The 268,668-nt window shown below is 33.6% G+C and overlaps 2 protein-coding genes across 2 annotated transcripts in view; both read left to right on the top strand.

Moving 5' to 3' along the window:
• The first annotated feature begins 130,171 nt into the window (after positions 1 to 130,171).
• LOC106670675 (clavesin-2-like) lies at positions 130,172 to 257,598 on the top strand. Its single transcript, XM_024226034.1, has 8 exons — positions 130,172 to 130,340; positions 196,412 to 196,585; positions 216,448 to 216,539; positions 228,873 to 229,023; positions 245,368 to 245,564; positions 246,007 to 246,117; positions 249,364 to 249,508; positions 257,300 to 257,598. Exons 1-8 carry the CDS (start codon positions 130,295 to 130,297, stop codon positions 257,326 to 257,328), a joined length of 945 nt encoding a protein of 314 aa, XP_024081802.1. The 5' UTR covers positions 130,172 to 130,294; the 3' UTR covers positions 257,329 to 257,598.
• Positions 257,599 to 265,671: 8,073 nt separating this feature from the next.
• LOC106670607 (clavesin-1-like) overlaps positions 265,672 to 268,668 on the top strand; it is a 25,856-nt gene continuing 22,859 nt past the window's right edge. Inside the window, exon 1 of the mRNA XM_014401096.2 lies at positions 265,672 to 265,723. Coding sequence (XP_014256582.1) covers positions 265,694 to 265,723 — 30 coding nt within the window. The 5' untranslated portion in view covers positions 265,672 to 265,693. The remainder of the gene's footprint in view (positions 265,724 to 268,668) is intronic.

Raw genomic sequence — 268,668 nt, 5'->3', positions numbered from 1 at the left:
TTTTCTTTATCGTGCCAACGTTTCGATCTTTTATTGAGATCATCTTCAGGGCTCAATAAAAGATCGAAACGTTGGCACGATAAAGAAAATGTTTTTCTGATACCTACATCACACCCGACCGCATCTCACGATATCTGAATAACTGTAGAAATAATTACAGAACACAGCCAGAAAGGTGGCCTGACTTCCTACAGAAAAGCTAAGTTCAAAAAAATAAATAAATAAAATATATAAATAAATAAAAATAAATACATTTTTAAAACGTGAGGTGGAATAAACGCGAGATGCCGGCAATAGCCCAGGCAGCTAGCCGGCCGGGAAAAGGGAAAAAAACGTCCAGGAGCGAAGTCAAACATCCGCTGTGGTATACCACCAAGCAATCCAATATCCAAAAAGAGCATTCTAATCAAAAGCCACAAAAAATTCTGAAAGCTTCTTACTAGGTCTCTCTCTTTACTACCCATAATGGGCAACGTTCTTTATTTTTTACGTAATTTTAAATTTAATAAATTTTTTTTTATATTTATATAGCAAAATGTAAGTATTTGTAATCTCCAATATCTTCACGATACATTTTTTTAATCGATTTTTTAATAAATTCTTAAAGAATTAATGTTAAATGTGTAGGTGAAACAGAAATATAATTGAAATTTAAATATAGCTGGTATTATTTGTGATTACTCAATATTTAATTGTACATATGCTGAATATTCAAAAATAATTTCACATCATCTGTTTAATCGCGTAGATTTGAGGTTTACACAAAAGCAGGTTGATCCATGGGTTTCACTTTGATCAAAAACAAAACAGTCCTGTATACAGTTGCTATTCAAATTCATCCCACGGATAAATGCACAATTTTTTTTTTATTATTACTATTTTTTTTTTTTTTTAAATGAATCGTTGAAATATTTTCATGCGACACCAAGAGAAGAAAGGGCGAAGGGTCGGCGGAAAAGAGGAACGACCTACTTTAATAATTCGTTTTACAAGTCAATTTACATTTTTATAGAGTTTTACGGCATAATTACAGTAATGCTACATCACAGAAGGGGAAAGTGGCGGGAAACGTCTTGTAATGTATTATTTATTTCCACCTTTCAAGAAGGAGCATTAGAGAAAAAATTAATCTACAGGAATGATTTTTAAATCTCGTGTCTCTGTCGCCCCTAGCCAAAAAGATTTTACATAAAGTAAGAACTTGGAGGTGCTTTTTTTATCTTTCAGTTTTTTCATTGCATATTGAAAATCCTGAAATATTTTTTATATAGCGGAATTGGCCTTTCCCGATGAAAAATTAAAAGTATAAAATACCAAAATAAATATAATTAATAATTAAAGTAATTACAATTATTTTATATAATAATTAAAACCATTTCTGTAATTACTTTCATGATAATTGATTGTTTATAAAATATAAAATTTATATTAAATAGTAACACTTGAATTATTGAAAATTTTCCTTAACTTTGCGCTGATTAATGATGTTTTATAAGAAAATTGCCCAGGGAGAAATGAAAGTGTGTTATTTGTCATTACCTGTTTCAATTAGTTTTAATTAAGTTTCTATTTTACTAATAAATTAAAAGACATTAAGGAAGAACTCCAAAAGGGCTTGCTCAACATTGCTGTTAATTTCACATGGTGCAAAGTGCCGTGAGGAACATATCTTGCCAATTTGATTCATCATCTGACAAAAGGCAATTAACAATATTAAATTTCTTACTGCGTTGAAATGTAATTTCAAAAACACCCTTGGTGAATTTATTAACAGCGTAAATACATTAACGAAATTATATTTGTTAAACAATTTTGATTTATGACAATTTATCCTTACTTATATATTTAAAAGAAATTTGCACTAATATTGTAGGAATTGACAGTACAATCCAATTTTTTTTTTTTTTTTTTTGTATGGTATCAATTTTGATTTAAGAATATCATTTTTATATACCGCAGTTAGAAAAAATGACTCATTCTACTTTTTTTTTTCAAATCCACCCCTATGATTTTTGTTGCATGTTCTAAAAGTACGTCCTGTTTTAAGAGAAATGATATTTGTAATTGAAATCAAGGATCAACGATTCTCGAGGTACATTTTTTAAAAAATTCTACAAGGGTTCTACCGTTTTGATTTTTACCCTTCTTGCTGAACAATATTTCTTTCTACAAAAATCTTCCCTGTCACCTTTTTTGTGTTGTGTGAACAACCGACGAGGCCCCCAAACGTGTAAAGCAACTGCAAGATGTTAATATTTTGTTGATTTTTCAAAACAAACAAGTTTTTAATTTTCAAATTGTGGCAATGTTATTATTCTTCGATGCAAGTAATCAACGAAAATTTGAAGATAATTGTAAAAATAATAATAGGATTTTTACGCCTTCTCTTATAACTGAACATTTGTGTAAATTTTTAGCATCGCCATAGGTGTTCCAATTATTTTGTATTTGGTTTTAGAAATTTTGTTCTCAGTATCATTTTTTAACTCCGTTTTTCGATTGACTGCTATAAAACGAGGATTAAAGCCAAAAGATCAATACCCCAATTCAAAAACATTGTCTCCCGGGAAATTCTTGACATCCTTGAAAAAATGATAAACAAACGACATATTTTAAGAAAGCAAAAATCAGATCGTTACATTTAAAGTCTCAAAAAAGTCCTTCTTTTTATCCGCAATAGAATAAAAAGGTTTTGAAATAAAAACAAATACTTTCCACAAAAAAAAATTAACGGGTTACAATTTAAATATCTTGCTTTGTTGGATACGCAGTGTACAGACGTGTATACCAAAAAACTTGTTTTGTCCATTTCACTTCTCTAACTTAGGAATTAAATTCTTCAGCTGGCTGAAAAAACAAATATGAAAGAAAATTAAAAATACAACTTTTTGGTACAATACACTGCAGCATTTAACATTTTAAAATACAAAATGAGTTTCTAACTGAACGTTTTTGTCGATGTTAACATAAAGTAACCCAAATCTCAGACATACTCGCCGAAGTATTTTTACAAAATTTGAAATGAAATACTTCGTAGAAGTTATAGGAAAACTCAACATCATAAACATACATAGATATGTTGGTGACGTTTTCACAATAGTAGACGTCCACATAAACTAGAAATTTATAAACCTGAAAGTCTTAAATAAAACAATATACATTTGTGTGGTGGTTAGAGACCGTTAACCGATAATTATTCAAAAATCGTGAGATGCGGTCTGGTGTGATGTGGTTTTCAGAAAAACATTTTCATTATCGTGCCAACGTTTCAACAAAGATCGAAACGTTGGCACCATAAAGAAAATGTTTTTCTGAAACCTACATCACACCAGACCGCATCTCTCGATCTCCAAATAATTATATTTTCATATTACTTCATTATCAACTGGTCTTTAACCGAAAAAAGTTTAAAAAAATCACTACATTTTAAGATAATTTTAAAGTTAGAAGAAATTCTTGTTGAGATTCTTCTTTTGTTAGATGAGGTTTTTTCTAATTTCAAATCGTGTGGATAATATAATATTAATTTAATAATAAGTTAAACCAAATGTTTTTAACCAAATACACTTTTGAGTTGGTTTTGGGATAACTATTTCTAAAATACTTGACATATTTGCTTGCGAGTGGAGGATGTGTTCATACAGGTCTGGTCAAAATTTATTTGTCTAATTTCAAATTGATTGGTATTTCTCGTCTAACGCATTTATTAAATCTAACCTATTGTTTGATGATAATTTTGGATTTCCCTAAGTAAAAAAAAATCTAACCGTAAAAGTGATTAGAATTAAATTAAGCTGGAAATGTAATACGAATTAAGTCAAAAGTACATTCGTTCGACAAAATATTCAACCTGACATGTCGTTTTAGACCATGCCTAGTCTGTGGACATATCAATTTGTTCAAACTTTATAAATTTAATCTGTTACTTTACATTCATTTGAATAATGACAATTTACATTTATCTTGAATTAGATTTGCAAGTCCTTAGAATTCATTTGTCTTTCTTTTTTTTATTAATTAGCTTGAAGATAATTAGTAATTCTTGGATATTTTTCAACGTCTTCTTCCAACTTTATAACTGTTTTAAATTCTGAATGGTAATAAATGAAACGTATTTTTTATTATTGGTTATTACTTCGTATGAATCTTGTTAAAAGTTTTAATTTACAATAGTGTGCCACATCCATTTGCTACCATCAGTGGTCTAATTTCTTGAAAAAAGTATCCTGAAAATAATTATCTTTAAGTGCTCTAATGCCATTCTATCAACAAAGATCGGGTTATCATACAATCAGATAATCAGATCTAAATCTCTCTTTAATACATTAGCACAGTAGACACCATTGCATTCTGCATTGTGTGGATGAAATGTCGCTCAAGTTCTTTACTGGACACAAGGAAGCCTGTCGGGTGTGGCACCCCGAGCTTGACAGTACTTATTGTCATCATTTCGTTATCGAACTCAGATAACGACAAAACAAATGTATTCATAAAATGTTAATTTATTTATATAATTAGTGACACAATATAAAATCTTAAGCTTAAGTAAAAAACATACGTAAAATTAATCGATTTTTATCTTCGCTCGTTCACTATTTAATATTCTTAACTCTTATACTCTTTCCTACAATGTTCGTACTACAAAACACAATAATTTACAATTGGAAAAACACAATTAAAATTAAAAATTAAAATTAAGTACAATAAAATAAAATAGAAAAATAGTCTACAATTACAATTACTATGGGGCGTCGGTGGCCGCAACGGTTTAGGTGTTGAAACGGCGCTCATATCTGTAAAGGTAAAGGTCCCGGGTTCGAATCCAGCGGCCCTGCATTCGAATCCGACATACTTACAAATGGACGTTTTTTCAAAAACACCGGCACTCTGAGGGTTTATACGACCTCTGCTGTTGCGAACCCCCCCTCGTAAAAAAAATATTTATATCAGAAATATTCATAAAAAATATTAATATTATTACATATATACCTAAACTTTTAAAAATCTTCGCTGCTATTTTTTCACAACTTCCTGCATCCTTCTGGATTTCACAACTTGATAGATATTTCAGGATTTTTGAGGAACCTTCCCTACTGTCTCGGTCACCACGAGTTTTTTGAAGCCCGTCTTTCCCCTACTTTCATGATAATTCACCAATATTTTTCTTAATTATTTGTAACGATATATTATCGTTGATGTACTTTAGTCGTTCCCTCCCCACGATATAGGATACGCGGCCAGTTGAATCGCGCGTAGTTTACACGTAGCCATCATGACCACTGGACGGCGTAACACAATATTACACTACCATTGAAGTAATCTCTTCGGTAAGTACTTTTATGCCTGAATCGGCATATCTTTCACGCTCATTTACTATGCCGAAGAGGGTGTTCCGGAAGGCAACTTCCTCGTTACCATTATTTTTATTCAGTATACACTGCAGCATATAACATTTCCATATAACACGATACAGTAATTCTCAAATGGACAGACAATATCACCATTGTTTCAGTAAACCCAGACTTAGTGCCCTCCGAGGCCATCTCGTTTGCAAAGTTCAAAAATGGAGGACCAGCAATGCCACCAAATAATCTTCTCCCTTGAATTGCCGCTCGATACTATGTTACGCCTCACAAGTCTGGGGCTATGAAAAATTTGAACAGCTTGAAAAAACTCAACGTTTTTTCATTAGAAAGTTATTTGCCCTTCCCAAAACTACCCCGAATTTTATGATTTATTTAGAGACTAAAGTTTACCCGTTATTTTTATATACCTTCAAACTTCATTTTAATTACATCTTTAAACTCTTGAAACATCCTGATTACCGTCTTTTCAAAATAGTATCCCTGGAAGTCGTTAGTCGTGGTGCATTGTGGTTTGAACGTTGGAATAGCATGTGTAGGGGTCTATCATGTGACTCATCATTTTCTATAAATAACTTGAATGAGTGGCCTTTGCAGTTTAAGGAAATTATAACAAAACTGCGTGTCAATTTCAGGGAAGAATTTCGTAAACAAGTCAGATCAACCTCGCGCTTTTTATTCCATAAGGAACTTTACCAAGATGATTTTAATATGTTTAACCTATCTAAGGACTGGTCTAAAGGTTTGTCATTGGTCGAGTTAAGGTTGTTATTCAAAATCAGAGGGGACCTCCTTTATCTCAATGGTGCACCTTTTCGGGCTAGAGAAAATCTAATCTGTTCATTATGCAATGACCAGGTTAAAGAAGATATAGTGCATTTTATTGCAAAATGCACTATCCTATCGGAGATTCGGCTTGTGCATCTAAATTTTGCTAAATTGAATGTGACACAGGTTATTGACTTACTGCTTAATGATTACAAAAATTTAATCAAATATGCTCGCCACGCCTGGCACTATCGCCAAGAGTTAATATTAGAATTTAATTTTTGAATATTTTAAAGCCTTGTCATTCTAAATTGCTGGCCCAAATAATTTATATATCTATACTTATTGTAAAATAAACAAAGAATAAAAATTACTGTTTATTATGTATGTTAGTAATTAATGTAATTATTAAAAATTAAATTATCAATTGTAATATTTATTTAAGGATCAATGTGTAGAGATTATTGACCGTTAATCGATAGTTATTCAGATATCGTGAGATGCGGTCGGGTGTGATGTAGGTTTCAGAAAAACGTTTTCTTTATTGTGCCAACGTTTCGATCTTTTATTGAGATCATCTTCAGGGCTCAAAGTGTTTGTCTTCTGTGTAATTGTGCCATCCTTGCGTGTCGTCGGGCACTCTCAACACGACACACAATTACACAGAAAACAAACACTTTGAGCCCTGAAGATGATCAAAATAAAGACCGAAACGTTGCATGATAAAGAAAATGTTTTTCTGAAACCTACATCACACCCGACCGCATCTCACTATAGCTGAATAATTAAGGATCATTTTTTTTTCTTTTTTTCTTTTGTACTTTTTTCTCTGTGTCGACCAAAAATTTAAGTCAAATGAAAATCGATCTCCGGCAGACGGACCCTCCATATATTATTATTATTACTCTTCGCCCTTGATCGTACCACCTCTCCTACAATTTTCCCCTAACACTATTTCTCTTCCATCATACAATGTCTTCCTTTCCATTGGACTTTACATCATCAATCTTTATATCATCAAAAGATTTACTTGTAACTATCCACACTCGACTCAAAATAATAGACCTGAACAGCCGATATAAACTACTCACAAGGCTACTTGACAACATGTCAAAAACCAAGCAACATCCAAAGAATCCACCGACTCCAGTTAAATATTATTCGAACCATTGCTCCTAGTTCCTCACAATTCTGCGTAGTAATTTGCGTGCAATAATAATTTGCAGAATACTGCACATATTCCCACTAAACCTACCACCCTACTTGCATCCTTCGTTGATGATACAGGTGGCCTCTCCTCCAATTCCGATCCTGCGGTTGCTTCGGAAGATCTGCAGGAACATATCTCATGTATAGCAGATTGGTGTAGACAATAGAAAATGAAGATAAACGAAAGCAAGAGCGTCCATGTCACATTTACACTCTGGAGCAAACCTCCTCTCACGATATACTACAACAACGTTCCTATCCCCAAATCCGACTGCGTTTGCTACCTTGGGTTTCACCTAGACTCACGACTAACGTGGAGTCAACATACAAGACTGACACGACAAAACCTAAACAGAGGGTATGGTCTACTGCACAGGACGAAAGTCTAAACTATCGACAAAAACAAACTTACAATTTACAAAACACTACTACAACCGATTTAGACATACGGAATAGAACTGTGGGGAACCGCTAAACCTTCCAATATCCAACTTCTCCAATCCTTTCAATCCAAAGTCCTCAGATCCAGACGTTGGACTCCAGAACTCCACAACGACTTCAAATTCTTTATATCCAAAAATTTATTCCCCAAAAATTTACAAAGTTCCACAAAAAACTATCCCACCATCCAAATAGTCTTGCCCACGCCCTGTCCGATAGAACCCATCCCTACAACCCCATAGGGTGTCTTAAGAGGAAATGGCCCCGCGACCTCCTTTCTGAGTAAACTGTCAAACAACATAAACAAGTGAAGAGGGAGGATAATATGGATTATTTGCTCTCCTCAATGTAAATAATTGTATATAAGTTCATGTATCCGCAAATTACATATTGTCAATAACAATTACAGATTGTAATAAAAAAAATTATTTACAGATAATTACAATATTTGCAATATATATACAATATTAAACCACAAGGAGTCGATACCGATGTCTCAGTAAACCCTGGATTCTCATCCAAATCCCTTAGTATAATTTTTCTTCTCATTTCAATTGACTAAACTGCCAACTGCTTTGCGATTTCTTCCCGAGTAAGGAAAGAGAGTATTAATTTTACTAAATTCACTAATTTCGTGGTCCGCTTGACCAATTAATACATTACAATTAATTAAGGTTTTTAGTTCAGATGAAAAAAGTTAATGGCACGAGCGGGATTCGAACCCACGATCTTCGGCTAGATACGCCGCTGCTCTACCACTTGAGCTATCGTGACCTCGATCCATTCGGACTTCAACTTCCTCAAGGTCACGATAGCTCAAGTGGTAGAGCAGCGGCCAATTTAGCCGGCCATTGACTTTTTTATCTTAACCAAAAACCTTAATTAATTGTAATTAATTTTACTATATAAAACACAATATAAAATTCATAGCAAACAACTAAGTTGTTTTTAACACTCTAGCATTGTTNGAGGCGGCGTATCTAGCCGAAGATCGTGGGTTCGAATCCCGCTCGTGCCATTAACTTTTTTCATCTCAACTAAAACCTTAATTAATTGTAATTAATTTTACTATATAAAACACAATATAAAATTCATAGCAAACAACTAAGTTGTTTTTAACACTCTAGCATTGTTGTAATAGTATAAAACAAAATATATAAATTACTGATAATAATGTAATATAATCATAATAACAGTATATTGTGACAGGGTGGAAGTGTCACTGGGAAATTTTATTTATGATTCAGACAGTTTTAAAAATAACTTGGTGACCCTTGAAAATTTTCCTTATCAAGTTTGCCACGAAAATCCGTAGGATACTCAGGATACACTTCATCTTGGTTTGCTTACACAATTAAGAGAGGAGAGTCGTGTTATCAACGCGATATATAAGATGTTGTTCATTAGCTCATTTGTGAAAGTTTCGGGCACAGCGCTAAAACGGCCAATTAGCACCAGCAACGAGAAGTTAATAATTCCAGCTAGCCCGTTATCCGTTATCATTTTCATATTCGGGACACCAACAGCACACTTTATGAGCAATTTTCATTATTCATGAGTAAATCATAAATGTAAAATACTACGGTCTGTTTAAGATTAATTGCAACTTAACAAGAGATGCAAACAAAATAAGATAAATATTAAAACGCATCGGGTGAAAAAATAATATATTTCTATACGAACTGCCGTTACTTAAAATAAAACAGAATTTGAAGAAATTTCATACCCATTTTCAATACTTGAAGCGACAAGAAGGATCCAAGCCGCTCTTTTACAAGGGTGCATTTTAGGTTTCATCTTAAATACCTTTTACACTGCTGACCTGCGGTCCCAATTAACAAATTTAATTAAGACAAATTACATTAACAACAAGAAGACAACGATGTCAACACATTTTATGCTATTAATACTAGCCCTGCTCGTGTTCTCTTTGTGTGTTTTGTGTAGAATGAATGTATTTATTGGCGCGAAAGTGAGTGTTTTTGGGTGAGTTGTGCAGGAATATCGAGTACTCTACAGACCAACCGATTTAGGTTAGTATGAGGGTATAATATCTTTTAGAGTGAATGGCGGAGGCACTGTTGTAATATTAAATGCGCCAGTGGTTCCGCATTTTTTTATTTGAACATATACAATGATCGGTTACTGTTTGAGTGAATGTATTTATTAGTGCGATAGTAGTGTATGCATGGGTGGGTCTATGGTGGAATATCACTCCACCATCAACCCACCAACCTAGGTTATTATCTTAGATTAATTGTACATAATGTATGGATGTATTTATTAGCGTGAACGAGGGCGGGTCTTCAGAGGAATATCGAGTACTCTGAAACCCGCATATAGGCTAGGCTAGGATTGAATGTTAGTGAATGAGATAGTTTCAGAGCCTTTTCACCACGTGTGGGAGGGCTAAAAATGTAGAAATAATTTTGTGTAGAGATTAGTGACCGTTAATCGATAGTTATTCAGATATCATGAGATGCGGTCGGGTGTGATATAGGTATCAGAAAAACATTTTCTTTATCGTGCCAACGTTTCGATCTTTTATTGAGATCATCTTCAGGGCTCAATAAAAGATCGAAACGTTGGCACGATAAAGAAAATGTTTTTCTGATACCTACATCACACCCGACCGCATCTCACGATATCTGAATAACTGTAGAAATAATTACAGAACACAGCCAGAAAGGTGGCCTGACTTCCTACAGAAAAGCTAAGTTCAAAAAAATAAATAAATAAAATATATAAATAAATAAAAATAAATACATTTTTAAAACGTGAGGTGGAATAAACGCGAGATGCCGGCAATAGCCCAGGCAGCTAGCCGGCCGGGAAAAGGGAAAAAAACGTCCAGGAGCGAAGTCAAACATCCGCTGTGGTATACCACCAAGCAATCCAATATCCAAAAAGAGCATTCTAATCAAAAGCCACAAAAAATTCTGAAAGCTTCTTACTAGGTCTCTCTCTTTACTACCCATAATGGGCAACGTTCTTTATTTTTTACGTAATTTTAAATTTAATAAATTTTTTTTTATATTTATATAGCAAAATGTAAGTATTTGTAATCTCCAATATCTTCACGATACATTTTTTTAATCGATTTTTTAATAAATTCTTAAAGAATTAATGTTAAATGTGTAGGTGAAACAGAAATATAATTGAAATTTAAATATAGCTGGTATTATTTGTGATTACTCAATATTTAATTGTACATATGCTGAATATTCAAAAATAATTTCACATCATCTGTTTAATCGCGTAGATTTGAGGTTTACACAAAAGCAGGTTGATCCATGGGTTTCACTTTGATCAAAAACAAAACAGTCCTGTATACAGTTGCTATTCAAATTCATCCCACGGATAAATGCACAATTTTTTTTTTATTATTACTATTTTTTTTTTTTTTTAAATGAATCGTTGAAATATTTTCATGCGACACCAAGAGAAGAAAGGGCGAAGGGTCGGCGGAAAAGAGGAACGACCTACTTTAATAATTCGTTTTACAAGTCAATTTACATTTTTATAGAGTTTTACGGCATAATTACAGTAATGCTACATCACAGAAGGGGAAAGTGGCGGGAAACGTCTTGTAATGTATTATTTATTTCCACCTTTCAAGAAGGAGCATTAGAGAAAAAATTAATCTACAGGAATGATTTTTAAATCTCGTGTCTCTGTCGCCCCTAGCCAAAAAGATTTTACATAAAGTAAGAACTTGGAGGTGCTTTTTTTATCTTTCAGTTTTTTCATTGCATATTGAAAATCCTGAAATATTTTTTATATAGCGGAATTGGCCTTTCCCGATGAAAAATTAAAAGTATAAAATACCAAAATAAATATAATTAATAATTAAAGTAATTACAATTATTTTATATAATAATTAAAACCATTTCTGTAATTACTTTCATGATAATTGATTGTTTATAAAATATAAAATTTATATTAAATAGTAACACTTGAATTATTGAAAATTTTCCTTAACTTTGCGCTGATTAATGATGTTTTATAAGAAAATTGCCCAGGGAGAAATGAAAGTGTGTTATTTGTCATTACCTGTTTCAATTAGTTTTAATTAAGTTTCTATTTTACTAATAAATTAAAAGACATTAAGGAAGAACTCCAAAAGGGCTTGCTCAACATTGCTGTTAATTTCACATGGTGCAAAGTGCCGTGAGGAACATATCTTGCCAATTTGATTCATCATCTGACAAAAGGCAATTAACAATATTAAATTTCTTACTGCGTTGAAATGTAATTTCAAAAACACCCTTGGTGAATTTATTAACAGCGTAAATACATTAACGAAATTATATTTGTTAAACAATTTTGATTTATGACAATTTATCCTTACTTATATATTTAAAAGAAATTTGCACTAATATTGTAGGAATTGACAGTACAATCCAATTTTTTTTTTTTTTTTTTTGTATGGTATCAATTTTGATTTAAGAATATCATTTTTATATACCGCAGTTAGAAAAAATGACTCATTCTACTTTTTTTTTTCAAATCCACCCCTATGATTTTTGTTGCATGTTCTAAAAGTACGTCCTGTTTTAAGAGAAATGATATTTGTAATTGAAATCAAGGATCAACGATTCTCGAGGTACATTTTTTAAAAAATTCTACAAGGGTTCTACCGTTTTGATTTTTACCCTTCTTGCTGAACAATATTTCTTTCTACAAAAATCTTCCCTGTCACCTTTTTTGTGTTGTGTGAACAACCGACGAGGCCCCCAAACGTGTAAAGCAACTGCAAGATGTTAATATTTTGTTGATTTTTCAAAACAAACAAGTTTTTAATTTTCAAATTGTGGCAATGTTATTATTCTTCGATGCAAGTAATCAACGAAAATTTGAAGATAATTGTAAAAATAATAATAGGATTTTTACGCCTTCTCTTATAACTGAACATTTGTGTAAATTTTTAGCATCGCCATAGGTGTTCCAATTATTTTGTATTTGGTTTTAGAAATTTTGTTCTCAGTATCATTTTTTAACTCCGTTTTTCGATTGACTGCTATAAAACGAGGATTAAAGCCAAAAGATCAATACCCCAATTCAAAAACATTGTCTCCCGGGAAATTCTTGACATCCTTGAAAAAATGATAAACAAACGACATATTTTAAGAAAGCAAAAATCAGATCGTTACATTTAAAGTCTCAAAAAAGTCCTTCTTTTTATCCGCAATAGAATAAAAAGGTTTTGAAATAAAAACAAATACTTTCCACAAAAAAAAATTAACGGGTTACAATTTAAATATCTTGCTTTGTTGGATACGCAGTGTACAGACGTGTATACCAAAAAACTTGTTTTGTCCATTTCACTTCTCTAACTTAGGAATTAAATTCTTCAGCTGGCTGAAAAAACAAATATGAAAGAAAATTAAAAATACAACTTTTTGGTACAATACACTGCAGCATTTAACATTTTAAAATACAAAATGAGTTTCTAACTGAACGTTTTTGTCGATGTTAACATAAAGTAACCCAAATCTCAGACATACTCGCCGAAGTATTTTTACAAAATTTGAAATGAAATACTTCGTAGAAGTTATAGGAAAACTCAACATCATAAACATACATAGATATGTTGGTGACGTTTTCACAATAGTAGACGTCCACATAAACTAGAAATTTATAAACCTGAAAGTCTTAAATAAAACAATATACATTTGTGTGGTGGTTAGAGACCGTTAACCGATAATTATTCAAAAATCGTGAGATGCGGTCTGGTGTGATGTGGTTTTCAGAAAAACATTTTCATTATCGTGCCAACGTTTCAACAAAGATCGAAACGTTGGCACCATAAAGAAAATGTTTTTCTGAAACCTACATCACACCAGACCGCATCTCACGATTTCTGAATAATTATCGACTAACAATCACCAATCTCCACACAAAGTTTTCATATAGAAAATCAAGTTTTTTTCCACGTTATGTAAATTACTATTAATTCTTAACTTTTAGGTTTTTCTTTCTGTTCTTTATTTTTTATATTACTTGTAATATAAACAAATATTTTATCTGCTATTTGATTACATACCCAGTGTAACATTAGCTGTTAGGTCTGCTCTAACGGCTGACAATTCAACACTTCCGCAACACTCACAAGTCTTGCGGGTTTAGTAGGCCGAAATGTTATATTATCTTCCTGTTTCAGTTTAATCTTTGCAGTGACTATTTCCAGCTACTTTTTTTTGGACGATTGTTTTTTTGTTATTATAAATTCGAATTGAATAAACAATAAAATTTATAATACTTTTTCTCTGTAGTGTTGCAACTATAGTACTTTTATTATAGATTTTGTAGCAATTGCTCTGTAATATAAGGATGCTGTATTGATTGTTAAAAAAGGAATTTACCCTGCTGCTGCGAAACCGGGATGAAACAACAGTCTTGAGCACAAGATACTTCCGCTGGTTGGAAATTTATCTGAGAAGCTGAAGCAATAGAATTCCGTGCGATCTGTGCGATGTGAAGTGAGGTCCATATTAGCCATGGAAAACTATATTGAGATATTACGGTGCAAAATCAAAAGTCGCACGTCTATATCAATTATTGTGTTCATAGAATAAATGCAAAAGGTTTGGCAGATATCGACTCAGGATGGAAGTATATAAGTTTTTTAGAAAAAAAATACATGTAGGATGTCGAAAAAAGTGAATTTACACAATGAAAAAAATATATTCATTATATTCAATCAAAGTATTTCTACTCACTGAATGTGTTTGTCTTCTGTGTAATTGTGCCATTCTTGCGTGTCGTGTTGAGAGTGCCAGTGATATATTGCTGTTTTGTGTTTATATATGTTGGATTTTGAAGGGGTGGGGAAGGAAATCGGTATAGAAAAAGACATTTTTGTATAAGGCGTCGGCTTCTTTAAGGTGAAAAGACACTTTGTGTGAGTAGAAATACTTTGACTGAATATAAAAAATATATTTTGCGTTATATAAATTCACTTTTTTCCACATCCTACGTGTATTTGTTAAATGTAAACAATGTTTGTAAATCCCAGGCCCTGAAGATGAACTCAATAAAGATCGAAACGTTGGCACGATAATGGAAATGTTTTTCTGAAACCCACATCACACCAGACCGCATCTCACGATTTCTGAATAAATAATATACATTTGTTTAGACCAACCGATCAAATTCATTAAAAATCACCGTTCGAAATATTCATACAACAAACAGTGTCTGACATTATACAATCCAAATACCCCATCCTAGAAAATGACAGTATAGTCACAAGATAGACTAACAACAGTACCACGGATAAAAGTGAAAATAGAAAAACTAACTGAAAATAAGAAAAACCAATGCACCCGTAATCTATACAAAACAAACTTGAAAAAATAAACCAAATGCACAGAAAAAAAAAACAACATAATACTTCAGCCAAAACATGTGAATGAGGAATCCAATTCATTGAACAGATAGGGAGTAAAATAAAATAAAAGTTGAAAAAAATAATATATAAGTCCTATTCGGGACAATAACGGAAAATCAAAGTACGCAACTCAACTCACAGAAAAAAGTCACAAACCCTCAAAAATGGAGACAAGCAAATATTACTAGCCATACACAAAAGATAAAAAAATGAATATACTAGAAAAGTATATAAACATAAAAACAATAAATTTACTACTTACAACAAAAATTGTTAATCGCACAAATTAATAACAATTTACATAAATCTTTTACATCATGCAATGTATTCCATTGGCACAGTGAAATTAAAAAGAAAAAGGCCAGGCTACGGCAAAGAATCCCCAGCAAAAAAATCAAATAAACAGACTTAATCCATCAAAAGTACCTAAAAACAAAGAGAACATCACCCCCACGGCCTTACAAGAGATATTTAACAACATCACACTGACACATTGAAGATAGGGCATCGTCTGACAAACGACTCCAGTGGTAATGATCAAATGACAAATTCAGAAGGAAATCTCAAGATAAAGACATTACAGGTAAGATGTTGTTAACTACGTTTAAGTATATGTAAACAAATGACGGTCATTTTAGAAATATAGGGAATTAGATTAATTTTAAACTAAGAAAATATACCCGATTTGTAATCTTATATCAAAATCTCAGCCCGTATTTCCCATGTATAGATCCAAAATTAGTCTCTCCGTCTTTTTTTTTTTTTTTATCAAAGGGCATGAGTTGTGCTTACTCACCATACATGGTGTACATCTATATAATCATTGATGGGTGTTCAAGAGGAGATGTGAAGTCCACCCCTAATGCGGTGGTCTGGGGGCAGTACAACGATAGATTGTGCTATTTATATAATTACCGCAGTCTGGAAGATGTATTCCATTTTATGGCAAGACTATCTTTGGGGAGGTACGGTTTTTGGATTTAAGATCTTTTTGACTGGTGAGATTGTGTTGGATGTTTTCCAAATGAGTACAAATGTCAAAACAGTTTGAAATATAAAAACTGTTCTATCGTACATTGATAAAATTATTATTTTTTCTTGAATAGGTTGCTTTTACTATTTCTATTTTTTTCTTAATCGTAAGTTTCCAGTTTGAATTTCGTACTCAAAAGTTTATTTTTTAAATTGCAAGAATTTTCTAAGAATACATGTCTTTGTATACTTGTATATACTTATTTATACATCCCATGATCTATCCAGCGGGTTTGAATCACAACCGTAAATCTATAACGGACAATCGATTTATCCGATAGCAATGTTTAAGTCAATCTTCTTTCATGCTTTAATTGCAAACTCCTTCAATTTCAATTGTTCAAGCTAACAAGTTATTGAAATTTATGATAATTCGACAAGTTTACAGTATGGTATTCCTGCAGTAGATTCATGATTTAGGAAATTTATTCGCCTTTGCATAAACATCCTTATGGTTTTTAAAATGAAACGCCAAAGGGAACGTGGAAATAGAATAGGGAAATTCCATTTTACTTTTAGCAAGGCCCAGATAAGCTGATTAATATTTGATAGAAGAAACATTTAATTAAGATTAATATTTTATTGTGCAATTGAAATTTTATAATTCTATAATCCATTTCATACTTATTTTTATGATTATTATTTATTATTATTATAATATAATTAATGAATTCTAGTTCCCAAAAAATAAAGAGTAGTTACTGGCAGTGAATTAAAATAATAGTTAAACGGCAAAATAGATTCAGGAATAGCTTTGAATTAATATTTGAAAACTGTTTCTGCATTTTTTTTTAAAGAAGTGAGTTTCTTTCCGATTATTATTCATCGTACTTTAAAGAAGAAAGGAATATCATTATGCACAATAAGGAAAGAAAATCAAGTTTGGAATATTATGAACTAAAAAAAAGAGCTTCCTCGCAAAAGCGTCAAATTTCGTTCCGCGGAGCTTTTCGAGGGCGAGAATCTTGGACGTTAAACGCTCTCGATAAGGAGAGACGTTGTTAGCCTTCAATCAGATTTCAGTAATAACTCAGCCTTAGATAAATCACATTGCTCTGGGCGCCCTTCCCCCCGTTATTTTTCGGAGATGATGTCGAAGGCGGGAGGCTGAGGAGGAAATTAGATTTTGTCCAAAGCGGTGGATCCACGAAGGGTGGCCCTTGTGGGAAAATGTGCGAGAGCATCCTGAGGGAATTGGTGACGTCGTCCGTCACCGAGATTGCAGGAGAAAGCAGGCTGGTAAATTATATTATATTTTTGTCAGCCAGTAATAATATCTTTATTAAAATGTCAAGATGAAAGAAGAAAACCCACAAAATGATGTACATGTAGCTTAAACAAGCAGTACCTTCGTAAACTGTGAAATTCGTAGGTTATTTTATAATAGTGCGGTTTGCGGGGTGGTTGTTAGTTGTTATTTACAGTCATACTGGTCCGTCTTTTCTTTTTTTTTTTGTTGGGGGTTTTGTTAGAAGGTTCAGCAATAAGATTATTTGGAGATCGTGATATGCCGTCTGGTGTGACGTATGTTTTAGAAAAACATTTTATTTTTAGAAATCTTGAGATCGATATTTATTGAGATCATCTTCAGGGCTCAGAGTGTTTGTTTCCTGTGTAGATGTGTCATTCTTCTGACACACGACCACATTTACACATAATGACACATCTATCAGGTTTAGCAATATGATTATTTAGAGATCGTGAGATGCGGTCTGGTGTGACGTATGTTTTAGAAAAACAGTTTCTTTATCCTGCCAACGTTTCGATCTTTATTGAGATCATCTTCAGGGCTCAAAGTGTTTGTTTTCCGTGTAGATGTGTCATTGTTATGTGTGAGTGCCTAGTGGGTTCAGCAATATGTTTACGGTTTTCATCAAGTTTTCTAATTATAATTTTGACCTGCGCAGTTTTTTTTTCTTCTTTTTTTCTTGGGTACCAGGGACTGGAGGAGTTCCCTCCTGAGCACTGCATATGAGCTGTACAGCTTATTGTACTTTATCCATGACTCCAAATTTGGGGGAGGGTTCGCAACACAAATGTGAACCTGAGCCCCCGTTGTACCGGTGTTCTTCCATCGAAGAAACTCATTTTTGAAGGGGGTTGGGACCAAATTCAGGGTCGCTCAGATCCGATTCTTGATTGATGAGTGCCGTGTCAATTTCTTTCAATTGCGGCCACCGGTCCGCTTAGGCGTCAGAAAAAGTCCAGAGGCGACGGTGGGGATCGAACCCACGACCGCGGGATCTACTAGCCGAGAGCCTGACGCCTTAACAACTCGGCAACCGCGGCCCCCCGACCTGCGCACTTACCAACTATGGCATAGAAAAAAAGAATAACAGTACTTCGTTATTAAAATTGCCCTACGTGGAGAAACAAGTAAATATATTAAGACAAGTTAACACACACAACAGAGGAAGTGACTGCCTAGTGCTCCTTCTGTTAATATATCACAAATAATAAAAGAACATACAGAAAATTTAATCAAACAAAACCTTAGTATATGTCATATAGCATAAGTCATCGTGTATTTTACATCTTTGAGATTTGCTGGAATTGATTAGTTCACTATCACCTAGGTCCACCATTTCTCGCTTGTTTGATCTGACAGAAGTGGCATTATTTGCTGTTTTCAGGGACTTTTTTTCCGGTGTCGCGATCATTTTATCCATTCGTGCAATTATCCAAGTGTATTATTTCGCTGATGTTGATGTATTTGAATGGTTCATTTTTTAAATGATGTTTCGTTTTTGTCTGTCCTTAATGGGATATGTTGGGTTATTGTGGGTATATTGAAGCCTTTGTGAGCGATGTTTTCAATTACATATTGCATTTATGTAAATTTCATATTAAAATTCTGATTTATGACAAATCTACAAAAAAAGTAATTTTTTTCCAGCTTTTTGAGATATTATTCTCTTTACAAAATCTTTGATGCTATTATTAATAATTTACAAGGCTATGAAAAAGGACATCTATTTTCAACGTTCAAACCTTTGTGTTTAAGTATAAGAAAATTAAAAACTGAAGTTTCTCTTCAAATTTGCTAAAGCAATAGCTTGTTAAGGAAAAAGTTTTCATTCAATTTTACGTTTTCCCAGATATTTATCGTTAAAGCTGATGTTAATTTATCAGAAAATGTTTTTTTTTCTTTTATGTTTTTTTTTTAAATTAATTGTTTGGGGCGTCGGTGGCCGCAACGGTTAATTTGTTGACATGGTGTACATCACTAATGTAAAGATGTGTGATGATTAGTGGCCGTTAATCGATAATTATTCAGAAATCGTGAGATGCGGTCTGGACGGTGGTACCAGACCGCATCTCACGTTTTCTGAATAATTACTAATGTAAAGGTTTTGTGTTTGAATCCAGCAACCTTGAACTCGAAACCGACATGCTTAAAAAATATTGTTTACTTCTCTTCCATTATGAAAAGAAATTCTGAGCATCAAAATATATTTAATTTCATATCATGTTACGTAATTACCTTAATTAATTAACCATATCTTTGTTATTATACATAGTTATGTTATTTTGTTATGATGAAAATTAGAAATGTTATAAATAAATATCGATAGGTTTAATAACATATTAAGTTTAATGGTTAGAAAACCTAATGAACAACTAATATGTAATTGTTAAATTTTTTTTACCTCATTTATTTATATCTACAACTGTACATGTATTATATACAACCAGCAGATTGGATTTCAGATTATGTGTTTGGCATTATGGGCGTTATTGAGAAAGCTACCCATTGGCAGCCGCTCTGGATGAATGAAATGATATTAATCATTTAAGAGGTCTCTTATCCATATTCTTTTCAGACGTTTACGTGGTAATTGTGGGGAATGGAGTAATCGTATTTGTGTGTTGGTGTGATTTTGTAATTTACTATGAAAACGTCTGTAATATGTTTTGATGGATGAAAAAACTGTTAGGATTTGAAGATCTCTGTGAAGTGTATTATTCTTTACATAAAAAGGGGCAGAAACGATTAGTCTTAAAATTTCGGATTGAAAACTTTGTAATCTTTGAATATTGGAATACTTCGCCGATCCATATACGATTCAATTGTTGATATGTGGGTTTGTAACACATGAGTGAAGCTTGTGTAGAAGAGAGATGGCTTGTTAATATGGCGGTGTCATCTGCGTATGTGGCGGTGAGTGTATTCTCATTTGTGGGCATACCAGAAGTAAAAATTGTGTACAACACCGGAGCGAGTATTGACCCTTGTGGCACATCTGCAAGCACTTCTTCCATCCCAGAAGTTTCCGTATCCTGGTTTACTGCGAAGAATCTCTCTTTAAGGTATGATTGTATAATCAGATAATAGGCCTGGGGTAAAAATAATTTTAATTTGTATAATAATCCCTCATTCCATACTTTGTCGAAAGTCTGAGACACATCTAAAAACACTCCAGTCACGTACAGTTTCTGCTCGAGACAAGAAGTCATGCAATCAGTCACTCTGGGAAGTTGATGAGTGGTGGAATGATGGGTTCGAAAGCCAAATTGATGGTCTGGTAAGATGTTGTTCGAAGTAGCAATAGAGATAATTCTTTTGTAAATTAATTTTTCAAATAATTTAGAAGGAACGGGTAACAAACTAATAGGACAATAAGATGATGAAGAACTTAAATTTTTATGGGGCTTTGGGATCATTTTAATGTAAGAAAGTTTCCATTGTAAGGGGAAGTGTGTAGTCCTCAAAATTGCGTTAAATAAAGAAGTCAAAAAGACGACTGCTTTTTTGGGAAGTTCTTGAAGAACTTCAGCTGTTATCAAATCATGACCAGGTGATTTTTTTGTAGGAAGCTGTCCTATTTCTTGTGATACTTGTTTTGGAGTTATTGGTTTAGGTGGCAGATCTAGGGGCATAGGTGTCTCAAGTGAATCTGATATAATTTTATCGTGTTCAGTATTCATTATCTTATGAGGTTTGAATACCTCGGAGAGATGTTCCGCAAATGTTTTGGACTTTTCTTTATCGGAAACGATCCAAGTTTTATCATTGTTCCTGAGAGGGGTTGAGACAACGCTATGACGCAGGATACGTTTAGTACTACGCCAGAGGCTCCCATCCTCTGTTCCCAAGCTTTTTAAATGTGTTTCGTATGATTGTTGTTTAAATTGTTTTATTTCTTTGTTCAATGTATTCAAAAATATGTTGTAAACTTGTTTGTCAATGACTATCGACCAACTAGAGGATAAATTTCCAAAAAATAAGATCACATTTCTGGAATGTAAACTCCGTAAACGTTAAAGTATAAACGTTGAGAGATTAAGGTTGGTCACAAAGTACAATAAAGCCAGACCGCGGACATGAAAATAGTGAAAATTTGAGATATAGGTGTACAAGCAGCATAAAAAATTCGCTAACGCATGTATGAATGGTGGCAAACAACGGGCAAACACAACGTCCGACCAAAACAACTACGTACATAACCTTTAACTCAACTTTATAGTTCAACTAGTTCCCTGCGAAAACATATAACCGGATGTTGGGTTTTTTATGAACAAAAACAACATTTCGTAGATTTTACATTAAACGTATTTTCGATTCCTAACCTCGTAAAAAATAAAATAAATTTCCAATTATAATATTGTTTTTCATTAATTTGTAACAATGTTGTCTTTTAAGTTTTACATTATTTTATAGTTTCAACGTTTTTAATGTTCTAATTACGGTATATTTAATAATCAATAAAACCTTTATTTAAATGATTTATTTTATACTTTAAATAACTAATTTACCCTGACTCAAGCAGGAAAGTATATTTTAGTCGTAAATAATCTTAGTAAAACTTTCTACATGGATATTTATGCTCGTTTGTATGTTGTCTGTTACTGTCACACAAAAAATTACACCCCCCCTTTATACCCGTACACACAATTATTGACTACCATTAGTGGTAGAGAAAACAAACTATCTTAAATTTACCAATAAATGACCGAAAAATGTCACGACTCAAAAAAGAGCAACTTTTAGGTGTTTTACAGCTGGATTTTTAAACTTTTATGTTTTCGCTTGTGTCTTGGAGAATATCCATCGATCATGATAGTTTTTAATTCTAACAATCGTAATGGCGTGTACTTATCACTTAAGTAAAAAAAAGTAAACTTGTATTCTCTCTCCTAAAAATTATCTTTTGTTGAGTTGTTCCACTTTTCTTGTGGGTATGCAATATATATTTGTCTTTACCAAAACCAAACTGAAAATAAAATGTAATAAAAGGTAAAAGGCAAACGCCACAAAAACTGCCCACAAAATCTAGGTTTTGCTAAACAAATGTGTAAATAATCCAAATAATTTAAAAGCTAATCAATTTATTAGGATTTTTAATTAAAAGTTGTTTGACATTGTAAGGATCAAGTTAAGTGATGGATTGATAGTTCACTCAAATTTGAGAAAAATATATATTTTAATAATTTACTATTAAAATTTATGTGACAGCATCCGAGGTTGATATTTACACCAAATAACCTACACACTAAAAAACTTTTTGCTAGAATAAAATCTAACCGTAATAAATTTATTCAGCATCTACCCTACCATTATAGTCATACATATGTGATGTTGCTAAATTTCACAAGTTTTTAATATTTGCTGAAACATTAGGCCAAATTCATACGGAAGCACACTTGGCTCTATTGGCAAAGTCATCAAGAAGCTTTGTATTGAAGCTGGTAATGAGTCAGATCATGAAAACTCAGCAATAAATCGATTAATAGTTAATAGCACTTAGTTAACTTTAGAATAGTTAATAATTAATAGAACTTTCGTTTGCATTTTTTAATCTTTTATTTGTAACGAGTTCAGTTGATTCATTTTTTTTATCCAAATGGAAGGAATATTTAAGTAAAGAAAAAGTTATTATCAAAATATAGCCACGCACATCAGTAAAAAATGAAATAACTGTTTCATCACAACTTTTATTTATTAACAATCTTAATACGTAATACATTCAAAATAGTCATCTGATAAATCTGAAACGCTCAAATATTAATCGTAACATCATACGACGTATAATATCATTTTTTGTAAAAAAATTATAAACAATTATTTAATTTCTATTCCTAAATTTACACAATTATTATTTATTCTATCTGAAGAAATTAGCTTCCAAAAATACAAACATATATATTAGTAAATTACAACTTTCATTTTGATATTAATTAGAAGCTCTAAACATTATACACTTAACGGCAATAGAATAATAATAATAGAATATAAAGGGAAAGCTATCAATATCGTATAATCTTTTAAATTACATGGCCATTTCCTCTCAATAAAAAATTATCTCCTTTAGTTTTGAAGGAAAAACTTGTCTTACTTAGTATTCCGTATTTATATATAATCGATTGTGTAACTAAATATGTACGGTATTGTATTTTTATTTTTATTTCGAAGCTGCTAGAATGTTATTAATATAATTTGTAATTATAGTAAATCCAATAAAGACGCTTTATTGATATTTAAAAAAACAGCCGATGACAACGTATTCTGTTTGGTTAGTTGATTTTCTTGATGTTTTGCTCTCTTTTTGATTATTTACTTTTTAATTCAAGGAAAAACATTGTTCTCTTCTTTCCACAATTGTGTTTTTGTAAACATTAAGCTGTTCTAAATGCTCGTGAATTACTTAACCCGTTATAGAACTATACAATTAGTAATTAAAGACTTTTCAAGTCACACTGTTCGATATAAATCGTTAATTCGGTACGGTAACAAGGATGGTTATTCTCCTGCATGGAATCCATTTTACATGCGGTCGGGGAAACTTTTCGGGATGGGGGTTCCGATCCACTTGACTGATGAAGATCTGAACTCTTGAACTTGAAAACAGATAGCCCAACTTGCCCGGCAAATTTTTCTTCGAAATCTAGAATATCAATACAATAAGGAAAAACAAACACGTACTTTTCAGCTTTACTTATAAATCTCAAAAACGTTAAAAATTACTATAAAATAATCAGCGATAAATATGAATATTCTACTACATGTAGTTTTCGCTTAACGAAACAGGAAATTGTATTTTTTAATATAGTAATGGATGAACATTAATCATTTTATGACTTAGGACTTAAATATATCTAAGATACTGGATTGGGAGATGGCATTGAATAGAGGGCTTCCTAAAAAAATTGTATAATCATCTAAAAGCCCTTACATTATAATTTTGACATAGATTCACGTGGTTCTACTATGGTATTCGCAGGTAATTTAAATTTGATAAAAATGTGGGAATCTAATAGATAAGTGAGGAGATTGAATTTTGCTCGTGTGTCAGAAAACCGTTTTACTGATTAAGTGTTTTGACATTGGTTAAAATACAATCTGCACAAAAAATTTTTAATTAGCCGCATTCTTCTAGTAGTCATCTGGTAACGCTACAGTCATTATTAAATATGCCTATAGTTGTTACTATATGTACTTCATTATTAATGTTAAATAGAGTAATAGTGAAGTAATTATATTTGTACATTATTATTATTAGTGTACAAATATAATTTGTTAAATGTAAATTAGTTAAACTTCCGCCCTGCCGATGACGTAATATACGTTGAAAGCGTGGCAAGGATAAAGTATCATTATTAGTTGATCTTCTTTACTTTTGAACTTTTAAAATGATATTGAATATTATGTGGGCTATTAACAGATACATGTTAGCTTCTTATTCAGCTACAAGAAATAAAAAATGTTATTTATTCAAAATCTGAGCAAATGGAAACTGTTGTCCATCAAAGCTGGATTTGGTTCATTTTGCAGCATGGTTACAAACGGATTTGAATGAAGTACCACTTATTAATGTTTCAGAGTGTCTTTTCAAGAGCCCTTCATAACTATTTTCATTATTGTTTGTTACGAAGTATTGATGAAAAACAATAGAGCGATAATTCTTTTCAGCAGTACAAGGAAAACACAATTGCAAAAATAGCTGTATGTAATGTATGTAAATGTAGCTGACCTGTTATTTACATACATACATGAAGAAAAAATAATTACTAAAATAAATAATTAATAAAATTGTACAACATAATAAAAATAAAATATGGTAACATTATTAATAAAGAAAAAAAATTGTTTATAAAACATGTTATTTTTTCCATAACTTCTACTAGTACTTGCAAATACAAAACCCCACCGTTAGACAGAATTTACAGACGTAGAAAATAGTGTACGTATTGAGCATTTTTAAAGTATATTGTTTTTTTATAATAACAGTTTTCCTGATAACTCTCAATTTACTTAGTAAAAAATCTCTACATTATTTACGATGAATTGTACCACCGACTCTTCACATCTTCGATTTTTGTACTTCCGGTTCACAAAAAATTAAAAGAAAATCGTAGTTTTAACTATAGGGGTCCGAAAAATTCCAATGTTTTATTGTATCTAACGTGTCGCGGACCGTTGCCCTTTGACCTAGGAGAAAGTGACAGAAGTCGTGCAGTAGAGTTGGACGCGTGGATAGGGAGCTGAGGCAGCGAAGAACACGGCGGTCTGTGTTTTTTTAAAGCAATATAAAGAGTTCTTTTTTTCTTTTTTCTTTTTTCGCCTAATTGTAATACTGATTTCCCTAGAACCCTTCCTTCCCAAATGAGCGTCAGCAAGAAATTTATAAAAAAATATCTTAAAAATCATATTTTTTTGCGATTGTATCTCAAACGTTCACATACACGGTAATTCAGAGGGACATTTAGGATATCACTGAAACAATTTTCATACATTATTCATAAATCGTGAGATGCGGTCTGGTGTGATGTAGGTTTCAGAAAAAAAAATTTCTTTATCGTCCCAACGTTTCGATCTTTGTTGAGATCTTCAGGGCCTGAGCTGCTGTTTGATTACGCAGAAAACAAAAACTTTCAGTGAGTAGAAATACTTTGTTTGAATATTTAAAAAAAATTTTTTTCATTGTATAAATTCACTTTTTTCCACATCCTACATGTATTCGTTAAATTTAAACAATGTTTCTCAATCACAGGCCCTGAAGATAATCTCAATAAAGATCGAAACGTGGGCACGATAAAGAAAATGTTTTTCTGAACCTACATCACACCAGACCGCATCTCACGATTTCTGAATAATTATCGACTAACAATCACTAATCTCCACACAAAGTTTTCATATAGAAAATCCATTTTTTTTTTCACGTTATGTAAATTACTATTAATTCTTAACTTTTAGGTTTTTCTTTCTGTTCTTTATTTTTTATATTACGTTTAATATAAACAAATATTTTATCTGGTATTTGATTACATAACCAGTGTAACATTAGCTGTTAGGTCTGCTCTAACGGCTGACAATTCAACACTTCCGCAACACTCACAAGTCTTGCGGGTTTAGTATGCCGAGATGTTATCTTCCTGTTTCAGTTTAATCTTTGCAGTGACGAAAAGTGTTTCCAGCTTACTTTTTTTGACGATTGTTGTTTTATTATTATAAATTCGAATTGAATAAACTATAAATCTTATAATATTTTTTCTCCATAGTGTTGCAACTACAGTACTTTTATTATAGATTTTGTAGCTATTGCTCTGAAGTATAAGGATAATGAAATGATCGATGCTGTATTGATTGTGGAAAAAGGAATTTACCTTGCTGCTGCGAAATCACGATGAAACAACAGTCTTGAGCACGAGATACTTCCGCTGGTTGGAAATTTATCTGAGAACGTGAAGCAATAGAATTGCGTGCGATCTGTGCGATGTGACGTGAGGTCCATATTATTCATGGAAAACTATATTGAAATATTGCGGTCCAAAATAAAAAGTCGCACGTCTATACCAAGCATTGTGTTCAGAGAATAAATGCAAAAGGTTTGGCAGATATCGACTCAGGATGGAAGTATATTAGTTTTTAGAAAAAAAAACTTTATCTAGCAATGATACTACTTTTAATAGTGATGGATCGTTAAATGTCCTCAAATTTTGGGATAAGGTTGCTCATCTACATCAGTCGGTAAATGTGTACAGTGGATTTTTTAACGATCATATCAATCGGTGATAACTTTTTCGAGAAAACATATTACAAATAGCCAGTTTATGCACAACATATTAGGGAATATACCCATGTAGAAATTATAATTACAGAAAGAAAATCCCCTTTTTTACGGCATATGTTACAATCTTTATGGCAGACAACTGTCATTTTTATAAAATAGAAGAAAAACTAAAAAAATGTACCTGGGTTTTGCATTTTTGGTCTGAAAATAGTTAGGAATTTTTAATAGAGCGGTCACATGATAAATGTACACTGAAGAACGTGAAATAGTAATACTCCAAGGAACACAATTCGCTGATAATTTCTAACTTTTATTTTATTATATGTTTTTATACCAAAATTTGAAATAACAGTTAATTTATAGAGCTTATTGTTCATGATTTTTACAGAATATAAATTTTATATAATACATTCAATGTCACTCAATGTTTGATCTCAAAGTAATGTGTTTTTTTCTTTTTAAGAAATTGTGTACTAATAAAATATTTTTAAATCAACATAGTGTTAATAAGATTTATTATGATTAATATCAAGTCACTTTTAATCTATTGTCGCTTTTGGCAGGATCGATGAAACTAATGATGTGACAAGTACGAAGTCATATTTGCAAGATGTATGGCAAACATGTATGGGACCGTGCGTGTCAGATTTGATTTGACAAGTTTGTAGACAGCATTTTATTATCCGGTTAACAACAAACGGCAAAGATGTCAAGGAGATAAACTTAAACCTTACATGAAAACAAATTACCAAATGTTGAAATATAACTAAGCACGTGTATGTTTATCTTCGAGAGTTTCCACTAATTGACAAAAAACACAGTACAGAACAGTACAGTACAGTTTTGTTTTTTATTTACTTTAGAAAAATATTTCATAATTTGTTGGCAATGGCTTTCTTGACACAAAATCTTGCCCGTGAATTTTTGCAATACTCTGAAATTAAATTCTAATCTAACGTTAATTAATTAACAAGAACGATTTTAAAAAATTGTTAAAATCCACTCTCGGCTTAGTTGTTAACGAAAAAAGTAGGATTGTACAATATATGCTATTAAATACAGAACACCAGAAAAAAATAAATATACAATCTAGCTTACATGCCATTTTACTTTAACTCATGGGAGTTCAATTCCATGCCATTAAATTGTTTAAAAGTGTTGGGCTATGAAAGAATTATTTTGAGGAATTTATCACATATAAACATACGAGTTTGTCACCTCTTTGCCGAGTTTACATGTCAACAGTTTCTGAGGGACAACTACAAAAGGGAAAGATAACAATTTCACAAATTCACGACACAATTATTCACCGGCCGGCCGTCCAATAAATAAAACCGCTGACTTGTTCGTTGATATACACACAGTCAAATCCTGCTCAAACTTGTAATATCTGTTAGTACAATTCGTTTTTGTTTTTTTAATTATTATTTCTCGTATTAAAATATGGGAAATCACTAAACATTTGTTGCGTTGGCTTTTTTGGTTAATTTTTAATGCAATAATTTTAAAATTTGTTTCTAAGAAAATATATTATAATATTGCATATAATAATTTATTTGGTTATTAATAATTAATTATTTAGACAATAAAAGCACAGTTTTTTCAATAAAATTTTCTGAGCATTTAAAAAAATGCAATTAGTTCATAGTATATGTTGTAAGTTTGAAAATAAAAGCAGACAAATTTTGGACGTATGGAATTACAAATCATTGTTTTTAATTATTATTATGTTAAAATATGAAACACAACAACCACTCTAAAACAGTAATAAGTGATTATTGTTTTCTTTAAATTTAAAAAACAGAAACAAAAATTTCAAGTAATTCTAAGTAAAATATTTGAATTATGTGACCCTTGTTGTTGTTTCAAATTCTGTAATGTAATCAGGAAGGAATTAATCTTAAATCTGAGGACCCGTTTTATGCCGCTCGTCATCAAAGCTTGCCTTCATCAATCTGGCAACTGTTCAAAATTGCCTTCCATCACACGCATTTGTGGCAAGCCAGCCGGAAAGTTTTCGATGGGGTTTAAATCAGGTAGAGCCAGGCCGTTGCAAACCGGTTCACTCTGCTATTCTCGAACTGAAACGTGTATTGTCAAGGTGGAAAATCTATTTTGGCTCAGTTAAATTTGCCGTTTATACAGAAACCTTTTCAAAATGTTTATATAGATTTCGCTCTAGCCAACCTGAATGTTTTTTCTATTTTAAAATATCGGTTTTTATGAACCCTTTTTTTGTAGACAATTTTCTAAATGGGGAAAAATATATTATTGTCAGTCACGCATAAACATGAATATCCATGTGTCTTTCTCTTCATACATTTTTTACCTTTTAATACTTATGAATCTATGTCTCTGCATTTTGATTTAGCCACTTAAAAGTGTAAGACTGTTGCATTTATATTGCCTATAATTGACAATCTCTTCTGAAAGACAGACAATCAGGCTGAAAATATTTGAAGTTCTTGGTTAATAAGAACTGTATATTCGCGGATCATTTTCGAAAATTTATTTGATGTTTACTAAATGTTTCTCTAATGACAGAATGGACTAGTAACTCAATTAGATTTCTAGAACTTTTGGTAATCTTGAATACCTCAATTTCTTGGTCAATTGAAATTTGACTTGCTGTTCATAACCCCGTAAATCCACCTTAGCGTTTGACATTAACAAATTCTTATTTTTACGGTATGTAGGCAGGTCCAAACTAGATTTGAATTGATATAGTTGATGAACTGTTAGAGCTGCGTGACTATCTATTCTTATTATTATTGTTGCACACTTTATATGTTTGTTTTTATTTCATGTGCACATTTTTCTATGGCTGGGAATTCAGCTTTAAGGATGGTTTTGGTAGAACCAATGGCATCATATTTAAAATGTGCAACTTTCCATCTGTGAGGCAAATTTTCTGTACAGCCTAGACGAACTCCCATTGTTTATTCTTTTGTTATACATTTCCACTTTGCATTCATCTCAATGTATTATGTTGAATGGTTTTTTTCAAACTTTAGCATTTACTTAAATTCACTAATTTCGTGGTCCGCTTGACCAATTAATATATTACAATTAATTAAGGTTTTTAGTTGAGGTAAAAAAGTCAATGGCACGAGCGGGATTCGAACCCACGATCTTCGGCTTGATACGCCGCTGCTCTACCACTTGAGCTATCGTGACCTCGATCTACTCGGACACCAACTTCCCAGATTGGATTCCGAGTGGTTCGAGGTTACGATAGCTCAAGTGGTAGAGCGTATCAAGCCGAAGATCGTGGGTTCGAATCCCGCTCGTGCCATTGACTTTTTTATCTCGACTAAAAACCTTAATTAATTTTAGCATTTAGTCTGTGTTGCATTTAATTCGCGATAATTTTAGCCTTGCAAGTTTTTAATTTCTGTGGACAATTTTTTAATGAATATTCTTTATGGTTTTATGGGTGAAGAATTGCAAATTGTCGATAATTCTATTGCCGCTTTGAGTCATATTTGATCATGGGTCTGAATAGAGAAAGGTATAACATAGTGTTTGCCATATTCATTGTACGTTTAGTATTTTATTGTGGTTTATTTTGCGGTTTATAGTCTAAATTTAGTCAAGAACTATTTCTAAGTTGGCGACTTCTCTGCATTGTTTTTATCCCCAGAGGAAATAAGGACTGTCTTTTACAAACTAAAGGACTACACATCCTGAGTTTCCAGAGTGCCAAAGATTTTGGGAAATATCCCTGCAGTGCAAGTCGCCGCATGATGTATGTGAATAAGGCAGGGAAGCGCACTTAAAACAATCCGGATGCTCTGACCCACCGACATGTGTGAACTGCAGCGGCATTCATATGAATCGATCGATAGGTACAACGTCGGCTAGTTCGTCACGCAGTAACTGGGTCATGCACTTAGAAGATTTGTCAGGGTCCGCACTCCTTGTTGCGCCAAAGGGGAGGATTAGATTCGCCGATGGGCCAATTTTCCCGTTTCGGCGGATATTCATCATCCTCACTTCAATGGTTGTTCTTTAAGACGTTGACATTGCTGTGAAGAAGGTCGCGGCACATTACTACCCCACAGGAGGTATTCAACAGGTTGTTACCGGAGGCAGTGCTAGGCACCACAACATTATGCGCGAGGGGATAGAACAGCATCCACGGTTGCTATCGGAATTCGGGTTCTGTACTATCTTACGGGTACCTAGTGTGTCGTAGTTTTGCCCGTACTGAGGAGTTATTTTCAGTACTGGAGACTTTAATGTCGCCTCAAGTACATTCCTGAGGCCGGTGCACACAACATTAGTGTGCTTATGTGTGTTAGTATGACGCGATTTTTTCCTCGAGCTCGGCGCTTTTTTCTTTTATTAATCAATGTACGAGTTCGTACTAGCCAAAGTAGCCATATAAGATGTCGTTTTCTATAGGAATCCCACATAATCTTAGTCTTTCAAAAAAATTTAATATTTGTAATTAACTTTCACATCTTTCTAAATTTTTCCTTTGAGTTCACTAAACATAGAATGATGTTTTGTAATGTATGTAAAATTGTTTATTTTCTTACATTCTACAAAAAAAGTTAGGTGGTAAACCTTTGTGGTTCGAAAACCTTAATTTTTTAAAATAATATTGATATCAGTATGTTTATAGCTTTCATTTATATTGTTATTATTTATAATACGTGGATTAATGAGTTGGTTCTTCTCTCTCTCTTTTTCTCTCTATATCGCGCTCTCATTAAATATCATTTCCGATCTCTTCGTTTTTCAACCTACCAAATTACATCTATATAATTTCTGTTTTCTCTCTCAATTTTCCATAAATACTTTTTTACAAGATATTATGTCATATCACCGAACGTTTTCTCATTCATGCAACGCATGCAAGTCTGGAAAATCCACATTCAATTAATAACGATTTTTTGGCCATAACAAAAAGTTAAAGCAATTATTTTTTAATAAGTCACTCATTCATTTTTCTTGAGAAACACTTTCTGATAATTATACCGCGTCAATGAAAGTAACATGAACTAAATTAAAGTTAATAAATTATCTGGGTTTAATAACGATACAAAACAAAATTGACTTCTCTGAACTAATGGAAAATCAAATTTTCTTTCATCCAACCTTCCTAATGTAATAAAAAATGTTACTTACTACAATATTGTTTATTAAAGTTTTTATTCGGTTTTATAAATTTATGTAAAACAAAATTAATTTTAAAAGTTTAGATTTGAAAATGTAAAAATGTGTAGAATTTGTTTTTAATTAAAACATAAAATCGAGTTTATTTCATTAACAAATCAGATTTTTTAGTTTTAAGCTAACTGCTTTAATATTCCGCCAATAAAGATATTTTTATTTCAATATTTCAACCAATTATAAGTCAATATTTCCGAGAAATGTAGGTGATTTATATAATAGGGAATTCTCTGTGCCGGCATTTTCACTTTTATTGCGTTTTATTTAGGTCAAAACTTTAATCATGTATTTCTACATACTGAATAAACTCTTGATACAGGAAAATAAACATATTTTTTCCTGGGTAGCATTTTAAATCACAAAGTCCCATCAGGTTACTGCCAATTCTTGGTAAATTACTTGAAAATTCTACAAAAACATCATTTAATATAATCCCCGACCATCGATTTGAATGTAGGCGTCAATATTCCATTGCTCAATTGTGCCATCGCGTTGTGAACATCATCGCGCCTCCCTTTGAGAAGAAAGAATGCTGCTCGGGAGAGGTTCTCATGTTGAAGAGGCTATTCATCGTGTCTTGAACTCGAGTTTACACTGGAAACTCATGGGCATCCACCCTCTACACACTATTTAAATCGTACCGCCGACAGGTACTTTAGAATATAGACCGGATCCTCAGGGCTCTCCTTTTAACAGCAAGGATTCTGAAATCACTCAGGACAACGTCCTCAGCCTACAACCGTACTCAGTATATTACTGACATCAATTGCCATCCCCACACCACTACCCTAACATGACCTATGACACTGCCATTTTTTATCTTATATTTCCCATTTTGTCATAGCTCAACGAACCTTGGTCACAAGTAATTCCATTGAACAATAGTTCAAAAAATGGCTTATCAAACTAAACACCATACAGACCCAAGACATAACCTTCACCCTCGGTCGCATCGCTATTCCTCCAATTTATTATACCCGCACCCCCTTTCTCAACAAAAACACCAACCTCCACCTACAGCTGAATCTAGACAACTACTTACCTCGAAACCCCGACTCATTAGGATGAGCTGAATCGACGATACTGATTACTTAAAAGACGACTAGACAACAAGTCTATGCACTCTGTTGACAAAAAAAAATACGGCATAGAATTATGGGTATCCAATCTCTGAAAAAATCCAGACGTTACAATCAATAATCCTTAGATCCATCGTCAATGTTCCCTTTCTGTTTCTAACCTCACCAACCATAAAGATCTAAATGTTCCCTTTTTAAATTAAGTTGTAAAATCCAGCCGTAAAAAACTCCACACTCACCTCCAATCCTGCCCTAATCCCTATGTACAAATATTTTCCTTTCGCTCTCTTCCCAGCAATCCTACTCGACGTATAAAAAGGCAGTCGCCCCCAGATCTGCCCTCAGTGTGGATAATTAAATGATGATTTTTAATTTAGGAGTCCTATCACTGGACAGCTTCTCCATTCGATGTCTTTTCGTTTATGTTTTTATTATAATTTGAATTATCTCGTTATATATGTAACTTATTGCGCTTTGAACAAATTATGACTCCATTGCTCAATATAAAAATTCACAACAAAATCACGAAATTTTGTACGATTCGAAAACAACTTTAACGACTGATTACCTCCAACAATCATTTATACTATACTATTCCTTTTAGTAGGTGCTTGAAAAAATTCATTTCCAGTGTGTGAAGAGAAGTAGTTACATATATCACTATAATATATAGACAAATTAAATTTACCTTCGTTCTCTTTATTTCTGTTTTTTTCATTTCCCCCTCCCTTATTTTCTCTCACTCTCTCTCTCTCTTTCTCTCTGTCTGTCTGTCTCTCTCTCTCTCTCTCTCTCTCTCTCTCTCTCTCTCTCTCTCTCTCTCTCTCTCTCTGTCAGTCTGTCTGTCTCTCTCTCTCTCTCTGCCTGTCTGTCTCTCTCTCTCTCTCTCTCTCTCTCTGTCTGTCTGTCTGTCTGTCTGTCTCTCTCCCTCCCTCTCTCTCTCTCTCTCTCTCTCTCTCTCTCTGTCTCTCTCTCTCTCTTTCTCTCTCTCTCTCTCTCTCTCTCTCTCTGTCTCTGTCTGTCTGTCTGTCTGTCTCTCTCTCTCTCTCTCTCTCTGTCTCTCTGTCTCTGTCTCTCTGTCTCTCTCTCTCTTAAAAATTTCCCCGTTCAGTTTAACCATTCTTTTTTAAAACATTTTTATAAGTTTCTCATTTTTACCTATTTAATATTTTTTGCTACTTTCTGTTGGAGTTTGTACTACTTTCCCTCTTTACCTCATCTCTATATATATGATTCGATTCCCTAATTCGATTATTTTTTCACATAATAACTTATTTCAATAATGCAACCAAAACGACCTTTCCATTTGTGTTAATGCTGTCAATAAAAGCATTTACTATGAATGAAATTTTGTAGCCTCACCAATGAATTTCTGACTATTTGACGTAATAGTTCTGGAAAACGAGATCGTAACAAAGCCTAAATTCGCGAAAACAACCTAAACAGTAAAACGGGAGGAAAGCATAGCCATAAGAGTTTTATTTCCTTTTATCCGAATGGATTTTATTGTATGAGGATCAGGAAAGTACGGCCACGGGGGATGTAACGCTGATATGGCTTTTGCAGGAGGGTGCGGTTTAGGGGTTGTAATCACATCAATTAAAAATGTTTGAAGGAGGATTGTCTTTGCATCCCATGGAACGTTTTAATGTCCAATTATGCTGATACATTAACCAATAAAATCTACTTTTGATGGTAATTTATTAAAAAAATACTAGACTATAATGTGACGATATGTTTCCCACTTAACTCAAGTTACACTCTTTACAAATTAATTTGTAAATTAATTATAAAGAAAAGCCAACATTTATTTTTACCTTGAAATAGTAAATAAATTCAGGTATTCATATAAGTAATATTCGGAAAGATTAATATTTAAATCAACATTCTTTGTAAAAACTTTGAATCCACCATAACGACAATATTTTTTTCACATCAAGTTCATAAAACTTACACCTTCTAGAGGGTAGGGTAAGATATTTAAAATTTACTTTTTAAAGCTAAATTTTACTCTCCATTTTACTCTCTAAAATTTACTCTTCAGCAGTTAAATTCATGTTAGTTTGAGAATAAGTTTATATTTCTACACTTCTTGCATATAATTTTGATATGTCAATAGAATCAAAATTTTCTAATTTTAATATGTTTTTGATAAAAGTTAATAAATATTATATTTAGTTTTTATATTTCTTCACAAGAACGTCGGAAAGTCTACCGTCGAGATGAAATTACGGTGTTAATTTTCGCCATGTCAACAGGTCGAAAACACGAGAAGTTTCACGTTCAAATAGTTTCCGCTGGGATAAGAAAATACAGGAAACTTCAATAAAGCCCTGGCGACTTTCCGTTGTTCTATACTTCACCGGCGAGACGAGTGGTGTTCTTTTCAAAATTCAGCACGACGAACTTTATGCCAGTTTGAAAATTAAGTTAATAAAGTTTTGGTGTTTATTCTCGTATAGTTCCAAAACTCTGAAGATAGTTGAAGTGTTATTTTCTTATTTTCAACTCTACTTATAACTGAGATGTAGGTATATTATTGATTTACTATTTACAAATCATTTTTTTCGGGCATTTTTGAATAACCTACGAGATTGCTAAAAAATATTTTGCACTTATTCACAAAACGTACGATTGCCGATATATAGTCTAGCTGAAGGTCCCAACTTTTTGCGATTAAAATGTACAATAGAAACCCATTAAAAATATTCTACAATTGAATTATATATTAAATTTTTGAGCTTGCGAACAATTATTTTTACGCTGCAGTAATGCTTATTTGTGTGTGAACTACATTTTTCAAACCGAGCTTTTTCTTAATTTTTATAATTTTTAGATATTTGTGCAATAAAACATAATTTATTGCAATTTTATGAGATAGCTGTGTTCAACTGTTGTGAGCTATTTAATACTTTTAGAGGAACTTCATTCTTTATATTATCACGATTGCAATAAATTTATTTAGCATTTTTTTGCTTTAGTTGCACAGAAAATGTTTAATAATCAAACGTTAGGAGGCTTAATTTCACTTTAACTATCTTTATGTTTGTGGGTAAAATTATTGTTGAAGCCGATAGTTAATGAAAAAAAAATAGCAAAGTTGGACATATATACATTTGGACATCCTGTATGCAGAATGTGTCTTCTCACATATATCTTTAAGTGCATATCAGTCGTATCCAGACTATCGTAAATTTATCTATTGACATATTTTATATTTTCAATAGAAAAATATTTTTAAAAAAAATTTAAAAAGCCAATGGTCGTTTTCTTCACTGGTTGTTGTCAAAATTCCTCATCAGTTAAGTTTTTTATTTATAAATGGCAGAAGTTTGTTTTTTGGGTACCCGTACTAATTTTTTATGCCTTCAGCAGACCCCTTTGAGTTGGTTATTTATTAATATAATTTGTTCAAGCATAGAAAGACGGAAAATAAGCATTTTTACATCAAGTGTCCCAAAATAATAGAAATACTTTTTGTCATCGTTAATTACATGAATTAAATAATTTAACAATTTTCACCTTTGATCAAGTTTTGACAGTAATAATTAATTTTTTCTGCAAACAGTTATTAAATAAAAATACTTTTTTTAATCTTAGGCGCGTGCTGAAATTTTCATAAATGTTATTTTTTTATTTATTTTTTCTTGTAATGTTATAAATGATACATAATAATGTTATAAATTTGTTAACGTAATGTTAAAACGAGGTAACAAAATTTTGCCTTCTTAATCGAGACAGTTTCAGAAATTGCTCACTGACCTGTTATCTTTTCTCGTTTTCATGGACTTTCCTTTTTCCAACTTTTTTATTTTCTTCTTTTTTCAGTTTGATTACATCTCGACGATTTTATTTTTGGCTTTGCTGGTCTACTTTCAGCCATTACCCTTCTGTAAAATACCAGCATGCTCGGTGGATGCGGCGGTACCTTTTTGACTTTTATTATTCTTTTCACTTCCAGAAGCGTGAAAAGTTGCCGTCAATTAGTAACGTAATTTTTATTTATTATGTTATATGTGATTTTTTTTTTGCAGTGAAAAATTCAAGAAGTTTTTCAGCCTTTCTGAACAGCACAGCAAAATCGTAAAAAGTATTATTTTGTTTTTCCCCTGGTAAATTTATCGATTATATTTATTTAGTTATGTGCAATAATCTATGATTTTATATAGTGAGTAGGAGAAAAAATAGTTACGCTAACAAACCGCCTTGCAGCTCACGGAATTTGTAGAATTATAGGTTATTTTATGCCTGTTGAACATTGCTCTACGCTTTTGAACATTAACTATTATTAAATCCATTATATTTAGTAGTCTGATTGTCCAAAAGTCTTCTTTCAATTAATTAATATTTGTATGTAATTTGGTTGAAATGAAAAAGCCGGAGGTCGTGGGTTCGAATCCCGCTTTTGACACAAGCTTTTTCATTTCAACCAAAAACCTTACGTAAAAAGATTAGTTAATTGAAATAATTAAATATTATTATAACAACGTTTTTCTTAAAAAAAAAAAAAATGGGGTAAGTTTGTTCAGTTTAATTTTGACGCATCTCGCCTGTAAGAAAGGGAACTTTTATTTGCCCGTGACTCGCCCGTAAGTTTGTTCAGATAATCCTTGATTTAAGAACGAAGAAGGGGGATTTTTTTTTATAATTTATCCCTGATTTTGCTTGGAAAACTGGGAATTTTCAAAATTACACTTTTTACAATGGCAAAGACAACGGTTTGTCTTGTTCAGTTGGTGCTAATTGGTAAATATTTATAAAACGGTAAAAGTATTCCTTAACGATTTGTCAATACAAAGAGATGAAAATTATGATTTTTCCGCTTCAAGGACATTTGAGTTTTCTCACAATTTTCTTAAAACAAACTAATTGAAAATTGAAACGGTTTTGTATTTACAATTATTTCACGATATTTACATTACTATAAATAATGCTATGTTCCTGTTAGTTTCAGTATGTATCTATTTACATATTTATAAAACGATTTAAAAAATTAACTACCAATTTCATCTTATTTCAATAGTACTTTGCGTATTTTTCTAACATAATATGATTATGTTTTTTAATTTCAATATTTTAAACTCAAAAGAAAAAAATTGTGCCTTCAATTTTTCCCCACTTGTGTATGTAGTTTTTCCTCCTGAAGATATATCTGGTACTTACCACACAAGTACAGCTTGCTGGGTGCGAAAAAGTTTTTATTTTTCCCGGTCGGCACAAAAAAAAAACACTTTAAATGGTTCAACCAGAGCTCATTCCTCTTCTTGAGCCTAAACTTAATGGTAAAACGAGATAATAAAAACATGTTCAAGAGACGTCTGAGATATGTGTTTCTTTAAATCAAATACAATTGACTTATTCATAATGTAATATAATTTATTAGTTGGATGTGGTGAGATGCGGTCTGGTGTGACGAAGGTTTTAAAAAAACATTTTTTTTATCCTGACAACGTTTTGATCTTTATTGAGATCATTTTCAGGGTTTAAAGTGTTTTTTTTTCTGTGTAGATGTGATCATGTGTCACAAGAATGACACATCTACATAGAAAACAAGCACTTTGAGCCCTGAAGATGATCTCAATAACAATCGATCTCAATATTTCTAAAAAGAAAACGTTTTTCTAAAACCTAATTCACACCAGACCACATCTCACGATCTCCAAATAATCATTAACTAACGGTCACTAAACACCACACATAATTTAATATATTCGAATTTTTTAAAAAGCTCCCACCAAAAATCCCTTGCTCTTACACCAGCTTGGGCTTACGCCATTTTCAATTAAACGTAAAAAATACTGTAAAGTACTGTTAATTATTACCAAAATGAAGCCGCTAAATATTGGCAAAAACCTGTCCAAACGTTTTAGGAAATAGACTATGGGCCCAAAGAAAAAATATTCTAATTAATTTAAGTACATTTTTTTAGAATTCGGTTTTCTGACTTCGTTCTGCATGAATTTCGAGATTATCAAGTCAGTAAATTTGTCCTTTTACGTCAAACCATAAATAAATATGCCGGATTTTATTAAGTGAAGTTGGATATATCAAAATTGCTAAAACCTAACCACACTTGAAGTAAAGTAGGTAAATTGTTTTTGACAAAAAAGCAAAAAACAATGTGAATTCATTTTAAGCATATTGTAAAACCATTAAATACGAATTTTCGTCGCAATAAAAAATCAACCATTTTTGGGCTAATTTTGAAGTAATTTTTTGTCTTTTTGATGACAAGTGTGAGAATGTATAACTCCTCTGGATCTTATGAATTTAACCCAAATTCAAAACGTTTACAAGTTTCGGAAAGCGGGACCCCCAATATATTATTTAATTAATTAAGTTTAATTTATTCAATCATAAATTAGAAAAAAGAATAAAATGGAAGAAACATCTCAAACGTTTCATTATTATTTTCGGTTCTTATTTATATACGGAGCATTGGTTTGTTCAATAATGTATAAGTAAGTACCGTGTAGAGTATCATGAAATTCAAGTGATAATCGTACATGATCAAAGAAGGCATTTTACAGTTACCACTATTTTTTGGCATTTTCGAGAAAACTTAGCGAGAATATGAAAAATTTAAAGATTTTTTTTCTTCAGAACTTGTATTCATGGGTTTTTGTGGGTAGAACAACGAATATTTTCTTGGTCTGTCGATGAAAGAAATGTTTCAACCTAGTTTACTACGTCGTATTGCTCAATCAAAAATTATAAACCGTATTCTGTTTTCGCAGATAGTTAAAAGTTTTTTTTTTTTTTTTCAGCAAGTTGTAACAAAAAAATATATCGATTATTTGGAGATCGGGAGATGCAGTCTTGTGTGATGTAGATTTAGAAAAACATTTTCTTTATTGTGCCAACGTTTCGATATTTATTGAGATCACCTTCAGGAGCTGGGATTTACAAACATTGTTTACATTATACAAATACATGTAAGATGTGAAAATGAATTTATACAATGATTTACACAAAGTAGAAATTTTAGGTTTAATCGAACTATTTGTATTTGTACATATATATTCTTGGCATAACTTGAAGAAATTCATGTACAATGTATTCAAGAAGTAAATTACTTAAAATACTTTTTTCTCCATTTCTTGAGGTCATTGGCGACAACGCTTAGACAGAGCTCTAATATTTTTTGTAGCCCTCCCTTATAAGTGTAATACCTTTTTGATTCCAGGCTGCATTTATTCATAAAAATGTTCTTATTCAAAAAATAATTAAATACCAAGTGATTTTTTTTTTTCAGGAGGACTTATGCTCGGCGGAAACCGATGGATATGCGACTGCGGCCTCGTCTGGGTCGGACATTGGCTGCGTCGATGGCTTCGCGAATCCCTGGAACTTCACACGTCCGCAGCAGAGCCCAGTGTCCACGCGGTCGTCCGCGAAGCGGTCTGCACGGACCCGAAGACTCAGAAGGTGCGGCCGCTGATCGAGCTCCACCCGGAGACGCTGAGCTGCCACGCCAGTGCGCTGAGCAGAGGCGGAGGAGTGAATCTGGCCGCACTCAGTACGCTCACAGCGGGACTCGTCCTCCTTCCATTGCTCACTGTCTAACATTTTGTCAATGTTTTGCGGTTCGGGGTTTCTTTAAATTGAATCATTTGCTTTTTACCAACAACACATTCCGAAAATTTTTCCCTTATCCAACTTTCTTTTACAACCCCGCATTTTGTATATAAGCATAAATCCTTAGTTTAATTATTATTAATTAATTAATATTGACGGTCTGTAACAATTTTGTGCCAAAATTGAGAAGATAAGACTTTTACAATTAACCTTTCTAAAAGTAAATAACGGAAAATCAAATTCCCTGGGTAAAATTATTTATCGGGAAATGAAAAATTAATTTAACACACTTTTGACATTACAGGGTAAAACACAAATACACTTTTGTTATATAATTTAATAAACTTTTGCTATATGGAATCACTGTTTGGTAAAAATATTGTGAAACGAAGGGTTTTATTTTCAAATGTTTTTGTCAAAATTATTAACATGCTAATTAGAAAATGTAGTAACTTAATAAAATATATTAACAATTAAAATCTAATTTCTAAAATCTATTAAATTACAATAGAATTTTTTTCAATAGTCAAGTAGAATACAAATTTGATGTATTTAATTTACGAAACATACCATGTCGTGGTCACGTCATTGTCCCGCATACCCTTCTCAAGCATGGCGGGTAAATTGGAACTAAAAAATCTACTCCATTGTTTTATGAAAAACCGATTTGATTCCACTGAGTACATAGATTTTTAAGGTCATATTCCTTTAATAACTGGTTTTGTGTGAAAATAGCAAGCTGCAAATCATGTTCTGTCCTTAATACTATCTAATGTTCCGCAAAGGGAAGCTTATTATACCTGGATCTACCTGGTCCTAGGAATATTCCTGGAGTTTTAAGTTGATTCTGTCAAACATCGTCTCTGTAGTTATTAAAAAGAGCTTGTGATAAATTACATATTTGTCGGACACCTCGACTAGTTTGTATCGTTCCAATTAATTTCTTTCCTGCATTAATGAGAAATTCCGTCTCCTCATATAAGTTTTTTCACATTATTATGAACTGCTCCATGATGGTTCATTAAAGACTTTGATCTCCTATATTTTTATCGTAATCAATAAAAGCAATACAGGTTTGAAAGTTAAACATACGTCACTTTTCAATCTGCTATTCCAAAATTATGTCTAAAAAATGATCACTTTATAAACGTAGATTGTTTTTCAACCAAAAAGTACAATCAAGGTAGTTGTTTATTAAAAGATCATACAGTTTATAAGATGTGTTCAGAAAACATTTACCACGATAATTTTTTTAATTTCTTGCCCCTTTCTTACACAAATAAATTACTTACCTCCATTCTCGTCTAATTTTCCGGGATCCTCTCCATTTTCCAAAATAAAGAGAAAAAATAAGAAGAAGAAATTCTTTAAGAAGAAGAAAAATAACTTTATTCTGGGACTGGTGTCCCCTAAGAAGAATTTACATGAAATAAATAAAGGAAGTTACTTCTATGAAGGTAAAAATAATAAAAGATAGAAATCCTGGCAAAATGTATACCAGTAAGGCAAGCCAGAAGAGAAAATTATAAGAATATTAAACAAAAATAACAAATGTTAACGTGAGGTCTCTGCTTGGAGGGAGAGGAGGTGATTATACAGATGGGATTGAAAGGAGGAAAAGGGGGCAGCGTGACGAATAGAAAGGGGAATGGAGTTCCAGAGTTTAGGGTCTGAGGCTGAGGGAGGCGATGGAATGGCGGGAAATTTGGGAAATGTGAGAATGCCAGGAAATGTTTTGGTCAAAGACTAAGTTTTTAACCGAGGAGCAGAAGGGAATGGGATGGTTATTAACACGAGAGGTAGGATGCTGGGGAGGGAACTGAGGAGTTGCCTGGACCCGATAATTATGGCGGTGGATTTGGACGGATTGAGGACTAGGGAATTTTTATTTGCCCATTCGTTCATGGAGTTTAGGTCTTTTTGGATCTTGAGAATGGCCGAGTGAAGATCGGAATGGTGGAAGGATATGTATATTTGGGACTCATCGGCATATAGGTGATAGTTAAAAATGTTTTATGTATATTTGTTACACAACGTGCAGTGTGCTTTTGCATGTGACACTTGATTATCCACCAAGCGACATTTGACATCTTGATTATGACGTATCAGACCTAGAGCGTGACAAAACGTTCAGCTGATTTCTGATCAAACAAAACGCTATAGAAAAAGAATTTTGATATCAATATGCCGTAAACACTAAAACAGGAGGGATCCAGTTCGGCAGTTGATTGGGGTGAAAGGTATTGAAAAAGTAATTAAGAGAACCAAGCGGAATGGACAGGGCAGCTAGTCAGAACAACGGACAACAAAGCCCGTCACCATATCGACCCAGATCTTGGAAACCTGAAAAATAGACCAAGAGTAAAGATTGGAAAGACGAATATTATTTTCGGATATTGCTGGAGATAAAAAAAAAAGAGAGAGGGAAATATTGAAAAAGGCAGAGGCTTCCGTTCAATAATTGGTTTCCAAACAAATGAAACTGATAAAATAAAATCCAATTATAAAACTTGAGTTATGAAAACGAAATTATAAACAATTGACTTGACAGTTGTTTATTATGTACATTGCAGTATTAAGTAAAGTACAAAAAACTTTAAAGTTTAGGGAAATAACAATATTTAGCAAAAGATGACTATAAAGATGTCAGAGTGAGCATAAACTTTTAAAAAACACGCTGTATCGATTATAATTTCAAAGAAAAAAACATGAAAATAAATACTTTTTATTTTTAAAATAGACAGGTTTATTGTAACAGACAGAAATGAGAAAAGCATAAACTTTTGTTAGTGGATCAGGTTCGCATAAAAAATTCAGATACTAGGATGAAATCGTAAACAAAATACTCATGTAAAATATTATTCAACTATACAGTTGTTTTTGTTTGCCAGCTTGAATTCGTAGAAAAAATTTAAATTTTATTTGAACGATATAAACTTCATAATTAACATAATTGAAGTCATTGATCAACAATAAAAAAAATATTAAAATTTTATTCCATATGTTTGAACAACCCACACATTATTCAAACATAATTTGTATTAATACTACTTGGATTTTAGCCTTACTAATTAAATTTTTTTGATAATGCCGAATGAAAAGTCATGTTTATTTATAACTGTTTTAATTAAATAGTGGTTAATGTTGTAATTATTCTATTGAATTTTTGATAAGGCATATATTTTTAATTATCTTTTTCTTTTTTTATTCATTTAATATATTAAGTAAAGACAAATAAACAAAACTTGAAATTTTGAAAAATAAAGTCTCTTGTCATGATGAATGGTGTACACCCAGAACTAAAGAATTATTACAGCTAAATAGTACAATATTTCTATTGAAATTATTTTATTCTAGTTGGTTTAAAAAAATCCAACGACTTTTTATTTATATTCTGATTTGTTGGTAGTGCATTTATTTTGTTCTGAAACGAAGGGTAGGTCTTACGGAAGGGTACTCAAATAGAGAAATTGCTCGTAGAATCCATTATGTTTCCTGGCGACCCTTCTGTTCGAAAAAAGAGGTCGTCAAAATGGAGAAAGAAGTCTTCCGGATGGTTAGTTCACTCAATCTAAACGAGAAAAGTCATACATTGACGCTCCCTTTTGCATCCAATTCGTTCAGAGGGCCCAATCAAATTGTGCGGAAAAGCATGCAGCGAAGATATTTGCAAGATCAGCCCTTTTGTAGGTAGTGAGGTAGATTGGGGTGTGTCTCTTTCGGCCAAAACATCTATTGTTATCGCCCCCTGTGGAAAAAAAAGAATCTTTAACACATCAGTAAAACGTCAGTTGTAAAACGTGTATATTTCGCGTGTCTTATTATTATTTTTATGCTTAAGGTTTCAAATGTGTCATTTCAATTCTACTTTGTAACTCCTTACAAATTTTTTTCAGCCTTTTTAAATTCTTATTAACTGAACGAAATGTTCGTTTTTCAAATATTTATTAACATTAGCCATTTTTATTTGCCTTCAAACATTTACAATGTAAACATACAGTTACATTATGTTACTTACCGTTTAAAGCCATAAATTTAAATCGTATAGTGTTCAGATTTTTGTTTACGATGTAAAATTTATTTTTACAATACTTTTCAATCTGCCATCCGTCTACCTATTGCTGCTTCTTTTTAACTTTAGTAGGATTTATATTTCATTATATTTAGTGGTCTATTGACCAAATTACTTTATCTGTTTACGTAAAGTTTTGGGTGAAATGAAAAAGTTGGTGTCACGAGCGGGATTCGAACCCACGACCTGCAAACTCTCAATACGCCGCTGCTCTACCACCGTGCCACAAACCTCCCGTTGTGTTATGGGCGATCGAAGTCACGGTAGCCCAAGTGAGCCGAAGGTTCGAATCCCGATCGTAACACTAACTTTTTCATTTCACCCAAAGCCTTACATAAAAAGATTAGTTAATAGTTTATAATATTTAACAGTACTGCAGAATATTTCTGTTTGTATTTTTTCATTTCTTTCTGCTTATATTCCTCCTCGGCTGTTGTAACTTTTTTCGATCATCTTCTTTTAGACAAGTCTTCTCATCAATAACATTTAATCATTTTTTCCTTGGTTTTAAACAGAACCATGTATTTTCTATTTTACTTTCAATCCTGCAACCTGAACATTAGTTTTGGGTAGTAGTAGTAGTAGTAGTACGCGACGATAGCCGTGAATCTGTTACCGTAGCAGCTTCGGTTACTGTTTTGTGCAGTGACTACAAAATAATTGAAGAAAAAAGTAGTAAGAAAAAGAGATGGTGGATGGTGTCACTAAACCATCGACACCTGCCTTGCTTTTGATGCTGTCCTTAATTTTTTAAGACAGATTCTAAAGATTTTTTTCTTTTTTAAAAATCAGTCATAGAGTACTGATGCCCCATCTTTCCTTCGTGCGTGGTAATGAATCAAGCCTCGTTCCGATTTGTATGATTTGTAAGAGAAACTTTCCAATTATTGGTTCTGTTTCATAAACATAGAGAAACTCAAAAACTGTTGCGTTGGGCCAATCCATTTCTAATCAAAATACAATGTTATGTTGTTATTGAGCAAATTAATTCATCTACTCTAATTAGAAAACGTTTATTAATGAAAAATAAATAGATTTAAATAGAACACGTGTTGATTGTGGTAACAGTTGACAGTTGGTTGAAGGTATGTACTGTTACAGTAGATTCCCGAATGTGTGGATGCTCTGAGAGCGATTACTTCATGAATATTCATGCACTTTGAAGCGGACGAGAAAACCGACAATAAGCCGAGCACGGCGAGCAGCGGATGTTGTTACTCGGCGAATAACTTTTGCTTGGAATTCGGCGAATCCCGCGTATCTGTAGTCACCTTTAAATTTAAAAAATGCATTTCATCTGTGCGATAAATTTAACAACCTTGTCTTTCTCTTATCAAAGCTGATGTCTTTCCTCGACATTGGTTTATTTAAAATCTAAACATAGGTACTTCATGTACAGTCTATGCTAAACGGTAACCTTAAATATTTCAATAGTCATAAGGGAAATGGTTTTGTTCCATTTTGCTTTTAATATCTATACTTTAGGTGGCGCCGGTGGCAGCAACGGTTTAGGTGTTGGGACGGCACTCATTACTGTCCCGGTTTTAAATGCAGGGCCGCTGAAAATACTTAAAAATGGACTTTTTCTCGATTCCCCAAGGGTTGATATGACTTCTGATGTGGCGAACCATCATTAAAAAATAGCTATACTTTCTTCGCTCAAGGCTTATTAACATTATTTTAATACGCAGAAGTAGTTGTAAACGAAATTTACTAAGTTGTGAAATTATTTATATACTCATTTCTACACTAGGATTTCTAAATTAAAGGTATTAAAGCCTTTTACAAACTTTGAAAATATATTTTGTCTTGAAAGTTGAAAATGTCTTTTACTTTGGAGGTAGTGAAAACATGTTTTGCTTGGAATTGATTAGTTATACGTTAATATGGCAGCACAGCGTTACAGGTTTAACATGTAAATAAATCTCATAGTTTTTTTTTATCATAACTGCGTTAAAAAAATTTTAAGACATTTATTTAGAAATAGTGAGATGCGATCTGGTGTGATGTAGGTTTCAGAAAAACATTTTCTTTATCTTGCCAACGTTTCGATCTTTATTGAGATCATCTTCAGGGCTCAAACTGTTTGTCATCAGTGTAATTGTGCCATTCTTGCGTGTCGTGTCGAGAGTGCCCAAGACACGCAAGAATGGCACAATTACACAGAAGACAAACACTTTGAGCCCTGAAGATGATCACAATAAAGATCGAAACGTTGGCACGATAAAGAAAATGTTTTTCTGAAACCTGCATCACACCAGACCGCACCTCACGATTTCTAAATAAATATCGACTAACTGTCACTAATCACCACACATTTTTAAAATCTTTTAAACAGTGACTTGGATAATATTTATACTTGTAATTTAGGTATTGCAATAAGCCGATTTTTTTAAAGTTTCATTACATATTTCTTTAAATTTGAGGTAAAAAGAGTTCATTTTTGAATTAGAGATTGTAAAATATTTTCGTTGTTTACTTTATTACTTCTTACAAAATTGTATTCCTGTTGATATTTAAGTTCGTATATATTGATTTTCAATGTATGAGCAAAATAATTCTTCTTATACTGGAAATGATCACATTTTGGATTATCCTCGTCGTGTTTAACCAGTTGCTTGTTAACATATTTACACGCAGCTTCTTGTGTTAGAATACTTACATGTGGTCCATTTGAAAATAGATTTTCCTAGCGTAATAATTTTGCCTTTTATTTCCAATTTGCGGGGCAATTTCCATCTCGTTTTATGCTTTCTAGCCAGACAGGAAGTATATACGAAGATCATTAGTCAATATTGCTTTATTTCCTTGTTAGAAACTTTTGCTTCCAGTTCATTAGTAGCAGACACTTACGTCATCTGTGCTCGTTGCAATAAACTTCAGCCACTATAAAAAATTAATGAATCATTTGCAATCCATATTCACCGTTTTGGAACGTCTTCGAACATTTTTTACCAAGTTCCGGACATACGGAAACTTAAGTTATTTTAGCCAAGCAATACTATCGTATGAATAATTTATTATTTATTTATTTATAATAAATTTTATTTATTTTAAAATATAAGTTTAGATGAGGTATATTTAAGGTCGGTTCAGAATATCATAGTGCTGGACATACTTGCAATTAGCCAGCGAATATTTTCCTTTACACACCCTTATCTTATTTCCAAAGGCCAGCTGAATTTTTTAATTTTTTTTTTGCCTGACGTTTTCATGTATATTTAAATATTTGGACAAGGGTGGTTGTTTTATTCTATTTTTTGCGACTTGTCCCATTGCTAACAGAAAGAATATAAAATTTAGTAATATAACATTGGTTGATTTGAAATGTACCGAATACGGTATTAATAAACATTATATTCTTTTTCGTATAAGTAAAGTAAACAACCAATGTCGATCTTCGCTTTTTTTGGAATTCCGTGTTTACTCGAGGTACTTTAGACATTTCTAATTCCCTTTGAGTAGAACGTGCAGTGGTTGCGGTCAAAATCCGTTGCTAACCATAAAATGAGTACAAAAAACATGTTTGGAGGAATGCTTCACTATATTCAATCAAGACAAAAAAAATCAAGCTTGTAATGAACATTAATTATTGGTTTTCTCTTCTCGGTTGATGAAATGTCAAAGGATGAGACGAGAAACAGACTGTAAATTAACCGTTGTTTGCTGAATTGCAGGCAACAACCGATCGACCCGCTGATTAGTTATCTGAAAAGGCTGCTGAAATGTAATTTTGGAAACAAGTAGGGTATATCTCATTAGTGTCGTGTCGTCACAAAGATGATATTCTAGCGGAATGAAAAGGATTGGAACAATCTGGAGTTTATATTAGGGAAAACGATATAGGAACGGATCTCTGCCGTGCCATAAGCCCTGCACGAGAAATGAACATTTTAATCAGTCCTGTTTTCCTCGTGTCCTTTCTTATTTCAACAAAATATATAAAACAAAAACCTTGTTGTTTAGACCTTGTTGCTCGTTTTTAGAGTGGGTTTTGAATTAGTTAATTTGACTGAAGTTGAAATTCCTTTTGGATTAATCAACACCGGATGGATTAAGTCCGTGCGAATATTAAATTCGACAAAATAGACAGTATTTTAAACAAATATTATATTCATAAAATTATTACTTTTTGTTTTTACTTATAAATGATGATAATACGCTGTTTTTTGTCGTTCTTAACATATTTGCAAGTGAAATTTTATGTACATTAAATTTCCAAGTTTATAGTACGGTACCTTTACTTTGAAATATGTTTTTAATTTTATCGTGTGTATACCTACAACTATCGCATAATAAAGTTTGTTTTACAAATAATATTTTTGAAAGCAAAAAATACTGCTATGTGCCATCTACAAATATTTATGATTGTCTTCTACAAAACACAAGACAAAACGAAAATATGATACAATTCTTATATAATTTAATATTCATTATAATATTAGTTATTACTACAATTTTTGATATTATAATAGTATATAAGACAAGTTCAAGTCATCAATGGCTCCTCTCTATATATCACGATATCACAAGGAAGTGTCTTAGGACCCATCCTATACAAAGTATATACCGACGAAATTCCTACTACTCCTGAAAAGATATTAACCCTTTTCCGAATGATATCACCAACCTTTATTCTCATAAAGATACTGTCATTTCAACCAGTAACCTCCAAGCCCATGTCACATCCTTTGAGCAGTGGTTCAAACTGTGGGAGATGACAATAAACGTACAAAAATGTAAACATGTAACTTTCACCCTTCGGAAAATAATCTCTGCTCCCCTCAACCATTCCGCTTCCACCAGCTAATGCAGTCCGATACCTTGGGCTACAGATTACCAAACGAGTTACATGGAATCCTCACACGAAACTCAAAAGACAAGTGCTAAACTGACGTTTCAGTCTGCTTAAAAGTTTATTTGACAAATGATCAAAACTGGCTGTTTCTACAAAATAAACGGCTCATTCACTACGACGTATATAAATAATAACTTTTAAATTAATTTTATCAGCTTATTCTTAATTTTAAAATTACTCAATTAATTATACATAATTTTTTTCGAAATGAAAAATTTGTTTAGCAGGCGGACTCGAACCCACAACTTTCGGCTAAATACGCCGCTGCTCTACCACTTGAGCTACCGTGTCTTCGATCGCCCATGCCAAACGGGGTTCGAGTCCCGCCTGTGACACAAATTTTTCATTTCGAAAAAATTATGTATAATTAATTGAGCAATTATAAATAATAACATATAGATATAATAATATACTTCGAAATAAGTTTTGTTGAAATTAATATAGCGATAAAAATACACATTGTTTGAAATTAAAAAGAAAATACGTCGGGTGTCCGGTTTTTTTGTTATATTTGAGTGGTAATTGTATGGTGTTGTTAATATTAATATAAATAATTACCAATTTTTGGAATAAACAAAAAATGAGTGTCTTTCTATGGTCTTTTAATGTATTTGCAAAATTCCACTAACTCTAGTTTATGTTTTGAAAATTTTTTTCTTCTTCCGTTTTTAGAGATATTCATTTATGATAAATTTTCTTAATGATTTTATGTTTTTCAGTCTAGCCGGAGTATGTATCACGGATTTTTTTTTCATTATTCTTATATAATAATATATGTTATAATATATATTATTATTATTATTATTTTTTTTTTTTTTNTGACATACTCATACGCTCTCATCGTTCGAGGGGCGATGATGATGTTATATTTCACTTTCCCCCCTCGCCATTCATTCTAATAAATACATGCACTCAGACAAACATATAGACACACAACACATGAGACATACTATATACAATAAAAAACCCCAATTCCCCGTAAAAATCGGAACAGGGAATTTCAGGGAACCCTGAAACCCGCTGCAGTGCTCGAATATAATATTATTATATTATAATATATAATATTCTATTATTCGTTCCATTATTTTTAAATTCAATCTTATTTTTTTATAGTTATTATTCTTGCCGGCCTTATACCGATTTTGTCTATGGCTTTAAAATTTAATTTTAAATGTCTATATATCCATATCTTATCGTACCCGAAAGTGATAATTTTGTTTTTTTGGCATTTTGGATGATAGTTTTCAGTGTGTTTAGAAGGTTTTACAAGTTGCTAACGTAACAAAACCCAAAATATTGTTTTTTGCGTGCGTATATCTTCTCTTATCTCGTAAATTTGTCGCATTCAAAATGCCAATTGAACCCTGTTAACAATTTCAGGACTAATTCAATTACGCAGTGAGCAGCAGGCCATTGTTTTCGTTCGGTTCACCAACGAATAAAAAGTTTAATTGAATTTGATATCGAGCTCTTGTTTTGTTTGCTTTGAAAGCGGGGCCGCTGCCGTTTGTGTGTGGGGTTCGGTTTTGCCCCTGCATGCAGTCGTCGACCCCTTTGGCCTGCCCGTTATAAAAACATGGATAGGGCTATTAACGTCATAGTTGTCCGTGTAATTAAACGACTCACTTCACACCCGGCCATGCATCAACCCCGGGAGAATTTGACAAAAACATTCCACGCCGGATACCACACGAAACCGCAAAACTTTGTACATACCGCATGTATATATGTATATATTATGGAAGGGGGAGAGCCTGTAGGGACTCGGGGATGCTGTCTTTTTCTAAATAAATGAAATGTAAATACTAGGCAAAATGACATCTTCTTCAACCAAAAAAAACGACGTTATAGATTTAAATATTATTATATAATACAAGTGTGATTAATGTTAAAGTAAACGTTCCAATTGTGTTGTTGAAAACTTGTTAAGGTTACATTACATTATATTATTTATCGGGTAAACAGTACAATTTTACTATTGCAGGAAATAAGTTTACTAAAAAAAATACACAATATAAAACAATTTAATTTCACTATCAAACTTCACTTTTTTGATAAAAAAATATACAAAATATGATATTCCATAAATATTGTGTATCCCCATAACCCGTGATTTATTGTTTTGTACAAATTTTTTATCACACAGTATGCATGTTTATGTAAACCATTTAAAAATTGAACACACAATTGTAGAAACAAACACGCAAGAAAGAATATAAATTAAGGTTCCAATAGAAGAAAATCAATCTGGAAAATTTATGTAGCTACTATAATTTAGTACAATTTGTCGAGAACAGTGTACAAAAAAATTCCCTCCTTGTATACAATTATTGTATTTCAACTCTTTTTGTCACCTTTGTCGAATGTTTCTTTAAAAATTAAATTGATAAAAAATTGTAATTGACGAAACTATTGTACTATTTTTTAAACTGTGTTAACAAAATAAATATTAGCTTTTAAATTTATACTTTTACGCCTCTGAATAGACACGATTTTAAAACAGTAAACAATTGATACTGGGAATATTTTGTTCCTGAGCGTTAAGGAGTGTGATTCTAATTAAAACAATTGGTATGCCCAGATGGCGAATGCACGGCTATTCCACGGCCTAATGCGACTTCAACCATGAGGCTAATCCGACGTTAAATAAAGGATAACGACGAGATAAAAACTGGTATGTAAAAGAAAATTTATTTTCGAGATAGACCTAGTGTAGAGGAGGAACCAAAGAATACTTGAATCGGTCCGAGTGTACTATAACGGCCGAGGGTGTTTCTTATCTGAATGTATTAGTCATACTTTATTAAAACTTTTAAGTGAGTTTTCATAATAAAGATTCTAAATGTCATAAAGCTATATGGTTAAGTATATAGTTTCTCTTCACATATTAAGTTTTTTTAGCGATTTTTAACTAAAGATATTCGAATTTATTTTTATTATACTGAAAATGTTTATTGAACTCATGTCACCGAAATAAGAAAATTAATATCACAGTAGATGTATGATCATTACTTAGCAGAACACTAACGTTAAACCGACGTTAAAGACTGTCGAATTAATTTTACTTGATTTACTTCTTTTATAATTTGTTGTCCGAACTTATTCTACATTTTTACATTTAAAATAAACCAAATGTATGTGTGTGAAAAGGTTTAGGATAGCGTAGATGAGTAGCCTGTGATTGAATTTATATATGTGATAGATATCAAATTCCACTTTTTGATGTATATAATAAATGTAAATATTGTTGTAAAAATTCGAATTGGAAATAAAAATATTGTAACTTATTGTGAAGAGTTCTTGCCTGATTAATACATTCCCAATCCTGATTATTAAAAATTGTTGTCAGTAAAATACAATACAATTAATTAAGGTTTTTAGTTGAGATGAAAAAAAGGTTAATGGCACGAGAGGGATTCGAACCCACGACCTTCGGCTAGATACGCCGCTGCTCTACCAACTGAGGTATCGTGACTTCGATCCACTCGGACATCAACTCCCCATCTCAACCACACCTTATGAGTTTTCCCTCCTTTTGCCATTTTTCATCTCAACTAAAAACCTTAATTAAGTGAAAAGTATTAATTGGTCAAGGGACCACGAAATTAGTGAACTTAGTAAAATACAATGTTCTGAGTAATTTCTAAGAAGTGAAAATGCCAGAAGAATCAAATTTACTAAATGAAACATAGGGAGGAGACACAGGCAGCTGTCATATTAGTCACGACAATCGATGTCACAACTAATGCGAAAGTCAGCGACACCAATGACCTGACACCTAGTGGTAATGAAAAGATTGACATTTTGGCCAAAGCCAGGATGAACTGTTTAGGTCCCCAACCCAACAGTGGCCTAGCAACAAAAAATCCTTAATGAGTTCAACGTTTGGTGGAATACTACCTCAAGCATGAGACACGCGAAAAGATTCATAGAAAGGCCATCCGCAAAACTTAGAAAAGAATTGCTGCAGCATGATTCTGGTTGGGCTTCTGACAGTACAGTACATTCCCGTTTACTCGGTCGTTCTAAGAAGGAAAATGAGGATCTTTAACGTCCGCACCTAGCCTATTCGGCCTTATCGGATGTTTTGATTCTCAAGATGAGAGCTGACGCACCTCCAAATACGAGCGGATGGTGTTACTGCCTCAGCATTGGTTTAGAGGCAGCTCAGCCCCAAAGGGCCAACACAACCTCGCTCCCCGCTTGACCATTCCGAGTGGTCGCGTCTGCATTGAACATCAGACCGTATGCCGCGGGCATAGGGCTACCTAAGCCGAAATACATCAGACCATAGTACAAATGGTTATGCACCCTCCCCCGTCTATGCAGACAGGTTCTGGTACCCTAACCCTCGTGTTCCTCTGATAAGACCCGTGGCCGACACGAGTACAACGTGTGCTTTAGAGAGGTTGCCACGCACTCTGGGCTACACCTTTATTTTGCGCCCGGACACCCCCTCTTGTAACCAAGGGTTGGAAGGGGGTCGCAGGATAGAATGAAGGAACCTGGATTGAGAAGGGGGTGTGGATGAGGACACGAGGTGGTCCGTTCGGGGTCACGAGCCTCAATCACACTATAACACCCGTCGTCGCCGTAGTGGCTCCTGACAGGGCACTGCCACCTAAGAAGGCACATGCACCAGACAGGAGTATATCCAAAAAAACACTGCAGATAATCCCAGAACGAGGATACCATAGAACACATTTTAAGCTTTTGTGAAGGTCTAAGTAGGTGTGGATTTTTTCCAACGGGAGAGTAAAAACCACAAGCAAGATCCTACACTAACGAGCCGCTCGCAAGGCTTTGGAGATGAAGCAAACAACCTGAAGATGGCCATTTGTAAAAACCAGATGAGCACAATAGAAATGAGGAAGGCAGTGGGGGCGCTTTTTTCGTCTCAACTTTGAGAAAAAAGCCTTCCGCTCATATAATAACTAAGTTCTAGCGACTTCCATTCAAGTCAATTCGTGAGGACTATGCCAAGACTGACGAAGAGTCCTAAACCTAAGTAAAACCAACTTAATGGAAGAGTTGAACTATGAAGACTTGCAAAAATATGTTTTGACCATCAAAACTCAACAAAATCTATACGAGGCATTAGTCTAACAGTTCGTACATTCGGAATAGAACTTAGGATTTCCGCCAAACCAACCAATATCCATTACAAACCTCAGGAAAATTGTAGAAGGCCCTTACTAGTCGAGCAGCTTTAATTCATAAAGACCTCAAAATTCCTTCCATGAAAAAGCAAATCTTTTTCTTTCAAAAGTTTCACACGAAGATACTTGACTCTACTGTCACCTATAATTTCCTATCCCGAAAACCCTACACCTGATCTTAAACGACTCGAGTCTTCCTTAAGCCTTAATTATTACGTGATTTGAAGGTGAGTGTTATGTTCATTATTATTTTTATTTTTTATCTACTCGTTTGATACAGTTCACTGCAAATAGTTAATTAAATTATAACTGTAGTTGGTGACGGTGGTTAAGGAGTGGACAGTGGCCACTGGAATTTTATTTTTTTGTTTGGAATTTTTGCGCCCCCCTTCGTACAAAACTTATTTATCATGAACTATCACGAACATAGTCAGTCTAATGTAAGTCATTAAGCCTTAAAAGAAATCAGCGGTTTGTTAGTTCGAAAGACTGATAATATCAAATCTATCCAATAATTATTTGGAGATAGTGAAATGCGATCTTGTGTGATGTAAGTGTGATCTATCCAATAATATTAATATGATGAGAAAATGAAAAATTGAAATGAAAAGTATCACGACCACCATTAACAGCCAATTTTACCAGTTGTTCAAAATTTTGAAAACGGTAGTTTCAAGTATGAATTTAAAAAATAGTATTATAATAATACAGATCAAACATGGCCATGACATTCTGTAATATAACACAATAACTACAATGATACAAACTAAAACGTAAATACTGTTAAGTGATTATAAATGAGAGTTTTCTTTTTAATTAGCTTCACCTTTGATAATCTGGTAATACAAAGTTATAATGTCTAAGCCTGATCGCTAATTACATTGGAGATGATTTTAATTTATAAGACTTCAGTATAAAAAATCTACTAAACAGGATACAAAATTAAAATTAACAACCTTTGAAAACATCAACAAGTTTGCTTTTTCTGTTACAGCCAAAGTTTTCAGTCAATTTAACTCTGTGATTTCTTGTAATACTGGGAGAATTATCGTTTTTTCAGTTCTACGTAAAAAATACAATTTTCTAAATATAAAATTCCACCTCCGGAACACGCATTTACCGCTTTTACTGGTATTTACACAGAGTGGATTTTATCTATAATTTCTGTAGATTATGTTGGATTCATGTGATGATATGCCTAAATAAATTTTTCATCGTTTGCAACTTTTCAATTGCATTTATTTACTCAAAATCATGGTCTGAGTGTCTACCACACGGCTTTAAATTAACACGATTAAAACATGCAATATTATATAATTTAATCACTGTTTATATAAATGAGTAAAAATAACTTGTCTCGACTCAATTCCCGCTATCTAGCATAAAGAAAATTTAAAAAATATCAAACGCATAGCGAAGCAATCGACCATGAAGATAGTTAAAACAGCGACAGAATAAAATTAAACAGTCCGTGGATTTGCCATGCCCTGATATCCTATGGGCAATTCCTTATCTGAAAAACAAAAGCCAGACATAACCAGTGTAAGGAGAAATTCACCACAAAGCACATGCTATCCGAATGGGAAGAATTGTAAGACTACTGAATAAAGCACAACATATCCACCGACTAAAGAAAAATATTAAATCATAATTCTTAAAATAATTCGATAATCATTGTTCTTTAGGTTCTAATTGAACAAACAGCTTTCTAAACGGGAAATACCACCTTGGAAGAATTATTTACTGTTTCTATTGGCATTTACACTGAGTGGAGTTTACATATTTATAGACTATGTTAGATCTATGTTTAATTTAAAAATAATAACGGTTAAAAAGAAATTATAAAAGATAAAAATAATTATCTAAAATTATATCAATTTTATATGTGTAAAATGTAAGTAAAATTTCAAGTATAAAAAGAAATATTCAAGTCATAAAAATATGACATATTGATTGTAATATATACTTTCAAAAATAAAATTAAAAACTAGCACAACTATGTGTATATACAATTAATTAAGGTTTTAAGTTGAGATAAAAAAGTCAGTGTCACGACCGGGATTCGAACCCACGACCTTCGGCTTAATACGCCGCTACTCTACCACTTGAGCTATCGTGACTTCGATCCCCTCGGACACTAACTTCCCATCTCACCCCACGTTTTGATTTGCCCTCTTTTTTTTGCCATTTTAGGGGTTTGGGTAAATAAATTTGCAATCGTTGCCAAGTTCTCAGCTGTATATTTCAGACATTATCAGGGCCGGAGTTCATCTTACAACTAAAATTCATAAGAAAGTTTATGGCGACAACATTTTCAATTAATACAATGATACTAACCAGCTTGGATAGTTTATTGATTGTTGAGATAAATGAGTTGAAAACAGGACAATAAATTTTCTCAACTCTCGCTTTCTAGCTTAAAAGTAAAACGGTAAAACATAAACCGCACAGAGAAGCCGAAGGCCACGGAGAATTTTAGGAAGGATATGATAGTGTTAACCAACCTGAGAATTGGCCATACACGGTTAACTTATAAAACCCCTTATGGAAAAAACTATAGCCTGTGCCCATTACGTGAAAAATAGTCATTATAAAACTTATACAGAGTGTCCTTTTTAGATGGCCCGGCTAAAATTTTCTTGACCCAATGACGCTATAAAATTTTAAAAAAAATTAAAAAAACCTGTTTAATATATTTTGGTCTAATTTCAAATTATTACCTTTATTTTGGAAAAAACTTATACAGGGTTCCTCAGGTCCAGTTCAACATCAAAATTTCAAATACGACGCTATACATCCTGATTTTTTTAAGCTGAAAGCATTGGTTCGAATTTTAAATTGGCCAAAAATGACAAAGTAATGGCAAAAAGTTTGAAAAAACGCATTTTGTTTGTTTTGTTGTTAATTGCAATAATTTGCTTTTTCACTAATGAAAACATTAATTGCCTTTATTATTTACATTCTGTCATTGACTGTCAAACTCGCATTATGAGATCAAATCTTAATTCCTGGAAGTAAATAAATTTTATATTACCTATTCGTTACATTCAGTATTCGGTTCAAGATGAACGGAAGAGCACATTTTTCTGATCAACCGGGTGTTGACAGTGCTTTATTGAGTGGCGGGATTGCTCGCCGTGTAATCGGGATGTACTCCCTTAAATTTCCTGATCGCCTCAGAGTAGATCTCAAAACGGTTATTCATGTTGCTTTTTGAAGTAATTTCGCGCAATATGAGGAGATACGGATCAGTTGCTCTTCTATCACCAAGAAACCGGCAGCGTAATTTCGACGAGAAGCTGAATATTTTTTTGTATAGATGTTTCTGTTCGCGACAATCCGACTTTCTCTCCAGAATGTTGGAAGGGTTTTAGGTTTTTCAAAAAATAAAATTAAATATGTATCCCGGACTTTTACGGAATTTTAAGCCGTATCGCTCTCATCTTGTCCAGGGACTTCGGGACTCTGACGAACATTTGTTCCATAAATGTCGATTTGGGAGGCTGAAGAAAACGTTCTTACATTCTTCTAATACTCTTCTTCCGTGGACTGATGAATGCAAGTTGACCTTTAATGAAATACTAAACCTTTGGAATTTTCGAACATGGGCTGAGGAAAATTCGAGAATTTCGTACTCTTGATATCATCAAGTGGTTCACAGTATCAAGGCTCGGTGCAAAACTCCTCGGAAAAAAGTAATTGGGCCTTATTTCTACGAAAATAATTTAAATAGTCCTCAGTTTTTTGAGGGAGGTTTTACCAACACTATTAGATGCTACTATTACACTATTGGATGCCCCATCCCATTTTTTGCAGGTGCGATGTTATTTGAATCATCACTTCCAGGATCGGTGGTAGGACTTCATGACCCGATCTGTGGGCCTTCTCGGTCACCCGATTTAATTCCACTTGGCTATTTTCTGTGGGGGCCATTTAAAAAACAGTGTCTACTCCAAACATAATCCAACCATTTCAGTTGAAGGACGGCGGAAAAGGATAGAAAATATTGACAATCCATTCCACTGACTCTCTCTGAGCACCGGTGGAGAGTGGTTAAAAAGAGTAAATCTTCGCTTCTTAACTCAAAGTAGGAAGTGTGATTAAGAAATGATGTGGCAGGATGTATGGGTTCGTATTTGAAATTTCGAAGTGAACTGGGCTGCAGAACCTTGTATAAATTTTGTCCAAAAGAAGGTAAAAATTTGAAAATAGACTAAAAAATATAAAACACGTACTTTTTAATAGCATTATTGGTTCAACATGAACTCAACCGGGCCATCTAAAAAGGTCTATCGGAATGTGAACGATTGCAATAATACCGGAAAATGTGTAGCATATCCTTCAAGGAATAAAATGATAACAGTGCTTGCAGAAATAAATTATTTGATTATCTAAAGTTAATACATGTGACTGTTTGAACATCTTTATATGTGGCTTTTATTGAAGTGCGTCAGTATTCCACCAATAGGTCAAAATGTTTTAGCTTGTAGGGGCGTCTGTGACGAAATATCAAGTACCAATCAAATCTGCTAAAGTAGTCTTCGCGGTTTGTAGTACGAAATGATGGGGTGAGGCACTGGCTTAATATCAACCCCGGTGACTCCCCGATGTGTGAATGGTAAAGTCTGCATGTGTACTTCACAGAACTGTCGACTCGATTAGGCTAATTAGTGTCCTGAATGCGCGTAGTGTGACAGGCGAGTAAGGCACCGTGTAATACTAAAACCACGGTGGCTCTCCAACTCAATTAAAAACATGGTTTGAAAGAATGTATTTATAGCATGAACGAGGGTGGACGTCGAGTGTAAGAGTATCATGTCTTCCTCACAACTGTAGTGCGCTACTGCTTTTAATTTAGCGGCTTTTAAGGGTGGGTTCTCAATGGTATTTAAAAATACACTGAGTTACATAAAACCTATTCTATGTAATAGGGTTAATGTTTAAGTGTAATTATGTACGTAATCAGTTTAAGACCTTTCAGCTTTTTAATAATTGCAAACAGTACAGAATCAAATATTCCTATCAAGACAAGTTGTTTGCTTGGATGCAAATAGAGGGCGCCATTCAGCAGTAAGGAAAAATTTCGGGGCGCCGGTAACCGCAACGGTTAAGGCTATGTACTATGTGATAAAAGTTTTACCTTAACTTAACGGTTTTCACTGTCTAGGTTCATTATTTGCTTTTTTCCATGTCGATAGCAAATTTATTTAGTACCGTCAATTAGATCCGTTCAAAAAGGCTCGATTTACTTCTCACCTCACACAATCTTTAGGCTTTAAAAATAAATTCTAGTTAGAAATCTAAAAATTTTATAAAGAACGTCATATCTTACACCAAAAATAAGTTAAGAATATTAATGTATTAACTGTCTTATTTCTTGTTTTTAACTGTGTGTGTTTATAAAAGGCTTTTTGGTTTTACATTGCCGATTTGGTTGTAAAAACTAAACATGATTTCAAAGGTAATTTTTCCCCTAGAATCTAGTGGTGCTATTAGACTTTGAGGAAGTTGGCGTGTTAAGTGGACAAAATTTTTTGCAATGTAAACCTCCTTCCCCCTACAAATTGATGAATTTTTGAATATTTGATATTCTTTTTAATTACCTAATTTCGTGGTCCACTTGACAACTTAATATATTACGATTAATTAAGGTTTTTAGTTGAGATAAAAAAGTCAATGGCACGAGCGGGATTCGAACCCACGATCTTCGGCTACATACGCCGTTGCTCTACCACTTGAGCTATCGTGACCTCGATCCACTCGGACACTAACTTCCCATCTCAACCCCACCATTTGAGTTTTCCCTCCTTTTTGCCATTTTTCAAATGTCGTGGAATCGGATTGGATTCTCTGAGACCACGAAATTAGTGAATTTAATTAATTAAAATGAAGTACAATTCACTAAAGCTCTCATTTGTCGCCGAGAATCCAATCCGATTCCACGACATTTGAAAAATGGCAAAAAGGAGGGAAAACTCAAATGGTGGGGTTGAGATGGGAAGTTAGTGTCCGAGTGGATTGAGGTCACGATAGCTCGAGTGGTAGAGCAGCGGCGTATCTAGCCGAAGATCGTGGGTTCGAATCCCGCTCGTGCCATTGACATTTTTATCTCAACTAAAAATCTTAATTAATTCTTTTTAATATTTAAAAAAAACATTAAAAAGAGAGAATAAAATCATCCTCAAAAATTGATTGATTTGTACTGGAGGTATTGAAGTTTACTTTTAGAACTCAATCATTTCAATTTATGGTTAAACTGATTTGTGTTATTTGTCTTTAGGTTTAAGCAAATCAACACGAATTAATTTTCGTATTTTATTTAATTAAATTTTCAAATATCATCTTTTATTAACCAGTTGCAGGATAAATTGTAATTAATGAGTTCTGAAGGAAAACTTTAACATATGCACAAAAACGTCGATGATATCTTGAGCTCCTAGTATGTATATTTTGTAATATTAAGGTATTTCCAAATGGGTGAAAAAATTGGGCATTACATCTGAAAACAAGTTAATCACAAGGTTAGAAATTTATTAAAATTCTAACAGCACCATTCAATATCAAAACTATATCTATAAAAACTATAACCGTAAGTTATTTAACAAAATGTGCTATGTGCGTTTTTTCCTGTCAACACAAATAAGGTACGTTTAGTTGGAACTTGTAACAATCGATGTAACTAACAACGTGTTATCCTCTTGATGAAATATACAACAAATAAACCAGTAAGAACCCAAATAATTTTAGTAGTATTAGAAAAATATGTTCGTTGCCCGCTTCGGTTTGGATTTAATAACAATTTTGCCTGAGGTAGTGGTCGGGTTGTTAGCAGGATTGGTCACGCCCGGCGAAGTAATAGTAGAGAAAATGTCTCTCTTAAATCTTGATCAGAGATTAATGCCCGTAATTGGTACTTTTCCACCGCCTCATGTAGTTGGCTTGAGTGAGGGAGGCGAAGCGGGGCCTCAGGATCTGCCCAAACACCAAACTAATCCCAACAAAAAAAGGGCAAATAGTTCAGTAGCAAGTGGGTCACTGTCCCGCTCTTCTGAAACTTTTCCCCCTTTGTGATACAATGCCAACATCCCCTTCCCCTATACGAACCTTGTTTAAAAATCAAAGTCTTCATGGAATCGCTTTTAATATAAGCCTTAAGATTTATCCGTCATAACAAACCGGATTGGCGAAGATGAAAATGTTGACGACGGCATATAATCATGACAGTATTGACAGCGCAGTATTTACAGCAATAAAGATTGTGTTAAACGTTTTACTGTTTCGAATAAAATAAATCACAAAATTTATCACTTGCTACTACGCTTTGAACAATAGTTTAATATATTTTATAGTTATAACAATATTTTATAGCAATGATCAAAGCTTCTTCTCACGGGAGTCATATAATCGTGGACTCACTAATTTCTTCTTTTGTTGTTCATTTAAATTGAATTTTTAATATAGAAAAAAGTTCACGTTTTTGTTTTAGTACACTACTAGTATTAGTATTAAGGCAAAAAACGTTAATTAGTGTTAACGTTATGAGAAATAATAAAGTAGTTTTTTTGCAAACTCGTGCTTCATATTAGACCAATTTTATATAGAACGCTTTATCCTATATTTTTGACTTTTCTTTTGTTTTAATTCAATTTGTAATTTAAATGTTTAATATCGTTCCTCTACAAAATTGTCACTTTGATGCTTTTTGCAAGAAACGCTGGAAAACATTCCACAGATAGAATATTAACAACTTCAAATTCACGAAGTAGCTTTTTTTTTTTGTTTAAGGCTTTACCTGTTTTAATATTTATTTATGATTTTATTTTTGTTCATTACGCAGTTTAGCTAAAGGCATTTAAATTAGCAGTAATTACTCAATCTTTTAAAACGCTAGGTATTATTCTCGTGAAGTAGTTATGACCAAATTAGTTTTACCCCTGTGTAGAATCCGATAATACTACTGACAGATACAGTTAATTTTTAGTTTTTTCGCTTCTTCAATGTCTACACTGCTTTAATTTCTACATACGTGTAGAGATTAGTGACCGTTAATCGATAATTATTCAGATATCGTGAGATGACATACACCAGACCGCATCTCACGATATCTGAATAATTTTCTACATACGCTTTTTTATATCAGAAGTGATTTGATGTGTTTAATTCCGTGAGTGAAATAGATTTTAATGTCGTGAAAAATATTTATAATCAGGTTAGTTTTAGTACCAGCAAACTAAATAGATCATAGGCAGTTCCATCTTGCATATTCTTTTATTTTTCTTCTCGCATTTTACTCCTTCTAGTTTATTTTTCTGATAGTACAAACATGTTATATCATTGACTTTTTGCGTCGGTAGACAGTAGGTCAGAAGGAACAGGACCTGATAACTATCGAGACGAGTGAAAAGTACACAGTTGACAGTTGACGCTCGAGTTCCAATCAGCGATCAGTCTATGTCCCGCTCTCTTTTAACCTATAATGACAGGTTTAAAGATTCATTTCAGTATCTAACAATATATTTAAAAACTTCTTATGTTGGTAGCATTTCTACTGCCACGAAATACTCGATATTGGGAAGGAGCTCCAACATTCACAATAATAAATTACTTCTTTCAATTAATTATTCTTTTAATGTACGGTCTTGGTTGAAAGAAAAAAGTCGTGTCACGAGCGGGATTCGAACCCACGACCTTCGGTTATATACGCCGCTGCTCTACCACTTGCGCTATCGTGACTTCGATCCTCTCGGACACTAACTTCCCACCTCAACTACAACCGTTGGAATTTTACCTCTATTCGCCAAGTTAAAGTGTTTTTATCTCAACCAAGACCTTATATAGAAAGCATAATTAACTGAAAGAAGTAACTTGATAAATTGATCATTAAAACGTAAAAAGATTAATATATAATAAACTACATTTACACACAGCAATTTTTAATAAATTTGCATCGCCCCCATAGACCCAGACTAATTGGATGAAAAACCATCGCATTCTCGATAATAAACACGTTCGGCATAATACTAAAACTAATTTTGCACATGCCGGAATTATTTTATCTTCCAGTGTAACACGGAGTGTAATTTATACTCATTTGTTTTTGTTTATTCTCCATCGTCATCAACGTTTTTTCTAATTACTGCAAAAATAGTAATAATAATAAAGTTTATTAAATTATTATTTGGAGATCAAGAGATGCGGTCTGGTGTGACGTAGGCTTTAGAAAAACGTTTTCTTTATCATGCAAACGTTGTTTGTTTTCTGTGTAGATGTGTCACTAACACTCTCAACACGACACCCAAAATGACATATCTACCCAGAAAACAAACACTTTGAGAGAGTACAAATACTTTGATATAATCCAAAATTTCTAGCATTGTATAAATTAATTTTTTGTTCACATCCTACATGTGTTTCTGTAATTTAAAAAATGTTTATAAATCCTAGGCCCTGAAGATGATCTCAATAAAGATCGAAACGTTAGCACGATAGAGAAAATGTTTTTCTAACACCTACATCACACCAGACTACATCTCTCGATCTCCATATAATCATTAACTAACGGTCACTAAACACGACACACGTTTATTAAATTTATAAGTAATATTATAATAATGTAATATAAATGTACTCAATAAAATATAAACAATGCGGCATGGGGACTTCGTATGGTGGAAGGTAGTGAGAACATAGTAATAATAGTAATAATTATGATATTCGTTTTGCCTAATGTACTGGGGACCGCAGTAGCCGAGTGGTTAGCATGAGAGACTCTCACGCCTCGGTCGTGAGTTCGATTCCCTCCGTCGCCTCTGGCCCTTTTTTCCCGATAACCCCCAATTTGAACAACATATATAAGAATTCGTCATGGCTAATAAGGCAAAAAAAAATTATGATATCAATAATAACAGAATAAAGTAAAACATACAAATAGATAATTTTATCCACTGCGAAATATTATAAACCTCTCTAATTATAAATTATTGAAAACAGTTAACAAATGTATAAATTATCCTAAAATAAAATAAATACCTTAATAGAAACTAATATAATAAATTAGTTAAATGCAATAAACACAATAAAAATAGATCACGTAGAAGAAATGAGGATAAACAAGAATAAAATTAAGAAGGGAAGTAAGTATACACATAAGAAAAGAATAATAAAACAATGGTATAATTCAACATAATCCTTCCAATACATCCAGGCTGCCATGGTATTCCACCAATGCTTAAAAATTCTTTTCTTGTGCATACTCTGCACCCGAAGGGCAATTTTTCATGTTCCGAAAGAATAGGGCAACCGGTACAAAAGGGAAAATGTCCTCCCTTGCTTTCAAGTTACAAAGACGGCATTCTTCTTGTTCAGAAGATTAGTACGGTTTGCAGTTCAAATTAAGAAACTCGCCCCTTACTTCTGCCATCTGATGAATCGCAGATCTACATTTTTCTTGTTTGTTCCAGTTAAGCTTGCACACTTTACATGCGGATTTAGTTCCCTGTTTAGTGTGTAATGACAATTAATTAAGGTTTTTAATTGAGATGAAAAAAAGTTAATGGCACGAGAGGGATTCGAACCCACGACCTTCGGCTAGATACGCCGCTGCTCTACCACTTGAGCTGTCGTGACCTCTATCCACTCGGACATCAACTCCCCATCTCAACTCCACCTTATGAGTTTTCCCTCCTTTTGGGTGGGGTTTAGATGGGGAGTTGATGTCCGAGTGGATCGAGGTCACGATAGCTCAGGTGGTAGAGCAGCGGGGTATCTAGCCGAAGGTCGTGGGTTCGAATCCCTCTCGTGCCATTAACTTTATTCATCTCAATTAAAAACCTTAATTAGTTGTCATGTATTAATTGGTCAAGCGGACCACGTAAGAAGTGAAATAGTGTGTAATGTTGGGACATCATGGCTCTTGATGTGTCCACAAACTTTCTCTTAGGGATTCTCTAACCGATATGATTAAAGAATGGAGATTGGTTTTAAGTACACGAGTGTCACAATCAAAATTAGGGTGAAGGATAGCGTTGGAATCATCATGTTTACGAGCTAGTGACTTCCATTCAAATGCCCAAAATAGCCTCTTTTTCACATTTCACACGACATGATCTTTGGAAACCTGCTCGATGGTAAACCTATATATCTCGTAATGTATTTAAAATGCAAATTTATAATGAAAACATATATTGGGTCTTGCTTACTTTCTAACATCGTACAGAAGTTGGAGAGGAACAGGGAAGACAATATAATTTGCGAACAAAAAACCATTGAAACTTTTCCACCTCTAGGAAATATATAAATCCCCAAATCTGAGAAGCCTAAGTGAGAATCGATCGTATAACTGAGTTAAACACTTGTAATTTAGCACCTAAACGAACGGACGAGTGTGCGATAGCTCCACTCAGATGGCACAACTGCAAAGATAGTGTAAAGAAAATGGTAAAAAATATATTTATATAGGACTGTTAAAATGCCATATATTCAGTACAGAAAATATTGCAGTTTATATAATATTTTTATTTGTTTAAAATTGTAAGCATTTTTACTTATATTGTCTTTTTGCTGTAGATTTTCGAAAGTCTTAAAAACCGAAAGCCATTAATTAAAGTGATTAAGATTTATGGTTAATGCAAGTAGATTTAAATCAAATTTGACATCAATTCATCCATTCAATATATTTTATAGTTTTGTATAATAATTTTATTTTTACATTCACTTGACCGAATTATAATGGAATGCATTTTATATAAGATAGGTTTTAGGTTTTGTGGTCCGATTGACCAAATAAATTCTTTTCCATTAATTATTCTTTAATTAAAGTTTTGGTTGAGATAAAAGTCACGATAGCTTAAGTGTAGAGCAGCGGCGTATTTAGGCAAAGTTCGTGGGTTCGAATCCCGCACGTGGCGCTGACTTTTTTATCTCAACTAATACCTTAATTAATGATTAATTAATTGAATAGGATAGAATCTTTTCATTTATAAATGTATTTATTATTGGAGAAAATCGTTTAGTAATTGAGATCTCTAGATGCCGTTATGGTGAAAATGAAATTACGAGTGAGATCAGAGATGAACAATTTTGATTAAACTGGTGTGAAAGTGCAATAGTTTATTTTCAAACGGGATTTGCTCCAGGGCATCTCTCGCCCCACGAGAAATGCACGGAGTCTGTTCGAACGGTTTCCCTGTACCACTTTAATTATAATTTCTTCCCCGAGGGTGCGAGAGAGCAGGAGATAAAGTTATCGTCGGGAGGTGAGAGGACCAGGAAATGATTGGAGCCCACGTCGGCTCGGCGTGGAAGTTAGGGGGTGAATTGTCTTCGCCAGGGCTCGACACGGCCATGGTGACATCGGAAGGGCTCCCATCACCACTGGGCGGGGGTTCAACTAATCCCATCTAACTTACAGGCAACTTTTTGATATGAGATCGTTTATTTTTCAATTTCAATGCGTCTCGAACAGGCGCGGGCAATTTAAAGTTTTGAATCAAAACTTTTTTCTCGGATCTCTATTTTTATACTCTATGGCTTGGGTTTAGGCACATTTTTTAAAACTATTGCAAAAACTTATATCAAATAGTAAATGCAAAACGATAGACTGCTTTGTTTCTTTAGCTTTTTCTGTAACATTCATACAAAGCCGAACAGAGTTGTTTACTCCACCCACATTTTTACCCTAAACTAGTTTTATGACCCGGCGTTGCCCAGGGGGATAATAAAAAGTGATATTTAAGTCATTATTTTCAGTACACATATTGTTATTGCTAGATAGGAGGTATATTCAGGGTCGGCTACTCGTGTTACAAATTTTGCCAGTAGATTGTACAGTCAAAATGGAACCAAAAGTCCTAATTAACTATGGTCCAAATCTCAACAGTTTCGGAGGTATTCCACGTTTTTGGATTTTTTAAGATTTCAAGACTTGCTTCAAATAATCATTGGTAACTACAAAAACTAAACGGTTTTGGACAAATCTGTTGATACCATTGAAAACTAAGTTAAATTTCCAATAAGATGTGATCAATACTAAACTTGTAAAAGCTCGGGAAATAACCGTTTTAGTAAGGAGGATTTTTAAAAACAATGTGTTTTTTTTTCAAAGTTGATAAACTATGATGATAAACATACTATGATGATTTTAATCTACTATTTCTAAACCTAGAAACCAGTAAATTTCAGCAAACGTACGCCATTTAATATCCTTTTTAGAGGTCAATTGCTTTTTTAATTACTTTTCAAATACGAGGAAATAAAGGAAGGAAAGGAAAAATCTGTGGTTGAAGGATTGGTAACGTGGAACGATTAATAATAATACAAAACAAAAACTTGAGGAAATTTGGGATGAATTTAGTAAACGTTTTTTAATATTGATTTCAAATGCTCTCCACCCTCGGCAATTATTTTATTTATTCAAAACAAAAATAGTATTGCATATGTAAATATTTTTAATCACGATAGTATGCTTTTCAACTTCGAAAAAACAAACAAAAAAAACATTGTTTTTCAAAGTCCTCCCTACTAAAACGGTTATTTCACGAACTTTTACACGATTAGTATTGATCACATCTTATAATGTTTGTACTATATGTCAGCGTATTCTTCGTCAGAAAAAGTAGCCATAGTGTTAACAAGGTATCACGTAGATAACTAAAAACGTTTAATATTAAAAAAAAAATTATTTCGGAGAATAATAATGCAATAAGCCTTCTTGCAGTCGTGTTCGAAAATAAGTAAACACTTGCACTTTTCGGTTTCTAACCCAAATTAAAAAAAGTTTAATAAATTCAGTCAAAATTTCCTTAAATTTTCGTCAAATTTTTTTTTTTTTAAATTTTCCACCTTACCAATCTGTCAACCACGGTTTTTTTCCTTTTCTCCGTCAATATCTTCACCTTCGAAATAAGTAATTAGAAAAGAAATTACATCACTAAAAGAGGATATTAACTGGAGTACGTTTTCTGAAATTTGCTGGTCTCTAGGTCTGGAAAGAGTAGTTTAGAATCACCATAACAAATTTTTTCAACTTTGAAAAAAAAATGTTTTTTTTTTTTCAAAGTTCTCCCTACAAAACGCTCATTTAACAAACGCGTACAACTTTAATTTTGATCACGTCTTATTGAAAATTTAACACAGTTTTCAATTGTATCAATGGATTTGTCCAAAACCTTTTAGTTTTGTAGTTATCATTGTTTATTTGAAGCAAGGTCGTAAAATTTTAAAAAATCAGAAAAATGAATAACTCCGAAACTGCAGAGATTCGGACCATAGTTAATTAGGATTTTTTGGTTCCATTTTGAATGTACGATCTACTGGCTAAGTTCGTGACACGAGTAGCCGAACACCCTCTATATATATAACTTATAACTCAAATTTATTCCATTTTTTGATTTTTTAAGATTTCACCATCTTGCTTCAAATAAACAACAATAATTCCAAAACTAAAAGGTTTTGGACAAATCCGGAGATACCATTGAAAACTACGGTAAATTAAATGATCAAAATTGAATATTTTATATCAATTAATGTATTGGGTTGTCCGGAAAATAATGCAGGATTTTGGTATTAAACAAAAAAAAAGAAACTAGTTACTTTAAAGCAATGTTCTTTAATCAAAATAATTTCCCANGAAAACTTAAAATCCTGCATTATTTTCCGGACAACCCAATATTTACTCATCATATTAGATATTTACAAATGCAATATTATTTTTGTTTTGAATTAACTTGTATTAAACGGAAATTATTGTTGTATCTGCTTTAAATTCATTGCAATGCTCTTGGATATACAATGTTTTTGATTATTCCATTTGGTCTATAAACAAACAACAAATCCTCCATCCGGGAGTACGCAACTTATAATTGTCCATGGATTCTCCAAATTCAATCCACATAATAGCAATGATTGTACTTGTGATTTGTTTATCATTACTGCAAAAGCCAGTTTAATTGGAAATTGCAAATCATTTGAATCGGAATGGCACTTCTGTTGGTATCATTGGTATGTGTTGTATTAGCACATCCTCTCCTTTGAATTTTAATTGTAATATTAACATTATTCTAAGAAGAATATGTTGTCGTTTTGGTGACTTTTTAAAAAAGGCAATGGTTAGAGATGGTTACGACGTAATAGACTATTGTCATGCTGCTCAATTTTATTTATTTGTGTTAGAATTAATTACAATAAGAGACAGCTTTTGATCACAACAGGGCAAAGCTTGTCTTAATTCTCTATTTCTTTCTCGACTTACTTCATTTCGAGCTTCGTGACGGGATGATTTATTAGCACGTGAGTGTGAGATACGAAATAGATTTTGTTCATTTCGTTGTGCTATTTCTTCTTCGGGAATTCTCTTGGCAATGTTTCTACGACAATATTTTATCGTTTTCGTGGCATTTTAAACAACAACAAAATGCAATTCTACATCAGTACCAAAAAGACAGAATGTAAAATTAAACAGAATTCATAATACCGCAAAATCATTTCAATTAATTACAAATCATTGAAAAACTAAACATTACGGAACGTCACATTTTATTAATTGTAGAATGTTAATAAATCCAATTGGGAAAACAATAGCTCTACGCATGACATTTAATTTAAACTGACCGACAATGTTTAATAATATTTTACATAATTTATAATCGTATATACTTTTCTAGTCTTTATCTTTGTACACTGAATAGAGTTCACTTGAAGCAGTTTTCTAAATTCGGAAGGTTTGGCTTAGTGGAACGGTCGTCGGTAACGCCACATGCCGGTGGTTCGTTTCCTACCTGCACCACTGCTGCCTATAGTAAAGATTCAACGGTGAAGTCCTTCCTATCATCAGGAAAACCAATTCTGTAGGTTATCCAACTATATTTGTTCTGGCTTGAGTGGACGGTATTTTTCGATGTTACGGGGGGGATTTCAATAATAATTACAAAATATATGTATAAATTAAATTGGCAACAAGCGTTTCTCACTCACCTCCGGTTGAAGCTTCCTTCGGCGAATGAGGTAAGGGGGGAAACAGGAGGATAAGACGATCGGGTTGGGAAAAGGACCATGGACAACCCTTACCTGGGCTTCTAGATGTTACCTCAACCGTTGGCCAAAACGATCGGCTGGTCCCTGAAAGAGAAATCCTGATGGCTCGAACAAACAGCCAAGAAAAAGACAAATCGCGTGCGAATCGAGACGAAACAGGCTGGGCACTAACGAAGATTCTTAAAGGGGAGGAAAACAATCGGCCCTACGTAGGGCCCCCTCTCACCTGTTCCACCTCGCACTCTCTCACTCGAAATATACATTCTCATTACCAAAGTAAAGTATCTCCTTAAATAGGCGCGAACAATATTTTATCAGTAGTTTTACAAGTATAACCGATTCAGTATTTTTTTCTGACTATAGAGTGTTAGCGTAGTTTTTACATCTATTGTCTTTTAGCGCCTCCAAATCGAAATATGAAAGACGCGGGAAACATCAATCATACCGGGAGCCGAAAGCCCGTCTGCACAGCTGACAATGTGAAAACAGTTATCAAAATGGACGCCACATATTCCAGAAATCTCTGTTTTTTTGTGTAAATCTTAATGCCCATTATTTATATAATTTTATATTCTCTAAACCCGCCCGGTACTAATACAATTAAAGTGTGAAAGTTTAATCGAAATCGGTTTAGTAATTTTCATTTTTATCATTAACACACTTAAGAATATTTACTTTTATGCATATATCGATAAGCAACAAGTCTCAAAAATAAATAATAAGTGTCTAGCGATTTTTATTTTGTCCTTCTAGGCTAATAAATTAAATTTAATCATAGGTTTATGTGAAAAGTCAAATCTTTCATGGAAATAATAAAAGAACTTAACGTAGTCTAAATTAACGCTATATTAAATTTCATCACTGTTTGAAGCAAAATGTAGAAAATTTTTCATAAATAAAAAAGAAAAAGTAACCTTGCCGTGTCTTTGTGTATTTTGTATATTATTATTATTTTAAATGTTCATCCTTAAAAATAAATTAAAGAGACAATTTGGAAAGATTTTTCATTTTTCCATGATTTATATTTTAAAAAAAGATCCCGTATATTTGAATATTGAAATAGTGATAAAAATATAATTAAAAAATTATATTCATTGATTTTTTGCATATCAGTTATATAGAAAATTTTAACTTTTGAAAGGCATTAATTTGGAATTCGCTAATTGATTGGTAATTTGTTAATAATTTTCAATTAATAAATTTTTTCCTTACAATACTCTGAATCGTAAAATGTTTTGACTATTGAAAAGAAAAGCTTGCTCAAAGAGTTTCGTATTTATTCGTTTAACCGCATTTTAAAAACAACGATGTTCAAATGAACGGTAAAAAGTTTATTTAACCCCAAATTTGAGCTGTGTTTCAATCAAGTAGGCCCGCTTTGTCAGTAGACTTTTCTCGTTCGACGATAAATAACCGCGTCGCTCCGGGCTTGTTTGCTCATTTCGATATCTCTTTAAAAAAAAAAGGAAAAAGTCAATATGCTAAAACTCTCTGGTTCACTGGTACATAATTTATATGTAATTTTTTTCCTTCCCGTCTCTTCTCCGAAAAGAGGTGGAAAGGGCTAAAGGTAAAATGTGAATCGAATGTGGGATCAAAGTTGACAAGATGAATAAATGAGGGTTCTCAGACAGCCATAAAATGGGATTTGTAACCAAGACGGAAAGGGATTTCTGGATCTTTAAAATGATTTACCTTCTTCTTTATAGCTCTGATTGCGGGATTATAGCTCATTCGTTTTGAACAAATATGAGCTTTTACTTATTTTATCATGTAGGCCCTTTCAATTTGGTCTTCTTATCTAATATTCTGTTTAGTAGCTAACCTACACACAAAATTTGTTAGCCTTACAGTAAGCAAACCATATGTTTATTTTTTTCTGAGTATATTTAAATTTGAACAGGATAATTTATCATAGATGGTGGGTTACTAGCTGGGGCATAGTTCAAAAATTCCAAATGCAATGTGAAAATCTTCCTTTCTTTATACATAAATTATCAATACTAATTGCCTAAAATAATATCTCTACATACAACTAAATTCACTAATTTCGTGGTCCGCTTGACCAATTAATATATTACAATTAATTAAGGTTTTTACTTGAGATAAAAAAGTCAATGACACGAGCGGGATTCGAAACCACGATCTTCGGCTAGATACGCCGCTGCTCTACCACTTGAGCTAACGTGACCTCGATCCACTCGGACACTAACTTCCCATCTCAATCAAAATTCAAAAAGGTGGGGTTGAAATGGGAATTACTGTCCGAGAGGATCAAGGTCGCTTGACGATTGTTCGTATATAGCGGAAGATCGTGAGTTCGAATCCCGCTCGTGCCATTGACATTTTTATCTCAACTAAAAATCTTAATTAATTCTACACACAACGTTCAGCTGCTCCGTAAAAAATTAATCGTTTTGGATCCGTCATTCAAACCATGACGTTTCACTAGATTTACTTCAATTTAGTACAAAACACGAGTACAAAAATTTTGATGAAATGGAACTCTCTTATGTTAAAAAAAAATGTGTATTTTTTCTTTTTCCTAAGTGGAGTTTTTTTATTGAGGTTAATTCCTTTACAAAAGGTTATTTTCATTCAAAAATATTTATCCCTTTTTTCTACGTTACGGACTATTTCTCGCCCAACATCAGAACCTTAACAAAAAACGCAGCCATAATTAGCAAAAATTGTAGCAATAATAATATAGTATAATAATATACAGGGTGTTCTAGGGTTAATTTTCAATTTAGGTATGTATTACTTTATAATTCAATTTATATAGAGTTAAAATTCAATAAATTCAATTCAATTTCAACCTGCTTGGTGGATTTACTAAATAAAACGTAGTTCAGTGCCACCAAAACGAGGTTCCTACTGTGACTCCTTTTTAGTTTAAAATCAGATTCTTTTAATCTAAAACATAATTTCTCAACTTTAGCGTCATTAACATACAAATCTGGCCTTTATTTCGCAAACTATATTAAATTATCCGCAAGATAACAAAATTTTCATTGACAATTTCGCACTTACAAAAACACAGTAGCCCCGCAAAGAATAATAAATGGTAAAACGTGTTTTTTTTTTTAAATTACTTAATTGCAGCTCGTGCTATGACTTTTCCATCAAATTTTTCGGGGATTTCACTAATTTTTGCCTTATTTTGCAAATATTACAGGAACATACCCCATTTACATTTTTGAGAACTTTTCTTAGTGAAATCTCGTTTGGAAGGTTGAAAAGAGTGATATCGAACCCAAGAAGAGCAACCCAAGGACACACATGTCAAATTTTTTTTGCAAACATTTATTAGTTGGTAACAAAAATCAGATTCTTCTCATAAAGAGTACATAATTAAAGAAAAATTACAATGAAAATGAAACTTCATTAAATTATGAATTTTTTTCCAAATTAATTGATGTATTTTTCGAATTGCTCCTTCATATTGGATACACAAGCGCGAACCTAGATCAACCGACGTGACTGCATGGGAGACTTCTTCCTTTCTTTATTTGATGTCATTGAACGTGAATACAATTTTCTCTATGAGCTGTTTCCTGTTTCGATGGGTGTGCTGTGCACTGCACTTTTTAGAGTCCCACTTATGTAAAAATCTAGAGGGGACAAATCAGAGCTCCTCGCTGGCTAGGCCACGAGAAGTATGTATCTAATTTTTGTTACTAACCAAATAAGTATTTTCGTTAAAAATATGACACGTACGATGTTTTTGTGTTGCTGCCATCCTTGGGTTCGTTATCACATTTTTCAACCTTGTAAAGAAGATTTCACTAAAACGTTTTAAAAAACGTAAAAGTTAGTATGCAGTTGGAATACTTATAAAATAAGGCAAATTTGGTTAAATTCCCGAAATATTTGATGGAAAAGTATTCCACGAGCCAAAATTGAGTTTTTCAAAAAACATAGGTTGTTATTGGAGCGACTACTCTGTATTGGAAAGCGCGAATTTTTCCAAGAAAAGGTTGTTATATTGTGGAAAATTTAATTTACATTGCGAAAAAAAGGTCAGATTTGTATTTTAATGACGCTAAAATTACAAAAATGTTAATATTTCAGGAAAGTATTACGATAGAAATACGTTCTGGTGGCACTGAACTACGTTTTATTTAGTGAATCCACCATGGCAGTGGTAACATTTAACCCTGCAACACCCTGGATAATATATATATATANTTATTCGGAAATCGTGAGATGCGGTCTGGTATGATGTAGGTTTCAGAAAAACATTTTCTTTATCGTGCCAACGTTTCGATCTTTATTGAGATCATCTTCGGGGCCTGGTATTTACAAAGATTGTTTAAATTTAACAAATGCACGTAGGATGTGGCAAATATATTTTTTGTATTCAATCAAAGTATTTCTACTCTATGAAAGTTTCTGATTACCACACACTTTCGTAAAGGAATCAAAAAACCACATGCTTCTTGGATTAAACCCTAATATCGATAAAATTCCATTTAGGAAGAAGAAAAAGAAAAAATAATAATCAACTGAATGGAATATACAATAATTTTAAAAATAATGTATAAATATAAATTAAAATAACTCGCCCATTATCGTACCAATTTATTAGCTTAATGTATGCCCATTCTAAATTATTCAACGAGTTAATTAACAAAATGTTTATTATTTTACTTCATGTAACATCTTAACAGACCATCAATTCGGCTTTCGAACTCATTATTCCACTACTCATCACCTCAATATGGTTACAGATTACATTACATCATCTCTATAGTAGACATACACAACTTTATGTTTTTTTTATGTTTCTCAGAGTTTCGAAAATGAAAGGTTTGAGAAAATATTATACAAATTAAATTTGTTTATGCAGTACATACTTCAAGGAGAAATTTTTGCAGTAAACCGGTCTGAGAGTCGTTTGAGGTAATGCACGTGCTTGCAGGTAAGTCAAAGGGGTCAATACTCGCTCCACTTTCCACCACTTACCGTCACATAAGCAGACACACTGCCATATTAACGCATACCGCTCTTCTACATTAGCCCTTATGTTGGAAACCCACATGTCAACAATTTAAAAATTAAGCAGACTTGGAAAAATAAGTTGTAAGTCTTCAATATCAAAACATATATACCAGCAAATGAATATTCAATTACTCCAAATTACATCTTTAAGTCTTATATTTCATCGGAGACTAACATGTAGTCCTCAATTACGCTTTAAAAAAAATCAACAAACGATTTAAAATGACTTACTTTCTACAGAAGAGATGATTAAAATTACCGTAATCAAATCTATGATGTATAGCTGCCTAGTTAATAAATTAATTAAATATTCAAAGGTTAATACTTTCAACCAATAATTTTATAACTCTATTATGTCGTTTCTTATGCTAACAATGATTTACTCCCCAGAAATCTTTACATGTCAACCATTTATTTCTCTATTAAAAATCATCTACAAAAGTGTTCACAGTAAATAATTCAGAGATCGTGAGATGCGGTCTGGTGTGATGAAGGTTTCAGAAATACATTTTCTTTATCGTGCCAACGTTTCGATCTTTATTGAGATCATCTTCAGGGCCTGGGATTTACGAACATTATTTACATATAACAAATACATGTAGGATGAGGAAAAAAGTGAATTTATACAATGCAAAATATATTTTATATTCAATCAAAATATTCTACTCACTCAAAGTGTTTGTTTTCTGTGTAATTGTACCATTCTTGCGTGTCGTGTTGAGAGTGCCAGTGAGATTTTGCTGTTTTATGTTTATGTATGTTGGATTTTGAAGGGGTGGGGAAGGAAGTCGGTATAGAAAAGACATTTTTGTATAAGTCGTCGGCTTCTTTGAGGTGAAACGAACCATTACCGACGTTTTTTCCCCTTCGTTGGATCTTTTCACTGGCACTCTTAACACGACACGTGTATACACACACAGCTCACAGCTTATAGCACACTTACGCAGAAAACAAGCACTTTGAATTTACGTAAAAATACTTTGATTGAATATAAAAAATATATTTTGCATTGTATAAATACACTTTTTTCCATATCCTACATGTATTTGTTAAATTTAAACAATGTTTGTAAATCCCAGACCCTGAAGATGATCTCAATAAAGATCGAAACGTTGGCACGATAAAAAAATGTTTTCCTGAAACCTACATCTCACCAGACGGCATCTCACGATCTCTGAATTATCATCAATTAACGGTCACTAATCACCACACACACGTTCACTGTAAATTTCATGATCACATTCACATACAGGTACTAGATTCTCCATAATAATGTTGAAGACGAATAAAAAGAATATCAATTAGAGACGCCTGAATGATTTGTTTTAGCTTTAGCAAGTCAGATTTTGCGTCATAGACCGGGGGTCGTGCGGTGGATTCCCACTCCGCCTTTAGAAATTTCTTTCTGATAATGTAATGATTTACTAAAAACGTACTTTCCTTCCGCTAATATGTAAGTGCTTAATTTAATAAAAAATACATAAATAATTTTTAAAAAATTCTTATTATGTTGATCGTTCAAATTTTTATCTACAGTTATTTGTGTACGGTTTATTTTTTCCATAGAATTTATTATTCAATATAATCATAATTATAAAACATTATTGTAAAATTGTGATCAATTTCAAGTCGACCGTCACGAGTCATCCTTCTAAACTGTATTAACTTATTTCATCATTTCTACACTGAGAAGCAAAAAATTTCGCTCACTTGAAATATAACTTGATTTGTATATATTGTTATATGTTAATCCAATTTTTGCGTTTGTTAACGTTTAATAATTGAGACTTTGTCTAAGTGAGTAAAAAAAATATTTTTTTATGTTATTAGATTTGCAACATCAGAGGTCATATAAACTCTCTGGGTGCCAGTGTTTTTGAGAAAAAGCCCCCTTGTAAATATGTCGGTTTTGAATGTAGGGCCGCTCAATTCGAACCCGGGGCCTTTACCTTGCAGTGATGAGCGCCGTGTCAACGCCTAAATCTTTGCGGCCACTGACGGCCCTAAAAAAATATAAATTGCTAAGGAAAATGAAATATAAAAAAATTTAAAAAATGACAGACAGATAAAATTCGTTTTAGATTTTTAATTAACATTTTAATATCACGTATTTTTCCTCTTCTTGCTTTAATTACATCCCCAAGACGTCTCGGCATATTTTCTACCCGTCTTGAAATGTCTCTTTGCTGGACGGACTGGGCTAACGTTCATATGGCTTTGTTCTTTTTTATCTTCTTGTTTAATAATTGGGTGACTAAAAAGAAAAAAATGCAAATTCCTAATGGAAAAAAAAAGATGGACAGATAAAATTAGTTTTCATTTAGATTTTTAATTATCATTTCTATATCGCGTAGTTTCTCTTTTTGCCTTAATTACATCTCGATGACGCCTCGACATACTTTCTACCAGTCTGGAAATGTCTCTATGCTGGAGGTTAGCCTATTCTTCACGAAGAGTCCTTTCAAGATCGTGGAGTGAATCAGGAAGTGATGGACGGGCTCTTCTTCGTCTTTTGAGATTATCCCATAAATGTTCGGGCTGGCCAGGCTAAGAACCTGACGTTACCTGTCGAAGGCGCGTTTGTACTATGCGAGCGACATTGGATGTCGCTGATTTCATCGAAGATAGGCAACGCATGATGTTCCAAAATTTCATCCACAAAGCGAGTGGTCGTCAAAGACCCTCCACGAACAACAACCAACACTGTGCGACTTTCCATTGAAATTCCCGCCCACATCATCACTGTGCTACGTTGAAAAGGTTGGCTCCGGGAAGAATTACAAGCTTCGTGCCTTTCACTTCGCGTTCTCCACACTCTTTCACGCCCATCTGGAGATCGTAGAGCAAATCTACACACATCTGTACAAATTACAGAAGGCCAATCGTCCAATGACCTGGCTGTGTCCTCGAGCAAATGGGAGCCGTGCAACTCCGTGCGGTCTGGTCAATTCCGGTCCTCTTACGGGGCGAAAAGCCATCAGTCTATACTGACTTAGTCTTCTTCGAGCAGGGCGTTTGGAATATTGACACTTCGAACTTCCTGGAGTTGATGAACGTCTTGAACAACAGCAAGCCAGTTTTCCAAAATTCTCAAAGTCGTGTTTCGTAGGGAACAATCAATCAATAGCCACATACATGATGGAAAGTCCATCATCAAAAAGTGTCACACCACGAGCAAAATCTACAGCACCAAGTGGCAATTTTTAACTTTAAAATATGAAATTAAGAAAACAGAGTTGAAAACTAAACAGTTTATTGTTTCAGAATTCAAAATGAGACTGAATAAACATTTTAAATTCCGTAAAAATTAAATATTGAAAAATCTTTTATCCTTTTTTTGGATTAAGGATTAAGTTTTTTTACGTCTAGTTGATATTACCAATTTAAAACATTGCATAAACAAATATTTATTGATAAAATTAATGAGACAAATTGAGGGCAGAAATTTATTTGATCGAGAAAATGAAAAAATCAGTCGGATGGAATTTTTTGCCTGTCAGTGTATATTTAAATATAATAATTCATTATTTATATGGTTTTAAGATATTTTGTTTTGTAATGATAGTCTAATTAAAAGACCATTTTTTGTAACATTAACCCTTTACCCCTGGTAATATTCTTAGAGGCAAATGATTTTGTCTGACGCGTAGCGTAACAACATAACCGCACGCCGTACGGCGCTGAACCCGACGGCTTCAATAATGAAAACAATTTGTAGAAGTCGTGAGGAGCGGTCAAGAAATGAAAGCAATAATGTTTAATATTGTTTATTGGTGGGGTTGAGATGGGAATTAGTCACTTGACGATTGCTCAAGTGGTAGTGCAGCGGCGTATCTAGCCGAAGATCGTGGGTTCGAATCTCGCTCGTGCCATTGACTTTTTTATCTCAACCAAAAACCTTAATTAATTGTAGTTTATTATTAAGTTCATGTTTCTTATTTTCTTTTCGATATTCTAATTGTTTTTGAATTTATATTACCTATCTGTGAATTATTTGTTGTTTACAATCGCACTAGCCGTTGACTACAGTTTGTTTTCGTTTATTTTATTTATACTTTTTTGGTTAGATTCAAACTGCAATATTGTCATCATCATGATAAAATATTAGACGGTTATTGCAACTGCCTGATTAGGTCTACTTGTGCACAATAGCCCATAAATTATTTAAAAGGGCATCAACCCTCATCTACTTTACTTGCTCCGTACATCTTATAAACGTTTCAGAGGTCCCTCCCTACACGGGCCCAGTGCAGGATACGTGAAATTTGACCCAAGGCGCCTAAATAAATTCACCGCCTCTCCCGGTTTGGGACGGTAACGAGATCATAGCTCTTTTGTTTACGCTCGCCTTCATTACAAGCCTTCTGTCATAATTGTGCAAACAACTGGGGATTTGGAAATTTTTAAAACGGGGAAGGAAATTTAATTTACGACCTTTTCCGGCCGAGCGGAATGGTAATATTTCATTTAATTTGGCAGAAAACACTGTCTGAAATGTAAGCTACTTTCATAACATTGCCTTGGTTAACATTTAATTTTGTCTTAGCGACATTTTTTTTACACCTGTTTCTTGCCTGTTTCTTGGCAAATTGGTGTTGATTATATATAAAATAAATTAATCCTCTTGAAATATTTATTAATGCGATTTCTTACTTTCTATATTTTCACAATTAAATTATTCTTTCGACTGAATATTGTATTTATGCAGTCATTGTTATTAGAAGGTTACTTCTATTGATGGAAAAAGTTATCAATGTTTTTCTCTTATTATCAATAATTAATAGGTACTTAGTGAATCATTTGTTCAGTGTTATTACGAACTGTAAAATATCACAATATTCCACTATTACAGATACACATATACTTTAAAAACCCCTGCCTAACCATACCTAACCCCTCATCCACTTTTCTAACCCCATAATCATACTTTTTATTGTCGTAACAACCCGTCCGAACACTAATCTCATACCTATTTCTATCCCGGTGGCCCTGGGGTAGGGAGGGGTGGTGTGCAAGGTTCACCTCTAGTTGCAGCGTCACTAATCGGCTAAGGTTGGAAAGCTGCCTTAAACTTATTGTCTATCAAATGTCTAAACCAAATCGCCGGGACGGATCGGGCCTCCCTGGCATGGGTGGACTGAGCAGCATCGCCCAACGATTAGGATTTATGAAAGGAAACAGGATAATGGACAACATTTGGGATTAACGCTGCAGCTGCATTCTTATGAGCCAACGCCAAAAAATTCAATAGAGAAAGAAGATAGAAAAGGAAGGATAGTGCAGTCATACCGAAAGAAACGAATTATACAAGATTGTCGTTAATACAATAGAAAGGTTACAAGAATATTTTAAAGTAGTCTTCCTAATCCAAATATGTCGAGCTATTAATAAATAAATAGGAGACGTAAAAATTAAAAAAAAATATCATCAGGAATATTAAGTATAAAGTTAACAGGTTCAATAAAGGCGACGAAGGTAAGTGAAAACGAAGAACCTCAGTGTGACGCTTGTCAAAACGACCCACATAAGAAGCTGAACTCAGGGAGTAACTCGGCGAGAGACTTACAAATATGCCCGAAGAAGAAATCAAAGACGAATTGTGAGACCATTGGTCATAGATATAAGCGTACAAACCATAAAACAGGCAGAGGTCTTGTTAACGCAGCCTCCCTCATCTTAATCTAACAATTTTTGTCCCTTCAACCCTTTGTCATGGCATTTTTGAGGTGCTTAAATGTTTGAAGTTTCGCCAGGCGCTGCGATGCAAATCACAGATTTCCGTATACTCGTGTGGCTTGCCGGTGCACGCGGAGCAATCATGCTAAGATCCACAGAGGTGCGTGAACTGCCAATGGCCACATATGTTATGCGAATATGTGCCCAATCTTAAGTAAAGAGAACGAAATTCAGAAGCTTAATGTCTAGAAAGGTTGGATCAGACAAAGAGACATGCCTGGAACACTACCTTTACAACAAAAGGTAACACTTATGTTAGAGCTGTTCAAATGATTGTTGATTGTTCAAAATCAAGGAGGGATACCAAAATACACTCCCAACTAATTACCCTCCGACGGTGGTTAGTGGTAAAGGAAGGAGGGAGGTAATATGCCCTCCAAAACAATTGCTCTCTTGAATGTTTTTGGACTCCACTAAAAATGAACGCCACTGCCACCCGCTACCTCCGGGCACTAGTCCACTTGCTCTCCAGTGATTATTTGGAGATCGTGCAATGCGATCTGGTGTGTCGTAGGTTTAGAAAAACATTATGCCAACGTTTCGATCTTAATTAAGATCATCTCAGGGCATGATACAGAAAATGTTTTTCTAACCCTACGTCACAACAGATCGCATCTCACGATCTCCAAATAATCATCAACCAACGGTCACTAAACACCACATATTTCCAGAGTTGAAGTTGAAGGGAAGATACTCGTACACTGGGCGATGGAGGTCCAGAGCCAGAGTAGGCGACAATTAGGTTTAGCTCGGAAGGCGTCCAAAAGGTGGCAGGGAAAAAAGGAAAAACCTCGAAAAATCACAAGATCACATGGGGTGTGGTACTATATACGGCTAAAAAAATAAACAACACAGTTAGAATCCACCTGAATACCCCAATATAGAGACGATCGCGGCACACCTATATATCAAAACACCTGTTATTGTGAACACAATACATGTAAATATATATACCTCCCAATAGGAGGTAGCACCATAGCGGAATCAGGAATGTCGACGAACTCCTCTGTCTCTGCCTTATAGTGGGAGAGTTTAACTTCCACATTGCCATGTGGGATCCGACAAGACAGATTCTCGGGGCGAGAGACTGGATAAAAATAATAGAACAAGTCATATTTTAACATTGTATAAAATTACAATTAATTAAGGTTTTCAGTTGAGATAAAGAAGTCAATGGCAGGAGCGGGGTCGGAACCCACGATCTTCGGCTTGATACGCCGCTGCTCTACCACGATAGCTCACGATAGGCGTATCAGGCCGAAGATCGTTGGTTCGGATCCCGCTCGTGCCATTGACTTTTTTATCTCAACTGAAAACCTTAATTAATTGTGATATATTAATAGTTCAAGCGGACCACGAAACTAATGAATTGTATAAAATTTTGGTTAGACCAGGAGTTGGATGTTTTCCATTGATTGGCCAATGAATTCGCACTTCCTCAGTCGCAGCCATCCTTTGGAAATGTATGGGTAATATTGGCAGTTTTTGAATTCCTTCCATTGTTGTTGTGGGTGTTATTTTAGCAGCGCAGGGTATGCTAAAACACAAGCAATAAAAGCAGGTCATTTATTGGATTATTTTTAAATATTTACTTGTCTTTCTTTTATCTCTTTTTAACTCATGTGTAAGTGATAATGGGTCTTATGGACCTTAGGGGCCCATAGTTGTGACACGTTCCACCTCACAGTACTGCATTCCATATCATCCTTTGCTACATTGAGAACAGCGGTGACCAACTGGCTAGAGCGTTTGACTGGAATTTACTTCACTAGAGGTCTTGGGTTCCTTTCATTCATTTTAAAGATTACAGTATGAAAAAACTGTAATGTAAAGTGCTTTATCCTTTCGTCAATTCGTCCGTGGCTCCAATGGGTAGTTAAGCCGTTCTGTAGGACAGGACTTAGTTTGTTTTTGTTTTTTTAGATACTTTAATTCGTTATAGTTAAATCTGTGGGATAAATATTCTTTAAGCTAGCAAATGGCGCGATAGTTGCCTCTGAGTGATTTAAAATTTGGTCTTTTTCTGGCACCATTATTTTATTTAAAGCTATTTTAACAATTTGCTAACCTAGAATATTATTTTGATTAAAACGTAGTCGGTTTTGATCTTACAGAATGTCTTATTGGGACTGAAATGTAATAAAACATTTAAGCCATCAATGATTTTTTAACCAAACGTAAAAGGATCAACAAACAAATAATTGAACAAATAAATGAAAGTCAAAACGAGATAAAAAATAAATGATTTTGTATAGTTTTAAAATGTAAGAGTAAGCACAATGTGATAGCGATTTCGTGTTGTGTACTGAGAAATGAGCATGGCCCTAAATTAATCAAAAGGATTTTGTTCATTCGTCCTTAACGTTTTGCAGGGTTTAGGCATCTGGCCCCTCCTCCGTTGTTCGGTATCAGGGTAAACACAGGAACGCTATTTTCTGAAATTAATGACTTCCCTTCTGGTACTATCAATCTTTGCACATCTCTCTCATTCAATTAGGTTTTAACATGGCGTTTATCCCAAAGAGCTTAGATTAAAAGGACGTATGTTGTTTGTTTTAAGCAATTTTACAATATCCCAGGTTGCCTTCTGTACACATTTTATAAAATTAATGATACACCTGGCTCCATTAAGAGACTTGGTTTTCAATGTGTTAGAAAGAAATTATAAACTTTCATACCTAAAGTGATATTGTACTTGGAAAAATGGGATAAAAAATAATTAAATGAAGAAACGGGTACAATGCTCATTATTCAATGGGAATTTGTGAATATTGTGGTCGAATTTTGTTACATTTTTACAAGCTGTTACTTCATTAAAATTTATTCAAACAACAACCACATAAAGTTTAATTATTGAAAGTATAAAATTCTATTCAAGAAAATGAAATATTTATTTTAAAAAAATGCATGATCATTGATTACGTGAAAACGGTGGACAATTTAATAATGTTTAATTACATTTTAAATATAATTAATAAAAACACATCCTGTTTTAAGTAAATTATGTCTCTAATACAATGAGAGACCCACTTATCTCAAAATTAACGGTTGTAGATAAAAGTTTTGCCATTTTTCCAAGAATTTAAAATAAGTGGTATGATGTTTTTAATGTCACTGTAATAGATAATTAAACATCAATTTTAGTTTTTCAAATGAGACCTAACATGATTTGAAACTTTTTCAAGTACTAGAATTTTAAATGGGGAAAAAAGCAGGGGTGTTTTTCACAATTTCAATTGTGATCTAATTCTTTAGTCTATTAAATTTATTCCATGTTTATGTATTTAATTTCCTTGGATTGTGATGGTAAAAAAGGAAAATTATTTTGCAAAGTGAGGGAATAAAAACCCCGTAAATGTTTTTAGAGAAAATGACGTTTAGAGAAATTAAGTCCACCCCCGCAGCTCATTTCCACGAGTTTTTTATTTTGAAAAGGAAGCCATAACTGAAACGTTCGCACTCAAAAGAAAGAGAACTTAATTAACAAAAAAACGCTCTGTAACCCCTAATTATTTGTCGGGTAAATACAAGTTTTACACCTTCCAAGAGGGCAAACGAGAACGTGCAGCTGCGTGAAAAAAAGTCCGGGGTAGGCTTGAAAAGAGAGAAGCACTAAATCACAAGAAGGGGGGCGCTAGAGATCTTTAATTAAAGGTAACAAAAGGTTTGTCTGGGTCCCGTAGATCCTGGAGGACGTGAAACTTTTCTCTTTCCAATCTCCTTGAGAGGACTAGTTTCAAAACACTAGAACTGACAAGAAAGCCAATATTTTATTATGATCGCATCAAGTAACATCAACCGTTTGAGAAAATTCAAAATTTATACTGAGTTATATGATACTTCTTGGTATACTGTAGTATTTTGTATCCCAAGTAATAAATTTAATTTTTTCAAGTGGAATATTACTTCAATATGCCTACATCATGCATGAATAGTGATATTAATTATACCATGTATATTTTGAATAAGAATCAAAATTTAACGTTTTAAGAGCTTTTGACCGATATTTATTTTTAATTTTTAAATTGAAACATGTATTTTTGAATGAGATGCTAGAATGTGTAAAGAAAGTGTAACTAGAATGAAAATGTATTTATGAACATACCAGTGGTAGCATTGAATATTATGTCAAAAACTGTGAAAATGGGGTAAGTATATTATTGGCGAAAATTATATTTTTTTCCTCTCTCTGTGTGTGGAAAGTTGGTTAAATCAGGAAAAACTTCTATATTTTGTCATTGAAATGTAAATCTTGGAAATAGCAACATCCAAGGTGCGTGTGTTATGGGTGTTTTGTGCATCCTTTTACACTTGTAATTTCATTTGGGAAAAACCTGCTACTTCCATCTTAAGGGGTGTTCCAAACAGCACGAAATAGACTGTACAATATTATTCAAAATATCTTATGCTTTTGTAAAGTCCTTTTCCTGGTCATAAAAATGGCTAATGCTGAGCCATAATTAGGTAAACACTAGATCCCATATTTGTAGTTTACACCAATTTTACAGACCAGACAATGCAATGAGGCCTTTTTACAATAGTAACTTTAATTAGCCCGTGTGAAACAATTATTTTGTGCCGTTTAAGACGTAAGTATCAGTTACCTTCGGAAGCCTGGCTTAATTTTTACTCGATTCAGGAGACTTATCGGCCCTGCAAATAACCGGGCATGTGAAGCCAATGAAGTTCTTTGCAGCAGAAAGCTTTTTCCTAGTAGAAGTTTTGTTATTAACAGTTTTACATTAGTATGGACTTAATAGTAACAGCAATAATGTTATTGATTTTCGCTAATCAAGGGCGATATTCGTTGTGGGGCCAAACACACCAAAAACTATCACAAAATTAGACCTGCAATAAAGAAAGATTTTTTGCTGATAAAAGTGCTCTCCGTTAATCATTAAAAGAAGACGTCCGCGTTACAAGGAACTTTAGAAAAGAAATGAAGACTTCAATGCTACGTGTCAAATGCCACATTTCAGAAAAAAATATATTTCTGTATTTTTCACGTAATTAAGGTTTTTAGTTGAGATAAAAACGTCAGTGTCACTAGCGGGATTCGAACCACGATCTTCGGCTAGATACGCCGTTGCTCTACCACTTGAGCTATGGTGACTTCGATCCACTCGGACACTAACTTCCCATCTCAACCCCATCTTTTTGAATTGTTCCTTCTTTTTGCCATTTTTTATCTCAACTAAAATCCTTAATTAATTGAAAGATATTAATTGGTCAAGCGGACCACGAAAACTAGCGAATTTTCTGTATTTTGTACACCGACTTTCTTTCATTTTAATAAAGCTCTTGTAGTATAATAAAACTGAATTTAATAAAACCAGTGCCTCAACAGCAATAGTATTTTATCTGGTGTGATTAAAATTATTGTAAAATAAAGTTTTTTCTTTGTAACAATTTTTATGAATCCATTTCTTATTAAACTACTGCAATAATATTGGTGGTTAGTAATGTATATACTAAAATTACTGCAAATTACTGAAGAGATTTTACACTAAATTTATATACATATGACCTATGAGGTATACATGTCAAGTACATCTTTTATTTTGTAAAATTACCTATTACTTTGAAGTGTGAATGAAAAAATCACACTTCAAGAAGGAACATAATGGATTTGGATTTGTTAGGGTCAAATATACACGTGTGCGTACATACATGCAAACATCAGCAGAGTTGAGCCTATTGCTTCTCTCTGTCCACCGGCAGTGCCACCTGTCGCAATTGAAAAAAAATTGCCGGCAGTCCTCGAGGATTACCCACCGGGGGAAGACCTCGATCTTCTCCATCCAGCCACCATGGCTGGGCTCTGGGGGATGCTGTCAACATCTATGTAAATTGAGCATTCCAAGGCATGCAATTCCAAACTCATTTACAATCATTCAATTAGAGTGACGGAGTACTCGGTATGTCTTTACATATTATATAACTACCCTAATTAATGGTCGAATATTCCGCCATCAACCCTCTGACACCACATATTCACGCTAAAATACATTTAATATCAACACACGATATGTAAACAAAAACTATCATTAGTATATATAACAGCCGTGTTTCCTCCAAAAAAAAAGAACAGCGGACCCAGATACTATCCTCATATCGGTTGGCATTTCTACACGCTCTCTATATGGAGCCAAGGAATCGCTGCTCTCAACTAGGTGGGACCATCAAGCAACCTCTACATATCCGGCTTTAGCTCAAATCTAAGTTCCCGTGTGTCAACCTTGCATGGCTTATCCTTAATCGAGGGACGATGCCCCCTGATCTACGAGTAAGATCTAGCTAATCTATCGACGGTGCTCTTGATCAGTGAGGGCTTTTGTACCGACCTGCCACATTCTTTTAATAAAGTTTTTCATTGCATTTTTAACGTCAGAAGGCCTGATTGATAGAATCAAAACTTAATATTCGTTAAAACTTAATATATCGTTTTTCTCAAAAGTGATTATTTTGCACATCAACCAATATGTACTGCAACCACCATTACTATGTAAAATAATTGTTTCTATAGTGCTGGAGAAAGGGAGTGGGAGGGAGGGAGGGAGGGAGGGAGAGAGAGAGAGAAAGAGAGAGTGAGTGAGAGAGAGATAGATAGATAGAGAGAGAGAGAGATAGATAGATAGATAGATAGAGAGAGAGAGAGAGAGAGTGAGAGAGAGAGAGAGATGAAAATAAATGAAAAATAAAAAATGAGATAAGGAACAAATGAGAGAAAAATAATGAGAGAGAGAGAGAGCGTGAGAGAGAACTGTGCAATTTAAAATGGACTTCTTGGAAAATTAATAATCATAAACTTTATTTTCAATATAAATGTAAAATAAGTTTTTAAAAAATTTCAACACAACAATTATGCCAATAGCCATAACATATAAGTTTTCCTTGATTAAATGAAAATAACAAATCAGACTGCTAGATTGTTAAATCGTGGGAGGTAGAAATTCCTAAAGGTCACAATAGTATTAATTTGCCGAAGTCAAATGGTTGATAATTTCTAATTAATTAGTAATATTACTAACAAGACCCAGGTTGCTAGTTACCGCTTAGAACTTGGAGCCAAAGGATTAACTGGAGAGAGCTCCACGGATTAGGAGGGCGTTTCCGAGCGAACTGAATAAACAGGCCCGGTGTCTTCCAGTCGCGGGAGATAAAACGGCTAATATCGGGCAAATCCTTAAATAGGATAACAGTACAAACAATGGGAAAGTGTTAAAACACGCGCCGGCGGCGTTTCACGGTTTCACACAATACGGAAAATGCTTTGTCTCAAGTTTTTCGCTTTAGAAGTTGGTTTATTGGGGTGATCGGGGAAATGTTTAATTTATATATTGTTTTTAATTCCCTGTTTACGGTAAAACTTACTGATCAGTTCAACTTTAACATTTTGCCTCACAAAACAAATAATTTTTATAGGAATTTATACATTGAATTCAAATATAGCAGATTGTGTCCATACATTCATATATTTGGTTTTTGTTCGAACGGAAAGAGGTTCGTTCAAGGGGATGACTACAAGGATGGTGGGCCACGAATTTGGATCAAACTTTTTTTGGAATTTCCACACTCCAAAATATCCGTCACTTCCTTTAAATACACTGACAGGCAAAAATTCCAACCACTTGTGATATAACTTGATTAGTATATATTTTTATATATTCATCAAAGTTTCAAGTTTTTTAACGTTTAATAATTGAGTGGCTAAAAAGAAAAGTTTTCATTTAAATTTTTAATTATCATTTCAATATCGCGTAGTTTCTCTTTTTGCCTTAATTACATCTCGATGACGCTTCGACATACTTTCTACCAGTCTGGAAATGTCTCTTTGCGGGAGGTTAGCCTATTCTTCAAGAAGAGTGTTTTCAAGTTCGTGGAAGTCATCAAGGAAGTGATGGACGTGCTCTTATTCGACTTTTGAGGTTATCCCATAAATGTTCGTTCGCCAGGGTAAAAACCTGATACTATGCTGCTGAAGGTACGTTTGTACTATGCGAGCGACATTGGATGTCGCTGATTTCATCTAGAATAGGCAACGCATGATGTTCCAAAATTTCATCCATATAGCGAGTAACCGTCAAAGGCCCTCCTTCAACAACCAACTCTGTGCGACTCTTCTTGGAATTTACACCCACACCACTGCTGAGCCGCGTTGAAAAGTCTGGCTCTAGGAAAAATTACAAGCTTCGTACCTGTCATTTTGCCTTCTGCACTCTTTCACCCCAATCTGGAGATCGTTGAGAAAATCTACCTCATTAGTAAAAAGTACAGTAGACCAATCGTCCAAAGACCAATGGCTGTGTTCTCGAGGAAATGCGAGCCGTGCAGCTCTGTGTGTTGTGGTCAATTCTGGTCCTTTTAGAGGCGAAAAGCCATCCGTCCATAATGATTTAATCTTCCTCGAGCAGTGCTTTCAGAAATTTGGACACCTCGAATTTTTTGGACTGATGAATCGCTTAAACGCTTGATTTCTCAATTCTCAAAGTCAAAACACGATCATCTGGTATTCTGTTATCTAGGACTTCCAGAACCGGGTCTTCTATGGTAAGACCCATTTTCTCGAAAAAGTCTAACGGCAGAGTTTGGTAGGGAACTCCTTTATCAAAAGCTTCATACATGATGGAACGTCCATCATCAAAGAGTGCCACACCACGCGCAACATCTTCAGAACTAAGTACCATTTTTAAGTTTAAAATTGAAATTATTGGGTTGTCCGGAAAATAATGCAGGATTTTGGTATTAAACAAAAAAAAAGAAACTAGTTACTTTAAAGCAATGTTCTTTAATCAAAATAATTTCCCATACTCTCAATACATTTCTCCCAACGTGTTGGTAACTTATTAATTCCGTCTGAGTAGAATTCAGAATTTTTAGAATTGATAAAGTCAATAAATGCATTTTCCAGTTCCGTTTGATTTTTGAATATTATGTGTTGTAAGTAGTGGTCCAGGTGTCTAAAAAAATGGTAGTCAGTAGGCGAGAGGTCCGGAGAGTAGGGTGGGTGAGGCAAAGTTTCATAGCCAAGCTCCAATAATTTTTGTGACGTTACACGTGACACATGTGGTCGAGCGTTGTCATGCAACAAAATAGGCCCTTTCCGATTGACCAAAGAGGGCTTCATTACTGCCAATTTCTGATGCATGGTATTAATTTGGTTACAGTATGATTCAGCATTGATGGTTTCGCCAGGATTTAAGAAGCTGTAGTGTATTAAACCAAATGAAGCCCACCATACCGTAACCATTACCTTTTTTTGATGAGTTGGGGGCTTTGGAAAATGTATTGGAGCTTCTCCTTTGTCGAGCCACTGTCCAGAACGTCTAGTGTTATCGTAGAGAATCCACTTTTCGTCACATGTAACAATTCTGGCCAGAAATGGGTCATTTTTGTTTCGACAAAGAAGTGATGCACAAACATCAAAGCGCTGATTTTTTTGGCGATCGTTTAATGAGTGTGGAACCCAATTTTCGAGTTTTTTCACTTTTCCAATCGCCTTGAGGTGGTCAGCGACGGTCGTTTTACTGACTTTGAGTTGCTCTGCAAGTTCTCGAACAGTTGTTTTGGGGTTTTCTTCCACCACTGATCGCAGAACATCATCATTAAGAGAGGAAGGCCTTCCACGACCTTCTTCATCTTCAAGGCTGAAATCTCCCTCCCGAAATTTTTTAAACCACCTTTGCACAGTGCACTCATTAACACAACCCTCGCCCCAGACTTGGTTAATGTTTCTAGCCGTTTGGGCTCCGCTTCGGCCGAGTTTAAACTCGTAAAAGAAAATCGTACGAAATTCTCGCTTTGACATTATAAGGATGACTGAATTATTTCCAAGTAGCGGAATCATTTGGAAGAGGATTAATAAGTGTTGACATTCATACAAATGAGTAATCCTGTAAACGTAAACAGAATATTTTATATAGATTTTTTTTTAATGAAAACTTAAAATCCTGCATTATTTTCCGGACAACCCGATAAAAAAACAAAAATGAAACTAAACAGTTTAATTCTTCAGAAATGAGACTAAATAAACATTTTAAATTCCGTAAAAATTAAACAATGAAAAATCTTTTATCCTTTTTTTGGATTAAGGATTAAGTGTTTTTACGTCTAATTAATATGCACAATTTAAAACTAAATATTTATTGATAAAAACAAAGTGACAAATTAAGGGGAGAATTTTCTTTATCGAGAAAAAAAATGAATTGGGTAGAATTTTTTGCCTGTCAGTGTAGAGATATTTATTATTTCCGTTTGCTGTAAATCTTACTGAAAATTTAAAATTGAACGTCTTGTCTCAGAAAATAAATAATTTTTACAGGTAATATACATTGAAAAAAAAGGGTTTTGCCATTTGTTATTTTTTGAGCGGCTACTGTGCATTCGGAAGCGCTAATTTTTCAACGAAAATGGTATTTTCTTGTGGAAAATCTAATTTAGTTTGCGAAATGAAGGCCAGATTTGTATTTTAATGATGCTAAAGTTGAGAAATTACGTCTTTATGTAAAAAATCATCTGATTTTCGACTAAAACCACAAGAATGTTAATATCTCAGGAAACAGTCAGGATAGAACCTCGTTCTGGTGGCACTGAACTACGTTTTATTTAGTGAATCCACCATGGCAGTATTTAACCCTGGAACACCCTGTATATTGATTTTCTCTGCACTTCCCGGAGAAGATTCTTTCACCGAACTCAGAACAAGATCCAGTTCAGCCAAAGTGAGGGGAGTATTGCAAACTTCTTCTTCGTCTGATGCAAAATTTATTTCGTATCTTTCGTCCTTCTCTTTTATCAGCCTGAATCGAAATTTGATATCATTAAAATTGAAATTGCACATCCTCATAAAATTGCGGTAAGGATTAATAAATATATCGCTAAACCAAGTCAAAGATCCAAAGAAAAGAAGGGAGAAAAAGAGAGATAAACATAATGAGGAAGAGAGAGAGAGAGAGAGAGAGAGAGAGAGAGAGAGAGAGAGAGAGAGAGAGAGAATGAGACAGAGATAATTGAAATGAATTGAAATGAATTTAAAACAGCTCGCAAAATTAGCTCTCTATGTTTAAGGAGCATTCAACAACAACAGCAATCACAAATAAAGTTTACATTATTCAGAATAAAAATCATATAAAATACAATTTTTCAACGATTTTGTTTTATTATCTAGATATATTTGTAAATATTATAGACCGTTATTATAAATCTATGAAGAGAAAAGCTTTTAGACGTTCGTTACGCACGTAGATTTACAATAGATTTACAAAAACATTAATAAATTATTATAGAGTTTTAGATCTGTGGAAAAGAATGAATTTTGAAAAACGATGTATATGACACAATGGCAATTTAATTACAGTTTGAAATTAAATTAACTGAAAAATTCTTCATTCAATTAGTCTTAACTTACAGTTGTGGTGCATTCTGAGATATTACGAAAATTAGAAAGCAACGAGGTCTTATAACCTCCATTATGTTTATCCTGTAACCTTCAAAAATAATATTTTTTTATGTAATTACAGATTGAGAAGTGTAAAAGGCGGGTATTTTTTTTTCTTTTTGTTTTTTTACTTTAAAAACGAAATAATATGAACGAGGTATGATGGTTTTTTGTATTTTTATCGTATGATCTCATAAAAAATAGTCAAAATTTTCTATTTTAACAAATCATAATTTTTTAAGCGTTAAAAAGCTTAAAAAGAGTTATAAGGATGGAGAGAGTTAAAAACGAAAGAGAGAATGAGAAAAAGATAAAGACAAGAGAAAGAACTAGAAAAGAGAGAGAGAGAGAGAGAGAGAGAGAGAAAGAGAGAAAGGAAGAAAAAGAAAGAGGGGGTAGATAGACAGATAAATAGATTCTTAGGTGGATATAGAAAGAGATCGAAAGAGAGAGAATGAGAGGTAGAAAGAGTGAGGAAGAGATAGATAGATAGATAAAGATAGACGAGAGAGAGTTAGAGAAAGATAAATGATAGAGAGAGAGATACATAAGATAAATAGATAAAAATAGATTTAGAAAAATAATAAATAAATTATAAATAGATAACAATTCTATAAATTAAAATGATAAAAAATTTACAAATTGGCGGCGATTGATGATTGGTTATCAGACCACTTTATTGAGAGATAGGAGAGAGAGAGAGAGAGAGAGAGAGAGAGAGAGAGAGAGAGAGAGAGAGTGAGAGAGAGTGAGAGAGAGAGAGTGGGAGATAGTGTGAGAATGGATGTTCATATTGTCGGTGTGCGTTATTCTTCATTTAAAATCACAAATAGATATATTTACATATTATTAGATATTAACAGATACAATAGAAAAAGTTTTACATAACATGTCACATACATTCAAAACTAATACGTTCATATTAATGGAAATGCCACTGTAAATTTATTTCTGGATACTGTCTTTGATGTAATGTAGCTTATTACATTAGGACAGTAATTTTAATTTGATTATAATGACATTGTGTCTTGCAAATCGAAAAAAAACTATTTTCATCGATGGCAATAAAGGTAGGCCTTATTATTGATGCGATATCAATAACGTTGTGCATTTATATTTTCGCTATTTCAACAAAAATTGTGAGTAACACGACACCAATTTATCCAAAGTCATAATTTGTTGTTTATTTCTTCTGTAGAAACTGCTACAAAGGAGTCAGGTTGCGCCAGCATAAATATTGCACGTACAAATGTTCACCAGAACCGGCATTTACAACGGCTGTAAACCGGCTTCCTCCATCGCTCCCTCGTGTTATCTATTTACGCTTTTGTGGAAAAAAGTGATTGCGCGCCCCTTCTCTTATTTTCTTTACTTATTCCTACACAGATAAAGTGAAAACTCCACTGCTAAACTATATTTTTGTGTGTTTATTATTATTATTATTATTTTTAAACCCGGTCTGTCTGTTTGAATTTTATTGAAATCTAAATAATTTGAATATGTTTTAGAATTTAAGAACTAAGAAAAAAGTTCACAAAAACAGTTTCTGTCGAACTAAAATATAAACGAATATATGAGACAGTATTCTTGTTTATGTAAGACTGGTTTTTAATCCACTGGTTTATTTATTTGAAATTTGGACTATCAAATTGACTACGAAAAATGATATTAATCGGCATTTACAGTTTATTACATGATCAATCAATGTAAATACGATTTATGAGTAACAATATGTATTGCTCATGAATATTTATGTTGCATGTAGATCAACCAGATAGGGTATATTGTTGAATGTGTGAGATCAGGTGTATAGCCTAAGGCAGGGGTGCTCAAACGGTCGATCGCGATCGACCAGTCGATCGCGAGTGCTTTTTGAGTAGATCTCGAGAAGAAAAAATTTTTTAATAAGTAGGTAGGTAACTAAACTACAAAAATGTATTACGTAATAAAATAACACTGCTTGCGGCAAAAGGTGGCTTTATCAAAGGAACGCGCGGAACTTGTCAAAGAAAAGCCGCGTTGTTTCTAGACTAGTAGACAGTACAGATTATATCAGATATACATCTCAAAGCTACAGCATCTGATACAAATTTCTGGTGTTTTATATCTGAAGATAAATATCCGAATGTAAGGCAAATCGCCCTTCAACTGACGGCATTTTTTGGGTCAACTTACTTGTGCGAGTCTGCATTTTCTGAAATGAAGATAATTAAGTCAAAATATCGCAATCGACTAACTGACGATGATATGTCATCATGCTTGCGATTAGCAGTCAGTGGTTACGTACCATCTTATGAAAAGTATGCTGAGGACATGCAGTGCCACGCTTCAACATCCAAAGCCACTCCTTAGTTAAGTTTAACACCATATGTAACTCTTTTGTTTTGTAACAACCAATAAACTCGCAATTTTGAATAACTATGAGTTTTTTCATTGATATTGTAGAGAAGAACCTAACTAAACCTAACCCAAACCTTGACTAAAATAATGTACCTATATTGTGCAGAAAGCTAATATCTATATATGCTACGGTACACCCTACCTAGGTAGGTAGGGTGTATCGTGTATGTACGACAACCCTGCATCACACACACTTGCAGCCTCTCAGAGTCGATCGTAAGTAGTCTAAAAATATTGAGGTAGATCGCCAGCAGTTCAAGTTTGAGCACCCCTGGCCTAAGGGAAATCAAAATACATAGATTTACCAAGCTTTCAGTTTGTGATACAATTTTCATCAAGGCCCATGCACGACATTCCACAAAAAATGAACCTATTATTATTATTAATTGGTCAAGCGGACCACGAAAAATAGTGAATTTATTAAGTTAAAATGATGTTTATCTTCACTAAAGCTCTCCGTGGCCATTTCATTTGTCCCAAGAATCCAATCCGATTACCCGACATTTGAAAAATGGCAAAAAGGAGGGAACACTCAAAAGGTGGGGTTGAGGTAGAAAGTTGTACGAGTGGATCGAGGTCACGATAGCTCAAGTGGTAGAGCAGCGGCGTATCAAGCCGAAGATCGTGGGTTCGAATCCCGCTCGTGCCATTGACTTTTTTACCTCAACTAAAAACCTTAATTAATTGTAATCTATTAAATAATAATAAAATAACAACATAATTGTCTGTAAGTTTTTAATTACTAATAGATTATTATAAAAATAATTGTAGTATTAAACTGAAATCTGTTAATTTATTCTTTCTAATGTTTAGGTCTGGTGAAGGTTTTATAATGAACTGAAAGCTTAGCGAGTCGCTGAATTTTGATTTTTCTTTCACCATAGATTTCTATTATTCATATTCAGGTTATTCGTTGAGAAAAGATGTAATATTTTACTTATAAATATATATTTAAAAGTTTAATATTGTTAATGCTGTTTTATTACATTTCTTGTTTATCGATTCGGCGATTGTTTTAATTACAAACACATTTCTAGGTATGAAAGAAAAATATATTTCATATTTACATGCGATAGTTTTTATAAACTTTATCAGATATCATAACAATATATTATTTGGAAATATTGATCGAAAATTTAGCTAAGTTAATTTTTGGAAACACGTATATTACATGTTAATTATAAAAAACAAAACGGAAAATAAAGCAAACGTTATGTAATTTGTTCGCAACAAAAGTTGGGCTTTACTTTTGTAAATAAATTCAAAGTGAAACAAATAAATGGCTTCTTTCGTAATCCTAGTGATACAACCAACTAGCGTTTGAAATGTTTGATTTTTCAAATAAAAAACGTAATAATAAAGATTAATCTACTGTAATACAACAGAGACATTGAAGTGTCTATCGTTTTTTAATTGATAAAATTGGAAGGGACGTTGACTGTAAGCGGCAAAAAATCTAATTGTATTTTATTAACTAATTTTTCAAATTGAAAATAAATTGTAAAATAATAATTAATACATTCTCTGAACAAAGCGGTATGTTTTTTTATTACGTAATTCTAGTTGTAATATTCTATGCAAACGTCAACGATCCGTTTCTAATTCAGTCAAGCTGTGACGACAAATCCAAATATAGACCATCGCGATCAATTCGGATCCTATTATTATTATATATATAATAATGCCCTGCTATCAAAAATAGTCTATTTTTGGATAAAAAGTACATCAGTCCTGATGCGTTACAGGTCCAAATATACTGTAGAAGATACAAATTTCATGTCTTGTGTAGTTGTGCTTTTTTTAGTTTAAAATTTATACACCCAGCCTTGGATGTTAAAAGAAATTATTTAAGAAAGGAACTGGATTTCAAAAAATGAGTACTAAACTTGCAATATTTATTAAAACGATATGGATTGATACTCCGAACCTGTAGGAAGTACACAACTAATAAAGGGAGGCTACCGACGTTTATCCACTGTTTCGAATAAAACTTGCTTTATACATTGTCAAACATAGTGCAAAAACTACTTTTTGATAAGGTTTTCTGTCCGATCTGTATATGTTCAAGGGTATTATTCATCAGTCGATTAGTTTGCTTTTTTAACTAGGATAAGAAGATAATATGCAGAATCGCCGCCAGAATAAAATGTTGTGAGGGGAAATTTTTTCAATTTGTTGCCTTCTGATGTCTCCGATTATTTCGAAAATCACAAAAACAGTGATAATTTTGAGACAACTTTTCGATAGAAGGCTTTACACGAGTTTGTTTTATGAGGCACAAGTAATGGCAAAAACTTGGGCTAGTAGATATATTACAATGAAGTTATAAAAAAAAAAATTTCGAGGAGGTTTTGCTAATTCCATTCTTATTTGTCTCACTTACAATTACGTAAAATTTAAAAATTTTTGACGAAACAAAATCTCAAAATTTTTTCTCCTTCGATGCCTTCGATCATTTCGAAAATAACAAAAATAATGGGGCATCGATAGCCTCAACGGTTGACACGGCGCTCATCACTGTAAGGTAAAGGTCCCGAGTTCGAATCCAGCGGCCCTGCATTCAAACCCGACATACTTACAAACGGGTTGTTTTTTTGTTTTTTTCAAAAACACGGGCACCCTGAGGGTTTATATGACCTCCGCTGTTCCGAACCCTCATGAAAAAAAAAATTAAAATAAACAAAAAATATATAAAAAATTAAAAAATTAAAAAAATAACTTTGAAACGACGAACTTTCTTAGATAGCTGTACACGACTTTAGTTATTATATTATTTACATGTAATGGCACAAACTTGGCTATAAAAATATTTCTATAAAAATTCATATATATATATATATGTATATACAGCGGCCGTGCATTCGAACCCGACATCTTACAGACGCGTTTTTTTTTTCAAAAACACCGGCACCCTGAGGGTTTATATGACCTCTGCTGTTCCGAACCCTCATAAAAAAATAATAAAAGAAACAAAAAATATATAAAAATTAAAAAATTTTAAAAATGATAACTTTGAAACGACGAACTTTCTTAGATACATGTACACGAGTTTAGTTATTATATTATTTACATGTAATGGCACAAACTTGGCTATAAAAATTCATATATATATATATATATATATACAGGGTGAATTGCTACTCGTGCTACAAACTTCTCCAGTAGATTCTTCACCCTAAAATGAACAAAAAAGTTCATATTGACCATGGTCCGATTCTCAACCATTTCAGAGTAATTTCGCTTTTTATCGATTTTGAAAGATATCACGTCCATATCTAAAAAATGTAAACAACGTTAAACAAAACCTTTTCGACTCCTAGGACAACGCAACCAATTTTTTATTTTGCAACCTATTATCACTCAAAAAGTTTCTTTGAAAGCGTTGATGTCACATCCGTAATCTCTCTTAGTAAATGCTATTTCTATAAAGATACATGCTTCCTTAATCACATGCATTCAAGAATACACACTATATTCGTTAAAAAAAGGAAACATATTTTTATTGAAAACCAGATTTTGTTTGTTACAAAAACAAGAAAAAAAGCATAATACCGTTGTGTAATAGAAGTTAATGATTTACGTAAGACCAAATTTCGTTTTCCAAGAAGATTTAAAACAAATCTGTTTTTATTATAAAAACATAAGGGTCCAAAGAGACAAAGGTAGGTGATTTCTTTTGTAAAGAAGAAACTCAAACATTACAATTAACGATCTGATTATTTGTCATTTAAAATCTTATCCATGACAGTCAATAATATCGATTGTGTAAAAGAAATGTTATCTATTTTATAAATAACGGTCGAATGAAAACCGTTTTCCTCACAGTCGGTGGAGGGAGAGATTGTTTAAAATGTAAAAATCTTTGACCTGAATGATTATGTCTCGTTGAAGACCTCATTTCAACGCTCAATGCTAGACGATAATGAAATCTAAGAATAAAAATGAATGTTAAAATGTTAACATTTATATCTACATATATCAGTGGTAGAGCTAAATTTGATAATTTTATTTTCAATTAGACAATACGAAGCTAATGTGGTAATCTAACCTTTCTAACTATTTATCTCTATATATTTTTTAAGGGTTTGATAATAATATATTTCAAATTATCTAAGAAGCTCGCTTTTAAATTTTTCATCTCTAATATAAGTAATTAGCCTTCTTGATTTTGCTGAAAAAGGATAGTCATATGTGATTTATCAATCTTTTTAAAACAAAGTAGCCATTGTGTATTAAATTGAGCACAACGACTTTTAATCAACAAAATAACGTCGAGTCGCGAATGATCAAGGATTTGTCACTTCGCATAAAAATTTAAAAACACTGAATACAAACAGTTACAGGTTGCATAATTTAATATAAAATATTATGCTAATTTCAATCGTTGCACGTGTTTCCAGATCGATTTCACGAGTGGCAAACCATATAAGAAATTACGCAAAATAATATAAAATTCAGTGTCAGTACGTGTTCATGCTGAATTGTATGAGTTCAAGACCAAAAAATAGTTTATTATACAAACTACAATAGCTTTTTTTAACGAAAGAAGAACGCTTTTCTATAAATATCAGTTCATTAATGTGCGTACAATAAATCCAAGGCTATCTGATCCCCTCGCTCACGCGCTTGGCATAAAAATATGATTTATCGGATCATTGAATTTTTATATTTATATTTATTTCTATTTATCGCAGCTTATCGGCACTTTAGATGTTTTTGCATGTATATCAATGGTTTTTAACGATTAATGATTTCATTGAATTTCATTGCAAATTGATAAAATCATTTAAAATTAGGACAATCAGAACTGGAGTATTTTTTTAATGTAGGAAGAAGATGTATTAGAAAAAACATTAATATTTTAAAAACAATAATAAATCAAATTATGTGTATTTTTCCTTGTTCGGCTTCTGCACTGGGTCATTGCCGGCACCTCACGTTTTTTTCAACTCGCGTTTTTACAATAACAGAAATTAGTGCCCGTATGAGAGCTTAGCCACCTATAATTTCCAACATGGGAGTTTCTTATCACTCACATTTATCCTCACATATTTAAAAGATTCTAAAAATTCTTCCATTCCATTCATACAACTATATACCTCACCTCAATTTGCTATGCCTCAGGTATTCAATCTTCCACTAAGATGCCAACCATATTTGCACTAATAAATACATTCAGGCAAAACACAACATTCTAAACAGTATGTTCAGTTTAAAAAAAATTGCGAGTCACCATTGTATTTGACGAGGCCTACATCATTCTACAAACATGAATTAACTAATCTCGTTTTGCCGGCCTGGGAGTCAATTCCGCCCAAAGACCACCTAAACAAACCCCAACAATCAAGATAATAAACATTGACCCCATAAGGTATCCAATCGAATTCTTGCTGCAATCACTACTGTGTTTCACAAGATTTTTGGATAAACTACACATTGCTCCGTGAGGATTCACATAGTTTATTGTGGTTATCTGTTTGCCTTGCGGCTTACTACTTATTTATCAGTCGATTTGTTTTGTTTTTTACTTAGGATAAGAAAATAATACTCCTAATTGTTGCACAACAGATACCATATATGCGCGAAAGGTCATAGCTATTTCACAAAATTTGGGACTAGTGGATAACCCAAAACTTTCGAGGGTGTGCTAATTCATCATATTCAAGTATAATATGTTTCACAGTTATTTATTTTGTTTTTTACTTAGGATAAGAAAATAATACGCCAGTTTGTTTCAGGACAGATACCATATATGCACGAAATGTCATAGCTATTTCAGTAATTTTTGGACTAGTGGATAACCCAAAAATTTCGCAGTTGGGCTAATTCATCATATTCAAGCATAATATTTTTCACAGTTATTTATTTTGTTTTTTACTTAGGATAAGAAAATAATACGCCTGTTTGTTTCAGGACAGATGCCATATATGCACGAAATGTCATAGCTATTTCAGACAATTCACTAATTTCGTGGTCCGCTTGACCAATTAATACATTACAATTAATTGGTCAAGCGGGCCACGAAATTAGTGAATTTAATTTAATTTAATGTACACTTCACTAAAGCTCTCCGTCGCCATTTCGATTGTCGTCGAGAGTCCAAACCGATTACACGACACTTGAAAAATGGCAAAAGGAGGGAAAACTCATAAGGTGGGGTTGAGATGGGGAGTTGATGTCCGAGTGGATCGAGGTCACGATAGCTCAGGTGGTAGAGCAGCGGCGTATCTAGCCGAATGTCGTGTGTTCGAATCCCTCTCGTGCCATTAACTTTTTTTCATTTCATCTAAAAAACCTTAATTAATTGTAAGCTATTTCAGACATTTTGGGACTAGTGGATAGCCCAAAACTTGTTCGACTATGTGTTAGTTTATCATATTCTTATCATACTCATCATATTATTTACAGTTACTTTTGCTTAGTGTGGCTATTTTCAGTCCAGTGTCCAGTCCATTCTCTTCATATTCCACGTTGTTTGATCGGCTGTTTTATTTCTCATAATTTCGTCGGTAATTGCGGACCCGATCTTTTCCCAATCTTCGTAACATAAATATTTTTATCTAGTTAATTTTAAATTTTTTTCTACTTTTTTGCATTTGTCTGGACTCACTCGAGTATACCGGTCAAGCGGCACCATCAATGATCCGTTAGCAGTTTGGTCAGCTTTCTCGTTCTTTTCTACGCCGACATGTTTCCACGAAATAATTGTGTCTGTTTTTGTTAATTTGTGTTAATTAACACATTTTGTCTTTTTAACGGTTGAAAGAGGAAATATTATATTTAGCAAAGTTCGCGCCAACGTATTGGACAACGTATTGGTTGTTGCACGATCTCGATCTTGCTTAGCGCAGAAGACATGCGGTCATCAGAGCATTAATATTATGCTAGAAACGTTGGGATGGATTTCTATGGTGTATCCTCCCCAGCATATCACACAGTAGACTCCTTCACTGTTCCTGTATTTGTACAAACCTGCTTTTTTCTTTTAGGGACAGGGATTTGAGTTTATTATTATTTTACTTTGTTTATATCAGCACCGGTAGTTTTTGTTATATTTGGTAGTTTATTTGTTCCATTTATTTTCATAATCATGTTTAACAGAAGTTCTAACTACCCTGAAAATAAATATTGAATAAAATTTATCATTCGTGATTTCACTGGTGACAACGTGTAAATTATCTTTCAGACCTTAAAATTTCAAATCAGTTTTATGATGGATTGTTCAAATTGCGATCTTTCGAAGGATAGAAATTAAAAGAAAACCCGGCATTTTTTTCAATTTAAAAACAAATATTTATTTTATCTCCATTCACATCGTAATCCTTATATCTTAAGCTGTTGTGACAGAAATACACTAAAATATTCTTATTTTAAAAAACTCAAATTTGTACAAATACAATAATTTAGATAGAGTGATAACGCTTTACTTGCTATGATGCAATCGACTATTAAAAAAATTGTTAGGTTTCAAATTAGGAATTTCTTTTTTCTTTTGATGTTAAAAAATTCTCTCGTGATTTTTTTCCATAAGAGGCACGCCTATATTAGATGCAGTTTGCTCCAAGCAATGTCCACGGGGTATTTGTCTTCTAGCGGCAAGGGTCCGCTCAATCAACAAGTGAGAATAGTTGAATATTCAAGAACCCAACTTCATGTTTGCATATTCAATTTTCTTAGTAAACTCAGGTTGAAAACTCAAACAAATATTTGGCTCTGTTATCTTTCGGAATTGTAATAATGCAAAACCCAACGGCCGCACGCTCCACTCCTGTAAAGCCTCCGGCTAATATACGATTCCAACTGAAGAAGAATGAGGAAATTAATTGGCAATCTCGGTCGTTTAAAACATACTCTGCTGCTGAGTAATTTTATATTCGCATTTTAGATTTAATTAGTTTTAATTACTTTGTTTATAACGATATATTCACTTACCTCACGTGTTTTCACAATTTGATCACAAAAGTATATTTTATTCTATTTTTTAAGTAATGCACATATATTTATTTTTGCATCATTGCATTTACTGGATTATCAAAATAACGAATTTATTTTTATAACAAAATATAGTTAAAAATTTTCATTAATATAAATAATTTTTGTGGGAAAGGGTTTTACCGTTTTTCATTCAAATCATATCCAGTACAAAAAATATCCTATAATTTATTGATAAAAATTTTATTAATAAGTTATAAACTTCGTTGGTAATAAAGCTAATGTATATTATTTTTTACAAGATTTATAGTATACATTGTTATTTTAACTATACCCAAGAATTTTTTAAAAATTATTCAAATCTGTGTGGTGATTAGTGGCCGTTAATCGATATTTATTTATAAATCGTGAGATGCGGTCTGGTGTGATGTAGATTTCAGAAAAACATTTTCTTTATCGTGCCAACGTTTCGATCTTTATTGAGATCATCTTCAGGGCCTGGGATTTACAAACATTGTTACATACATTGCAAAAAACCCAAGCAAAATCCTACAGACTTGCTACCCACCATTTTGAACACCAACACAATTTCGACTTTAAAAATCCAAAAATATTACGTACAGAACAAAACAAATATAAACGTAATTTCTTAGAAATGGTTTATATCAATCGAGATAAACACAGCATCAATTACAGAACGGATACATGTAAACTCAGCTACGCCAATTTCATTAATCAAATTCAATAGAGATAACATACCTACATCATCAAATTACATTCCACACATCAAATATTTTTCACATAGTCTAATTTCTCAACAATTTAGCTTTCCTTTTCCTATTTATCCTTTTCTATATAATCCTGAAAGGATAATCTTGCCGAACTGTTACCAACACATTTTTTCCCTTCGTCGTCTTTTTTCACCTCAAAGAAGCCGACGCCTTATACAAAAATGTCTTTTCTACACCGACATCCTTCCCCACCCCTTCAAAATCCAACGTATATAAACACAAAATAGCAAAATCTCACTGGCACTCTCGACACGACACACAAGAATGGCACAATTACACAGAAGACAAACACTTTGAGTGAGTAGAAATATTTTGATTGAATATATAAAATATATTTTGCATTGTATAAATTCACTTTTCCACATCTAAAATGTAATTGTAATATGTAAACAGTGTTTGTAAATCCCAGGCCCTGAAGATGATCTCGATAAAGATCGAAACATTGGCACGATAAAGAAAATGTTTTTCTGAAACCTACATCACACCAGACCGCATCTCGCTATTTCTAAATAAAAATTATTCAAATCATATATGTTGATGATTTTCTTTTCACGGTCTGAATATAATACAACTAAACAATAACTGAAAAAAATGGACAGAAGAATATCATACCGTATTATTAATTCCAATTATCAACTGTACGATTTTGATATTCAAAACAAGAATAATTTAAAAACCCTGGCAAGGGTGTAGAAAGCGTTGTGTGTCCAACATTCCCTCTCGGTAAAACGGCGGTTTTGTCTGGCACTCGGACCCATAGGTCTGGAGTGTTACGAAAAAGCGGCTAAAGCCGGGATGTCCCAACCTCCAGGATCAGGTCCTCTGACGCTAACATACATACAAATGATTATAAGAAACTGGCAAGTGACAGCGTCGGTGAACCGGATCGATAGAAAAGCTCTCATTGTCGATAGCTCGCCCTCGGAGAATCTGACTCCTTGAAGGGTCAAGGGATTACGGATAGGTCTTTCGAGGTTGAAACACGGACACTTATTTTTGGGCAAAAGCCCGCGTATGTGTCTGCATGTAAAGAAAGGGTGCTTGATGTGTCCCACTTAATTAAAGGGTGCCATTACTTGGATCAATATAGAGAGCGCGTAGGAATGCCTTCGGACTGTGCTTGAACGGTAGTGATTACATGGGACTTATGTTCCGATTTTCAGGGAACAGGATTATTTTATTGTATATATTAACGATAGATAATTTTGTGTTTATAGCATGTGTTGAAAATGAATATTTTTATTGGCGTGCATTTATAATGTGAGAGGGTATCCCATCGACTCTCAATTAGATTATTATGTGTATAGAGGACGATATGAATATCAAGTACTCCACCACCTTGAATGGTGTAGTACACATGTAAGCAAAAAAGAATGTGCTAAGAGTGAGTGAGAGTATGAACAGATCCGAGTGGATCGAAGTCACGATAGCTCAAGTGGTAGAGTAGCGGCGTATCTACCGAAGATCGTGGGTTCGAATCCCGCTCGTGACACTGACTTTTTTATCTCCACTAAAAACCTTAATTAAATGAATGAATTAATTGGTGAAGCGGACCACGAAAAATAGTTAATTTACTAAGTTAAAATGATGTTTATCTTCACTAAAGCTCTCCGTGGCCATTTCATTTGTCCCAAGAATCAAATAGATTACACGACATTTGAGAAATGGCAAAAAGGAGGGAAAATTCAAAAGGTGGGGTTGAGATGGGAGGTTGGTGTCCGGAACGAAGTCACAATAGCTCAAGTGGTAGAGCAGCGGCGTATCAAACCGCAGGTCGTGGGTTCGAATCTCGCTCGTGACACTGACTTTGTTATCTCAACTAAAAACCTTAATTAATTGGTCAAGCGGACCACTAGTGAATTTATTAAAAATGGAGTTGAAACTAGAAATTGATTGCGCTGAGGGCTAAAATAGCAGTTGATATCCACTGGAGCCCGACCTCGGTGGCTGGACGGTTACGACTGAGGTGTGTGTTTTTCGAAGCTGGCCTGCAATTTCTTGCAAATTACAAATCTGTAATATATGGCGAACAAGAAATCATACGTTCAACTCTATACCCGCGTCTTCTGTAGCTTATACGAATAGAAAAATCTGTTATAGAAATAGATACGAGCTTATTTAAATCAGAAATTAGTAAAAAACATTTTACGTTTGCTTCAAGATCAATTCTTTAAGGGTTTAAATTGAAGATTTTAAAATTTCAATGAAATCGTAACAACTAAACGTTTATTCATAACATCCCAAATTTACAATCAACAATGACTGTTGCATTTATTACTCTAAACACACTTCGAGCCATTCTTGGCTATAGTACTCGCATAACAGTAAATAAACATATGAACACTTATTAGCACTGTCATATATGCGTGGCGAACATGAACTGTCCCTTAAACAAATATAAAAAAATTGTCGGTCTGAACGCTAATTTTCTGAGCACGTTGTCCTACAAAATGATCCCCTTATATACCAAGGAAATGTCCTAGTCCACATTCAAGTTAATGACCTGATATATATCTGTTTGGTACGTGAAGCGTTGAGTCTTTATTAGTTTTTATAAATAGAAATGTGAAAAGAAAGAGCATTAACTGTATTATTGTTTATTATTATGCTTTAAATGAGTGAGAGTGATTGAGAGGGGGGGAAGAAAACTCTTCAGGTTTGTTTTAAAGAACCTGTTAATTGGAACATCCCTGAGCTCCAGGTCTTTTGAGATTTATGAAGGACCGTTTACGCCCGGTTCTATCTTGCTGCATCCACAACATTTTGCATCATAATTTGACTCTGTTCGTGATTGAGATTCTCTTCAATCCAGATTCACAATTCGTCGCATATTTTGCTCCTACGCTCCCAAAACGAAGACTACAAACAAACGTCTCTCTCTCTCTCTCTCTCTCTCTCTCTCTCTCTCTCTCTCTCTCTCTCTCTCTCTCTCTTTGAATTTAATTAAAACAACTGATTTAATTTTTGAACAATTAGTTGAGTTTGTTGAGAAATACAGCATCCTAAATTGTAATCAACATGCATATAGAAAAGGATATAGCACAGAATCTGGTAGTGGATGAAATAAAAAAAATGTCGAAGATAGGAAACTAACCATTCTAATTCGCTGGATTACTTAAAACCGTTTGATTCAGTAAATAGAAAAGTGCTATCATACTTGAGTCAATGAACTTTTCTGATAAAGCTTTGATGTTATTAAAGTCATACCTTAATAAAAGATTACAAAGGGTGAAAACAGCCAGTGGGAAGATGACTGACTGGACTGAATGATAATGGCATTCCACAGGGCTCCACACTGTCTGCTTTATTATTTGTTATCTATTTTAATGGCATATCACAGTGTATAATCCATTCCAGACATGCAATGTATGCAGATGATCTTAATATATATATAAGCTCTAGTTTGAGGGCCTTTGAGAATAATTTTAGAAAATTTGTTGAGGATTTAGAAAGAATTGATGCTCGGATTAAAAACCATAGTCTTTGTCTGAATCCAAGGAAGACAAAAATTATCATTTTTGGTAATCAAAGACCACTTAATTATCTAGGGTTAATTATGACTTATTGCCCGAAGTAAGAGCTAATAATGAAAAAATCCCTTATGCCAAAAATGTTAATATATTAGGTCTACTTGCACAAGATAATTTATCATGTGATCGGCAAGTAAAGAAAATTTGTAATATTATCTATTCTTAAACGTATAGGCTAAAAAAATTATCTAACTATTACTATAAAAACATAAAAATATGTATTATAAAAGTATTTATTTTTCCTTACTTAAATATGGCTTACAAGTAATGTCGAATCTGAATTGTAAAAACAGACAAGTCACGCAAAATATGTGTTTAAGATACATACACAATCTAAAATTTTATGATCGTGTGTACGAAAAGTATAAGAAATTATCTGTGTTAAATGTTAAATAGATGCAAGAATTTAAAATATTAAGATTTTGAGATTAAAGGTACCTGAAAGGTTGTATAATAAATATATATTTTTCAGAAATGATAGCAGGCACTCTGATTCAAAAATAGTTGTTCCTTTATGTAAAACAAAGTTGTATCATAACTCACTCTATCTGAAATCCATAAGACTGTATAATCAAACGAAAATGTATATACATTAAACGAAAATATACTTTTATCAAGTCACAGTAAATTTAGAAATAAATATAGGCTAAGATTGTTAGACAATTACTAATGAGAGTACCTTTTTTGTAAAAATATAAATAGTTATTCATTGATAATTTAGTTTGTTAATTTAAGAAGTCCAATCGGTTGAGATAAAAATTAATTGAAAAATGGCAAAGAGGAGGGAAAATTCAAAAGGTGGGGTTGAGATCGGAAGTTAGTGTCCGAGTTGATCGAGGTCACGATAGCTCAAGTGGTAGAGCAGCGGCCCGAAGATCGTGGGTTCGAATTCCGCTCGTGCCATTGACTTTTTTATCTCAACCCAAAAAACCTTAATTAATTGGAATAATCCATAAGGTGGATTGTGATTTATTATTGGGAGATAGAATGTGTATATGTGAAATTGTGAAAGAAATGTATAATATAGCTAAAGAAAGTATATTAAAAAAATATAATAATAATTATAAAAATAAAGATAGCTGAAGTCTCAACTTAGTGTCTGTGCGAGCTAAATAGTAAGTTCTACTAAACATGTGTAAATCTCGTTAAATGTAAGAGTGGTTTATGTAATCCAAATTTTGCGAGAATAAATAAATCATTAATCAAATCAAATCAAATTTCTCTCTCTCTCTCTCACTCTCTCTCTGTCTCTCTCTTCTCTCTTTCTCATTCTCTCTCTCTCCCTCTCTGTCAGTTCATAATATTGAAACCGAAGAAAGAAAAGTTTTCTGCGGTAATTGCTTATTTAGTTTATAGTTAACTCAATGAACCATTTAAGTATAATTTGACAACTTGCAATTAATGAAATTTAGCAACATTTTCTTTTGTCATAAAAATTAATGTACGATAGTGTACAAGCTGCGTCAACATTCAGAACACCACAAACACGTGCACGCGCGCGCGCACTCACACACACACACACACACACACACACACACACATGCTCACATAGTCCATGGTAGAATCGAACTTCGGAGGGAGGAGATGACCTTCAGCTATGCTTTAGAAACCCAGGGGTTTCTTGCCGTACAGGGACATGGGTTTCGGGTGTCATCCTTACATGCCAGTAGAGCGGCTTGAACCTGTACGTGACCACTGGAATAATTTCAGCTAAGGCTTAGTCGGCAGGGATCACACTCACACCTATGCTGCGCAACCGGCCTTCCCCACCATGGGTCCAACAGGCAATTCGACCTGGCCTTTGTCATCTATTTCGCCGTACCTTTACCGAGCTTAGGTTTAGTTAACCAGTTTTCGGATGGTCTTTACAGACGGTTCTGAGATCGGCGGAGGTGAGGCTTGTGCGGTGAATCGAGAATTTGCGGATAAGATGAAGTCTGATCCAGACTGCCTACACCCGTGGCAGGTGATTCAAAGCCTGCCGGTAATTTATCGTAAATTACAAAGTTCGAATTGCCGATGGACTGGGAGAAGGGTCAACTCTGTACACGCGTCTATGTATAACAAAACAGTATTTTATGCTGATAGACGAATGTTTTCGTAAGACATAACTGATATGTGTTACTGAAAAATCTGGACATTAGAATAAAATGTAAGATAGTTGATACAATATTGACACTAGAGAATATTTTCAGATCCATATAAGTTTTTAGTTTTTTCGTTCATAATAAAAATAATATTAATGTAAATAAAATAAAACTGTTACAAACATGTGTTGTTTTAAGTTGAATTATTAAGTTGTTTTTTTTAACAACATCACAAGTGAACAGGCAAGTTGATTTTTGTGTTGTCATTCATAGAATCTTTACATTTACTACTTAATTTAAAAATGTTTATTGCAATAAAGAACGGCTATGAGGACGATGGCGGAAAACGTTTTGAAGTGTTTCAGATCCCGCCTAGAAAAACCTGCTGAAGTGGAATTTTCATCGAATATAAAATCTTTAACTAGATCCACATTGGCAGTCATTTCATTTATCACGTTCATTATTGGGTTGGGTTTCAATGTAACCCAAATCAAGTGATTTTTCTTTAATTTGGACGCCATTCCAACGAGAAGGCTATTACAGAAGACAGGAGAGCCTCTGACATCACGAACGGCTGGATCTTCGATTTCGTGACATAGTACTTTTCTGTTTTCTAAAATTATTGGAAGGCTGTTCTTGGGATCATTGCCACATAATTCACTCCAATAATCTTTATCGCCTGACGGTGTACAGTGGATTTTGGCACATTTTTCATTTTTCGACCGGAACATATCGAACTTTTTGAAAGCTCGAACCTTTTTTGTGTTTGAAGCCAACAGTTGGCACCGACCGTATCCTATACCATTCCTGTAGGCCGTTATTGTTGGAGCATAATTTAAATTAGCCTCTTTTGTTATCCAGGTGCTGAGTTTAATGTCAAATAAGTCTTTCGGGCCCAAACCCCATAGAGTGTCTCGTATTGTCATGAGTAGAGTGTACTCCTTAAGTTTTAAGTCGTAAAATTTCAAATCTTCGTACTTCGTAAACACTTTTTCATAAGTACCAATACAAGACGATACAGTAACGATAAAATTACGACTGATAAAAACTCCTAGGCAATGGAAATTGATTGTACTACTGTTGCTTGATCTCATCACGACGGCGAGGCTGTATGATTCTGGCTCTGTTGATCCGACGATTGAAACAAAACAAACTGCTAAAAGTAATAAACAAAACATGATGGCGTTAACACTTTTGCAATGTTCAAATATTTAAATACATGTGTTTTTATTTACATATTTCTCCCCAGCTGTGAGGTAGAATTATTCTATTGAAATAAAAAATTTATTTTTTTTAAAGAACTACCTTTTTTTATTTAAAATATTTTGAGACAAGCTCTATTTATTTAAGAATAGAGCGACATAGTGAAAAGTAAAGTACACAGTTCGAAGAAGCCCGAAGGGTTGATGTGTAGTAGTTGGTCGAGGGTGTAAGCGGAAGTGGAACTTGGCATCATCATTATAGCAAAAGCTAAATTGGATTAGATGAAATTAAAATTGAATTTTCATTTTCTGAAAATTTAGTTAAAAAAAATTAAACCTGAAGGACGCGCCTAGAGGGATGTTTCGACATGATAGTTTAAATCGTACTGATGAACAAGCATCGGTTGGTATTGCCCAATTGAAACAAAATTAAAACTGGGGCTGCGACTCAGCCAAGTCACTATTTTGAAAAGCACAAACAACACCATTTTGAGCAGTTCTCTTGTAAATAAATACCCGTGATTTTGAAGTAAATCCGAACCTTAGCTCGGGCCGGGGATAAAGCCGTAAAACACCTTATGTTGTTCGCCATAAAACGGTAATAGCTGTTGTTAACAAGCTCTTGTGGAATAATTTCGGTTCACTCTGTTTTATTGCGTTATTGTCCGACTGGTGCATGCAATATCGCACCAGAACTGAAGTTGAAGTATTCATTACGGCAGTATTTGAAAGACTAATCTGATGGAGATAGTTGCATTGACCTGTCATTAGTAATTAGGTGCTCGCACTAATTCAAAGGCTACGCAATTTGTATGCAAATATAAAATGTTGCTCCCATCAAAATCGATTTATGATGCATATGCAGCAAATTGGTTTCGAATCGAAAAAGAAAGAGCTTAAAGAATAAGTTATAAAAATGGGCAAAGAAATAAAAATTGGAAATTTTAAAATTTACAAAATTGGGTGTTGTAAAAGAATACAGGCAATAATATGGCAGGAATTTTGAGAAAGTCTAAATGAACATTCAAAATTTTCAAGAGTTCGCCTGGTGGCGGCGGAGGGGAATCTAAAAAAATTCTGTTTTTAAACGGTTTCAAATCTATTGAGTCGTTTTACTTTTTAGCCATTCGAGGCTTTATTTTATTGCTGAGAAGAGGAAGTACAATTTATTGCAATCAGGCTTAGATGTGCTGTTTGAATTAAGATTTATTATTTTTATTTGAATTTGAGCAGTTCAGAATCAATGAAAATAAACCTTCCATAAGTAAAACAAAGACAAATTTGCAATGGACCGATTTCTTCGTGTAAGATGCTGAGATTGGTTTATAAATATATGGTCTATGCTCTCTTCTCCATCTTGTTCTGTCTTTATTATATTTTCTTTCATTTATTATTTTGTTGTCTGTTCCTATATATTTATTTGCTTCTGGTTTTGGTTTCCTATATATTTATTTATCTATTTCTCTCTCTCTCTCTTCTCTTTCGCTATTTATTACACACACATATTAACAAATTAACATTTAAATTCCAATCCCTATTCTTCAAGACAAGTCTTTTCAAGATGGTGGAGTGTATCAGGAAGTGATGGATGTTATCTTATTCGTATTTTGAGGTTATCCCAGAAATGTTCGATTGAATTCAAGTCTGGAGAACGGGCTGACCAGGCTAGACTCTGATGTTATGCTGTTGAAGGTACGTTTGTACTATGCGAGCGACATTGGATATCGCTGATTTCATCGAGCATAGGCAACGCATGATGTTCCAAAATTTCATCCACATAGCGAGAAAAGCCGACAGCTCATACTGATTTAATGTACTTCGAGCAGAGCGTTTAGAAATTTTGACACGTCGAACTACCTGGAGCTGATGAATCGCCTGAACAAGAAGAAAGGTGCCGGTTTCGCAAAATTCCCAAAATCAAAAACTGTCATCCTGCGTTTCTGTTACCTTAGGGCGTCCAGAACCGGGCCTTCTATGGTAGGACCCAGTTTCTCGAAAACGTGTAACGCCGTCTGGCAATATTTCGTAGGGAACTCCGATGGCTATAGCCGCATACCTGATGGAACGTCCATCATCAAAAAGTGTCACACCACGCGCAACATCCTCAGCACTAAGTAACATTTTTAAGTTTAAAAATTGATATTAAGAAAGCAAAGACAAAAATGAAACAGTTTATTTCTTCAGGACTCAAATAAACATTTTAAATTTCCGTAAAAAGTATACATTCAAACATCCTTTATCTCTGATTTGGATTAAGGATTAAGGGTGATTGCCTCTAATTGATACTCCCAATTTAAAACATAGCGTAAACAAATGTTTATTGGTAAAAACCATGATACTAATTAAGAGCAGAATTTTCTTTTATTGAGAAAATGAATTAAAAATCAATTGGGTGGAATATTAAGCCTGTCAGTATATAATATATACAGTGACTCACATATTTGTTCACATCAGTAAACAATTTTCTATTATATCTAGTTTGCAAATCCCGTATTTTTTAATCCAGACAACAGCAATAGGATTGAGTTCGTTGAACTGTTGGTAAACAAACATTCAAGCTAATAATCTTTATTTATGTTTATACCTTTGAATGGAGCCAGTTTATTACGAGTCTTCGTGTGAACAGTTTTGTGACTCGGTTTACTTCATTTCAAATTTCACAAAAACCATTCAATAATTCGTCTCAAATTTGTTATCAGGTATCATAAATTCAGTTATTTTTCTTACATATTGAAAATATTTCCTTTCCTTCATGGTTATGATCTATTCCGTTTATTTACAGTATGAAACCATTTTCAACATTTTTGAAAGATGAAATAATAAAATCTCTACAAGAAGGACTTCCTTATCGTGAAATAGTTATTCAGATATCGTGAGATGCGGTCGGGTGTGATGTAGGTTTCAGAAAAACATTTTCTTTATCGTGCCAACGTTTCGATCTTTTATTGAGATCATCTTCAGGGCTCAAAGTGTTTGTCTTCTGTGTAATTGTGCCATCCTTGCGTGTCGTGTTGAGAGTGCCCCCGAGGGAAGACAAACACTTTGAGCCCTGAAGATGATCTCAATAAAAGATCGAAACGTTGGCACGATAAAGAAAATGTTTTTCTGAAACCTACATCACACCCGACCGCATCTCACGATATCTGAATAACTATCGATTAACGGTCACTAATCTCTACACTTATCGTGAAATTTCAAAAATATATAAATTCTTATTATTGGTAATAACAAAACCTAAAAGATCATCAGGAATTTACGATAGTTGTTTTAAAAAGAAGAGGAGTGGTCATAAAACAAAATTTTCCGAGGCCAAAAGGCGTCGTATCTACGCTCCGTTCGATCAGGACAGGTTGACAATGCTGTCCATATTGAGCGTAGGCCGCGTGATAATGATAATATCGATGTCAGTGCTGAAACAAACGGAGATGTTTACGTGAGGCCGGATTAAGAGCGACGGGAAAAGTGAAGAAACCATTGCTGACCAAACAGTGGCTTCTAATCGTTGTTTTAATGTCATGGAATGACCCCCTCAGTCACCTAACCTTAATCCAATTGAGCACTTGTGGGGAAAACTAAAAAATCTTTAGCCGATGCTGCAGGAGACGCTTTAAACTTCAATCAACTTTGGGAAAAAACACAAATTGAATAGGACCTAATTGATCCAGAACAGTACAGAAATCTCGTGAGAAGTATGCCCAGAAGGAATGATGCAGTTTTGAAATCCATAGGACATACAGAATATTAAAAGACTTACTATGACACAATCATATTATCGTTCGCACACAGTAATTTCTTTTATATTATTTTAATAAGCATGATAAAGGAACAATTTAATTTTGGGTGTATTTTGTGTGAAGATAAATAAAATTATTAAAAAAACTACGTTTATGTGATGTCTACAATTGTTTTGTAAAGTAAATAATGATATAACCCAATTTGCATTCAGCTGGGAANAATATATATATTATATATTAGAGCCAATATATTTTATAGACAGATAGATAGATAAACATATGTATATATGTACATATATAAACAAATACATTATAAATATTACACATATACACATATATGTTTATCTACCTATCTATCTCACTTTAATATTTTTCTAATTTGTCTATATCTACACCAATTTTTTATATGTCTGTAAACTTCCGCTCATCATTTTTCAATCTCTCTCTTTTTTCATCTATTTTTCTATTTTCCCTATATCTATACCAACCTTAATTTGGTGGTACTTGTAGATATCTACAAGCTTCCGCTCATCACTCTTCATTTTCTTTCTCTCTTTTTCTCATTCCCAATTCTCTCTCTCTCTCTCTCTCTCTCTCTCTTTCTTTCTCTTTCTTTCTCTTTCCCTCTCTTTCTATATCTCTCTCTTTTTAAATCAATATTAATGTATTTATCATTTAAAGATATTAAAGGAACAACGATAGATTTTACTTACGCCGACGACGATTTATATTTAGCACATTTAAATTTTAATTTTATCGTCAAAGTATCTCGTCATAATTATTTATTCTGGTTCTACTATAAAAATAAAACATAGTAAATAGAAAACACGTCACCGACCTGATCGTTTTTTTAATATAATTATTTATTCATCCTTCACGATATTTCTATTTTTGATAATCCATCCTGTTTTCATTAATTTATATCCTTTTTGAAAATGAAAAAACAGTTTAAAGCTACTACGTCTAAAAAATGCAACTATTTGTGTTGGTATTTGAACAGAATAACTAAACAAGCACCATTTCTAGATAAAAGGGATGTCAAAACAACAAGCTTTCGGTAGGTCTGACGGCCTTAAAATTCCGCCTTCGAAAAATCAATTGAAACAATCCATAATGAGATTTGCTACAAGGTAATGGAACTTGAAGAGCACTTTAACCACTTCACACTTCCCGATCGCCGACAGCTTTGCCGAAAATGTGTTAACCCCAACCCCATGGGTTCGGCCTTTATCCGACAAAAAGCCACTATTCACAAAATCCCTTTCAGCAGTCGACAGACACGCTAATCGCATACTGTTTTAATTCACTTCAGACATATAAAGAATTAACTCTTAGGATTTGTTATTGAACATAAACATATTTTATGAGCATAACACATCAGTTCTGTTTTAAAATCAGACAAATTACAGTACTTAAAACAAAAAATGTAAAAAGTACTTTTTCTTAAGTCGTAAGTAAAGCCAAGATTCCAATTAAATCGCTTCTTTTATTTCATTTGCTGCTAAGAAAAACTAACAAAAACTTTCTCGTTACTCCCTCTGCCTTTGAGTAGCGTACTTTTCCCTTTCTTTCATTATCACATTCCCTTTAGATCTATCGGTCTTCATTCATTTTACTTTATTTAATATTATTTTGGTGCTCTCTACGTTTCTTTACATCTGTCTGCCTAGTTTTGTGAGTGTAGCTTCAACGTTTTTGTTCATCTTATATTAGTAATAACTCGATAACAATAACCCATCTCAACCAAGACCTTACATAAAGTTAATAATTCAATAATTAATTGAAATAAGTAATTTGGTCAATTAGACCAATAAACATAATTGTTAATACTTAACGTTAGTAAAAATAGCTAATAGCAACGTTAGTAAATACTACAATTAATTAAGGTTTTTAGTTGAGATAAAAAAGTCAATGGCACGAGCAAGATTCGAACCCACGATCTTCGGCTAGATACGCCGCTGCTCTACCACTTGAGCTATCGTGACCTCAAAAAATGGCAAAAAGGAAGGAAAATTCAAAAGGTCCGGTTGAGATGGGAAGTTGGTGCCCGAGTAGGTCGAAGTCACGATAGCCCAAGTGATAGAGCAGCGGCGTATCTAGCCGAAGATCGTGGGTTCGAATCTTGCTCGTGCCATTGACTTTTTATCTCAACTAAAAACCTTAATTAATTGTAATATATTAATTGGTCAAGCGGACCACGAAATTAGTGAATTTAACTAATTTAAATTAAGTATACTTCACTAAAGCTCTCCGTGGCCATTTCGTTTGTCGCCGAGAATCCAATCCGATTACACGACATTTGAAAAATGGCAAAAAGGAGGGAAAACTCAAAAGGTGGGGTTGAGATAGGAAGTTAATGTCCGCGTGGATCGAGGTCACGATAGCTAAAGTGGTAGAGCAGCGGCGTATTTAACCGAAAGTCGTGGGTTCGAATCCCGCTCGTTCCATTGACTTTTTTATCTCAACTATAAACCTTAATTAATTGGTCAAGCGGACCACGAAATTATTGAAGTTAGTAAATACATTATATTTCGTGGTCCGATTGACCAAATAACTTCTCTCAATTAATTAATCTTTATGTAATGCATTGGTTGAAATGAAAAAGTTAGTGTCATGAGCGGGATTCGAACCCACGACTTTCGGCTAAATACGCCGCTGCTCTACCATTTAACTAAGCTTTACACTTCCCATTTTAACTTACCTTTCAAATTTTCCCTCTTTTGCCATTTTTCTTTTTGAGATGGATAGTTGATGTCCGAGTGGATCGAGGTCACGATAGCTGAAGTGGTAGAGCAGCGGCGTATTTAGCCGAAGGTCGTGGGTTCGAATCCCGCTCATGACACTAGCTTTTTCATTTCAAGCAATACCTTACATAAAGATTAATTAATAACGTTAGTATTTCAATTTACTACTGGCGTAGAATTTCCTCTCATTAGATTTGGACAAATTTTTAAACTTTATACTTATAATGAAACGAAAAAACTGTATAAAACAAAAGATGCACTCAAAGGAAATGATCTAGATATGTAAAGAGAAAAGAGAGTAGTTAAATTCCATAGGAGGAAAGTTAGTACGTTGACGACAGGCCGTAGACAGACACCGGCTTTAGTACGCATCTTGACGATCCTTGAGGAAGAGTAAGGACCAGACTAGAAAATATCTCCCGTACTCTTGGCCATGCAAGAGTTGAGGTGCACGTACTCTTCAGAAAGTAAGAGCCCGTGTGTTGAGATTTCAGTTGAGTTCATCACTTTCTAACGCTAATGACACTTCGGCATTTTTTTAACTTAACCCGAGACAATTTATAGTTTCTAGGTAATTTTCACTTCTGATATCAAGGTATACAAATTATGAGACTTATAATTGGAATCCTAAAACTAATTGTTTTCAATTTAATATTTAACCCTTCGATGTTCTTAGTACGAAACGTGTAATAATTTCTTTCGTTGCAAGTTTTCCTCAGGGATTACCCACGCCTATAACCTTCCGGGTCAAATACGTTTTGCAACGCCTGTATTTTTCTCAACTCGAGTCGTTTCAAGCTCTTCCTTCCGAATTTCTAAAGTCTTGGAAGATATTTTCATCAGAGATTCCCGCTTCGATTGAATTCAATATAGCCAGATCATTTTTCTTTTGTAATACCACGTAACATTTATAAAGGTTTTTTTCGGAAAAGGGTTCTTGCTGTCGCTAACCTACTCTTTCTGGACATCGATAACCTGCGAGTATCTTTTTACGGCTGACAATCCGACCTATAGCCCATCTCGTGGTCGACTCCGTCTTCCTTCTCGATGTACGCTGTTCGGCTACAAGGCTCTTCGCTTTTTACAATCTCATGTTTCGTAAACCTCAATCTTTCACGTATATACTTCTATCGAAGTTGAATGAACTGAAAATTGACGATTACATAAGCCCTATTACGGCTTGAACAGTTAGAATGTAAGCTGAAACATCGTCAGCTGAAGTGGGCTTCATTGGCCCGAAATGCCTTAGTACAAAGAGAAAAAAGTACTGCGAATCTTCAAGAAAAATCTATCACCATCATATAAGGTTGAATAGTAACTAGGTACGAAACGAAACCAAAAATCGTAATCTTGATAATATTACATTATTTTATAATATAAATAACAAATTGTATCCGTTAAATAGTTTCATTTTAATTTTTTTTTAAATTTGCATATAGACAAATTTTCCAATGTTATATAACAAATCAGCCGAAATATGACATGTAATTAAAAGGTCTTATTTTTTTAATAATAATTTATTTACGAATCCAGATGAAATCAGGTTAAATTGATCACTTTCACAGATTAGTTTAAAAAGGACTGAAAGTTATCAATTAAAGCGACTTTCATTAATATTTCGTTAATTATTTGACCATGTTTTACACAATAATTTGATAGAGAAAATTCTTTGTTTAGATATTTTTATAAATAACTTGGCTAAGGTAAAAATTTTAAACTGATAACTTTAAAAACTTGATAATACAAAGTAATGATATAACTTAAATATTTCAAGATGTTCTAGTTTGTTCAATGCCAACTTATTTTATTTAAATTTTAAAGTTTAACAATAATTGAAACATTACTTCAACCATGCCTGGTTTAAATGATTTTTATTTTTATTTTTGAAAGAGTTAGTGCCAATAAATGTAAACTAAACGTTCTATTATGTATCTAACCTTTCCATAATACAATGTAAATTTAGAAAAAAAAGCAATATGATTCAACTCTTGAGGGTTGACGTAAATTAACGGGTTCCTTGGAATTGTGGCTTTAAAAAACTCCTTCACTCCTTCCTGATATCATGATGATATATTTACACGTCAATTATTGCATTTTGAAAATAAATTAAATCACGTCAATCAACTCTAATGTAATATCACCATCTACTAAACAACAGAAAAACATGAGAATTGACAGACTAGAAACTGATTAATCCCTTTTTGCCCCCTTTTCAATACAAAAACTTAGTTAACAAAAAAGTAGTAACCGTTTATATTATAAGCAGTCAAATGAATTTGGTTTTTGTAAAATATCTCGTGTACTTTGTGTTAACTTTAACATGTAATTAACTTCCACTTACCATATACAAAAATCAATATCTATACAGAATTCGGCATCAAATTATACCCATATCATTAAAATTGTATAACTGTTAAAGTTTAAGTCTATTTGTAAAAATGGTATTTTTTATAATTCGACAATAAGGGCTTAAAAGTTAGAATTTTTTGGGTTTTATAAAATGCTAAAAACTATTTTTAGTAAATGATTTAGACTATTTAGACCATGAACCGTTAATTTAAGAACATTAAAGTAAAATTCATAAAAAATATAATTAAAAAGTTTTAAACTGACAAAAAGCTGGTCATTGTCAACCCTAGCGTCTTCCTATTTCCTTCTTCTCTTGCTCTTTCACGCGTATTTTTTCAAATTTAGCGATTTGAGCGTCTCAATCTGGTCACTGACTCTTTGCTTATGAAAACTACTTCGATATGTTAGCCTGTCATTTATACCTCAAATTATCAACTACAGAATAGACTCTAGACATTATATATATACATANCCCTCCCCCTTTCTATTCGTCACGCTGCCTCCTTTTCCTCCTTTAAATCCTACCTGTATAATCACCTCCTCTCCCTACAAGCAGAGACCTCACGTTAACATTTGTTATTTTTGTTTAATAATCTCGTAATTTTTTCTTCTGTCCTGCCTTATTGGTATACATTGTACCAAGATTTTTATCTTCTTTTTTTTTACTTTTAACTTCATAGAAGGAACTTCTTTTATTTATTTCATGTAAATTATTCTTAGGGACACCAGTCCCAGAATAAAATTTTTTTTCTTCTTCTTTCTTCTTCTACATGTAAAAATCCCGAGCCCTGAGATACCAGAACCAATACCCAAGACCACGCACAGGCAAGACGGTATATCAAAATATTACCTATAAAGTCTTAGTACTGTAATTATATGAAATCAAAGATAAAACTAGTTTGAAAGAAGGAATACACTTAGTTCCACAAATATTTAAAATTTGCTTTATCTTTGAGTTAGTATATGCAGCGTGCAAAATTTAATTTAATTTTTTTTAACAATATATTTTTTTTAAATTTTACCTTAATGAATATTAATTAATCAACAATCAATTTTGTAGTTTACACGAAGAAATTTATTTTATTAGTATTATTTATTATCAATATGTTTTATTTTTAGATCAACCCATTTGTTTGTAGATTTTTATATACATTATTGTAGGCCTTTTGTCGTTTTTTCTTTGTAGTGTATGTACATCAACGGTAAAAAAATTCAATTAATTACCTTTATTATGTAAGGTTTTGGTTGAGATGAAAAAGCTAGAATCCCCCCCCCCACGACTCGAGTACCAATTCCCCATCTCAACCTACAACTTTTCGCATTTCACCTCTTTATACCATTTTTAAATTTAGTTGGAGTAGACCGAGGTCACGATAGCTCAAGTGGTTAGAAGAAAGGTGTATTGAGCCGAAGGTCGTGGGTTCGAATCCCGCGCGTGATGCTAGTTTTTTTCTCCTCAACCAAGAATTTGCGTAAAAAGAATAATTATGAAATAATTAATATGGTCAATTAGACCACTAAATATAAATAGTTTAAAAAATACATTATTAGGCTGAATCTTTGTTTGAATCAAAGTTACTTTTCTTTATTAGGCTAGATATTTTCTTCCTATCTAAAAACAAACCTGTCTATACGACTTGATTACTTAAAAAATCATATGTCAGTGTGGTTTTGTTATTATCATTTAAAGTCGACTTATGTCGCTTTTCCTTTTTGTCGTGTGTGTGTGTGTGTTGTGTGAGAAATAATCATTATAAATTTAATTGCCGGAATTTGTCAATTATGAAGAAAATGATTAGCGTTTCTAATAAAGATTATCAACTCGTTCGAAATTCTCACAAATAACTTCATTGTTTGAGAGATTAAGGAAAGATAGTACAATGATTTCTACTTAATGGTCTAGTTGGGGCGAGGAGGATTCAGTCATGATCGCCAAAGTTTACTCCAACCCTTGGCAAACTTGTCGAGTTTCCGTCAGTAGGCCGTTTCCAATTGAAAAACCCATCCAACTGAAGAAAAGGGCCGGGTGGAAATTCAAACCTTGCCCCCTCCGAGTCGTAACTAGTCGTGAAATTTAAATGGTGATTCGATAAAAACATCGTCTCCGAAAACTGTAAAAGCGTTCATTTTTCCCTGAGATCTTATCTTAATAACTATTCCAGGAGAGTGTAATCAAAGCTCGCTGGGTTTAGCATTCTTTTTATATTTATTCAGAAATCGTGAGATGCGGACTGGTGTGATGTAGGTTTCAGAAACACATTTTCTTTATCGTGTCAACGTTTCGATCTTTATTGAGATCATCTTCAGCACCTGGGATTTACAAACATTGTAACTTTGGATGGGGAAAAGTGAATTTATACAATGCAAAATATATTTTTTTTATATATTCAATCGAAGTATTTCTACTCACTCAAAGTGTTTGTCTTCTGTGTAATTGTGCCATTCTTGCGTGTCGTGTCGAGAGTGCCAGTGAGATTTTGCTATTTTTTGTTTATATACGTTGGATATTGAAGGGGTGGGGAAGGATGTCGGTTTAGAAAAGACTGAACTGAAAGATAACTTCAAAATAGCTTTCAAAAATTATAAAACAATTCAAACACTTTTTTCCAAAATTAAAGATCCCACACCAATAACAAATAAATCTGACGTAATCTACAAGATCAACTGTTTAAGCTGTCCGGCAACTTACATCGGCCTTACATCCCAATATCTGGACAAGAGAGTAAAGCAACATATCTATGATTGCAAAAAACCTAAGCTAAATTCTACAGCACTCGCTACCCACCGTCTTGAACACCAACACAATTTCGACTTCAAAAATGCAAAAGTATTACATACAGAACAAAACAAACATAAACGTAATTTCTTAGAAATGGTTTATATCAAAAGAGATAAACACAGCATCAATTACAGAACAGATACTTGTAAACTCAGTCGCAGCTACGCCAGTATTATTAATCACATTCAATACAGATAACATACCTATATCATCACATTACATTCCACACATCAAATATTTTTCACATAGTCTAATTTCCCAACAATTTAGCTTTCCTTTTCCTATTTTATCCCTTTCTATATAATCCTGAAAGGATAATCTGACCGAACCATTGCCAACACATTTTTTCCCTTCGTCGGCTCTTCTCACCTCAAAGAAGCCAACGACTTAAACAAAAATGTCTTTTCTATACCGACATCATTCCCCACCCCTTCAAAATCCAACGTATATACACACAAAACAGCAAAATCTCACTGGCACTCTCAATACGACACGCAAGGATGGCACAATTACACAGAAGACAAACACTTTGTGTGAGTAGAAATACTTGGATTGAATATATAAAATATATTTTGCATTGTATAAATTCACTTTTCCACATCCAAAATATGATTGTTAAATTTAAACAATATTTGTAAATCCCAGGCCCTGAAGACGATCTCAATAAAGATCGAAACGTTGGCACGATAAAGAAAATGTTTTTCTGAAACCTACGTCACACCAGAACACATCTCACGATTTCTAAATAAATATCAATTAACGGTCACTAATCACCACACATTCTTTTTATATCACGCTTCATTGAAATTATGAATTATTTTTGTAAACATAAATATTCGTGCAAACTTATATGTAGAATTATTAACTTATACTAGATTTGCCGATCAATCACGTTTTTTTTTCACGTACTCAACCTTTTAATAACGTTGTGTGTTTAGAATATATATAATTGAATAGAATATAATTTGTGTAAATTTTTGCAATTTTTGAAAAGTAAACGTATAAAAAAACAAAGCTAAAATAGAAAATTAAAAATCAATTCACTTGAAACAACTACAAACTTTTATAATAAATCGAATTACTCGTATATTAATTAATTGTTCTCGACTTATTTAACAATGCAGCATATTCTTAAATTCCTGTTGGTTTATTTATTTTTAATTTTTTTATATAATGTATTCCATCCATATCCATTCTTTTTATATTTTTGCTTTAGTGTTCATTATCTTTTTCGTAGTAATTATACAACTTGATATTATATAATGAGAGAAATGGATGCGTATAATTACAATTGCATCGATTTACCATTTATGTGATTGTAATATCTGTTCTGATTACGCATGTGTTCTAATCTATCATTTAATCGCTTTCCTGCATATTGCTCATTTCGTTCTTTCAATTGAGATTTATTTTGTCAATTTCCGGAAAAATTATCTCACTTTGTGAATATCGCAATCTACTAGTGTGGAGTTAAAAAAAATTATCTATTGCTTACAACTTATATTGAAATATTGTCTTACAGTCTATATTAGACGGTAAACTGGGAAAGAATAGAAGAACGTAATTGCTTTATTAACAATTAATTTTTATTATTCACCGATTTTAATAAAAAATTTGTTTTTTCTCGAAAAATATTAAACACAAATTCAAGTGTTCTTGCTAGTGAACTTTACGAGCTGAAAATAAAATATATTAAGTAATTTATACGCGCCTCACGTTTTTTCTATCTCACGTTTTGACAGTATCAAAGATTAAGCGCTCGCGCAGGAAGTCTTGGAGTTCTGTTATTTCCGATGGCAATTTTGGGACGTTGTTAACTATCATAAAAACATTTAGCCCTTCTACATGTGACGATACTTTTTAACCAATACATTTACAACATACACATTCATATATACCCATACACATATATATATATACCTAATCTATGTTTGGTGGTACCCAGGGTACTCAATATTCTTCTCATTCGCGCTAATAAATGCACTCTTGCAAAACTTTTCAAACTGTTATTTGATATTAAGCGTATGTCTCGTCACTAGTCACTAAATAGACGTGTAATAATTATCCTATGGTCTTTGGGGTATTTTATATTACGCCATACCCGCATACCCACCCTTACACTCTCATATTCACATTAATAAATAGATTTAGACAAAGACAAGCTATGATTGGGTAATTAACCGAAATCGAAATAGCGGATCCGTGCTGTAGCGTAATTCTTATATCTTGCGGCATTCTTACACCCCGGCATATACAGTCAAGGAATGAAGCCGTTTCAATTATGTTGGACACATAGAGCAACCTGTCTCTGCATGCTGGGCACATAAGTGGGCGTTGGCCCCAAAAAAGTGTACTTTTGGCAAATGCGTATGCTCATTTCTGCGTCGGGTTAGAACAATCCTTCTGTCGTTTAGATTCTCCACTTACCAATCGTCCTTTAGACAGTTAAGAGCTTCTTGGACCACCCAGTCCACTGATGCTGCCACCTTTACTTTATCATATTCTTTATTGCTAGTTTAGATTCAGAGATCGGATGGCTATAGTAAGGTGTGAAGACCTCGGGATTGCGCCGCATAGGCTGCATGTCTTGTCTTCGAGCCTACGTGCCCACGTAATCAGACAACTAATAACCGTTTTCTTAGGGCGTCCAGCTCAGCAAATCATTCGAACAAAACCACGACGAGGGGATTAACCGAGAAGCTGTCCCTTTGGGCATCTCTGTTATTTGCCACACTAGCAGTTCTACGTTCGGGTCCCGACAGAGTTTTTTTAACGGATTATAGTATAAGCTGTAAAGTGATCTGACCCTCTCGTCCGCGTCACACAACGGGTAGGTGGACGCTACGCCCTCTTGTATGATAGGAACTTAGCTTAGGGAATGCGTGCACACGATATAGGATGCATTTGCTCCAGATTGCAAGAGTCCTAAGACTGCCTGATCGCATATAGCTCGACGGTGCACACACTGCAATGCAGGGTAGCATCCACGAAGGACCCCCTACGTTGAACACATCGCAAGCCACATCTTCTCCGGTCTTAAAATTAAACCCGTCCATCCGTAAAGACGAAGTGAAATAGTTTTTATTTCGGCTCTTTGTACCCTCTTCCGATAAAGAGTCTGACGGTAAAGCAGAATTTTCCATTATTTGTGTCATCCGCGAAAAAATAAAATCATTGACATTTATTCTAAATAATTTATGGTTATATTTTGTAGTTCTCTTTCTCTCTCACTCTCTTTCTCTCTCCCTCTCCCTCTCTCTCCCTCTCCCTCTCTCTCTCTCTCTCTCTCTCTCTCTCTAAAACATTTCAATCCAAAAACAAATGTGTAAGGAGTGTTTCTCGTTCAGGAAACTTTGACTGCTGATTTGTTATCTTATGAATTGTATTGACAAAAAAATGACAAGAAACTTTAGTAAGTAATTGCATTCCCAACAAGGTCATGTCAACCCTCGGGCTGTCCGTGTTTTTGAAAAAAGGCCCATTTGTGAGTATGACGGGTTTGAATCTGGGACTTTTACCTTACAATGACGAGCGCCGGGTCAAATCCTTAACCGTTGCGGCCACAGACATTCCAAAAGTGAAGTTCCTGTCATACAAGAGGGCTTAGCGTCCAACTACCCGTTGTGACGGGGACGAAGGGGTCAGATCACTTTACAGCACAAACTATTAGCCGTTAAATAAACTATGGTCTATGTCGGGACCCGAACCCAGAACTGCTAGCTTGGCAAATACCAGTCCGTCACCCTAACACTCGGCCACCGTTTATTTTCTTCAACTTATTAATATTTTATATAAATTTAATTTTAAATAAAGTGTTTTTGAAAAATTAGCGGTTAAAAAAATTCATTCGTGTTGAATAATTAGTAGACGACCCAAATAAAACCACATCCCTGCTAAAATTAACGAAAAAATTAAATAAAATCCTACCTTTTTTAAATTGTTTATTTATTTTATTTTATTTTAAGAAACAAATACAATTGTATGCACACTGACCCCGGGTCAATACCTTTATTCCCCACGCATTAATTGGCAACTTAGTTGTCCTTGATAGTCTTACATATTGCCCTGCTGGGGAAACATTTAAAAAAATTAATATCCTATTGTTATTTTCATACTTGATAGAATTTAGTAGTAAACGGCCAGAAGATAAACGCTTACACGTTGAATGAATATTGAATATGAGAAAATCTAACTAACACCACATTACTTTTTCTTTTATTTAAATTTCAGATACATGCAATAGAACTTCTGTCAAATGTTTCCCGAACAAAATAAGGAATATTTAATCGAGTCTAATGACTTTCTGGTCTTATTTCCGACTATAATGAATAATAAATAGTAGATTCTTAGAAACACCAATTTTAATGTAGAAAACCGAATATAAGATAGTTTTTAACATTTATATTCATTCACATTTGACTAGTTAATTTCTGGTAAACAAAAGTTGAGCTATTAAAAAGTTTGAAGGGCCAAGGGAAAACACCAGTCTAGATCAATGAATTATGTCACAATAGAATACGAATCGCCATTTACTCGGAGAAAAAGTTAAAAAGAACGCCAAAAACTCTTTATTCGGAGGAGAGCTTGTTGATCCGACCAAAAAGTCAAGGGGATGTGTTGCAACACCGGCGTAACCAACGTAAGCCGACTCAACCAGCCGGAAAACATAAAGACAGATTTACAACAAAATTAACAAGAAGACAGTGGAGGAACACAACCATGGAACGGAACTGACTTTTAACATATGCTAAACGGCCAGTGAATAAATAACTCGATTAAATCATTACGGGTCAAATTAATTGTGTTAATAATGTAACACGGGCATAAAATAATCTATAATGTGGGATTATTATTCTAACAACGTTGAGTAATATTTATAAATAAATACCAATACAATCAATTTATTTATTTTTTTTTGTTCTAGACTATTTTAATGTGTTTTGCCAGCGCATCATTTTATATTAAAATGTGTCAACCTTGACACAAAAATTAGTTTAAGAGGAAGATATTTTTTGTTAAAAGAATAAAGATTTAAGCGTTTTTATTTTACATTAAAAGTCAGATATAAATATATTGTGAGGGACTTATTTGTTTTAACTGTTCTTTTAACAAATTCTATAACTGTTTTTTAATGTTTTTATTTTAATCATTTAACGATATCACGTAGAATCTTAAAGCTAAATTCAATTTTACTCTTGCGAATAGTAACGATGAATGGAAAACTTGATTAAGTTTCTTTGATTTATAATGTAGATCAAAAAGGCTAGAGAAGCTTATTACCACGCAAATGTACAGATACAAAATAAATTAATAATTAAATACAAGGCCCTTTTTTTTTAAGTATAGATTTGGAGAAAGACATGTGCAAATAAAAAGAAGTGATATGTGTTTGTGTGTGTGTGTGTGTGTGTGTGTGTGTGTGTGTGTGTGTGTGTGTGTGTGTGTGTGTGTGTGTGTGTGTGTGTGTGTGTGTGTGTGTGTGTGTGTGTGTGTGTGTGTGTGTGTGTGTGTGTGTGTGTGTGTGTGTGTGTGTGTGTGTGTGTGTGTGTGTGTGTGTGTGTGTGTGTGTGTGTGTGTGTGTGTGTGTGTGTGTGTGTGTGTGTGTGTGTGTGTGTGTGTGAGAGAGAGAGAGAGAGAGAGAGAGAGATTAAAAAGGAAATAACACACAAAGACAAAGAACCAGTAATATATAATGCAAGATTTTGTTTCAAGCCCCACCATTACATTTAACTCCTTAAATTCACTAATTTCGTGGTCCGCTTGACCAATTAATATATTACAATTAATTAAGGTTTTTAGTTGAGATAAAAAGTCAACGGAACGAGCGGGATTCGAACCCACGATCTTCGGCTAGATACGCCGCTGCTCTACCACTTGAGCTATCGTGACCTCGATCCACTCGGACACTAACCTCCCATCAAAACCCCACCTTTGGAATTTTCCCTCCTTTTTGCCATTTTTCCAATGTCGTGTAATCGGATTGGATTCTCGGCGACAAATGAAATGGCCACGAAGAGCTTTAGTGAAGGTATACTTCATTTTAATTCATTAAATTCCTAATTTCATAGTCCGCTTGACCAATTAATATATTACAATAATTGGTCAAGCGGACCACGAAATTAGTGAATTTAATGAATTAAACATGAAGTATACTTCACTAAAGCTCTCCGTGGCCATTTCATTTGTCGCCGAGAATCCAATCCGATTACACGACATAGTGATGGAGAAGGAGAAAAATAAAGAAAGAAATAGGACGAGAAATGGCAACAAAGACAGCTAGAACGGCAGAGGCAGTCGCTAGGCACTGACTGAGGGAAGGAAAAAGAAAGAAGTAGAGAGCAAGAGAGAGAGGAGAATAAGAGAGAGAGAAAACAAAGTTGACAGAAGTAAATAACACAAACAAAAAAATTATTGCTAAAAGGCAATAGAAAGAGAGAGTAAAAAAGAGAAGGGGAAAGTGAGAGACAGACAAATAGACTGTTAAAAAGAAGAATAAAACATGTATTGTTTTGACGTTAAAAATAGATAGAATTAACAAGTTTAAAATATACTCAGAGGTATTGGTAGATTGAAGAATTTAAAAAAGAAGGTGGAGGTAGAGGGATGAAGTGACAGTATCGGCGAGAAAGCAGCCTTGGAAGACATAAAACATAAAACTAAACAGTCGGGTGAAGAAAAATATTTGAACGGGGATCGAGATAACAATAGAGAGTTAAAGAAGAAAAATATAACAATACTGAAAAGTGAGGGAAGAGAGAGAGAGACAGACAGACAGTGAACGGACGTTAAAAGACATACATGAAGATTATATAGATATAGACAAACCGATTAGTTGAAAAAACTAAGTAAATACACGGAAAATGAGTGATAATTGAAAATAAGAAGTGAGTATAGTAACGAATAAAATGAAACTCGAAAAGAGGTATTGTAAGGTGAAAATTTTTTATAATTAAAGTAAAATCAATTATTGTCAAAATTTTGTGTTGTGTAATTCGTTTAAGCAGTATTCGCTTCGCCATTTGATCATTAGTTTAATTACTTAACCGTAATTTTTAAATACTTAACCGCCCTCATGTTAGCACGTTGCAAGCTGGTGTAACTAGATGTAAAAATAATAGACCATACGGACCCGCTTATATCAATTTTGGTTGAAAAGCGGAAAATTGACGATATTAATGGATATGGAAGAGAAGATAATGTCGATGTGGACCCTGGTTATGTAAATCGCCTCAGGACGTAGCCCGGCTTCGTCCAGCTGGACGCTGATAGCTATATCGGAAAGGATCTGCCTGCCCCTTCCACCCGGTCCGTGTTTACCAGCGAGGAGAGAAAGAAGCCGGCAACAGTCAGTGCGAGCACATCGGGTCGTCAAGAGCAGAAAGGAAACGCAGCGAAATGAAAGAGCACGGATTTATCCTCGACCCGGCCGTCCTTTACAAAGGTAAACGATTCAAAATTGAATTATTTCCGCATGATTTCGTTCCAAAAGGATTGCCTGTTTACTTCGGTTACGTTCCGACGCTACCTGTTGACTCGCCAAAGAAAGTTAACAAAGTGTCATTTTTAAATAGCCTTTAAATTCATTTCCCTCCAAAAGAAAAAAGAAACTTTTTCCACTCTGCGTTATAAACTGAGATTTTTATTATCTCAAAAAGTTAAAGTTGTGCAAATAGTTGCTTTTTACGGTTTACATTGGATATTCAATTGCAATTAAACCACCATTTTAAATTATCTGAGAAATCAGAAAGTATATTTGTATAAATAGTAAGCAGTTTCTTCTGATGCTTTACATTTTAGGCCAAAAACGAATAAACAATCAATATATTTTTTACGATTTCATATGAGTTCAACGTGATAGTTGTGATCTATTCACTTAAAAATAACTATTCAATTAATTGCTCCCTTGTTTTTCATATTTTTTTATTGATCATTTTTTAATTTGTCAATAAATTGGAAATAATAAAGGTTAAGTTACTTTGTTAATTTAGTATATTATGAATGGCCCGGAGTCATTGAAAATACTGTACTACATATATGCTCTGAGTAACTTTAATTAATTAGTTTTTAAGGATTGATGTTGGGTTTTTGTAGGGCTTAAAATCATGCTTTCTTTCGAAATAATACCATCAAAAATGGATTTTTACTCATTCATTATTTTATATTTGTTATAAAGAAAATTAAAAACGAAATCAACCAACTCCGGACAGATGTTGATGTTATGGAGATCAGAGATGTGGTCTTTTTAACAAAAGTTTTTTTAAAAGACCATATCCCTGATCTCCATTACATCAACAATAGTAATTTATTACAATTTTTTTGTTAATTAAAAATGTATTGTAAGATTTCTCTTTCTGATTTGTGTGTTGTTGTTGTTGTTGTTGTTTAACTAATTTATCCTGTGGTGGGAATAATTCATGAGTTTCACAGTTTCTTTTTTCTTTTCACTTTTTATTGCCAATACGTATCTGAGGTTTGTTCCAAGCTCCCACGATACTTGCAAAAGGTATACCTGCACTGAACCGAAAATTCTTTCAAGCAAATGAAGGAAAACAAGGTTGAACAGTTTAAAAAAATTTCCATGAGATGATAACTTATAATTATTGTACAAAAAATATTAATCTAAAACAACAAATTCATGGCTAAACAAAATGATTGCACATATTTAATCAAATTTAGAAAATTAATTTAATATCGTCATATTTTCGGTTTTCTAGATCATTACTTTTACTACATTTTGGTCAAAATATCAAAGTTTCGAACCCACAGATTGAAACCTTACTAAAATAAGAGATGTGACATACTTTATAAGCATATGTTTGTGAGGAAGAAGAATGTGTTAGCGCGAATTTGTAAATTTTGTTTTATTTTTCGCCCATTATATTAAATTTAGGGAAGGATAGATGAACAGATCGTAGAGGGTGAGTAGCATAGAAACAAAGAAGAAAAGAGAGAGTATATTTTTTGGTTTGTGTGTGTATATGTGTGCCACACTTGCTACAGTATTGTTTATTTCCTGGTTAAAACAAAGGTTTTAAATTGGAATCAAAGTAACCTAACTATCTTTCTAAAGAACACGTACCATGCTGAATAAACAATTATTTTTCATGTAAACATTAAGGTAATCTATCTTCTTTTTCTGGAATAGTATAATAATCACCTAATTTATTTAATATATATTGGGTGCCGGGAAGAACGTCAGTACTTCAGCAGATCGTCGGACATGGCAAATTGGACAAAATGTTCCCAGAATCTCATAATATGTCAACCTTATTGTCAATTTGTAACCCCAATTTACATGCACCAATGGCAAGAGCAGTAAAAAGCCTAAGAGATTTTTTTTTCTGGAGGGCGCTTACGGGAATGTAGCTCTTACTAATGAGCTGTAAATACGTGTGCCTAATTTCCCAAAGTTCAGTTATCACAAATGTAAAACTAACATTTAATCCGCTAAAAAAATATTTTTCAATTAATATATAATACATTAAAAAAATATATTATTCGAATTTTAAAGTTTCATTAAAACATAATAAATGTACATAATACAAATTGGACAAAAATTTCTATGGTACAAAATTGAACATAAGAAAAGCAAAAATCTTCTAAAATTAAATTAAACCTTCAAAACTACCACCTATTTGATAAATTCAAGTCGACATCGTTTCCTAACAAATTTTACTGCAATATTTTGTTTGCTTATGGTTTCAAGAAACAAAAAACAATTGGAGTAAAGTTCGTACAGTTTTTAATGCACTTGTTATTGTTATAATCAAATTGACATTAGGAATAACATTTGATGAACTACGGGAAACTTTGTGTGATAAAAATGTGAACGAAATGGTTGAAGTAACGAAATATCTCGAATTCATATACTAAATTGCTTTACAGTTCGTCACTAAATGGAAAATTATAATTATAGGTTTTCACAAATTTAAAAAAAATTAAAAGTTGTTTTGTGTATCGATTTTCATGGCATTATTTAAAACCATAGTGCAAAACAAAATCATCGTAACAAAAATCCTGCTTTAAAGAAAATATGCCTCTTTTTCGCGCAAAGACAAAAAAAATACTTAATTAGGGCAGTGTTGTCTCGTCAGATTATTTGCAAAATTATTTAATATAAGTTAACAACCTCAAAGTCATAAAAATAACTTTATAAATAATAAATATCTTTAAACGTTGTTTATTAATTGAAAATTAACATATATATTACGCTCAATAATTTCCTGAAAATGTTAATGACATATTTTAAATTCAAATAAACAACTTTCTGTAAAACTTCATTAAATGGTCCGATTGACCAAATAACCTCTTTCCATTAAATTATCTTTATGTAAGGTATTGGTTAAAATGAAAAGTTAGTCGCGAGCGGGATTCGAACCCACGATGTTCGGATGAATACGCCGCTGCATACTCCCCATCTAAACCTACCTTTCGAATATTTCCTTCATTTTGCCATTTTTCAAATGTCGTGTAATCTATTCGATTCTCAGCGAGAAATGAAATGGCCACGGAGAGCTTTAGTGAAGATATACTTCATTTTGCTTATTAACTTCATTAAATTTCGTGATCCGATTGACCAAATAACCTCTTTCAATTAATTAATCTTTATGTAAGGTGTGGGTTAAGATAAAAAAAAATCAGTGTCACGAGCGGGTTTCGAACTTATTATTATTATTCTGTATAGCCTAAAAAATAACTTCCATAAAGTATTTATTATTAAACAACCTGTCAGTTACATATTTACTTATATTTAATAATAAGTAACTATATGTAGTGATAAAAATATATGAATGGACAACATTATAATTAATATTTTTACATTAGTTTAAATTTTATTTTTTTATTTTTTGAAAAAAATACCCAGATCACTAAGAATACCAAGTAAGATTTGTCAGCTATCGAATTTAATACTTCATTTTAAACTTTAACACGCCACAGAGGATGTTTCAAAAATAAATCAATTGTTTAATTTCCTTTGGTATCCCTGACGTGTAATGAATATTAAAAACGTCGCTGGTAGCAATTCTTCAAGGATTCTTTCTATGCTGTCGTCAATCGTATACCCTTGGCTGAAAGACAACAAGCAATCGACCTCATGACACCAAATAATTAATAATTGGCGATATACGTTGTTTTGCGCTTTGTAATCTCGGTTTTTTCAATCCGGAATATAAAGGGTCCCGTCGATTTGCCATGTTAAGTTACCCGTTTAACTTAAACGGTTGATAAACGGGAAAAAGAAAGTTGTAAATATCAAGTGAATTCGTAACAAACTGGTTTCCAATCGTTCCGGCTCATGGTGATATAAAAGTCTTCTCAAAACGGTAAATGAAGATACAATTGATTTGAATCAACGATCAGTGGTTATGTTTTATTAACTTGTCCGTAAAGTGTGGTGAAATAAAGTATTTTTTGCATTGCATACATTTTCTATCAGTAAAGAATTTAAATTGGAAAGTTTTTTTATAAACAGATCATATTCATATAAATTATACTAAAAGCTGTATTCTAACCCACGTGTAATTAAAAACATGTTTAATGGTGACTCAAAATTCAAATAAAGAACTGTCAAATACAACATTAAAAAAAAATTATATTTTCTTTCGGTTTGTTAAAATTTTAACATCCTTCCTAAAGTAGTACAAAAATTATAACTGAAGAAGGCTAATCATCGAAAACGACACGCGCAGATACAATTATTTCGGAAACATTTATTATTTATATGTTGTATCTTTGAACCATGTTTTCATTCATTATCATGCTTTTAAAATGATGTGATTTGCGATCATACGATATTTATGCTTATCTTTGCAAACACAATTGGTTTTAGGTGAAAATTAAAACCGGTTTCTTGTAGCAATGAAAAATTAGTTTCACATTTATTTTTTTGCCAAAATTACTCTCCTTCGTCAATGAGAGCCATAGTCTCGTACTATCTTCGATTTAATGAAGAAAGTTTCCGTTGTCTTGCAAGTTATTTTTTACTAAAACTCATATTTTTAAACTTGTCACAGAAAAAATTATATAGCAAATGCTTTTAAACGAGCTTTCAAACAACAAAATAATTAAATCGAAGTATTCGAGAGGTTAATTGTAGATATTTCAATAGGAATTGTAGCAGAAGCGATTAATTTGAAGAAAGAATGAAAATTTAATGAAGAAAGGGGAAAAGATGTTGGACAGAAAATAATATAAATTTGGTAAAAATAAAATGAATGCAAAAATATATATCGTGAACGAGAAAGAAAGATATACAAAAAGGAATAGATGGAATCGAGGGAAGGAGAGAAAAGAGATAGATAGAGGGAGGGAGGGAGGGAGTGAGAGAGAAAGAGAGAGAGAGAGAGAGAGAGAGAATGACTAAGAGAGAGAAGGAGAGCGATGGAGGGAGGGAGGGAGGGAGGGAGGGAGATTTAGCTAAATCTCCAAAATGTTATAGACGAATAAGAACTAAAAACAGTTGGGCAGAAAATAATATAAATTTGGTAAAGTTAAAAGGAATGCAAAAATATATAGCGCGAACGCTAGAAAAGGATATAAAAAGAGCGAATAGATGGAAGCGAGGGAAGTGGAGTGAGAGAGAGAAAGCAAGCCAGAGGTAATTAGAACACAACTAGAAGGTAAAGATTAAACATAAAAAGAAGAGGGAAACAATTTATATAGCTAGAAGACTAGAAAGAAGGACAAATAATTATTTAAAAAAAGAAGCTGGGCAGTTTACGCAGATTGATGAGAGTTTTGATTTAACCTAATCCTTCAACCGAATAATCTTTATCAGTTTTTATTGTGTTTTACAATAATGCTGCTCTTCCGTGGTAAAACAAAGAGAAAAATATAACTTTGTTTTTACTTGCTCTCCTGTACCATCCACGGTTGAACTATTTTATCGGGCATTACTTTTGCAACAAGTAGAGGGGCTCCTTTTAGCCTGTATAAATTCCCTTGTCCTCCCAAGAGGAATTCCGGCCCTAAATGAACACGTAATGTGAAGCGCGTATTTCTAAAGTCTACTTCTTGCTTTTAAACAGAGCTGAAGCTCTATATTTTCAAAAATACAATCACGAGTTGGAGACATAAATTCTGACATGATTTAATAATATTCACTGACTCACTTTTATGATACTAGGTGTTTAAACGAAAAATAACTCCTTAGATGATAATTTACATCACCAATATAGATTGTTAACGCACAATGAACGCATGTTCTAATTTGTAAGCGGATTATGCCGAAATTGCCCCGCTGGTACATTGGCGGGTCGTCTGAAAATTGAAAACCCATCTTTTTTTGCTCACGGTTTACTAACAGCAAAATACCTGATATTACACAAACTGTTCATGAATAACGACTTTCTTATTGGATTGTGTAGAACAGATCCCTCCGATTACGAAACGACGCTAGTTGCACCTCAGGCCATTGCCCTCAACAGCTGAGCGTTCCATAGTTTTGTCAGTTTACAACTTCTCATGATGCGCCTGGTTAGGAATTGTTAGTTATTTTATTTATTTATTTATTTTTTTTAATTTGTGGAAATAAATTACAAAGTATCATTTCATATATTTTGCGGTCAAACTATATCTTTCTTTATCCATTTTTATTTTTCCTACTGTCTAGAACTCCCACTCTCATTATTATTCACGTTTTTAATTATTATTCGTCTATATAGCATTTTGGCCATTTAGCTAAATTTCTCTGTCTGTCTGTCTGTCTCCCCCCACCACTCTCTCTCACGCCCTCTCTTTCTCTTTCTCTCTCCTGCCCTCGCTTCCATCTATTCGCTCTTTTTACATCCATTTTGCGCGTTCAGGATATATATTTTTGTATTCATTTTATTTTTCCAAAATTTATATTATTTTGTGTCCAATTATTCGTCTATAACATTTTTCGAGATGTAGCTAAATCTCTCTCCCCTCCCCCTCCTCTTTGTCTCTCTATATATCTCTCTCTCTCTCTCTCTCTCTCTCTCTCTCTCTCTCTCTCTCTCTCTCTCTCTCTCTGTGTCTCTCTCTCTATGTATTTTTCTCTCCATCTCTCGATTATCACTCTGCCCCTCACTCTCTCTCTCTCTCACTCTCTCTCAGTCTCTCGCTCTCTCTCTCTCTCTCTCTCTTTTAGTCTCTCTCTATTCGTCTCTCTCCCTCTCTCTCTCTCTGTCTATATATCTATATATTGTTCTCTATCGCTATCTATTTATATGTCTGTACTTGCGTCTGCCTCTTTACGATTGATGCCTCTGTCTGTCCATGTTCTCTCTCTGTCTCTCTCTGTCTGTCTGTCTCTCTCTCTCTCTCTCTCTCTCTCTCTCTCTCTCTCTCTCTCTCTTTCCCTCGCTTTCATCTATTCGCTCTTTTTATATCCGTTTTTCGCGTTCATGATACATATTTTTGTATTCATTTTATTTTTCCAAAATTTATATTATTATTATTGTTTTTAGTTCTTATTCGTCTATAACATTTTTCGAGATGTAGCTAAATCTCTCTCCCACTCTACCTCTCTCACTCTTTTTTCTCTCTCTCTTTTAGTCTCTCTCTCTCTCTCTCTCTCTCTCTCTCAGTCTCTCGCTCTCTCTCTCTCTCTCTTTCTTCACATTGTGAGTAAGAAATGTGTAAGAGATCTAACTTTGCGTGATTAACTAAAACGATCAATCAATCACTTTCACTCTCAATACTCTATACCTGTTTTTATTTATAACTGGGCAATATCCCATTTTTGTTATTCACTTTTTACTTATCTCTATACTTATATTCTCTTACTCTGTTTCTCCTTTTTCCTCGTTATCTTTTTTTTAATTAGATGATTTTCTTATTTTCTCTCTTGCTATTTTTATTTTATCTAACTGTAGTTTTCTAAAATTTGTTGTTATTTGCCGTTATAGTCAAATTAATCTATTTTACTATTGAAGTATATATTCTTTATGCACATTCTCTCTTTCCTACATATAAATTAATATTCTTTTCAAAATAATTTCATCTAACGTTTTTTCTTTGTGCAAATGGGTCTGTATTACTTATTTCCATTTGTGTAATGTTAACAGTTAAATATATAAAACCGTTTTATTTGTTTTATTGTTTTAATCTATACGTTTCAACTAACGAGGTTAAGGTGTCGGTGGCCGCAACTGTTTATGCGTTGACGCGGTGCTCATCAATGTAAAGTAAAGGTCCAGAGTTCGAATCCAGCGGCCCTGCATTCAAACCCGACATAATACAAATAGGATTTTTTCAAGCACCAGCACTCCGAGGGTTTATATAAGCGGGTAGTTGAAATACACTTGTAAAAAAGAGGTTATCCCATTTTTTTAAATTAAATTTTAAGTTCTTACACATTGCACTAATTGTAAAACTAAAAAATATAAAATATCATTTGGTGTAATTGGTAACCGTCATTGGAAAAATTGGACCTAGATTAACATCAAAATGCATTTATTTCACTGGGAAAAAAAAACCCACCATTCATTTCCTTCTGCATAATTTGACACGAAAAATCTTAACTTCCTGGCTTACTTTTGCTAATTATTCATTGACAAAGTGAAATTTGGAAGTTGATTTAATAATTATAAACCCTATTATAATTAAATAATATAAACCCTACATTTTTTTTTTAAATGAGTGGCATCATGTTTCTTGTAATGCTGTAAAAGAGAAAACTAATTTTCTTTATATCTGTTTTATGAAATTTATATTTTTAATAGATGATAACAGAAAAAAAATCTTGACGACATTTTAAATATATCTGACCGTAATACAAATAAAAACAACTAATTTATCATCCGAATATGAAAACAACAAGCAATCAGATAGAACATTTGTATGCCTCGTGTTGCATAAATTTAGATCCCGTCTGAACGATATTTTAATAAAGTGATCCTTCATGCCGAGTCAATTTTGTGGCGGGCCATAATTTCAACTAAGCATTTAACTGAAGTTTACAAAGTTTATCGCGTGAGTTCCTTGATGAAAGATGTGACACATTTAAGCAAATGTACGCGCTCCCTCAGATATACTCACGCACACCCGTATGTGATAATCGCCCTTTTTTTGACTAAAAATTAATTTTTCCATTCCAAAAAAAATTGTAATATTTATTTAGTTTTGATTGTAACTACATGATTACATTGGATCAAGTGATTTTGAAGTTAATTTACGTAAAAAATAAATGAAAATATGCAGTCAATGTGTCAATTGGTAACAAATACGAATCACTAACTTTATCCGAAATCAAGCAATGGAAAATCCTAAATCAACCTTTGTGCAACCCAAATTTAGATAACACTTCAATTTAATTTTCCATGATTCTCTTGTAAAAATGACATTTTGCCTGTATGGAAAGTTTCTGTATAAAGTTTTGCCCCTTAATTTATAAATGTATCGTCAAATAGGACCGAATTTTGTGTTAACCTTTGAAAAGGAAACAGCGACTCCCTCAGTAAAACTCGTAACGCCGTCAAGGAAGAGGAAAATAACGAAAGGTCCTCCGAGTTTCGTAACGTGGATAACGACCTAGTTCGCACTTTATTCAGAATTGAAAGTTCCTGGCTTTTATAATATTTTTATCAATATTGTTATTTATTTTAATTATTCCATGATAATAATGTCAATAAAATCAAGTCAATCATCATCAATCAATCACCTACTTCATATGTAACGTTTTTGTGACATTAATGAAGTTATTTATTTGCTTAGAAATCAAACTTGTCCCCAACAGGAATTTTTTTATCGAAAACTAAATAAAATTTACCGAGTAAAAGAAAATAGCAAATCTGAAATAGTCTATTCAAAATTATCCATTCCCCTCGAAAACTTCAAACTGAAAAACGATTAATTCGCCGTTTACTCGTTAGAAACCACATGTTTTCCTAGTATCTATTTTTTTGTTCTTCCCTGTGGATAAGATAATATGCATATGAATCATTTTAATTATTTCTGTAATACTTTTATAATCCGTTATAAATTATAAAGCGGCAGACTTAATTAAAAAATAAGCACTCGCCGCAACTGAACCGAATAAAATATAAAAGCATGGTTAAAAGATTTAATGGCCAGGAAATTATCATTGCTATTGAGTACGTAAAGAGCCAGCGAAGTATGAAAAAATGTTATTCAATGAAATAGTTAAATTTCTACTTGAATTGAAAAAAGCTAGTACTTTTAGAATTTCTCATATTCACTGATGTTCACAAATTGACGTACAAACGAACTTAATTTTTGACCGTGGATATACTTTTGGGATAAATACTCAATTTTTATACGGGCCGTCGACTTCGCATTACCGAGGAATTCGCGTGATTTGGGTTAAATTAGGTCGGATTTGGTTAGTTAGGTTAGATTGGGTCAGAGCTAGGATTGGGGTTGGGACGAGATAAGTTAGGTTAGGTAGCGTTAAGGTTAGGGACGAGATAAATTAGGTAGCGTTAACGTTTGGGACGAGATAGATTAGGTAGCGTTATGGTTAGGGACGAGATAGATTAGGTAGCGTAAGGGTTAGGGACGAGATAGATTAGGTAGCGTTAGGGTTAGGGACGAGATAGATTAGCTAGCGTTAGGGTTAGGGACGAGATAGATTAGGTAGCGTTACGGGTATGGACGAGATAGATTAGGTAGCGTTAGGGTTAGGGACGAGATAGTTAGGTAGCATTACGGTTAAGTTACATATCTATGAATTAAAGTATTTCCTTCGGAGAAAATATGCGAGTGCAATCGTGATTACTCATAGCATAGTCGATAAAAATCAAGGACGTTTGTAACATACTCATTATGTTTACATGTTTTTAATTATCCTATAGGTAGATAACTGATTTAATTCGTGAACTTCATAAAGTATAATTTATGAACAATTTAAACTTCACTTTTATTTATTCTGACTATATAAAACTTATGTCTTAAAAATGATAAAACTTATACATAAGTATTTCACTACTTTATTCGATTTCTAATTTCGTGGTTTTTGTAACCTAATTAGTATAATTTATAAACTAAATAACTGAAAAGTTAATTTTATATTTAAATTAAATTGACATTTAAATGTGATTTATAATTTTTAATATTAAAAATTTTTATAATAAAAACGTGGAATACCGTTTCACCATTTTTATAATGCCTATAAAAATACAATTAAAAAAGAGTTTTGATGTGACCTGTAGTAATATACTTCACCGCAAAACATATTATTTTATTGTTCTTCAATTTACAATAATTACATTTATTATTCAAGTTTATTCAAACATACTACCTCAAATGTAATAACAACATAAGTTATAATTAATTACATTTCGATTTACATAATGGTTCATTAACTTATTTATTGAAGTTTACCCGCCTAGTGCGGAAAGTAACTATCGTGATGATTTTCACTTTTTTTTGTCTCTAATCGTTGGAAAGTTTCTCCGAAAAGGAAGTATGTTATTGGGTTGTCCGGAAAATAATGCAGGATTTTGGTATTAAACAAAAAAAAAGAAACTAGTTACTTTAAAGCAATGTTCTTTAATCAAAATAATTTCCNACAAATGAGTAATCCTGTAAACGTAAACAGAATATTTTATATAGATTTTTTTTAATGAAAACTTAAAATCCTGCATTATTTTCCGGACAACCCAATATTTTCCGGAAGAGAGGGCAGTTTTAAGGTGACAGATCCGGAAATAAAAAGAACAAAGTCGTCATAGGAAGTCGACTCGATTGTCTTCATTTACGTGTATTTATTTTTTATGCCCTTATTTAATGAGGAAGGTCATATTTAAGTTCAATGTCAATACAAGTTTTTTTTGTTGATGGTGACATTTTACTTAACCTTTCGATTTGTTCCTAGAATAATTTAAATAAAAAATTAATAAGAACTAATTTATCAGTCGTAAAAACGGTGTGTTGAATTGGTGAGGAGCGGTCACTTATTCAACACACATTGAACCACCGGTCACTAAATACAATGCAAAAATAAATGCCTTACATACGTAAAATAATTTTAAAAAGTTGCACCTTTTCAAATAATTTATGAAGACAAGTACATATTATTATAAATTTCAGTATGTAAGGCTCTAGGGGGACTGCGGTTGCCGATTGGTTAAAGCATCAGACTCGGTTAGTAGATCCCGCGGTCGTGGGTTCGAGGACCATCGTCTCGCCTCTGGAATTTTTTTCGGTCGCATAAGGGGACTGGTGGCCGCAATAAAATTGACACGGTACTCATCAATAGAGGTCTGCGGCGGGATCGGAATTTAGCGATCCTGAATTTGGACCTGATCCCTTCAAAAATGAAATTTTTAGAGGAGAAAAACACCAGCAAACTGGTGGCACAATTCACACACACACGAGTTGTTGCAAGCTTCCAAATAATGGAGCCAGGAGTACAATATATGTATAGAGCTGCAGTGCTCAGGGAGAACCTAGTATCCACCACAATAGAAAAAAAGATATAAAAAGTAAAAAAGGAATGGCTCAAATCTAACTCTCTGAAATTATAAAAGTTCTTGCCAAATAAACAAACACAAAAGAACACTCTCAAACTCAAATATGTAAGCATAATCACACGTACACACAAACGTACACAAAACGCGTAATAATGAGAAATAAGAAAATGTTCAAAAAACATTTATAAACAAATAACAATAATTATTGTTTAAAGACCTTTATTAAATAATATTAATACTATTTCATTTTAACTCCTAGTTTGGTTATATCTGATCATCCTTGCCATTTTCCCTATCAAATTATTTTATATTTTTAATATTTCATCATTTCTATTGTGTGTTATTTTGTCATTTGTGTGGTCTTGTAAGTTTATACCGACACTAGAAGATGTACAGATTTTGAATCGAGTCTGGCAGAATGGCCGTAGTCAATAATGTTCCATTCAAAAAAACAATAATTTATTTAATTTACTAGACGATATTAAAAATTAAATATCAGTTAACAGCCAATTTCAGTTTAATTAGTCTTTTTTAGCAAAATATATTTCGATATTATTAAAAAGAAATCTCCATTCATTAAATTTTGTTTGTTTGCGTGTGTGAGAAATAGAAAGTGAGAGTGTGAAAGAGAGAAAGAGATATGTATGCATGACAGTTGTGTCCTCATCATAACTAAGTTTAATAATAATTAATGAATATTTCGAATAAATTATTTGAAGGAATCCCTTTGACGGAAATTATACGAGCGTTCCAACGAAATTAGCTTCCCTTAAGTCTCTTTTACATAACTCTTTTCTGAATTAAATTTTTACTTTAATATTTTAGAAATAAAGAATTCATTTATCAAAAAATATACGAACCTAGCAAGAAATCCGTCTAAAAGAAGCAATTATTTTATCGTAATATATTTTCATGAACTTTATTTGTGTGGCTATTTTGGGTCATCGATTTCCCGTTGCCGAGAAGTGGGGAGGTTCAAAATGGTTAGGTTAGGCAGGGTTATGGTTCTGGTTGGTTAGGTTACGCATAGGGTTAGGGACTGGTTTGGTTAGCTAGGGCTTGGTTTAGGGACGGGTTAGATTAAGTAGGGTTTGGGTTAAGGGGAGGCCAGATTACTTTCATCTCATCCGAGGCAACAGTCAAGAAGTTATTTTGAAATAAATGTTTTTTATTTATGATAATAATGATTCAAAGCCCTGACATGAAAAAAGCTACGATTGTTTTTTGTTGAAATTGTTCTATATATAAAGTGGAAGGTTTATGGACCGACAAACAGCTGAGGTCATCGCCGGCCCTCCGCGTGTATTCCTTCTATTTCCTGTCTTTCTCGCTTATTTTATATTGAACTGCAGCCATTTGAGCATCTCAATCTGGTTAGTGACTCTCTGCTTTTACTTGTATATTACGTCGTTATTTTAAAAAGCTAGCCTCTTTTTAGTACCTCAGGTTGTCAATTAAAAATAGATTCACAACATACAATACATAACATGTATATCGCCACAAACATAGAAGTCTGGTCACATTCACTCCCCCAGAGTACTCGATATTCCTCGGGGTGGGGTTGAACCCACTCCATTCGCGCTAATAACTTACTTTTGCTCCCCAGACATCACACACTCACCCCAGAGTACTCGATATTCCTCGGGGTGGGGTTGAACCCACTCCATTCGCGCTAATAACTTACTTTTGCTCCCCAGACATCACACACTCACCCCAGAGTACTCGATATTCCTCGGGCGGGGTAAATAACCCCTTCCTTTCACGCAAATAAATTACATTCATCCTAATGTATTAACATGGGGACCGCGGTAGCCGAGTGGTTAGCATGAGAGACTCTCACGCCGCGGCCGTGGGTTCGATTCCCACCGTCGCCTCTGGCCCTTTTTTCCCGATAACCCCCAATTTGAACACACAAGAATTCGTACTATGGCTAATATGCAAGATCGTAAGGCCAATAAAAAAAAATGAGAATAAAAAAAAAAGTATTAATATAAACACCACACAAACACGACACAAAAACTTCAGACACAACACAAGCACAGCACAAACACACATAAACTATATACATTTGAAAATCCCTATAGCCCTGAGGTACCAGTACAGCGATTTGTGCCCGCTGCCGTGGCCCAAGACTACGCACAGGTCCGATGATATTCCAAAATATTGCCTATAAACGTCGAGCCTTCTACAATTGAAAAGGTGCTCCACTGTTACACTATCCGTGCGTAATTCTTGTATGACCTATGCGTAGTCTTGTCAGTATGACCTTTTCCCTTTTTGACCCATTTTCCGTGAACCAGGGACCGACATCTTCCTTAACCTGCCACAGTTTGGCAGGGTAATTCCTATTTTTCCGAGCCCAGCGGTTTTTCCATTCTTCTTTTATCGTATTTGAAATTACTAACTTGAGATCCGCTGGGCGTGTTGGTTGGGAAGCGTCGTGAGGTCCTCTGGCTGGTTCTTTGGCCGCCCTGTCTGCTTCTTCGTTGTTCTAAACGTCTATAATGTTTATAATGGTTTAAAACTGTTTCTCAAATCTTTGAATTTCAATTTCAAATAAATAATGTTGAATTAAATTTTAATGTTTATTGTACACTGAAGGAAAAATTTACCGCATCACATTCATTATTCAGTTTAAAACTTTCTACATTAGTTACAGATTTCTATAGTAATTAGGAGCTACCGTAGTCAAAATTAAGAGTAAATAAAGTTTTGTTTACTGTCTTTTGTTTAGTTTTATAGTGATTAAACCCAGCCCAAAAAGTAGCATATGCCCTTCCATTCTGCTACGCCAAAAAATCGTTTTCATTTAATCTTTTTCCTGCATTGATTTTATTTATGTTATTCTTATTCTTAAATATTTTCCATTGGCTCCAGTCTGGAATTTGAGTGAGTATGGCAGCGTCTTGGTTATTATTATTATTAGAGAACCGCAACAGCCTGCGCGAAGTCGCCAAGAGACTGAATGTAAATCATCCTAAAGCAGGAAGGGTTCTACGGCGCTTCAGAGAAACAGGGATTCATATTACAAGGCCAGTACGAAGTCGACCTAGGTGTACAGATCAGATAGACAATAGATTCATCTGACATCAATCTCTGCGAAACCGCAGCATTACGGGAAATGAGATAAGATGATAAGATAAGTCTGGAATGTTTCGATTTCCTCCAGGAATATGAGGAGAAGGCTCAATGAAACTATCCTCTGGGCCCTGCACCCGGCTGGTTCTCTTCTTACTACTGCTCAGAAAATGACAAGGCTTTTCGCACGGGATATGTGAATCGGACATTGGAAGATTGGGGATGAGTTCTGTTGAGGTGAGAGTTGGCCTCAAATCTTCAGATGGGCGTAATTTTATATGATGCCCCTCAGGAGATGGTCATTGATGTTTTCCGGTGGCCATTTCTTGGACGTCCGCACCGAATTGGTTGTTGTCGGAACCTTGTGTGAGTCTGTCTTCACAGAGAGTCTACGAGACTTAATCGAAGACCATGTAGTGCCATTTGCCCCCACATCGGTGAGAGATTCTTCCCAATGCGGGATAATACCCGGTTTCATAGAGCATGTATTGTGGATGGCTGTCTGAATTACATCGGAATTGAGTGTTTGATGAGGCCAGCTCGAAGACCAGATTTGAACCCAATCGAACAAATTTGGGACCAACCTAAGCGACGAGTACGACGGCGAAATCGATATCCTAACACCTAGAACAGTTAAAATCGGTTGTTATTGAGTAATGGGAAAGAATTCCTCAGGGTTTTATCAGAAATCTTTTGCAAGAAACGAAACGGCGTTTAAAGGACGTATTAAAAAGGTTCAAAATATTTTTTAGATTGCTATTTGTCTTTGATTTTTTTTCTTTACCCAATAATAGTGGTATTAAAATTGAATAATAAATATTTTTTTTAAATGCCTATTTTTATAACAGAACAAATTTTGTTATGCACAATATGAATGAACCTAAACCCATTAAAATGTAATAGTGGTGCGTTTATATTGTCCATCAATCTACAGTTTGCAATATTGAAAATCATACATTGATGGACAATATAAACGCAATATTGAAAATCATAGCCGTTTCTTTCGTGTAAATAATATGAAAAATTGATATTCACATATTTTCCGTCATATTTTATTTGTATTATCTTTTATTCAAATGTGTTTTTATCGTTACTCGATGGAAATTTTTGTGATTTCGTCGAATCCTATTATCTTGGCCTGACTGTTTTTGCTAGTTTTACTGCTAGACGTGTTTCGAGTTGTTGTCATTTCGAAATGTTTGGTGCCAACTCATAAAAGGGGCCCGAATGATAAAATAACACAAAGATCAACCGCTGCACATGGTGAAATAGAAAAACATTAACAAGTCTGAAAATTAGAAAAAATGATAAATGAGGAAATATAGTAAAACTGAATTATAAAATTGAAATATCTCACATTGTTTAAATATTGAAATGCACATACTTTTTAAAATTTAATAGTGAAATTTGGATTTAATGAAAAAAAAACATTCATTGATAAACTGATAAGGTGAAATTTATGGGAGGATTGAATAGTGGACTTTAAACAGAAATAATTTTTGAATGGAGTAGGAGTTAAAAAAATAATAAAACCCTATTTTGATCATTGTTACTTAGTAAAAACTTTCTATATGCATAAATTTAAAAATCAAAATGTGTGATATTTTATGGAATTTAAATAGTTGCTGTTATTTCTTGGTCAATTATTTTCTGCAGGGGGTCGTATGACAATTATTTATACGCCATGTGCTTAATTTTAGATTATTCCTTTTTTTCTTCTTTTTAAAAAAAATACAAATCGTGAGTTTCTTCTTCCCGAATTTCAGGTTCGACGTCTTTTTGCGTACTGACAACCGCACGAGGCCCGTGTTGCCTAACGGTTATCGGTTCTGTGACGGTCGTCGTGATGTAAGACGTTACCGTTTGAGGTCACTCGCCGACCTATTCTGTGGGAAGAGCACTTTCTCAAACTGGTTCTGCCTTGTGCGTCGAGATATATGATGATTACGGCTTTAAACAGCTACTTAATTTAAAGTTTCAGATATTTAAAAAAAATTCTACAGGCTGTTAGCGTTGATCAATTTTAAACGGGCGTATTACTGAAAGTGTTGACATTGATGATCATTTAGTTAAATTGAGACATAAAATACTTTGCGTGAGTTTGTCTTGGCGTCTCTAGGGCGATGAATTTGTAGTTTGACCGTTGGCGAACATGTTTTCAATGTGCCTTTTCTCGCCCATTCTGTATGTCATACGCGTTTCGGTCTTTCACTATGTTCAGTGTGAAGTATGGGTTAAATTATTATGAAAATTAAATAAGATGAAATACAAGCTTTTGATTGAGAAATAAGTGATGCTTTAAGTTCGGTTCTAGATTCAACCTAAAAGGGTCACCGTCTACAGACAAAAACAAACTAGCATAGGCAGACCATAATAATTGGAAACGACCAAAATACAATAAAATACTTGCCATATTTCAGTTTAATACTACAATGCAATTATACTTTCCATTTACAGAGTGTCTTTTTTCTAAAGGTTTAAAAAAGGTTTCATTAAAATTGTAAGTAGTTTTAAGGTTCTTCACATTACTTTTGCAAAATAGTTGAGATAGTTATCATCCCAAAAGACACTTTAATTTTTGTAAAGTCTGAAAAAGTTGCCGATTTTTTATGAACTATTTGAATGTTGATGAGTTATCGTTTTTAAACACATTAGACTTTAGGGTATAGGATTTTAGCCGGAGACCTCACTCCGCCACATTGTAGTACGCTAGGGTTATAAGTAGAGTGACGTTTAGGTCGTTTTTCAGATTTAACGGCAAAGATTCATAGATGTAAGCTGGTTGAAGTGCTCAGTGTGAATGACCTTTACGTCGAACGAGGACAATGTGCTTGGGAGTTATTGTGTTGATGATTTATTTTTGTGGCTTCATCCTGTGAATACTGAGGAGGCCCGAAGACGTGAACCCGACAGCCCCATGGTCGGCCACGCCCAGCGTTTAAAAGACAGATGCTTTCTCTCTCCCCACATACATGCACATACACATTCACACATTTTCTCTGTTCGTTTTTTCCTTTTTTTATATTGTTTAGCTCCAATCTGCTACTTACTGGAATAATAATTTTAGAAGTAGATTTTAGCTGATTTGAGAAAATTATACACCTGGAATCAACTTCTCTATCGTACTGTCCTAAAGGTTTATATTTTGTTTTCTGAATGATGCCCTGTCCAAAAGTGTTTAAAACCTTTGGAATACTTAGAATACGAAAACAAAAGTGGCTTCATATTCTAGGAATTCCAATCTGATATGATACGATGTCATACCTCGAATCCGATGGATGGGCGGTCATGTGAAAAAACGGATATACATGTAACATACCATGGTTGAAGATAAATCTATACAAAATTGATTAAAATGCCATCGGCCTCCAACCATCCGTTGGAAATGAATCCGTCAGTTGATTGTTTTTCTTGGTGATAAACGAGAATGACGTTTGGGGTTTGGATGTTATCGGGCAAAAGTAAAGCAAAATGTGCATATGTATAGTGTTTAGTGACCTTTTTTTTTAATCTAAAATTTTCTAGCATTGCATAAATTCATTTTTTATCTAAAATTTTCTAGCATTGTATAAATTCAATTTTTCACATCCTACATATATTTGTAAAATTTAAACAATGTTGATAACTTCCAAGGCCTGAAGATGATCTCAATAAAGATCGAAACGTTGGCACGATAAAAAAAATTTTTTCTCAAACCTACGTCACACCAGACCGTAACTCACGATCTCCGAATAATCAAACTATGCAAATTTGAGCTCAAATCGTTGATAAAAAAATTTCATTGATTTCAGTATGCTTAAAACAGTTTTAAAAACAAAAACATATCCGGATAAGGCTTAAATCACAGTTAAAAGAATCTCATTTTTTCGAACCAAAATAAACAATACTTCAATAAGCTTTAATCAATATTGTCAGAATGTGAAAATTTGAATAGTTTTGTTCAAAAAGAGTGACAAACGATCAAAATAAAGGGAAATAAAGAGGGTTTGTTCTCCAGAATTTTTTAAAATGTAGGTCATGTTGAATCTGAGCCAGCTTTTAATTTAATTGGGCAGTTGATGCCTGGGGAAGATTAATTTGGCCTGAGTTCACCAAATCTAACCGTTGAGATTTTAAAAGTCTGCAATTCTTTCAGCAGTTAAATGGGCAGATTTTTCTCATGACTTTTTAACAAGAAGAAAAAACCTAATTTATCTTTTTTGATTGCCCGTGGATAAATAGAGACCAGTGTACTGTTTAAAAAGTATCATCTTCAATTGTCTAAGGCAATCATCAAATCATCACCATGAAAACACCCCGTATTTCCGAATATATTATTTTTATATATCAAAACTCAAATCTCACCGGCGATTCTTTTTTATAACACATCTAAAACGAGAAATGTAAAAAATTTCTACATAATTATTCAAACGGGTCTAATAATTTAAATAAAAATACAATCAAAAAGTAAAATTCTTTTATAGTAGAAGAAATATTATTAAGAAATAATTAATAAAATTTGTATTTTTAAGCTTTTTTTATAAATCAATAACCGGTATTTTCAAATTGTGTGCCAGATAATTGGTACCAACAATTTTTGCTTATTAAAAAAAGTTAAGAATTGGTATGTACTATGCATATTAAACAAATTTTGTTTTAACTCAAACTTGTTAAAGATAAAGTGATTTTGCTTTAATAATTCATAAATATTTTAATATTGCAATATATATACTTTTGTACTGACCCATGTAAAATCTTTATATTTTGTAGTACAATTACGTTTGATTTTGATTTATTTATCACTGAAATTTTTAAAAAAATTATTTATAATGGAGAATGCTATACCAACAACTAAAGTATGACTAAAGTGCAACAAACCGGGAAATACGAGAAGTAAAAGAATAAGCAATCTGCGCGTTCGTCGATATGGAAGGAGTCTTTGATAACGCATCTCATGTACCGTGAAGATCTCGCTAGAGAAAAAACACGTAGAACAAACCACATCTAGATGTATTGCAGAAATACTAAACACCAGAAAAGCTGAAACAAGCCAAAGCTGAAAAAATCCAAAGAATGTTCCCAAGCAGGGGTACTATCACCTCTCCTATGGAGCCTAAGAATTGACGAATTGTTCTAAACTCTGGACCGCAAAGGAATAAAGTGTCAGGGCTATGCGGATGATATAATCCTGACCGCCAGGGAAGAATTCGAAGAAACCCTCTGTGAAATAATCCAAGGAGGGCTTAAAATCACAGAAGAATTGTGAAAACCGCTGGCCTAGGAATTACACGGTAAAGGAAATTGGATTACATGAAGAAGATAACACTCAATAATCCTGTGATAGAAATTAAGGATGAGGCCAAATATCTAGGCGTGACACTAAACATAAAACACTGAGATTTAAGGTACATATCGGTTCCACCATCAAGAAGGCGAAACGAACTTTGATGGTGTGTGAATAGTGGGAAAAACTGGGGATGCAGACCGGAAACCCTGCTTTGGATGTATACCATGACGGTAGGACCTATTTTGCATATAGCTCTATAATAGCCTGGGCGATAAAGTAGAACAAACAACCAAATGAAAAGAACTCAGAAAAATACATAGACATGCGTGCATCTGTATAACGGGGGCGATGAGAACATGTCCCACAGTGGATATGGAGAAGATATCGGGTTTCCCCTCAATCCCCCTACTCCAGAGGATAAAGAAGACAGCAAGAAAACTATTATTAGTATTATTAAAGAGAAACCTCCAACAGGAAAACTAAAATGGATAAATAGCAACAACATAAATGAAAGACCAACCAAACCTCCAAGAGACGACTTGAACAAGATGTTTGAATTTAATCAAAACTTGTAGATAAACATTTCTAAATAAACCCAAAAAAGAATGGGAAATAGAGAAAAACACCTCCTTTAAGAATGGCTATTGGTACATTGACGTATCTAGAATACAAGAATACCAGTTGCAGATGTTAAAAATAAATAAATAAATTCTTGTGGAAATAATTTGAAGGGAAATTCTTCACTGGCGTACACGGAATTACAGATTCAGTTTTAAAACACGTTTTAGACATATTTACCAAACCACTTAATTATCCAATTAAAAAGTCAATTAAAGGTGGCATATTCCCAGATAAATTTAAGATGGCTAAAGTATTCCCAATATACAAATCAGGAGAAACGGATCCTTCGAATTATCCCCCTATTTCATTAATCAGTAATATATCAAAGTTTTTGAAAAGATCATTAAAAACCGTTTAATTGATTACCTCGAGAAGAATAAAATATTATCAGATGCTCAATTTGGTTTTCGCACAGGTATTGGTGTAGATGAAGACATTTACAATTTTACTAAAACTGTATATAATGAAATTGATGAAAGTAAAAAGATTATTTTATCATTTCTGGACGTCACGAAAGCATTAGACTCCATCAGGAGATATAAACTATTAAAAACATGGAAAAAATTGGAATAAGAGGGAAAGTTTTAGAATGGTTTAACATTAAGTCGGTCGAACATTAAGTCTCGGAAACAAATGATTCATACAGGTGACATTCACAGCCAAATAGCTGAAATTAAAGTCTACGTACTCAGCCACGGAAAAGCTCTAGGGCTAATATTATTTTTAATTTATATCGACGACTTATTAAAACTTGAACTGAACAGCTCAAATTATATATTCGCTGATGATATAGCACTCATTTCAAGCGACTGCACCTGGTCGGAAGTTGCAAATAAAGCCGAAAGTGATCTTAACAACATAGCGAACTGGATGAGAGATAACATATTAACTTTAAATTTAAAAAAATGTTCATTCAGGCCCATATCAATCCGACAAGAAATAGAGAACAAAAATATAACCCATCAATGTGAAAACCAATCGCCCCAAAACTGCCATCCAATTAACGCTATTGGTGAAACAAAATACCTTGGCATAATCATTGATAAAAATATGATATGGTATATATTTAATGTATATTATGTATGTAAAAAGTTACGAAAATGCATGTATATAATGCACAGCATAAAATGTTTTCCTGACTAAACAAAACAATTAGTCTACAAAGCATTATTTCAATATATTATGCAGTTTGGAATATCTGCATGTGGAGAACATATAGATATATAGTTCAACCTGTTTATTTATTACAAAAATGTTGTATAAAAATGTTATTCAAAAGAAGTTTTATACTTCCATCAGTACTATTGTTTGAAAATCTTAATTTATATAGCGTTCATTAATTACATGTTAACAATTTATGCAAGCTATTATATAATGAAAAAAGTTTAATTCTACAGAACACTTGTGTTACTAGAGGGATGAAAAATTGATTTTAAATTGTTCAAATACGAATTAATATATATTAATATATTTACATAAATTAGAATTCTCAGTACCAGCAATGAGTATAAACTAGCTTTAATTGCCATTATATTAAATTATATCAACGGCAACAATAAATGTAGAGTAAAGCTTTATAACAAATTTGCACAAATGATATATAAAATGTAGAACAATTAATTACTTAGATACAACTCCACGCAAAAAAATAGCATAACGCTATCTTCAATGGTCAAAAAAAATTGCAATCACAGCAAAATCAAGAAATATGTACGTTTATACTTAAGAAAAAATGTAAAATTCATAAATCATGTATAATAATAATAAAGAAGGTAAGGAGACAGGAGTGTTCGTCCCTCGAATCAAATACTCGGAACCCATGAGAAAATACACCAGTATTTTCCAAGCTGAGGTCTGCGCAATCGAAAGATATATTTAGTTCAATTTGAATAAAAGTTTCAAAAATAAGAGCATAGCTATTGTGTCAGACAACCAAACAGCCATCAAAGCACTAGCTCAAATATCATAAGTTCAATGCTGAACTGCAAAACCAATCAAAACATATTAGGTACAAAGCAGAACAAAGCCAGACTCTGCTGTGTCCCAAGGCGTGTGGGAGTAGAAGGCAACGAGAAAGCGGACACTTTTATTAGTCTCGTTTAGACTTTCATCATTGCCTTCCTTGGATTATGTGAACCTTCTCAGAAAAGGGCATTGGGAATGTTTGTCCATTAAGTGTCGTCGAATGATATGTTTGTACCTGCATTCGATTTTTATATTCTTTTTAGTACTGATTTCCCGTGGGATATTTGTATATAATCATTAATGACGTATGTTTTTGTTGAGTAGCGTTCTTGATTAGATATCTTCTCTCTATTTATAGTATCAATCTTAGACTATCGATCGTCCTTTATTTAGAAGGGTATGATCAACACCATCACATACTTCTTTACTTACTAAATTCAAAATATTAAGTACAGTTTATCAAGAGTCATTTAGATATTTGTCTTTAAATAATTTGAATGATATTGGTGATCTTTAATCCAGAAAGATGCTTTAATCATTTTAAACATTTGGAAATTATTTATCTCGTGAAAACTATCCTTGTTTGATTACTTTTTAATCTCGTTTGACCGACGAACCTTACAGCCGGAATTTGATTACAAATGCTACATGGTGATAAAATACCATGTCGTAAATGGATGAAAATAATGTAGATATATTACATAATTAACAAATAATATATTAGAAGTAGAGATTCTACTATTATTAATTAGTTTAATTGACCCAGTTATAAATAAAGCATTTTTCGCGCTTCGATGATCCCTAATCATGGTCCGCGGAGTCTCGCGTTATTTTACAAACACAAACTTTCCTCAATTCCCTACATTTTGCGTGCGAATGTTGTCTTATTCTACTCGCTTGTTCTTTGGGGGAATAAAATAACATCAACCTTTGAGTAGCATTTCTAACGCGAGGGTTGTTGTCGAAGGTATATATAAAGTCTCAAGGCCATTTTACTGTCAGACTTGATCTTTCTATACTAATAATGCATTAACTGCTATAATGCATTAAAGATAAGTGCTGATGATAAGATGAGATTATTGCAAGCAGGATATTTATAGTTTCGTAATAGTGGACTTGGGTTCACTAATCGGGAAAAGTGAAATGAAATAGCTGGTATTACAATAGAAGTTTTGGCCGGTCGATAGATCTCGTGTAGACGATTTTCTTTTAAACATATCGTTCCAAATAAATATATACAAGAAAAACAATTATCCATATTTACAATCAGTGAAATTTGCAATTCCTAACCTGTAATAATTCAACGAGAAGCAAATAGTCAAAACTGAAATTAAAGAAATTATATTTATCTCAAAATCTATTGTACAATAAAGAACCAGTTTAACCAAAGCCATCTTTCATCAAGTTTGCCAAACAGCTTGTAATAAATTAGAAAAAGCACAAGAACTCTCTCTCGCTCCCTCTCTATCTGCCTCTTTCCCAATCTCTTTCTCACTCTTTCTCTCTCACTCTCTCTCACTCTCTCTCTTTCTCTCTCTCTTTTTTTCTCTCTCTCTATCTTTCCCTCATTCCCTCTCTCTCTCTTTCTCTCTCTCTTTTTCTCTCTCTCTCTTTTTTTTCTCTCTCTCTTCTCTCTCTTTTTCTCTCTCTCTATCTTTCCCTCATTCCCTCTCTCTCTCTTTCTCTCTCTCTTTTTCTCTCTCTCTTTTTTTTCTCTCTCTCTCTTCCCCCTTTCTCTCACTCTCGTATCTTTCTCTCTCTCTCTCTCTCTCTCTCTCTCTCTCTCTCAATATATATATATATATATAGAGAGAGAGAGAAATAGATAGAGATAGGTAGAAAGGTAGATAGATAGATAGAGATAGAGAGATAGATAGATAGATAGATAGATAGATAAATAGATAGATAGATAGAAAGATATATATATATATATAAGATATATATATATTTATCTATCTATCTATCTATCTATCTATCTCTATCTATCTATCTATCTTTCTATCTATCTACCTTTCTATCTATCTCTATCTATTTCTCATTATCGCTGTTGTATTTCTTCTAATCACCTTTATAGGTTCTCATCATTCAAATAAGAGGGAAAAGATCCATCGTTAAGTAATTGTAATTTCCTAACTTAAATACGAACATACAACTATGAAGTTACAACAATCAAACCGTGTTGATTTTTATTTACCAACTAACCCTATTCTGAGGAAATTTCTCCTTGAGAGCGGATCGTGTAAGAAATGCGTATTGTATTTTAAGAAGCCTCTGCTTCCAGTCGATTTAATTCCGTTGGGACGATCCCAAAAAGTCACCCTAGCCTGATATGTTATTATGCATGCGGATTCTAACCGATCGCATAAGGACTTGCATGAACAATTAGCCCGAGTACTGAATCTCAATTGAAATTCAAATGTAACATCGTGTAACTCTTAAAGTGCAAGGCCGATTTTTAAAAACGTATTTCTATTGTTCACTCTGTCGTAAAAAATTATTGGTGGTTTATTAATTGTTGTAAATTCAATATAATAAAATGAACCGGGTGAGAACATCATACTTATATTGAATTTTTAAATAACACAAAATGTGAAACTAATTTGTAATGACCATATGTTATCGCCCAAATTCAACAAAGAACGGTACTTACAACAGACAACATTTGGGTCCAAGCATAACATATCAAAATTGTAATAAAATTTCTGCAATAAAGTGAGAAAAAAAATTATCAATGCACACGGACTGCTGAAAAATCAAATTAATTAATTATTAAATCGTTAATTTCAATGTATAAACATCTTAGAATAATTTTTTTTTAAAGCAAGAGAGTATTGAGAGTGTGAAGAAAAGAAGTGAATAGAGAGAGAAATCACTCCAAATCCACACATTTAGGAACTGAGAAAAATTGAACAACTTTTTTAAGAAATTTAACATGAAACCGTACCGAAAGTACATTAGTATCTCTAAAACAAAATATATATAAATATTTATATATTTTATTTATAATTACTCTATAATAGCCAATTAAGGCATAAGGTGGAGGTTGGTTGTTATATAATATACACATACAGCAAATATAAAATAAGTGTAATATTAGATGGAAATTATAATTAGTGTATATTATACAGTAGCAAAACAGAAAATATGATAATAAATCAAATAAAATTTTATTTCCAAGGAGTCTCATTCATCTGAAACTTTCTACACAAAAAATAAAAATGTCTTATTTTATTTCATTTTTTTCAAGGCATCAGAATTTAACTTGACTAGTAATACTATGTTTTCTCAGTTTGAACGCAAGAAATATTTCGATAAATATTTTGGTCTGAAAAAAGTCAAAACGTGTATAGGTCATTATAAGCCTCAGAATTTCATAAACAGCATATTTTGTTACACATTGAAAGGTAAACCAGGGGTAGAGGACTCGTCACGGACCATGAAGACTAACGGTTCAACATTAAGCTGACCGATATTTTTAACTAGACTTAAGTTTAAGTTATTCTTAATAAATTCACTAGTTTCGTGGTCCGCTTGTCTAATTAATATATTACAATTAATTAAGGTTTTTACTTGAGATAAAAAAGTCAATGGCACGAGCGAGATTCGAACCCACGATCTTCGGCTAAATACTGCTGCTGCTCTACCACTTGAGCTATCGTGTCTTCTACTAAGGTACTAAAAACCTTAATTAATTGTAATATATTAATTTGTTCGAGCGGACCACGAAATTAGTGATTTTAATGATTTAAAATGATGTATACTTCACTAAAGCTCTCCGTGGCCATTTCATTTGTCGTCGAGAATCCAATCCGATTACACGACATTTCAAAAATGGCAAAAGGGAGGGAAAATTCAAAAGGTGGGGTTGAGATGGGAAGTTGATGTCCGAGTGGATCGAGGTCCCGGTAGCTCAAGTGGTAGAGCAGCGGCGTATCTAGCCGAAGATTGTGGGTTCGAATCCCGCTCGAGCCATTTACTTTTTCATCTCAACTAAAAACCTTAATTAATTTTAAGATATTAATTGGTGAAGCGGACCACGAAACTATTGAATTTAATAAGTTTAAAATGAAGTAGACCTTCACTAAAACTCTCCGTGGCCATTTCATTTTTCACCGAGAATCAAACAGATTACATGACATTTGAAAAATGGCAAAAAGGAGGGAAAATTCAAAAGGTGTGGTTGAGATGGGAAGTTGACGTCCGACTGGATCTAGGTCACGGTAGCTCAAGTGGTAGAGCAGCGGCGTATCTAGCCTAAGATTGTGGGTTCGAATCCCGCTCGTGCCATTTACTTTTTCATCTCAACTAAAAACCTTAATTAATTGTAAGTTATTCTTAATACTTCATTCATATATGTGCACACATAGAGAAGCTCACACACGCCAACCAGCGCAAGTCATACTAATTGAGCTAAATGAGTAATGCTGACAAACTGTTTTGATTATTTGTGGAGTTCAGTGACCGTTAGTTAATGATTATTCGGAGATCATGAGATGCGGTCTGGTGTGACGTAGGTTTTATAAAATTATTTTGTTTATCGTGCAAACTCAAGAGTGGCACTCTCAACACGACACACATGAATGACACAATTACGCAGAAAACAAACACTTTGAGCCCGGAAGGTGATTTCAATAAAGATCGAAACGATGGCTCGATAAAGAAAATGTTTTAATTATGTTCAAACCTTTTCTGACCGACCAAATCAACCATTTTTATTGTCCTGCTGGTTACTTTTCATATCTGTATATATGTTTTTTCCAAGTAATAAAAATATAACAATCTGCATTATAAATGGTACACGAGTTTCATCACGTATGGTGTAAACAAACTGATCTAATTATGTTCAGAACTTTGCTGATGACCTAGACCAACAGTTCTAACAGACTGCTGGTTATTATTCATATATTCAGATACGTACACCCTCCATCTACTTGATAAACAAATACAATGAAATCTGCAGAAGGTACAGTTTCATCATGTCAGACATGCAGACAATAAAGCTCGATAACAAAAATTTATATCACGTAGTTATTTATATTTTATACATACACGCGCAGGCGCAAATTTACTAAACTGCACAGAAGGAACAGCCCATGATTAGAGAATGATCATGAGCCATATAATGTAGAAATGTGTGGTGATTAGTGACCGTTAATCGATATTTATTTAGAAATAGTGAGATGCGGTCTGGTGAGATGTAAGCTTCAGAAAAACATTTTCTTTATCGTGCCAACTTTTCGATCTTTATTGAGATCATCTTCAGGGCCTGGNGCCCTGAAGATGATCTCAATAAAGATCGAAACGTTGGCACGATAAAGAAAATGTTTTTCTGAAACCTACATCACACAAGACCGCATCTCACGATTTCTAAATACATATAATGTAGTTTGGTTCTTTGTTAAGATTTTCGTTTGTCTGGGGCGTTTCGGAACTGCCGTGGTTTATCGGTGTGCTATTTTTACAGGTATACTTTATTTAATATGTTTGGAAAAACCTCGGCGCCTTTAATGAGACCAGAATGGTTGGAAACGCGAAATCCTACAATTAATCCATTGGTGTGAACTGGTTTAAAATAAGTTATATTTGATTAGAAACAAATTCGCCATTCGCCTTAGTAAACTTTTGAAAATATAAAATTCGAAAGTAATGTAGAATTTAATTTAAATATATATAAAAAAATCCACAGGTTAGCTTGTAAAACAAAGTAAAAATAGGGGTCTCTCAGATTCGTCAAAATGTATTTTCATTTCGAAATTAAAGGGCTCATGTTTAAGCATGGTTTTGTACGTTAATCCGAAGGACAGGTGTTTGATGAAGGGAACACCGATGTAAATCCCTGGTATGTAATTAATCTCCCCGCCTGACGGACACAAAGAGAATCACGTCTCAAAGCGAGAATCGAGGCATTGAAGGGTGGGTCGGCTTCAATCTTCGGCCTGCTAATGGTCGGCATTGCCGGCGGCCCTGTTTTCGATTACGCCGGTGAATTTTGAGCCACTGGGATTAAAACATACCTGTCAGTTACGTGTGCTTAAAGGAATTTGGTACATGTTCTCCGTAACTCCAATACGAGAATGAACATGTTCAAGGCGGACGGAGTTTGCAACTTTGAGAACTTACAATTAGAAGTACATCCAGGGAAAATTATAATCACTTGGACAGAGAACTCGTTGTGCAAACGTTGTTTACTCATGATTTCTTATCACTGGCTTAATATATGTTCAGTTATGAAATGACGATGAAACACCGTTTAATAAGAATAATTTCATTGATTATTAGAAATTTACATTTCCACACAAGTAGATTCGATATAAAACCTCAACAATCGTTTAATATATTATATTTGTTTAATAACATTATCGAAAAAAAATTAAATCATGACGATTGCGATAAGGACCTTTATTCCTTTCATAAGGAACTGTGACAAATGAAAACCAATGCTTTTTTTGTTTGCTTCAACCAAGCAACTCAAATTAGACAGCTTCTTAGATGATAGATGGTTTAGATGATCTATTTTTAAAATAAAGAATGTAAATAACAGAATCATGCATATTTTTTTATAGTTCTAAACTTATACAGCTTGCAGTATATATACATAAAAAAATCATGAAACGTGTTTTTCTCTTTTAAAAATTTGTTATTATTAATAAAAAGTGCTGATAGGTAACGGTCACCCTGTATTTGTATAAATTAATTAGTATATTAGAAAAACGATTTGTTCTTTTATCTTATTATTGTCTTGCTATTTTTTTATAGATGAAAAAAATTATGACGGCATAATTTTTTTAATACAATTAATTAAGGTTTTTAGTTGAGATAAAAAGTCAATTGCACGAGCGGGATTCGAACCCACGATCTTCGGCTTGATACGCCGCGAGTGTCCGAGTGGATCGAGGCCACGTTAGCTCAAGTGGTAGAGCAGCGGCGTATCAAGCCGAAGATCGTGGGTTCGAATCCCACTCGTGCCATTGACTTTTTTATTCAACTAAAAACCTTAATTAATTGTATAATATTAATTGGTCAAGCGGACCACGAAATTAGTGAATTTTTTTAAATAAAAAATTACGATATTTCAACGTTTCACCGATCGTGTGTCATTTTTAAGGAGGATACATCATATTTCTGGATCACATTTTCAAAACAAGAAATATAATATAAGTTTTTTGAAAATGGGACAGAATCGCCGAATCGTTGGAATGTAATTTAAAAAAATAAAAGATAAAAATAACATTTAAAAACTTTAAAAAGGCCTCCAAATAAATGAGTTTTTGGAGTTTATAACTTATTTATTTACAAGATTACGACTACACGATTAAAGGATTAAAAGAGCTAGCTTTATTTGCAGAGAGAGTTATAAAATTTATAAATAAAAAAGTTATAAAATTTATAAATAATAAGAGAGTGCTCTATAAGAAAATATAATTAATTCAATATTAATAATACATTTTATTTACATCACAATAAAATTCTTTCATGAAAAATCCTTTCATAATTATAAAAATAATTTAATAATTAAATGTATACTAACCAGTCCGAACCCTGTTTAGTTCCAGAATTATTAAAATAATTCTATGAATTATTGTTCAGAAGAAATGTCGAGATCAATATGCCTGATGTGATACAACATTAATTTGAGCCGACAACAAAAAAATGACAAACGGACACAGAACTATCTTGCAGTAATAACTATCTTATAAACATAAACACTATCTGGGAGAAAATGGGAGAAAATTAAACAAGACATTTCAATTTTATATGTTATTAATGCATGTTGTATATGCCATTTTTATTGTCATTGCTGTTATTTGGGTTTGCAATGGTCGACTGATTAGCGCGTCCGACACGTATTTACTCCGCTAGAGGCTCTGGGTTCGAAACCTGGTGCAGTCCATGGAATTTTAATTCGTAATAATATGATTTTGTTTAAATTAATCTGTTCCTTTGTAACGAATCCAACAGGTGAGTTATAGGTTTACCCTTCTATGACAATAACAAATTTACTTGTAAATGTTACAATATTGTCACATGGAGAATAAGCTAAATCGATTTGTTACTTAATAAAATAAGATTTATACTTGAATCAAATAGTTTAAAAAATCACTAAAAGCGGATAATCATAAATATTTTAAATCGAAATACAACACAGTTCAATTAGCAATATTATTAGCAAATGCTTCCGAAATGTTAATGTGTGTAGTTAAAATTCCAAACACTCCTAAAATCGATATGATTATTTATTTCTAAAACTGAAGTAAGGTATAACGGGCAAATAGCATGGCTGGCGTGCAAATGTTCCCAATTACTATTAAAAGATTAAACCAATTGCTGTTTTTTAATACTACGATTAACAAATCTAATTAAGACCCTTTCCGTTCACATTTTCATCGATTGAACACAATTTCGCTGAAAATTGTTAAGTATTTCACTATTTAAATTTGGTACAGATGAGGAAGTTTTAATTATGGGTGCGACTAACCACTAAAGAAAGAGTTATTATTTGTAATAATCTAATGAACTGCTGAGGCTCAAGGAACTAACAAAAGTTTGTTCAGGGGGACATGGTGATAAGGAGCCAATACATAGATAAGAAAGAAGCAAATAACTGCAAACAATATGTATTATCATAACTGTTATTAGTAGATTTCATACATAGATTCCACAACATTGTGTCTTTGTTATGCCTAAGGGTTTTTAAAGATCCCTTGATTCCGTTTATATCAATCAATACGGCTTTTCCTCTCCCATAAGTAGGAATGTTAGCCTGCATAGTCCTTAACGGAAAGAAGACATGATCCAATTTTTTTAAACTGGTAACATCGGTACAAGATTGTTTCTGCTGTTCCTGGTCATGCCTGCTGAGTCTGCAGGATCCAGGTAAGAGTTCTATGACATCATTGTCAAAACACTTCTTAGGTTTAGTAGTTCTGTCATTAGTTTTCGTGATTCTTTAATGAAATTTTTTCGCAAGCCAATTTTATGGAATAATTTTTTACCGAATCGAGAACTTACACCTAGCCCAATGTCTGATAGATCAACGTATTTTTGGAATATGGATTGCCAAAGAATTCAGGCCCGATAGATATCCTTATCTAACTCTCCTTGATCTATTTATCATTCTCCTTGTGACCACTGCCATTGTCTGCCCTGGTGCCAAAAAATAATACATACATTTTTTAGGCAATGATTCATTACAAAATTTAAGATTGTTTTTAAATTATTTTTTTACAGGAATTAAATGACAGATTTGTCAAAATAAAAATAAGCAGAATCTAATAACTTTCATTAGTATTTGTTTTATTTTTCTTTTTAAAATATCCAGAAAACCTAAGATTTACATTTTCAAAAATCTTTTCATTAACATGTATTCTCCATTTGATAACAAAATTAATAAAAATTGTAAGTAGTCAATGTATTGTTTAGTTTGAATGTTCACGTGATCAAGTAGCACATAGTCCAAAAATTAACAATCCATCATGTCCACTTAAACCAGTGTGTATATGAAAGACTTTATGTAAAGTTGCTATGATAATATTTCTGATAATTGTGAGATTTCTCGGTGTGATCTGCATGGAGACGAACCTGTAATTTTTTAATAACTTATCATCTTTGTTTCATTGTCAGTTAAAAAGTGTTTTGATATTTGAATATCTTCAATGTTCAGTGACATACCAGAGATAACGATAATTCCTTGAAATTACATTTTTTAACTGTTTTTATCATTCATATGTATGTAAACACATGGGGTACAGTATATGTACAGTATACAGTATATGTATGTAAAATAAAAGGGAAAAAGGGCAAATTTGAGTTTTATTAGTCAGTAAAATCTGGTCGCGTAAAAATCTCTCTTTTACTTTATTCGCAGATGACAATAAATTTTCGGTATACATTAGAACAATGTGGAATCAAAATACGGAATTTGAAGTGAGAATTTGATGAATTGGCGTAAATTGGACTACACATGGTTTGTTATCTTATTTTAACTTTCTTAGATATAGTAGTTCAAGTATCGAGGTAGTTATAGAAGTAATATTTTAGGTGTAATGCTGAAAAATTAGATTTTGACAAATATGACAATGACGTATATGAAAAGAATGAGTGAAAACCTTTTTTTGTCTTAAAAACCATAAAACCCCCTTTTTGCCAAATACTTAGCTTTTAATTTTCATTGGTAAAGATAAGGACACTTATTTATTCGTTTTGGCTTTTTTAAAACGCCTTACATTAAACATTTACTTCACTACGAAAGTCTTATTTAGTTCTAAAACTAGATCAATACGACGAAGGATTCGACACAAATTAGATCAGAGTAATTGATCGAATTGCAATTTCTTTAAGAAATGAGGAAGAGAACGAACAGACAACTAACAGGTTAAGGAATATAAGGAATATTATTCCTGGTTGCAATATCACTATTTTGATAAATGCAAGTCAAAAATCCAATATGTTACGTACTATTGCAATACCACTATACAATATTATTCATGTATGGGTTATGCTAACGTGTAACCAAAGCAGATAGTGTTTTTCTTTATATAATTGATACATTTTTCTAATTATTATTTCGTGAATAAACATTGCTACTCTTATTATGTGTATTCAATGGTATTAGTTTTTATTGTTTACACAAACAAATTTAAAAAAAAAAATTAAAAATAAAAACCTTCGGAAATCGATGGTAAATACCGTTGATCACCCGACCTTATGTGCTCCACCCACTTTTTTTTAATGAAAACGAATTAAAAACAAATATAAAATAATTTTAAATGTTTTTGTTTTTCACATACAATGGAAACATTGAGACATTTTTAAGAAGATGTGGAATTTTAGGGGAGCAACTTATTTTTCAAACAAAATTGATAATAAATTTTGAATGGCAAGTCCGATTATTTTTTTTTTTCAGGAAACTAAACACCATCAAATTGTGGAAAAAATTATTCGATTCCTGTTTGAAAAAAAGTACACCAGAAATCATAAAATACTTTTAATTGTATGTATTTCATATTTTCTGTTGTAATTTATTTTGAATTAGAGAGATTGATTTTTTTCTAAATATTGCAGAAGACTCCAACCAACGTTTTTCTTTTTTCAAATCGGAACCGGTTAATTTTTCCGATATTTTTGATCAAGTTTAGTGTCCTGAAAACATAAAAAAGAACTTTTTAAATAGAACATCCCTTTCAAAATTTATTGTCAATTTTGGGTGAAAAAAAATAATTTGCTCCCCGATAACTCCACACCTTTCTAACAATATCTCAAAATGTTCTTAAAAATGCCTCAATATCTCAATTTTATGTGAAAAAATCCAACATAAAAAAAGTTTTATTTCCAAATTACCAACAAAAATGAATTATTGTATAAAATAGGAAAACAAATTTACAAAGTTAGTTGAGGCAAAAGGAGTGTCGATAAATGCGTTGTCAGTAGTTCTGTAATAAAAAGTGGAAAAATGAAAAACGACAGTTCTTGTAAACAATTCTGTAATAAAATTGTTCTATAAAATAATTTTAAATGTTTTTGTTTTTCACATACAATGGAAACATTGAGACATTTTTAAGAAGATGTGGAATTTTAGGGGAGCAAACTTATTTTTCACACAAAATTGATAATAAATTTTGAATGGCAAGTCCGATTTTTTTTCAGGAAACTAAACACCATCAAAATGTGGAAAAAATTATTCGATTCCTGTTTGAAAAAAAGTACACCAGAAACCATAAAATACTTTTAATTGTATGTATTTCATATTTTCTGTTGTAATTTATTTTGGATTAGAGAGATTGATTTTTTTCTAAATATTGCAGAGACTCCAACCAACGTTTTTCTTTTTTCAAATCGGAACCGGTTAATTTTTCGGATATTTTTGATAAAGTTTAGTGTCCTGAAAACAAAAAAGAACTTTTTAAATAGAACATCCATTTCAAAATTTATTGTCAATTTTGGGTGAAAAAAATAATTTGCTCCCCGATAACTCCACACATTTCTAACAATATCTGAAAATGTTCTTAAAAATGCCTCAATATTTCAATTTTATGTGAAAAAATCAAACATTAAAAAGTTTTATTTCCAAATTACCAACAAAAATGAATTATTGTATAAAATAGGAAAACAAATTTACAAAGTTAGTTGAGGCAAAAGGAGTGTCGATAAATGCGTTGTCAGTAGTTCTGTAATAAAAAGTGGAAAAATGAAAAACGACAGTTCTTGTAAAGAAGGTTGTAATAAAATTGTTCTATAAAATAATTTTAAATGTTTTTGTTTTTCACATACAATAGAAAAATTGAGACATTTTTAAGAAGATGTGGAATTTTAGGGGAGCAACTGATTTTTCACACAAAATTGATAATAAATTTTAAATGGCAAGTCCGATTTTTTTTTTCAGGAAACTAAACACCATCAAAATGTGGAAAAAATTATTCGATTCCTGATTGAAAAAAAGTACACCAGAAACCATAAAATACTTTTAATTTTTAAATTTGACTTAATTGAAAAATCGCATCGCAAATCCACATTGATAATAGCCATAGTGTTGCATTTTATTTGAGGATAGTTGTTTGAGAAGAGGATACAGTAACCGGGTAGGACTGTTTCGAACTAGGCAGGATCCGTTTATCTCATGGGGAATATTTAATTAGCTTAGACTCACAAAATGGGGCAGTAATCTGGGAGAATCTCTGGGTAAACAATAATTTCCGCACTTTCTAAAGCTGTTGCGCAAAGCTAGAATGGGTCTTAAATTAGGCGGTGACACTTTCTAGGTCCGGAGTTATTGGCCCGATAATTCAGTTGAGGGCCCGCTTGTCACGAGTTACAATTAACATTGATGAAGGATTACAACATAAAACATTGAATAGCGAACGTGGACGATTTAAAATGAGTTAATAATGTAGAATAACAAATATGCCTTTTAACATAACTGTTCTATGTGTGATATTAAATCCACGAAAATGAATGTATAGATTTATTACCCAACGATCATTATCATTTTCATCGCTAAGAATTGAATTTTTTATTAAATTATTGCAATATTGCCTATTAAATATTAGATTGAAAGTTAAACATTTTCACAGTAATCAACATTAAATTTTTTTATTCTTATGTATCAGGTTTGAAGTTTTTTATATTTTTTTGAAAACTGTCATTTATATATTGTTAAATTTATAAAATTGATGCTGAATAGTTCGTTTTCATTTGATCACAAGATCTTGACATAAAAATTGTGTAGTTATGAATGTATTACGTGGAGAGTATCTGAACAACCAACATTCATGGTTGCCCTGAGTAGTTTTCATTCTACAGAGGTATTCAAGATCTTTGTGTTAACCCTGTAACGCTGTTAAGTGCTGTTAGATCGAGAAAAATGACGACGTAGCCTTGTAAGAATCGGCTAGTTAACATTGCTCGATCTAACAGGCCCGAGCCAAAGTTAGATGTTAGGTCGAAAATGTAGTCACATTGCCATCCGGTAGGGCGTAGGTAACTAACATGGCAGCCATGAATTTAACAGCTGTTTTTTATTTACACGTATTTTTATGCTTAAATATGCATCAATTAAATCAGACCAATACGTTTCTTTTGTTAATTTCTGACCTATCCTTATATTCCATTCATAATAGATACATCCCCTATCCTATAAAGTTGTAGGCTGTTAGACGTTTGGATACAAATTAGGTATGTTGGCACGAATTGAAGCGTGTCGTTTGTTAGCACTTTTCGAGTGCATAGATAGCATTTTGAATGAGAGAGTTTATTAATTTTGGTTTTTTACTAACTTTTGGCATCTTACAATTTAACACAAAAACAAGCCTTCAAGGACTGTTATAGATGTATTTTTGGTTGTACAATCGCCACGTGCAGCATTGCGGGAAAAATTAACATTTAACATGCTAAGAAAAGAAGTGGTTCACGACCTTACTGGATATTTCTCTTATATCTTCACAGCATTAGAGAGAATCAGAAAAAGTCCTTTAAACATTTAACATTATGTGTATCAGCATGTTGAAACAATCGAAACAAAAGTCATAATTGAATGTCATATTTACGAAATTTAAACAGAAACCTATTCAGCGATAAATAGGTCGATAGATAGTAATTTAAAATCATACAGATAAAAATAACTAATTCATTGAAAACAACGATTAAACGTAGATTAGAATTACGTAAATAATCAACAGAATAATAATAACTGAAATATGTACTTCGACCTGTTCAAAACCAACAGATATTTATCATCATTTTGAGTTTAAATAGAGTGAAAAATTCACATTTTTTCCTGTTCGGCATTTCCCACTTACTATTTATTTTAAAATAAATTATTATATTCTACACACAAAGAAAAAATCTGGATACGTAATTATTTGTTTATTTTCCATAATTATTCAGATATCGTGAGATGCGGTCGGGTGTGATGTAGGTTTCAGAAAAACATTTTCTTTATCGTGCCAACGTTTCGATCTTTTATTGAGATCATCTTCAGGGCTCAAAGTGTTTGTCTTCTGTGTAATTGTGCCATCTTTGCGTGTCGTGTTGAGAGTGCCGAAATGTTGGCACGATAAAGAAAATGTTTTTCTGAAACCTACATCACACCCGACCGCATCTCACGATATCTGAATAACTATCGATTAACGGTCACTAACCTCTACACATTTTCCATAATAATTAGGTACAGTTCCATGGACTTAAAGCGCAAAAATCTTAAGATGAAAATAGAGAAAATCAGTTCTATTTTATACTTTCCAAAATCAAACTTGTGGAGTGAGTTAATTAGTCTTTTTTCACAAAACAATAAATTCGGGTAAATAATTATTATTTTCTTAAAACTATGTTTTTCAGTCAAAGATCATGATTTGGCCAATGCTATCGCTGACGATTGAAGTAGGGTCAGTTACATACCCTAAGTCCTGGTTGTGCCGCGCTATACGACCCATGATGATCTTCAGTTATTTAAGGTCGATCGAAGAGAAAGGTAGTGGTCGACCGCGATGTACGTCGGCTAGAGAGAGACGATCGTTTTATTGCTCTTAGCGCAACCATTTAACGGCTTTAACACTTATTTAACACCAAACGGTCCGTAATGTAAGGGTGAGCTCTAAACCGTCATCAGAAGGCTTTATGAGAATAGCGTAGTTTCTAGATGTTCCGCATCAGTTTCTCTACTATTGGATAGGAATCGAGTAGAAAGGCATCTATTCACAAATTAGCATCTCGGTTGTAACTTGAACAATTGGGGGGGGGGTGTTCTTCACAGATGGGTGCCAGTTTGGTTTGTGGCCATTAGATGACCGAGACTGTGTGTGGAGAAGACGTTGAGAACGCTTTCCTTCATGTGCCATGGGTGCGTCACGGCCTTTTTAAAAACAGTCAGTTATGGTATAGTGTTAAATCAACGTCTATTTCCGTACCGAACTGATTGCCAAACAGAATAAATCTCTGACTGCGCTAAGATGCAATGAAGAACTTCTTCTAGAAGCTGTGGTCACATTCGCTCCATTTGTTGGGGACAACTTCGTTTTAATGCTTGATTAAGCTCGACCCCATGTAGTTCGAGTTTCCACTACTACAGGTACAACCAATTCATTGGCTAGCACCTCTTGACATGAATCCAATAGAACACTTATAGGATATAATAAAGAGATGAGTTAAAATTCGTTCACGAACGTCTCAAACCAACCTATAATAATAGTTTCAAACCGCTGTTGATGAAAAAGGGATTCAGTTTCACGAGACGAAACACGATCGCTTACCCTGACGATTACTCGGAAACTTAAGGCCATCCGCGGGGTCAGAGGAGATAATACGCGTTATTAAGAGTTAAACCAGGTAATAAATTGTTAGGTAAATTTGAATCATTAATGAATCATCTATCATTAAATTATTTTCCGATGTGCAGGTGATCCAGCGTGGTTCGTTCTAACCATCATAATTAAACAATTTTTATTAAAATTTATGAATTTCTGAACTCGTTTAATTTGGTGTACATTAAAATAAGTATGTTGTAATTTAAATAACGGTAAAAATACATATAGTTTGAAATAAACAACAAAACGCGAGTGTCTGGAATTTTTATTTTTTTATTTGGTTGTTGAATGTATGAAAACACATTACAAATTGTTATTTATGTTATTTACATACAACAGGACACAGCGCAAACTCTACGGCTGACACATCACCGGGAAGACACATGTGAGAAGATATCCAACTAATCTGTTACTGTTTGAGGGGACGTGAGAGATTGAGATGAGAGGTTGAAGGGGCTTGAGCAGATGGATTGAATTGGTTGAAAGTTTAGAGTGAAAATTTAAAAATCGTGAACGGATCGGATTTAACGAAATAAAATGTATAGTCATTGTGGATAAGGTGCCCATATACTCGGTCGTCCTGAAAATGGCAATGAGGATCTTTCACGTCCGTACTAGCCCTTTGGCCATACCGGACGTTTTGATTCTCAAAATGAGAGATGACGTACCTCCCCTCGCGACCGAGTCATTGTGGATAGTCAGGATAGAGAGATAAAGAAGTTGGGAGATTTTTTCTGAGGTCTTCAGATTGAGTTGGTTGGATACTACATGGTGCCGTAGCTCCGCTTCGAATATCCAAATATTTTTAGTTATGTTTCATGGATTGTGTTTCTATTCTTTATAGTAATGTTTGATTTCGGTCCTTGACGTCTTCGTAGTTTTCCAAGTCGTCTGTTCAATTCTTCTGAGATTTATTTTGGGATTCACGTCCAGAATAGTCCTAGGTTATTTAACTAGGTGTAGATGTCGGTAGTGTTTGCTGTTACACTTTAGACGTGTGCAAGGCTGTTTATTTAAAGTGAACGTAATTTGCGTGAAATAGTTCTAGTTCAGTTTTATTTTCACTTTCGTTTTACATTTTGTAACGTTCTTCGAAGCGCTCAGGATGTTAGTTATTGTGGCTTGGATAGGGTTAAAATTAGTATACAAAATTAAGTCTTTAAGTCAGAAGGAGTGACCAAGACTGCTCCCTTATAGGTCGCCTGATTGGAAAAATTTTGTCGATGAAAACTCATTGCAGCATCGTACTTTGCAACGATCTTTTAGGTAGGATTTATATTTTTCTATAATTTGGTAGTGAGTAGCGAGTTGTAACTTCATTTGAATTTCCGGGGAACCAGATCATGTAAAAAAAAATGATCTGGGCCTCTAAAGCAGATGAAATAGTGTCAACAACCCTGAAGCAATACTGAATCGTGGAATGACGAGGACAGAAATCGTTTTATGTGTAGATAATTTACATATGAAATGAACCTAGTTATGAAAACCTTACGAATAGTTTCGTGTATCCATTTGGATCCAATGCATCAATTACTTGCAAGCATGTTATTACCTTCCCTTTCACTTCCCGTTCGTGCAATAAACAAGGAAAATCTGCACCATGGGCACCAGACTTATTTAACTTGTAAATAGAAAGTTGGCTGGTAAAGCTTGAAGGGTGACCAGATGACGAGTTTATTTTTTAGAATAATATTTGTAAAACGACGAAAATGTAATTCATTCAGTCAAAGATTATAAAGAATATTAACCTTATTTTTACCAGGGCATTTACAAAGGGACAACCAGTTTTTTGGCCACGGATTTCGACCAAACATTTTTGGTGATGACAGATAGACATGTGTACGCCACTTCTTGTGAATAGGTCCTGGTTTCCCAAAATAATTTTGAAAGTTGGAATTTTTCGTTTAATATTTTTAATTCGCTAATTGCTTAAATCAACTATGAACAAATCAATTTACAGCATTTTTATGTAGATTGCTGATTGATTGATAGATTATAATTAAGTTATCAATAACCAAAAAAAAAATTAAAAAATGAATGTTTTTCAAGTAAAGTAGGTCATAAATTTTTCCGTGAAAAGTCTTTGTTGACAAGTAAGAATAAGCAATACCTCCACTTTTGCAACAAAGTGTTCATTAAAATTGACTAAATTGACTTAGGGGAATTCTTAATAAATCAACTTAATCGAGTAAATGAACCTTTTTTCTAAATCTCATTTAACCATTAATCTAGCATAAATCGTTCTTTTTAAATTAAAAAATATTATTTTTGGTTTACTATTTTCGTTGATGGTTAACATAAAATCAACAAGTTCTACGATGCACAATATATTATTATTTAAAAATATAAGTCATCAAGGTATTGATTTTTTTTGCATGTGTTAACAAACATTCTGTAAGCAAAGTAGGTCAGAAAATGGTCCACCACAAAACTTGACCTCATTATCAGATTTGTGATTCTAGAGTTATAAATCCTTAGACACTGACTTTCCCGGAAATCGGTGTAATTAAACTTTTTGTCTGATTACTGTTTCACTGTTTCAAACGTTAAAATCGGGCTATTATTTTCATTTAAAAAATTGGTCAATTTCTGACAAACAATTTTGCTATTTTGTGTACTTTTTTATAGAACAGTTTTGTATAAATTAATAATACTTTAAAAAGCTACGTTTCTCTTCCTTCAAATGTCGTATTTGACGTTAACAATCTTGTGGCCGTTTTTGAACTATACCTCTTTTCCGATAACCATTTCTCAAAAATGTTCAGGGACCCCTGAATTTAAGGGTCATCAGTGGTCTCTAGTGATGTTAAAACGAAATTTCATATTAATCTTAAAAAAAATTATGACGTAGTTTACTGGAAAAATATTTAGTTTTTACAAAGTTTTTGCTTATTTATTAAATTTTATAGCTTTTACTATATTTTTATTGCATTGTACATACAAAATGCTGTGAAATGCAATAACAGCTTGTATTGTTGTTGTTGTCGCAACAGTTGTTGCAGTTGTTGTAATAACAGCTCACTTTGTTGATTTAAGCATGTAGAATGATGAAATGAATTTATTTAAAAACAAAAACGGAAAATTTAAACTCAAATTTTTGTGTGAGTAACCTATTCATAAGAAATGGCGTATACGACCGATATTTTAGATTGTAGAAACTTCAAAAAATGTTTGGTCCAAATCCCTGCCCCCTCATACTGGTCGTCCCGTCCTTAGTGTTTTTATTATTGTTAATAATTCATTTTTCAATTAGTTCAGTTTGAGCACATTTCCACTAAACTTTATATTGATTTTTTTTAAATAATGAGCGTCACAACTGGTCAGACTTTCTAATTGTTTTATATTATGATTTCATAAAAGTCGCATACAAAAAGAATCTCAATTATACATTATTCTTTATATGGTTACATTCACATCTTTTATCACATCACGGTATCCACACTGCGAGATTAAATTTGATTAAAAATTTTGTTCTTTTTTTACATAGAGAATAAATTTAATTGGGATGGTATAAAACTCGACCTAAATTTTCCTTATGAATTTGTTATACATATTTCGATCTTGGTAGTACCACAATATCAAAAAATCATTGCTTCAAAAAGGAATCTGTAATAAATTCCTTACTGAGTCTAAGTCTTAAAAAGTTATCATTTTCATTCAAAGCCAAAATCCATCTTGACATCTACGTTCTAGTCTGTAGAAGACAAATTCTATTGAACGAAATAATTTTATACGTGATTCTTGATATTTCGCTTGATTTTATAATACAGGGTGTCCTTTTTAGAGAGCTGTTAAAACCTTACTGAATGACTCATGAACCAATAGAAAAAATATGTGTTAAATATCCATGATGAATCCAAGTTAACATTTGATGACATACTAAACCATTGGAATTTTCGAATTTGGTACGGTAAAAATCCTAGAATTTCGTACTCTTGTCATTATAAAATGGTTCACAGTGGAGAACTTCATTTGGTGTTGACGGAAATAAAATAATTGGACCTAATTTCTACGAAAATAATTTAAATGGTGCAGAGTTCCTCAATTTTTTGAGGGAAGTTTTACCAAGTTGATGGTGTTTCTCTGCAACAACGACAAAGAATAATTCTCCAGCTTGATAGAAAGATGATGCTCCGCACACAGTTCTTGCATCGAACATGAAACGTGATTAATAACGTTTTGCCATAACTTTGTCATTTTTTGACCAATTTAATATCCCAGTGTTCCATTTCAACATAAACATCCTTTAAAATGATATGCCAGGATGTATAGGGTCGTATTTTGAAGTTGAACTTGGCATGAGGTACGCTGTATAATTAAAAAAAACGTCACACAGGTATTTTTGTTTTTTTTGATAACGTCATTGGTTGAAGAAATATTCAGCCGGGCCATTTAAAAAACACCCTATATCGTAGCCAGTAATAACGATTCTTATTTCTGGGCCAGTAGAAGTCATGAATTCATTTAATTATGGATGCAATTTTAAAAATCAATACGTATTTTTATTATTTTCAATAATTATTCAAAAATCGTGAGATGGGGTCTGGTGTGGTGTAGGTTTCAGAAAAACATTTTCTTTATCGTGCCAACGTTTCGATCTTTATTGAGATCGTCTTCAATGCCTGGGATTTACAAACATTGTTTACATTTAACAAATACATTTAGGACGTGGAAAAGTGAATTTATATAATGCAAAACATATTTTTTGTATTCAATCAAAGTATTTCTACTAACTCAAAGTGTTTGTCTTCTGTGTAATGGTGCCATTCTTGCGTGCCGAGTTGAGAGTGCCTAATCACCACACATTATTTTCAATGTAGAAGTAACATTCTGAAAAATATCTACTGTATACGAATGTAACAGTTTTATGAACTTTTAATTGAATATTGTTTATAAAACATGTTGCTCCGTATAGTTTTGTTAAAAGGTAAACTATGGCAGCTTTCTCTATATTCTAATTAAAAACAAACAGGCTTTGCCACGGCGTAATTTGAGTTAGTTTAGCCTCAAGTTACTGATGATGCAATCAACTACTGCAGACCAGCGGCCCGTTTCGACATCCCTACGGATTTATTCAAAGTAATGATTGTTTGCCTACGGAATGTAACCAACTGAACCCTTTTTACATTGAAATTTAATTGAAATATTACTGGCGATAGTGTAATTTGTTTAAATTAAAACAATTGATACCAGTTTATGAATGAATATAAAAAAACTATAAGGTCAATTTAGAGAAGGTTGTTTGTAGAAACATATGCATATGTTATATAAATATGCACAATAGGCAAATACTACAATATAGAATTAATTAATTTTTTAAAATACAAAGTTACATGTATATATTTTTATAAATTATATTAATTAAATAGATCTAAATTAAGTTTACAAGGTTGTTACTAAAACCTTTTTCTAGCAGTTATTATTGAAATATTGTTATTATTTTTAAGGCCAAAGTATATTTAACAAACAAGGCACAGAAGTATCATTTTTCTGTTTATCTTTAAAAAATATTTCTTTAATTTATCACACTCACACTCAAGAATTTTTTGAACTTACTGAAAACATTTTAAGTTTTTTTATAAGTCTTTATTAAAAACGAAAAACGTTCTACATATTATTTAATTAAGTAGATAAGTACTTCTCAATAATTGGTATTATTAGTATCTTAGTTTAATGCTTGAACTTAATATGGAAGTTTTTATAAACTCATATTCGTGCTACTATATGCTAATGGCCTATATAAAATCCTTAACATTTTGTTTTTTTGATTTTTTTCTTTTTAAACAAGAATATATTTAAACAATAAAGTGTCTCAAAATACTTTCCATTAGCTAGAAAAAATGTATAGATTCCTTAAATACATATCAACCCTGGGGAAGTGGTGTTTCTGAAAGAAAGCACATTTGTTGGCCCCCTAGTAGTTGGGTATTGTTCGATAGTACTATTATTAATTTAATTTTCGACTAAAATCTGTAATTTATTGGTCACATTTTAATTTTAAACAAAACACTTTATTCAGGGAAAAAATCGTTTTCCCCTGTGAATTGTGATCCATATAGAGTTTTCACCAAGGAGAATCGCTATGTCCTACCATATGATCTTTGGTAGTGAAAGATTTACTACATTATGCTACCAGAAGTAATGTTCAGTTTTATAACTTTAACTTTTAACAAGTCAAGTACCTAAGAAAAGATATCGATTAAAGACGTGAAAAGCTTAAGATAACTCACGACCGAGCAAAAAAGTAATATTTCAAAGACTCTGTGGTCGAAGGTTTGGTCTAAATCCTAACATGACGTTATGGTTCAATTTTACGATAGTCAGAGCAAAAGAAAGAAAGGGAATTGGAATATTAGAAAAACCTAAAGAATCGCATATCTCAGCAACGCTGGTGGTCACCAGAGCCGCAATGGACCGTATCCTCAACCTGCCACAATTGCTATATCTATTATCACACCAAAAGGTTGGCAGTCATTGAGAAACATGGAATTCATAGATCAGAAATCTTGTAATAAATGCTGCCATTATCAAAACTGTCGAAAAATTTAAAATAACTGACATTTCCAAACCAATCTCTGGAGTATCCAAAGAAATACTTGACTATGAATAAACAAGTAAACAAAATAATGAAAAAGCCGCACTGTGTGTCGTATTCTGTGAATTTTAAGTATATATGTTGTTTTTATATTATTTTTTTCTCTATGAACATGTAATATGTTGGCTATATAACTACTTCTTTCCATGAAAAGGTAACAATATTCAATGAACAACATTTCTGGATTTTATATCAATACTTGTTTTCATGTTTAAAAGAAAAAAAAAACTGTTAATTCATATTGCTGCGCAGGCAATAAAATTCCATAGATAACCTTTGTGAACATTTATATTTTCTTTTCGAAAACATATTCTGTTTTTAAAATGTAATTGTACACTCAAAAACGTATCACTATTTTTATAGTATTTACGTTATTATTATTATTATTCGATCATTTTCCGATAAACGTTTTTCATAAATTTGAAGCGTCCAAATTTTCTGAATACATAAGTGCCATTATTATATTATTCATTATTATTAGTTTTAAAATTTGAAAAATAATGCCTTTTACATGCGGTTTTAATTTTTCAAACTATGGAAAGATTTCTTCTGAGCTAACATTCGTTTCATTGGTTGTTAAAAGCATACGGGTTACAAGGATACTTATTTTTTTCTCTCTTTTTTTTAAGAGGGTTCCCAACAGGTCATATCGACCTTCCCGGTGCCGGTGTTTTTGAAAAAAAGCCCATTTGTAAGTATGTCGGGTTGAATACAGGGCCGCTGGATTCGAACCCGGCACCTTTACCTTACAGTGATGAGCGCCGTGTCAACGCCTAAACCGTTGCGGCCACTGACGCCCGTCAAGGATTCATATTTTATTTTATATTATTCCATTATTGCTCTTTTTGTAGACTTGAAATTTTATCTATGTTAATTATCCCAACTATAGAAGCAAAAATTACAAATATGTATTTGAATTTACAATTAAAAAAGCCATTTACTATAACGTAGTATATATAATATATAGTTTTAAACATCTCTATTTAAAACTGTTTTGATTACATCGAATTTCAAAGAAATGTCCTAAACAAAAGCTCACCTAATATTATTGTTCTTTTTGTAAATTTGAAATTTTATCTATGTTAATTGTCCCAACTAAAGAAGCAAAAATTATAAATATTTGAATTTACAACTAAAAAAGCTATATACCATATATAACTCTTTTCGTTACATCAAATTTCAAAGAAATGTCCTAAACAAAATCTCACCTAATATTATTGTTCTTTTTGTAAATTTGAAATTTTATCTATGTTAATTGTCCCAACTAAAAAAGCAAAATTTATAAACATTTGAATTTACAACTAAAAAAGCTATATACCATATACAACTCTTTTCGTTACATCAAATTTCAAAGAAATGTCCTAAACAAAAGCTCACCTAATATTATTGTTCTTTTTGTAAATTTGAAATTTTATCTATGTTAATTGTCCCAACTAAAAAAAGCAAAATTTATAAATATTTGAATTTACAACTAAAAAAGGTATATACCATAACGAAGTACATACGATATAGTTTTAAGTACCTCTATTCAAAACTGTTTTCGTTACACCAACTTTCAAAGAAATGTCCTAAACAAAAGCTCACATAAGGTGAAAAAATTCTGCCACACATGGAATCAACTTTATTCGTCGAAGTATCCAGCTGTTGACTAGCAGCTTAAAACAACAACAACAAAAAATCACCCGATTTTCCTCTCTTTTTTTTTTCAAGCGAAACGGGTGCGATAAAAATGACTATTTTTCTGTCGGATTTCCTTGTTTATGAGCTACTAAGCGGAGCGCGTACGACTTCAAACTGCGAAAGCCGGGGTTTAATTCTTCGTAACTACGTTCCGCGCCGGCAGCCCTGTCGAAGGAAATGTCCAGCTTTCTATTATGACACCCTGCTTCTGTTACAGTCCTATTTCAAAATTGGTAGCCCATAAAAACCTATATTTCAATTTGTTGCCAAGTAAAATGATTGCAAGTTGTTAAAATTATGTTTCTCACTCTCTTTCGTAGTTCCATTCACTTGGCATCATTATATTATTACTGTCTAGTAACAATTACTACACTCATTGTTTTTTATTCAATAAAACATATTTAGGCATCGAGCGAACGGCAGTACGCTGGCCAAGTTCCAAAAGCCGCCATGTGTATCTATACACGAACGAATTTACCCGGTTTTTCTCACCCTCATATCTCTGCTTCCTCTTAAGATGGCCTTTTGAATTATAAATTAAGCTTAGGTCTCTTAGGACATAGTAAAATTTGAGCACTTAATATTAGGCCTTTTTGAAAGGGGAGAATTTCAAAATTCGAATTTTTGTTACTGTTTTTATTGGTTAACACTTGGCCAGTCTCTAAATGAGCAATGAGGCGTCTGAAACTTTACTTTTCTTTGAGTTCTCTCAGGGTACAGACTAAAAAAGAACGGACTTGGCTTCAGTATAGATATCATATATTGATAGGCTATTTTTTTGGCGAGGCTCTGAACTTCACCCTTTTTGTCATGGTTAGGTTTGGGCCATAATGCAACACGTGTTAGTCACAATTTAACTAAAAGTATTAAGTTTTAATATTGTTATGTAAAATATTGTAAAAAAATGAATATTACTGCAGCACAAACGTGGACGCATCTAGAAGTACAATAATTATAGGTATAAACCTTTATCGATTTCTCTTTCTCTCTCTCCCTCTCCTCACTCTTCAGTAGTTATTTCTGTTCTTTAAAACTCTTATTGTTGTCTTGATCCCAGTACAAATATTTCTCATCGTTTAACTGTTTAATGTTATATGTTTTATGTCCTCCAAGGTTGCTTTCTTGCCGATACTGACACTTCATTCCTCTCTACCTCCACCTATTTTTTTAAATTCTTCAATCTACCAATACCTCTGAGTATATTTTAAACTTGTTCAATTGTATCTATTGTTAACGTCAAAACAATACATGTTTTTATTCTTCTTTTTAACAGACTGTACGTCTGTCGTCTCTCTCTTTCCCCTTCTCTTTTTTACCCTATCTTACTCTATCTTTTGTAAGTTTGATAAACTCTAATCCCATTCTTGTCTTCTTCTGTTTCTGTTTATTTGTATCACTCACTCAGTCTCTATCCTTTTATCTATTTCATGTAATTTACTTTTCTCACTTCCTGTAACAGAATCTATCTGCCTTTTAGAAATATAATTTTTTGTTGGTGTTATTTACTTCGGTCAACTTTACTTACTCTCACTCTTATCCATTGTTTTTACTTTTTTCGTTACTGTTATTGTTCTTGCTGTTTATAACTCTATATCGGCAAAATCTCTCTCACTCTCTCTCTCTCTCTCTCTCTCTCTCTCTCTTTCTTTCTTCTCACTTTTCAATATTGTTATATTTCTCTTCTTAACTCTCTATTGTTATGTTGATCCCAGTACAAATATTTCTCTTCACCTGACTGTTTAGTTTTATGTTTTATGTCCTCCAAGGTTGCTTTCTCGCCGATACTGTCACTTCATTCCTCTCTACCTCCACGTATTTTTTTAAATTCTTCAATCTACCAATACCTCTGAGTATATTTTAAACTCGTTCAGTTGTATCTATTGTTAACGTCAAAACAATACATGTTTTTATTCTTCTTTTTAACTGTCTGTACGTCTGTCGGTCTCTCTCTTCCCCCTTCTCTTTTTTACCCTCTCTTACTCTATCTTTTGTAATTTAGATAAACTCTTATTCCATTCTTGTCTTCTTCTGTTTCTGTTTATTTGGATCATTCACTCAGTCCCTATTTACTTAGCTATTTACTTTTCTCACTTCCTACAACAGAATCTATCTGCGTTTTAGCAATATAATTTTTTTATTAGTGCTATTTACTTCTGCCAACTTTGCTTTTTCTCTCTCTTATCCTTTGTTTTTACTTTCTTCGTTGTTATCATTCTTGCTGTTTATAACTCTACATTGGCACAATCTCTCTCTCTCTCTCTCTCTCTCTCTTTCTCTCTCTCTCTCTTTCTCTCTCTCTTTCTCTCTCTCTCTCTTTCTCTCTCTCTTTCTCTCTCTCTTTCTCTCTCTCTTTCTCTCTCTCTCTATCTATCCATCTATCTATCTATCTATCTACCTATCGATCTATCTCTCTCTCTCTGGCACATCCAATATTTCTTTCTCTATCTCTCACTCTCTCTCTACCTCTATCGTTGTATCTATCTTGCTAACTGTCTATCTGTTTTTATATTTTTTATGTTATTACTATTACACACTGTAACCTATTAATTATTATTGTTCATTTTAGTTGGATAGTTAAAAATATAGTTACAAACTGTCAAAACTAACAGTGTTACATAGATTTGACTGTTATTTAGAGTGTTTAAATAACCTTTACCTTTTTTTTATTTAGCGGTCAAATGTCAATTAGTGCTTATTGGCGTTTTAGGTTGTTTGGTGTGTTGAATAACTAATGTCACACGATTCGCTATCAGCGGTGGGTCGTTCTCGTTACTGATTTGTGGTCGGTTGTGAATTGTGTAGCAAAGGCCAACGAGTGTCATCAGACACACAATACTTAAAGGTCTAACATCAAACAGCAGTTCATAATGGAACTTCTTTGTTTAATGAAAAAAAACGTCAAGTTGTTGAATATAATAAAACAAGAAATGATATTCGGTTGGGACTCGAGTGAGCCTACATGTATAAAAGTCGATTTTCAACTCCGATCTTTTTTCTTTCTTCTTCTCTGTTTTTGAAAACAAAATTTGAAAGGATTCCTGTTCTGCCTGGTATGAATCGAATCGTTTTCTATGCACAATTTTAATAATTGCTAAAGGGTTGGTTGTATATTTCACTGGAAGTAGTATAGCATGTAATTTGGCTTGTTTCTGCTATTAGACCAGGTTTGCAACACGTCTTTCATGAAATATCGAGTTTAGGCCTGATCAAAAGAAATGCGTATTTGAGATGCAAAGTCAAACGCCGTTACGCCCCGCAATTATAACGCTCGCCCAATCTTACTTGAGTTGTCGAAACTGTTAGAAAACGGCAAAGTAGGCGGTCTCGCCCACTTCTTAAAAGATTCAGAACCTGCTGTGCTCTTTCTCTCAATAAAGTGAAAAACAGTTAAGCTACCTATTTATTTTATAGCGGTGAAGTGTTATGTATTATGCATAAACAGTTTTTCGACACAGTCAAGTTTGTTCTGCCTGCCAATTATTTGCGCAATAATATTTCTACCTGCAGGTAATACACTGAAGAAATTTGATACAAATGATAAATGCTGGAGTGAGTGAGTGGGTTGTTCAGTTTTTTAAAAAGATTGTAAACTCTTTCAACCTGATGATGAGTTATAAGCTTGAAATACGGATTATTGAAAACAAGTAACTCTTTTTAAAAAGATTGAAGAAATTTGATGTTTTACATTTGCGAAACCTCTCACAAAGTAGAAAGAGGCCTCCAGAGTTTTTTAAATAGAATAGAATCATGAACTTAGTTCCATTAATGCCGTATAAAAACTACTGCAAAAAATGTACCGTTCATATGAATCATAATTACCTCAAGCTAATAAAAACTATGTAAATGAACGAAGGAATAACAACAATGCTGAATATAAATGGAAAATAACGGTTTTTTACGTCACCCCTACGTAAAGACCACCAATCAAACTTTGCATGCATCATAAAAACCTCACCTCTGCATCATAAGGACTTCTAGATTACTTCTTCGAACGAAAAAATACAGAACAGAATTATATTCAACTTAGTATAGTATATTTGCGGGTTGTATTATTTATGGGCCGACAAACATGAAGTGGTCATCGCCTGCTCTCTGGGCTTTAAGCGAAAAATCCTTCGTTATTTTTTCCTTTCGCACACCTTTGTCACTGACACTCTCAATTTTTTATCCGTTTTCTTATCTTCCTGTACTGTAGAAGGTACCTCTCAGGTTGTCAAATTGTTATTAAGAAGAAGAAGAAAAATAACATTATTCTGGGATTGGTGTCCCCTAAGAATAATTTACATGAAATAAATAAAGGAAGTTCCTTCTATGAAGTTAAAAGTAAAAAAAAGCTAGAAATCTTGGCACAATGTATACCAATAAGAAGAAAAAATTACGAGAATTTTAAACAAAAATAACAAATATTAACGTGAGATCTCTGCTTGAGGGCGAGAAGATAATTATACAGGCGGGATTTAAAGGAGGAAAAGGAGGCAGCGTGATGAATAGAAAGGGAAAGGGAGTTCCAGAGTTTAGGGGCTCGGATCTTTCGAAGGTATGGGTTGTATGTTGCGGAAGGATAAGGTCGTTTGGGGATGAGCGGGTGTTACGAGTGTGATGTGAGGAGTTGAATTGGAGGGATTGGATGATGTAAGGAGGACGACGAGTGTGGATGGACTGGAAAAGAAAGCAACACGGAAGGAAGGGAATAGCCAGGAAAGTTGGGAATACAACCCCGACACCCGGGATCCCCGTGGGGTGCCGTACCCAAATTTTACGCAACAATTCATAATACGCTTCAATCGCGCGTTCTCCCCCTCCGAGAGACCACCGTATGCCAAACTGCTATAATCGAAGAAGGGAAGTATAAGGGAAGATAGAAGGAGTTTGCGGGTGGAGAAAGTAAGAGAAGCCAGGACCGACGAAACCCATATGGCCTCTGGCCATAAAAACCAAGAAAATATTAACAGACCAAATACAAGAAAAGTGACAAACCACCATATGTGTACAAAAGCGAGTTTCAGCTTACTAAAAATTATTCCAAATAAGTAGTCGATCGTGACAATTTTTACTAGTCCAAAACGCATAAATTTATTGACGGTTTTTTTACATAGAAAATATTAAATGAGAAAAAGTTTTAATAATCGATATTTAAAAAAATATTTGGTCATTATGTTTGAATAATTGTTCAACATATTTCATAACTTTTCAATTAATTAAGGCTTTAGTTGAGATAAAAAAGTCAGTGACACGAGCGGGATCGAAGTCACGATTGCTCGGCTGTATTTAGCCGAAGGTCGTGGGTTCGAATCCCGCTCGTGACACTGACTTTTTTTATCTCAACAAAAGCCTTATTTAGTTGAAAGGAATGTATTTGGTCACGCTAATAGATATTTAATAACCTTAAAAAAATAGAACTTCATGGTAGAAATATGCACATGTGGAGAAAGAAAACATACGATGTTGTAGCATTAAACTTATAACAGTTTTCTTCATGTCAGAGACTTATTAAAATATTATAAAATTAATGGGATAGTCGGTTTGGTTGGTTGTATATCTTGAATGGATTGTATTTACACAGCTTAAACAAAACATTATGTTTATAAAAAATAATGTAAATTAATTTGTATCAGAAAACACGGTGTTAAAAAATAAAATTATATTTTTGGATAAATGTTATACCAGTTTTTAAACATGTCAGTAGAAATCTTTATTTTTAAATTATGTACTGGTATGCAAAACATGTTATACAGAGAGTTACCGAAATTAGTGAAAATACATAGAATGGTTTGTTGGTAAATGTCGAATATTTTGACATAATGCCTAACCCAGTCTTGAATGATTTAAACATGTCTTGAAACTAATCGGATCAGAAATATTTAATCCTTGTCATTTATTTCCAATTTACCATGTTCATGAACGCTTCATCACTGTTGTTAAAATAAAGAATCGACTTTTTCCAATAAAACATGATGTGTGAAACCGAAAGAATCTGACAATTGGAGAACATAAGGCTGGGTTTAAAATTTTAAACTTTTTAAAATTTAACTTTGTATTTGACATACACAATTCCCCACCACCAATTCGGCTTTCGGAGTTGCCACTCAACTGTACAACAAGCACATCGCATAATCGACGTTATTTCCACATCCCTTGAGCTAAAACTGTATTGCCCGGGTGTGTTCTTGGATATACACCAAGCCTTTGACCGGGTATGGCACTCTGGGCTGCTGTGGAAGCTCAAGAACATCTTACCAGCAACCTATTACCTTATCCTAAAATCCTATCTTAACGATCGTTACTTCCAAGTATCCCAGAAAAAGTCATTGTCTCCTATCCATCCTATTCTTGCAGGTGTCCCACAGGGCAGCGTGCTCGCTCCTTTCCTTTATTCAATTTATACCTCCGACCTACCTACGCAACCTAACACTATCACCTTCACCTTTGCCGATGATACCGCAATCCTTTCTCCTGATAAAGATCCTATCACTGCTTCCCGTAATCTTCAAAATTACCTAAACACCCTAGAATGCTGGCTCCGTCGGTGGAGAATCAAGATCAACGAAACCAAATCAACGAACATAATATTTACTCTAAACAAGAAAACACTCCCACCAGTAAACCTCAACAACGTTCCTATCCCAATTGCGAACCATGTACGATACCTCGGACTCTACCTGGACAAACGACTGACGTGGAACCCCATACACGACTTAAGCGCACAGACTGTAATATACGATTTTTCATGCTTAAACGACTACTCGACAGACGATCAAAACTCTCACTAACAAACAAAAGAAAACTTTGCATTGCCCTCCTGACCCCCATTTGGACATACGGACTTGAACTTTAGGGTACTGCAAAGCGTTCCAACCTCAATCGAATCCAATCCCTTCAATTAAAAATCCTCAGAACAATAGAACAAGCCCCTTTCCATGTATCCAATCACACCATCCATACTGACCTAAATGTCCCTTTTGTTACCGAGCTAGCCCAATCCCGCTACAAAACGTTCCATTCCAAACTACTCCATCATCCGAACCCTTTCGTCAAAAACCTGTCATCCACCTCATTACCTAATAATCCCAACAGAAGACTGAAGCGTCGGTGGCCCCGCGACAACCTTAACAATTGACATCGGTCTCCTACGATGGAGTAGTAGTCTATGTAGTCTCGCTCATTGTGTTGATTAACTAACGGCTACCATCACTGGATGGTAATTGTTCAAGCTTTCACGCTACCGTTAATAATTTTATATGTAAATACTATCTGTTTTACTTGTTGCGTCGAAGAATGCAGTTGTAAAAAACAAATAAAAAGTTTTAAAAAAAGTATTTGACATAATTAAAACAGAATATTTGAAGAAACTAGACGTAATTATATCTTAAATTCTTTTGTCGCAACCGTTGGAAAATTAAAATAAGGAAAATTTAATATAATATTTAATAAATATTTTCTATTTCTGCTGTAATATTAAATTTGTAATGTTAATAGGTTTAAGTTAATTTAACAGGTGTTCTGAATTAAGCATGCTGAAATGAATAAATTAATTATATCATCATCTTTTGATTTAAACAAGATTAATCAGTATTTTTAACAGTCTGTTTTCTGTAGAATTTTCCATCATGTATTATTTTATTAATTTTGTTTATTATGTCATTTGTTAGGCCTATGTTTGAAGTTTTAGTTTTTTGAATAACTTAATTGACGAAATTCGGGACGGCTCACACTCCAGACCGTACTATCGCAATCCGACCTAAACGAGCAATAAATAAATGGCAAAGAAACCGTGGCAGGGTCAGTGGACTAGATCGTCCTAGAAGCTCTTACGCGGCAAGAAAACGATCGGTAGTTTCCCGGAGAACATATATCGCATAAGAAGGATCATCCTAACCTAACTTAGAATCTTAGGTTATACACGGTGGCCACACCGACACTTTTGGACCAATGCACGCGTTTATAATATGATACACATAATTGAAGGGTGTCATTCCTTGGCTCCATATAGGGCGTGAAAAAGTTATCACTCAATGTAAGAATTGTACTTGAGCATGGCTGCGAATCTTTGGGCCCTTATTCCGATTTCTAGAGGAAATGGGGGTAATTCTGTACATATAGATCTTTTGTTTATTGCAAGTAAGTATATATACTAAAGTATATATGTTTGTTGTATGTTTTAACAGTTTCGTGAGAATGTATTTGTATGCGTGAATGTGTGCAGTACAGTATTTAAATAATAAAGTGTGTAGAGATTAGTGACCGTTAATCGATACTTATTCAGATATCGTGAGATGCGGTCGGGTGTGATATAGGTTTCAGAAAGACATTTTCTTTATCGTGCCAACGTTTCGATCTTTATTGAGATCATCTTCAGGGCTCAAAGTGTTTGTCTTCTGTGTAATCGTGCCATTCTTGCGTGTCGTGTTGAGAGTTGAGACGTTGGCACGATAAAGAAAATGTCTTTCTGAAATCTACATCATACCAGACCGCATTTCACGATATCTGAATAATTAAATAATAAAGAATATATTTCAGAATCAGTGAAAAGATAGGTGATTCTCAGGGCTTGCCATGAAGTCGTAGGTCGGTTCTGCACATGTATGTACGCAAGTGCAGACGTGGGCAGAATTGAAGTTACATTCATATTTTAAAAATCCAATCAAATAGATAACTCAGTTTATAAATTTGTCGATTTTTACGTCCCATGGTTGTGCGGGATTTTTTATAAACTTTTTTTTATGAGCAAGTGTTTCTGTTTTAGTGATTTATATTGGACATATGTTTGAGTTCAAAAAAAATATCTTTAAAAGACTTATGATGATGCCACAACAGACGCCGAAACGCGCGAATGTTGTATATATAGTAGATTGTATTAAATATTAAGATATTCAAAATTTATATATTAAAACATCATTAATTAAATAATCGTATTGACAAATATTAAGTTTCAGTATGTTTTTTTTATCTGCCTATAAACTTTCATTTATCATAACATGAAGTGGATTTTTATAAGAAATTCAGGATAAGAATAGTTTATCACTATAATTGTATTTATATACTCTCATGAAATATTAGAGTTTAACAAATATGACAGTTTAATAATTATAAATTATTAAAAGTATTAGTTATTTATATTTTGGAAGGAAAATAATTGTGCAACCACTATGAACGACATCTTTCTTTTCTTTCATAACATGTTTTTCAATGCGATTGGAGCGTAAAAAACAGAACACTCTGTATAATTAAAGTGAGTAGTGGTGCAAGGTGCATGAAACGATGATTGTTATGCAAAGCTTCTTTGCTACACTAAAGAGTGGGTGTTGTAGTGACTCTTTTTAAAAATATTAATTTGCACACGTCGTCTCACTTATCCGGGATCAGTTATTCAAATTTAAGTAAAATTTGGTTGAGAAGAAAAATCAATGTTGAAAGCGGTATTCGCACCACGACCGAGTACGAACCCGGATGTCTTGGGTTCGAATCCACTCGGATTAAAATAATTATTAAAAATTGCTTGGGCTAAGAGGACTAACATGCATAAATTTTGATAAAGTTGACAATATTTTTTTTCTTTTGTTTAAGTGGATAAAATATCAGATTTTTACGTGGAATATTATCTTATTATTAAAAAAGAGAATAATGGATTTTTAATTTAATTAACGGCTGCCTAATTCATGCTAGGAAGGTTTTATGGATTAATTAACTTTTTTCCGGAATATAAAACAGTTTGATTAGGATCAATATGACCAGTTGGAAGATGATTATTCCCGATGGAATATTTTTAATCTCATTAGATATTACCGTGAGGCTGCCAAATCCTCCCACGGGACGACTTACAACCCTGTCACTCCTGATAAGCGGGCCTGAAGAATTCATCACATTTAATTAAACAATCAATTGTCTTCATCGTGTCATTTCATTACCGACCGGGCTCCAATTCAGCTCCTACCAATTCCCTTATAATTGCGCCCCGGGTAATGGCTCGGGTGTGATGTGCTATTGTCAGGCACAAAGCTATCACCCTCCGTCAGAGGAATTAGTAAAATTAGGGCAAGTACGTTGCAAATATCAGAATGCGCTTAGCACAAAGGAAGAACGTAATTCGACCAATTACGGACCATTTTAGACAACGTTCACCTACCATCACACCATTCCTTTTGTTTTAGAAATTTGCAAACAATCGCAAACTTCTAAAAGATAGCTTGTAATAATGTTATTTTGTTGCAGCAGGGTGAGGTCGGTCAAATCTTACGTCAGAACAGCCTTTATAACAGAATCAACATAATAAAACAACAAAAATCTAATATATGGACAACTTTTACAATAGATAGTTATTCAGATATCGTGAGATGCGGTCGGGTGTGATGTAGGTTTCAGAAAAACATTTTCTTTATCGTGCCAACGTTTCGATCTTTTATTGAGATCATCTTCAGGGCCTGGGATTTACAAACAATGTTTACGTTTAACAAATACATTTAGAATGTGGAAAAGTAAATTTATACAATGCAAAATATATTTTATATTCAAACAAAGTATTTCTACTCACTCAAAGTGTTTGTCGTCTGTGTAATTGTGCCATCCTTGCGTGTCGTGTTGAGACATGTAAACATTGTCTGTAAATCCCAGGCCCTGAAGATGATCTCAATAAAAGATCGAAACGTTGGCACGATAAAGAAAATGCTTTTCTGAAACCTACATCACACCCGACCGCATCTCACGATATCTGAATAACTATCGATTAACGGTCACTAATCTCTACACATTTTACAATAGACATCTACATTAAGAGTTAAAAAAGTGGCCTGCTTTTATGTTTTTAATCATCTCTTAAACAGTCCTCCAGTGATTATCTTACAATAATATTTTGTCCGTTTTAAAGGATTGGAAGTAAATGAAACACAGATAAAATCTCATATGTGTTTATTGTACAATTGGACTTTGTAAATAAATCTTTAAATAGTCAATCTCCTCTTTGGTTGTTTTTCTGTAAAGATTCTTTCTAACGTTCCGGTGGTTCGGTTTTTTAATTGTAGCATTTTTAAGTTCCCAATTTATATAAGTGAGATTTTAAGTGATACCAAGTCAGCTAGATTCATAACATTGTTGGAAGCTGGAAGAGTCAAGCGTATGTGTCCAGGATGCTTAACATTCCCAGAATAACTATCCGAAGGGTCGCTACCGAGATGCTGGAAGTTACTCAAGAAGTGATGGATCAAGTTGCCATCCTGTCACAGCTCAGAGACATTATCGTTTCAGTTTGAATGTACTCCGTAATCAACATTCTACCGCTGTTGAGTTCAAAGAAAGTCTTCAACAAGTTAGAAATATTTACTCCAATTTAAGAATTAAGGCGAAGACTTTCAGAAGATGGATTACGTACGAGAAGAACTTCCACTGGTCCAGAACTTTTGACAAGGCGCAGTACAGCTCGGTTAAATTACGCAAGAAATCACATCAATTGGTCTGATCAAAATTGGTCTAAAACCTTGTTTTCGGAAGAACTTGGTTTGAGGTCTTGGACAAGAAGAGAAGAGCGATATATCCACCGCAAATTATGCATTCTAGAGAAACTATAGAGGTGATGGTGTTATGGTTTGGACAGGGTTCTCTAACAGCTGCGTCATTCATTGAAATGTTTCCCGAAGGAGTTGTTCCTTATTTGCAACTAATTGGCAACGTTTTTACTTTTATGCGTGACGAAGGACTTCCTTACATAACAAGAATCGTTGGTGACTACTTGGAACAGGTTTAAATTCAATATTTGGAATCGCAAGCATAATAGTTCCGAATTAAACCCTATCGAACACCTTTGGGACGAGATGTCAAAGAAGGTAAAACGTCGCCCAGTGATGCCATAGGCTTGAAGGAATTAAGGATGGGGAGGTTAAAGGAGTAAGAAAATCTTCCATAGCAATGTGTGGTGTTTAGTGACCGTTAGCCAATGATAATTTGGTGATCGTGAGGTGCGGTCTGGTGTGAAGTAGGTTTTTAAAAAACAATTTCCTTATCATGCCAACGTTTCGATCTTTATTGACATCATCTTCAGGGCTCAAAGTATTTGTTTGAAGTTGATCTCAACAAAGATCGAAACGTTGACATGATAAAGAAAATGTTTTTCTAAAACCTACGTCACACCAGACCGCACCTCACGATCTCCAAATAATCTTCCATAGCATTACATTTTAAACCTCATAAAATCGATGTCACGTCGAATGCAAGCGGTGTTCAACGGAAGAGGTGGAAGCCCTTACTGACTTGATTATTTTCTTCAATGTTTCCGTAGCAATATGTTTTTTTGTTAAAACGTTTTTGCTGTGTTTCATTTCTCATTTAGCTATATCTTATATTTTCCTTTAAAAACATCCAGTACACAATAAAATAAAATTTATTAAGATAGCAATTATTTACTTTAAAATAACAAAAGGAACATATATTAATCACATAATGATGGTGCAAAGGATTTTTTTTTGTGTTCAAAAAGTGATATAAAATTTTAGATGTGGCTTGATATGCTACGCGTAAGGCAAAAAAATTAAAACATACCATTCATTTTCTTCTTTTTTAATAGTAAAATCTAAAATTATGAGATTTCTTGGTGCGATTTGGGGGGTATTGATCCTGTGATTTGTTCGTTACCAATCCTTCCGGTCTGCCTATTGCTGTGCTGGTCTATTACACGCGTTTTAGCTTCTAGCCATCTTTAGTGTGCGTCTGACCGAAACTACACCACGAAGACCGAGGAGTTCAAACCATAGGAATAAAATGAACAAAAGTAAGCCAATGAGACTTCATACAGACAGAACACATAACAAGTCGAAACGCCAAACGCACTTAAAATCCCAACATAGCCAGAATATGCAGACCAGGAAGATCCGTAACGACCAAATCACAAATAATTTTCAAACATCTATCCAAAATTTGGAAACTGTAGATTCCATAAAAATGAAATCAACATTAACCACAATGACAATTAATTAAGGTTTTTAGTTGAGATGCAAAAAAAGCTAATGGCACGAGAGGGATTCGAACCCACGACCTTCGGCTAGATACGCCGCTGCTCTACCACCTGAGAGGGGTTGAGATGGGGAGTTGATGTCCGAGTGGATCGAGGTCACGATAGCTCAGGTGGTAGAGCAGCGGCGTATCTAGCCGAAGGTCGTGGGTTCGAATCCCTCTCGTGCATTAACTTTTTTTCATCTCAACTAAATACCTTAATTAATTGCCATGTATTGATTGGTCAAGCGGACCACGAAAGTAGTGAATTAAGCACAATTTTTTGAAGCTTTAGGGCCTGCAATCAAACTGTACTGGTTATTGCCAGAGCGCTTTTTCTTAGCTTTGTACTTATTTTATTTTCTTTCTCCTGTTTTAACTTACTAATTCCTTTTTTTATTTCACCAACCAATTTATGATATTTTATGACGTAACTGTACCAACTTTCTCTTTTCTTTACACTATTGCTAGCCTCTTCTGTACCTCAGGACCTCGTCAATCGTGGATAAAATTACATAAATAACTAAAACAAACACACCGAAATACAGAGATAAGACAAACATTCTAGCCCAGAGAGCTTTTCGGGATCTCTTATTTAGTTCTGTGTAGATTTAGTTGTTTGCAGTCTCTCATTATATCCTCTACCGTAATAAGCTCTCCACACAACGGATACCTACGAGCTCTCACCACTATTGTATGACGTGGTATGACGTACAACGTGCCAATATGTGACCTTGGTATGCGCAACTTGGTAAGTATGACCGTTTTCCCTTCCAGACCAGCCTCCGAAGGCCAGGGACCGATTACTTTTCTACATTTAAACCAATCACATGATTATTATTTTTGTGATAGAAAAGTCCTGATGGATGATATTTATTCCTTGATTATTCAGAAGTCGTGCGGTGTCACCAGACCGCATCTCACGACTTCTGAATAATTATCGATTAACGGTCACTAATCACCACATCACCACATATATTCCTTGAAAACATCACAAAAAAATCGTTTTAATTGGCTTCATTTTTTTTTTAATACAAAATGACAATCATATTCATTTTATTGTTAATTCGGATTGGAGTCACCCTTTCCGTCGTGTTGCTTTCATGTTTATTCTAATGTGAGGATGTCCCAGTCTATCAGTACTGTTCCATATTCCAATTAATTATTCTTTTTATCTAAGATTTTTGGTTGAGATGAAAAGCCTAAGATAAAAATAATAACTACTTGGAATAATTAATCTCGTCAATTATGACTAATAAGCAAATATGGATTAATTTAATAACTAAAAAGAAGTAATTATTTCACTAACAGCTTCCCGTGGTCACTAAAAAAGTCGCTGAGAAACGAACCCTGATTGCACGACGTTTCAAAATATGACAAAAAGAAGAAAAAAACAAGAAAGGGCATGTGGTTACAGCAGCAGCAGAAGTTCGTAGGTTCGAATCCTTCTAGTGAACTAATTTTTCATCTCAACCAAAAACTTTAGGTAAAAAGAATAATTAATTGGAATAATTAATATGGCCAATGATGACCAATAAGCAAATATGGATTGTTTCTACAGTTAACATTTATATTCTTTATAACAAAAAACTAGAAAAAATACAAATAAAAGAATATTGTAATATATAAAAATCTAATATATTGTATCTAGCTGAAATTGCTTCAGGATAAAGTCTCCGGGGTGCTTTTCCTCCAAGCTGTCGTAAACTGTTTAATGAAACATAAAGCCATATTCAGACAAACAGTAATTCTAAATAAAAGCATGAGAATTTTTTAAAATAAAATTGACATTGCAAATAAATTCATGAATAAAGGGATTTATGTAGGAGCAAAATATATTAAATTATATAAGATATTATATAGTCGCAAAAATAATTTAATCAATTAAATTAATAAAGTAAAGTAATTTATTGATTAAATTATTTTCCGCAATTTTAAGATTTGACATGAATTGTGCACATCCCTGTACAGTCAGCTTCATATTTTGAAATTCTAAACATTTTAAAACTCCGTACAGTTAGCTATTCGCATTTTTTTCGGTAGTTATTTTAATTTTGAGTTGTCCCATTGTTTTTTGTAATGGTTGAACTCGTTTTACATTTGTATCCTTTTATAAATATAGATCCTTATATTTGAAAGGGAAATTTTATAAATTTACTTGGCATTATTAATTTAAGGATACACAAACCCAATATACATTTTTTGGAAATGTGAGGGTCGGGCTGAAGTCCTGTGGAAAAACAACAATTATTTTTTTTCTCTTACCAAAACAGTTTAGGAAATCTAGGATATTTACGAATGGAGGCCTGCATATTTCAGCATTTTTCCTAACAGCCTAAAACTTTGTGAACTTATGTCTTAATCATATGTATTTCTACATTTTGCTTCTTGACGTACTCTTCTTTTTCCCTAGTTATTCATAAATCCTTTATAGCTATTTGTCTCTTTCTTTCTGTCGGTCTGTCCGTCCGTCCGTCTGTCTGTCTGTTTGTCTGTCAGTCTGTCTGTCTGTCTATCTATCTATCTATCTATCTGTGTGTGTGAGTGTGCGTGCGCGCGCGTTAATCACTCTCTCTTTCAATCAATCTCTCTCCCTTTCTCTCTTATCACTCTCTTTTTCTCTGTCAATTAGTCTCTCTCTCTTTCTTTCTCTCTCTCTCACTCTTTCTCTCTCTTCCTCTGTGGGTATGTGTGTGCGTTAATCACTCTCTCTTTCAATCAACCTATCTCCATCTCTCTCTTTTAATCACCCTCTTTTTCTCTGACAATTACTCTCTCTCTCTCTCTCTCTCTCACTCTCTCTCTCTTTTCACTATCTTTCTCTCTCTCTCTCTTTCAGTTTGTCTCTGCCTGACTCATCCGTCCATATTCATTGGTTTGGAACATGTCTGTCATATTTTGAGATTTGTCCTTTTATTAAAGAAATATAGTCAATGTAAATACGATACAATTGTCCAAAGGTGGAAAGCATAAAAATACAACAGACAGATAACATCAGCGATAATATGCGGAAACGATGATTAAGGGAGACAACGAATAAAAAATTAATCATTATAGCTCACACGCGATATCAGTGATATAAGCCAGTCGTGGGACAAAAATTAGAACCATTACGGTTTAAAAATTCTGCGTCAAGTGTGACTATTTTGTCACAGATTCAAATTTTCAGATTGCTGAATCTAACATCTAAGCTGTAGAGGTGTTCAGTTTTAAGTAGAGACTCCACAGCCATTGAGATTGCAACCTGGAAGAAAGAAAGTGCACACACGTTGCATAATACACAAAAAAGATTTTTTGCCCCGATTCGCTGCCAAAAATAATACATAAACTCTTTTCAAAACAATAATTTTTCTAAATATTAATTTCCTTTTAAATTTTTGAGCGTTTTTGGGTGAAACATATATACGATATTTGGCTTGAAATTTCACTTTATCAGAATAAAAAGCCAGCGACCTTTCAGCGAATGTCTTCGACTGTTACGTTAATGCTTAATCTTACATTGTCTTATATTTTCTCTAAGCTTGTTCTACAGACTTTCATATTACAATCTATATTATTGAAATGCAAGACTCTGGTGGGCGTAGTTAGCTGAACGGCGGAATTATCAATTTGAACAATGGTACTGATCGTTTAAACAAAAGAACAAAAGAATAAGTATTAACATTTCAATAAGATATTATTGTTTATATTTACGCCCTCTGTAATCTAGTAGGTCAGATTTGGGAGAAAAAAAAATTTAAGAAAATTATACTTTGTGCGTTATTTTTGCCTGGTTAATTAAACTTAGTTCTGAATTGGTATCTGTTTCTTTTGTATAAAAATAAATCCAATACATTTACAACACTTTTCTTGAATGGCTGTTCTCGTGATGGGCTCTTATCGGGTAGCCGGACTCATCCGTTCCGTGTCAATCTCCACCGTGACATCTTTACGCATCTACAAATCATTTCTTGAAAGAAAACCCCAGCAATATCGCTAAGTGATTGCGGCCTTGCTTTACAATTGACATCCAAGTTTATCGGGCGGGGATCGCGTGCCAGTTATAAAAATAGTGTTTTCCCCACACTTATCTGATTAACGATGCAATTTTTTCCCCTTGCAGGCCATTTTCACCGACAGATAAACCGGGATGGGAAGCTAGATAAACGATAGATAAGAATAACGGCGATATCACTTTTTTAAATATAATTAATTGTTTAATAACGATCTAATCTCACTATAGACTGAGTGAACAAAAATGGCTGATATCTTGATAAATATCTAATTTTCATTATTAAAATTATTTAATTATAATAAATATTTTTACAAAGTGATTTACTATCTGTGTTTATACACAGAATTTATCTTCTTTATGTAATCAGCGATTAGCTATCAAAGCTATCAAAATATAATTTTATTTTAAAAAATGATTAGGGATTAGCCCAATTGTGTTGGCCAAAAGTGGCACATAAAATAATTACACCATTGGTTCTTTGTTTTAGTAAGGTAACTTGTTGTTCCAAAAAGTAATGAGTCGTTGTTTCAAAAATATATACAATAATGCTAAAACTAAAGGTGCTAAAACTGACAGTCAAACCTTGGGTCCCTGAAATTCTCAGAAAGAAAGAAAGAATTGTACTTACACGATTAAGGATAGGCCATACCCGCCTAACACATGGACATCTCCTCATCGGCAAGAGACCGAGAAAATGCCCCATGTGCGGCGCAATTGTAAAAGTAAGGCATATTTTAGAAGAATGCGAACAACTAGCGCCGCACAGAGCACGGTGTGGCCTTCCTAATGACATAACAAAAGTACTTAAGCACAACAGTGATTATAAACGGAAGGTCTTTGATTACCTAAAATTAATCAATGTACATAGCTATATATAACCCACCACACGTGGTATATCCCTCCGATTTGTATGAATGTATTTATTTGCGTGAATGCCGAAGTATGCATGGGTGTGGCTGTGTCGGAATAACAAGTACCCACAGGCCCACCAAATTAGTATAGATATGTTATATATTTGTAGTATGATGTGAGGGACGGGTCATTGGCATTTCGTTGGTACTATACTTCCAAAGTGTAGTGGCTTGTCCAGAATGAATGTATTTATTAGCGTGAGAGGTGATGCGTGAAAGGACGTGGCTGTCGAGGAATATCGAGTACTCCACAGGCCCGTCAAACAATTTAGATTAGGATAGGTTAGTGTGTGAGTAGAACTTGTAAATACAGTTTGAACGTATTTATTAGTGTGAAAGACAGGAGGCCACAAGATCACGATAATCTTCCGACCTCCAATTTAGTTGTAGTATAGGTTAGTGAATTAGTATGAATGTGAATTATGAAAATGTGTAAATATTATATCTATTTATTTTAATTTATCACGTGTGGGAGGGTAACAACAAACAAGATAATGAATCCCCTTTTAGATGAATTAGGTGAATCGGAAGGCAACTGGTGTTTAGTTGAGGCATAAGAAGACTCAGAAAAGAATATACACATAAGATAGACAAGAAGAAAATGCGAGAAGGTTTATATGTGAGGCGCCGGCGATGACCCAGGTAGTTAGCCGGGGGAAAAAAAAATAATAATAATGCTAATTATTTGCTGGGGTGGGGGAAGGTATGTTTATAAGGGTGATCGTGTATTGTATGCATATGATAGTCGAGCAACTTGAAAGTTTTAATCATTTTTTAATAGGGTGTAATCAAATTATGTTTTTCGATTTCAACTTTGAAACTGGTCGATAATGAAATCATTAAAATGCTACAAAGGCCGAGATGGGGTATGTTTATGAACCTTTAAATTAGTTAACCCGCGAGGGGCCAAGACGAAAAAAAAGGCACCCATGCAATGAACTTTCCTAAAGAAAAGTAAGAAAACGGCGGTTTTATGGCCTAGTTGAAGTGGGTTGATGAGGGTAGACCTCGGAATTACTTAATTACCGAGGGAGCAGGACGGAAAAGAAGAAGAACACTTTGATGAGACCCATCCTCCCCGGTTTTCCCATTTGGAAGTGTAGCTGCTTAAGTCTTCCAAGTTTAGTCGAGGGGTCACGTCGAACCGGCTTGAAAACAACCTTTTATTGCCTTTTATATTATTACGCCTTAATTTTTCTACTAAAAGTTAAATTTATTGTGTTTTGGTTACAGAAAAAACTGAAAAAGAGTTGGATGTGCTCCGAGAAGAGCTGAAATCTGTTTTTCAACCGAATGCCGATCCGGCCGAGCTGCCCAAAAATTTGAAAATACTAGCGGAAAACGAACTAAACGAGCTTCCTGACAAGTTGAGGTCAAACATAAAAGAATTACGACAACTTATTGAAGGTAAATAAATTGTAAATAATATAGCTTAATTTGATCAGTCGAACATACATTAATCTATAAAAAAAACAATTACCATTATTTATTATTATCATTTCACGGTATGAACATAGTTATGTATTCAAAAATATAACAAGGTGTAAAAACTTTATTCACCAAACATAATTAGTTCAACGGATTCCGAAAATTTTTACAACTTTCTGATTAAATAATTGAAGTAGGTGTTTCTGTGAGTGGATGACACCTGTTAAAGTAATTACTTAACTTCGTTCGTTTCATGTTATTTGATTACTTTTCATATCGGCTTCTCACAAGGAAGAAGCGCACTGATGAAGCGTGAAGCCGAAAAGGTATAAGTGAAACGTAATCTAGCGCGAATGGATAGACCCAGTTAAGCGATGTGTGAAACTAAAAAATGAAAATTATGAAAAATAAGTTTTTATTTTGGATTTGACCTCCGATGTACTGTAGTAGAAAACCACTTTTTTATTTATTTATTTATTTTCAATTTTCTTTAACTTTTAAATATTTTACGTAAAGAATTCGAGTTAAGTGACAAAAACGTAAAACGTACCGTTGTATGGTTAGGCTATTGTTTCGACGGAAATGAAAGCATACTGTTTCAACTAGGTAAAAGGAAGGAAATTTCAAGTCAGGCAAAAGCATAAAAACCACAATTTCTAAATATTTACACAATTCCTATAAATATTGGCCGCTTCTTGAGTATATAAAAAAAATAAGTTGGAATTTTACTACTTTTCAATGCTCTACCGTCGGTGTCAATATCAGAATTGATGTAATTTATTCCAGACCTTTCGGGCGGCCTTATTTTGTTTGAACGTATGACATAAAACGAAATTTTTCCTTCACTAAAATCCTCGCTTATTTTGAAATAACAGTTGAATTTTGGAAGTTTCAAAATTTAATATTTAAGGATTTGCAGAAGTAAAATGCTTCTTTGGAATGGTTTAATTTGTTTTTAAAAAAAAGTCCCATTTGGTCAAGAAAATGTTGATATATTCTTTAAAAAAAAGTATACATTATATTTATTTATGGCCTAAAATTTAAAACAGTTTTAGTTACATACATTAAACCTCAGTTAAAACCGATTAATTAATTGAAAAATTTTTTGTTTTTTTAATTGGCCTTATGATCTTTGCATATTAGCCATGACGAATCTCTTATATATGTTGTTCAAATTGGGGGTTATCGGGAAAAAAGGGCCAGAGGCGACGGTGGGAATCGAACCCACGACCGCGGCGTGAGAGTCTCTCATGCTAACCACTCGGCTACCGCGGTAAAAAAAAAAATAAAAAAATAAATTGATTTAAGAAAAATTGTAATTTCAGAGCGTAAAAAGCTCAATTTGTATTGCAATTTTATTTAGCAAAGCTTAACTTTAGTAACAGCACAATGATCAAAGTAATATTATTTTTTTATTATAAAACATTAACAGTAAAAGATTAATTTATTTAGTAACGGTTTAAATTGGTTTTGAAAAGTTTGAACTCTAGTCATGAATTGTGTATACAAATATCCTAAACAATCGATTTTTTTACCTGGTTTATATTACGGCTAGAAATGTCAAAATTTACAATATTAAAAGTTTAAATACAAAAATTGACTTAGAAAAAATGGACATTGGTTTTGGAAAAAGTACAGTTTTGTTTAGAAAAATTAATTAATTTTTGAATTGAATTACATTTGAAAAAGTTCAATTTAATTCGAAAAACTTTTAATTTAATTTCAAAGGTATATATTATATTAAAAATATTGCACTTAACTAGCATTAAAGTTAATTTAATTTGAAATAATTCAATTTAATTAGGAAAAAGCTTCATTCAATTTGAAAAAATTTCAATTTGATTATGAAAAATGAATATTTGATATTCAATTTGATAAAAAGTTCGATTTGATTTGAGGAAAGAGATTAAATTGCTTCCAAATAAGTTTAATAGGAAAATTGATTAAAGTTTTTAGTTGAGATAAAAAAGTCAATGGCACGAGCGGGATTCGAACCCACGATCTTCGGCTAGATACGCCGCTGCTCTACCACTTGACCTATCGTGACCTAGATCCACTCGGACATCAACTTCCTATCTCAACCCCACCTTTTGAGTTTTCCCTCCTTTTTGCCATTTTTCAAGTGCATTTCTCAACATAAACCACTAATATGTTATTTGGTCAAGCGGACCACGAAATTAGTGAATTTAATAGGAAAGTTTAATTTAATTAGGAAATACGACCTTAATGTCAAATAAGTTGAATTTGAATTAAAAAGGTTTTATTTTATTATGAATAAAAAACGAACTGAAACGTTGGTACAATAAAGAAAATGTTTTTCTGAAACCTGCATCACACCAGACCGCATCTCACGATATCTGAATAATTATAAATAAGTTGAATTAAATTAGAAAAAGGATTAATTGGAAAAGAATTTTATATGAGGAATTTGATTTGAAATAAATTTAATTTTATCGAAAAGTGCAATTAAATTTTTTTAAAAAGTTGAATTTAATTTAAAATAATATAAATTTAATTTTAAAAAGTTAATTTTATTAAGAAAAAGATGAATTTCATTTCAAGTAAGTTTACGTAAATTTCAACACAGATGTTATGATTTACAAATTTTTATTTATTTATTTCTAAAGTTTAATAAAGTTTGAAAAAATGGATTAAGCAAAATTGAATTTAGTGAGGAAACAATTTTTTTGATCAAAGGATAACAAAGTTTTGAAAATTTAATTTTTAATTAGAACAGATGGAATTACAGCAACAGAAAATAAATTCGAGACAGTATATTTTTAGACTGGCACAGGTAACTATCCGTATAAATAAAATAGTTATTTGGCACCTTTTATTTTTAAGAGATTAAGATAAACACAACAACGTAAAATACAATAAATGGTAAATAAAAAATAATATTTCATTAAATGATAAATGTACAAATATATATTGGTGCAGTGAATATAAAAACATTTCAGCCCTGTTATAGGGCAAATATGACAAAAATTGTTGACATTTAGGTAGAAAGAAACGTAATTGATAAGTAGCCAATTTTCGTGATACCCTTCTTTCTTTTTATTTTACATGTTTCTCACAAACGGTCAAATCATATTTCAAAATCTGAGTTTTATCTCGTATAACAGTTAAATTATGATAATATTTTGTTTGTATATGCGCTTTTAAATTGATAAGTGTACCAATAAAATCGGAGGCTATCACAAAGAAAGGAAAATGAATATGTTCCTAGTGCCCAACCGAAATAAAGATAACCTTATATATATATATATATATATATATTTTAACCTTAATTAATTGTAAGGTAAGAATGTAATATGTAATTGGCCAAGGAGAGCCACTCTACGCTTGAAAAATGGCAAAAAGAAGGGACAATTCAAAAGGTGTGGTTGAGATGGGGAGTTAGTCTATCTAGCCGAAGATCGTGGGTTCGAATCCCACTCGTGACACTGACTTTTTTATCTCAACTAAAAACCTTAATTAATTGAAAGATATTAATTGGTCAAGCGGACCACGAAAACTATTGAATTATTCCTTTATATAATGACGATCTGCCGACTAGATATCCGCTTTCAGTGAAAAATACAAATTTACCTTGTAGCAATGTTTTGCATCGATAGCCAAAAGCTTCTGGAGAATTGGTTAATGAATCTCGCGGAAATTTATTCGTAAAAACCTGACTATGAATGATGTATTAATGATTAAAGATTCTATTATATATAAGTTATTACTGTAAACATAATACATTTTTCAAAAATTGTATTGTCATAATTATTCAATAAGCATGGGAAATGTTTGTGGAAGTTTTATGTGGTAAAATCAGAAACTGCCAATGCAAGTAATGGATCGGCCATGTTATTTTTGTCTTTCTTGTCAAGAATCCCTTATAACTTACACATAATAGATCGAATTATTTTAGTTAGAAACTAATTATTTACGTGGCGATATTGTTGTGTTGCTTGTTAAATATTTGTTACACCATGAAGGTAAGGTTGTGTACAATAGCAGGACGTCTTAATTAAACTCCCTTTGAGTTTGAGCAATTTCAGCAGTGGCTCTTGCTAGCCTTTCATCCATTTCTGGCGCCCCCGATCCACTGACGACGATGCGAGAAATTAATTGAAATTATAAAGGATAATTCAATTAATACAATTTCTATTCAATTGTGTTTGCAATAAAAATGTATATTGTTAGATGAAGAGGAAACCACTGACTTATTGGAGAAATTAATCAAATTTTGGATGATTTTAAACAAATACCACAACATATGTTCGAAATGAAGTGAAGTACATTTTAAGTAGGTTTCCTACCATCTAGACGCTAAGTTGTGTAACGTTTATTTTGAAACTTCCGTACTGTGGAAAAACAATCGAGCTGCATAACAAAAGGATAGGAAGATTGTACGACAAGGACGAAACGTCCGGTCATGCACCTTTCTAATGAAAGGACGCATAGAAAAAGAAAAAGTCGTCGGGCAAACTTTCTGTTGAAGAAACCGAAGTTACGGAATTGTTCATCAAGATTAGCAAAACGCAAAAAACAAAATTACAGGCTCTAACACGCGGCATTATGCGTTTCACATATAAGGATAATGACAGGTAAAGAATCTCAATAATGACACGGATTACTTTGTGCGACCTGTCAAAGAAACTATACTATTTCTGATCCTGACGTAAATTCGGCATGTTTTTAAATAATGCTATTGAGATGTGATTTCTAAGAATTATTAATTAAAAACTAGGTTTTATTTGACAGGACTTTATTTAGTAAGATAAGAAATTCTTACAATCCCTCCATTTTCGAAAAAATCATTTACTCTATCTGTTGTTACCGATGTTTTCTGTATGACTTAAATTCTTATTATGGTTTACTTAATTTATATTTATAATTTTAAAATATTTTTCTACATATAAATATTGATTGAAGAGAATCTGAGTCTTCATGTACAGTTACTGTTACCTAAAGATGATTTAATGACAAGTCCGAAAAAATGTGGCTTCTTTTTCCCTGTAATGTAATGCTGTGTCTAATGAGGTCAACAAAATGTAAAAATTCATTTTTATAACGTTGTACTAAAACGATTTTGGATTTCGGTCCAGTTGACCCAGAGTAAGAGTCTAATTTTATTATTTTAATTCGTTATTAATAATAAAATAAATCAAATTCGTAAACAAGGCTATTTGAAATAATAGTACCAAAAAATAAGTATGTTATCATGCTAGGTTGTGAGCAAATACTTTGCGACTACTTCCTTTTTCTTGAAATATTGGTTGTACTTGTAATTAGGATTATATACATTCCTAATTTATGTTTCACTTAATTAAATAATAATATGGTGTAATTTATACATTTTAGTGTTTACGATTGAAGGCTTTCTTTGTAAATTTTAAAATAATTATTGCAAACCAGGAAAAGAAATTGTTTCCAAAAAGTTTTAAACCAGCTATCAAGGTGAGGTAAAAACTGTCTTGAAAATAATGAAAAGAACATTCAAACATTAGAATAAATTCACTAATTTTCGTGGTCCGCTTGACCAATTAATATTTTTCAATTAATTAAGGTTTTTTAGTTGAGATAAAAATGTCAGTGTCACGAACTGGATTCGGACCCAAGACCTTGAATTTTCCCTCCTTCTTGGCCTTTTTCAAATATCGTGTAATCTATTTGATTCTCGACGACAAATGAAATGGTCACGGAGCCATTGAAAAATGGCAAAAAGGTGGGGTTGAGATGGGAAGTTAGTGTCCGAGTGATCGAAGTCACGATAGCTCAAGTGGTAGAGCAGCGGCGTATCTAGCCGAATGTCGTGGGTTCGAATCCCGTTCGTGACACTGACCTCATTAGAATAAAATTGATCTATTAATAGAGATATTTTGAAAGCTTCTGAATCCAGTTATATTCCATCAAGCGCCCAAAAATTCAGTTGAATTTGAAGCTGCCAACATGTAAAGACATAGATTTCTTAGAGATAATAGTTTCGACAATCAAAAGGAGCTTTTCTCAGTACTTATCGACGTTTTTAAATAGGACATTTTTCTTCAGTTCTGGAGGTGATGAACCTTGGGCCATGTATTGAGAGCTCCTGAAGCCGTTGATTTTCCAACAAGCGCCAGGACATGTCGTTTTATTTAACGTCACCAAAATTTGGTAGTGACATGGAAATAGTGTTGGCAGTCAATAGAAGCTTCTTTCAGTGCTGATCGATGTTTAAAAAGTTGATATTTATTATTCGACCGTGTCCGCCTTGATTTTTGGTTTTCTTTATTAAAGGGCTGATTAAGTTTTTTTATTTAGTTTACAAAAGAGGGACCCACATAATCTTTAATAACTATACTAAGTTACCAGTTGACTGAGCATTGGTAGCGAAAGGTTGTGTTACCTGTTCTCTGTACAAAGTTGTTGTTTTTTGTAGCGTTTACCCCGATATTTTCTGTGAAAATTTACCCATTGTTGTGGTGGAGTGTGTTGAACACATTTCTGCCGATTTTATTGGATGAATTCCGGTGTAATTAGTGGAAATTGACACGGAAACAGTGAGTTAAATGGAACTATTTTATAATCAGCTAAATAATCAGTAGTGGGACGATAGAAAAATAGTATCAAGTGGGGACTAGTTCAAGGTCGCCTTAGAGGAAAAGGGCTTACGGTATCATTGTATATCTTGTTACCTGAGATACATGATTAATATTGCATATGAGTAAAAATATAGACCAGTATTTCACACCCGTTGCAGATCGCACTTTAAAGAGACGACGATCGAAAAGTTCGCCAGAAGCCTTGAATATAAATAAACAGCTAAAATCGGGGGAACTGATTAAAAACATGTCAATTCAAAATTGTGATGAAATAGGAAAAATGACAATTGATCAGTTTAGTACGGTTTTGGATAATAAGCTGAAAAACGTGAGAAATTAAAAGAAGAATGCTCTAAACTTATGCAGGTTACAGACAAATTACAAATGCAGATGGAATATCTGTTAAGAGAAAATAAAAGAAATAAATTAATTTTCCGTGGACCGGCATTTACTGAAAAGTCAGATTGTGTTACTTCTGTGAAAAACTTCTGCGTAAACGTATTAGGGGCTCCAGAAGATATCGCCATAACAAGAGCCTTCCCACTGAAAAATAACAGAGAACACAATACTATTCTAGTTGAATTTTTGCACCAAGAGGATATTAGATAAATACTTAAGAATGCCCGACGTCTGAAAAATACTGGTTGCTTTATTTACGATGACATGACAAAATCTATGCTGGCCCAAAAAAGTAAACTCTTATTGCTGAGGAAGAAGATAAAGAAGTAAATGTGAACTTGAGAGTGGTGGTAAGAGGTATTCATCTTCATGTAGATGGCTACAAGTTTCAGTGGAGCTCAGAATCTGGGTTGAAATACAAAGGAATGGATGGCACAGGAGTACTTGGGGATATTTTGAAGACTGACATCAGCGGGGTCGTAGAAGATGTTAAAAAGGCACCTTTATCGGGAACAGACGTTGCGTACAATTCCAGTGTCATTATAGAAGACACACCGATAGCTGCCCAAAGGATTAAAATGGATCCGAGAAGAGAGAAGAATGTAAAACCTATGGGAGGAAGTACAAGAGAAACCAAGTGAGGTTTGCTAGTCACCTAGCAAGTTTGCATAAAATAAACGTTCTTTCTTATAATGTTGCTGGTTTGAAAAATAAGGTAAAAGATTCTCGTTTTATTTCATTTATTTCATTCAAGTTACCAGAGAAGATGAGGGTAAAGAGAGTAGAGAGAACAAAATTATCGGGTTCAAGCAAGGGTAAAATGTTTAAAGATTTTGAAAAACCATTTTTTTCTCCAAACGAACGATCAAGAGCGCATATTTTTCAAAAACCCTACATCGTAGAAGTACGATCAACCAATTCGATCTATGCAAAATCAGGCAATCCTAACTCAAGGTCACATTTTTTGAGAGAATTTTGTTTAATTGATTTGGTTGATAATTCTATTCAAGTTGTAATAGAATATATATCAAATATCCACATGAAGACAACCACAAAGATTAGAATCGGTAAAATAACGAATGGAATTAGATTTAAATTTTACATTAACTAGCCACAAACCAGACCTCTCTCCTTCAGACTGGCACTTATCCAATCCAAGATATGAAACATTTCTTCAATCACTAGTTTTACGTATTGAATAAAGACAATTAGGAAAAAATATAAATTATAACTAAAAGTAAATAGAATAACATTTACCATGTAAAACCAATCCAGAAAAAAAGTATGTTCATTGGTTCACGTCGACGTTTTTGCCGGGTTGTTGAACGATAAAATTAATTAACTACACGGTTCGACGTTTGCTTTTCTGTAGCAATTGTAAATATGATTTTGAAATCAAGGGAACAACCAGTATCACATTCACAGGTCTTTTTTAAGCTTTTTTTATTTTTTGATAGGAGGGTAGATCAATATAGAGTGTTGCCTTTGCAATTTAAATTTACAGAAATCCCTGCCTTAATGGAAGCTTGTTCATTTTTAAAATTGTATTATGGTAAGTTGTTTCAGTTGCTATGATGTTTGCCTATCAGTGATTAACATATACAAACAATAATAATATTATACATTCTTGAAGCCCAATTTCCTTGAAAACATTCTCGCGGTAATTTTCACTCAGTTTATAAAACAAAACATTATTTTCCAACGCTGCAAAGAACTAAGTAAATATTAATGTTTTCCTGTTTCTTTTTTACCAATATTGTGTTGGGTTTTTTTTATAATTAAGCCAATTTAAAAGGATAAATATATTTTACTATTTTCTCTCTCTCTCGTCCTGGTTTTTGTTTCAGATCTCTTTTATTGGGTTGTCCGGAAAATAATGCAGGATTTTGGTATTAAACAAAAAAAAAGAAACTAGTTACTTTAAAGCAATGTTCTTTAATCAAAATAATTTCCCATACTCTCAATACATTTCTCCCAACGTGTTGGTAACTTATTAATTCCGTCTGAGTAGAATTCAGAATTTTTAGAATTGATAAAGTCAATAAATGCATTTTCCAGTTCCGTTTGATTTTTGAATATTATGTGTTGTAAGTAGTGGTCCAGGTGTCTAAAAAAATGGTAGTCAGTAGGCGAGAGGTCCGGAGAGTAGGGTGGGTGAGGCAAAGTTTCATAGCCAAGCTCCAATGATTTTTGTGACGTTACACGTGACACATGTGGTCGAGCGTTGTCATGCAACAAAATGGGCCCTTTCCGATTGACCAAAGAGGGCTTCATTACTGCCAATTTCTGATGCATGGTATTAATTTGGTTACAGTATGATTCAGCATTGATGGTTTCGCCAGGATTTAAGAAGCTGTAGTGTATTAAACCAAATGAAGCCCACCATACCGTAACCATTACCTTTTTTTGATGAGTTGGGGGCTTTGGAGCTTCTCCTTTGTCGAGCCACTGTCCAGAACGTCTAGTGTTATCGTAGAGAATCCACTTTTCGTCACATGTAACAATTCTGGCCAGAAATGGGTCATTTTTGTTTCGACAAAGAAGTGATGCACAAACATCAAAGCGCTGATTTTTTTGGCGATCGTTTAATGAGTGTGGAACCCAATTTTCGAGTTTTTTCACTTTTCCAATCGCCTTGAGGTGGTCAGCAAGTTCTCGAACAGTTGTTTTGGGGTTTTCTTCCACCACTGATCGCAGAACATCATCATTAAGAGAGGAAGGCCTTCCACGACCTTCTTCATCTTCAAGGCTGAAATCTCCCTCCCGAAATTTTTTAAACCACCTTTGCACAGTGCACTCATTAACACAACCCTCGCCCCAGACTTGGTTAATGTTTCTAGCCGTTTGGGCTCCGCTTCGGCCGAGTTTAAACTCGTAAAAGAAAATCGTACGAAATTCTCGCTTTGACATTATAAGGATGACTGAATTATTTCCAAGTAGCGGAATGCTACAGAGGTAAACAAACAATATCATTTGGAAGAGGATTAATAAGTGTTGACATTCATACAAATGAGTAATCCTGTAAACGTAAACAGAATATTTTATATAGATTTTTTTTAATGAAAACTTAAAATCCTGCATTATTTTCCGGACAACCCAATATTTCATTCATTTCATCATTTATCCATTTATTTGGAAAGTAAAAGAACAGAAGCATACGAGATGTATAGTTTATATTTTTATTTATATTTAATGCACTTGATGAAAATGAATGTTTAATGCGTAATTATTTGTTTTATTACTTTATTCGCTAAAAAGGGAAGGGTTCCCTTCGGGTAAAACACAAACAAAAGGGTTCGCTTCTGTATTTCATGTGCTTTCATTCAAAAATATCTCAAATTGTACTTGTGCCTCAAGTAATCCGATATTGTCTTCGTTTTGTACATGTTAAAATGGATGTTTCTGTTGTCAACAAGTAAATCTGAGACGTAATAAGATTGGGGTGGAAAAGTGAGAACATAGTCCCGAGAATGACAGATTCCCTAAAGACTCAAAAAGCAAGAACATAAATATTTTGATATGTTTCATTAAACCAATCTGCATTCTTGTCACATGCCTATATTTTAGAAAGGCGTTTTTATATAATTTTTTGTATGGTATTTAAAATAGGGGAAAGCAAACAAATACGGTGTTTTTGAAAAAAAAAAAAAGCTAATTTAAGAGTTGCCGATTCGAATACAGGGCCGCTGGATTCGAACCCGGGACTTTTACATTACAGTGATAAGCGCCGTGTCAACGCCTAAACCGTTGCAGCCACTGACATCCCTAATTTTAACATATTTTAACATAAATAATACACATTTCTTTTTGGCCTCATTTAAAAAATATCTTTAAAAAAGCATAAATAATACAGAAATTTTAAAGCGATATTTCATAAGACAACTTTTTTCTTTTACCAGATAGCACGCTAAATTACCTTGTCAATTCAGAAACTGCCACTGATCTACTGTTTGTATTCATTCTCAACCTGAACTTTTCCTTTATCCTGAAGACGCTAGGTTCACCAGACTCGAGATTCTCAAAAATTACCTCACTTGAAATAGTTCGATTAGAGATTTCTTAATTCGTTGTCTGGAAATCACTGTTCGAGAAATGATATTGGCTTCTCCCTGTCATTGGAAAATATCACTAACTGGAGCACCCAATTTTCGGCGCTCTTGACTCGAATTAATTGTGTGAATGTGCTGATCGTGCCATGAGCTCGGCGCACCTTTCATTGTGGTTAAATGAGTTCTCCAGCGTGGTTCCATTTGAAGAAATCGAATTTTAAAAGTTACTCTCTGGTTGAACTGCCTTGGCTTTTTAAAATGCGCAGAAATTCGGCCGTGTGGAATAGGGATGAGCAAGGCAATTCGCATGCCCTCCAATCTGATTTTATTTCTTGGCAGTCTTCAATTCTGGGAAAGATCCGCTTGCTTCACCCAGGTTGCTTTGGGAGGGTTCATAATCTACGTTTTTGACTGGGATGGTAAACCATAGTTTGGACCTACAGGTACTGGCTGACAGAAGAATTAATTTTTGATTTTATAACTGAAGTAATTTATATATATTTTTCTCTTTTTTTTTAATGCATACAGAATTGTCATTGTTATTTTAACATGGCAACCTACGGCGGACGGATTTTTCGATTCATTGTCTTTTTATTATTATGTTTTGTTTTCTCTATTGCATTTTCGTTTATATTGTAAATATAATAGTCTTTTATTCATTCATTCATAAATAATATAGAATTTATATTTTTTTATACTTATCCTGTTTATGAACGTATTTTAAATATTACATGAAGTTTGATACTAGTAATTTTAATTTGTTTTATTTTTATGAACAATATAAGATGTAGGTTTTATTTTTAATAGTACTAAATCTTGGCGAGATTTTCGCGTGAAACTCGATAAAACATAATGTATTAAAATGGGAAGATTTTTGAGGGAAAAGGCTTTTATGACTTCTGTCGTTCCATTCAAGTCAAGACAGGATCTCGAGAGAGAATTGAACCGGCTAATTGAACCAGAGAACCTCGTTATGTGGTTCCATTGCTTTGTATGGATATCATTAACGGTGCCTAATCTACACCACTCATGAGATAAGATGCGCTAATTAGGCAATTTAATCGGCTTTGACTTTGACACGGGCCGACAATGAGGAAGCCCGAAGTTGATTCGTTCCTTCTACCTATCCCTAGACAACTCGGAAAGGGTTACGTTTGAAAATTCAAAAACGTTAGAAAAATCCTCTTACTTATTATTTTTTCAATTTTATTGGCGGATGTAAATAAAAAGTCGTGCATTCCTTCTTGATTATCATATTTCATGATAAACCTGTTGAATAATTAAGACGTAACGAAATTTTTTACGAGGGTATTTCAACTACGAGATTATATGAGGCCTTGGGTGCCAGTGTTTTTGAAATAAAACCCATTTGTAAGTATGTTGGGTTCGAATAGTAGGGCCGCTGGATTCGAACCTGGGACATTTACCTTACAGCGGGGCTTTCCAAACAGTGGTCCGCGGCAAACTTTGGGAAAAATTAATATTTACAATAATAAACTTAAAATGAAGGAATAAATTAAAACACTAATAAGAATCAGTTCTGAAAATCTCTGCAGCAGTAGTCATTGAGTTTTGGACCGACATGCTTTAAACAAACACCAGCGTCTTTTAAGCAAGTTTTGGATGAGTTTGTTTAAAGTATTAATTATATCAAGTAGCGGCCATTGAAGTCAAGACTTTTCACAATATTATATGACAATGATACTGATCCTTATTACAGAAATGATGTGGCTGTCTTTCGATTACAGAAATTACGTTCTGAAGCCTTATCTTGTTGATGGACCTCAATGCCAAACTGGCCAACATTTGCAATGATAAAAAAGGCAATGTAAACTCTCGTATTTCTCAGATATTTCCGTTAAAATGAATTAGATGAGTCTTCCTTTTCAAGGGAGGATATCACAACTTTCGATGCTAATGACAAAAATAGTAGGGGTATTCACGATGTTTGTAACATGTTAACTCGTGTTAACTGGAATAGAGAAATGTTCAGTAAGATCGTGAAGCACTTCTTTTCTTAGCATGTAAAATGTTAATTTTTCCGCAATGCTGCGCGTGGTTGAACCAACAATAAAGCTATAACAGTCCTTAAAGGCTTGTAGTTGTTTGTTGTAGTTTTCTTTCGTGTTAAATTGTAAGTTGCCAAAAGTTAGAACAAAATAATTAATCAAATCTCTCAATCAAAATGTTACTATGCACTCGAAAAGTACTATCAAATGACACGCTTCAATTCGTGTCAATGGCTAACTTGTATCCTATCGTCTAGCAGCCTACAACTTAATATGATCGGGGATGTATCTATTGTGAATGAGAGTACAGGTCAGAATTAACAAAAGAAATGTATTGGTTTGGTTTAATTAATGCGTATATAAAAATAAAAATATGTGTAAACCCAAACCAGATGTTAAATTAACGGCTGCCATGTTGGTAACTTACGCCCTAATGGATAGCAATGTGACTACATTTTCCTCCTAACATCTAACTTTTGCTCTGGCCTGTTATATCGAGCAATGTTAACTAGCCGATTCTTACAAGGCTACGTCATCATTTTAATGATGATGTTAACTCGAACAGAGAAATGTCTAGTAAGATCGTGAACGCCCCCTTCTTTTCATAGCATGCTAAACATTAATTTTTCCGCACTGCTGTGCGTGGCGATTGGTAGAACCAATAACAAAGCTATAACAATCCTTCAAGGCTTGTTGTTGATTGTTTTGGTTTTCTTTTGTGTTAAATTGTAAGATGCCAGAGGTTAATAAAAAAGGAAAATTACCTACTCTTACATTCAAAATGCTATCTATGCACTCGAAAAGTACTAACAAGGACACGCTTCAATCCGTGCCAACATACCTAATTTGATTCCAAACGTCTAACAGCCTACAGCTTTATAGGATAGGGGGTGTATCTATTATGAATGGAGTATAAGGACAGGTCAGAAATTAACAAAAGAAATGTATTGGTCTGATTTAACTAATGCACATTTAAGAATAAAAATACGTATATACAAAAGAAGCTTTTAAATTCATGGCTGCCATGTTGGTTACCTACGCCCTAACGGATAGCAATGTGACTACATTTTTGACTTAACATCTAACATTGGACCTCTCCATTCAGATAGAGCAATGTTAACTAGACGATTTTTACAAGTTCATCATTTTTTCGCTTTAACACGATCTAACAGGGTTAACACAAAGATCGCGAATACCCCTAATGCCTTCAAAATAAAAATTCAGTGTTGTGTTTAATCCGTTGAAGGAAGAGACGAAGCTTTCCTGTGTTAATTGATTAAAAACAAAATGGAGCCTATGTGAACACCTTCGAAGTTTGGAGATGTCTTTTGAGCACTACTTCCAAACAGCTCGAGATACGGGTGGTCAAACCGTTTTCTGTTTCGACAAAGCCAACCAATCGATCTTCAATAGAATTCGAATGTTGATAGATATTACTTCAGACTTCACCTCGAAATCTACTTTCGTGTCCTATACTTGCCCCCATTTTTGACAAAAAGAAAAGAAGAAATCTACATGCTGAACTCCGATTCCCACCGTCGCCTCTGGCCCTTTTTTCACGATAACCCCCCCCCCCAAAATATGAACACACATACAAGAATTCGTCACCATGGCTAATATGCATAGATCATAAGGCAAAAAAAACATGCTGAACTCGATATCCTTGTCCAGCTACCAAAAATTAAAACCAATATACTCAAATTATCCATGGTAAAATTTATTAATCATTCATCTTCAAATTATTGGTTTAAAATTGGCTGGAGTTTTACATAACTATCGATTTCGTTCTGTCTCATTTGATTTTTGTGTATGAAATGTGTCAATCAAATATTTACTTTCATTTCCGTATTACGAATGGACTCGCTAATTTATTAACTACGTAAGTATCTAATGTTAAATACTTGAATGAAATGTCCACCCTGGATTTTGTTTTGAGATAGGGGTCCGCTGGCTAAAAAGTTTGGTAAGCCCTGCCTTACAGTGATGACCGCCGTGTCAACGCCTAAACCGTTGCGGCCCCCGACGCCCCTGAAAACAAAATTTAAAACAGGGGATATATGATGGGTCAGAAAAACTAAACTTTTAACCTTTCGTAAAAAAACTGATGTTTCGGTCAGCCATTCTCTCAAATCAGACGTATAAAATTATTCATTAAAACATGAAGCGACCTTTCTAACTTATAGATGGCAAAATAAGCCAAACGAGAATTTTACAAGTAGATGACATGGAATATTATCATAATTTAAATACCAACGACTCCTTAGCAGTATACTTGATGGAAAAAAAATTCTGAGAGGTCCTTCAGCTAACTTATTATTAAAAAACTAATTTTCAACATTTTTCTGTAAACTTAGCGAAAAAGTAATCCTTAAACGCCATCAAAAGTATTTTACTTTCCAATTGTAGTAACGGCAATTAAAACAAACCGATTGGTAACTTTACATTCACATTTTAATTAACGTGGTTACAAATTGACAGTATGATTCCATGTTAATTATTTATCCCCGAGGGTAAACACACCACATATTCTTTCAATTCGTTCATTTGGTTTTAATTTTTGGTGGTGGGTGGGTGCGTGTGTGTGAGGGTGTGTGGGTGTGGGTGTGGGTGCAAGACTGCGCTTTGTATAAAAGAAGCTAAAAATGAAACATTCGTATAAATAAATAGGAGATATGGAAAATATCCAGCTATTTCTTAAGAGTCAATTCTGCGGAGGATCCTTGTTTAGAAAATAATCCAATTTACATCTAATTCATCACTATAAGAAAAAATTACATAGAAGGGCATAATGTCCAACTACCCGTTCGGTATCGCAAACGAGGGGTCAACCATTTTACAATACAATTTTATACCTATTAATTTTAAAAAACCATGGGATCTGCCGGGATTCGAACCCCGAAGCGCTATCGTGGAAATTACGAGTCAGCCGCCCTAACCACATGGCCACCGCGGTCCATTTCTGGGTTTTATGCTCCCTGATTTTTTAAATAATTAAAATTAATTTCACACGATTCCAATTTATTTTACAATTCTCGATTATGAATACATATCCTTTAATAATACATTACTAAATAATTTTTTATACAAACTCATTCACTCCAATTCCACAATCCCGTCTTAAACTCTCTTGAAACTCAATTCTTAACGCCTGCTCTTACATGTATATTATAATTTTTAACATCTTTCAAGTATTATACAGCTTTTTCCAATCTATCCGGCTTGTCATCCAGTTCCTCCGATACTGCATGATACATGATATTGTTTACACGTGATTCATCACAGAGGCTGCACTACACCCACTAACAATATCCATTTTTTTGTAAGGCATGTCTTAATCTCAAAGGTTTTAGTATTTTTTCCTTATTCCGTTCGACATGGACAAACTCGCACTGCGTTAATAATTGTCCTCAATTTATTCTTTACTGCCTCCTTTTCAGTCCGCTTATATATTTCCTTTAATTACCGACTACCCACATAAATGTTATATTGGTTCCTTGTGTCGTGAATATAAATCTTTTTTCGATAAGGCGGCTGAATTTCTCTATAACCAATAGGCACTGGTTTTAAATGGCCCTACAGAAAATAATCAAGTGGATTTAAATTGGGTTATGGTATGGTATGGTATGGTGAAAAGGATACTAGGAAGCGGGGTTTGTATTCCCCAGGCACTGCAACCTTCTGGCTTATTGTACCTTCCTAGTTGCTTAGTTCAGTCAATAGACTCAATCCTTCTTCTTAGAAGTATCAGGTCACTGACTGTTGCTGCTGCAATTTGATTCCCTAAGTCTTTTCCGTACATTAGGTTAAACCTCCATTGAGCTGTTGCTTCGCATTGGAAGATGATATGAGTGGCAGTTTCCTCCTCCTCATTACATAATCTGCAAATGGGATCATCGTTGTATATACCCATGTTGTGTAGATGTTTTCTCAGATACCAGTGACCGGTTAGTAGTCCTACCACTCCTCTGAGTTTGGCCCTCTCCAGTTGTGTTTTTGCCATTCTCGGTGAGGGTTGTTTCATCATATGTGTCACATGTCTAGTATCTGATGTTCTCCTGTGTTCTTCCTCTCCTTTATAGTCCGTTGAAACTTTGTAGGAAGTTGTGAAGATTGTTTACGGGATCATGTAATCAGTCCCCATTTCTAATAATGGGTGTCTGATTTTGGTGATTATGGTGCATGCCCGAATTGTTTAGTTCCTTTCCAATTCAATTGTTTCTGGAGCTTAAATGAGCTTTTCCTAGCCTCTCCTTGTATAAATAATTCCAGTGGAGTTAGGTTTAGCAAAGTTTCTAATGCGTTTGTAGGGGTTGTTCTCATCGCCCCTGTGATACATAGGTTTGCTAGTCTTTGTATGCTGCCTAATGTTTGGGTAGCTACTTTTTGCTGAGCTTTGTTCCACCAGATTAGTGATCCATAGGTTATTCTCGGTCTTATTACTGCCGTGTAAATCGGGTTAACAAGGAGGCCAACAGATCGGGCCGTGAGGTCCTATGCACATATCCGGGAAGTGACGATTCAAATAACGTCTCACCGGCAAAGAATTGTGTGGGGGATCCATCAAGCGGGAGAGTCATTTTTTTTTTGCAAAGAATCATCATGTAATAGTATTGGTAAAACCTCCCTCAAAAAATTGAGGAACTGATTTAAATTATTTTGGTAGAAATACGGCCCAATTAATTTATTTCCGAGAAGTCCACACCAAACAAAGGTACTGTGAACCAGCTGATGATGACAAGAGTACTAAACTATAGGAGTTTTCTCTGCCCACATCCGAAAATTCGAATAGTTTATTATGCCATTAAAGGTAAACTTGGATTCATCAGTCCACAGGATGTGTAGAACAATGTTTTCTTCAGCCTTCCAAATCGACATTTGTGCATGTGACGTTAGTCACCTGTCATAATCAAAGTCCCGAAATATATGGACAAGTTGAGAGCACTGCTTAAAATTGTAAGCCCAGAGTACATCTCTCATTTTATTTTTACCTCAAAACCCTTCCAAACTTTCGGAAAGAGGAATTAGGATTTTCGCGAAAATACAGAAAAATATTCTTTTTATATCATTTTTTAATTCTATCTCTTTTTGACATAACTTTGTCATTTTTTGGTCAATTTAAAATCCGATTGCACCATTATTTTTAGTGTAAAAATTCCTTTAAAATGCTGTGTCGGGTGTATAGGGTCGTAGTTGAAATTTTGAACTTGAACTGGGCATGAGGTACCGTGTATTATTTTTTTTCCAAAAAAAATAAAACTTTGAAACTAGAATAAAAAATTAAACACTTAATTTTGTTTTCTTGAAAGCCTCATTGGTTCAAAAGAAACTCAGCCGGACCATCTAAAAAGGTCCTCTGTTTATATCTCGACTATACAGTTCCTTGTGTTATGCATAAAATACCGCAACATGTATGTTATTTACAGCAGGTAAACCGAATTTGTAGTTATTTATTCCTCTTCACGACCGCAGGACTATACCCCTGAGGATTATTTGAGAAGTCAGTGTGCGTAATCCGCGTTAATAAATTCATTATTAATTTTTCAATGTTATGAATTGAATCATAAAAATAAAAGAGTTTTTTCTTTGTTGTTTGACTATAACTTTAATTAACCAAACGGGTTTCAAAATTAATTATTAAATTCCGTTTAAATAGTCATGCAAAACTTACCATATTTTGTGGTTAAAAAAATTAACGTATTAAGCTTAAACTGAAACAATGAAAAAATCCCTTTTTTTAGATTATTTCAACAATATTTTTTAATTTACTATGTATGAATAAAGAAATTATAAATGTGCGAATTTTCCGTGTATTCACTAAATAAGTGGCTCTCTTTGAAATGTTGATTTATTCATTATTTTGGCTATGTTTGAGCCATATTTTTTATTTCACTCGTTTAAAAATAATTTGAAAATTATAGTTAGACGGAAAGTATTTGTTCTTGTCGCCGCTTAATTCTTTTAAAAAATTATAATATTATTAAATTATAAATACCAAAGTTACTAAACATAGTAAGCATCACAATTAATTAAGGTTTTTAGTTGAGATAAAAGTCAATGGCACGAGCGGGATTCGAACCCACGATCTTCGGCTAGATACGCCGCTGCTCTACCACTTGAGCTATCGTGACCTCGATCCACTCGGACACTAACTTCCCATAGCAACCCCACCATTTGAATTTTCCCTGAAAAATGGCAAAAAGGAGGGAAAATTCAAATGGTGTGGTTGAGATGGGAAGTTAGCGTCCGAGTGGATCGAGGTCACGATAGCTCAAGTGGTAGAGCAGCGGCGTATTTAGCCGAAGATCGTGGGTTCGAATCCCGCTCGTGCCATTGACTTTTTTATCTAAACTAAAAACCTTAATTGATTGTAATATATCAATTGGTCAAGCGGACCACGAAATTGGTGCATTGAATAGTAAACATCGTTTAATTCGGTCTAGAAAATATTTCAAAGAGATCTATTATTTACATAAAATTATTAAGTTTGTCATCAATGTGTGCTAAAGAATAACTTTTTTAAACCAAACGAACCACCTATGGACGCTTGTTCGTCTTTACCTTAAATAACAGCCTTAAAATTTATGGGTCCAGGTAGGAAAAAGACAGCAATTAATATTATTTTTAACTTTTTGGTCGCTATGAAAAGTCGCAGTTTAGATTACAAATACCAAAGATCAGAAAAATTTTGAAATGGCAGATTTACTTTCATTTAAATATAAGAACATTGCTAAAATATTTTGAACTTATTATTTATAATGGTGATTTCCGCCTAAATGTATTGCCAAGTCAATAAACAATTTGTTTTTGTTTAGGAGAAGAAAACCTGAATGCCCGAAAGGACGATTTGTTCCTGTCCGCTTTTCTCCGAGGAAGAAAGCACGACGTCGCCAAGGCTTTCCAATGCGTGAGTAACAAATCACCCTGCAATTATCAAACACGTCGAACAAATTCGCGATGGGAAATTAATCGTGAATTGGGCACCGAAAAACTCAAAAAAGACGAATAGGCCGTTTCCTCTTGCCGGAGATGTGATAATAAATCCATGATTATCCTCGCCAGAGCGAAAAACTTGCGAAAGCTCGACGGCACTAAATCTGGACCATTGTTAAATTTGTCTTTCGTAATCTTCCAGCGCGACATACATTTCATATACGTAATGGATAATTCTGCTATTACCATTAACAACAATGTGTGGTGATTAGTGACCGTTAGTCGATAATTATTGCAAAATCGTGAGATGTGGTCTGGTGTAATGTAGGTTTCNTATTTGTTAAATGTAAACAATGTTTGTAAATCCCAGGCCCTGAAGATGATCTCAATAAAGATCGAAACGTTGGCACGATAAAGAAAATGTTTTTCTGAAACCTACTTCACGCCAGACCGCATCTCACGATTTTGGAATAATTATTAACAACAATTTGTTGGGCCAACAAAAAACAGCGAAACTAGAATAAAATATAATATTACACGTTTTTCTCTATTAAGTACTTTTGTTTAGTAATAGAAGAAAATAGGTCTTCCAATACAAATAACAACCAGTTCTCTTAATGGGAATAATAAATCTTTTGTAGGAGGCCTGGCGATCTTTCTGATGGAACTTGATTTGTACTCGTATTACCTACCCCCTTGTTTCTTTTCAAAACATCAAACGTCATTGTAAAACGAAATTTTTTTCTTTGCATAATTTTTTTAAAATAATATGCATTTTGAGAAATTTCAAGCAAAATTCAAACTTGTATAACGTGTTAATGATGTGATATAAATATCGATTAATGGTTATGCAGTCCAAAATTTGAATATTAAATTCCAAGTGTCTTGATTTTACATTTACTTTTTTCACTGAAGTATATAAAAATCAGAATACAATCAGTTTTTCAAACGTACTACGGTATTAATTCCCAAGGAAAAAATAAGACCTTTCTGGCGTCTAGTTATTTAAGGCATAATTTCACGGATGTTAGTTCTTCTTCAACCCTAGTCTCTCTTTCTCATGGTTTAGTTCTGAATACCCATTTTTCATAATGACTTTTAAAAACAATGGTTCTCTATAGTCATTAGAACTTTCTGGCCGTATCGTGTGTGAAACAGGGATATCATTCCTATTATCAATTATTAAAAACTCAAGTTTTGTACGGAAATTAGAAAAAAATTCACTTCGATACAAACAATATCATGCGTTTTGATAAAATTTGTTTATTAAAACCCACTTTTCTATTCATCAAGGCACATTCCACGTTTGATGCCACGTTTTTTCCCTTCATTAATGCACTATTTTCATTCTATTAAGATATATTTATGATAATATTACGTCTGTAACAAATAGTTTCTCAAGACGTTAAAATAAATGTTTATAAATTTTAAGATCATAACAATTCGAATTTTTAAAATTTCCTCTTCTGGATAACACATTGCTTTATAATTTTCCATAATGCCATTGAAAAAACAAACATCCGGTCTTATTAACATTACTTCACCACGGCACGTTTGAAACAGCGGTATGGTATAGATCAAAAAAGAATTATCGTCATCCAGACTGCTGTTGCACTACTGATAGATTTTCATTAAAAAATTATTTTACCTTTGGCTTCATTGACCCAAATTAAACAATTATTATTCAAACTATACCATCAAGATGGAAAAGTTTATTTATTTAGTGAATTAAAAACCACTTTTACCTTCCTGGCTGTTTTTCCTATCTGACTAATGCTCTTTAAAAAAATATATATACAGGGTGAATTGCTACTCGTGCTACAAACTTCTCCAGTAGATTCTTCACCCTAAAATGAACAAAAAAGTTCATATTGTCCATGGTCCGATTCTCAACCATTTCAGAGTAATTTCGCTTTTTATCGATTTTGAAAGATATCACGTCCTGGCGTCGGAAAATCGTGATATCTTTTAATCTAAACATTTCTCTTAAAATCTATAAGCACCGTTGAAATCCCCGTTAATTTTTAGAGAGAATCAAAATCATAATTCCATTGAAATTTTTTAATTTAATTTAATGCCCATTTAGTATGTAATGCTTAAGAAGTTTACAAACAGCTAGAAGGTCAAGGAAGAAAGACCCAAACGTTTTGCCACCTTCATCTTCTTATTGAAAAATTAACGGGGATTTCAACGGTGCTTATAGATTTTAAGAGAAATGTTTAGATTAAAAGATATCACGATTTTCCGACGCCAGGACGTGATATCTTTCAAAATCGATAAAAAGCGAAATTACTCTGAAATGGTTGAGAATCGGACCATGGTCAATATGAACTTTTTTGTTCATTTTAGGGTCAAGAATCTACTGGTGAAGTTTGTAGCACGAGTAGCAATTCACCCTGTATATATAAAATGAATCCAATTCCCAATCGTATAAGTACTTTTATAAACATTGCATGTTTAAAAAAGTGATGTGATAAAGGCTATTGATTTTTAGAAATAAAAAAATTCAAAATTCGTACTTTTATTACATTCAAAAATAGGTGTGGAATTTTGTTCGGCGCACAGAAATTACAAACTACTTTTCAAAATGAGTCCTCAGTATGATAATTTTTTTAAACCTACGTTTCTGTTTCAAGATTAAACTGCTCCACTTTTTTTTGTAATATTCCGTTTTTTTATTATTTTATCTGTTCATGTTAAAAAAGAAAGTAATTTCTATGTTACTCCTCACATATGAAATTTTAATTATATTCGCATGCTTAGACCAATTCTTATCTGTTTCAAGAATTGATTCTTAGCTCCAGGATTTCCTCAATTTTTAATTTTATGAGAGGAAACGTTTTGGTTTTATGTAACGAGATGGATGTAGGTCGTTTTTGAGATGGTTATGAATAATAAGTAGTCCATGACGATTCTCACAAACTGTCAGTCCGGTAAAGTCCAAAACTAATTTCATATTGAATTATAAAAGTACTTTATAAATATCAAAAACGACACTTAATTTAATTTCGAAACGGTACTATAAACTTTATTAGAATAATTAAATTATTGCCTAAGCAAAAAAAAAAGTTAGAAAAATAAAAAGAATACAATGGGGAATATTGGGCTTTTTTTGAACGTTATTAATAAAAAACAAGTTCGTTAATAAATGATATGTTCAGCGGGTAACAGGGATATTGTTCACTTCCGTGCTTCCATTAAAGACAAACATTCGTACCGGAAACGGGAAGCTGAAACCGAAAAAAAGAGGTAACAATAAATATTGGATTATGCTACATCTACATAATGCCGTGGATGAAAAATCTGGACTTTTACTCAGATTTACTCAGACCAAATGGACTGTGCAGTCGACCTGTAACGCTTCGGTTGGCCTGTACAAACCAGTTTGTGAAGGCAGGTCTGTGTAAAAACGGGAGCCTGGTTTTTGGTGGGAAGGGAGCAAGTAATAGGGTTAAAAACATCTTTTCCGATTTATTTCCTACAAGAAAACGGACGAAAAGGATGTAATGTTTAAATTTTTACCAATTCACACCAAGCATATTTTACGAAGTTAGTATTTTAATGGAGTAACATAATTGATACTTTTATAAAAGGTATACCGTAAATTGAATAATAATCTTTTTAATCATCATCATCATCAATGAAATAAATAGTTATACAATTAACCCATTCATGTATAAAGCCAGGAAAAACAGTGATTTGCATACTGGTCATAAAATAAAATGACTCTTTTTAGACAAACGAATTAATTCCAAACATTGATTTTGAAAAGTCAAATGTAGCTGCAAAAGTATATACATCTACCGACATTTAAACTGAAAAGAGAAAAAAAAAATTTAAGTAAAACCAGTGTAATTAAAATAACGTAAATTCATAATTTTTGTATCTGCACGGTTAAACCAGAAATTATGAAAAATTGAGTCAAGTTCTTAGAAAAATAACAATCTCCTAAGAGGGAGCGTCGGTGGCCCCAACGGTTTACGCATTGATACGGCGCTCATGACTGTAAGGTAAAGGTTCCGGGTTCGAATCCAGCGGCAAAAAAAAATCAGGCAAGCATATCGTAAAATTTTTATCTGCTAGTCGAGTAGTCGAGACTATGTACCACAAACTACATATAATCATACTGGTAAAATATTATATTGTTAACTTCCATTAAAAAAAAGTCCTCAATTATCAATTAAGACAACCAATCAAACTGATATTCCGGTGATCCCGTAGGAATTGAATGATCTCATTTTGAACGAATGAACTGTTTTAAATTAATAAATAATTAATGACGATCCAATGTGACAAATTAATATCTTGATGGGCATCGATGACGGCCCTATCGTTAATATGGCCCTCATCACTGTAAGGTAAAGGTCCCGGGTTCGAATCCAGCGGCCCTGCATTCGAACTCTACATACTTACAAATGGGCTTTTTTTTTAAACACCGGCACCCTGAGGGGTTTGCTGTTGCGTACAAAAATACCTTGATCCATTAAAGGCACTGATGAAGGTAATTAAATCTTTATTTCACCACATGAACCTGACTTATTGTACGTTATTATTTTAGCTGATACGATTTTTTTAAACCAAATTAAATGAAGATTGTCAAAATTGACTCTGTACGGAATTAAACAAACACATACTTTCTACGATTATTTATCTTTAAATAATTTTTTTTTCAAAATTGATCAAAGTAATAACTATTTTAACAAACACCGAATGGATGAAGAACTCCATTATTTCTTGCCAAATCAGCAGTGGCCTTGACTGATTTCCAAACGGGCGTCGCACTTTCCAGCTGTGTATCGTAATGTTGTAGACGTTTCATAAACAATCGGTTTAAACCACTGGCCTTGAATTGGTTTATTTTCAATTAGGCAACATAAATAACCTTTTCTATCTTAGATTTCCTTTTCCCATTTGCAGATTTCAAAGCTAAGCGTGCGAGATTAACCTCGAGTTAATGGAGAGTAATTAAACGTATTTCATAAATTTCATCATTTCATTTGGGTGGTTATTTATAGTTTTGTAACACCATGAGAATGATCGTTCAACGACAAGACTTTATTGTTATAAACACATTTCCTAAATAAGGACATGTCGGCAATATCTGGCGGAAATTGTGCAGTTTTATTTTTTAAAAATCGTGACATGTATTATAGCAATGAATTTAGGCAAACATTTTATGAACAAAAATAAAGTTTGGTCTTTTTTTGGAATCTTTATGGCAATCCTTGTTGCGAACCCTAACCCTACGCTAACCTAACTATCTCTAACCCTAGTCGTATCCATTCCGAATTTAACAAAACCGAACCTTACTTCTCGGGAACGCAAAATCTGTGTCTCGAAAATGGTAACAAAAAAATTTTGGTATCCAATCTATAAACATATTTATTTTCAAATTATACTTGAATTGTATTTTTATTTATTTACTGCTTAGTACCTAGTGAGCTAATCACCATAAAAGTTTAATTGGTAAGTGGAGATCATCCCAAGTCTGTAACATTCCATTGTTAAATTCACTAATTTCGTGGTCCGCTTGACCAATTAATTAATTAATTATTCTAAAATAATTAACAAAAATTATTTAAACGTTTTATTTCAATTGTCGGTTAACTAATTTAGTTGAAAAAGCCTAAAATCGATATTTTTACGTTTTAAAACGTTTTTATTTGTGCTCGTATACTTCACAGAACGGTTCCAACTTAATATTCTCATCAGCAGGCCATTAAAAACTTGAATAACACGGAGATGCTTTTGATAAATGACAAATAGGTCATTTCAAAAGAAAAATTAATGATGGGATTCAAATGGTAGCATGGGTTTGAAATAAGTCATGAAGTTATATTTTATCCTATTTGAAGTGTATACAGTCTAAAAATAATTTTTGATTTGCAAACATATGATCAACAAATGAAAACCAACAAATTTGATATGATCCAATCAAGACGATGTTGGTTTTAATTAGAATATGAATAAAAAGTTTGCAAATGGAATTTTGGGGGCAGCATAACAGCTGTACATAATAAAATAGTATGTAGGTTACTTTCACGTGTTATTTCTCTGACGTGATAAATATTCGCCTTAAACTTGTCAATCCCGTCAGTTTCAACGTGAACGTTTTCCACTCATTAATATCCTTTTGACAACACACACTTCCATAACATATAATTATGTCACTAGTTGCTGAATTCAACGGCGTTAGGCTTGATTTATAATGTTTAACGTTGAATATGTAGTCGACCCCACTATGACGAAGAGTTGCCATAGCAGAGTTCGTGGTGTTGGAAATCTCCGCGAACTAATTTTACACCCCGAAATAACAACGGCGCCCAAATTACAGAGGGGTGAAACTTCCAGGACTTGATGATGGGACATTAATCTAGAGCATATTAGTAGAGCCGCTTCAACGTTTCCAATGTGAAACGGTGGACAAACTGAAGATAAAATCGACCGGCCATAGCTAAATTAGGATTTCCTATTTTACACCTCATCCCTACCCGATGTCAAACATTAATACTTAAGCTGTTGTAAATTTGATACAATCGGAGTTAAATAAGTCACACTTCTATTTCGAGAATAGAACTGAACAAAGCTGAAATTCTAATGGCGTTTTTTAGATTATCATTAATGTTAAGTCGCATAAATTATTTGTTAACTTAGTATGAAAGTGGTTGACATTTGCTGAAGATACAACAAGGGTCAATAATTTTAAACTAAATTTATACTTTCTTTTTATTTCTTCGTGTACAATATAAATTGTTTATAACGATGCTGGATTTAAGGAACGGCCGCTCATAACGTACAAAATCTTCGGTCCCGTGAAATATCATAAAGAAAAACATAGGGAACAGTTTATAACGATCTATCGATAATAGAGGGCAGCACCGAAAAGGAACCCCAGCTGCCAATGATTCTAGGAAAGATCCTTCTCCCCCCTTTTAACTCAAAATGTCTTTAAAAAAATCTCTAAATTTAAAAAAAAATTAAAAAGCACGACCTTAGTTTCTTTTGAGGAAAAATTCGCGATAATTTATCAGATCGAATCGGGAGATTGTGCGAGCAGTCAATGGGGTCGACTTTTCCAAAATATCGGGTTTTGTAAAAAATGAAGAGAAAATATCAAACATTTTAATAAGTGCCATAAAGTTTTAAAAAATATGGGTCAAAAAGGACAAAAGATTACATACCACAATGATACTTTATCAAATAACTCTATTCACATTTGTACATACATATGTGCAAATATGTTTTAAAACAATTTATATAAATAAGGTTAGTATGTATTTTGTACTTCCTCATAAACCTGGATAAATAATGTAATTGCTAATTTTATAATTACTTATATAATGAAAACTGCTCTGCTATAAACGTACATGTCTATCCATTGATCAATTGGATGAAATGTTCAGATATAAACAGTAATAACGCTATTGCTTATTATTATTTAAAGATCGTGAGATGCGGTCTGGTGTGATGTAGGCTTAGAAAAACATTTTCTTATCGTGACAACGTTTCGATCTTTATTGAGATGGATTTATAAACATTGCTTAAATTCACTAATTTCGTAGTCCCCTTGATCAATTAATATATTACAATTAATTGAGGTTTTTTGTTGAGATAAAATAGTGAATGGCACGAGCAGGATTTGAACCCACGATCTTCGGCTTGATACGCCGCTCCTCTACCACTTGTGCTATCGTGACTTCGATCCTGTCGGGCACTAACTTCCCATCTCAACCCCACCTTTTGAATTTTCCCTCCTTTTTGCCTTTTTTCAAGTCGAAGTCACGATAGCTCAAGTGGTAGAGTAGCGGCGTATCAAGCCGAAGATCGTGGTTCGAATCCCGCTCGTGCCACTCACTTTTTTATCTCAACTAAAAACTTTAATAATTGTAATATATTAATTGGTCAAGCGTCCTACGAAATTAGTGAATTTAATTATTTAAAATGAAGTACACTTCACTAAAGCTCTCCGTGGCCATTTCATTTGTCGCCGAGAATCCAATCCGATTACACGACAGTTGAAAAATGGAAAAAAGGAGGGAAAACTCAATAGGTGGGGTTGAGATGGGAAGTTAGTGTCTCAGTGGATCGAGGTCACGATAGTGGGTAGCGATAGTGGTAGAGCAGCGGCGTATCAAGCCGAAGATCGTGGGTTCGAATCCCGCTCGTGCCATTGACTTTTTTATCTCCACTAAAAACCTTAATTAATTGTAATACATTAATTGGTCAAGCGGACCACGAAATTAGTGAATTGAATGAATTAAAATGAAGTGTACCTCACTAAAGCTCTCCGTGGCTATTTCATTTGTCGCCGAGAATCCAATCCGATTATACGACATTTGAAAAATGGCAAAAAGGAGGGAAAATTCAAAAGGTGTGGTTGAGATGGGAGTAGCGGCGTATCAAGCCGAAGATCGTCGGTTCGAATCCCGCTCGTGCCATTCACTTTTTTATCTCAACTAAAAACCTTAATTAATTGCTTAAATTAAACAAATAATTTAAGATGGGAAAATGAATTTATAAAATGATAGAAACTTTAGGTTTAATCTTTGTACTGTACTAGCTATTGCTTTACTGTAATTTCTCGTAAAGCAGATTCTTGACTTCAAAGCATTTTTGGATTAATTCCATAATAAATTAGTATATTAAAAAAAAACACGAGTTAGAAAGATTAAAATTGTTTTTCTGCTTCTTATTAACGTCAGAAATCATAACTTATACTTTCTATTAGTTCTCTATCAGTACAAGAAAGGAGATTACGTTGTGATTAAAATGAACGTATAAACTCGAATAACTCGAAATAACTTCAATAAAACGGTTATACGAAGCATAATATTTTCTTAATCCAAATGCTGGTTATTTTATAACTCCGTTGAATGCAACAATTTATGCTGAAACTGCATTGGGTCCGTCTTCAATCGCGGGGTTGTTGAACTCCTCAAACGGACCGATAAGTGGCCCAATGTCGGTTCAGCATGAGTTCACCGACTAGCAGACCAACACCCAGCAGCAACACCGTAACCACTTGTTTGTGATTTTTAAATTGTACCGGATAGTTAACATATTTCGTATACGTTAGGGCAGGGGTGCTCAAACGGTCGATCGCGATCGACCAGTCGATCGCGAGTGCTTTTTGAGTAGATCTCGAGAAGAAAAAATTTTTTCATAAGTAGGTAGGTAATTAAACTACAAAAATGTATTACGTAATAAAATAACACTGCTTGCGGCAAAAGGTGGCTTTATCAAAGGAACGCGCGGCACTTGTCAAAGAAAAACCGCGTTGTTTCTAGACTACGAGAGACAGTACAGTCTAGTTTCGGGCGGCGCGTTTGACGGGAACATTCGAGACTTTCGTTCACGCCGATATAAATGTTGTGCCTGCAGGAATTGGAGTCATTCTGAATTGTAACTTGATGGCGATACTACGTCGATACAAAGTTTATTATTAAATAGTGGAAAATTAGTGCAGTGAAATCTAAAACGTATCATTTTAATAAGGATTGGGAGGAAGAATTTTTCTTTTGTATGGTGAAGGATAAGTGCATTTGTGTTATTTGTCGTGCGTCAGTTGCAATACCTAAGCGTGGTAACTTAGAGAGGCATCATAAAACGGTTCATAAAAACTATGAAAAGGATTTTCCGCCACAGAGTGAATTAAGAAAACGAAAAGTAAGTGATTTGATATCTTGTTTGAAAAAAGAACAATCCATGTTCACAAGACCAGCCAAACAATCAAAAGCTGCTACGATCGCGTCATTTAAAATATCTCATATATTGGCGAAACACAAGAAACCATTCGAAGATGGATCGGTGGTGAAGGAAGCATTTATTGAAGCTACCCTACCTAACGGTTAGGGGTATTCGCGATTTTTGTAAGATGTTAACTCGAACAGAGAAATGTCTAGTAAGATCGTGAACGCCCCCTTCTTTTCTTAGCATACTAAACGTTAATTTTTCCGCAATGCTGTGCGTGGCGATAGGTAGAACCAAAAATATAGCTATGAGTCCTTGAAGGTTTGTTGTTGATTGATTTGGTTTTCTTTTGTGTTAAATTGTAAGATGTCAGAATTTAATATAATAGGAAAATTGATTAACTCCTTCATTCTAAATGCTATCTATGCACTCGAAAAGTGCTAACAAATGACACGCTTCAATTCGTGCCAACATACCTAATTTGATTCCAAACGTCTAACAGCCTACAACTTTATAGGATAGGGGATGTATGAATGAGAGTATAAGGACAGGTCAGAAATTAACAAAAGAAATGTATTGGTCTGATTTAATTAATGCATATTTAAGAACAACAATACGTGTAAACAAAAAACAGCTGATAAATTATTGGCTGCCATGTTGGTTACTTACGCCCTAACGGATAGCAATGTCACTACATTTTCGACCTAACATCTAACATTGGCCCTTTCCTGTTAGATAGAGCAATGTTAACTAGCCGATTCTTAAAAGTTCATCATTTTTTCGCTTTAACACGATCTAACAGGGTTAACACAAAGATCGCGAATACCCCTAATGCCTTAAAAATAAATATCCAGTGTTGTGTTTAATCCGTTGAAGGAAGAGACAAAGCTTTCCTGTGTTAATTGATTAAAAACAAAATGGAGCCTATGTGAACACCTTCGAAGTTTGGAGATGTCTTTTGAGCATTACTTCCAAACAGCTCGAGATACGGGTGGTCAAACCGTTTTCTGTTTCCACAAAGCCAACCAATCGATCTTCAAGTGAATTCGAATTTTGGTAGATATTATTTCAGACTCCACCTCAAAATCTACTTACTAGATACTTACCCCCATTTTTGACAAAAAAAATAGAAATCTACATGCTTAACCCGATATCCTTGTCCAGCTATCAAAAAGTAAAACCAACATATCCAAATTGTGCATGGTAAAACAACCTCAATCTACCAATTAATTCATTAATCATTTATGTTCAAATTATTGGATTAAAATTGGCTAGAGTTTTACGTAACTATTGATTTCGTTCTGTCCCATTTCATTTTTCTATGTGAAATGTGTCAATGAAATATTTGCTTTCAACACCTTATTAGGAATGGACTCTCTGATTTATTAACTACGTAAGTATTTAATGTTAAATACTGGAATGAAATGTTTATCTCAACCAATACCTTCCATAAATATTAATTAATTGAAAAATGATAATTCAATTAGACCACGAACTCTAATGGATCTAACACCTAACATTGGCTCTCGTCTAACCCGCCGATTTTAACCAATCTACGTCAGCATTTTTTTTTTTCGATCTAACACCTAACAGAGTTAACAGGGTTAACACAAAGATTGTGAATACCCCTATTATTTCATGCTTCTTGTTATAATTTTATCATAATGTGACTTCCAATATTCTAATGACTTAAACGTATAAACGTGTAAACAATTAATACCCTCTAGATTGTTTAAAACGCTTGAAAATGTTTTTAAGGCTTTGTGCAAAAAATAGGGCGAGGATCGTAAAATAATTCATCTCCAACGAAAACCAACTTTTTAGTATTTATGTTTTATTTAGTATTTTTTAAACATTTTTGTACAGTATTACATGAACTTCTTTTCTCTTATAATGGTTAAATTACGTATGCAATTGTGAAACTGTATGTCTTCACATATTTTAAAAAGCCGAACAAAACAAATATAAAATAGAATATACAGTACAGTACAGAATATAGTACAAAGTACGTTTTAAATTAAATTATATAGTAGAATTGTGTCCTAACAATTATCTTTATTGGTTTGATCATTGTAATTTTGCTTTGTTATTCGTTTAATGTTTTGTTTTGGACTTAGCAATTTTTTTGAAATTATTATCGCACCTGTTAGACATTGTTAGCACTTGTAAATCCTGCTTCTTGATGAAAGGTCAACCCTTTCGACGAGATCAGAAACAAAAACACATTCTGGTCATACCAGCATTGGCCTTGTTTCTAATAAAGCATTATTTGGTCGTCACTCCCAAGTATTGACGTTTAAGAAAAACCAGTAATTCAGTTTCTGAAAGTGATAGATGAGGTTAAATTAGACACGTTGTCGCTTATTTTGGGAGGAAATAATGACGCAAATCGGCCCACATGTGTTACGTACTTGGTGTCCGTTTTGGACCTTCCGGCCTTTGGACGAGCATGCTCAATGGTGCAGTTTTCGGATCGCGCGGGGTCACAGGGACAAGCGTCGATAACACAAAGTTCAAAGGTCGCAGTTGGTGGAAAATGTCTAGCATGAGGTGTTTAAAAATTTTCCGAGACGCAAGTTCCTCAATTTTTAATGTTCTATTTTGTTGTTTGTTTTAGTTGAAGAATTTCTACGAGTTTAAAGCGCGTTATCCGGATATGTACAAGTTCCTCTACCCTTCTAGAAACCCCGAGGTCTACGAGCAGAATCACTTCGGGAACCTGCCAGGATTGGATCGCAAAGGACGAAGGATTTGCGTGTTAATACCAGGTATTCAGCACAATTTCGTAGGGTTCGAAGATACATTTAACAGACTGTAATGCATGTGATTGATATGTTGCCACAACGACGATTTGCAAAATCTCAGCTCAATTGTAGAAAATTGACAAATTGAACTATTTAATTGGCTAATCGTTTTAATTTTGATTACGAAAAGCCTTTTACTTTCTAAATTATTTAAATATGAATTGAATGCTAAATGTATTTATGGAATAATTTGACATGATAATAAAAATTACTCATCCAAACAAAAAATATCAACAAACACAAAAAAACAAACCCAATTACAAAAGCAATGTTAGCGTAATAAAAACAAATAATATTATTGCGAAGGATATTATAAATTGTATAATTTGATAATAAATAGGTAATGATTAATAAATAACTGTATCGAAAATGTTTTTAGCATGAATAAATAAATTTAATATTGTATATGTTAATGATGAAAAATTAAATAATTTATTTTGCATGATTGCAATTATAGGCAATTTAATTACAAAACACCTTTTATAATGGTATAATTTTGTACACGACATGGCCCTAATTTAATATTAAGATGTATGTGCAATGTAATTGTAATATTAAATTATTGACTTGTAAGAATTACAAGTTTTTTAGTTTAGAAATATTCAATTATTTACAAAATCTACATAATTCTGAATGTATTATCAAATTAGTAAAACACTGTAGAACAGTAGGACGGATAGGAAAATAGTTGATAAATTAGCAGAGCCAACACACAATTGTATCAGAATTTCTATTAAACAAATCAAAAAATATGTTGCATGTGAGAAAATCTCATGCAGGATGGATACCTCGTCTGAAAGGATAAAATAATCACAACTATTTTAAATAATGTGACAAATTTATTTTTTTCATTTCGAAAACAAAATTTTTGATTGATGAAAGACCTTATTTTTAATAAGTAATTACGCAAAATTTCAGTTCAATAGGGGTGGAAAAAAATCTTTAATTCACATCACTCAAAATATAACAAGTTTAGATGGTCATAGAAAATATAAAAATTAAACTGTATATTTTTTCCTGCTGAGATAGAATATATTCACCTTTTTCTCTTCGACTAAGATTCATTAGATACTTCCATCCAAATTTAGCCTCCTTTTTGTAGAAAAACCGAACAATTTACTGTCCAAAACGGACAGAAAAACGCTTTAACTCATATCACTCAAAATATAACAAGTTTATATAGTCATATAAAATGTAAATATTGAAGATTATATTATCCCAGGGATCAACTATGTTCTTTTGTCTTGATTAAAATATGTCAAATGACCGCCTGATTACAATTCGTCAAAATGAAGGCAAACTCGTCTTTAGCGGAGATAGATATAATAAACGGAATGTGTTTTGTGTAACTGTGATTTAACTCAGGATAAGGAAGAAATTTACACTTGAAATGAATATAGTATTGTAAAAAAATTCACGTAATGACAGAGAAGTAGTCTCTAATTTCTAAAAGACAGTTCACATTCCTTGGTTTTAATATAGTTTTTTACTTTTCACAATAGATCCTTTAAAGTCGTGGTAGGAGGGTAGGAAGAGTAATGACTATGAGCACAATAAATCATTATTTATTATGCATTCAATATTGACACGTTATTAATATGTATAATCAACAGTTTTTGTAATTAATTTGAAATTGCCTTACATCTTTCCACGATATAATATGTAGGCATTCTTTCCATATTTACTCGTAGCCCTGAAACGGACATGAGGATCTTTTTCGTCCGTATCTAGCTTGTAGCCTTATCGGATGTTTTGTTTCTCAAGATGAGAGACGACACACTTCTGCTTACGATGTATGTTAGACTCGCAAGTTCGGTGTAGAAGACGAATTTCCTCCCCACTTGCCCCTCCGTGGAGAGGGTCGACATTGTTCACCCAACCGTGTGCCGCATAGCAAATGAAGCCAAAGGACTGACTTCCGTCTATCCGGTATTCCAGCTATGCTACCCTACTCGGAGAAGGCAACTCTGTCTCCCCAGGGTGGATGGGCCCCGATAGCGGCCTCCGGATAACGTTCCGGCCACGGTTTTGTTTCAAGTAGAATTGCTAGCCACCCCACAGAAGAACTCTTCCTTCGACAAAGGAAGCTGATTGAACAGCACTATTGAGCCAACATGCTCACTCAAAGTACCTGCCAGGGGTCTCACCCCGACGAGTCCTTTACCCATTTGTCGCACTAATGTGAATGGAACTTTGCAATATGCCCAAATACTCGGTCGTCCTTAAAAATACAATGAGGATCCTTAGAGTTCATACCGGGCTCGTGGCCTTGCCGGACGTTTTGATTCTCAAGATGAGAGATGACGCACCTCCGCTCACGACTGAATGTGTGTTACAGCCGTAAGAATTTCCGGATCCGCTCCGGCCGCGGTTTTGTTTACAGTGAAATTGCTAACTACCCCTCACAGAAAACTGCCTTCGGTAAAGGACGCCCATAAAGGCACCACCGACCACTATCCGTTCCCATCCCCCACTTCTCACGCATTCGAGGGACTCCGTCCGCGAAGTCCTGATGAACTATACGCTTCCATGGTTGCAACGAAGGTCATACCCAAGTGCTTGGGCGGAAGTTACAGATAGAAGAACAGCCTCTTCTCTCAGTTCGCGTCAGGAGCATCGCCACTAAGCTTATACGAGTCCGTTCCCATGTACAATAGCAGAGGTTGGACTTTGGAACATTTCTGCTACCCCGAAGTACATTGCTTCCCTTATACTCGATCGTCCTAAAAAGGACAATGAGGATCTTTAACGTCCGCACTTAGCCTATTCGGCCTTATCGGATTTTTTGATTCTCATAAGGCCTCATAAGGCCCTAACCATCTCTAACCACCCCAAAGTACAGATGGTTATGCACCCTCCCCCGTCTTTGGAGACAGGATCTGGTTCCTCTAACCCTCCTGTGCTTCTGATAAAGCATCCGCAGCGTTGGGAGAGGTCTCAAGGAAATATGCCGAAGGACCTGGATTGAGAAAAGGAAGTGAACGAGGACACGAGGCTCGCCTTTTCAGGCTGTACCCCCCCCTTGTACACCCTGTTCCACCCATTGTCACCATAGTTCCACATTAAGTGGGCTCCCCTGGGTTGATTTGCAATATGCCCGTAGTTCAGTCGGTCATGCACCTTCCCGCGTCTTTCCACACTTCATATGGTACCCTGTGTTACTAATCGCTCACCCACGAACAAAACTTGTGTTTTAGTAAATGTGCCACTATTTTTTGCGTGGAATTTAATTTTATAATATTGCATCCATAGGTTCGGAGAGGTCTTACGGAAAAATATAATATTTAGACTATTAATATAATTCATTTTTAGATATATAATCTTTAGTTTAATACTTAGACAATCGTTATAATTATCTCATAGTTGCTCACTGGAGGATATGTCATAGATTTTAGAACATGAGAAGTTTTAACCGCCTTAGGTTTAGGTTAAATCAGTCAATTAATGATGCCGAGTTAGCATTCTATTTATTGGCTGCCCGGCCTGAAGTTAAAGCGACAAGTAATTTGAGGCGTTTTTCCGTTGAAGGAGCCAAGTCAATGCATGCTATTATCGAGGACTTTGATCTTCTTTACTTCATTAACAGACTGTGGAGAAAGAAAGGCGGCCACTTTCATCCCATTTGACCGAATTTTCTTTAAAAAGAGAACACTCCGTCTTTCCATTAAGGTTAATAAAGTTTCAAGTTGTTCTGGAGAGAATTCCTTAAAGGAAGGGGGATAAAGTGCTATACTTCCTTTGGTCCAGATTAAAATAAAATACACCAAGTGTCGCAATTTGCTGTCTTGGTCCTACTTAGTGTGATTCAACATCGGTTAATCCGTTAACTTCATGTCAACTAATTAAATATTCATTTTAACGAATAATTCAGATTAAAGTTTGAAAATATGCTCAGATTGAAGATTATACATTCAAAACATCTATAAAAGTATTGATGATGAACAATTAACAACAATATTATTGTGCTTGTATGAGTTTCTTGACAGTTTTTAAATTAACATACATCCTGCATTTACAAAATAATATGTATACATTATTTAAAGTTTTCAATTATGTTAAGAGAGATCGATAGATAGGTAAGATAGATAAATCGATAGAGAGAGATAGAGAGAAAGAGAGCGAGAAAGAAAAAAGAAAGAGAGAGAGAGAGAGTGAGAGAGAGAAGTTTAGCATAGAGAAATTCCTCCAAATACACATATTTAACAACAAGGAAAAATTAAACTACCATTTCAAGAAACTTAGAAAAAAACCGTACGGAAGATAACAAACACTAGGATCTCTGAGACAAAATATTGTCCAAAATATGAATGAGAGAAAGACCGAGAGTGAGAGAGAATGATTTAAAGGAAGGGAGAGGAAGAGACTGGGAATTTTCGTATTATTCGGTATGATAACCTTTTAATTGTGTTCGTCTATTGAGTATGAATACATAACAAGATGTAGTTTAAATTTTATGTATATAGAACCTATTGAAAATAATAATAACAATATTATCATTTAAGATTATAAACAGATTATTGTTAGTTTACATAATTTCTACAATCTGAACATAATTATTTTTTTATGTTTTACTTCTAAAGTGGATTATAATTTTCAATTCGGATATCATATATATATATATATATATATATATATATATATATATATATATATATATATATTGAATTTAAAGATATGTGTATTTGTGAATGGACAAAAATGTAAAAATGATTTTCACAATCCGTGATTAATTTTGGCTTACAGGTCAACAGTCTGACATCATCGATTTTCACCTTGAACCATTACGTTAAGTTTTAATCCAATACAAATTTTATCTCTTTATTTGTTATAATATTACGCAATTTTTTTATTTCGATCGTCCATCCGAGATATTGTTTACTTACTAATAATATACCTTAGTTAAAAATATTAATCTTATGCTTCTATTATAAGTATTTACTTCTGGTATTGTTTTGTGGTAATTTCTTCCAAATTATCTGTTTAGGCATATTATAAAATAAATCTATTCTACGAATCTCATTGTTAATATAACGACATTAAAAAAACACGTTAAAATCAATTTAATTTTTTTTTAAATATTTCAAGATTGAAGATTTACTCTTCAACGATAACTTAGTTTAACTAACGTTTATTACGCAGAGAAAGTCAGTTTTGATCAAAGAGCTATCAATGATTAAACATGGAAATACGAATATTGGGTTTCGAACATAGATTATTAACGTAATCTAACAGGTTTATTTCATTCTGATAACTTATAATAAGGATTAACTTATAATTCAGAGGAAAGAGAAAATACACACACTGAAAAAAATATAAATTATTTTTTTGATATTCAACTTTTTAAAACTTGTTTACTTTACTTAGAACTGATTTTTATTCTATCCTACTATATATCGTGCATGGCACATCATAAAACAAAACAAAATATTAAAAAATAGAGAAATTACTTAATTTACGTTGAGTGAATTTAATAGTATTAGGATCAAAACATGAAAAGAAATTGAGATTACGTAATACCCCAATGTAAAGAATTTTATTATCTCATGTTCCCTACAATCGCAAAAACAATAAAGTTAATTGATTATTGATTCCATTTCACATTAAAAAATGCTATTTCTGAACTACTGCACGATTTATTTGACATTGATTCATAAATAACTAATACGAAATCTTGTTTCCTTTGTAGAAGTTTTTCTATATATTTTCTGTACACAATTAAATTTAACAATCACATTTTGCATAGTTTTTATTATTTACTCCTGTGCACTATTATTTGGCCGAATTTCGTGTTTTTAACAGCATTGGTTGCGTTTCTTTTTTTCGTATCATGACCAAGAAGTTGAATTAATAGTTTAAAAAAAATCTTTTGATCTTGTACGACCTTTTTAAATACTGGAAATGAAAACCTCAGTTATTTAAAAATGAAAAACCACAGCGTTTTGTCAAGTTTTGTGTTTGCATATGACCTGATATCAATTAAAAAGGGAAAAATTTTGAAGTCACTCTATCCAATGATGCAAAATGCCATAAAATCGTGAAATATCATCAAAGATAGTGGAAGTAAATATGTTTATATATCACCCAAAGGAAAGTATAGCCCTTCACCAAAAAGTGGGAGATAAATATTAAAGCTCCCATTCTAAAAAAATGAAGCCATAAAATTCTCCAAACAAAGTATCTTGATTAGTGATGTGCGATACCAGAACATATTCGATACCAGTACTCGATACTGGTATCGAAAGAAATATTCGATACTACTCCAAGTATCGACTGAAATTATTCCATACTAACGAGTACTTACTCGTATGAGTAGTTTTTCGTTTATTCATAAATGATCAACTTACTATTGTGGACTTTGGTTAAAATACGCTCATGCGTTAAAATAATCAAGAAATTGCAGTTTTTCATTTTTAAGTATTTTTTCATACAGTGGATACGTAGGTAAGAGCAAGGAAAAACTGCCAACACATTTCAACATAATTGATATTGCAATTTTATCGTTATCGAGTTTTGAGAAAATTGATCAATCGTTTAAAAAGATAAGACGTATTCCCAATGTATTCCCCAGAGTTTACACGATTCAGTTTTTTTAGTAAAGTAACCTCAAGCCTTAATTTTGGGAGGAGACATGATTAGGTATTAGGTACCTACGAGAAAAGGAAGGTGAACACATTTTAAGGACTTGAAGACAAAAACATTTTATAACAAATTACTGAAATTGAAAGTGCGATGTTCGATGAGTTGCCAGAATTATCAGCATAGTTACCAACCACCAATTAAAAATCTCGATTAACTTTGTTGACATACGCCGCTAGAAGGCGCTCTTCACAATAGGTAGTCAATTCCCAGTTTGATGAAAGATATGTTTTGAACGGTAAATAACAATTCAATATTATTTGAACACTCGACGAAAAATCTATTTGAGTGTATTTTCCGATACTGCCAAATGTATTCGATACAGTACTTGTGTCGAAAGTCAATATTCGATACCAAAAGTACTAGGTATTGAAAGAAAATACTCGATACTTGACTCATATCGATTTTTATCGCAGGTCACTAATCTTGATATAACCCATGACTGAAGGCTCTCAGGGAGAAATCATGTGGGCAACGTACGGGGAAAATTCCGGGTGAAATGAACCCTAGGTTTTGGAAAATTTGTTATTCACACAACGGGATGATCTCTGGTCACTCACCGAGCACTAGTACGGTAGCCGAAAAGTGCGATTGCATAACGATGTACGAAAAACATGTAAAGGTCGAGGCCGGTAGTGAGGTGATAAGGATAAAAAAGTTGGGTCGTTTATAAATTCTCTGAAGTTTAGTTACACATTGCTGCTGGTTTATTTTTAGTATGTTTTATAAAAGTAATATAAAAAGAGGTTTATTATTAATCAAGGTAGCCATGAAGAAAAAAAATGGCCCCGAACTTTATATAAATTAAAGGAAAACAAAAATAGGTTGTAGAAGTTCATCGTTCTCAACATCCAGACAATAAAAAGGAAAAAACAAATAAAAACCAAACCTAAACCAATAAAATAAGCCGACTTTGGTTATAAAATAAGGAAATAGGAAATATGATAATAGATTTGTTTAAATAAACATATAGACAAAAAACAAGTAAATTTTAAAACTCACAATGCGGTATGTCCTCAATATACGGATTACCTAAAATCCACAAAGAAGATATTTCGCTTAGACCAATTGTTTGTTCTATTAATAATCTACGTTACAATCTTTCCAACTATCTCATAACCATCTTAAATAAATTTGATATGGACAAAAAATAAAAATGCATTCATATAAGTTTAAAGAGATTATTGAACAACTTTCCTTATATGATGATGAAGTTAGTTTTCACTTGAAGTTGTATCACTTTTCACCAGTATCCTTTTGGGTTTGATATCCTATATTATATAGAGACGGGGATCAAAGTTGAACAAGCACAAAAGTATTCCATGCAAAGTATTATTGAAATTCCGAATATGTTTGAATCCAAAGATTATAGACCTTCCATCCAAACAAAAATGAACTACTTTTGGTTACTTTTAGTAGACTTCATCATGAATATGAGGACGACTTAGTTTTAATTATTAAAGCAAAAGAATATGGATTTCTGGACGCTGGCAATGAAATGGCAGATCGGGCCGCCAGACTGTTGCGGTTGGCTACCCTGTTACTGCGCTTCACTTGAAAATGTGGCAGTCATCATAAAAGAGTAACATGTCTATCTTGAAAACAAAAATGGGACAACACAAAAAATAACAAACTCAAAGATGTGTAAATTAGTGTTAAACGTGACAATTAATTAAGGTTTTTAGTTGAGATGAAAAAACGTTAATGGCAAGAGAGGGATTCGAACCCACGACCTTCGGCTAGATACGCCGCTGCTCTACCACCTGAGCTATCGTGACCACGATCCACTCGGACATCAACTCCCCGTCTCAACCCCACTTATTTTATTTTCCCTCCTTTCTGTCATTTTTCAATTGGTCGAGCGGACCACGAAAGAAGTGAATTAGTGTTAAACCTTGGAAATCATCGATTAAGAAATCCAGATTAGAGAAAACTGTGTTACAAGGTTAGCGAATAGGCCATACACGTCTCACCGATGGTTTTCTCATGGCAAGAGACCGAAAACATGGGTACGAACATTGTCAAGAAGTATTGACCATCAAACACATTTTAAATGACTTCTATGAGACAGAAGAACTAATAACCTAGCACACTCAATCGACCAGATTTTAAGCAACCATGCAGAAGGAATAGATCCTGTTTGAATTTTTACAATCTGAAGAGGAAGCAAAGAATGAGGGTGAGAAAAACCGGGTGAATTGGTTCGTGTAAAGGTACACATGGTTGCTTGCTGGAACTTAGCCAGCTCACTGTCGTGCGCTCGGATCTATTAGTCATGCGTATCACTGTCATAGCTTGAATTTTGGAAAAAAACTGGTCATAAATCAACTATAATAAAATGGGTCATACGGTAAATTTTGTGTTGGGGCACTAATGAATAGAATTGGTTGTTACCAATCTTTCAAACTAATTAATTAAGTAAGTAAAATAATAAATAATTAGTGGAATATATGAATGCAAAAATCCGAGCTTTTGAAATCATGACTAATTGTTTCTGCTAGGAACAAAAAACTTTAAATTTTCGTAGGAGAGAACAGAATGGGGAGTAAACCGAAGCTGTAGGAGTCTACTTCACCAGAATAGTGGAACAAACGTATAAGAGACAAGAATAAGCTGTTTTAGGGAAAAAGTACACAAATTGCTTTGTTAAGTAAACAAACTATTTACGTATTAAATCCATTATATTTAGTGGTCTATTACCAAATTACTTATTTTAATTAATTAATTTTTATGTAAGGTTTTGGTTCAAATGAAAAAGTCAGAGTCACGAGCGGGATTCGAACCCACGACCTTCCGCTCAATACGCCGTTGCTCTACCACTTGAGCGATCGTGACCACTGTTGACCCATTCATTTTTTTTCGTTTCTGTAATTTATATATATATATATAATTTTTTTTTTTTTTTTTTTTTTTTTTTTTTTTTTTTTTGTAGTGTGTGTAATAATTGGCTAATAATTCTGCTCCCGGTACATGACCTTGCAATATTGAACATTTGGAAACAAGACAAGGTGCAGGTTTTCCGTTTTGACGTAGAAAAAATTATGTGAGACAAAATCGACAGAAAACTGCGACGGCTAAATAGATATGGTGGTCCCGTCCCTTGGTAGTATTTTTAAAAGTTGCTCCGAGTCACGAGCTTACGGATTCAGGCCTGTCACAGTTCCGGGTTGAGCTTTCCTTTCCCCTTTGCGGGAGCTGTATATTCCCGTTGATCCTGGGATCTGGGCCTGGATCGCGCCGTTATTAACGATAGTGAGAATGCGTAGTCGGCTTGTGCTCAACGAGCTTTATGGAATAACTGTTGAAGTATAACTGGAAATCTTTCTATTCGTGCAATGTTTCAACCAGGGAGTTTACTTCGTTATCCTTAATAGACCCAATCAGGTTTAACCGCGTTTCACTGGCAGGGAACAAAGTGAAAATGATTTAACTAGCTTCCCTAAAAGGGTTTCTAAAATTCGATCACGTATTCTTCAAAATAAAATGTTTATTCAAGGGCAGCGAAACAGGAAGCTGAATTTTTAAGCATATTCATTGTCTTTTTTAATTCCTTTTTTTTAACTTTGTACATAATGGGCTCATTTGTTTTTGAGGATGAGCTTATTAATAAGGCAATTGATCTGTTTTATGATGTTGAAATCAACATTCTGGTTAGATACAGAGCAATATTTTCAAACAAAATGATTACTGATTTATATAAGCTCAAATCTGCACACGTGTACAGAGTTAAGTCTATTACTTCTAGTAATCCGCAGGCGATTTACAATTACAATTTACAATAACCGGCAGGCCTCAAGTATCATCGAACCATGATGCTGGCAGCCTGGGGTCAGTCCTCTGTCTTGTCCCTCCGCGTGAATAGTGGCGGACGCGAATGTGTAGTGAATCGGTTGCTACTACTCGAGTTGCTTTGCACGTAGGTGTAGGCTGAGCTCGATTGGAGGCTTTTACCGTAGGCGGTCTCCTCTACGGGGTGGTTAGGAATTCCACTGTAAACAAAACCGCGACCGGAGCGAATCCGGTAGTTTCTACGCCGGGGAAGCCCCACTGCTTTGGGAGGTAGAGTGGCCTTCTTTACCTAGGGAGTGCGCGGGAGACCAGGCTGATGTATTTCGGCTTGGGTAGCACCGCATCTACTTAGACCTTCACAAAAGCATATAATGTGTTATATGGTATCCTCGTTCTGGGAGTATCTTCAGTGATTTTTCTGAATATACTCCTGTCCGGTGCATGTGCCTTCTTAGGTGGCAGTGCCCTGTCAGGAGCCACTACGGCGACGACGGGTGTTATAGTGTGATTGAGGCTCGAGACCCCGAAACGGACCACCTCGTGTCCTCATCCACGTCCCCTTCTCAATCCAGGTTCCTTCATTCTATCCTGTGACCCCCTTCCAACCCTTGGTTACAAGGGGGGTGTCCGGGCGCAAAATAAAAGTGTAGCCCAGAGAGCGTGGCAACCTCTCTAAAGCACAAGTTGTACTCCTGTCGCCCTCGGGTCTTATCAGAGGCACACGAGGGTTAGGTACCAGAACCTGTCTGCATAGACGGGGGAGGGTGCATAACCATCTGTACTATGGCCTGATGTATTTCGGCTTAGGTAGCCCTATGCCCGCGGCATACGGTCTGATGCTCAATGCAGACACGACCACTCGGAATGGGCAATCGGGGAGCGAGGTTGTCTTGGCCCCTCGGGGCTGACTGCCTCTACACCAATGCTACGGCAGTAACACCATTCTGTCGTACGTGGAGGTGCGTCAGCTCTCATCTTCAGAATCAAAACGTCCGATAAAGCCGAATAGGCTAGGTGCGGACGTCAAAGATCTTAATTGTCCTTCTTAGGACGACCGAGTATACGGGAATGTCAGGAAGGGATCTCATGTCCATCGAACCATCGGTGATGGGACTGAGGCTATCAACAGCTAGATCATTTCAACCCCGTCGAAATTCCTAAACCAAACCCATTGAATCTCTCACTCACTTTTAAATACTTTCTTCTATGTACATACACCTTATATAACTAACCTATTGGGATATAACGGAGTGCTCAATATACCACCATCAACCTTCTCACACTACACATTCACGCCAATAAGTACGTTCATTCTCAACAAACGATAACCCAAAACTATCAGTATTATGCACAATAAAACAACCTTATTTCCTCCAAAAATCAGAACAGGACACCCAGATTTTAGCTGCCGTGCTCAAACATGAATCTCATATCTGATGTCATCCTACACGCTCCCTATATTGAGCCAAGGAATTACACCTTTCAACTAGGTGGGACACATACTTACACCATTTCATTTATTATATCGATATAATAAAAGGATATTTTGAAATGGTTGTAAGTTCCTGAAAAAACACCTAAAAATATCTTAAAACAAGCGAACAACCAAGAAAAAAGAAGAGAAGAATAAATATTTATTTGTCTTATTTCAATTATATTTAATTTATTTATTTCAATAGGTACTGATTTCAATACATTTATTTTCACACCACGGATAAATATCCGTTATTTAACATTAGCGTTTGTTAAGCTTTTATTTAACAAAATGCTAGAAGGTATTAATTAATTATGTAAAAATGAGTGAACTAAGCACGTCACAAAATTAGTGTGATTTGAGATTGTAATTTGTGGGTTTCTGAAAAAATACTCTAATCCAAGTTGTTCAGGTCATAAATTAGCCGGCAACCAAAATAAAAAAACACTTCCGACTTGCCAAACATTTAGCAACCACTTGAAAGTTTAACAAACCGGAATTCGAACTTCACCTAAGTTGAAAATGAAAGAAGGAACTCATTTCCTCAAATCCGGCCACTAAGCCACTTATTTGCGGAAAACAACAGTCAACGATATAGAAAACATGTTTCTCTAAAGATTAAAGGCCAATTGGCGTAGCTTTTTGCATTTCCATTATAGTATTGAAAAAGGATTAAATTATAGGCACAATATTTAGCATAAAAATTGTTTACGTTAAATATTAATTATAACGAATGGCTGTCGTGAGAAACTTATTTGTCCCAACCTTTAAATAATGGATCATCTTTAAACTTTAATGAGCAATTATCGGGTTAATAATTGTTGCATAACTGTTGTCGCTCAAACATTAAGTCCGTTTTGTGTGGACAGCATTTCAATCCTAGTAATTTCCATTCGCCTTCTGTAGTGATTAAATATCTTTCAGAGGCCCATGCATAACTGTGCATAGGAGTTAATAATAGTTAGATAGATAATCGTTTAGTTATCATTTTTACACACAGATTGCAACCTGACTTTTTCTTGTTAGAAGTACGAAAGACACTAAGCTTTATAACCTTCTGCAACCTTAACGATGTAACCATTTTAATTAGTAATAGTGACTTATATATACATAGATATCAATTATCTATAAACATATATATATCATTAGAATAAATATAATAAATAAATAATGAGATAATAAATAAATTTGCACATACATACACAAATAAATAGGTAATTCCATACATACGCCCATGTACACACATGTATCTATGCTCTAAGAATAAATAAATAATTAAATAGATAAATAAATGTAACGTGTGTGGACATGTAGGCGATCTTAATGTTTGGAGCCCCGAAGTCGTTATTTGTGACAACGGTGTCCAATTCCGTAGTGAGGAATTCCAACAGATGGCCAGACGTTATGATATAAAAGTGTGGTACACTCCGAAATATCACCCTCAAGCGAATCCAGTGGGGAGGGTGAACCACGTGATAAAAACGATGGTATCCTCGTACCTAAAAGACAATCACCGGCACTGGGACGTTCATCTCAACCATTTCGAATTCGCCTTAACAACGGCCGTCCATGAAGTTACAGGATATTCGCCCGCGTTTCTAAATTTTGGTCGAGAATTGAAAAGGAAAGGGAACGAAGCAGGCCTAGCAGAATTACATTCGGAGACTAAGGACCATGCGGAAAGGGTTGGGAGGCTGAAGAATCTGAACCACGTTTACCAAGATGTCCAACTCCGATTGGACAAGGCCTAAGAGAATAGCCGAAAGCGGCATAATCTGAGGCGGAGAGACATCATCAGACCTGGAAATTGGAGACATCATCTGGCGGAAGACGTTTGCGCTATCGGACGCAGCAAACTACAAAGCTGGGAAGCTGGCGCCATTGTTCCAGAAGTACTGGGTAAAACAAAAAAGGGCCGCTGGTGTGCCAATTGGAGGATTTAACCGGCAAAGATTTCGGTGATTGGCACATTAAAGACTTAAAACCCCATCCCTCGACCGACTGGGATACCTCCAGAGAACATTTCAGTCCCCACGCAGTGATAGGATACCTAGGTCAGGGAGTAAAAATAAATGTTAAAAAAAGGAGAATCTTTTTTTCCGAGGAAAGAGGGGGAAAAACACTTTCTATTTCTTAAAACAGACACACAAAAAAAACTAACTGTCTCCACACGTTGGACTTCGCCGGAGCGCCTCGTCTCGACGTCTGTCCTAGTTCCTGCCCGGATGCGTATCCTGTCCCCGGAGGGGAACGGCCGTTTCCCACACTGGAAAAAGAAAAGGATGTCCCTCGTTCCTCCGGTTTTCCTCCTTTTTTCCTCTTTTTCCTCTCGTCTTTCACCGCTCGCACGCCTAGCCTGCTTCCCTCTGCTTACCCACGTCTCCCCCACCAGCCGCCGTCGTGTTCGCCCGGCCTCCGCCCTCTCAGTTCCCGATCCAGGCGTCCAACCCTATTACTCGGCTTCCGTCATTCTCCCCTAGGTTGGCAACGGTCCCTGCCACGTTAGAGGTACCCCTTACAAAAAAAAAATGGAATTTTTCCGACTCCTAATCGAAAATGATATACTTTTCTAAAATTTTGACCGGAAGTCCCAAAATCGGGGAGGTGAACAGTCAGGGCGTAACAATGTGCATACAAATTATTTATTGCAGGATAACTTTTAATCGTTTATGCTTCCAAAAAATCATGGTGTCGTAATTTCCAATCCATCTGCTGAGGAGGTTCTTATTTGAGGCGAGTTTACAATGAAGATTTGTGGTTTGTGCTTTCACAGAAGTTAGTAAAGAAAAATATGAAAGGTGCACAGATTTACTTACTGTCATGTATGTACAGTCAAGCAGTTAATGTTAATAAAAGTTAAAAGTTAAGCAGTTAATGCGTTTGCTTTAATATAGTTTCAACTCTAAACTTTTCTGGGAGTCCCGAACTAACCTAATGACTTTAGGAAAACACGTGAGATCAGAAACACAACTAAGTGAACTAGAGTGTGTACTTAAGTTCGAACTTGAAAAATCGAGTGAGAAATAAAAACCCAAGCCCTGGACAAATTATCAGATATGTGGCAAGCCAAGAGATTTATAAATCTCCCACAAAGGAAACCTCTATCAGTAGGCAAGAGTTAAGAAAATTGTAGGCCTCTAGAACAGCTACTGCGCTCTTAAATTACCACCCAAAGAGGATGGGCAAAGAAGAGAAAGAAATATGCCTACTATGTCTGGAGGGACTAGAAACATTGGTGCATTTCCTTTGTGAATGCAAAGCATTAGCCCGGCTACCATACCGCCACTTCAGTAAGGCATATCTTCACCAAACTTGGTGCGCGAAGAGACTCAAAAAAGTGCTTAGTCTTATAAGAAAAAGTCTACTTTTCAATGTATGGCTATAATTTACAGGTGTTACACTATAGGTAAGTCGCAACCCCCACCCCTAAAAAAGTGTTGCTTCAACTTCAATGCTTCAAATTTGTTTGCTATACTTGAAATTCTATTATTTTCCATGCATAAATGTTGTTCAGGTGGTTGTCTTCTTGATCCTATTACTGTAGTCTCAAACAGACGCCAATGAATAAATTTACCTATCAAAAATGTCAAAGAAATGAAAAATTGTCCTAATATGCTTCTCTTTTCTCGTCAATATTTCCTTACACATTAAAATTCATGGTTGTATTTTATTTTATTTTTATTATTATTATTTTTTGTGGCCTTTTGATCTATGCATATTAGCCAGATGGTTTAATTTAAATTAGGTTTAACCATGTATCGTGTGCTACACTGACTTTTAATAATCAAGCACATCATTTTATATTTTTTTCCATCAAGCCAGATAGATTAAAAATAACTTTTAGATAAACTAAATTACATGAGAGTTAATTAGAGAGTTAATTGTTATGTACCTAGTGACAATTAGGATAGAAAATTCGCTTCGGTGATATTTTTCTCCGGCTTGCACTCGTGGAGTATTTCCTGGTGTATTTTATCAATTTTACATGTAACGGAATAAACCAAAGCAACAGTTTTCAATTATAAACCACATTCGATGGGATTTTAATGTCCCATATGCTTTTAAATGTTATTGACAGGTTTTAGTGTTTGCTCGCCAATCATTTGAAAAAGTCAATGATTTATTGGCGACCGAGTGAACCCCTACGTCCGATTACATTTGTTTAATTGAAAGAGATTAATTTAAAATAAAGTTTCGTTACTCATCCCAATAGAAATTTAATTTAAAAAAAGATCTCCAATTGTCTAAATTATCTAGATTTTTTTACTAGCTTTGAAAGTCACAATTTAAAATCAAATCCTCCAATCGTGTTAGAATTGTGTTTTCCAAAACTTTAAAAACTGCTTACAAAATAACATTATTTTTACATTTTTTTTTTCAATGTTTTGATATCGATTTTTGCCCTGCAGCGAGATTCAACATCGACCAGGTTCCGCTCACAGATTCGTTCAAACTGGGCACCTCGATCCTCGAGATGATGCTTAACGACTTGGTACTTCAAGTCTCCGGCACGGTCGTCATCTTCGACATGGGTGGCCTTTCTCTGATGATGCAGGCCAGGCTCATCACGCCCACAGTCGCCTGGCATCTAGCTTTAATCGTACAGGTATAAAAAACAGACTTTCAAAATAACTGAAACGTGTACGGAACTCTTTTATTCATTCTTATCAATATATCTGATAAATATAGGAAAATTGGTTTTATTTTGTTTAGGCTCAAATAAATCTTTGTTTAAAACAACTGATTAGATGTAGTGTGTTATATAAAAAAAATTGTTTGTGAAAATGCAATATGTATAATTTATTATTTTCAAATGTGTTTATATTTTGAGATTTTTTAAAAGGTCATCGTTGACATAACAGCAGAGAAAGGAAATATTTTCATTTGGATGACTGGCAGGTTCTATTTTATTTTTATATCGGATTGCAATTTGTATTTTTATTTTTTTGCCCTAGATGACAGACAGCTACAAACTAGATTCGACTAAACACGTCACCAGAAAGTGCAAGATGCGGTTCTGCATTTAACAAGCTTGATTCTGATTTCAGGACAAGATACCGATGCGGCTGAAAGCGATCCACATCATAAACCAACCGTTCTATTTCAACGCTGTGTACGCCCTTTTCAAGCCGTTGCTCAAAAAGAAGTTGAGAAAGAGAGTAAGCGTTTTTCATAAATAATAAATTATTAATTCCATCAGCCGAATACTTTAAAGGCTCCTTTACGTCAAAGGTATGACGGAACAGTTCATAAAACTGACGTAATGGATTTGTATGCTGCGTAGTAATGCTATTTTGGTATAAGAGGAAAACTTTTTTCCTTGCATTCCAAATTAATTTTCATTATTAATCTCCTAATTATGTTGAAATTTTACTTATTTAAACATTTTCCCTTGTAAATAGTGCGGTAAATGTTTTCCACGGCACGTGGTCGCAAACCCGAAACAGTATTAAAACAACATTCCTAATTACCATGCAGAACAATCATTGTGCTTGGCTGTACATCGATTTGAACAAATATTTGCGAATTGGGGTTCGAACGAAATCAGGTTTGGACATGCCCAAGAGTTATTGCACGTTATTCCAGGTTCCAGGTGGAATTTCTGCATTACAAAAATTCCTTCTTGATGTCATTTAAAATTGTACGTGGTTCCTGTATAAGTGTTACAACGTTAATTTTTTAAATCGAAACTTTCGCATCTTTGCTGGATTAAATACTTTACATTGAAAGGTTTAAAAGATGTGGGGATAGATTTAAAAAAGTTTTCAATTTGAAATAATCTGCGTTCGAGAAGATTATTTTTAATTAAAACATACAAAATTTTTGTAACGTTCCGCCCTGACATTGGATCATATAGTAATTGACGTTGTGATCACTATTATACATAATTTCACTAATTTCGTGGTCCGCTTGACCAATTAATACATTACAATTAATTAAGGATTTTAGTTTAGATGAAAAAAAGTTAATGGCACGAGCGGGATTCGAACACACGATCTTCGGCTAGATACGCCGCTGCTCTACCACTTGAGCTATCGTGACCTCGATCCACTCGGACATCAACTTCCTATCTAACCCCCACCTTATGAGTTGAAAAATGGCAAAAAGGAGGGAAAACTCATAAGGTGGGGTTGAGATAGGAAGTTGATGTCCGAGTGGATCGAGGTCACGATAGCTCAAGTGGTAGAGCAGCGGCGTATCTAGCCGAAGATCGTGGGTTCGAATCCCACTCGTGCCATTAACTTTTTTTCATCTCAACTAAAAACCTTAATTAATTATATATAATAATTCAGACACTAGTAAATATCTAATAATTAGTTTAAACCTCTTTAGACTTTCATACGCTTAAAACTGTTGAAAAAATTATGTTTTTTACTTTTTAAATAACTAAAATGTACTGAGAAGGAAGCGCTAGTACCTCAAAATACATATGAAAAAATATTTTTTTGGAACAAAATTCTTTAAAGCTTTCCAGGATTAATATGTTTTTCGACAAACTTTTCAAATCAATTCCCAAAGAATTTTTTCTTCGATGTGCACTCATGAATCTAAAAATCACTGCAAATCTTTCTGCCTTTATTAATTTTTTTTCTTTTTCTTATTGGATTTGTTTTCCTGTGGTTTATATAATTTTTAAGCAATTTCAAAGTCGTCTATCAAAACTCTTGGAAAACGTACTAACCAGAAGTCAAAATGCATACAAATAAAAACGTTGTTGAAATTAACTCCTTTAAATTTTGTTGCGATTAATACCTGTTGAGATAAACCGTCAGAAACGACCCATTTGTCACTAAAATTTCGGTTTTTACTCTTCTAAAACCATACCTGTGAAATAGACATTTACCAACTTATCCATTTAATCAAACGTCAACAAAATCATTCTTTAAAAATAGTGTTCATGTATGTTCTAACGTTTTTCTAAAAGATTTTTGCCACAATGCCCATTATTAATACAAAAACCACTGACAAATCAACCTGTCTTCGTTCATTTTAAGAATGAGAAGGAGGCTTTAATCTTTTTTTGCTTTGATAGATAAACAGTCACAAATAACCCATGTGTCCTAAAATTATGGTTTTTACTCTATCAAAATCATACTTGTAAACTAAGCGGTTACTAATAAGTGAAATAAACTGTACGAACTCAGTGTTAATATTATTAAAATCCACTAGTTTTCGTGGTCAGCTTGACCAATTAATATCTTTCAATTAATTAAGGTTTTTATTTGAGATAAAAACGTCAGTGTCACGAGTGGGATTCGAACCGACGACCTTCGGCTAGACACGCCGCTACACTTGAGCTATCGTGACTTCGATCCACTCGACTAGCCGAAGGTCGTAGGTTCGAATCCCGCTCGTGACACTGACTTTTTTATCTCAACTAAAATCCTTAATTAATTGAAAAAATTATTAAAATCTTTGAGAACTTATGCCGAAAGGGATCCTGAGAAGAAGTCATTGCCTGACTTTAAAGGCTTATAAATAAAATAGTCTGTACTGTTGTGGAAAGCTTACAAATCACCTGAATCGCATACACATTACATTTTATGGATGAATTAGATTTAGATGCAATTTCATTTTTTTGCAAATTTTCATTTGTTACTTTTTGAAAATGTTATTATCTCGGACATTTGCCATAATGTACTAAAAAGATTTCAAAGTCTGCCCGTGTGGGAACACCCTTTATAAAATTCCTTGGTTTCGAGGAAGCAAACCATAATTTGTAGTAAAATGAATGGCCTTTTACTCAGCGAAAATCTTAGTTGACGTTCACAAGTCAAGGTACAAACAAGATGAGGCACGTTGAACGTACCGTTTGCTACTGATCAAAAGAAGAGGCATTCTGGAGTGTCTTGTTATTGCTTTATGTTGCTTAATTGGGGAAGGGTTATAGCTATTTTTCAATTTATTATGATCAGGTGAGCAGTTCAAAGTGCAAAAACCCTTTAAACATTTCCTAATTGAGAAACCTCTAATTGAGTTGCTTTTATTTTATGTGTACACATTGTTTGTGGTTGAGGGATTTTATAAACAAATTACTTTTTCCCACGTGTAATGGTGCTTTTATAAAAACCACTCACTTTTAAATTTATAAGCAAATTTTTGCTCATTAACATCAACTCTGTGTTTGAACCGTTTGACAATACAGATTAAATATTGGCCGAATACTCTGAATTCTATTTTTTTCTAGTTTACTATAGCTTTTGAATCCCTAATTGTAGATGTTTACCGCACATGTTAACATGTGTACTTTTGTGTAAATCATTAGAAGTGAAACACTAACTGATCAAGGTTCACCTTTGAGGCTAGTGTAGTTTTAAACGAAAATTTCATCATATTTTCATGCAAAAAAGCTTTCAAAATAACATATTTATAAGAAATGTCAAATAAAAAATTTGTTTTTACAGATTTTTTTCCACGGCAACGATATGGAGTCCTTACACAAGCACATCGCCCCTGAGAACCTGCCAGAGGAGATGGGAGGCACGAGGCGCCCTTTTGGCATCTACCTCACCAGGTCGCTCCTCCATCTCAACGAGCACAAGTTCAAAGGTGACAAAAGGGAAATACAATGTCAAAATTAGCGTAAAACCAAGCCTGAAAAGCCAGCGAGAGCCCATCGAAGTTTTACCACCGCTGTTATAAGTATCATGAGCCAAGTTGGACAAAGAGGCCGATCTCAATCGGCCCTGATTAATTTACCGTCGTGAAACGTTCCATTCAGCCTTCTACGCCTCGCCTTTATTCTCAACACTTTGAAAGGCTAGGTTTTGTGTGGTCCTCTGTTATTAGGAGGGAGAGCAGACGAAGTTTCCCCATTTTGGTGTTATGGCCCTTTTGAAATTTTAAAATGCCCTTGCCCCCTGCATAGACTTTTCCTTTTAAAAAATTAAAAAAACATATTGACATGGGAGAATTCAGTCAACTCTCTTCATTACTAACGGGAAACATTTCACTACAGAGGAAAAGCGAAAAAAAAACATGTATACTTTTTTAAATCAATCATCATCATTATTAACACATAAAATCCTCAATACCGCCGGGCACAATTTCTCAATGTAACTTAATCGCTTCATTTTTTATTGATCTGAAAGGTCGTCGTATACTCAACGATACTTCAATATTTACGGATACACATCACCTAATAAACCGTTCAAAAATTGGGTATTAAGAGTAGAATTGAAAATATCGGGTTTCTTGTGAAAAGAATCGAATTTTTAAATTAGTGTGATCACGTTTGATATAGAATAGTAAGGAGGATCGATTATTTTTCGACGCTTTTTCGATTGTTGAATTTCGTTTTGATTTTTTGAATGTTGGAGCGTTAGGCCGAACCGTAGAGCAAACGTGTGGTGTTTAGTAACCGTTAGTCAATGATTATGGGGATATCGTGAGATGCGGTCTGGTGTGATGTAGGTTTAGAAAAACATTTCCTTTATCGTGCCACCGTTTCGGTCTTTATTTAGATCATCTTCAGGGCTCAAAGTGTTTGTTTTCTGAGTAGATGTGTCGTGTTGAGAGTGCCGGTGAGATATTGATGTTTCATGTTTATTTTTGAAAGGGTGGAGAAGGAAGTAGGGATAGAAAGGCATATAAAAACATTTTTATATGAAGTGTCGTCTTCTCTGAGGTGAAAGGAGCCGAAATTGGGAAAGAACGGGTAGTTCTGCCTGATTATCTTTTCAGGATTATATAGTCGGGGATAATTGGGAACAATATTTATAAATCCCAGGCACTGAAGATGATCTCGGTAAAGGTCGTAACGTTGACCCGATAAAGAAAATGTTTTTCTAAAACCTACGTCACACCAGACCGCATCTCACGATTTCCATATAATCATAGATCAAACGTTCATATGACTACATTGTTGTACAGTGATAGTTTTGATTATCGGCCACGTAATGTTAAAAACAGTTGGTAGCGTCTTTTTGGTTCAAATGTTTTGAGTCTAGTGTAGCTGGTTTCTAGTCAGTTTTTAGATCATGAAAACTCCCAATTGAAGTAAAATATAAACATGAGATGTTAAGAGGAGGTAGAGTAATTTATTCGCTGAAAGGTTCCACAACCAGCGGTTCGAGAAAATGTCACTATATCATCAGCAAAATTAGACATTACCGTACAGAGAAGAAGCTCATGTGTATATATGGTTTTCAAAAATAGAACTTAAATTTAAAATAATTATTTGAGGGATATAGGCAATAATTAGGAAAATAGAACAAATATCATGTTCGCCACAATCATGAAATGACTGACAAAAAGGGAGTTATTAGGAATTATCCTTAGTTGTAAGTGTTAGATGTATGCACCACAATCACGAGTAATCTGAATCACGTTGATGAAAAAACAACTTCAAATTGAATTATTTTGTGATCCAGATTCGTTAATTATCATTAGCTTAAATAACAATCATTGTGCTTAACCGTATCAAAGCTGCGAAATTAATTAAACTCAATTGAAACAGTTAGAAATAATCTTGGATCTCGGTATCGCCTGGATGAAAAATAATAGTTTGTAATAAATGTAAATTTGAAGGCCGATTCATTGCAAGTTGAGACAGAGTCGGTCTTCAAGGAAATTTGGAACAATCTATTACAAACTTAATTATGTCAATTCGTAGACATATTTAAGATAGTTTTGCCCTGATGATGACCTTAAAGTAGGTCGAAAGCTTGGCAGTAACAATTTAGTTTTTTTTATCCAGACTTCACCGAGACTCAGAAAAAGTAGTCGCTACATCTAATTTAAATAGAAAGAGTTACGACATTTAAACCGTTTAAAGAGGAAATTATCCAGGATTGTGGAGAAAAATAATTAGTAAACTGATAGGACTATTTATGTTTTAGCTGGACTAAGGGATTATTTTGTTTAGCTACAAACCCAAAGTCGTTGTGAAATTAGGTGTTTCTTCAGAGCAATCACATTATTCCCCTATTATTAACTAGACATTTTTTTCCAATTTTACTAATGAAACTTGTTATCTATCAAACAGCGATAACAATGTTATGCAGAGATTTTGTTTGCCGGATTAGCAAAACTTGTCTATTATTTTCAAATTTAAACTTTCGAGGTTCGAGCTGATCCTCTCTGTCCACGGCAGAATAAAAATCCATGGATTATACAACAGCAACACATGTTTTTGCACTGATGGACAAATAATTAACGCAACTTTTTAAACTGATTTTTTAAAAACTGGCGATTTTTCGAAAAGTGTCGGAAATCATAGGATTGATTTTATGATTTATTTTAATAATGCCACCCTAGAAAAAACTGAAATTAAAAATCTTACTTAATTATTTTGCATTGTAGAAGTGTTGTTGAAGGAGTTATTCACCATTCATCAGTCATTCATGTCAATGACAAATTGATAAAACATTGTTACCATTGTTTGACAAGAAAAGAAGATAAAAAAGAATAAATTACATATAGACTTTTCTAATACTCTTATCAAGAATACTGACGTGGTTAGAAAAATTGACATACAATAATTGTTGTTTTTCAGTTTTATATCTAAAAGTAATTCGTAGTTATTTTTTGATTAGGAGATAAAAACTTATTTTTACTAAATATACAGGTAATCAGATTAATAAGTTTTCCATATTAAACCTTATTGAATAAACACATTAGAGTTTGGTTTAAATTGAAAGAGTTGTGAATAAAACAATGAAAATTTTGAACTTTCCCGAATGTTTGTCGAATTCGTATCCCACGCTGATTTCCCGTATATCGTTTTGAAAACAATTATTCAATTTTACTCTCAATATTTGTTTGAAATTTCTTTAATGAATTATTGAAAATTTGTTATGGTAGAAAGTTTCGCGAATACTTCAACGCTTGGTGCGTTTTATCGAACTCGGGGATTGGAATTATCTCGATTTAATTAATATCAGCCACAAACATAATAATTTTGTTGGAGAATGATGAAAGAACTATGCGAGGAGACGAACATCTCTTGTAAAAAAAACAACTCTTTACAATTTTGTGGTACCTAGCTTACTAGATACCTTTTAGCTTGGTCGTTTCAGATCTGTCTGGTGAGCACGACTGAAATAAAAACCCAGTTAGAAAAATGACCAAAATGATTGGAAAATTTCAAAGCTAACGGGTCATGCCCCCATATCTCACGATAAAATTTTACAATTCTACAAGATCCTGTGACTAAGGAACGGAATCAGTTGTCAACTTTTAAAGAAACGTGTGGTGAGTAGTGACCATTAGTCGATGATTATTCAGAAATCGTGAGATGCGGTCTGGTGTGATGTAGGTTTCAGAAAAACATTTTCTTTATCGTGCCCTGAAAACCCAGGCCCTGAAGATGATCTCAATAAAGATCAAAACGTTGGCACGATAAAGAAAATGTTTTTCTGAAACCTACATCACACCCGACCGCATCTCACGATTTCTGAATAATTTTTAAAGAAACTTTGTTTATCACAATCGAATTTAAAACTACCCTTGCACAAGTTGCACAAAGAAAAAACCCACGAGCTTCCTTCACAGCTAATGAGACGTTGCCTGAAAAAAATGGTATTTACTCAGATTAAATCAATGTTATGTTCAAAGAATAGTTACATTTGAATATTTGATACATAATGTGATGAATTAGAAAAAAGTCAACTAGATCAGGCTACATTGTACGACACAAAAAAGCAGCAAAGTTGTTAGAATCTACCGTAGTCTTATTTAAGTCGTAACAATACAACTTTAGACTGAGAAATTCTTTCCAGCAATAACACATTTGTTTATGAGGAATAATAACGTTATGTTAGAAAACGTAAAAAGTGTAGTAAATCGCTTTTTTAAACTAAAAATATGTTTTCAATGTTATTTTATTTATTGCCACCTGTGCAAAATAAATACAGTGAGCGAGTAGTATAGAATATACACATACAATATACAATATAAACATACGTATACAAAATAAATACATTATATACAAATTTGACAGTTCTGACACGGAAGACGTGGGGAGAGAAACAACCAGTGCCGGAACTCTCTTTAATTTAGTCGGAAGAGTTAAGATCACGAGATCATCGTAGTTTTAGACAACATGGGAAGGTTATAAGGATGGGACTTTGAGGAAAGCGTTTGGGCTAGTGGATTAGGGTGAAGGGATAAAGTAGAAATTGAGGAAGCGTGTTCGCATGAGAGCCTTCCCGAATATAGTTTTACGATCACTGGGACTCATTTGATAGGTGACGTAGAAGGTAGGGTTGAGGATACGTCGGAGAACTTTGGATTGAAAAGATGGATGTTAGAGGATTTGGCCGAGCCCCACAGGTCGAATGCGGAACTCCAAAACAGTCTCATGAGTTTTTTGTAAGCGATTGTTTAGAATGTGTTGTGGTAGTATGTTTTGTGTTGATTTTGATCCCAGTAGGTGTCTGAGTAGTCCACGTATTTTTTCTTTTTTCAAACTATCTATTTTAAGCTCGAGATAGCGGATTTTGTTGGATGGAGGTAATATATTGTTGACTATGTGCACTGGTCGGCATGTGGCATTTGACCATATAGTTAGTTACTTGTTGGATTTTTCCCGTTCAACCTGTCCAACAACGAGTGCACGGTAGTGAGTTTCAGATATTGTTTAATTGCTTCTGTGGCTAGGACAGAATTAGAGTGTGTAGATAAGATTCCGCATAGGATCTGAGTTTTTATTTGGATGTGTAGGTATATATACTTCCTTGTGACCTCTATGTCTTTAAACCATCGATCCGAGAGGAAGGACTTCAGGATGAGATAGTAAGTGCGAAGGAAGATACGCCTTAGTTGGTAAAGGAAGCTGGATCGAAGCTGGATTCGACTCGGTCGAATGCTTCCGTAACGTCCAGAAATACGGTGGAACAATATTGTTTGTAATTAATTAAGGTTTTTAGTTGAGATGAAAAAAAGTTAATGGCAAGAGAGGGATTCGAACCCCACGACCTTCGGCTAGATACGCCGCTGCTCTACCACGTGAGCTCGTGGTCAAAAAACTTTTTTTCATCTCAACTAAAAACCTTAATTAATTGTAATGTTTAATTGGTCAAGCGGAGCCCGAAATTAGTGAATTTAATGAATTAACTGAAGTACACTTCACTGAAGCTCTCCGTCGCCATTTCAATTGTCGTCGAGAATCCAAACTGATTACACGACATTTGAAAAATGGCAAAAAGGAGGGAAAACACATAAGGTGGGGTTGAGATGGGGAGTTGATGTCCGAGTGGATCGAGGTGACGATAGCTCAGGTGGTAGAGCAGCGGCGTATCTAGCCGAAGGTCGTGGGTTCGAATCCCTCTCGTGCCATTAACTTTTTTTCATCTCAACTAAAAACCTTAATTAATTGTAATGTTTAATTGGTCAAGCGGACCACGAAATTAGTGAAAATATTGTTTGTGTTCTAGAATGAAGGCTATCGTGTTGACTACTTTGAAGCTCTGCTGGAGAACGAAGGGATCGGAATCCAAATTGGTGGTTGAAACCCGGAAAAGGCCAACGGGAAAAAAAATATTTTTAGGTCTTTATTTAGACAAGAAGTAATCTTGGAATCTTCATATAAATAATATGCTATTGAAGGACTTTACAAAAGCTTAGAAGTTTCTGTTCGAATAAATTGGGTGCGCAGAATCTTCTATTCGTACGAATTTCTAAAAATCATCGATTAGACCAATAACTGATTTAGGATCAATTTGTTATGGACAGGCTGAAGAAAATTGAAACTCTCCGAAATGTTTGTTTACGACGCATCCTGAGAGGATTGCCTAGAACTGGATGCCTGTCTGCAGAAGCATGCGAAGCTCCTTTATAACTTCACCTTATATTATTCTTTAATTAAACTCTACAGCATATTCAGGAAGTTAGTTACCGTTACTGAGAAGGTTCAGTCGTATGTTTTCTATCAAAAAAGTATTTTCCCACTCTGGTATCGCCATACCTTCAATCAATTCTCTAAATATTTTGTATGTACATTCTTCATAAAGCTCAATTGATCCGCGGTATTGTTTGCGTTACAGCGCTGCAGGTAGTGAAATAAAACTTTCGTACTACTCATACTACTCAAAGTTTACGCCAAATATAGCAGAAGAGGAATTTCTCGCAGATGTGAGTGAATTTTTCCCGGATAATGTGCTAATTTTACCGATGAAAACAGATTGAGCCTTTTATGATACCAAATATAAATATAGCGAACAATATTCCTACACTACTTCTATTTTCACATTAGAGTTTACACCAATAGATAGGGTTCTAAACTATATCTACTCAAAGATTGAAAAAAATCTGCATTTTAACAAATTGAACAAATTAACAATTTTTTATATTAATTCTAATTATATCATGTTGGATAATTATAACTGGATATACGATCTCAAAATTATTGGTAAAATCATTGCTCTATGTTGAGCCAAAGGTCATGCTGGTAGTCAACATAAGAAAATCGTGGATAAGTTGTCTCAGGGAGCTCAGTTGCCAGATATTTGGTGAAATATTAAATTTTTTTAAAGAACATTATTTTTACTTTTGACCAAAAATCAGTAAATACAAAAATGTGTGTCTAATTTTGGTGTGAAATTGGCCCCATTTAAATTAGATAAATCTTTCAATGAGCACATTTTTGCTAATACGTAAGAGAATATTTTCTTCATTAAACTGGTCGCTAAATCATCAAATATTAGGCAATAGCGTTAGTTAATTTTTAATGGAACAATGTATAAGTCAATTATTTTCTTCACTCATCAGTTATTTGTTCCCTTATTTTTTTTTAATAACTGAACGAATGGTGTTTTGTTTTGAACGCGATAAAGTTTCAACTCATTAACAAATGATGACAACCTAACAATAGTTTTCCAGGTTTTCCTTCTTCATATTTTTTCCGTGTTCGAATTGCTTTGCATTGACCGAAACGGATCGGATTCCGAAAGAGTTTTATCCCTTGAATATATCGGGTAAGGTAGCACGTCTGAGCCCGAAGTGTATTGGAATTGTCATACAAAATCCACTCTTCATCCCCCGTCGCTAATCTCGAAAGAAATGGATCTTTTTCTCGACGGTTTGGAAGGGAATAAAATATAAAGACCCGCTGTCTCTTAAATTCCTGGTGATTTCGAAACGGCTGGTATACTAACTGTAAATAAAAATGTCCACTTGCTTGTGATATGGCTTTTTTTACATTTCCTTTTATCTGTCAAGTAGTAAAATGATGACAAATAATATCCTATGTAAATTTATCAATTTTGCAACAAATCTTTCCATACCACATTTATTATTACATTTTCCTTGGTTCTCGCATTATTTCATCCATTTAAAGATATCAACCTTGTAATAACATATTTCTTTATTATTTTAATTACAATAAATCGTGTGTTTCAGAATGGGAAACCAAAGGATTGAAGATGTAACCAGCTAAACGTCAAAACGTATGATATAATATTGTATATAATACAAAGCTCATGAATTTTTATAAATATATTTTGTAAGGTGACCAATTTGCTAGAAATATGGAGTAATTGGATTTTTTGTAACAATATTGATAATATTATTGTGATTTTTGGAAATCATGCAATATTTAAATCTTTGTGATCACAAATTCGTATACTAGTAGAGTTCTATCAAAATTATATTTTAAGAATTTTTGTTATTATTTTTTTAAATAAATAATCGTCTGCTTATTACTGTTATTTGCTTTATACACCCATTTTATTTAATCGAATTTTCCACCCAACGAAATAATATTAATTGTTTCTCTTATTTTACAATATATACGTTAATTAAAATGTATCACTCAAAATAAACAAAAGCCTAGAGAGTAAATTATTTTAATGAATTAGATTACAATTAAATTTACTTGGTCAAAAATAACACAATTAAATCATAAGAAAATTCAATAGGTAAATAAAACAATATATAACCTGTTTGTGTTCATAACGAATTTATTATTCATAAATATTTCTTAACATAAAAATTGTAAACGAGAGGCAAATGTTTAAAAATCATTTTAGCGTATTTTTTCATTTTTTTTTTTAATTTGTGTGAATTTGTACATACATAGGAATTATACGAATTAAAATGTATGTTGAGACCTTGCATAAAAAGCATGTAAAAAACAATATGAATTATTACTGTACCAATCCACATAGTACAAAGAAAACCCTTCAAAAAGAAAAGAAAATATTTCCCGAATAAAATCTGCTAAAAACGTGTCATTGAAGCACGTGAGTGGCTTTCCTTAGGAACTTTAACAACTTTTATATCCCTTCATTCCAGGTCCAGATGGAATTGTTTTCTACAGGATAACGCCTCTAGCCATAAGCCCAAAACTGGAAAAACCTTATTGGCTGAAACGAGCATCATCCCTACGCTATTATCATGGCTGTGAGAAGACATAAAAATAACAGTCGGATGAAGAAATCTCGTCCTAAAATACTTCAATTATGACATCATTCCATAAACCTAGAAACGTTTTTTTTGTCTTTGAGTGTATATTAATGTTTTCCAAATAATTTAACATGTTTGTACCTCTTGGCATAGCAATGAATTTTATTAATTACTTATTTAGCAACTAACGGGGAATGTTATGTGAATTCTGGAATGATAAGGTACAAGGTAGAACGGAATAGGTTTTACATAAATGAAAATAATTTCGGTTAAGCAGTATAAAAATTATTTATAAAATTTTGTGAAAAAAACTATGTTAAATATAACTATAACGTCATCTCGCAACGCATCCCAATTTATCTGAGATTTTTCTTGAAGAAAAAAAAAGAAAGAAAATTATTTGTATTCAAATAAAAAATGTTCTTATAATATACTTTGTCACTACATAGCCAGGCTGTTGAATGTGAAAATCAGTAATTTTTTTAACCTAAACGACAATTTTTTTATGTATTTCATACTCTTATTTTTTAAACCTTTTTCGTGAGATATTGAGATGTATCAGATTGCTCTTTTTAATTACCAAAATTCATGCTCCCTGTTCGCAATTTCGTCAATTTAATTTGTTTTAATTTTGTCACTTTAATATGCGTTAATTTAAAAAAAGTATTAAAATATTATTACTCGTGATACTTAGAAAATAGACGTGGTTGTAAAAACGTTGGAAAACAACTTACTGTGAGTAGGAACTATCTTTTTTAAAAAAAGGATTGAACACCGCCCTCACGCCATCATTCATCATTCCTATCACCAATGGAATGTCTTGGTCTTTGTGAATGGTTTCGTTAATGACATAGAAGGTACGACTGGACGATGTTGATTGAACGAATTGGATTGTTGAATGTTGAATTGCTTGGCTCCATATCCTTGCCTATACTTACTTCGGATTTGGGCCCCATGTAGGATGTCTGAGTTATCCTTATATTAGATTTCGGTTTCAGGTTAATTATTGTCTTTTTGTTTGTTGTGTGTTTTCCATTTCTTGTAAATCTGCTGTGCAAGTAGAACGCAATGTAGCGGATTTAGTTGGATGGAGAGATAGCCTGATTTTATTTGTGCACTGGTGGGCAGGAGGTTCTAAGTGTGAACACCACGTGCCGGCTCTTTCGTTCGTTTAACTTGATGTACCATCGAATGCCGAGGAATGCACCAATCGGAAATGAGATCTAGGTGATTACGTTAAAAAGCTGCTAGGATAGGGTCGTCAGAATGTGAGGCGAGGATTGCAGTATGTGCGCGAAGTTTGTGATTGTGGCTGGATAGGTATTTCAACAGTGTAAACTGAGTAGAAGATTCGTCTTTGGATACTGCTTTGGAAAACGCCAGCCTTGGGCTTGAAGTCTGAAAATAAAAAGCCAATTCTCACCTTGAACCATCGATCGTAGAGGAAGGACGAAGGTTACTTTTTAATTGGAAAAAAAAGACCTTGGCGACATTAACTTATACTGCGCACCCACATAAAAAAGTGACATAAGTCGAAAAATGCTTAACGGTGGATTAACATCATGTGTTACTTTTGAATTGGCTGGAACGTAATGTCTCCATTCAGGAAAAGTGCCATATCTTAGTCTAGCTTTGTAGCATCGGTGTGAGTATTCAACAGGAAAAGTTCACATTTCGAATTACGTCAGTTTTTTCTTGTTTGGTGAAAGATTTTATGCTGTACCATGGTCAGATTTTTGCATTGTGCAAACAATTGATAAATCAATTGTACAAATATGTTTTTCGTAATGTGACATTAATATAGGCCCAGATGATGAGTTAAAATAGGTAGAATGCTTGGCAGTAATAACTGAATTTTATTTTTTTCTCCAAGACCATAGCTTAATCTAGAGTGTTCGGTAATTAGTTTAGTTTCATTGCTTTTATTTTAATAACATTCTTAATTATAATATTGTTTTTCACAATTTTTAACTAAGTTGCCTTTTAACTTTTACATTATTTTATAGTTTCAAGGTTTTTTTTAATTCCCTAATTTCGTGGTCCGCTTGACCCATTAATATATTACAATTAATTAAGGTTTTTAGTTGAGATACAAAAGGAAAATAGTTGTTGATAAATGGCAAAAAGGAGGGAAAATTCAAAAGGTGTGGTTGACATGGGAAGTTAGTGTCCGAGTGGATCGAGGTCACGATAGCTCAAGTGGTAGAGCAGCGGCGAATCTAGCCGAAGATCGTGGGTTCGAGTCCCGCTCGTGCCATTGACTTTTTTATCTTAATTAAAAATCTTAATTAATTGTTTTTTTTATGTTTTACTTAGAATATTTTTAATAATCAAAAAAACTTTTATTTTCATAGTTGATTTTATATTTTAATAACTAATTAGCCCTGGCTCCAGGAGGAAAGCACATGTGTGTCAAAAATAATCTTAGTCAAACTTACTACATGGATATACATACTCGTTTGTTAGGTTTGTATGTTGCCTGTTACTGTCAAAGATAATAATACCCTAACAGTCATTCAAAAGCATTTATTATCGTTAGAGCAAACGACCTAACTAAAAATACCGAGAGCCAATTTATGCAATAAAAGTGACTACTCAAAAAGTGTTAGTTTTTAGCGGCAGTACAGCTGTAGTTTTAAAGCCTTTGTCTTTTCCCTTAAGTCTTGATCAAATGAATGACAATATGGATCAAGACAAGTTTTATAGGCAGTAACTATAATGGCGAGTACTTAACACATAAGCAAAAAAAAAGTAAACTTCCATATATCTCTCCGTAAAATTTTCTTTTTTTTTTTAGTTGTGTAATTTTTCTTGTCGATGTGCGACATTTTCACATCTGTGCATTCTAAGTGAATACAGTATTACGTATAATGTTTGGTTTTAGTTTTTCTACTAATTTTAATGTTACAAATTGTTTTTATAACCAACCAAATTTTCCAGAAAATATAAATGTCAAAAATGGTGCCTATGTTCGGTGGCCGGTGGTAAAAGGGGTGGGCGCGTCATAGAAATTAGAATATATATCCGCCTACGTTCATAGGTGAATACAGTAGGTCTCAAAATGTTCACTTTAGTTTTTCTACTAACTTGAATCTTACAAAATTCACCAAGCAATATTTCAAACCAAACTGTGAAATTATTTCAAAAATCTTACTATCAATCTATCCACTATTAAACTGTAAGTAAACAAATTTATATTAATACATATGTACCATTTTTCTAGTAATTTGCTCTATTTTTATGTCTGTTATTCACATATAGAATGGATCATTATAACGTTTTTTTCTATTTTATACACAATTACGTAGAAAATATTTTATATTATGTTATGGGATTTTTTTAAGATTTATAATATTTTATGAAACTGAAAACAGTGTAAAGGTTTACTTGATCTGCTAGCAGACAAAGAAAATATAGAAGTTACTGTAGATTTGAAAAAAAAATAGCTAAACATTATTGTTCAAGTCGCCATAATTGAATTTTTCTTAACAATGTTTCTTTTAATATTTTATTTACCTCCTAAAACATATTTGTTATTTATTTTTAGCTCATTTCATCTCGGCTTTCTCGGAGCTTTTGATGTGTTCCAGAAGACTTGTTTGCGAGACCAGTTCCTAATTTTAACGAGAGATCGAAATGGGAAAACAAAAGGCTTCTTGCGGCCTGATTAAATTTCAAGTGGATTTATAATTATACATTCTGCCTCCGCAAATTATCAACTTCTGCCACTCATTTGCTCGGAACGAATTAACGTCATGAAAGCGGGTACGCGCTTAAATAATATCAAGACACCGGGGCAAATTGTTAAAGATATTTTTACTAGAAATTTCAATGTTGTTAGTTGTTAATGACAAATAATTTTTATATATTTTTTTGTCTTGTGACAAAACGTGTAAAAACCACCTAAAAATTGTTTTTGTTGTGAAACTATTTTAAACGTCTGTAAAATATGATAATATTTTATCATTTCTACGATTTGTGACAGCTTATCCAATTGGCATAGAAATGTTCATCTATGCTGGCTCTAGTAAACAATTTTATTCTTTTTTTACTGGTTATTGATTTACATAAGCTGAATTAGCACATGCACGTACAATTGCACACACATGCACAGAGTTGAGCCTATCACTTCTGGTAGTCAACTCGCAATGCTAGCTTTTGTAATTTCCAATAAATTACCGGCAGTCCTCTAGAATCACCCACTCAGGATGTTGGCAGTCCGGGGTCAGATCTCGATTTGTCCATCCAACTACCGGGCATGGTCTCCAGAGGTTCTCAATAGCTAGGTTATTTCCTAGGGTAGTTCCTAAACTAAAACCCATTCACACTCTCATTCACTCATTCCTATTGGCATGGTGGTCCTAGTGGCATATTGGGTGGTCGAGTACTCGACATTCCTCCATCTCTCTTTATCCAGTTTATATAACCTAATTGAGGGTCGTTGGGATACTGTATATTCCGCAATTAAACATTCGCGCTAATAAATAAGTTCATTCCCAAGACAAGCTAGAGAAACAAAATTATCATTACTATATATTACAATTAATTAGGGTTTTTACCATTTGAACAGGTGGGGTTGAGATAGGAAGTTGGTGTCCCAGTGGATCGAGGTCACGATAGCTCAAGTGGTAGAGCAGCGGCGTATCTAGCCGAAGATCGTGGGTTCGAATCCCGCTCGTGCCATTGACTTTTTTAACTCAACCAAAAAAACTTAATTAATTGTAATATATTAATTGGTCAAGCGGACCACGAAATTAGTGAATTTAATGATTTAAAATGAAGTATACTTCACTAAAGCTCTCCGTGGCCATTTCATTTGTCGTCGAGAATCCAACCCGATTACAGGACATTTGAAAAATGGCCACAAGGAGGGAAAACTCAAAAGGTGGGGGTTTTGATGGGAGGTTAGTGTCCGAGTGGATCGAGGTCACGATAGCTCAAGTGGTAGAGCAGCGGCGTATCTAGCCGCAGATCGTGTGTTCGAATCCCGCTCGTGCCGTTGACTTTTTTATCTCAACTAAAAACCTTAATTAATTGTAATATATTAATTGGTCAAGTGGACCACGAAATTAGGGAATTACTATATATAATAAAGCAACTGGAACAGGGGACCCAATACTCGCTGCCCTCCTCAAGCACAATTCTTATATCGGGTGGCATTCTTAAAGGATTGCTAAATGGAGCCAAGCACTCTTCAATTAGGTGGGACATCGAGTAACCTTTCTCGAATACATCGCGTAATATGGAACAAAAATTTGCGTCCTTGTGTCAACCTCGCATAGCTTATCCTCAATCGTATGAGGATGATCCTTTCTTCTACGAGTCAAATCCTCTGAGTGCCACTTATGAACAGTGTTTTTAATACTTGAGAAGTTCTCTGCCGATCCATCCCACTGATGATGCCTCATATTTTAGTCACAATTTTTATTGCATTTATTTGCGGCAGAGGGAGGATCAAAGTAATTTTCATTGTCGCAATAAAAGGTACATTTTCTGTTTAGTCTTGTGGTTTGTTTCTTACCCCTATAATAAATATATAAATAAATTTAAGTATTAAAATATTACATGTTCACCTATTCAATTAGCTGATGTCAATGCTTCAAGTATTAGGTGGATGATATTGAATGGAGTCAAATAAAAACGAAAAAAGAACTATAACAATAATAATAAAAGTTAATTTATCTGGATTTGTATTTTATTACGAATATAAAAGAAAATATCCGTACGATTTGTAATATGTTGATTATCGCGAGATTTCAAGAACTGTGTTTCATTTTTCATTTTTACATCAATTTTTTATATTTAAAATTGACAACCAATCTGTCGAGTATTATGGCTGAAAATACAGTTTTTGAGATGTATTTCCGTTCATTGAACCACGTTCTGGCGGCTGTGAGTGAAACATACCAGTTTCTGCAGATCCCGGCAGAGTGTACAACGTGGTCTAAAATGTGTGGAACCATCTAAAACTCAAATTGTCGTAATATGCATAAAATAGTACTAACTATTTTCATGACATTAACTAGATATAACTATTTTTGGTCTGTATGGTATCATTTTTACTTATATATTTATAAATATCGTTTATCGGTGTATTCATTGGATTAAGTCCGAGCTTTTTATTGTTCTAGTCGGTCTTTTTGATCTTCGGTCCTTTTCCTTGTTCCTTGTTAATTTGTGGAATGTTTTAAATGGTGCAAAAGATGTTTATAAGGTACTATTAATTTGTATTTATTTAGAAATCGTGAGATGCGGTCTGGTGTGATGTAGGTTTCAGAAAAACATTTTCTTTATCGTGCCAACGTTTCGATCTTTATTGAGATCATCTTCAGGGCTCAATAAAGATCGAAACGTTGGCACGATAAAGAAAATATTTTTCTGAAACCTACATCACACCAGACCGCATCTCACGATTTCTAAATAAATATTTATTAACGGTCACTAATTACCATACATTAATTTGTAAATTTATGAGATTTTAGTGTTGAATGTGTTATAATTATACATTTCCACGTTTTCGTGTAAGTTCATTTTTCGTCCTTTTTGTACATTATGTAGTTATGTAGTAGTTTCATACTTGTTTGTATTGTCGCTGGTTCGTGTTTCTTTTCTTTTAGGTGAGACGCGTACTTTCATTTTTTGTCGTTGTCCCTAAACGATTTGATATGTTCCTTGTATTGCTGTGTATATTCCTTTTTTTCTTATTTTTTATGGTGGAACGGTCTTGTCAATGTTTTGTCATCGCAATTTTCCTTCTGTGTTTATGATCTTTGGTGCTGCTGTTATGCCTAATTTATTGAATAATTTAGCTGGTCTGTACGTTTCTTTACCAATGTATGAGAACGTGGTTCATTTAGAGTCTATTTTTGTGTGCAAATTTCATTTATTTTTTTATTAATTGTATTTGGTTTGAAGCCGTTATTATGGTCCAATGGTTGTTTTTGTTGTTAGTGGAATTTATTTTACTTTGTCTGTCATGGATTTCAATGCTGGCATTTGGTGACTGTGTATGTTCTTTGAGTCGGTTTGTATGATGTCAGTTACTGTCGATTGTTTGTATATGTCAAATTGTAGTTTGTCGTCTTTTTTTGTGATCGTTAAATCTAAGAAATTTATACTGTTATTTGTTCCTATTTCTGCAGTGAATTGTATGTTTTTGTGTAATGATTTCAGGTCTGTCAGTATGTTGTTTATGATGCTTTTGCTTATACACTTAAAATACTTAAATATAAATAAAATCCAATTAATTAGTTAATTTTGAAAAACCCAAGGACTGATAGGCCGTTCGAATCCGATCTAGATAGCATTGTGACTCTCAGCACTTCCGGCCGCTTCAGGCCAGTTTTGCTATACCAGTTTTAAAAACATCACTGTACAAACCGAATATTAATGATGCCGAACGACAAGGATGACCAGAACGTGAGTTTACCCAAACATATCTAGCTGTATTACATATTTTTATCACCTTATCATCAAACCTTATTTAATCATAGTTTTAAAAACATAGTTTTAATCATAAATATTTTCCTATATCGGACAGCAGCATAAACCGGAGCATATTTGTTACACAAACAGAGCTGATTCTGAGTCAGAATAGCATATTATTAGCACAAAGAAAAGCACAAGATATCTAAGCTTTTAAATGAACGTGGTATGCAGATGTTAAATAATTGGAACTGATTTAAAACAAATCGCTAAATCATAAACCGTTCTTTTTCATAAAATTAACTTGGTTTGCTTCAATTAAATATAATTTATCGTGGGTAAATATGCATTTATTTTTAAATAATACCTGTCCGGTCGTAGTTTCACGCTCCGTATTATTTTGCGTGCTTATCTAAAATAAAATAAAAATAACAAAAATAATCCATCCGTTTATAATTAATTTCGTCCGAGAGTACAGAGTTAATTTATTTTATATGTGAACAATTTATGTTTAAAAAAGATATATAAGATCATATATTTAATTTTTTTCATATACAGGTGTGTGTTTTTATTCCAAATAAAAGGAAAAATGTCGAACATATATGTCGAAAATTCTAAAAATTTAAGATAGGGGGTTCTCCGTCAGCTATATTACCATTTCCCTATTTCAAAAGATGCTTCTTTTTTGCACCAATTTCACCACTAGATAACGGAAGTTATTCATCAAACACAACACACGATTTGAACTATGAATACAGTACAGATAATTACAAATAAATAATACACAAATAAACGTTTTAAGACAATCTCAAAAATGAAATGCAACCAATAAACGACAATCCCATTTCAACTACATTTCCTAACCTCTGCCCTTGTGTCTTTTGGCCCTTTGTCCACAAGTACTTTTATCCATTTTTGTCCTTCGAATCGATAACCCATATCACTGTAGTTTCGGTACTCGTGCTACGTTCTGAAGCTTTCAGCTACCTCATTCAAAAATTGAGGTTCCTTAACCGATAAGTAAAAAAAAATGTTTATAAAAAAATCTATCTGTGCGTGTGCACGTACGTACGTACGTGCTTGTGTGTGTGTGTGTGTGTGTGTGTGTGTGTGTGTGTGTGTGTGTGTATGCGTTTGAGAGAGGGAGAGAGAGAGAGAGAGAGAGAGAGAGAGAGAGAGAGAGGGAGAGAGAGAGAGAGACAGTGTGTGTTTGTGTGCGCGCGCGTGCACATAGCTGATAGATGGAGTTTTTATTCGATTTGATACGAATTGATTTGAAATATTGAACTTTCTTAGAATAACCAGTGAAGGTAGCGAACGAGAGAGAGAGAGAGAGAGAGAGAGAGAGAGAGAGAGTGAGAGAGAGATAGAGAGAGAGAGTGAGAGAGAGATAGAGAGAGAGAGAGAGATAGATAGATAGAGAGAGAGAGAGATAGATAGATAGATAGATAGATAGAGAGAGAGAGAGTGAGAGAGATAGAGATAGATAGATAGATAGAGAGAGAGAGAGAGAGAGAGAGAGAGAGTGAGAGAGAGAGTGAATGAGAGGGGGAGGGAGAAAGCAAACCTTAAACTTAAAATATTTGGACGACAATAAAGTGCTTAGCAATAAAATTTTTACAATGTTAGGTTATCAACGCAATTTATAGAACGCTAATTACTTGGTTTCAAGTAACGTACTCCTCCTTCTTATTTATATACAATCAAGCCAAGTAAAATTACAATTCTCTTAATATAAGCAAATATTTATATTAAGATTGAGTGGTCAAGTCATGTAAGGATTTCTGGCCACTACTTTAACCGATAAGGTTATGTTAAAACATAATTTTTTAATATTTTGCAATCTGCAGTTTGATTTATATTTTGTATATACAGAAGGTATAACATATATTAAATTTGTTCAGGCATGTAGGTATATGACCAGCAAACACTCAAGAATTGTAATAAATGTACCTCAATGCAGCCTGAATGCTCCTGCGATCTAGGAGTAAAACGAGAAAGTGTAAAAGCCTAGCGGGAAATACGAATAGTTGGTCGTTTGAGGCAAAAATCAGGATTATGCCGGATTACAAGATTATTAATATTACTATTACATTTTTTAAAAAGTACATTGATTGAGAAACATCAAATCGTACAATTGCACAATAAATATGTATAAATTGGATTTTAAAATATGGTACATTCAAAAGGAGTACATCATCACAACCTTAATAATAATTTACTATTAAATTTAGTTTAAAAATTCTCCCACATGTTAAATATGCGTTAGGTCAAAGAACCGTTATTGATAATTTATTATTGATAACAATCATTATCTAATACATGAAGCGAGTTTGTTTTGCAAATGAACGTTTATGATTTTATTTAAGCTGATCAAGTCCTAAAATAAACTATAATCTAATATATATACATTCCACAAATTATCTATAAATAAAAATTTTTGGAATGTTGTCAACAAAATTAAAAATAAAACATATTTGAAAAACAATCGTCTCTAAAAATAAACCGTACATAACGACCGGTCTGTTTTCCACATTGTACTAACTGGAAAATGATATTATGAGCCTTGTAAACAAAACATTAATTCCATAACGAGTTCGAAACCGCGGCCTAATTCCCGAAACCCTGCGGAAATTTTGTCAATATGATTTACCAAAAATTTTCATTCGATTGATGAGATGGGAGAGGTGACGGTTTTTCCGTCGGGCTTCCTGTCGCGCAATCGCTGTAAAATACCGACCCCGATAGGTGGCGGGAAAGTGATCTATATGAATAAACGGTGACACACAGTGCAACTTGAAGACGAAGGGTGTAAGATAAAAAAACCATCTCGAAATTATCTAGTTACAAATCTAGTAAACACAGAACGAGAGTAGTTTGAAATAACCACTGGTACCTGGTTTGATAGATCATACACCAAGGTTATTTATTTTATTGCA

Source organism: Cimex lectularius, unplaced genomic scaffold, assembly GCF_000648675.2.
Source record: "Cimex lectularius strain Harlan isolate CLEC.00 unplaced genomic scaffold, Clec_2.1 scaffold58, whole genome shotgun sequence".
In the NCBI taxonomy this organism is placed as follows: domain Eukaryota; kingdom Metazoa; phylum Arthropoda; class Insecta; order Hemiptera; family Cimicidae; genus Cimex; species Cimex lectularius.
This window is presented reverse-complemented; position numbering and strand designations above follow the sequence as displayed.

Coding starts and splice junctions, on each gene's coding strand:
- LOC106670675 (XM_024226034.1), top strand. CDS start 130,295: ATGAAAGAGCACGGATTTATCCTCGACCCGGCCGTCCTTTACAAAG. Junction 130,341..196,411: donor CCCGGCCGTCCTTTACAAAG/GTAAACGATTCA, acceptor TTTTGGTTACAG/AAAAAACTGAAAAAGAGTTG. Junction 246,118..249,363: donor AAAAGAAGTTGAGAAAGAGA/GTAAGCGTTTTT, acceptor TTGTTTTTACAG/ATTTTTTTCCACGGCAACGA.